Source organism: Prinia subflava, chromosome 1 (assembly GCF_021018805.1).
Source record: "Prinia subflava isolate CZ2003 ecotype Zambia chromosome 1, Cam_Psub_1.2, whole genome shotgun sequence".
NCBI classification, from domain to species: domain Eukaryota; kingdom Metazoa; phylum Chordata; class Aves; order Passeriformes; family Cisticolidae; genus Prinia; species Prinia subflava.
Window position 1 is genome coordinate 148,268,749 of NC_086247.1, and position 288,358 is coordinate 148,557,106.

The 288,358-nt window shown below is 44.7% G+C and overlaps 2 protein-coding genes across 2 annotated transcripts; both read left to right on the plus strand.

Moving 5' to 3' along the window:
* The first annotated feature begins 111,436 nt into the window (after positions 1 to 111,436).
* Positions 111,437 to 217,235, plus strand: ACVR2B (activin A receptor type 2B). Its single transcript, XM_063416450.1, has 11 exons — positions 111,437 to 112,432; positions 187,508 to 187,715; positions 191,669 to 191,778; positions 193,962 to 194,113; positions 196,259 to 196,402; positions 197,481 to 197,624; positions 198,447 to 198,595; positions 202,136 to 202,250; positions 203,891 to 204,029; positions 206,373 to 206,503; positions 208,075 to 217,235. The coding sequence occupies exons 1-11, from the start codon at positions 112,381 to 112,383 to the stop codon at positions 208,267 to 208,269; spliced, it is 1,539 nt and encodes a 512-aa protein (XP_063272520.1). The 5' UTR covers positions 111,437 to 112,380; the 3' UTR covers positions 208,270 to 217,235.
* A 1,989-nt stretch (positions 217,236 to 219,224) lies between these two features.
* EXOG (exo/endonuclease G) lies at positions 219,225 to 237,785 on the plus strand. Its single transcript, XM_063416462.1, has 6 exons — positions 219,225 to 219,459; positions 220,587 to 220,736; positions 221,920 to 222,059; positions 223,800 to 223,876; positions 226,528 to 226,642; positions 237,204 to 237,785. Exons 1-6 carry the CDS (start codon positions 219,240 to 219,242, stop codon positions 237,663 to 237,665), a joined length of 1,164 nt encoding a protein of 387 aa, XP_063272532.1. The 5' UTR covers positions 219,225 to 219,239; the 3' UTR covers positions 237,666 to 237,785.
* The last annotated feature ends 50,573 nt before the right edge of the window (positions 237,786 to 288,358 follow it).

The window sequence follows — 288,358 nt, forward strand, 5'->3', positions numbered from 1 at the left end:
GAGGAATGGAGGAGGTGTTCCTGGTTCTCCACCTCCTCCTACTCCAAAAGCTGATTTTTATCTTTTACAGCCCCATTTTCCTGTGCTTTAGGGATTGTTTTCTTCATTCCAGATGCTTTGGAAGAGACCACACGAACACCAAGGTGAATGGCTTGACCTTGCAGAGGGAGGTGTAACATGTCCTGGGGTTTTTATCCTACTTCTGCCCCTGAGCATTAGGGACACTTTTTTCAATGATCTAGCTTTCAATGATCTAGGGACACTTATTTCAATGATCTTTGGCTTATGAGATGTGATTTTCCTGTTGGTCCTGCCTGCTCTCAGCGCTCCTGGCCCTGGGGCAGAGAGAAGCTTGAAGGTGCAGGAGAAGAGGACTCTTTTCTTGGCTCTAGCCACTTGTGGAAGTGGCAGCCCAAAGCACTTCTGCCTGTGACAAGCTCATTAACCACTCTGCTTATTGGCTCTTACCTCCTCCTGAAGAACCTCCCTCTAGGGCTCACTGGGCATTAGTTGGAGTGCAGGTTTTGGGATGGAAATAAAGTGCCTCAGACAGAAACATGAAGTGTCCTCCTGGGGAATGCTTCAAACGAGACACAAACCCCAGTTGTGGTCGAGATGTGGTTCCCCTTTTGTTTGACACCAGAGGGGGACAGGAGGAACTGGATAATGGGCACAATGAACACAGCCTGGGCAGTGGAGAGGGGCTGACCTGCATAATTAAAGAAAGATGCAGTTGGCCAAGTTTTCTGCAAGAAATGAGCAAAGTCAGAACAGAGGGAAGACTCTTCCCAGGAGTATGAGCACAGTGTTCTGGAGAAAACATGATCAGAACCATTCAAAACCTTGTGCAAGCAAGCCCATTCTCTCCTTCACCATACTACCAACAGCAATGAAACCCAGAGAACTTACCCTGGGGTCTCTTTGTCTTTGCTCATGTGGTACATGTGTAACTGTGGTTTAGTGATGAAAAAGAATGCAGAGCTCTTTTCTTCTTTGAAACTCAGCCAGCAAAACTCCTTCTCAAAGGAAAATGGGACCAAGAGCCACAGTATTGGCTCCCTCAAAACTCTGGGAGGCACTGGTCACCCCCTCTGCAGCCTTTTCAGTGGAGACAACAGCAGTGAGAGGAACCAGTCAAGTCCCCTGGCACTGAGGTTTTCCCATCTTGCAAGGACATAGGAGTCCATTCTCTTCTCATCCCAGCTGCCTGTCACAAGGACTATTCACTGAGGTGGGTCTGTTGTGTTACCCCATCCCAGAGGCACCTGCAGGTTGGCTTTCCACCCCAAAGGAGCACAGCAGGCCTTTTGGGCCATGCTGCCACCTCCACAGCAGTTTCTTCAGCTAAGTACAACGGGACTGCCTGGCTTTTTGCACATGATGCAATGAGCAGAGTAGAACTTTATGACCACAGATTCAAAATCTTTTCCAGGTCCTTGGATGATCCCCTGTGAGCAATATCTGGAGGATATTCATTTACACTGCTACCAGGGAAGCCCCTACAAGCCCCTGTTCAAGGACTATGCCTTGCACCAGTGCTGATGGCTGGGTAGGTTCTGCTCTCTGGCTCCAGTAAGGACCTGAACACAGCCTCAATTCTGCACCATGGCCAAGCTGGAACCACTGGACTGAAAAGCTGTAATACTGGAATGGGCTGAATGCAGGAGAGACAGGACTCACCACAGAGATCTTTTAAGAGAGAACATAATGTGCACAAACCTGGCCCAGGACACTTTGACTCCCAGTGGTCTGAGCAGGTTTGACAGTACACGTAATCCGACCCAGACACTTTACTGGAAAAGTGTGTCAGAGCAGCAAACTCCAGCTTGGCTTGCTTTGTGAGGATGTGGATGCCTTTAAACCATGTGCTTTACAGGTCTCTCATCTCTGCATAACTCTGCTTGTGGTATATGGGAGGAGTGGGTCCATTTGTGAGCCTTCATTAATTGCAGATGGCAGCACTGTTAAGGGAGTGGTAGGTTTTGGTTTCTGGGGAGAAGCTTTGCCTTGCTTTCACCTTCACACCACATCAATTTATCCCAATGTTCTCCTGATACCCCCCTCCACTCCGCCTCGTTAAAATTGTTGCACAATAATTGTAAATTTTACAGCACTCAAATTAGATTATTTCCCTTGACACAGAAACAAACAGACTGCTAGGAAATGACCATTCCAGATTACTGGAAGGGTCACACGACTCTGCCGAGCCCAGGCCAATTGCTGCTCTGGGCTGCACATGTGCAGTCCCAGGGATGTCATTTGGGGCTGTGCACACGAGGAGGGGGCGTGCACTGCGCCCCAACACGCACAGAGAGCCACGGACCCCATCCTGAGTGCTGCTGTCATCGACTCCAGACCGCTGTGCTCATAAACCAAACACAGCAAATTTAATTAAAGGATGATCCCACAATGCTAATCAGATACATGTGCAGATTCCAACCGCAGGACCAGGCTCAGAGCTCTCGAGGGCTGAGACACATCCACTGCTGTGGACTTGTTTAGTAATTTGGGGGCTGATGAACCACAGGATTGGGCTGTGGGTCATTTTGCTGATGAACCAAAGCACATGCCAAAAAATGCACCCAGAGGTTTCTCTTCCTTCTCCGTGATGTCCCCGTGGCTGGCAGCAGCAACAAGCAGAGCTCCCTCCACCATGCAGGCAGGCAGGTTGCCCAGAGCAGTGCCAGGAACAGGCTGCTTTGATCCAGCACCAGGCTATGCCTGCTGTGAATTTAGCTCAGACCAGCTCTGGATTCACCAGGCCACAGAGCAGCGAGGCTCTGTTCAGCTTCCAGCAGCTGCCAACACTTCAAAGGGAATATCAACCTGGCATTAAACGTGACAGATGATGTACAGGGACATCACTGTCATGGCCATGTTGTACCCTGAAGCCTGTAGGCACTTGGGTCTTTGGCTCAGAAATTCTGAAAATAAGAGCAAGTGAAAAAAATTTACCATTATTGGTTGTTGATCATCATCCTCATAGGAACTGTGGCAGCATGAAGGCATCATTTGCTTGTGTGTGGAGGATAATTTGCATGGGTTAGAAGGTGTAGGAGAGGCTTTCATGGCTTTTACCTGTGCTGGGTTTAGGCTAAAACCTCTGCGCCGAGAGCCTCAGCTGAAGCCCACGCTTTGTCTTCTCTTATTCCTGTGATCTGCTCTTTGCTGGAGGAGGAAAGGAGTTCAGCCTGCTTTATTCAGCACCTTTCCTCCTTTGACAGGAGAATGAAAGGCCCTGCCCTGAGTCTCTGTTGTGCAAACAGGAGTGGGAAACCCCAATTCCCACGAGCTGCTCACCGCAATGCTGCCGTCGGCTGCTGCCAGGAGGAATCCGAGCTAATGATAGCAGTTATTCCAACAATGTTAATGATTTGTAGAAAGATGAATTAAGCAAAGAGAGAGAGCTGCACAAGTCTATTATTACCCTGTGCCTAACTCTATTAAAAAGAGCTGAGCTGTTCATCCATTTATGAGCCATTGACAGGGAGGCATATATCTCCATGAAAAAGGTCAGATTGCTCCAAAATGGTCATGGGCACATTTCTTTTCAAGGAGGAGCTCTCTGTGACAGAAAGTCTGTGTTTGGCAGAGGGTTTCCAGATGCAAGACTGTCTGAAAGACTTCTTTGCTGCCTGCTGCATGCACAAGGATTTACCTTCAGCTTTTGAGGTGCTGATTAAGGAGACAAGAAACCAAATTCTGCCTTGACTGCTTGCTTGCACCTCGCACATGGCAAAGGCTACAGCCCTCTGGCAGAGGAAAACTCTTCATTTCTGGGACTGGGGCAGGGGCAGGTCAGCCTTGAGGAAAGTTTAGGGTTTTGGAGGAGTGTCATTCCTCTGCCCCGCTCCAGTCTAACCCATGGGGCTTTCCCTGACTATCTGTCTTGGAGTATTTTAGGAAGCTGTCATTGTGGTATTGAAGTGCCACTTGTTTAGTGCAGTTGGGATGAGACAGAGCTGAAGTTCTCTATTGATCTACAGAAGAAAAATAGCCTCAGCAGCAGGGGGGATAGCATTGCTGGCAGCAGCACAGTCTGCCTGGGAGGAAGTGGGGATGCTGAGAACCTGGCTCCTCACCCCTGTGGATGCAGGCACACCAGAGAGGACCTGGGCAAAGGGCAGGATAGATTTGAAAGAGGAATTACTGAGCTCTGAGTCTGTTTTTGTGTAGCTCTTGGTAGCACCAAGAGTAGATTAGCTGTCACCACCTCAGTATGAATGCACCAGGGTCTGTAAGTCCTGCCCTGCCATTCCCCCTAAGCCATCAAGACTCTCTGGTGTGGCAAAGTCTACTATGTCACTATGGAAGTGAAGTGACAAAGGGCTCTTACTTACCTAGTGAACTACACAAGACTCAGCTGGAAATGATGACTTAGAAATAAAGCTTCATATCTCCTTCTGTCTAACAACCTGAAGTCTAGTGCTGTTCTCTTCCTCAGAGCAGTTTAAGGATGAAGGCAAAACCTGGCCAAGCTGCAGGTTCAGCTGGTTCATCTGTGGGAAGCAGTGAAACTCTGCAAAGTGTGATTTGCCTTGCAGGATCTACTCCTGTCTCTCCCTGCCAGCTGCAAAGAGGTTCAGGAGTGGATATGTGTATGCCTGAAGTTTTTGTCATGTCTTGGTTTCAGCGTGTTGTGTCACTTCTGTTATGCCGAGGTGTGGTATCATCCCCGATGCCATGACATTATTTGCTGACATCTAAGGAAATAAGATGGAAGCAGGGTTTCAGCTGTCAGTGCTGCTTAATATTTGCACTATGGTCATGTCTAGACAGCTGAAGTGAGACAAGGCTCTGCAATGATGGCAGCACAGTGAAAACAAGGTAAGAAGTAGACCATTGCCTGATGTGCTTTAAGCTGAACATGAAAGGATGGCATCAGAGGAGGGAATATATCATGTCTGTGTTTTCCATGGCAGCCTGGGACACAGAGAAAATATGTCACTTATCAAGAGCACAAAAACCCTCAGCAGGGGAGTGGGATGGACCCTGCTCTGCCTGATCCCACTTCCACACTTCATTAGATCTGTCCATCCTTGCCTGCCATTAAAAACAGAGGCAGTGCCAAAAAGGAACTCCAACACCACACTCTACCCTCCAAACCTTTAAGCACAGCCTGTGCTGTGTGCTGTCTAGACAAGGACACAGTCCTGAATATTTCCTGATATTTCCTCTTATTGATAATGATGTGCAACACAAGATAAGCCCCTGCTGAAGATCAAGTGCTTTTTGTGACATGCAATCCAATTTGCCCACCCCCTGCTGCCAGCTGGAGCCACACCATTGCAGCTACTTCATGCAAGACAGGAAAGATGCTTGTGAAGCTCCTTTCAAGGGACATTGCTTCCAAACCAAACCCAGCATGTAGGTTATGGAAGGTCGTTCCCTGAGACCAGTGATGGGTGAACAGGTTTGTGCAAAATAAAGGATAGTCCCAAGTGTCTGGGGATGTTCTGACCTTTTTCTCCAGGCATGGAAAAACTCTATTCAAAATTTGCACGCAAAGTCTGTTGATAGCAATTTTTTTGTAGGGTTTTTCTGGATGGGGGTGAAGGACATATCTCTCCATTGTGTTGGTTCCATTGTGTTCACTTAACAGGCTTGAAAAAGTCCTGTTAAAACCCAGCACAGCTGTGGGGAAGAGCCTAGGTTATATCCTTTAAGTCCAGATCTTATCGTGGCTTTTCAGCCCTCATCAATTACCACAATTCAGACGAATGTCTTTTTTGCTAATTCAAACCAAATGACCCTAGAAGACATTCAACTGACATCCTAAATAACACATGTCGTCTGTCCATTACTCAGGCAGATGGCTGTAGGTCCCCAGAATCGATGTCCCTCTGCCCCAATGCTGCTAAAGGACTCAATTCTACCTCCACACATTTCCGAGTCTCCTTACTAGAATCACTCTGATAGATCTCTGGAGACAACAGTGAGGGTGATGTTAATGAAGATAGAAGGTTTTAAGCAGAGCTGCTTGGTGCTTTTGGTGTCAAGCCCTATTTCCCCCAGTTTTGTGAGAAGAAGTTCATAAAGCAGTTAAAAACAAAGCAATGGATTAAGCAAAGCAACACATTCCCAGTTCAAGTGAAGACTTTGCTGTGGCCTGAGAAGACCTTTGTATAAAAAAAATTGAAACTGAAAACTTCTTGGACAAGTGGAAGTCCTTAAAGAAGAAAACGAGGACTACAAGCAATATAGTGGATAGCAGGGCTGCTATTTTCTTTCAGAACAGATTATAGATAAGAACCAACAGGCACCAAGCAAAATTGATTTCTGTAGCAATTAAACCTACTCACCTTTGAGGAGTTTGTTACAACCTCAGAAAAGAGGAGATAAATGCTTGGGAAAGCTGCAGAAGATGTAACAGAGCGTTGTGCTCCACAGCCGAGCAATTTGGTTGTCTCCTTTGGGTTTCATAGGATGAGGAGATGATGTAGCTGAATACGTGGCAGAGCTGGAGGGGCTAATTGAATGTTGTTTGATTAGCAACCTCCTGAGGGATCTGCTGTGAGACAGATGGAATTTCATCATTACGAGTGCCATAAACCATCGCTGATTGCTGGTGGAGAAGAACTTCACCTGGCCCAGAACAGCGCTGTCGGCAGCAGCAGTGGGGAACTGAAAGGATGAAAAGATGGGCATTTATAAATACCCGAATCAACTGAGCTGACCAACCATAAAATGGAAAAGCTCAGTGAAAGAGCAGCTTGGTTTGTAGCAAAATTTGCATGTGAGCTAGCCCAGAGTCATTTATGCCTCAAGATGGGATGTGCAGAGAAAAAAAGCAATGGCAGCTTTCAAAAACGGCCTCTGAAATCCACTTTTTCATCCAGAGGTAAAGGAAGGGAGCATGGGGAGGGTTTTATTTTGAGGAGGAGGAAGATGCAAGAGATATCTACTTTATAAAAGGCATTGATGGACTTTATGGTCTAAATGTAGAGCTGAACTGCCTGTCAGTTCCCACAGAAGCACATCCAACACCCATCAATGAATTTATATCCCAAAGGGCCAAAAGAGATCAACCCACTGCTGAGTGCCACACTGATTTGTGGGCTTGCTTTGGAGGATTCCTTCTGGTGACAGACTCCTGGTTTGTTTCTCTAAAACACAAATGCAGAGATAAAATATGCATTCGTCCTAAATACCTAGACCAAACCCCAAACCTGTCAGACAGATATTGTTTGAAAGAACTAAAAGGAAAATGTCAGATAGACCATGTAGATACACTTGCTCTGTGAAAACACAGGCAGGTGCACATAAAGGGTTAGGACATCTAGAAAGCAGAATAACAGGGATTTATGGAGAGGATGGGCTTATGCCAAAATAGCTGCTGGTAGGGTTAGCTCCCCGTGTCCTTGGAGGGAGGATTGAGGAGGGTGGTGATGGAGGGCATCATTCACAACTGCTCTTATCTGCCCGGATTGAATCAGGAAAAAAAGTTTTCTCTGCAGTAACTGAGCAGAAAGCCACATGGAATCAAGTCTCTGGAGGAAAAGAGAATCCCATCCCTTGGACATGGGCTGTCAGGGCAGGGCAAGGGGCTGGAGAGCTTAGTGGGGAGGGTGCACAAGAGCAATCTCTGCAGGCAAGGATAGATCAATAGGGATGATCTGATTTAGCAGAACAAAACAGGCAATGAGAAGCCTCAGAGAGCATCTAAGAGGAAATGAAACCTCACTGAAAGGGAGCCTGTGTTTACAGCAAGAGTAGTGGTGGCCTCAAGTGCAAGAGAAGTTATTTCAGCAACTGGGGGCAGCATGACTTCATAACCAAAAAATCTAGAGGTGTTGTAAGATCCAAAGTGTACTACCTGGAGTACCTGGTGGGCAAAGAGAGAATTTACCTTATGGCTGTCCACTTGTGGCCTTTAAATAGGCCAGCCATCTCAGAGGCAACTAACTTACAAAACATAGTTCAAAAAAACCATTTTGATAGTTGTTCTCAAATACTTAAATTCCTTTAGAGTCATCACATGAAAAACTGAGGTGACTTGGTACCAGGGGAAAAAGCCAGAGAGGATCATGAGAAATCTAAAAAGCCATGAGGTCGTGGTAAGTGCTTTCCATTTGGAATGTCTTAAAGATCATCAGTGCCACACCCTGTGACATTTTGGTACATAACGTGAAGGCTACTGGAGGGTGGACAGATGGCTTCATCTTCAGGTCAGTGACTAGGGCAGAAAAGACTAAACTAGCTGATAAAAGAAAGCTAAGTTGTTGTGCTGTGAATAAAACATCTTCATCACTGTCTAGATGGGAAGTACTTTATTTTTCTGGCAGATCATAGCCTACTGAAAGGGTTCTTCCATGGAAAAAGGCAGGCTGGCTGGTGCACCCAAGAAAGGAAATAGTCTGTAAGGTAGGACAGTGTAGACATCCTCCCTCCACAAACCACTGATATTGGAGTCACACTAAAGAGAGAGGGAATCTTCTTCCCCAGTACAGGAATGGGTAGCTTGGACACAACACATGTTCTGTGCACAGTGCACACGGTTTTACAGCCACTCAGAGACCAAGAATCACAGAATCATAGAACCATTAGGTTGGAAGAGACCTCCAGGACCACCAAGTCCAACCCAACCCTAACCCCAATCAAACCATGTCACCAAGTGCCACATCCAGTCTTTTCTTAAACACATCCAGAGATGGTGAATCCACCACCTCCCCAGGCAGACCATTCCAATACTTTATTACCCTTTCTGTAAAAACTTTCTCCTAATATCTAGCCTATATTTCCTTTGGCGCCGCTTCAGACCATATCCTTTCAATTATATTAAATGCATTGAGTATTTTTTGCCTAAAATATTTTCAAAGGTGATGAGGATCTGGGAAGTCCATCAGGGTGGTTTCTTGCAAGGAACCCTCTCCTTCTGTCCCTCCCCAGCATCACTGGTGTGCTCAAGGGATGTAGGATTGATCTCTTGTGATTTAAAAATTTGTACTGTGGGACAAATACACCTGCAGAACAAGGACATTCATGGTGACCTCGATGGCCTCCACTGTCACGTCTCTGCCATGGGAAGGAGAGGACACAGGTGCCATGGGGAGCAGGTATGAAAAAAGTGACACGAAAGAGCCTCTGATTTTTAATGCAGTGCATATGAACTCTAGTTAATCATCTTGGTTGTTAATGAAATGAGGGGATAGATGTCACAGAAGTGTTGATATCTTAACCAGGGCACTGTGGAATGCAACACCCTCATTGTCTCTTTTCTGCAGCTCGGTGATAAATAAGGCAGCAGGTTCCCACCTGCAGGGCTGTGAGCAGTGTTTGATTTTTCCTCAACCAAACAGCCTCTTTGCCCAAGGAAACTTTTTTCCCCCCACCTTGGCTGAAGCCCTGAGGAGCTTGATCGTTTTTGGGTAAACATGTTCCCCAGCTATATGAAGTTATTTCCTTTTACTTTCTTTGTTTCAAGGAGAGCATATGAGAAAAGCTGGGCTGGTCTGAAGACTTTTATCTGCTCCCTGGAGGCACATCAGTCGGTGCAGCAGCCCTGGGGGAGCATTTGTAATTGCGTGGGTGCCAGATACGTTCCTTAACCCCATCAGCCCAGGTTTGGAGCCTACAAGTGCTCTCAGAGAAGGATACAAGGACCCGTGAAGGGAACAGCTGAGCTGATCTGCTGATGGAGATGGGGAGCGAAGTGTAGTCTCTTCTTCCTTCCATGCCCATGTCCACACCAGCAGAGCAGAGGGGTCAGGAGGGCCACGCAGTGGAAGAACCCAAAAGCAAACCCACACTGAGCTAGTTTGTGTCTGCAGTAAGGAAACAAATAAACCCCTCGCAGGCTGCTGCTCAGCCGTGAGCGTGCAGCGAGGTGTGCGCTGTGCGTGGGACCGCAGCTTCCTTGCCAGCACCTCTCAAAACTGAGCACAAAAGAGCACGGGTTGGCTTAGCAGCTGCTTTTTGGAGCCGTCTCTGGCTGTCATTTTTGGGAAGGGATGGGGGCAGGGAAATTGGGTTGGGTGGCAGATGGTGTTAAACAGGAAAGGAGGCAGTGTTTGTTTGCAAACATGGCGAGGTGTCGTTCCATTATTGCCCGGCGCTCTTGACAAAATCAGTGTGGGAGCTTCCTGCCAGCTCCCGCAGCCCCGCAACGCTGCCGGCAGATGAATCGACGCCAACCCGGGAGCAGCTCCCTGCCCCACCAATCCCCCGTGCGACAGCGACGAGCCGGGGCACAGCGCGCCGGGGACTCGCTGCCAGGCGCCGCCGAGTTGGGCGCTGCCCCGCATTTCAAGGCTAGCGCGGGGCACTGGCAGCCTACCTCCAGCCAGCCTGCTTCTCTAGCTGTTTGCTTCTCCCCCTCAGCGTCCTCGGAGCGCTTTCTGCAGGGGGAGCGAGGCGCAGACGCTGTGCCAGGCGGCGGGCGCGTCTGGCCGTGCCCACGCGGCGGGACCGGGCGTGCGGGGCTCCGCTTGCGGGGCTGCCTTCGCTGCATCCCCGTGGGGGGAACGGGGCTGTGGGAGGATGTCACAGCCCTTCAGCGGTGGCACGAGAAGGGCCAGGCTTGTGTCTGTGCCTTCCAGGAGGGAGCCCGGCTGTGGGGCTGATACAGAGCCCTCCTGCGCGGGGAGCATCCCACACCCGCAGCACCGCTCTGGGCTGTGAAGCCTCTGCAGCCTTTGCACATCGGGTGTAGCCACCGGCAGCTCCCACGGAGCCGGAGTTTGGCGTGTTCAGGAGTGTCGGCTTCGCTGTGGTCACAATTTTGCTGGTGGTAGGGTTGGCAGTGGAGTCAGGGATTTTGGCCGTCCCTCTAAGGCCCGGGTGGCACTCAGCCTGGCGGGGTTTTGCGTGGCCGTCCCTGGTGCCAGATGTGGGCAGCACAAGGGACACAGCAGTGCCCTGCTGAGCCTGCTGTGGTGGGCATCTCCTTGCCCACAGCCCCCTGGCAGGGGGAGTGCTGGGAGCCAATACCCTGCTCATCCTGGGGCTGCCACCAAGGCTGCCTCCATGGGCACCGAAGGGGTTAAGCACTGAGGAAGAGATGGTTGCTTTTATGACCATTCCTCTAAGCCACCACAGGCCCTCTTTTTTCTTTCATTTTTCTGAAAACATGGTATTTTAGGACACTGCTGCTTGTGCATTCCCTTTCCTCTCCTGCTGGGAGAGCCAGGATTGATGACTCAGAAATTGCTAAAAACATCACGCTCAGCACTGCCACAATCAGGAGTCTGGCTTAAAAATCATAAGATTTCTACCAAACAGAAATCAATTCTTCTCCCTTGTCCTCTAGTGTTTTTTTGATGTGGAGGTCATGCTTCAGTCCTCAGCTCTGAGGAATGCATGATTTTATTTGGTTTGTTTTTTAATGGAAAATAGGAGTTCCCATCTTGTCTCTGGGAGGGCTTGAGCACAGTACCAAGTTATGTGCCTGTCCCATGAAAAATGGGAGTGCTGCCCACATCCGAGTGTAGGAAACACCAGGAAGGACAAATGCAAACACCCAATTCTGCACCATTAGCTTCTATATGAATATTGATGGCCAAGGCACCACTGCAGTGAGTCAAGATCCGGGGAGGCAGATTGTCTCCAGATCCTGTGACCACTTGCCAACAGGAAAAATGAGTGAACTTTCACTGGCTGTTTTTCAGGGCTGGATATTGTACTTTAACGAACAATCAGAAGGCAACTGGCTGGAAAATAACTGGACCTTTAACAGCCTTGGTGCTTAATTTACCATGTACTTTTTCTTACATTCTCCCTCTCATTGCTGATATTATATCAGCATGACCGCCTCCCTGACATGGTTTTTATTCAGATACTGCTGTTTCATCTCGCCTCTGCTCCTCACTCTGCTTCCCTGGGCCGTTTCACCAGGTCTGCCTCACCTGTCAGAACAACCCATCACTGTCTGCTCAACCACAGCCTGTTAGGAAACGCTGCACCCTGGAAACCTCCATCTCCATGCTTCAAGCACCACCTTGTAGTAAATATAGTATGTTAATTCGTGTTTTGGTGCATGCAAGCTGTAAATATGTTCTGTAAAATGTAACCCTGGTTAAAAGTCAGGCACGGAACTGACTAATCTCAAGACAGGCAACACCCAGAAACTGCCATTCAGAGGAGGACAATGCAATGCCAGGAATTGGAGACTTTGCCATTGGCATCAGAATAGAGGACACATGAAGATAAGAAATCAGTCCTCCTCCCAAAACAGCCATCACACTTATCATAGGAGGGGAACGCCTGTTAATTCAGAATTTCATCTTCCATTCACCCACCACTGGAGGAAAGAAATTGACAGTTCTCCCTCCCAGAGGAAGTTCCATTCAGCAGACCAAAGACAGCATTACATACATTAAAATAACCACCCCAAGAAAACAAAGAACTATGGGGAAATCCTATGCCAGGGGTGAAATAAACTGTATAAAACCTGGACCCCAGAAGGGGCCAGTTTGTGAACTTTGGGGGGATTGCAGTGCAATAGAGGCTGCTTTCCTTTCACCCTCTGACGATCCCGGGCATCATCATCGTAACTCCGTTTGTTGGTTTTACCGAAATTCTGTAATTTTATTCTTTTAATAAACCAAATTATATTTAATTGGCAAAGTGGATTGGCATTTATAACAACCTTCTCCATCAGATTCGGGGCTGCTTTCAGGGGTGCTGAGCCCAGCCTCTTGGCGAAGGGGGACGTGTGTGGCGGCTCTTTGGAAAGAGTCATTTAAACCCGGGATTTATGTGCTCTCCACGCTTTAATTGCATCAAGGAATCTCTCGCTCTGGCAGTGTGTAATCTCTCGACATTTCACACGCTCTGCCCGCGGTGTCAGAAGATGAATGGCCCTGTTCAGATGGGGAGTGCCTCACATCCACATTCGCTGACTTACAGTGCTGATAGGCTGGAGCAAGAGACGAAGGATGGAAGCAGGGGTGGGGAACTTGTGCCTACCAAACCTAGTGGATTCAAAAATTAAATGTGCTCGGTGTTTATCTGTAAGTGATGGCATTTTCACTCACTTGGCTTTTTCCTTGCGTTTTACAGCAGATCCCCTCCCTGTTTGCTGGTCTCTAAATCTGCAAAGAGTATCTTTGCCCTCAGGGTTTGCAGGGTGGTGCTCCAGAGCCAGCCTTGGTAGAACAGGCTATTGAGGAAACCTGAAAGCTCTCCTTAGAATATGTATGTGAGTATTGTTAATGTTTGGCACTGAATCTATCACCTGAAATAGACTGATTTTCTTAATGGTGCATGCACATTTGGCCGGCTCCTTTTCTCTGCTTTCCTTGAAATACTTTTGTTATTAAATACTGTGGAGCAGAAGTCCTAAATTTAATTTTTTGGCATTGTAACAAATAGGAAGAGACCACACCACACCACCAGACAGAGTGGGAGGAGAGAGGTGACTTTATCTTCATCAGAGGAATAAGCATTAAACAATTGGCCCAAGGTCATACAGAAAATCTGTATCATCAGATCAGGGAACTAAAACCAGGTCTTTCTTCAGCGTTTTGATTATAGGACAAGTTTTATCATCCCAATCTGCTATATTTTCACACTGAAATATATTACTTACCTCTAGAATGGGCAAAACTTGCTTACAAAGGACATTTGCAATGTGTTCCCATCCAGGCAGAAGATCCACTGTGGATAAGTTCAAATGCTCTTCTATAATTTGTGTATTTGAACTGAAGTGTTTAGAATAGATGAAGGAGTTAATCTGTATTGAGATGTAGTACAGCACATGCAAGAACAGTCATATCAGACAAGTTTATGTAAATAAATAGATAAATAGAAGCACGAGTCAGAAGTTGGCTGATCTAAAATCTCAATGCTTATAAATCAGCAAATGTGAAGGTTCATCCAAGGAAGGAGTAGAAGGAAATGTGTCTCACTGAAACTGAAATGTTCTGTTTATTACAACCACCCAGATGATAGCTAGTAAATCTTATTTGCTTGCCTAATAAACATTAAGTTGCTTGTGCAGAAGAGGAGCAGCTCTGGCAGAATTTGAGGCTTAGCTCAGAGCAATCCCCACTCTGGCTGGAACTGGTTAAAGAATTCTCCTGCACAACTACTCCTTGGTGATTGAATCTCTCCATAATTTTCAGTCTGGAGGCTTTCTGTCAGGCTCATATGGAAATTCTTGGAATTTTGGAAACATTTCTGAGAGAGGATAATCAGTTTTGGACCACATCTATTCTTGAAGTGCAAGGTCAGGGAAGAGCACAGGGATGGGAGGTCTTTGCATTTCAGTCTTTGCAGTCTTATGAAACACAGCTTGAAAAAGTGATGTAAAAAATGCATATTTGAGCAGTCATATACTTGAAAGTCAGGAAGAGAGAGGCCTCTCTGCCATAACCCAGGTGTGGTCCAAGGGAGGATGTGTACATTCAGCTTTCAAAGATGCAAAGGACTCTGCCCTCTAAGCCACCAGCTAAAGTTATCTTACTAATATTAATTTTCTGGATTGAAGTTTCTGGCCATATCCCTCTGTATATTCATGAACTGCATTGGAAATGTTGATCAAATATAGCTTAAATGATATCTTTCTCTTCATCTGAGAACATATGAAGAATGATATGAAAATCTGGATTTTTTTTGACAGAGAAATCACAGCTGTAAATGTTTTCCTCTGTTTGAATAAGACACGGTTATTTGTTATTTGCTGTCTTTAAAAGGGGGGATGGGGCTTTGAAATGGATACAACAGTAAATTTGCTTGTTTATCATTGCAGAGAGTAACATGATGAGCTGCTGTCTACTTTAATTTCCACTAATTTGGCAAGTTACTGGAGTAACTCTAGGCCCAGATTTTTGGAAGATCTTGGAGGCTTTTGAGCGTATCTGAAAATCTGGCTCTTATTTTAGGTGTCTAAATGGGAATCAAACACTTGTAAAACAATCTAGGCCAGTTGTGGGTGCTGAGCACTTAGAAATATGGCCTTCAGTCGTTGAGAAAATCTGGCTGCTAACATATTTTAGCACTGAGAAAAACATGGCTGGAACATCAGGCCAAAGGAAACAATTTGTCTTGTAATGACAGGGTTGAGGGGTAGATGATATCCTTTTAAATACATACAGTACCTAGGTCTGGATGATCTCTGCTTCCAACTAGATGAGGATATAAAGACACTGGTAATGAGATTCATTACAGCAGCTTTCTAATCTCTTTCGCTACAAAATACATTACATTTGGAATTTAACTGTGTGTGCAGCACACCAGGTGGCCGAGCTGCTTTTACTGGGAGAAAATAAAGAAGCTGAAATGCACTGCTATGTAGTGCTCTCAATGCCTAATAATGTCATAGAGGAAGAAGTATGTCCCTGCTCTCTGTTGCTGATGACTGCCGAGTGAAGCACATGTTATACAAAGTCACATATGCTGGAGGATAACGCTGCTGTGGGAGCCCTTAGCTCACTGGTATGTGACACTGCAATGTGATTAGGAAAGAAATTACATACTGGCAAAGAGCTTTCCCCCATTTTGAGAGTGAGAGAGAAGAATCACCCCCTTGGAAATGTTATATCTGAGTGAATTTACTTTTCCACGGGCTGATATTCTTCTAAGGAAGAAGGATGTTCCAGCCACTGCTCAGCAGAAAGGATATTTTTTTTACTTTATTGGCCCGAGGTGGTCATGGGGCTGTGGAACAAATTTCACCTTGGGTGAAGCGGACAGCATTTCTCCAGTTACAGGGGAAATTTAGTCCGAGGCTTGTGTTGTGCTGAATTTGAATATGGAGACTTAAAAATAGGGCTTCTAGTTCACATCCCAGTCTCTGAGGTGTTCTTGCTAACGGTGGAGGTGTGTTGACATGGCAACTCCCTAAATCTAGCCCTGAATGCTGTAAGCTTAGCTCCTGGCCTACCAGGACTCAGAACTCTTCTGATTGAAAGACTAAGTCAAGGCTTTCTGTCTGCTGAGGGTGATGCTTTATCATGTAGGTGAAGTTGACCTATGGGATTTTTTCCCCTAATCACATAAAACCCCTCAGAGATTTTGCATTTTAATTTAATAAGAGCAGACCTGGGCTGCTCACCTGTAGTGTGTGGTCATGATAAAACTGTGGCAAACTCCATTTCCCCCTTTTACTTCCCGAGCCTCTCATGATGCAGAATTCCTTTACCTTTCTCTTTCCCCCTATCCTTTTTGATTTTGATTGGAAGCTGTGTACAGGCTGTGAGGCACAGTGCAAGAATTAAATGCTATTCCCAGCTGTTTGCTGTGGCTCAGATTCACTCTTTGCCACAGGCTGGGATCCAGTTGCAGGACAGATGCTTTACAGTTTTGTTTATTGGATTTTCTACACAAAGGGTTGTGCTCCACATTGACTGGGAGCAGGTGGCTCGTAGAAAGGAAAAAAAAAAAAAAAACCCACGCCATCTTTTTGTAATTTTTTTGACTGTCTGCGGATTCTTGTGACATACTGATTGCAGCTGGATGTGCAAGAAGGCAGGGCTGGAAGTATCCATGAGACTGCCATCATTCACACAAAAACACTGATGCTCTAGGACTTGGGTTTTTTCCAGAGCTCCGTGTTGCTCATGAAGTGGCCCATGGGCAACCTTGGCCAGCTCATTTCCCTTTCTCTTCTCCCATAAGTCCTTATTCCTTGGGAAAGCTGTGGACTGTGTGACTGTGGGAGTCTAGCATGTGAGATCCCAAAAATGCTGGAGAACCACCTGAGGGTGACCAAAATGCACCCAAACACTCATCATTTTACCTGTGTACACACCTCTGTCCAGCTGTGTAGCAGGTCTGCTTCTGCCTCTTGTCACATACAGGACACCTGCCTGTCACTGCAGGGGAAACTGCTTTGGTGACAGTTATGTTGGATATTTCCTCATGGATTGAGAAATGAAGCTAGAGAAATATGTATGAAAATTGGCTCACTTGAAGAAATGGAAGGAAACTGAATGGACCATTGAAGTCCTTTTGAGGTTGACCCCAAATGGACTTGAGCAGAGCCTGTGCTCCCTTCCTGATCTTCTTTTCTTTTCATTATATGAGCAGACATGAACCCCTGTGTGGGCAAAATTTAGGTGTCTACCCATCCTTGCTGGATCACAGCAGTCATACAAAGGTATGGGCAAGAAATTCCCTCTATGGGTCTGAGGGATGGTCTGTGTGAAATCCCACATCCCTGGGGACTCCAAAGGAAAAGGAACAGCAGTAAAAAATAGACTGGTTTGGGTGGCAACCCACGGAATGTCTTCACTATAGAATTTTAAGGTGAAAATCAGGGGGGATATGGGGGAGCTCTCAAAAAATAACCATTTAGAAGGCTTGGGAGCCATTGCTGTCAGCACATGAGAGTGGCCTTGGATTTGGATTGCTCTGAGCAATTTGGTCTATTGGGAGGTGTCCCTGACCATGGCAGGGAGTTGAAACTGAGTGATCTTTAAGGTTTCTTTCAACCCAAATCACTCTACAGTTCTGTGACTCTCAGTTTATGCAGTTAAAGGATGGGATGAGGTGCGTGGTCCCAGCAGCATGAAGAGCAGAGGAAGAGCCAGGATCCTCTTATTCATAGCTGTGATGATCAGTGTGTGAGCAATCCTGATGTCAGCACAGGTTTGTATAAACCAGCTGAGATAATTAAGTGTGAGTAGGTGCAGGTTTGGGAAAGATCAGCATCTATTAGTGGTAAAGTCACAAACAGGAAAAGAAGCTGACTTTCTGAGACTGCTCTCAGCCAGCAGGTTGCCTGGCTCTGGGCATGACTGAAGAACTTCTGTGGAAATTTAGGAACTAAGGATAAAAATTACTTCACTTTAATATACAGGGAGGCTAACAGGAACCTGCTGGAACCCTTTAAATTGGCAAATAGCCCCATGGAGCCTGGGACATGTTAAATGATTGTCCTGGTAACTCAAAGCACAGCTAGGCTGGAAGTGTTCACCTCTATCTTGTGAATTCCTTAAATAGCAAACACTGTACAAAGCTCGATAAACAACCAGATCAAATCTCAATGGAGAGGCACTAGGAAAGCAGCTCCACAGAAGCATCTCTGGAGCAGCACTGTGTAGAGAGGAGAAAATCACACAGAGATGCAAGCTGGAGCTGATGTCTGCTCTGGAATGATTTACTGGCAACAAGGGGTAAAGTGTTTTGGGCAGGGCAGGGGCTTTTCACACAGCATTTTGAAGCAGGAATTAGAAAACTTTTCCAAGGGCTGAATCAGTCTTTCAGACTTGTTTGATGGACCAGAAATGAACGACAGCCCCTATTAATACCAGGAAACATTGTGTTCATGAGCTGTATGAAATGGAATTGTGGCTTGTGGAAAGGCCACAAGTACTCCATTCCTATGCCTGAAGTACGTGGGATTCTGTGCAACAAATCTCTTTCCTAACCTTCCTCACTATCTGTTAATTCTCTCTGCTGGGGAAATTTCAGTGTCTCTAGATCCTCATAAACTCAAAGTATACCCTCCCTGAAGCACCATTGTATCTCCCTGCTGATGGAAGTAGCTTCCTAAACTCGTGGCATGAATTTACAATATGATGCCTTCAGGAAACCCCACAGGTGGGATGACTGGGTCAGTCAGCTTGGTCCCAGCTGAGTGGCAGGGATTAGAAGCTGTGGTAGGATGAGACCAAGCAGAGGCAGCCTGGAGGTACCCATGGGGAGCAGCTGAGCATCCCTCTCTCCTGGTGAATCCCAGTCCAGGCCTGGTGGATGAGGTTTGTGGAGCAGGGAGAAGGAGGGCTGTGATGTTACATTGTTGGGTATATGGGTGGGTGGGCTTTTTGGGGGGATGTGAGGGATGCAGACCATGGTGGGATCTATGGGATCCCACATAGGAGGGCCCTGTGCCATGCACAGGGCTGTGGGAGAGAGAGCAAATAGGGGAGGAGGAATTGTGTGGATGGGAAGAGTTCACTCACAGACATTGCACTGAGGGTGCTGAGGTATCATCAACTGTCCATCCTCGGGGATATCTTCTGTTAATGGGCCATTGGGGCTCACCAGTGACTGACACATTCCATCATCCCATTGGGAGATGCTCCACCCAGGGGGGAGGAGCCAACTGTTCCCTACCCAGATAAAAATGGGGACACAGGGACCCCAGGGATCCTCTTTTCAACTGGATTCCCAGAGGAAGACCAGACTCATGTCATCACCACTGAACCCTGTCTACAGGATCATCTCTACTCCAACATCTGTCAGAACCACATCTGTCATTTCAGGACGACTTATTTGGACTGCTTCCAGCACCCTGCCCCACAGGGTGTCAGGTTATATTCCTAACTCCATCACGGTTTTCTAGGACTTTTATTTGTTTGCTTGCTTGGGTTTTTTTTTTACTGCATTTACATTTTTAATATTCCTGGTAAGGAACTGTTATTCCTATTCCTATATTTTTAGGAGCCCGAAAGCTCCTAATTGCAAAATGATAATAATTTAGAGGGAAGGTTTTTACATTCTCCATTCTAAGGGAAACTCCAGTTTTCCCTGGCAGATAGCTGTCTTTCCAAACTAAGACAGTGCTGATGTATCCTGGATAAATATCGCTGCGACGTTACTGTCCTTGAAAAGAAAAAAAAAATGGCATTTCTTATTTGGCCAAAATGGAGATCTCTGAGCCTTGTGGACACAACACCCTTGTCATGTTTACATGGGAACTGCTGGCTTTCCTCCAGCCTACCTACACATTTTCCTAAACCCTTATGCCAGGCCCCTTATCATGCCACACTCTGCTGTTTGCAGCTTGCTGATGGGTTGTCAAGACAGTGCACGGGAATGTCACCGCGCAGTTTGTCACTTGTCATCCCAGTGGAAGAAGGCGGTGGTGACATGCAGGTCTTCTTCCTGCCCGCCTCTTCCCTGCTCTGCTGCTCATGGCAGCACCACCAGAGCTCCTTCCAGCTCCTCATCACCCATTGCAGAAGGTGGATGACGCTGGGAGCATCTCCCAGGTGTCTCTCCTGGGCTGGAGGATGGAGTCCAGCTTTTTCCTACCATGGCACTGTAGTTCCCAGTGGCAGTGGGAATCCCAGGGTGGTGGCACTGGAGGGTATCTGGTCCCTGCTGTGGGTGCTAGAGGACAGACAGCCCACCCAAACCCACTGTGGATATGGAAGCTGATTTCTTCAGTGAAAAAGAGGAGGAAAAAAAAATCTTTGTTCACAGTCTCGTTCTCTGCCATCATGTCCAACTGCAAAAACCAGCTAAAAGAGGGAAATACAACTGCTGCCCTCATGGTAGGTCAGTATTTGGGCTTTGTAAGGTTGTTTGTCTCAGGATGAGAAAGCAGCAAGGTGGGCCAGGTACCAAACTGATATAATTTTATCTATTCACCAAAGAATGTCAGCAAAATCCTGCTTCTCTGAATGCAGTGGAGGCAATGAACAGGCAACCCCATCTACTTAAAAATCTCTAAAGTGTGAGCAGCTTGTCTTTTTGTCTCTTAAGATCCTGTTTTTGCAAGACTTCATTTCACCAGCATAAATCCTTGGCTCAGCATGGCCAAATCCAGGGAATTCCTCCTTTAAGAGCCTTCAGGCACAGCTTGAGGTGGGATGAGCCCATGGACAGCTTTACAGAATGTTTGTGGATCACCGTGACCTCACCAAAGCCTGGCAGGCTTCTTGGCTTTGATGGGGTCAAACTTGATGTTACATCCAAATCCTGTGAGCACGGAGGACATCGATGATGAGCTCTGGAAGGTGGAGCAGCAGTGAGCTGTAGGTATTTGTATGAGGAGGAGCAGCACTCACCAGATCAGTCAGATTTCTGGTGGGTCTGGTTGTAAACGAGCTATTGCTGAATTGCCATCAAGTCTCAAAGGACAATAGCATGAGTGAAACACCAGTTTATGGTTGTGGGAGCTTTGAATGGAGCGATCCCAGCCTCCAGGAAATGAGGCAGAGGAGGCTGGATGGGGGCTGGATGACCCAGGTTTCAGTTATCCTCCTTGAACATAGAGTACACACCAAAATATTACACTTAAAAGGTGAAAGAGAACATTTACCATGATTTAAACCACTCTCTTGCCTGCCCTCTAAGTATTTTTAAAACTGAAGGATAATGTCAGACCTTTGTCTTGCATGAAGAATGAGTTCACTTCCTATTGAAGTATGACTAGCAGAGCCAGCCTGGGAAGCACTGAGCTATTGGCACAGCAGTGGGTGATTTCTACACTCTGCTGCACGCAGTTTGTCCTCCAAAAACATTGGCTGAGTCTTTAGCTGCTTCTCAAATCTTGGTTCAAGGAAAATCACTAGGATCTCTCCTGCATTCGACTGGGGGAAGATTCAGGCTGAGGAACTGTTCTGCCTAGGTCTAGCTCTGCAGAGGGTGTTTGTCCCATGGAAGTGAAAGAAGCGTGGTCACTTGTAGGGAAACCTTCTGGTGCTGCACCTTTCTTTGGAGCTGATATTCCTACAGAGGGGAGAAAATTCCTATGAGAAACAGGGTGGAGGATTTACACCAGTATTGTTTGAGATGTGGTTTAGCTGCCTGGTTTATGCACCTAAAAGACAGTTTTATTTGCAAGCTCTGGGAGAGTTTGAGTTTAAGCAGTTCAGAGCATCCTTTCTAGCCAAGTGAAGAGGGAAAGAATTCAGCTCCTCCATGAAGTGCCTACAGAGTCCTTGCATTGTTTGAACCTGTTTCACCACCAAACAGAAAGCTCTGTTTCAAATGCTTAATTTACAGAAGCCTAAGGAATTTGAGATTAGACCCAAATCGTCTACATCAGGTCTTCTATCTTTTTGTCCTAATGGTACATATCTGAGGACAAAGCAGTGTGCTGCTGCAAGAAAAATGTCAGCAGGATTTCCTAATCTCCTTGTTTCCTAGCTCCAGGGCGAGACAATGATCTGCATGGGTGACGAGTCAAGGTTTCTGATGGCACCTCCTGTGTTGGCATGGATTCTGTCAAGTGCAACTTTAGATCAGCTTGATAGAAGGGTGAAAAAGACCTGTTGGACATTGCTTAAACAGAATTTACCCTAATCAGCACCTGGAAGATTGTTCAATTTTTTTTTTAACCTAATTCTGACCATTTGGAAACATTGACTCATTTCATTGCTGCAGGTAGAGCATGTCTCTTGACACAGTGCAGCTCAGCTGGTCCTTCTCAGAGCTCTCAGCATCTCTTGTGGGCACTGGTTGCTGGACCAATGCACTGATGTGAAATTTTGGTCTCCATAGGATTGTGTAAATGTGTCTTTCCTAAATTCCCCCTGAAAATTGGACAGATCCCTGGAATCAATTTGCCCGGACATAGGAAGACAATGGGATGACAACAGGAAGGATTTATGGGGTGTGTGTTGCATGTCTCTGGAGTCAGCATCCTCCCAACAGAGGGACAAGATTTGGCCTTGGCTGCAGGAACCTCGAGCTTGACACTGCACCCCAGAGCCACACAGAGTAAATGTTTATTGCCTTCCTCCCGAGGGCCTTGTTCCTTGTGTTTTGAGTCCCACGCCGTGCAGGGCAGGGCTGTAGAGGAGCCAGAGGCCAGATGTGTGTGAGGCTCCAGCCCAGAGAAAAGACCCCGCAGTTTGACTCCGTCAGGACTGCAGGACACGGAGAACAAGGGGAAATTGAGCCAGCCCCAGGATGCCATCCGGTTTTTAGGGCAGACAAATGCATGTAATCCGGGCTGGGGCTGTAAAGCAGCATTGCTAGGCTGGAGGAGAGGAATGCACGGCCAGGGAGTTGCGATAATGAAAGGAGGGGAAAAAAAAAACAGGGAGAAAAGGGAGAGGAGCGGCGTTCGCTCTCCCTGTCTGTGAACTCGATGCGGAGAGGCGCTCGTAGTTCCCGACGAGCAGTTCATTTGTCTTAACTTAATGCCTTTTTACTCCATCGCTAGCAGAGTGATCCCAATTAAGGCAGCACAGCAGGGCCTCCTGTACAAACCTCCCAACACCGCCAGTTGCGTTATTTGCTACAACCAGCCGGAGTTATGATCACCAGCGAAAAATAAGCTTCCTATCTGGCAGCTGGCCAGATTCATCCCAGCAAAGCAGCGGAGTAGCAGGGCTGGGATAGGGAACGCATTGAAATGTAAAACAGTTAACATTTCTACAATACATGTCAGCATCCACCAAGCAGTGTGGGCAATTAAGTAATGTTACATTGTACACTTCACCTTGGAAGAAAAGCTCATTTTGATGGAATAAAATACCCAAATGCCACAGTCTCTGCTGCTGAATTCAAACCTAAAAGCAGTGTTTTCCCTTCCATGCACAACGCCTAGCACAGAAATAAGAAGGGAGAATAAAGCAGCGTGATTTTAGACTTAGAAGATAAGTAAAAGTGTGGGCCCTCTGCCAAGTTTCTCACCATTTAGCAGTGCTGAGATGGGATAAAGTGCAGATTTCTGACTGTTTCCCACAGCCACTTTTCTCATTTTGCAGAGCTGCTTTTTATTAGAAAATTGTTGAAAATCTTTAATTGCGTCCTTTTTCCCCCCCCTCTGATTTAAGAGATCTTCGTGTCTCCTCCTCCCCCGGATTTCTGTGGAAGCAGCTCCTTCAGGGGTCCTGACATCGCCCTGCATGGGAGCAGCTCACTTGTAGGAATGACAGAGCCCTTCAGTGGAGTGACCCGGGGAATTGGTTGTGGCTGCACATGTCAGTCCTGCTGCACTGCTGTTTTTTTAGGGTAGGGTGTCCCAGAATTTAGTGTGATAGCACTGCTGGAACCCTATGGACAGCCTTGAAACTGGGCAGAGACTTTGATGAAAAATCAAATAATGTATGTGCATCCAGGCAATTAGTCTGAATAGCTGAACTCAAGAGATGAATGGAAATTGCCTGTTGCTTGAGTTCACCACAAGGGAAAACCTGTCTTTACACACACACACACACACACACACAAAAAAAAAAAAAAAAAAAAAAAAAAAAAAAAAAAAAAAAAAAAAAAAAAAAGAGAGAGAGAGAGAGAGGCAAAAAAAAAAAAAAAAAAAGGATATAAGCAAAAAATGTAGTCTCTGAATTCCTGTGGGTTCTATTAAAATTCTTCCTCTGTTGCTATGTTATTGGAGAGCCTTTAGCTTTGAGTACTGATTGTCCAGTAGGGCTGCCTTGTCTTTTAAAAAACCTGGAAGCTGACTGGAACCAGATGAAAAATTTTAGCTGAAACATCTATTAGGAAACTAATTCTGGGAGATATTCAACAGACTTTCAGGCTCGTTTCTGATACCCCCAGATGCCAAAATGGTAAAGAGATATTGCACATGCTGCAGAGAAATAGAAGGAGAGGAATGGGGAAGGAGGGAGCAAAAATTAAGTTGCAAAAGTGTTAGCAACACTGGGAGGTGGAACATTTTAACCAGGTCTTCTTTTCTTTTTGGTCCAGGAGTCTCATGAATGCTAGTGTTAGTCACTAAACATAATATAATCATGACATTCAATGAATAAAGGTCCTAATTGCAGCTATGTGAAGTTTCTGAGAGGTATTGTGAACACAAAAACTGTTATTATTGAAATGTAAATGGTTTTTTCTGTTTTTTTTCCCCTGAACCTCTCTGTTTGGGGGCATTGTATCCTGGTGCTGCATCTTCCTTTGGTGTGGTATTTTGGAAATTGGGCTCAGATTCCAAAGGCAGGCTCTGCTCTTAACACTTTGAGGGTGTAGGAGGCTGGCTTTGATAATTTGCATCGGTTCTGCTGAACCTATTTTGGGCTGCAGTTTGATGGTTTACACAAGAAAATAATCTGAAGAAAGTAACATTTAAAACCTGATTGTTCATGAGCTATGAGAGCCAGGAGGAATTGTGTGTAATGGGAGAATTGGGAATCCCAATTGTGCAGAGATGCCCTTCTGGTCAGCAACTTTATGCTTCCAAGAAGTCACCAGTTAATCATTGTCTTGGTTGAGAAATGTAACCAAAAATGTGTATTCTATTTTCATCTGTTGAAGCCAGTTGGGAGATATTGTTCTTTATCTCTTGTAACTCTAGGGGAGGAAGAGGGCAGATGCCTTCTGTTAATGGGACACCTGATAACAGCAGATAAGGCAGGGCCTCCTTATCTCTTCCTGCACCCATCCTCCTCCCAGGGACATCCCCTGTGAATGGGCCATTGAAGGCTCTCACAGGACTGATAACATCACCTCATCCCATTGGGAGATGCTCCACCCAGCGGGAGGAGCCAAAGCCTTTCCACGGGATAAAACAGCAATCCCAAACCCCAAGGGAGCTGTTCCCACTGGATTCCCAGAGGATGACTGGACCCTTTCTTGAGGATCATCTCTACTCCAACAGAGCCACATCTGTCACTCTGGGAGGACTCACTGCGGGCTGCTTTCAACACCCTGACCAACAGGGTGTCAGGTTTGCATTCTGACTCTGTCAGTGGTCCTTTGTACTATTGCATTTATCTTATTTTATTTTTACCTTACTTGTTGTTTGTTCTCTCTCTATTAAATTGTATTTCTGACTTGGAATCTCACTGGTTTGGCTTTCAAACCAGCACAATCATACTATAAAGGCAATGTTTTTTTCAGACATCCCAGAAGAACAAAACTGTGTTTCTCAGGCAGCCAGGACTAAATTACTCCCAGCAATGCTGTGTCTAAAGTGGGACACTCAAATTGCAACAGAGAGTCCTCTTAGGAAGTGTCCATGTGACATTAGGGACATCTGAGCCGTGGAGACTCCACTGAACTAAAATGTCAAACAAAAAATGTCCTTCTGCCACCGTTCCACCATGGAGCTGGACACTTTCCTGTTGTGGGCATGTGTGCAAATTGTTTTCTGGGCTTTGCTTTACCATTTACTCAGGTAAGAACAAAGAACCTCCTGTTCTTTGTTTGATGTAGAGCTGTGATACAGACAAGAAGTCCAGAAGGTCTAAGACCCTGACCCTGCAAGGACTTTGCCCCCTGAGCACATGGACTTAATTGGTACTACCTGAGCCTATTGTTAAGCATATATGCAAGCCTTTCCCAGGCTGGAGCCTGGATTAGTAACCAGGACAATAAACTGCTAGTGGTGGCTTAGAATGCCAACTAGCAGGTTTAAAATGTTTAGGCTTTCAGGACCTGAATCTGAAGAGAACAGATTCTCTATTTCCATGTTCTGAACTGATGTGCATGACATGGGGTTGTGTTTAATGTTCCTGCTGTGCTTTGTTAATCTCTGTTCCATGTATTAACTTGGAAATGAAGATACTGCCTGTGGTAGCAGCCTGGTTCACCCTCATGGAATGGCTCTGGTTGCATGGCAGCTCCAGCCATAGGCTAGGATGATCCAAGTTTTCCTATGTTTGCTCTTGTGTTTCCTGATGTTCTTACCTATCTCTTTGGCCTTCTAATGACTGCAGTGGTTGTGTTAGCTTGCAGCAGAATTCAAAGACCATTCTGTCTTTCCAAAAAACCTTTGAATATTAATCACCCCGTTAATTGAATGCTGCAGTTGTTAATGTGTCGTGTTACACCCAAATCATGAACATTACGGCTCTTGTATCTTCCTTCCAAACTCCTCTTTATCCAGTTAATACCCTTTTAATGACTTTTTAATCATCTGAGACTATTAATGGTGCAATTCCAAACACCTCCTCCTACTGTTGTTTCCCACATGGATTCCAAAACGGGACCCCTGAGCTTGAATGGTGTGTGGCTGTGGAAAATCCTTCCCACATCCCTGGGAGCTGTTCCATGCAGGAGAACGGGAGGTGGATCAGGCTTGATGAACTTGTTACTCCTATTTTTGGGCCACTCGTGACAACAAAGATATTGAGGCACTGGAGTGAGTCCAGGGAAGGGCAATGGAGCTGGTGAAGGGTCTGGAGCACAAGTGTGAGGAGAAGCAGCTGAGGGAGCTGGAGTTGTTTAGCCTGGAGGAGGCTCAGGGGGGACCTTATCTCTCTGCAACTACCTGGAAGGAGGCTGTAGCCAGGTGGGCATCAGTCTCTTCTCCCAAGGAACAAGCAATAAAATGAGAGAGAAGAGCCTCAAGTTGTGCGGAGGAGCTTTAAATTGGATATTAGAAAAAATTTCTTTGCTGCAAGGTTGCAAAGCATTAAAAGAGACTGCTCAGGGAAGTGGTGCAGTCACCATTCCTGGAAGTGTTCAAATAAATGCGGATTTATAAACATGGATGTGGCAGGTTAGGGGACACAGAGCTGACCCCTGCAACTGTTGTTTGTGAGGCTTTAGTCCACCCCACTAAAAAGCAATTCACATGCTGTTACTTGGAAAGATTCTTGGTCTGTTCAATAGGACAAATTCATTCTCTGCCTGATTTTGGTGAGTTTTACAGCAGCCCTGGATGTAACTCCCTGTGCTCAGCTGAGACAACTCTGGGTAAAGCCAGCAGTGGGGAGAGCTGCTCTGTCATTTGCTTAAGGATCACTGCTACAAGCACAAAGCACTATCAGCAAAATGTCCCTAAATGTGAAACCCTATCACATGTTCTGCAGAATGATTACAGAAAATATCCCTGTGCAAGCTGAGACACCGAGTACCCCACATCCAGTGCCCTGAGTTCCAGTTCCTTCTGTGGTGCCCTGGAGATATTTTAGCGCAAAATAATCCACAATGGCTTCTGTGAGCCAGGAGCTCTCCTGTGTACAAAAATCCTGCACTAATCTGTGACACAGAGAATAAATTCAACCCATGGTTTGAGTGCACTATGCAGTCTCTGGGTTTCCTGAGCCTCTGTGAAATTAGGCAAAGCAAAACAGCCCCAGCACGCAGGGTTACTCAACAACAAACTTATATGGCCCTTGATATGGAAAGGTCCCAAACCTTTTTGTCCCAGCTTCAGCAAGAGGAGAAATGAGGCTTAAAGCCTGCCTTTGCACTCTGTAAATCTAGCTCTCTTGGCAAGATGGGTAAAATTCATCTCCACTATAAACATCTTCAAATATTTACATACAATAACAATTATGGGCATTTTGATTTAAATGATTAAAACACCAGGCTTGACTAGACACTAATTGCTATTGATTGTTTAATGATACTGTGGAATGGTAATGCAGGCTTCATATTGACAGTCAAAAGCAATTGACCGAAAAGTCATTATCCATTTTTAGCCTTACAAGTAAATTGCCTGAATTTTGATTGAAAAATATTGCACTAAAAGTAGAAGACTTCCTAAAGAAAAAGGATGAAAACTCTAACCTCCGTATTATTGAAAGCATTTAAATTACTCTCCTGACCACACAGCGGGAATACAAGAAGAAATGTAACCTTCATTTCCAGAAGGAAGCTTTGACTACAGTCAGTGGTTGGAGCACTAATCTTTTGGTTCTGGGACTGGGATTTAAGTTCCTTCTCTGATTTTTATGTGCAGTATGTTTATGGCCTCATCTCACTCCTATAATTGGCATTGCGTTTCATCACAAAACCATTATACATAATTTAGCTGCGTTCTTCATAGGTCAGATCTGAGTGGAAGGTCACATTGGAGCTACCTAAACCATATGCCTTCTGAAGATAAACACTTAATCTTGATTTTCATTCTGCTGCCAATTCTTTTTCTTTTGGTTTCTTTTTTTTTTTTCCTTAGTTTTTATGGGAAAAGAGGAAGAGTGAATCCTGAAAAATGATGTATTTTCTCAATAGCAGTATACTTTTACTGTTCTAAGTGTATGTTGTTATGCATGCAGCTTACAGCATAATATGGAAACCTACTGTGTAAACAGTTGTTTAAATTCAAAACGTTGTCCACAAATTCTCTGTCTTTCTGATCATGGCCAGTATGGGAACTGGGATGATATTATTCGAGTTAATGTTCCTCAAGATGTATGTGAATTAAGGCAGAATCAAAGCAGAATCATGGATTCCAGGGTGCTGGTGATTTGGGAGAATCAGAGCTGGACTCAGCTTAAACAGAGCTAATCAGCTCCAAAATAATCACCCTGAGGTTGTCCAAGCCCAAATTCTGCATCTCATCTCTCCCACTCAAGTAAATGGTTGTCCAGGTTTCAAATCAGATCCAATTTCAGGAGCCAGCTTGATTGCCTCAGAGAAGTGACTTCTGTGGATCTCAGTTCAATGGTGGAATTCTGCTCCTCCCGAAAATATAAAATATAAAATAGTTACACGTGTAAAACAGGAATGAACCTTGAATTACGGACAGGATTTGAGGAGATGAGGGTTTCATTTGACCTAGTAATTGAAGGGTGGCCATCAGCTAAATTATCTGAATTTCCAGAAATCTTCAGAAATTCCCCACCTAGGTGTTTTTTTGGATTTCTCTACAGAGTGGTCAAAACAGGGCTGGCTGAATTGCAGTGGTGAGATTGTTGGGCAGAGCCACACCAAAATCCAGCCATGCCTACAGCGTGGAGCCTGGCACCCACAGGGGCATATCCTGAGTATTTTTTGTTTTTCCTTTGGACTGGGGTGAGCCATCTCCTATGCTTAGACTGTCCTGGTCCAATTATAGGGGGAAAACAGAACGACTTCACCAGAGAGCTCAGAAGAGAGAAGCACAATTTATGCACTTCAATTGTTTAAAAAAACCATCCCTTTTCTGTACCACTTATTGTGATACTCAGAAATCTCTTCCAAGAAACTGAAAACAGTCACTATTCTGAGAGTACACAGAAATCTCATCTTTTCACCTTGTTCGAAGCACAAAGCTATTTCATTACAACTCTGAGAGGATGGGCTGCTAAATAGGATGCCTCAATCAATATTAAATCACAACTGCTTCTCAGGCTCTAAGAACAAAAATACACACTTTGATAATGCTGCTGTGACCCCGTTATATGACAGGTATAAACCACTGCAACTAATGAGTTGTCACAAAATAATGTGAAAGGAACAGAATAAATTTATAAATAGCAATTTTGTTTTGAAACAATTCAGAATGTATTTTCTTAAATGAAATACTCAAAAAATAACTTTCAAACACTGGTCTGCAGGAAATGTGAAAATATTTGCATATGCTACAATTTAGAATGGACATTAATATTAGAAGGTATTACCTGCCCACCCAGCACAAATCATGACCTTCCAATCTAGGAATGCACTGAGGTTTGCTTCTGTGTAAGACCAGTGTTTTCAAATGTTTGTTTTCACTGGCAGACACCTAAAATCTAAACATAATCAACTAAAATTTGCCTGATTTTTATAAGACCGTTGAACTTTAAATGGCTATAGAACCTGGAAATAAATTTTATTTATTTTTAAGGCCAGAAAACCTTTAGAACACCTCATGAAAACAAAACTAAAAATCCCATTGTTACTCTACTGGTGGTATATCCAGCTAAGTATTCTCTTCCTGCAAAAAAATCTCATTTTCTCTGGGATAACACCATCCATAGAAAATCTCCCTTTTTTCTTGGTATTCTGCTAAATTTTTGCATTACTTGACTTTTAGGAAAGGGACATGGGCATTTTTCTGTTCAAAACAAATTGAACCTCCACATGCTGAATCTGCTTATCCAGCAGATAAATTGTCTTTGCTAAAAAGCCCATTAGGAGCTGGTGTTCTCTCACCATGAAGAATATGGTGAGAATATGCATTGATGATGCATAATTACCATTGAGACTGACCAGTTTTAGGCTGAGTTCTGAGAACTTTGGTCCTTTCATGCAACCTGGCAGGCACTATTGCCCTGTTTGGGGGTTAAAGGGGAAAGCCAAACTCCCCTGGTGTTCAGGAGCACTGAGAAGCTGGGAGTCAGGGACTCTGCTCCCTGATTTTGGGTTATAGAAGGGGTGAGCCTGACCTGGGATGACAGCTTCCCTGATGTGTGCAGCTCTTCCCTGACACTGCATCCTTTCCCTGTGCTGCTCCTGCATGAAGAGCACACATGAACCAGATGGGCTTCTCCTGTCCTTGAGCATCCATATGAGAGTGGAAAGCTACTGGCCAAGCTTCACTGCTTGGTGTTTATGATGCTGTTTCATTGGAACTGTAGCTGCCTCATCCTGGGGAAGAACGGAGATGATAGGGCCCAATTCTCCTAAGACACCTAAGCCCTGGGTGCCACTCCCCAGCAGTAACACACCCAGCCAGGAGCAGCACCCTGGGCTCCAAGCTGGGCTCAGCAGGAGGGTCATGGATCCCTTTTGTCCACCCCAATCAGTGCCCAGCAATGCTGGGACAATCTCTGCCTTCACTGCTCTCCTGGGGCTGCAGAATAGCCAGGACTGGCAGACTCACAGGGCTGGCCAGAGGGGAAGGAAAAATCTAACTTTAGCTTAATCATGAGAGCTCTGAGCTGGAGGAGATCACAGCTGGGCTCCAGGCCTGGCTTCCTGGCAATTCTGTGATATTTTCCTTAAATCATCAAGGGAGGAACAGTGGGAAGGTTTGTAGCAGGGGCCACAAACCCAGGTCTTTTCCCTCGACCACCAGTAACTCTTTTGCCCAGTCTTTACCTAGTCCTTGGGAAACATCCAAGACTGAGGATGAGAATTTAATTGCTGGAAAAATTAGCACCACAAACACTGACAGAGAGAGCCCTCCACCCCATACCGTTGTCTTTGCTGCAGCCCTGATCACATCTTTGTCCCTCTAGCAAAATGAGACACAGCCATCATGTATTAAATCAAGAATGTCTGGTGATGGCTGGTGACCACACCTATGCAGCCAGCAAGATTTGAGGCTTAGTGCCCTTAGACAGCTCTAGGGAAAAACAGTTTTGGTGTAAATGCAGTGTTTTGGGGACTTTTGAGGAATTTCAAGTGTTTAGGTCTCATTTGAAACAGGATTTGAGCTACCTAGTTCCTTTTGTAAGTAGTTAAAAATTGTTTATATGTTTGTGCCTTAATATATGGTCTTTTGATAGGATTCACAAGTATTGCTTTGGGACATGAAATACTTTTGAAATGTCTGATAGGAGAATGCAATGGCTTTATTTCAAGTCACAGAGACTTTTGCTGTTTATTTTAGGACACTCAGTCACCACCTCTGGTCTATCTTGTGCGCACTGGAATTAGAGATGAAGAGCTTTATATGTTCCTTTGCAAGATCTATTTTTCTCAGGTAATGGGTCCTTTACCCTTAAAAAGTTTCTGTTTGAAACCGTGAAGCTTATGGGCAGTCCTGTCTTCTTCATATACATTCCTTCAACCTTTCTGACTTTTCTGGTGTAAACAATAGACTTAATAAACTGATAGGGAAAGCATTCTGAAAAAAAAGCATATAGACACTTTCTCTACAGCTTTGTTTGTATTGCAGGTTGAATATGCTGGAATGCAATGCAGATATTAATTACAATCCCTTATGCTGTGCAATTAGAATAATATGAGAAATACTTTCCACTCTCCTGGCAGTGGCCCTGACCTAGCAAAGCACTTAGATGTAGGATTCCATTCCAATGGACAGAAATTTTATAGGATCAGTCAAAAGGTATATCAAAGGGTTTTTTTGTATGTATCTGAGAACGTGTATGCATCCACACATATATTTCAGATTAATTTGTTTTTCTTCTTAAATACCTAGAAGAAAATCCTCTATTTTCTGAATATTAAGGTCAGATTAAAAGGAAGCAAATGCTGTTCTTCACGTCACAGCATTTACTTGAGGCATATGTCTGTTTGGTAGTGCTCCTACTAACCCACATGCAGCACCATGCCAAGGTGGCCATACATGACCCCTGGAGGAGAGCTGGGATGAGTGGGAAGGAGCTGTTGGTCCATCCATGTAGACATGCCCTGAGTCATGCTGAGTGAATCACTTTTTAAAGAAAAAAAATTAATTCCTAGATGAGAACATCCAGTTCTTTGGAACCTATGATAGCGTAGTCTGAAGCTAGATCCAAAATTCATGGCTGACTCTTCCCGCCAACAATCCGAGCCAAAATTCTCGACAGGAATAAATATCCTGGAACTCCTGGAGAGTCTGAGATCCAGACCCAACTTCTGCAACTAGCATTCCTCTCCAAGGGATTGCAAGGTATTTGTTAATTGAATTGTTGTTTTCTTCAATAATGTAAGGTTTAGAATTTGCCCTTTCACCTCCAGCTCTGTTTTGTCACTCACGAGCAATCCATACTAACATGTCCAGGTCAAGCATCCAAGGTTCACAAACACAGATTTGCATAACTCTCTCTCTTTCCTTGTCTCAAAAAAAAAAAAGGGTAAATCTCATGTGCACTTTAGTAACAAGGAGAATTTTTATTTCTTTTTAAGTTTTCAGCTAAGAATTAGAAATTTAAAATTCTTAGTGCTTGTAACTGTCTGATTGGACACCACCAGCAAGGAAGGGGATAAGCACTGGTGATTAGGGGATCAGCACTGTGGCTGCCTCTGTACACCTCTCCTGATTAATTGTAAAGACATTCCTTTCCAGCCTTCAGGCCTCATTCTTCCAAAAATACATAGCTCTGCTTAATATTGCACACAGAAACCTGATATGTGAGGAAATCTGCAGAGTCAGGGCCACAGTGAACAAAGCATTGACAGAGAGAAGTGCAGGGAAGGAACAGTTTGCTCGTGGTCAAAATCAACTGGGAATTGCACCAGAAACAAAATCCTGTTCTCCTTAGAATCAGTCCACCAAAGCCTCCTGAGTGGCTCCTTCAATGAAGAAGCTGTTGCTGTCCTCTCTGAAGGACACTCTGCAGTACTGCTGCAGGTGGTTTTTCACCTGGGAATGTGCAAGCACAAGCTCTGAAGAGGTAGAGGCAGATAAAGAACATCTAGAGCTCAAGAGAGGCTGCAGCTGGTGGAATGAGGATGCAGGAAAGCTGCTTTCCTGCTTCTCCTGAAGAAAATCCTACAAGACCAGTTGGAGTCCCCTAATTCTATAACACCTGGCGAAGAGTTAAGTACTACAAAGGCTCCAGCCTAACAGCCACACTCTTTGTGAGTAGTTAGGAGCTCTCTGGCCCATTCTTCACGCTTTAGGAGGCCCCTCCAAAGCCAATATACGTCAATAGTTTAGAGGCAGGAACTATCAAATCATGCTGTGTTACTCAGGAACAGAGAGAAGAAACTGGTGTAATGGGAAAAAGAAATTATCTCACCTGCCTGGTGGTAGAGAGGCATTTCTCACAACACTTGGTCTAAGAACCAGTCTTAGCTGCTGGCCATGTTTCTCATTCATCACGACTTAATGAGAGAGGAATTGTCTCACGTTGGGTCAGAGCTGTGCAACAGCAACAGAAGTAAACATTTTTGTGCTTGTAGGGGAATTCTCTTACCTTTCTTCTTTTTTCTTTTTTTTTTTTCTTTTTTTTTCTTTTGACATATTCAGCACCACACAGCAGGGAATAGCTTGGCTTTATTTCGAGCTGTACACTCACTGTGTGCTTTGCAAAGTAATGGATTGTGTAGTAGCAGCAGTGCAATGTTCCCCTTGGACTGTCAGCTCAGCAAGGGCTCACTGGTGGATGTGGAGCCTGTGGAGGTGGAGTGATGGTCAGGGCATCAGAGAGATCCTCCTCATTCAAGATTTGCAGTGACCATTTGCCAGCAGGATAAAAATATGGATTGCAAAAATCCCACTGGATCTTAGTGGTCCTTCCCATTTGAGCACTGTTCCCGAGGTTGTGGTGTGATGAACACACCACTGGATTTCCAACAGGGTCATTCAGATACTGGATTCATTTTAGCTGGAGTGATGCCAGGGTCCACACAGACCCATAAACCCCTGCCTCTCCATCTTACACCCGTGGCACAGTGTCTGTGCAGGGTCCTGGTTTTTCTCTGCTTTGCTCAGGAGAAGTGAAATGTCATATTTTGGCAACTTCTTGTTTTTCTTGTGCCTCCTGCTCATGTCAGGTGAACATGGAAGTGTCTCCTTTTGTTTGAATGTGCGTGCCTTCCAGAATTTTCTCTCTATCTAGCCACCATATCATAAAGGACAACATCTATTCAAGACCAAGCTTACTGGTGTGAAAATCTGATATAGGAAAGGCAACCCTAGCCAAGTTACCATGAAACTATATGGAAAAAGATATCCCAGTGGCACCCCAAGAACAATAAATTCCTATCAAAATATGATTTTAGATATGTTATTTAGTGATGTAAAATCCAGCTCTCTAGAGATTTTGCTTTTTGGCTGATGAGTGCAGTCAGAGGAATGACAGCTTCAGGTTCTGGTAGAAAAAACACTTGGCAAAACAGTAAGAGAGTGCTTCTTAAAACATACAGCCCATTCTGGGAAGGGAAGGGGATTCAAAGCACTCAGAGGCTCTTTAGGAAGATGGCTTTTCTTGCCTCTGTTGTCCCTCCAGGGCATGAGGATCACAGTGTTTGCCAGCTCTGTGATCCACCTAGACCAAAATACAGAGTGGTAGTTGAATGAACAAAGTGTGAAGTAAAAGATATTCTTTCTCTCCTAAAATCTGCTCTCGTCTAGACAGAGATTGGAACAACATATCAAGAAACAATAGTACATCAGAAAATCATAGTGAATTATGGAGTTTAAAAGATGCTAAGAAAAATGACACCCATCCTCACAAACATCAAATCTTTCATCCTTAGGAAAAAGGTGATGGGATGTTTTGGAAAATAAAAAAAAAGGATATTGATATTTAATGTTAGTAAGCTGGACTTTCACCCACTCTTTTTCCCCAAGAGTGTTCTTAGAAAACCCTGGACTGCTTTTGATTAGATTGAAAAGAATCAACCTGAGGCAAACAGTCAATGTGGAAAACGTTCTCTTATACAGCCAAAAATTCCCAGAGTTATGGGAAATGGAAAGCAGAACATTTTAATGAAAAGCATTGGCTTAGATTAGTAATAGGCTGTATTAGCTTCTGTTAAAACAGTATTGCTTATCCATGGATGAGATTACAAATAACCACATTTCTAAGAACAAATTATGGCATGTTCATAGGAGCTGCTCCAAAACCTCTTGAAGTCCATGCAAGCCTTTCCACCAATTTCACTGGATTTTCACTTGGATCAAGACCAAGGGCCTGAATTTGTTAAAACAGTTTAAGACAGGAGAGTGTTACTTTGAGCTAAAATTTGCAGCTAATTATAAAAATAGTTGGCCGTTGAAGTAATGTACAGGGAAACCACTGTTTGTTAATGAGAATAGCAATGGACTTAATATGTCTACCTAGAGGTAATAAATAAATGAGTCTCAGATTTAAAGTCTGGGTAGTTACCTGAAGCCAGGGTGAAAGAAGCTGTAATATTCTTACATATGCTATATAATAGGAACTGAATTTGATAAGGATTTGGGAGATTTGTCTAGAGACAATGGAGCTTTAGTGGCTGAGAGTTTTTTTATAAACCTTCTTACACTAACGTTACTTGAATACATTACTGGATTATAGGCACCAGCTACAGATACACTTGTGAGCAAAATGTTAGATTTAAAAAAGGACTTATGTCAAGATTCCAGTCTCACATCGCTTGACACAAAGCATCAAAACTCAGACCTCTGCATGTTCTGTTCCTGTATGTCTTGTACGTACAACCCTTTTGAACTTTTAGGTGATTTTGATCCAATTCAAATAGCTCTCTTCCTTCATCCTATAAATTTCAGTCTGTTTGATCACACTAGTGGAATAGTACAGTTTTCTTCCAGCAGATAAAACAACTCCTTTAAATTCTTGTGGGTGTTAAATGTCTACTACCCCAGTGCTAGTTGTTATAAAAACTGATTCCAAGCTATGTTACACCTGGAAATGCTTTCATTGGAAATTTCTTCAAGTCTTTTTACAGTGAGCAGGTTATTTTAGAGATTTTCTTTTTCATTGCCTGTATAAATTCACAGACTGTGAATCTAATTCCTGTCTGAAGGCAGATACAGGTCTTACTCTAAGGTGCCTGGAACTGATTCTCCAGAGCATCAGCTGAGCCTTGGTACTGGGGTTACCAGGGGAAGTTCTATGTTATAACCAATGCATAATCTGACTTCTCATGTACGTTTTTGTAGAGTTTGTAAAAAATGAAGTTAAACAGTAACCAGAGCATTGAGCAGATCTGGGTAACAGTTCAGTGCAGTGTGTGGTCATGGACACTGGTGAGAACCAGATCTGCATATGTGAGTTAATTTGTGAATATTGGGGTGGAGAACAGAGGTCCTCAGTTCTGTGCAGGTGTATCTGGGGTGGTCACTCAGGTGGCTGGATGCAGCACCCACAGCATCCTCAGCTCTCTCTTGGCTTGCCAGGCACAGCTGAAGGGAGTCTTTTTGGAACATCCCACCATTCAAGTGTGGTTGGGGTTTATGAGGTCACTGGTTTTGGTCTGTGCTGTGTGAGGGCAAGCAAGGCTGCTTGGAGCTAAGGCACAGAAGGGACTCAGGACAGGCTGTTTTTCTGGGAAGCCAAGGGAAGCTCTGTGTATCCAACAGATGCTGCAGCCCTTGTCGTGAACAGGAGATTAATTGAGAACTGCTTGGCCTCAGCTGAACCTGAAAGCAACCCTCCTTCCCTCTCCTCCGTCAGTCTTGGCCCAAAAACAGCGGAATACTTGTGTCTTGGAGTTGTCCTTTCCATTTGTGAGCTCCACACACACTCCCACAGGCAGAAGCACGGAGACTACTAAATCAGGAATGTTCTCTCTTTGTAGGTGGAAGAAAGAAATGGGAAGGAAGAAGATGTACCTGGAGACAGGGTGGGGAAAAGCTACAGGGCTAATTTAGGAAAGGTGGCTTACTTAGCACAACATACAAACACTCAAAGGGACAGTGTGCAGAAACACCCACCAACCTGGGGTGGAAGAGAGAGCTCACGCAAAAGAGCATTTGCAGAGCAGGACTGTGAGTGAGGACATGGAGATGTCCTTCTTCCTCTGCACCCAGAGTAGTTCCCTCACAGTCATCTTCCACCTTCTCCCTCACTGGGGAGACTTTTTGAGGGTAATAGTTAAGGTCAGGGAGAAAAAAAATGAGGTAGCAGTTAGAATGGCTCAGGCAGGTAAAAGATATCCCTTCTCTTCAGAGCAATGAGTCAGCACTGAGAAGGGTTGAGGCTGATGGTGGAAAGGGGTGAAATTTCTGCATCTGCCCCAGGCCAGGGAGGTGGGGTGTGAATCTCTCAGGCAGTTTGGACAACTGATGAGAGGTGAAACAGAATTTAGTGTCGGGATGGCAGCAAGGCAGATGAGGTCCAGCTGCTGGGCAAGGAGACAGGCAAAATGGTGGGCACACAGAAGGATGGGAAGAATAAACTTTTCATGGCTTCCTAGATCACTCTGAAGGTGCATGAATTAAGAAGACTTTTTTATTAAAGGTGACAGACTGACCTTTGTGACTCAACCAGTCTTTCCCATCCAGACTGGCCCATCTCACTGTATATACATGATACTTGAATGGAAATAGGTAACATCCAAATGTTGACAGGATCTTGGCATAGCCACAGCAAGGGCAGCCTTGAAGCTTGTTGTGGTCCTTCTTCCAAGGGAGCATGCTGCTGCTGAAACACCTGCAGCCTCTCAGATGGTCAGCTGTTGGGAAAACATCAAGGAAGTGGTTGACTCTGAGGTTTGGAGCAATAGAAGTCAGGAGAAAGACATCTTGGGGAGATGGGTCTGATCTGAATATCGTTGAGTGAGGAGGCACCACCACGAACAGAGATCTTTGAAGATCCAGCTTTCCTCTTCTCCTCCAAGCTACATGAGCATAATTCACACGTGGAGCAGAGAGGAAGCCCTTCCAGCTCCTGGTCTTGTTCGCAGCAAAACAGAAATAATTTTGGCTTTCAATTAATATAAAACCTTCAGACTTACTGGGGAAAAAAAAATAAAAGACCTTCTTGTAGGTGAGAAATGTGGGCACAAACTCTGAGTCTTTCTGTTACTTCAGTTTTCTTTATTAAAAGTAAAAATGCTGATGGCCAAAATGCATTAGTCATGGGGGTGGGTTGTGTCATTCTGCTCCATCATCTCACTGAGGCTAAAAGGACACAACGAGGGACAGTGACACCCTACAGCATCCAGCATACTCTGGTATTATTAATATTGCTCTGTGAAAGGCCTTTATCAGCTAGATCACCACAGCAGTGGTGATAACACAAGGAAATTCCTGTGCATTATCAGTACAATAGTAATTGTATAATTGTGCCCCAGAAAGAATTGTGTCATTAAAGAGGACTCCAAGGTATAAAAAAAATCGGTGTCTGAATTCAAAAGAAATTCATTTGGCCAAAGTCCCTCTCACCAGTAACCTATTTTTGCCTATTGAGGAAAGAGGCTGATGATCTGCCTGCTCTGCTTGTTTAAGGATGGTCCCAAAATAATGCCCTTTATGAAAAATTTCAATCAGGTTTCAGACCTTATCATACTGCGGAGGCAGCTCCTCTCAGGGTCAGCAAAGATTTACATATGTATGGTTTGCTGATCCCAACTTGCTGTCAGCTGTTTTATTTTTGGATTTCTCATCTCCTTTTCACAGGACAGACCACACAGTCTTGAGCTCAGCCTGGGGAGAAGTGACTGTACGATTTCCAGCGTGGCTTTCGGTGAGTTCAGTCCCTACGTTACCACATCCACCGACTGATTTAGCAAACAAGATGGGATTTTTTCATTTTATCCTCCCACAGCTTTGCCTACCAGTTTCCTGAAGATCAGAGCTTTGGGTTCATGCCTTAGTAGAGATAGTATCTTTTGTATTGGCAATTAAGCAGCAGTAGAACTGAGCCGTGTGTGTGTCTCACTGACACCAGGGCTAATCTATCACTGAATTCCTCTCCTACCAAAAAAAAAGCAACATATTCCTTCAATAATCCACATAACAGCAGAGAAATGGGTCTGAATTTTCCTTTTGACTTATATTGCTCCTCTCCTTTTCTTCCTTTTGCACTATTCAGCAGGAAAAACAGAATCATGCCACTGAGCCTTGCGTTTGTATTCAGGGAGTCACTGTGATTTTTTAAAAATACCATTACATACCAGTTTTGCAATCAGGATTGAAAGCGGAACAGGGCCCCAAAACACCTTAGACCTTCACAAGTATCTAAATCAGGCTGCAGAACAAGGAATTTTTTCTTTTTGGACTCATTTGAACTTATATTCTTGAAAAGTGGACAATTTCAAGCCATTTACCTGGGGCATTGAACTCGTGTATTTCAGCACCTCAAGCAGTGAAGGCTCCTCTTAAAGGTCTTAACCCCATTGCTGGCACTGAGAGAAAATAGTTATAAACTGCCTTATTTTTGAGAATCTGGGTCTTGTTGAAGTGAATTAGGAGTACTCAGACCTATGAACCAGGGCCAGGTACATACCCAGCACAGAAAAGTCTTGTTGGCATGAGTGGGGTATCTGATATTAAAATGTCTTTTCTGGGTCTGGTCTTTGCTTTTATTTGCCTCATTTGCGTTTCTTAAAAGGGAGATAACAACTGTGAAAGGCACTTCAGGGTCCGAGAAAGTCAAGAGCAATTGTTTTCCCTCTTCACTTCGAGGAAGAAACCTGACAGAGAATGGAAATGTTTTCCCTCGGAAAGGCTCATCCCTGTGACACTTTGCAATGACATCAACCAAGACATGCCTTGTATTGCCCAGCCTACACAACCTCTGATTAATCCCATTAACTTCAGGATCTTTCTCACGTTCTTAATTCAAACCACGTATCTAAGCATTGTGCTCCTCTCCTCTGCTCATGAAGACAAATTGGTTTAATGCAAAATTCACCTGAGCTTCTTGAATAGGTTTGGAAAACAGCAGCCTACTGTGGAGTCCTTTGCTTTTTGTTTCCTGTATTTCTTTGAATAGGGCAAGGAATCAGGCACAGAGAATTAGTGACCATGCAGAGTAGAAGCGCAGCACGTCAGACACTTTAACAGTGTAATCAAACAAAAACCTTCACGAGCCAGGTTTGGCTGGTTTTTATTTTCTCTTCTTAAACCCCACTCTTCCTCCTGCTCCTTCTTGTGTCTCATGACAACACCTCAGGGCTTCAGTCAGATGTTCCTCCTGCTTATACAAACGCTAAAAGATTCCTGTCTTGAAGAGATTGTGATCTAATAGAAGATAATGCAGCAAAGATGCAGCAGAGGAAGAAGGAAAGGTAAAGAAGCAAAACTGAGAGCATGAGACGAGCACACAGTGGCTTAGTTGGATGATTAGATGCTTTAAAAAGGTCATAACCCACAAGTACAGATAGTGTAAGAGCTATTAGGTCTGTTGTGGCTTTTTCATTTCTTTCAATATTTGTTGTTCCCTTTAGAAGATATTGAAGCCAGATTTGGAGGAAGTAATTGACTAAGTTTTGTTATTTTTTGAAGAGCAGCACGTTGTTCTTCTTTTTTTACCTCTTCATCTTTTTAACACCCTTCCATGTGTCTAGAAATTCTGAAAAAATGAGTCAGTAGGACAGCAAATTCATCAGTGAAGCTCTCTTTGATCTCCTCAGAATAGATGTCTGCAGATATTCCCTCAAGTCCCCTGTCCACTTCTTATTGACAGATTTGACTGCAACTAAACAGTAGGAGGCCAGAAACAATCTGTCAAAACTCCTTTTTGTTTTTAATGTTTCAGTAAACACAGCTCTTTAGGGATAACATCTGCTTCCAGAAGAAGACTTCCACTTTGGCAGAAAAGCGCTGGCATTTACACACAAATTTCCTTTCTCTTCCCTTTTCCTCCCTTGCCCTGCCTTCTCTTCCCTTTATGAATTTTTTCTCTGGATATCCTCCTGAAGTTGATGTTGTTGCCCATTACCTGCCAAGGCAAGGTTGGCCAGGGGGTGGAACCAGGTGATCTTTAAGGTCCCTCCCAGCCCAAACCACTCTACTATTTTCCAATTCTACAACTCCATCCTTACACAAGAGTTACTTGCTGAGTGAAGCAATTCAGAGGAGGCTACAGCTCCAGATACTCCGACTTCAGTGGAAGGGAGTGGAAGATGAAGTTGACTGGGATACAGTCCCTCAAATAGATAAATAAGCAAATAAGGCTATGACCCTTCCCTTATTTTAAAACTGACAAAATTTGCATTTAATCTAAAAAGCATGATTATAAGGTGGGCTCTTATACCTTTTGTACATCAGAGTAATTGCCTGAATCTTGGCTGGTCACCCTCAGCTCCCTCTCTAGTCAGTGGAGGTGTAGTCCAGGGAGCCAATGATTCATTTCATCATAATTAGGTATTAAAAATGGATGAGCAAATCCTGCCTTAGGTACTTGTTTGTCTCCATTGACTGAGGGAATGATTTTCTGAGTGACCAACTCACCTGTGACATCTGCTTACAAGCACCTGGAGGTTGTCATTGCAGACTCTGCCTTCTCAGGCTGATTCTTAAAGTTTCATTCCAGTCTCTCTGCTTTTGTGCCTCTTCCTTCTTTGTTAGCTAAGGAACCTAAGTTCTGTCTTCAGATGCTGCGAGTTGGGCCTGGGAGGATTGGATTAATTATCACAAAAGTCTCAAATATTTACATTTCTACTGTTGTACACTGGCAGGTGCGCCTTTTCTTGTGGAAATACATCACTGCGTTTGTTTGATACAGACATCAAAAAATCTGTTTCATATCCAAGTGGGTTTATTTACACCAGCTATTGAGAAAATAATCATTTCCCGGAAAAATAGTTTCTATTAATATTCATTATCGTATGCCTAGAAAACCTATGCACAAAATATAATCACAGCCTGCATTAGTTCTGTAATTTGTGCACCTGACACACAATTGTTGAAGAGAAACTTTCCCCTTGCAACGTTCCACAGTATCCAGATGGGAAAGAAGAAATCCTGAAGATGTCTGTGGTTTCAATTGCAAAAGGGCCAGCCAGGTTGAGTTCTCTGTGAAAATGGAGAGTTTTCAAAGCTTAACATAGAAATTGAAGGAGGAAGAAGATCATGCTGCACTGCTGAGGTGTGTATGTACTGAAGGGCTTCCCTCAGACTGAGGAAGGGCTGGAAGATTTTGAGCTTGACTTCAGCTTGGAAACTGAATTGAAAAACAAACATCAAAATGTTTTTATCGTGGTTCAGTTGGAGATGGAGGAAAAGCGAGGTAAAGCCTAACTCGAGCAACTGATTTAGTGCTATAACACGTTGGAAACTCAGCAGCAGACACAAAAAAGAGGAACAAGACACAGGGATGAGATTCATCCCTCCTAACTTCAGGGCTGGGCTCCATCTCGCAGAGATGTGGGAGTGCAGAGAGTGATTCACTGACCAGACGTAGGAGTCTGCTTTGCAGTGAGACAAATCGCTTCCTAGGCTGCGCCCACCACGCGCCGCCGCTCCCCGAGCCGGCAGTGGGAGTGCAGACTTCCAGCTCACATGTAGACTCTAACATTACACATCCCACTCCACCTCCTGCCAGCCTGCCTTTGGGGACGGGGTTTACTTGGGCTAATTTCAGACGTCTCCAAGCGCGCATCCACATCGAGCCGGCCACCCTGGGCTCCCCGCACAGTCAATGGGGAGATGAAGATATTTTTAGGGAATGAGTCACACCAAGGCAGATCTGTCCCTCCCAACTGCTGGGCTGCAAGGCCAAAGCCCCTCTAGCTTGATGCTGTGAATTGATCCTTGCTCGTCTATATTTAAAAGAAGGAGAGGCTCTCACCACAGACTTGTAATCTGTAGAATGGGGAGCTGCAGGCTCAGCTTTGCAGAAAGCTTGGAAGACAGGTCTTCCCTTTATCCCCATCTGCAGATACTCTTCAGCTCAGTCCCTGTGCCTACAGACAGCTCCAGGCCCTCAGTCCAGGGGGTGGCATGGCTGTCACCTTGTCCATGGCCCTGGTTCAGGCATCAACATCTGCAGCCCGGTGCAATTCCAGTCCTGTGGTGCCACAGTCTGTGTGTTCAGAGCTCGATGGACCTCTGGGTTCTACCTAAGTGCTGTTGAAGCCCAGCTCTGCACTGTGGCATCCACACCGTGCCCAGGTAGCCAGAGGTGTCACCAGCACCTCAGCCAGGAGCACACGTGCTCTCTCTGGGCCACAGTGTTACTAACACTATTATTTCAGCATGGTGTTTGCCCGGGGAAGTTGGTCATGGCAAACTTAATTGTCATTTTTCCTTTATTTTCAGTGAGTTCTGAACTTGGGGAAATGCTGCTTTACCTGTTCTCAGCTTCTAAAATCTTGTGCCACAGTTGCAAGACCAGTAACAAAGGAAACAAAACCCATCACTTGCACACTGCTCCTTTCCTTTGCCCAATTCCTAAGGTCCCAAGGTGCCTTTCAAGCTGCACAGAGGAGACTTGTAGCCGTGATTCAAAGGGCTGAGTATCCAGCAGCCAGCTGGGCTGTTCAACTGCTGTTTTGGACAGGAAGGGAAGAAAATTGCTAAATGGCAGGGAAAATGGAGGAAGAAATTTAGATAAGTGGGAATAATTACCTGAGCTGGGACAGAGCCAGGACATTGAAGCAAAATATCTTCATTGTTTGTGTCCCCAGTGCCATTAAATCTTCCTGGATCAGGACTTTGGTCTTTTGCTGTGCATGAGAGGGGTCAGTTCTCCCTGAGCGATGGCACTGTTGGTGGGCTACACTCTGAGCCAACAGTCTCAAAATGTTTCCCTGTAGGACTTTGTCCCCACCACTTCCAAATTTACTTAGTTCCAAGAGATGTCAGGAATCGCTTCTTTTGAACAGGCAACTGTTGATTTTGTAGTGAGCCACAGTTTTCCCAAGAGCAAAACACAAAATATAACGAGCAGCACATCTGTCTCTGCATGGAGACCTGCAGTCCAACTCCACTGGAGACAGGAAGAGCTAATTCAGCACTCTTGCTGAGCTCCATTAATCCACATATTTAATACAAACACAACATTAGAACTAATTCAGGCTCTGATGTAGAAAGCAGATGTAAAGGGTGCGTGTGTGTCAGAAAATCCAGCTTTTCAGATTACCCATCATTTGTGGTTTGGATGTTAATGTGGTAGTCAAACCTCTTAGGATTATCTACCTGTCAAGAAGAGAAAAGTAGTAGTATTTTCTACTAGGCAAATGTTAAACCACATAAATGAAGTTAGTCCATTGCCAGCTGCCTTAGAGGATTGTCTAAGGATCCACCGTGGTTATCCTGTTTCAGAACTAAAACTTGTTTATCTAGCTAAGTGAATTTAATTATTTGGATTATGTATGGAGGGCAAGATCATCAAGGATGACTCCATTTTCTCTGCTTCAATGTCTGGGTGCTCAGCAAGGTTACACCAGAGCACAAAACTTGCAGCACACCCAGGAGCTCTGCCCTGCTGGCCTCTCCACAGGCTCAAATGCTCGTGCAGGTATCCAAAAAAAAAAAAAAAAAAAAATTCTTTTCCTGAGCCAAAGGCATGCAGAAATGTGTAGGGCAGAGACTAGCAGTTAACACCTATAAATTTCTTTCCCATCCGTGAGGATATGACCTCCTGAATTCCCTTTGTGTCTTACCTGTCAGGTCCTTACCGTGACATATTCCAGGTTGCCCTTGAAAGGGAGGGGTCTGCTGGGGGCAAGGTGCAAGCAGCAGCTGAGAAGAGATGAGAAGTATTTAAAGGTAGCCACTGTGCAGTTTCCTGAAATTTTAGAGGAAAAGGTTTCCTTTCCCCTGGACAAAATCCACGAAGCCCTCCTTGAGCAGAGGCAGCCACCAGCACAGAGCCTGGCCGGGGCCATGGAGGTGTCCCCGTGCTCCTGGGAAAGGCAGGGAAAACAAAGAGCAACACCACCATAAGGTAAAAACTCTCCGGTGGGGGAGGGATATTCAGTGCTGGTTCTTGTGATCTTTACCATCTGTAGAACAGATGGAGCTTCATTATGAGGAAGGGAACACCTTGAGAAGCATTATAATCTCACACCGGCCCGGGGAGAAGCAAAACCTGACTGCAGCTGAGATCTCTCTCAGGGAGGATTTCGGCTTGTGTTTATGGAGGTTTAGGGAGCAGGGAAAAGAGGGTAATGAGTGACTGGCTCAAAAGACCCCACTGCCATTAATTTTGTTAGCATGTGAGATGAGAGGAGCAGGAGTGGCTTTTTTTAGTTCTTGGTCTGGAATGGCAGAGAGCATATTTTTTAATCCTGGGAAGCAAGCCTCATGCTTGCACCTCAGAGCTGGAGTTAGCTGGGTGGTTTTGCTGACAGGGTTTGGTGCAAATGCTTTTATTTTTGCTTATTTAACCTTTGTGCCTTCACCCTCTGTTTGCCCTTTGGAGCGTCTCTGAATCTTGCATTCTTGCAAATCCCAAACCCTCAGCAGCAAATCTCAGCCTTACCCTCTGTGTTTTTTCTGCATTGGCATGCAAATACCAGGAAACTGTGAGATTCATCCAGCTTATGAGAGGTGGGTGCAGATCCCCAGGAGGCTGTGCAGGCATTCCTGCCTCACATGCCCTGGGAGAGGCGGCTGCAGGGAGCCCTGGGCTGGGGGGAAGGCAGACCTGAACCCCCTGGCAAGTCTGCACCTGGCTTCTGCACCTCAGAGCCATAAATCAGCATCAGCAGCCCCTGTGTTCCACCACTCTTCTGACAAAACACAGCTGAGCTTCTAGTGTGAAATGAAATCCAGGTGAGCTGGAGAGCAGTGGAAACAACACCACGAAGCTCCAAATCCCATGGGGTGAAGAAGCTTTGGGACAACAGCCTTTGGTCTTGATGGTGTCCTAAAATTCCCTTCTACAAGTTCTCATAGTCAGACATTCCTGACCTCAAAAACTGTGGCCATTAAGAAAACCTGGCATGTTCTTACCACTCTTGCCATAGGTGTTTGCCTGCTAGAGGTCTGAGAAGCTTTTTGGTGAAATATCTGGTCTGCAGGCTACAGAGCACTTGGGCAGCAAGACCTCAGCTACTCACTCCAACTTCTCCATCCAGCTTTTTCCTGTAGCTGCCTGCCCTCTCCCCTGTGTTTATGCCCTGCCTGGCACTATGGGGCTGGGGGCTCAGCTTGCCTGCAGCAAGCAGCCCCATCCCACGGTAGAGACACAGCTCTTTAGAAACTCTGCCACCCTCCGTGAATAGCTGCAAGTTTGATTCTGATCCAAGCAACCTTATCCACAAAGTACAGAGAGAACCTGTCATGGTGTGAAATACTGAACTCTGCCTCTGTTTGGAGGAAAGCCATGATTTATCAAGCTGAACACCACAAGGAGCGGATCTGTCTGCCTACCTAAATCTTCCTTGCTCGTTAACAGCTAGGCAGGGAGTTTTCTCTGAAACTTTTTTGTTTTGTTTTGTTATTTTTTAAAACTCAGATCATTTATTCAAAGTGTAATGAAGGCAGTAGATGGGGCTCATAACAGCTTCAAAATTAACATAATGATATTTGATAATAATCATAACATTTCATAATATTGATTGCTGGAAAGAACTGACAGCAAAAGAATGTACCAGCTGTCTGTAAGTGTAACATCTCCCAGCTTTTTAACTTTTTGTCTCCTGGTGGAAAGTATCTAACAGAGGCTTCGTTCATTTATCTATCTATCTAATCTATCTAGCTAGCTAGCTAGCTAGCTATCTGAGGCTTGTTCCTTCATAGAGAGTGAACAAGAGAGACAGCAGAAAGATGAACTTTAAAGCCTCTTTCGAGGAATGTAAAGACCTAAATCTGGGCCCAGATGTATTTTCTGACCTCAACACCTCTTTCTTGACCTCTTGCTTGGTCGTGCTTGAGCATTCCAAAGAGAACATCCTGATCCAGCACCCCTGGGCTCCAGAAGCCCATGCCCAAACCCATGGGTGGTGGCTGTGGCTGAAGCTGGTAAGAAGAAGGCACTGCTCCCTCACCTGAAGCTAGGAGCAGTGACACACTTTATACCAGTATTGTTAAACCCTTTTCCCCTCTTTTCTCCTTCCAGCCTTGGAGTGGCTGTGTCCAAACTGCTTCCTGCCCATGGCCAGGTACACAAACCCCTGACAGGGACAGGGACAGAGATCATGAGCCCAAAATCACCCCAGGAACAGAGCAGCCATGTGGGTCACTGCAGGCCAGCCCAGGACATGGAGCTGTGATTTTATTTATGGGTACATACGGAGCCGGCATGATTTGCCAGTCCTAATTCAATGGCACATTTCATCCTTTGCTGGGCAGAGCTGCTGTGATGCTGGTGTGGCATTTCCAAGGGCCAGATGCTTTGAACTTCTTCATTTTTACCCTAGTGGATGCCTGCAGATGCCAGGCAGGGATTTAACTTTCCAGGTGCTTAGCAAGCTCTGAAAAGCTGTGTATGTCAAGAGGAACATTCAAAATCACGAGTCACATCAGCCAGCATTGTCTGGGGAAGTGAAGTGTTTCTCGAGAATATGCAAGTTTGAAGAAGAGAAATCAGCCTACCTCTCTCAAGCCTTATTCCAGCTCTTTAATTATAAAATCTTACGGTTGCTGAGCTTCTTTTGACCACTCAAAGGAGAATGAATTGCTAAATTTGTACCGTGGGGAATTTGTATTGTGGGAAATTATTACCACTCCTACCACAACTTTAGGGTATAAACGCTTCTCCATGCTAAGTAACAGCTCAGAGGGTCTGTGCACAGGGATGTTCATGTGTCTGAGAGTTCCCTGGCTCCCTTCCCCCAGCTTTGACTCCTCTCCTACATTATGGGATAAGTTAAAATGCAACCCTGGAAATTTGTGGTGGGGAATTTGTTATGCGCATGCAATATAATGAAGTGTAGGCAACATCTGTGGCTGGCATTTTCCATCATGCCATGGAGTTTAACAGTGAAATCAGGGCTGAGATGCATTATCTGAGAGAGAAGAAGGGAAGGAGTGAGGGAGAGAGAGAGTTTGTTGACTTAAGAATCCCTCCAAATAGCATGGGATAAGAAAATAAGGAGACTGGTGGAACAGTCAGTCCTTGTTTGGTTGCCTGACTGCAGATTGAACAGATCAAATATTTACTGGTGCTCCCAGTGCAGAAGAATAGCTGGATCTCTGGGTGATTGGAAGCAAAGTGATACTGAGCCCTGTTAAAATATCATAATGCCTAATGCATAATGTAATTTTTCAGCCTCTATGCTGCTTTTCAGCTGTACCCCTGCTTGGGAAATCTGTTCATCACTGCAATAATTTTCTCCTTAGAGGAAGGTGAGCTGGGGAAGAAAAGACACATTAGGATTGGGGTAATGAGTGATTTTGTGAAGGGAAAAAGGAGCCCCTGGTGTGAGTGGAAAGAAACCCTCCGAGGGAGGAATTCATCTGTTGCTGGCAATTCAGTGGGCAGGAGGGGATGGAGAGACTCCTCTCTCCCCAGTCCTTGCTGCAATTCCAGCAGCTCCAGGGCTGCTCCTTTGCTCCTCCCTGAGCCACAGGCACCAGCCTACATGGAAACCTGCTTTTGGCAGAGGGCACTGGAGAAATTTGGCCTGGCTTTTGTTGATGAGCTCTCCAAGCCATGAAAGCAAAGGGTTCGTGGGTGAGGACACACCCCAGACAATTGCACTGCTTTAGGGACACCTGGTTTAGGGTGGCAGCAGTGCCCAGGTCCGTGTGCTGGGAGATGTGCATAAGGCAGTGAAAATCTCCTTTACAGCAACCAGGGAAGCAAAAGGAAGGAAGACACAACCTGAGATTCAGAATTGCTGGAATCCTTCCCTCCAATGACTTCAGCTGGATTTACAAACACTTGGCAAACACTTTACAAACCCCTACAAGCTTTTCTTCTTGGAACAGTGGATGTAAAGCGAGGGTGACTGCATTAAGCATGGTAGGTGAAAGGAGAATGAGGCTCAAAAGACACATGTGCTTTTTTAGCTTGGTGCTTTCCAGCCTTTTAAAGCCTGGGTAAAATCCTGAAGCTTTTACCTAATGTTGATTCATCCCTGCTCAAGGAAAACATTCTCGTGTTGCAGCGGATAAGTCGCCAGAGGAAATTCTTAAGGATTTGTCTGATAATGAAAAGATGATCGGAATGGCTGAGTAAAAAAGCATAAAATGATGAGAAAGAAACAGCAGAGTGGTTTGAAAATAACACATTCACTTCTCTGTGTATAGCTCCACTGAATCTTTTGTGTAAACTCTCAGAATTCCTGGAAAAGAAAAATATCAACCAAAGGTGGCATTTTCCAGGAAACTCTTTTAAAAGAAGCATCCTCATTCATTCAGTAGACACTGCCAATAAACTTGTGTGTGAAATTGTAAAGTCTTTTGAGAGAACAGTTGAATTAAAGTTTGCAGTTGTTGGTTTGTGAGACAAAGGATTTTCCCAAATTTATTGTGCTATAACCCCTTCCTCCTTTTTTTCCTGTTGGTGCAAAAGTCAGTAATTTTAAGTAATTGGTTTGCCCAGAACAGTTTTTCTAGGAATAAGAATTGAACTGATTCCTAAACATGAAAAATGGAAACTTTTGGAGTAGAAGTGCTTAAAATGTTCAGCAATCATGTATCAAAATTTAATGCAGTGATTCTTTCAGGTGTTGAAATGTAAAAATCAGTTTAATAAACATTTCCTGTGGTTATTTATAACCATATCTGTGGATCAAATAATTGACTTGATAGTGGTAGAACATGAAAATGAAGGATTCAGGAGTGAGAATTAGTACAAAGTGAGCAAACTGCTGAGTGCTTAAATTCCTGCAGCAAGTCATTTAGTCATGGTCTCTGCTAATGAGCTACAGCCCGCAGTTTTTCATCCAGTGTGCTTTTAATTCCCATGTGTTTCACTCCTCTGGAGGGGCTCTGGAAGAGCAAGGTGAGAAGTTCTGCTGCCATCCAGCCTGCATGCAGCTGCAGACTTCAGTCTGAATTGATCCACTCAGGAGACACTGATTTATTGGAGAGGCTTGAACACATTAGAGATGGTCTGCTGGAGAGGAAAGAATGTATTGAAACACTAAGAGTCTTCAGGGTCATCCAAATTCAAAATGGAAATCACAGCTGATATTAGTTAATAAACTACTGGGAGAAAGGCAGGAGAAAAGATGATTTTTGATCTTGCCAAATGTGTCAGCTTGTTGGTAGGATGGCTAAAGTGCCTTAGATGCTCTCCATAAATGTCTGAGAGAAAAATGCACCCACTGGAGAAAAATTTGGGGGTTGTGAGATCAGAATGCCTTGTTGGGGAGTCCTGACTCCCTCCATTACAGAAGCAGCCTGAGGAGATTCAATTTCCAACTTAGATTCCCTAATGATCAGCTCTGTGAGGAATCCTGAAATTGCCACATCCCAGAGCTGGTTCCTGAGGAGGGTGAATTTACATCCCTGATTTCCACGCAGAGACGGATGGCTCCCCAGGAGAAGGAGGAGAATGGCTAAAGCCACTCAAAGGAGAGGGAGGTTTAGAGCTCCTGAATGTGTCCTGGCCTCTGCTTCTCATGCTAAGAAGCAATTGAAATATTAAAGGTAATAAAATGTGATTTAGTTCATGCTGTGAACTTCAGTTATTTACTTCAGTTCACGCTTTGCATTTTATCTGCTGGGTCTCAGACTGTCTATGCTGATAAATCACTGTGTTCCAAGTACAGAAGGGGGAAAGAACACTTTATTTCATAACTGTTTAATTATGAAAGCAGGGGAGGAGGGAAAAATGGATGAATCAATATTACTTTTTCCAGAGTTATCAATATCTCTAGTGTCATCATTATTTCACCCTTTCTTAACCAGAGATCCTCACCCCCATTTTAAGGGCAGGAACAGCCACTTGTCCAAGAAGCCAGGGATAAAAATTAAGATTCAAACTGAGGTTAACTTCTTTCACTCTACAGAACTGCTGAGTAACACAGTGCTAGAATTAAAAAAACATTTCCTCCACCCAGGGAGCCTCTGGACCCAAATCTTTCATGCAGACACGTGGAGGTTGTCAACAGCAGCACAGTGATGCTCAGAGAGGAACTGTAGCTGCAGCTTTAGGGGCCTACCCTTAAAATAACAAATTGTGACACTAATTGACAGAGTCTCTCATAATTAAATGGAAGGTTGAAATTATTTTCGTTTTTTCCCTTGCATTTCTATACTTTTGCCACTCCCAACAATGGACAAAATGTCAGTCATAACATCAGCCCAGAAGAGCTTTGTCACTTTATCTCAGTTTTAAATGTTATTTGAATGTTAGCTCTTTACATTAGCTTTTCTTTATTTGATAAAAAAGGTAAAATGATCATAATAGGCATAAAACTGTCATGAGAAGGTCATAAAATGCATATTGCTCACTGAAATGAACAGGGCATCTCCCATCCTATCTATCTGGTAAATAAATGCAGAAGGAAGTTTCTCTATCTTGCTGTTGTTTTCACATTTTTAAGTGTACCTCGAGCTGGTATAAAGTGCCAGATTGACAACTCTGCTTGTTGCCAGAACAGTGACAGAACAGACTCCAGGCAGGGTGAGACACCATCATGCAAATGTGTTCCAAGCCTGTTTTGGACCAGACTGGGATGAAAGAAAATGTTGAGGGTGAAAGATTCTGTGTGCGGCCCAAAAAATCTTTTGTCTCTATAGTCTAGCATAAATAGTAGTTACATGTGTCAGAATACAGAAGAAAAAAAAAAAGAAGAAAGGAAATAAAAGAGCATTAAAACATTTACTAAGCACAGACTTGGCTAAGATTTACAAATACAGTGATTTCAGTAGGGTTGATGCCATTATTTGTGTGTGTGCACATTAAAACACCTTAGAGAGGTGATTTTCAGAAATCATAGAGCACTCCTCTGTGAAAACTGCTTCTGAAACAGCACACCTCTCCCCAAAAACCTAAATAGTTCTGAATATCCAGCTGACATATAAAGAGGACATGAAAATGCCAATAACTTGTGGCAAATAGGAAGTTTCACTCTGTAAACTGCCTTTGGATTCCGCCCAACCAAACATTCATTAAAATGGAACGAAATCCCCAGACCCACAGGTTGCTAGGAAGTCCTTTAGAAACTTGAATAATTACCTGGGACCTGTATGAATCCCAGCCCAGGAGTCAAATAGGTACTTTTCTTCCTGATGATCCTGATTTTGTCAGAGTGGAGTGATTTAAAACTGTCCAGACCTTCATCACTTCTCACTGATCCTTCCTGTAACTCTGGCACAAAATTCAGGTCAATCCCATCCTGCTGAAACTGAAGGTTGCACAGCAAAATACATGTATGCATCTATAAAATATATGTATCTCCACACTACAGCTATCAGTGGAAACAGAACGGAATTTTCCTTAACCTCCGTGCTCGTTTGGGGAAGAAAAAGCACAAAAATTACTTTTTTTATCCAGAGAGGTAGCATGGCTCATAGAAAAATTGTTTAGAGGTTTGATGAGGATGTCCTCTTGAAATAGAAGGTAAGATTAACCAATACTTCCATGTTTAAACCTGCAGGTGACACATCTGATGGACAAAGCAGCAGCATGGGTGTTTTTCACTGTGCAGTTCACAGGCCAGGAGATGTCATGTCAGCTTTTGGGGGAGTTTAGCAATAAACTCCAGCCTGTGGCTGAAAAAACTGTAACCCTTCCATTTATTGCCTCCACAGGAGCTGCTGCCAGGACAGAAACACCTTGGCAGGGGTTGGTGTAGCCCAGGGGCTGGTGCTGGTCTGTACTCACCAACACAGCCACGGGGAGGGGAACCCAACTGTGTTGTCTCATCAGCTCTGACAATTAATTGCATTTAATAGCAGGACCAAACAATAGCAATTGATGAATTAATGAGTTAGCAAGAGATTATTAAGAGAACATGACGTGGCTTTCAGAGCCTTATGACTGACACTGGGATGTGAAAGGGAAGGAAAAGCAGGAATGAACAAATGTTTCCATCCACCCATATTGCCTTCCTGTCCTCAGGAATGGGAAAGGCTCATGGGCAAAAAGCTCCTGGAAGAGCTAAGGCTCATTATAGGAAATAAACCTTGCACTGAAGAACTCACAGCAGGTGAAGGAGCAGGGATGGATGGGATGGGAGAAGTGCAGAATCATTTTTGCCAGAGCACCCTGAATCCCCAGTTGGATGCATGAACTTGGAGTTCTTTGTGCAGGAGACACACGGCAGAGCCTTGGACCCAACCCACAGCTCTGCATTTAGGACAACTCAAAGACCAGTGTTTAACTTTACACTTGGGCTAAAGTTCCTTCCAAAATGGTCAGGAGCTATCCAAGAACTCAAACACAGCAAATGCATTTCTTGCCTTTTCAAGGGCCACACCTCTTTTAGAAACTAATTTCAAGCCATTTTCAGCCCACTGAGCATTTTGCTTAAGTTCTTTCTTGGCCACTATTGACTGGCTGCTTTTATATCTGGAATGTTCTCCAGCTTACACCAGACAGCAACGCTGCCCTGAATTGGGACCATGTGACCTTTATCATAAAATCTGTTCATTTTTGTCCTTTTCCTCTACATGTTACTCTTATTTCCCTGATTGCTGAGCTTACACTGCTGGGAAGCACTCTGGCCTGGGACACTGAACACATTCATATTGTGTTACACATCTCCTTCCCTCTTTGTGGTGGAAGGAGCCAGGGAAATTTGTGGCCAAGCCCGAAGTGAAAAGCAACCCATTGCCACTTCAGTTTGGACGAGGAGCTGTAGGCATAATTCCACCCTTTGAAAAGCTATGAGCTTCTGAGGCCCCACAAAGCTTGCCCATCTTACAAACCTCATGCTTTTTGGGGATAGGGAGGTTTGGGTGCCTTTCCTGGCACGTGTCTGGGTGATTCCCGTTCAGATGTCGCGTTCGTACCTGATGGACGCTTGGCCAGGTTCAGCAAGCCAAGGAAGTGCTTGGCTGAGCAGAAGAGTTATTTGGGGCTTGAGTCATGGTGGAAATGAGCCTCCCTGAATGCCGAGGCCCCAGCCAGGGTTGTGAAATCGCTTTGTGTCTGGAGATCTCTCCTCTTCTGTTAATAGCAGCTTTGCTCGGTCAACTTTTGGAATCCCTTTTTTTGGTCCTAATACTGCTACAACAACATCTTGGGGAAATTTGTCTCAATCCACAACATGCTTATGTTTCTGTTCATCATAGTCTAAATTTAGGCAAAGAGAAAACTACAGTCCACTTACTCTCCCTGCTGAAAAAAGAGGCTGAGAGGGAGCTTTTACTATTTGGACAGGCTAATGGAGATACATCTCCTAATTACCCCTTTGTCTCACAGATTTGAAGCTGCTTCTTGCTCTCTGTTTGGGCTGGTAACTGATAATAAAGGTAGCAATTATTTTACATTGCAGGATGCTCAGTACAGAGGCTATGCAGGAGTGTCATTACTAAACAGTATTCGATATTTATTCATGTATGTAAATTCCACTGGTTGAAATCTTGACACATTCACAGCATCCCATATTTCATTCAGTTTATCCTCTGTAATTGTTCCCAACTGCTCAACAGCTCTGAACGATGAGTCCCATTGAGAGCAGGAGGTACAATGAGTGTAGTGGCTGTTGCTTCATAAATAATCTCAGAACCCTGAGGACTGCAAATGACCTTCTTGCATTTGAGAATGGAAAAAGGAGTGCACTGCTTAAAAGCTGTTTGGTGGTTTTGACTTTTACAGTCTGAGTCACAGACGTGCTTCCTTACTTTGTTTCCTTGAGGGTAAGGTGGATGGCACGAAGGGGTATAAGGAACATGGGATGTAAGAGGTGTGTAAAGGTCATTGCTGTGAACAAAGTTGATATTTTTACTCTGGTTTGCTTTTTTTCTTTTAGTATTTATTATACAGAACCAGTTTGTGCAGTTGACAGGAGCTTCTCGTAACTTAGTAGCATTTTAGGAATAAAAAAAAAAAATTAAAGTGGATGTATGTCACAGTAGGGGGAGACTGGAGAACAGTAGATTGGCACACTATAGCTTTTATTTAAAATTTTTCCCCTCTCCAGAAGATGATTCTTCATCTCTGTCTGGAAAGCATTTTGGCATGATTGGCTACATTCAGAAGGATTAGTTCAGTGGAACTTCTGAACCTGTCATGGTAGGCATGTGCAACACCCAGATTTTTTCCTAAAACTGTGCTCACATCGATAGCCCTGGCATCATTGGAAGTGCTTGGGAGCTATTCCTGAACAGCCTGGCATTTATACTGCAGAGCTAGTAGTGCTTTGCAGTGGTCCAGCCAAAGGCAAGCCCAAGAAGATGGAGTTCTGACGTGTTATTTGGGCACTGCTTTGTTTACTTACTTCCTGGATATATCAATGCTGAAATTTCACTCTCTCCTCCCTGCTATGCCCCAGGGTGCTGCCTGCCTCTGAAAGCATCAACTAATTCAGCTGAGGGAAAGAGACCCCTCTGAGAGATCTGAGCTTTAATAAAACAGGGATTATGCCTTTCACCTTCACACAGGGCAATTTGGAAGACACTGCTAAACACGTTAAAAGACAAAATCAGGAGGTGAATATTTTCACAAGGCAAATCAACACCAGCACAAGGAAAGGAGGAGAACAAAACACCCAAGATTTTTTTAACATATCTGCATGTTGTTTGTTGCTTTAAGCAACACTTGAGCATTGAAATGAAGCCCAGAGAGGAGGAGGAAGAATACAAACAGTATTACTATGTGTAAATGTGGATGTTTTTGAAGAAAGACTTGCCACAAATAATCACAGACTGGAAACTTACACTGGGGAACCAAAAAGTGAATGGCTTTGGAATGGAGTCCCAAGCCCAGACAAGTGAAAGACAATCAGCAGTCTTGATCTTGCAGAAGGAAAACAGTGAGGAGACTTAAACTCCCATTTAAAAACAAACAAAACTCATCTTGGCACAAAACTGATCTTGGCCTTATTATTGCTGCCTAAAGTTTCAGAATTGCACAGTAGTGATTATCATCATGGAAGGGGAGAGAAACTGCTCCAGGCTCTGGCTGGAAGTACAGCATCTTGTCTTCCACACACCACTCCTCTGCAGCTCCAGATCACTGCCTATGTGGCAAGAGGCTGTCACTAAAACCTTGGCACAGCCACTGCGTGCTACAGACAAGACACACTTGCTGAGCTGATGTTCATGGTCCTTTGACATTTGTCCTTTTTTATAGTTTTCTTTGAACTAGGTGATGTTAGACTGAAAGCATATGTTGGCTGCTTGTACAAAGAAAATCGTGACCAACCAGCCCATATAAATTACAGCTGGTCTTGTTACTTCTTATTAATAAGAACAAATATGAGAGGATGTGGTTTATGTTCACCCTGACAAGGATCTTACATCGTGTCTGTCTCCAGAGCAGACTTTGGAGCTTCAGAGTTTTGTATTTCTGCTCTTCCATGATGTAACCTGGCCCATCTGCTAAGTTCATGCTGCATCACAGGCTTAGCAGGAGTTACTCTGGAGAGAGCAGAGTATGAATGATGAAAAGGAGCCTTGACCAGCTAAGCTCCAAAGGCATTTGACAAAAAAAGTCTGTGTCACTGTCACAGTAATTAATACTGAAGAGCATTTTGGTGCCACGAATATTGTACTTAAGGAATTATATCAGCATGTTCAAAATGCATCATGAGAGGGCACATTTCATTTGACTCGGTTTCAAAAAGGAACAAGTAATACTACAATTACATAAAACCATGCCAGCAGGGAAAATCATCCTTCCTTCTCTTAGATTGCTGTAACCAGACTCTTTCAATTATTGAGATCCCAGGAATGTGTGCATTTATTAAATTTAAGGTTATCAAGACTCCAGCAATGCTGCCCAGTGCTGCCAGCTACTTATCAGGTGGTCTCAACAGAAAAATGAAACCTTTCCAAAAATTGCATACTGAACTAAATGTGTGCAGTTCAGTGTGCAGCTCTGCTCCTCCAAGCCAGAGAAAGATCCATTAGAACTACAAAAAATGTTGCTTAAAAGGTGAGGAGGTTGCTTGCAAATATAAAAAGGCTTTATTAGAAGAGGGCTATACCTGTGCTAGTAAAGGAAATAGTCTGGGGCCCTGAGGACAGGTAGCCCAGCCCAGTTTGTTTTGTGCACAGCTAAACCCTCCTTCTGCAACAAAACAGGTGGGTCTGCTCCCTGCTGCCTCCTGGCAATCCCTGTTTGGATCTGTCTGGGGGGAGTGTGGCATCCTCATTGCTGGAGAGTTTAGAGGTTAAAAAAACCCAAAAAAAAAAAACCAGGTTAAAAAACATCAGGAATAGTTAAGCTCTACCTGAACCTGCCCTGGGACTGGGACTCGGTATCTTCCTTCCCGCTCCAGCGCTCTCAGTTCTGTTGGTTTATAAATATAACACTTTATGCCCTCAGACGTGCTACACTTTTCCCAGGCACTTTTCAAGTCTTACCTTTAGCTCTCTTCTGAAGTGGCTGCAGGAGGTGGTGAAGTAATCCTTGTTCGTAACAATCTTTGTATTGTCTGTCTGCACACAATGTCCCTTGGGATCCAGCCCCAGGATTGGATGTGTACTAGACGTGACTATTTTAGCTATCACCTTTCTATTGAAGCTGTAGGATGCTGCTCTGCTCTTCCTTTCATTTGATGGCATCATCTGTCCTATTCTTCTTCTTCTTCCAGCTTTTTTTTTTGTTTGTTTTGTGTTTGCAGAAAGTTCCTCGATTCTGAGCTAAATGGAGAGGTCACTAATGGAAACCCTGAGTCTGAAACACTGGGAAGTGAGAGAAAAACTCTGCCCAGCTTTGAGAGACAACTTCTGGGTGTGTTATGAAATTGGCCTTCATTTCTGTGCCTGTGGCAAGGGACACTACCCTGGAAGCTCAGGGACATGGACTGCTCCTCGTAGATCAGCTCCTGGCTCCATCTCCAGTGACCTGGACCCCAAGCAGTGCTTTGCACCAGGCTGTGCTCGAGTTTTACATCCACCCCACGCAGTTATTGATCTGCAGAGGGCAAAGAGCAGCAGGGAGATGGGAGGAGAGGGCCAGTGACACCAGGGGACAAAGCTGCCATCTGGGGACTGAGCGCCCAGGAGAATAAATGTTCCAGCTGAGCTTTCTGCTCTTCCCCGCTAAGTGTTCGATGCCAAGTCTGATTAATTCATCCTCCTCTTGCTTTGTCATTGAAACCTTCATTGTGGTCTAAATTCACGAAAAACATGTTTCTTTTACCAACAAATTGATTTGATTTTCTTTGATAAATTATGAGTTATCATAAAAGAAGCAGCACTTTGTGTGCCTGGTGACAACTTCCTTTGAGGTAGAGCATATTAATCTACGTCCTGCATTTGCTTTGAAGTCAGAACAAAATCCTGAATCGTGATGTGTGTGCATGACAAAGAGACAGACAGCAAGCTCAGTTCTGATCTGCTACATCTGTGTAAATCCAGATCAATGCCAAGGCTGCAACAAGGATAAGGATCAGGTCCAGTTTGTTATCTCCATGTATATCTCATGCTTGGTGGGAGGCAGGAGGCAGGAAAGGGAGAAGTGAAAATTCCCTGTTTTGCCCAAATGTCACCTGGCTGGTGAATGATGTCTTCACCGAAGGATGAGCTTGCACATTAAAGGTAATACTGTGTATCTATATAGAACAGCTTAAAGTGAACCAGTAATAAAAAAAGCCAAAGGAAGCAGATATGGTGGTAAATATCAGGGTGGCACAGACAAAATAAGTCAAAATGTTTCTTACTGACACAGTGTCAGGAAGATGTAGAGCTTGTTTCTCCACTTGTACCAGTTTTACAGCCACATAACTCACTGGATGGCACCAGAATAATCCTTGATTTGTGCTAGTTCAAGAGGGTCAAGCCATTACCCAAATCTTAGACCAGCACTCTCATTTGCTTTTGCCATAATACCACCTCTTCCTTCCCAAATCTGCCACTGGGAAGCCTGTGAGTCTCCTGCTCTGACAACTCCAGCACTGAGGGACTGGATATCTGCAGGAAGAGCCTCCTGCCCTGTGTCAGCATCCCATCTGCAAAAACCTTGTTCAAAGGCAATCTTCATAGTGCTGAATGCAAGGCTACAGCCCATGGGAAAGTGAAGAAGGGGTTATGGTGCAAGGGACATATTTTACCTTTTGTTCATCATTCATCACTTCCTCTGGTCTCCTCTCTTTTGGACTAAACATAGATCTCATTATCATCCTTAAATTTAGGTATATGAATATTAATGTGGCTCAAGATTTATACTTCCCAGACGTGTCTAAACACACCTTGGTAAAGAAAACCACTGGGTAGGAAAAAGTTAATACAGAGAGAACAATGGATCAGGGAAAGAAATCACAGGCATCTGTGCTCAGATAACATGGGAAAACCACAGAATAAAATAAAGAGGTGGTGAAATCATTGGAAAGGACTGGTTTTATTATCATCATTGTTGGAGTCTGCACCACAGCCTGTAACGCCCAAACCCACAGAAGCAGCTGGTGCACTGCCAGTGAGAGAGAGCTCCCTGCTCTCAGTGAGGTGGGGATGTGCCCTGCACAGGGTGGGGACAGTGGACCCCCACCCAGCACAGGGCCAGGCTGCCCAGGATCTGTTCCAGCTGAGGTTCAGTATCTCTGCCACAGTCTCTGTCAGCCTGTTTCAATGCTTGACCACCCTCACTGTAAAAGTGTTTTATTTAATTTAAATGGAGTGGTAAGTATTTCAGTGTGTGCCCATTGCCTCTTGTCCTGTCCTTGGACAGCACTGAGAAGAATCTGGTTTCATCTTCTTTACACCTCACATGAGGTATTTATCTGCTACCTTCTTGTTCTGTAAATGTTTGGAAAAGGCTTCCATGAAGGCTCCATCATCATCCCAAGGATCAAGGCAGGGCTGACTGGACTGTGTTGAAGACCTTGGTGACATTTGCTTTCTTCCAGTGCTCAGGAACCACTCCCAGTTGCCATGATCTTCCAAAATATAATATAGAGTGACATTTGGCCAGGTCCTTCAGTGCTGCTGGCTGCACACCACAAGGTTTCAAGGACTTTAGTATTTTCAGATATTTCAAGTGTTCCCTAACCTGATCCTACTCTATTGAGGGCAACTCTCATTGCTCCATACATTGATACAGGGTTCTGGGATTCCTAAAGGCTAGACTTATCACTGAAGACCAGAAAAACACAACACCCAGCCACAAAAACCAAGGCAGCCTCTCATCTTTTTTACCCTGTAAATAATTGCAAAAAATGGAGCTTAAACTGACATGAGACAATGTAGAATGCAGAGGCCAAGCAGTGCAGTGTCTGAAGAGGATATTAATGTCCTCTCAGTCCTTCCTACTGTTCATGTGATTGCCAAATAAATGATTCTTTTTTACTGAAATAGCAGCCTCTTTGACCTATCAACTATGTTACAACTACTAATGCCACAGTTTACTCTTGTGCATTTTCCTTACAAGCCTATAAATACTGCAGAGTCCTGCTTGTAAATACTCTCTTAATTACACAAAAGGCTCTTGGGGTCTTCAAATGGCTTCCCTTTAAACACACCTGGCTAAAGAATCTGATGTTCCTCTCAGTGGGTGATTGTAAGTGAGACAACCAGAAAGGAAAATATGCAATCTGGATGTGTTTGGATCTATTTCAACATTTATTTCGCAATTATTTTAGTGTGTGTTGTATGTAAGAAATCATTTGCATCTGTACAATCCTTGACTTTTCTTAAAAAAAACCCACAACTACTTTTTTTTTCTATGAAGGCAGGGTGAGAGGGGAAAGAATTGTTTCTGAATCTTATCAAGAAATAACACAAAGTACATTTTATGAAAGAAGAGGCACACTGTGTCTTTTTTTTTCCACTGGCCTACAGCCTAAGGGAAACATTCACTGGCAAATCTAAAACTTGTTCAAAACCCTTTGGAGAACCAGACTATTATTAAATTATTTATTTTATCTTTGAAGTGTTTCCATTTTTATACTGTTAAGGATTTCTCTGTAAAAGCCGGGGTGCCTGAGAATATTTGGCCTGTAGTGATCTTTGAAACATAAGCCTCCTTTTTTTTCCTCTCTGTCTTTTCTTCTCCCCCACTCTCCCCGTCCCAGTTTCTTCCCAAAATGAATGAGGTTCTGTCTATTGCAGAGAGTCTGTGCTCATTGGGGAAATTTAAGGAGATCTTGGTAGAACTAGACCCTGGTTTGCACAGCTTGCTCAAATCTTTTTTAGGAGAAACAAACCTGGCAGAATCAGAAAGGGTGGGAGACATATTCAAATGCTCTCGAGCACTTATTAAAATGTTATGTAATTAAGTGTTAAGATCATGCCTGTAGCAGTGTCTTTTGAAATAACTGTACTATCTGGGCCTCCTGAAACCAGCACAGGAAAGTAATTCATTTAAAAGGTTATTGGCCACTGAGGCATATGCCTTGGGGACCTAATTTAATGGGAGAGCTCCCATTGACATGCGTGGGCTTGGAGAGGGCCCGGTGTTGTTTCCCAACAGGCTTGGAGGACAGAGGAATTCCAGAGCCATATGAGGAGGGCAGAGCTTGGGTCGGGGTGAGGAGGGAGTGTGAACCCCGAGGGGGGAGGCAGCAGGGCTGGGGGGCTGAGCCTCCATGGGTGGTGGGTACAGGGAGCAGGAAGGATGCTCTGCTGGATGCTGGATGCAGCACTGCTGCCAGCAGGAGCTGCACTACTTGAAGGCACAGGGACCATCATTGTCTCTGCAGGATTCCTTACTGGAGAGCAGAAAGAGGGAACACAATACACAGGCTGGCATGTGAGCCTGGTGGAAATGTGCCTTTTAAAACAGCATGACAGGGCTTTCTTCTCAGTGTTGGTTTTCCTGTTATTCCAAGGAGGGTAGCTCTGTTCTTGCTGCTACAGGCTCAGGGAGCAGAAATGGTCTGAGTGTTGGGGGAATGGATGAAGAGGAGCAACCTGGGCTCTGCAAACACCTGTGTGTCAGCAGCTCTGTCCCCCAGTGTGGGACATCCCACCCTGAGAGGGTGAGTTGTGTGGAGCTGTGTGTGTGCAGGAATTAAATAGGAAAAAGGATGTGTCCTCCCGTCAATGGGATGGGGACTGGATGTGTAAGGGAGCCTTTCTATGCAGCAGGGCTAAAGCTGAGCTCAGCAGGGGAGAGTGAGAAGGGTCGGGCAGGTCCCAGTGCCTGATGAGGCTGTTGGTGCTCCTTCCCACCAGCTAGTCCTAACCCATAACACTCAGTGACCATCGTGGGGAATTCCTAGCTCCCAAGACTGCTGGTAGTGAGAGCCTTTCCCTTTTAGCCAGATCTGTGATTAGAGGACACAGCTAAAACCCATTGAATGCACGTACACAACGCTCCATTTGTATTGCTGAACTTTGTCCCACGAGGGAGGGCTTCTGGGCTGGTCTGTTTTGTCTTGTGCAACCTCCTTTGCTGTTTTACCTGCATATGAGGATGGGGTAAATGAGTCTCTTCTTTCTGGGGAGTCTCCTCTTTAGTGCAGTCTGGGTGGCAGTGGATCATCTCACACTTTTATCACCCAGCATATTGCCTGTCATTAGGAATCTGCTCATCTTCCCTTCATTTCTAAGGTTGGTTAAGTGCACTCAGCTGCAAATGCCTTCAGGTGCTGCCCCTGCTCCCACACCTCTCCTTTTACAAAGTGTTTGAAACTCAAAAAGCTGGGAGGGCATCTTGTGAAGGAGAACTCTGCTGCTGCAAATTTAAAATCACTCTTCCATGATCCCTGGTGTCAGGTCTCTGCAAGACCAGATGAGACACGACTACAGACCTGAGTCTGGGCAACCACATACCTTCCATGAACTTGCAGAAATGGGGTGAGATGATTGTGAGAAGACTAACAACAGAATAATTCCTCATATGGAGTGAACCTCTGAATAGTTCTGAACAACTAAAAGTCCCTACCAAACCAATTCTGTATGCCACATGGTCTTTTAGATCCAGAGCTTTGACACCAGCAGTGGTGTGTCATCAATCCATGGCTTAAGCTTGCTTTAGGATCCATGTTATGATGGGAAAGCATAATAGGTCTGACACCAAGATGTCCACCTTTTTTGTGAAATAACTCAAGTGAGGGCAAATAATGATTATAGGACCCAAAAGAAATATCAGAGTATTAATAATTGAGAGCTTGGTGTTGTTTTGTGCAGCTAGAACAACAGGCTGATTTTTGGTTCCGGGAAAATCAGTGTAAGCCAGTGAACCAACCACATTTCTGCTCTCAAAAGGGCCAAATTTGGAAGGGTCCCACTAAAATCAAAGGAATTGTGAGTGCCTGGGAGTGTCCCTGAGGTAACTGCTTCTGCTAGACTGAAGGACAGGGTACAAGGAGAGAAGGAAGGATGTTTTCCTTGTGTATAGCAGAAAAATCAGATCCAACAAATATTATTTTTATGTCCCCTGAAAAACACTGTGGGATTTTCTTTTCATTTTTTTAACATTTTCATCTACTTACATTTTCATCTGCTGCTTGCAAAGCCCTGCAGTCCGGCTCCCTCTCAGCAGATGGAAACTGGAGGGGAAGAGGGAAAAAAAAAAGGCTGCATGTGCTGACATATCCATATGGCATTTAAGTGAGAAATCACTTGGAACACAGGGCCTCCTGCGGGGTCACAGCCTCCATACGTTCTTTGAAGGGTGCAAAGGGTCCTCAGACTTGCTGCTGCTGTAGCAGCCAGGAACAGGGTTGGTGCAGCACAGGCTGAAAATTCCTGACAGACGTGGAGGGGAAGACAAGAGGTATGAACATCCCCCAAGGTGTTTCATTGTCTATCTGCCCCTAAAATCCCAGGCACCACTGGGAAGCCAGGCTCCAGAGTGATTTGCAGCCTCTTGCTGTAAAATGATGATTGCATCAGGGCAAATACACACCAGCTTTGTCCTGGATAATGAACTCCATCTGAGAGAAACCCTCTTCAGCACGGGGGACCTGCAGAGGATGCTGCAGCCATGTAGGGAGGGCTCCAGTGCTGCAGGAGGCTCGTGTGGGCTTTCTGCCTCTCCAGGAGGACATGTGAGGACTGCATGTGCTATGGCAGAGCAGGAGAGGATAAAGGAGAGATTTGTGCATTGTTCTGAGAGGCTCAGTGTCTGCTGGAGTCATCTGAGGAGACACTCCAACGAGCAGAGTCTTTTCCCTCATCCCTTCTGCTACCTGAGCCTGTTCTGAAGTCATTTGGTGCAGCCATCCTTGGGTTCTCATTGACTTCAGCAGGTTTGGCATCAGCCCTGTGTATTCCTATGTCTGTCTGTGATTCTCCTCTCTGTTTACATATCTGTCTGATGTGTTTATTTTCCCTAGTACCCACCACTGCAGCACACAAGGCAGGAATCATCCTCCACAATGCCAGTTTCTTTTGGCTTCCTTCCTCTGTGTGTTTGGCTCTGCACTTTTCCTCTAAAGTTGTGGCTGGGATTCTCAGTTATCCTGCAGTGTTGCTCTGACTCTGCTGAGTTCAAGGGTTTCCCACCAGCTTCACTGGGAACAGACAGACCTGGGCTGAGTTTTCCTGGGTATCCTGCCTTATCTTGCAACAGAAACAGCCTGCAGTTGCTGTGTCTCCTCCAACAAACAAAGTGTAGTTGACTGTGATTTTCCCAGAAAATCAGAAGAGCTTTGGACACACTCTCCCCCCTGTCCAGGCTTAAGTGTGTGTTGCATCTCTAATACGGAGTTAAAATAGACAAGATAGAGATAGTTTTTAAGAAAAGAATATCATATGCAAAAAGGAAAGTAGCTGTATTCAAAACACATTCAGAATCGTATATATATATATAGATGTGGAATCTGAATCTTGTATCATTTATATATATATTATATATATGTATGTGTGTGTATATATATATATATATATATATACACATATATAAAATTGTATAAATTCAGAATCAAGGCAGTGTGTGCTTGCAGCCCAGAAATCCAACTGTATCCTCAAAAGAAGGGTGGCCAGGAGGTCAAGGGAGGTGATTCTCCTCCTCTGCTCCACTCTTGAGAGACCACACCTGCAGTGCTGTGCTCGGCACAAGAGACATGGACCTGTTGGAACTAATACAGAAGAGCCCAAAAAGACTATCAGAGGGCTGGATATTCACCTCTCCTATAGAGTTAGACTGAGAAAATTGGGATTGTTAATCCTGGAGAAGAGAAGGCTCTGGGGAGACCTTGGAGCCCCTTCCAGTGCCTGAAGGGGCTCCAAGAGAGCTGGAGAGGGACTTTGGACAAGGGCATGTGGTAATGGGACAAGGGGGAATGGCTTTAAACTAAAAGAGGGTAGGTTTAGTTTAGACATTAGGAAGAATTTCCCCTGTGTGAGGGTGGTGAAACAAGTTTTCCAGAGAAGATGTGGATATCCCAGTCCTGGAAGTGTCCAAGGCCAGGCTGGAAGGGGCTTGGAGCAATCTGGGATAGTGGAAGGTGTCCCTGCCTGTAGCAGGGGTTGGAAATGGGTGATCTTTAAGGTCCCTTCCAACCCAAACAATTCTAGGATTCTGTGATTCTATACCCATAGCCCCAAACTTCCATGTGTGTAAGTGAGTCAAGGGCACAATCCCTGAGTTCATACTCAGAGTACCAAGAGGAGTCTGCAGAGAAGTCACAGGACTGCAGCACTTGCAGTCTTCAGGATCTTCTGAGGCCAGCTCTGCTTCAGCCTCTTGCCAGTCGATTGCAGGGATCCTTCCCAAGCTCCTTTGTAGGGAAAGCCAGACAACAGATGCTCCAAAATCCACTGAAGGGATGGGAAGTCTTGGGCTGAAAACCAGCTCTGTGCAAGCCCTTCATGTACCCAGTGTCAGTGATTCAGCTCCAGACCAACAAACAGACTTATACCCCTTATCTTACCAAAAAATCTGCCCATTTATGTGCCCTTATTTTATATTAAATATTAATCTAAGTTACAAGCTCTGAGATGGGCCCCTCATTAGTAACTACCTGTGAACTTCAACTGTTTTGGATCAAGTCAGTTTTTACTTCTATTTTTTCAAAAGAAAAGAGTCTTTTAGAATTCAACACTTCTCATAATTTCCTTTCTTGTGCCTAAGCAGTCCTTGTAGGGCCTTATAAGAGGTGTGCACCTGTAAGAATGTGTTCTTGTAGCAATAAAACAAAAGATAACCACATCTAAATGCAGCTAACACTCGTTAATCTACTGTGGACTGGAAGTCCAAGAAGTCAGTCATTATGTATGGACAGTTTTATACCAGGCATGAGTATTGCTTGGCATGGGTCCTTCTTTAATTGCATTATACAAACATAACAGAAAATTGACCCAAAGGGGGAAAACAATTTTATCCTTAGAACACTCTCCTGACTAAGTACAGAGCTTTTAATTAAATTCCCTATACAAAGTGACTGCCTGTCTCTCATGTTGAGCCTAATTGATATCAAAGCCATCCTTAAAATCAATATTTTTTTCTGGAAAAAAGAGCAAATACCCTCTCCACCCCAACAGAATTCAATAAATAATTTGATAGTACTTGACTCCTAACTGTAATCTTTGTCTCATTTGAGCAGAATATAAAGTGAAAATTTGTCCCCACCGCCCCCCAGCATCCCCATTGCATCACAAATCAGTCACCACAAAATGTCACTATTCCTCCTCAGCAGGTCTGCTGTTTCCATTTATTTCTGTGCACCATGCTGAGTAAGGGAGGAACTTGAAACCTTCAAGTGGCAACACATTTACGCAGCTTTTGTTACCTATTTTATATTTTCACTTATTTATGATTACGGTTGCAATTGGATCCCATTAGAAGCCTCAGGAAGATCAAAGGCTTGTTAGAGCAGGCAGCAGACAAACCCACATTCCTCCAAGGCTGCCAGGGAGGGTTTGCAGTGTACCCCAGCTGCAAACCCCTAAGCAGGTGCATAGCTCTACCTCTAGAAAAAATGGTGTGCAAAATGAGACCTTCCTCTGAGATGGCAAACACTCAAACCTAAGACTGGGTCTCGTTCCTCACCTTTGCTTTCTCCTCTCCTTCATCTGTCCTTCTTGCTTTGTGCAGGGACCCTGTCAATCTATCTTGTCAGAACTGGCAACGGAGATGATTCCCTTTGCCAGGAGCAGCTTATAAAACCAATGGAGAAGAGCAAGAATATTAAGCTAAATAACAGGGCGGTTGGTTTTGGGGTTTTTGTAATTATTCAGCCAGATTTAGTGAAACACAGAGCTGAAAGCCTGGCATTGATTACTGCCCCACCAAAAAGATGGTCTAACCGTAAGTAAAAGCAGAGTCAACATGTGCAGTCCTTTTGCCATGTCTGTTCCTGATAAAAGCAGGAATAATCTCTGCAGAGACCATTGCCCAGCAAGGGAGCACGGACTTGAAAGCTCAGCCCTGATCTCCAGTTTCTCTCTGTAATGTCTCTCTGTTGATACTGGCCCTCGGGGACTCTTGCTACAAGCACAATTTTCTTTCAAGAGCGTATGCTAATCGTGGCATTAGGGGTGCATTTATGATCTCTGGCTGACTGTGGCAGGTAAGATTGGGAGGGAAGCGATACCGAGTCTGCAGACAGATCACACTCATAAAGAATGATTTTGTGCTTCCCCTGCACCGTGACACCCTGAAGCCTGGGGGATTAGCATAAAGAGAAACCCGCCTCAGTGTTAGTGGAATAAAATTTCATCCACGGGCCAGGCAGCTGAGCCGGCTCCGTAGAGCAGCGCGTTTGTGCACCAGAATAACAACCCGAGAGCTGGTGCTACTGCAAGGCAGCCTGCTGGTTTGGGAAAGGAGCAAGGCAGGGGAAGACTGGTGGCATGGAAAAATTATGTTATTTTATTTCATTATTCCCAGTCCTTTTTTCCAACAAAGCATCATTCATTTAGTCCTGAAATTTACTTTGTTTCCAAAGTGCTTTGTGCCCTTGCACCTCCTGCAGTCTGAGTCAGAAGCAAAATCTGAGGAGCCAGCTATCCCTCCTGAAACATCTCCTTTTGTGGGGGGTTTCTCTCGTGGGGTCTGCTTCCCACAGCCCTTTTAGGGCTCTGCTGCTGTCTTTGGCAGGTGAACACGGCCGTGTGAGGGTGTTTGTGCACACCTGGGACCGGCTGCAGCTGCCGGGGGGGCGCGGAGCCAGCGCCCGCCGTGCACAGAGCGCCCTTGTACACGTCAAACACACACCCCTCACCCTACACAAACTCATTCCAGCCACACCCAATATAAATAAAGTGTTTAGCTCAGGCTGGCCGTACCTCTGAATGCCAGAGGAAAGCGAGAAGGCCTGGAAATAAATATTGAGGAGGGGGTGTGGAGGCTTGCAGGAAGTCAGGGGGATGCGCGGCCGCTTTACAGGCTCTGTTAAATGATCAGAGCCTGACTCTGCTCCTGGCTGCTGTGGTGTAAATCTGAAATAACTCTGCCCACATTAGAGTTACACCACCTCAAAAACGCTGTGCATGAGCCTCTGTCCAGTGGGGTTGAGCATTTCTATGCTCTCAGGAAGACCCAGACCCCCACTTCCCATTAATATTTATGCAGTAGCCCTCAGGCACCTTCGGGAGAGCCACCATAAAATTTCTGTTGCTGTAGGGAGAGCCCTGAAAGAACAATTTGCAGGCTGTAATCGTCACTATTAGACATGGTAATTGAATTAGTAGTTATTTAATTATTATTATTAGTGTAATAAATACTCCTCACCCTCCTTGGTCCTTCAAAATGAAGCCTGAGGAAATCCCAGTAAGTGGGAAGAGCTCCATTTGGAGACAGTTATTAGGAAAACACAGCAGTGAAGGAAGAACCAGAGGAAATATCCACAACCACCCAGAAGGTGAATTCTGCACGCTCTAAAATATCACAGAAGATGCCACTTCCAGAGGTGTTTTTTGATCCAGGGAGGAGTTACATGGGGAGCCAAAATTGCTGATTTATATGTGGGTATATATACTGGGTTTTGCTTCATTGAATATATGGCATACAGCTCCCCAGTGCAACCAGTCAGCTTTTCCAGGGACAAGTTTCTTGGAGTTAGGAGAAACATTTATTTCCTGATGGAGGCTGTGTGGTGACAACACAGCCTGTGAGGGAAAGCAGGTGGAAAGAAGGGTCCATCTTGGCCAGTCTCTAACAGAGCACAAGAGATAAGTGTTTGCAGTGCAGCATGCCAGAGCCATGCGGGGAGATTTGTCTCTTACCCAAGCTAATGATGGAGCAATGTCACCATATGTGTGGTTAGCTTCCAGCAGCTCCTCACTTCTCCAGCACGGATGGAGGGTGACAGATTGTATATTAGACAAATTACTCTTCTCCTGAAAGCAGCCATCTCGGTGACATCCAAGTGCCTTCTTCCCTCTCTCTTCTCTGACCAATTTCTGCCCCATCATTCAGAGCTCTGGGCAATGGAAGGGTGGCTGGTGAGCAAGACTCACAGTGCTGCTCCTCAGCTCCCAGGCAGTGTTTCCTGAGGCTGTGCCTGGACCAGGGACCACAGCAGGCTGCCATCCATCCTCCCATCTCCCTGCCAAGTGCCACGGCCGTGCTGTCACCCACATGGACAAACCCTCTTCTGAAAAGAAAACGAGGCCCCATCCCAGCTGCCTGCTGAGAGCAGCCCTGCAGCTCCAGCCAGGGAGATGGGGACAGGGCTGAGGTCTCCTGGAAGGGGTTTGAGCCAGGCTCAGACCTGTGTCTGGCCTGGGATGGGTGATGGGGGGCATCTCCAGGCATTGTAGGTTGGATTGCTTGCCTCATCTTGGGGCTGCTCCCAGAAAAGTCTCCAAGGAAACAGATCCATCAGCACTGTGGGAAGGTGATGGGGAATCCACATCCTCAGGGGGAGCCTTAGGGGTTCCCTCAGACAGCAAATTCAGTAGCTGCCCTGGGGGCAAGGACTGGAGGGCAAACAAGCTCCTTAAAAACATCATGTCCCTGGGAACACTTTGGTAGAGACAAACATCTTTCCACTGTTTTCAGCTTTCAGAGGCAGATGGGAGTTCCCCTTGCAAGCTCAGAATTTTAAAGCCTTTCAGATATTAAAGACTGATCTCAGTTATCAGTTGAACTCTGAGTTCCCACTGGTCATTGTCTGTGGATCCTGCACTGTCACCCAGATGCTGATGGCAAGTGTCCTGAGAAGTCCCCTCTTGGGGTCTTTCTCCTTTGAGGACAAACCTGTGGGTCCCATCAGCCAGATGTTGTCAGAGGTCTGCTGCTCCGTGCTACCCTCTGTTCATCTGCATTTGCTTTTGGCTCACATCATCCAGCACATCTTCCAGGCACCACCCAAGCCCTCATTCTTGGATTTTCTCTTTGACTTTCACTTCTGCCCTTCACTTTGCCCCCTCCTGAAGCTCCTGCTGCTGCTCTGTCTCCAGGAGATCACTATGGATAGTGCATTGCCCTCTAATGGATAGATTTCAAACTCCTCCAGAGTTTGAACTTTTGGTAAGATTCTTAGACCAATTAACAAGGCAGGAGGCTTGCTAGCAACATTCATATCTCTTTATATTCCCTGATCCCTTGAATCAATATAAAATACCTTTCTTTTTTTCATGTTTTATTTTTTTTTAATAGCACAGACATCAGACTGAATCTTCCAGTTATTTTTATGAAGAGGCAGAGGAAATCTGTGCCAGTATGAACTCTGGTTCCTTCATGTCCATGAATGCTTTAATTGGCTTCAGAGTTAGGAATGCATTAACAAAGCTGATTCTGTGATTCCACGCATCTGGATTTCGGGGTGGGTTTTGGTTTTTTTTAGCTTGCCTAATCCTGCTTAAAGTCTTAAGATTTATTTGTATGTTTATAAGACACAGCTTTTCTCATTATATGTATGTTATAGTCACCATTAAAGTAATACAAACAAAAGGAAAAACAGAATGGGCTTGCAAACAGCTGATAATTAATTACGGAGAACTTTTGAAAGGGTGGCTTAGCATCTTAAACAATTCCTTTTCCTGCCAGATACATGGGCTTGTTTTATAAACTACAATCAATCTGCCATTGGGGGGAAAACTGCAAAATGAACTTAGTCATCTGAGCTCATTTTCAGTTTCAAAAACTGAAAGGCTTTGGAGTATAAAGTACCCTCTTCTTTTAATGTCAGTAAATAAGTTGATTTGTTTATATGGTTTTCGATACAAGTAAACTGCTTGCCATTTAAACAAGTTCAATCAGCTGTGAAAATTGACATTTTTAACCATAAAATCAGACTTCATCCTACCACGATATTAAATATTAAGGAATCATTTAAAGGACAGTATACATTTCAGAAACCTGCCTGGAGAGATGAATGCCAATTTCTACCATTCAGAAGTATGTACAAAAAAAAAAAGGCCCCTTGGCTGGTAGCCTGCTGCTCTGTAAAAACCACTTTACAGACTTATTCCAACATGGTAAATCATCACTGCTCTAAGGAGACATTCAGCCTTTGCATGGCAAAAACACATCCTCAAAGAGGATGGGTGGGAAAAGGGCATTGTGTGCTCATTCTGTCCCTGATGGTGTGTCCAGGGCTGTGGGAGGCTTGGGCAGGGCTCAGCATCCTCTGCTCCTTGGGGCCAGGGGCTTTGCAAGCCTGGGAGGGATCTGCCTGCCTGTGGAAGTGAGCACTGGCATTTCCAGCTCCCCTCACTCATCCATACCTGCTGCACTTGTGAGTGGCACTTAGAAATGGGACATTCCTACTATTATGGAGACTTCAGAGGTCTGCACCTACTCTTCTGGCCCCTAATTTTTTTTTTTACTTTTCCCTTTTTTTTTTCCCTTTTCCTTCCTTTTCCCCCCTCCCCATTTCAATCAAATTTTGGGTACAAAAACACCCCGTGCTGGTTCTGACCGGGTTTACAACTGGCACAGCTCTTCACAGCTCAGCACCCCTGATGTCCTGCCTGTGCCAAAGGGGTCTCATTGTGTAAGGGGTTTCCTTCTGAATGGGACAAAGCAAAACAGCCAAGCGCTGGGGATTACTGAGCTGCTGAAGGGAGACAATGGGGAAACAAAACTCAGGCCAGAGAGACATTTATTTTTTGGAGGGGCATGGCTGCCCTTACACAATCCCTTTTAAAGCTCTGTGAAGTTTCTCTAACACAATCCAGTCCTGCAGCCAGGCAGAAATCCAGAGCGTTCAAAAACCTTTTCATTCCATCTTTAATGTAAAAAATGTGCACTCGTTTACTACTGCAAACTGCAAGGGTATTTGAGGTGTACGAAGTTCTAACAGCAGGCTTTGGGGTGTCTCTGCTGGAGCATCTCTGGATATTTCAAGCACAGAGTGATGATGGCAGTCAGCTCTTTCCATGCTGACGAGCTATTGCAGAAATCTGAATGGGTGCAGGTTTTGGTGATCTCCTGCCCTCTGACTGAGCACATCTCTGTCATTCCCTGTCCTATACTGGCTCATTTTTGCTTTCCCACCTAAATTTTGGCTCTATTTCCCTCCAAATCCCTTGAGGTTTTTCTGACTGGGGCAAGGAGCGAGTACATCGCTCTCTTTCTGGCTGTGGTAGGGATTTGCATCCACGATGGGGTGAAAAGGGGGTGTTACTTCTGAGGGTGATGGGGGTGCTGTCAGGGTCAGGGTTTGCTGACTGGATTGAGGTTATGGCTGTGTTTTTCTCTTGTAGCATTTTCTCTGGCCTCCCCCTGCCAGCTCCAGTGCTGGAAGCTGACCTTGTTCCCACCCAGGAGCACTGAACTCTGCCTCACTTGTCACAGGGGCTGATGTGAGCCCCCCAGATGAGCCCGAGGGATTCATTTCCTCTTAGCTTCCTACTTGCCAGGCTGTGACTCTCTCCCTGCCCTGGGCATAATGGGAAAAATGCTGGAGAGAGAGCACTAACCCATCCCAAGAGGCTGCTTGCTATAGGGCTAGCTCTTGGCACTCCTTTGTTCCCCTACAAAGCCTTGTGGGGTAGGGGGAAGCCAATCCCATCATAAGTAAACAAATGTGCTGAGCTAAATTTTTTAAATGGAGTCATAAATAAAGAACTATCATTGGAGAAATCCCTAAAGACACTGTTTTTGCTAAGGTTTTTTTTTAATGTTGGCAGCTTCAGCAACTTTTGCAGAGATGTCAGAGTAAATAGCCTGCGATCCTACAGCATCTTATAAAAGTCTTTAACAGCAAGAAGATTTTTATGCTTTCATATTTTATGTGCTCCTAATAGACATTCTGTTCATGTCTCCTTATTTTATGTAGTGTAGAAAAAAATAATAATGCCTGTCTGCAGCATATCTCAAAATGTACATCTTTAGCAATCTCTGACTTAAGAAAGAAAGAACTAAATGCATTTTGGAGGGAAGATAATCAGGGGTTTCTGGAATTTGGAACATCCCATAGCTTCTGCACCAGCCATAAAAGGAGAGGGAGGGGAAAAGAGGTTTATTCTGTTTAACTTACCAAACAGAAATTTACTTGAGACTTAATCACACTGTGTAGGTGAATTTCCTGATACACTATTAGAAGGCTCTTTCATCTTGCAGATTAAAGGCTACCTGGGGAAGCTGTTCCTCAGTGAGGTAAAGGGTGCATCAACTCTCCTGGCTCAGTACAAGGTAAGTACAAGGAGGCCCATTTCACTTTCAAAGTGGAGTAAATTTTCCTCATGAGTGGAATTACTACAAGCAGCATTAATACCGTGTGCTATGTATTTACAACTTACATTTGGGATAGGGTTGTTTTCTCCCCAACAGAAGAGATCAAACCCATGATGAAATACAGTAGCTGAAAGCTGAATGTCTCAAAATTCAACATAAAAATGAGCATACACACATAACCATTGGCATTTTTAGCTCCTGGAACAACTTACCTAAATTCCCCATCATCTGACAGCTTTAAATCAAGTCTGGATGTGTTCCTAGAAAATACACTAAATTAGCTGAAAGTCAAGAGTCTGATTCGTGATTCCCATAGGGAGAGTCTGCAGTCTGTACTATGAGGGAGGTGAGACCAAATGGGCAGAATGGTCTTAGAGATGCCAAAGCCAAAGAACAATATGTTCCACACTGCTCTCAACCAACTGCATCTCCCTGCAGAGGGAGTGACTTCAGAAATCTCATTTATTTCCTTGCGGTATCGATCCCTTTTCCCAGAGTTGAGTTCCTTCACCAAAGCTGGCAAGAACCTTTTGGGCTCAGGGTAAATACAGGTAAATGGTGATCCCATTTTCTGCACAGGTCCAGGTTGAGGGGTAGGTGCTCCCAAAAGGTGCCCACTTCCTCACACCACAGTTCCACACAATTGCAGGAGCTGTGCTGGCTGCGTACAGGGACAACTCAAGCCTTGCCTGTAGAGGAGTTACCTGCAGTCCTCTCTGAAAAGGGTCTTTTTCTTTTCCTTTCCATGTTTGCAAACATCAGCAGGAGCTCAGTGTTTCCTTTAATGCTGTGAATAGTCAGACTGCTGCTTCCATGGCTGTGCTTGGCCTGTACAACATTTTCAACATTTCCTTCGTGGATGTCTCTTGCCTTCATTTCAGGCCATTATCAAATCCTTGCAAACTCTCAACTGAGATACTTAGAACACTTTTCAATGAGCTAGGAATCGTTCCAGCTCCAACTGCATCTGGTTTTGCTGCAAATGCATGTGCTTTGTACTGTCCCTACACAGATAACCTTGGAGATGTTAAGGCAGAGCAGGAGTTTGGAAAGAGTGCCTCTACCAAATCTGGAGCAGTGACTGCAACTGAGATGGAGGCCAAATGAGCTTGGGGAGATCTCCACGCTCCTGTGGGTACTGGAGTTTTGATTAAAGCCAGGGCACCAATGTGGTGCTGCATAGTCAAGCCAGACCATTCAGAAGCAGATCTGGCATCTCCCATCACTCCACGTGTCCATTTATAGTGTTCATAAGAGAGTGTAAAGAGGGCAAAGTCTGGGCCAAAGGAATACCATCCTAGAAATAAAGATAATTTCTTAACAAGGCAATCTCTTACACTATGGAATGATTTCCAGCACCAGCTCTATTGCTTGGGGCATTTAAATCTAGATCTGGAAACAATAAAAATCAGCCATAGTATGTGGCCATCCAAATGGCAACCTCCATCTCCACTTGCATTGAAACCATGAACAGAAAAATGGTGATGGATTTGCCATCCTGAGTAATCCTGAGCCCATTCCTGGCAAATGGCTCTAGACCTGCTCTGCAGGGCTCTACCCAGACACCACCATCCCTATTCCACAACTTATGACTGCTACCAGGTACCAGATGAAACACTGCTCTCAAGAAGTTCTTCAAACCTTCTGCTGAGCCATGAGGAAGTCACTGTTCCACCATGATGTAACAAGGGATGATTTAGGTTATCTTGTTCATATCTGTGCTGGTCATGCTAGTTTGTCATCCAAGGGCACTTAAGCATTAAGAGAGCTTTTTGCACAAACAGCAGGGGAATATACAGGGGTTTTTAAGTGCTCCTAAAGCCTCTGCAGACAAATTTATATCTTTAGTGCACAGAGCTTCAGGAATTATCTTGGTGGTTGTAGTGTCTTTGAAGCACAGAACATCTTGGATACCAAAAGCAAAAGGCAAGTAGCAACTGGAAGTAGACAAAATTAGGGTGGCTTGGTTGTGTGGAGATGTGAAATGAGGCTGGGTTCAGACAAGGATCTTCTTGCTGGATCGTGAATTTCTTGTTTACACAGTTCTGCATTAGCACTTTCTGATCCAGCAAATCTGTTGCAGCTAAGCCACATGTGTGCCTGCTTGTAAAGGTTGGTAAAAAAAGAACTGGGAGTTCAGCAGTAACCAAAAGCAGGGATGTCCCTTCCCCACTGCCAGAACTGAGGAATATGCAGCTGCAGCAATGCACTGGGGACCCAAACTCACCTTCCCTGGACAAAGTAACTTTTGTCTATCCTAGTTTTAAAAATTACAGTTGGCAGATCGTGGAAACTCCAGTGGGTCTATAAAAATCACAGATCTCCTTAAAGGGCCTTTGAAGAAAGCAGAAACAAATAGACTGAATATGGGTGGACTTCCTGATTTGTCTCCCTTCTGGTTATCAGGACCCACACCCTGTCTCGTTCCCTCATGCTCTTTATACATCAAATGGCTAAACAGCTATTGTGAGTAAATCTGTCATTAAGACCTTATTTACCTTTTAGACCAACTTTCCTGTTGGGTGCAATTTGTGGGATCCTAACTTGGCAGACCTAAGGCAACTCGGGTAAATTGTGCTGATATGAACCAAAGCTTGTGTATTTTGAAAGGTTGCAATCAAATAATCCCATCTGCACTTGGGAGCCTGCAGCAGGCTGACTTACTGTTGTCCTTTTGCAGTAATTATGGAACTGCCTTGGTATGGAACTGCATTTTGGCTGAGCTAAAGCTTAGTCCCCATAGCATTCAGCTCCCTTGCAAGGTTTGTAAAACCAGTGGAAAACTCTGTATTTTGCTTTTTAATGATTTCTGGGAAGACTGACAGTGACAGCATCTCCTACTGTTTTCAAAACATCTCCAGTCTTCTATACTTCAATACCCCTGTAAGCTTCCAAGCTGATAGGAAGGTATTTTTATCTAGCTCTTCCCTGATTTTTGGACATTTCAATTTTTTTGTTAAGTACAGAAAGACCAAGAGAAGGTTGCTGTCATCTTCCAATTCAAGCTTTGCCCAAACTCCTGATAATGAAATGTGGTGTTGCCTGGTTTCTTCCTGCACAGCATTTAAGTGAGATACAAAGAAATATTCATCAACATGAAAAATTAAAATTAAATTTCCCTGCTGCTTGTTTGTACTGTGTTTTGAAAGTATAAGCAAAGATTTTTTTCTAAACTGGATTTCCAAGGATCTGGGTTTGAGATCTGAATACAGGTTAATATGGGTTTTCTGACCACTGATCTCCTCCTCCTATAACTGGTGAGGTTTGCATAGTAGTTCTGAAAAATCAGATCCACTGCTAAAATATGCTGCCAGACAGAATTTGATATCTATTGTTAAAGTTCATTAGACTGAAGCCAAAAAAAAAAATCCCCGTCTGGTTTGGTGCAAAGCTCTTTTTCCCCTGAGTGCCTTTGGCTATGAATTCTGCATATTCTAATTTTAAAGTATCATTCATTTTCTATTTGGTGATAAATGCTTTCCTGTGTAAGAGTCTTTTGATTGCTCTGCTAATTAAAGTGGATAGTTTCCTTTTATGTTAGGTGGCTGGGCTTCTGGGTAACTGCAGTTTGCAGGGAACAGCCAAGGTTACATGGCAGGGTTTATTACCTTTGCTCTCATCACCAATGGGTACATGTTCTGCAGCTCCAAATTCTCAGTGAGAAAATGAATTAAGGAAATTAAGAATTTGCCATTTTGGAAACTTTTTGGTCTTCCTTTCCTAGAAATGGCTTTTTTTTACTTCTTTGCTTTCCCAGCTTCATTACACCTTGAGAAAGTTTTGGTGACTTAAATGGCACAGAGACAGAAGTGGGAATGGAACTTCCATGTTGTCCCTTTTTTTGTTTGTTTGTTTGCTTGTTTTTGTTTGGTTTTTGGGGGGGGGGGTTGGGGTTTTTTGGGTTTTTTTGTTTTTGTTTTTTGTTTTTTGTTCCCTCTGAGCCTATTTTGGTCAGCACAGATGCTTGTGGTAGTGGCACATGAAAGTGCTTGGGAACTCACTCTTTTTGTGAATGCTGTTTTAGTTGCCAAATGACTCTATGCCTTCTGCACAAATTCCTCTCTCTTGATCTGAACTGCTCTGGCAAGTGCAAGGGACTTGATATGAAATATAAGAGAAAACATCTGGAACAGGACAGAAAGTGAATGTCTATGCCCAGTCAGGGCAATCTATTCAGAAGAAAACCTCTGTGGGAGGAGATCCAGCTACCACCCAGGCAGCTGGATTCTTCCAGGCTGGATTTCTTCTGTGGTCTCAAATAGCTCAGGTGAGTACCTGTCAAAGGGCACTGTGATAATCAAAGACAGCAAAACTCTGTCTAGAGAATGGGACTTACTGAATGCACAACAAAAGAGCAAGGGGAAGATGGGGAAGTTTTGGGGTCTTTCTGGAAGGATGTCACCCAGATTTTTCAGGAGTGTGTTCCTGCAGGTCTGCAGCTATGATGGAATGTCTGTGTCGAGTGTGCACAGGGTTTAGGAGTGCCATTGGGATCTTTGGCTGCTTTCACACTGTCAAGGTGGCCAGGAGTTCTGCTGATGGTATGGGAGTATTTTTGGTTCCTGTTGAGAGAGAAGGTTCCTGTTGGATTTAAAGTATATGTAAGCTGATCTTCAGGAATCATGTGGTGCAGGAAGGGGTACAGACCTCCACAAACAGTGGCTAAAGGGATATTAGACTCAACAGCATCAAAACTGATGGACCAAAGTTTGGGTTTAATCTTGATGACAGCTATGAAGGAAGTTCTGCCAACTGTCTCCAAGATAAATTTGGAGATATACAGAGGCCTAGACTGCCTGCTCTTCTCTGCATGCTAATTATTCCTTTCAGACCCTGGTTTACCCTGTCCTGAGCAGTGGCAGAAATTGTAAACTGTTGGAGTCCAGGATATTCCTCTGGCCACCCTGGAGGATTTGAAGACTGTACAGGAGGGTCTGGGATCTGTACAGGGGGGTCAGTTAGACCCACACAGATCCCAGGAGAACACTGACTCTGATTCCTGTCCATGGGAGTGAACACTCACATGCAGGAAGAATCACAAATCCTAAGAATTTAGAATAAGTAGTGGATGGTTTATTATAGAATATAAATATAGAAATTAGGATTCTTAGTATATGGGGCTGAAGAGACAAGATGGAGGAATTGGGGAGTGGCCCCTGTCTTCCTTGTTCTTGCTCTCGTCCCCCATCTTGTGCTGAGTTGGGTTTTAGAGATTGGCTTAGAGTAGAACTGACATGTTAGCATAGGTAGTAGGTATTGGTAAAATTTTGTAAATAAAAAATACGTCTCGGACAGTGGTTGGGTCAGGGGTACTGTACATAAGGTGTGGGGCTCTCTGATCCGCCCAGTCTGCCACGTGTCCTGCTCTGCTGGGGACGCCTTGCAAAGCTGGACAAGAACTGAGAGATAATTAAGAATAAACAGCCTTGATAACACGAACTGCTGGACTCAACTTGTCGTCTCTGGCTTCGGTGTGAAACACCCAGAGCGAAGAGAAGACTGAAAACCTTATTACCTCTGGGAACAGCAACCCCGAGGAAACTCCCAGGGAACAGCAACCCTGGGGGAACCCTTATTACCTTGGGGAACAGCAACCCCAAGGAGAATCTCAGGGAAACAACAACCCTGAGAGTAAACCTTGCAGGTCACTTATGAAGGGAAAGCCACCATGGATGCAATATCTCTGGGTAGGGGAGCTTGTTTCAGACAGACCCCTCAAGCAGCAGGAGCCATAAACTGAAAACCCTGTAAAAGCATCCTTTTCAGACTGCATGGGAATAGAGGAAACTGAAGCTCTTTAGGCTTGAAGGCTTTGATCCTCGCAGAACCTCAGATAACCTGAGCTGTGAACAATCAAATCCCTCTCCCAAACTGAACAGGTTTTTGGGATTAGGAGTTTGAAAGGCAGTGTGTGTTGATACCTCCATAACCATGTCTTCTGGTTCTCATGTAAGGGAAGAAAACAAATCTAAAAATGATTTTGCCCTGTTATTGGGGATGTAGCTCTCTGACTGCCCAGGCTAAGGTGCTGGGGTGCAAGGTGAGATCAGCCCTGCCCTAAATGCAACCTTCTCCTTTGCACCTCCAGCAGAAAACTGCATGGCTCATTGCATTAGATATAAAGCTGCACTACTTTGATTTCTCTACAGCAACCAGGATTTTCCTTTTATAACTCAGACAGTACATACTGTCTATATGATCTCCCTAGAACCATCTCTCCTGTTCTCCCTGAGGCAGAGCCACTGTGTGAATCACCAGCAGGATTAAAGAAGCTGCTGTAGTCTTCATGCTCTTCACTTCTGCAGATGTGCCCCTTCCTTAGGAACAGAAACAAAGAGCTCAGACCTCAGGAACCTGCACCACACAGCCTCCAGTCTTGTTTACACAGTGTTTCCCATTTCTAGGAGCTGAAAGAAAGGCATCACCTCCACCTGCAGGGATGCCAGCACATTTTAACAGGAGGGATCATGCCCCTTATTCCATGTTTTGTATCTGCAATTGCAGTGACAGATGAACATTACTACAGCTTCAAAGCCAGGCCATTCCCAAGTGGGTGCCTTTGAAATTCCCCTCCTTACACACTGGGGGATGGAGCTCAGGATTTTGCCTTTGGACCATTCCTACTCACCAGCTGTCATCACTGAACACTGAGTCTGAGTTTTTCTACCTTGTTCTGAAGCCTCCTTTAAAACATGGAGGGACCCAGGGGGAAAAAACCCACACTGCAACAGACACGAGTCCAACACCCTTTTGCTCTGTCTGTAATGGCTGTAATGAGCTGCCATTCATTACCAGGCAGTCTTACATGGAAAACAAATGTTGTTCATTTTCCAGGTATCCTCTTGTGGGCAGGATGCTGTCTGCCCTGTGGAGGTTAATTTGCTATTTTAGAAGTGCCACTTCAGGGTAATACACTGCTAATAGGTAGCCAGCAGGTCCTGAAAACAAATATTCAACCAAATAATTCTAGAAAGCAGAATTTCTTCTCTGGATATTATGGAGTCCCCATGAATTCTCCTAATAATGCATTTTAAGCCTGGCTGCATTGGTTCACTGCAGTCGTAATTCCAGAGCCCCTGTAGAGCTGATGTGGATCAGGGGAGTTGTTTAACAGATGGTTTCATTCAGGAGCTGGATAAGAAGAGCTGCTTGTTAGGCACAGGGCAAGCCTCTGTGTGAGGATTTTTTGGGTGTTCAGGTAGCCCTTCAGCTCAGCACATCTCTGTCTGAGGCAGCAAGGTTAGGCATGGGAGAAGAGACTCAGGCCAAAGCTCTGCCACCAGCACGTAGATGAGATGCTCTTGCAGACCCTGGGGAGGGTGCTGCTCTCCACGTCCTCAGTCAGGGTTAGAAGTCCCTTTCTGTGACTCCCTGATCTTATTCTGGGATGACTACTGTAAAGCCTAGGAGAAACATTTTATTATTCCCTATTTCTTTTTTTTAACAGGGCCAAAATCTGCAGCCTGGTGTGTTTGTTCTGAATGACTGACTCCCAGGGTCATTGGGTAAAGCCATTGCAATCATCTGCAGTTCTGCTCAACCAGAAAAGTTGGACTTGCACAAACCAGGTTCAAGGTTTCTTGGTCTTGTAATGACCAAGTGAGGGATCCCCATGGGAATTGCACCCTCCATCAATGAGATTTTTCACAGAGATTTCATGAAGATTTTTGGTCTATTCCTGCCTTGGGAAGTCATAAAAGGCTTAGGTTGGAAGAGACCTCAAAGATCATCAAGTCCCAGCCTCAGTGGAATGGGCAGGACACCCTCCACTCTCCCAGGTTACTCAGAGCCCTGTCCAGCCTGGTCTTAAACACTTCTAGGAATGGGACACACACAACTGCTCTGGGAAACCTCTGCCAGGTCCTCACCCCCCTCCACAACAGGAAAGAGTTGAACTTTCCTTCATGCAGGTGTGCCCTTATCTCCTCCAGTTCTGGTAACCACTGGCAATGAAACCCTTGTGCCACTGTGGGGATTTCGCCTCCTCTGTGAGAAGATAAACTCGTGGTCAGACCCACAGCTGTGTGTTTGTGATCAAGGGGAAAGAGCTCTCATCAACTCTGATGAACATTGGTTTGTGTTTCCTACCCTGCAGCCCCAAGTTCTGGAAGAAGTGGTGTTTGATGTTCATATCACACCAGTAATTGCTCATTATGGTATGCAGAACAAAGTGGGCTGGATGGTTTTCCCTTGATGTGGACACTTTTTCTATAGGATTTTTGGTGACACCCTTGTTAAAGGTCAGACAGACCCCTTAAATGCCTGGCTAATGCTATGAGCAGCACCATGAGGAGCAGGTGAGTTTGCTGTACCAGGAGTGCAACTGTAAAGAATTTCAAATCAATATAGGTCTAATCTAAGTTGAACTGAGCTTTAGGGATTAATTAAATCTTAATTAGAGATCAAACCACACAGCTACAGTTATTTCTAAATTCAGAGGATGAGCATTCATGCGAGTGCTGGAAACTAAATATCACCTTTTTGCATTACTGTTATTAAACATTACACATTCATAACCTTTTCAGTTGTAAATTTTTAATGTGTGTCGTTATACTTTTAATTAAGACAAACTCTTAGGGACACATTCTACTACTGTTATTTACCTTGGGCCCTTTTCCATCAGTTCTCTTAACTTTAGTGGGCTGGTTTGTGTGATAAAGGCACTATTAATTTATATTTATTTTTGGAAGGGTGCATAGTATGTCAGACCGTATATTCAACAAGGGAACATTTGAATCCAAAATAACTTGAAATGTAGGACTGACAGGCAAAAAGACACAAACTAATAGAGAAGAAAGAACGATGCAGGAAAAGGATGGAAAAACAAGGTGGTAAAATTTATGGCTAACATCACTGCTGTGTCCACAACAGGCGATAAAGAATTTCTGAAGGTCATAACTGAAATAGAGGACAACATGAAGGGACCTGACAATTCAGTATTAGCAGCAGCCTCATTTTGTGGGCTTAGCTGTGGATCAAGGCCTTACTTTGTTAGGCACCACATAAACCCACATCAGGGCAGGAGACCTTGCCCTGCTATCCTTCAGTTAAACCATTGCTGCTGAATGGAAAATAATCCATATACAAGGGGCAGCAAGGAATATGAGAATGCTTATCAGCTGCAGATGCAGCACTATCATAAGTCTGCTGCAGTGATAGATGGCAGGAGGTCTCAGGGTAATTTAAAGGGACTTCAAAAGGTTTACAAAAAACTTCTACTAATCTCAAAGATTTTAATTAGGGAAAAAAAAATCCTGAGTTATGTTAACTTATATTGGCTCAATACCAGTCCTCTGTGGGGGCTAGTGAATGTTTATCTCTCAGCCACTAATTACAGGTGCCTCCTCCACCCTGGAGGACGTGAACTGCTGGCAGCAAAGGGAGGGAGTTTGCAGCTCCCTATCTGGAATATTGCACTGGAAATATGAGCTCAAAGGGGGAATGCCCTTGCAGAAAGCTTTAGAAACAATGAATTATCTCAGTAACAGCACTGACCAACAGAAAATATCTCTGAATTGTTATTGCACCCTTCTCACTCAAGTTTTCAGCTCGGGTGCAGCTTCTGTCAAAGAGGCAAACAAAAGGTTAGGATGTGTAAGAAATGGGATGGAGTAAATTTCAGTGTGGTATAAAACCAAGGCTTCTCTCTCATCTGGAATGCTATAAGTCACTGCCAAGGGAATTAAAGGATGTTCAGATAAGGATGACAAGAATAATTTGAGACTTGGTGGGGGGGGAAAGTCTTATATGGAGAGAGATTGAAAAGATAAGTGGTGTTTACAGTGGAAGGGAGCTAAATAGGAGGGCTGTGATAAAAGCCCGTGCTGTCAGGGCTGTGGCAGGGGAAAGAGGAGGAGTGGTGAGGAACACAGGAGGTGTGAAAGTGTCTCAGTCTGCAGGCACAGGGGCTGCTGAGCCCACTGGGAAAGGCAGCAGGCAGGGTGATGGGAGAGCTGGGAGGATCAGGAGGAGCCAGAAATCCCACTGGGCTGGAGGACCTGAGGGCTCCAAAGGGAAGGAAACTCATGTTCGGGTTTTTTTCATGTCTCCCAACACAAAATAGTGCAAAATAAAAGAGTAGAAGGCAGGAAATGCAGGATTAGCTGTCTTCATGGAAAATGTGGTGGGTTTGTGGAGCTCAGCTCCACCAGATGTTGTAGTGGTCCAGGACTTGAGGAGATTTAAGGAGGGACTGACCATTCCTGTGAGGAGTTAAAACCCATTTCTGCCACAGTGAACATGAACAGACTGTTCAGAGTGTTTGACCACCAGTGAGTGCCACCACCCCTTACTCCAAACACGAGTTAAGCATCTCCTCTCCATCTCACTCAGAAAACCATTTCAGCAGGAGGCTAAATTAAGTTTATCCAAAAGCATTTAATTTAGCTTCAATAAGACAGTTATCCTATATTAGATAAATACCCACTGGATTTTAAGAGCATATTTATTGGAAGATTAACTGCAAGGCAGGGTTGTTTATCCAGTGGAACAACTGGATTAATGAGGTGAAAACTGAAGCACCTGTCCTATTCTTCTACAACTGATGTCAAATCTTTGATATTTCTATATTTTAATTTATCCTAAGACACTTTCCCTTGAGCTTCTCCTGCTCTCAGCTTCAGAACTCAGTTAAAAATGGGTCAGTAGGGTCAATGATTTTAAAGAAGTCTTTGGGATGCAGTCTGGTGACTTTGTTCTCCTTCTTGCCGTGCTCCCAGGACTCATCTCTTCCAACTGTTCTGCATTACAGGATGCCTGCAGAACTCAAATCTTTATTCTTCAGCTTCTTCCAAAACCTCAGTCTTCATTTTGCTGTAGTTTGGTATCCATTTGTCCAATAATGTTTCTCAAAGCAAATTCTTTCAGTTAGCTCGAAGCAGCGTGTTCAGTTCCCTGGAAATATCTGTCCAGTGCCATCAGAAATGGCCAAACTTCTCCCACTTGCTGCTGCAGAGGAGCACAAGCAGACTTTATATGGTACTGACTTGTCCCAAGTGTCCTGGATATCCCTACATCAGTGTACCACATACCTATTTTAACAACTGAATCGTGCATTTTTGTGCTTAATTAAATGCCTCCTCCTTCATTTGGGGATATGAGAAATAGAATTTGGGATGTGAAAACATTATGGCTGTAAATTTAGACTTTCAAAGCAGAGTAACCAAGTTTCAGATCCTGTTGATTTTTCAGCATATTCTCTGAATGTTTGGAGATTGCAGCATTGTTCCTTGCCAGGCCACAAGTGGCAGAACTACACAGCATCAGCAGCATCCCAAACTAGCCATGATAGCCTTGCCTGAGCCAGCTCAAAGAGCTGCTTTAGTCACAAAAGCAGCAAAATGTTCACCTCTACAAATCAGTGACAAGGAAATCAAAATCTCCAAGATACCTCTAATCAGGGAAACATAAGGGGGTTTGTTGCTGTTTTCACAGGAAAGACAGCAGATATTCCAGACCAAAGATGTGCAGCAGACTGGTCCTTGTGGGCATTAGTAAAATGGATCTAACTTCAAATTTGGTGCTCATTTGATTGGAGTTTTTGTTACCATTTTCCATCCACCTAAACCTCTCATTTTTTATGCAATGATACATAAAAAATGATGACTTAGTTGGCAAAAACAAGAATAAGCAGTAGACTATGAGAAGGGCAAGGAATTCGCTTGGGAAGATATGAATCAGTTGAGTTGAACAGTGACTTCTTTAGGGGACAAAAGATATAGATAGATCTTGACACCAAAGGTAGAAGGGAGGGAAAGAAATGTGTTGGTGGCATCAAGCTGAGAGGCATTATCAGTCCTGAAGGGGCTCCAGATATCCTACAGGAATGTCTGGATGACCTCACAGATTAAAATAGCAAAAAGGGGGTGAAACTGTAAACCCTGACTGCACTTTGCATTAATTCCTGACATAACAAAGATTCTGTGGATTTGCTGAGATTGCAGACCCAGATGCATCAGTCAATCATGAGAAGTCTGAGCTACCAACATCACATCATGTCACATCAGGCTGACACAAGCCTGGGATGCACCAGGAGACATCTCCAGCAAAGCTGCAGCTGCACTGATGCCACTGCACACGTGGAGCCTCCTCTGGAACAGCGTGTGCAATTCTCATCCCTGGGGTTCCAAACTGATGAATTCAGGTGCAGACAGGGAGGAGCAGTGATCAGGGAAACATCAAACTGCTCTGCAAGAGCAGATCACAGATGTGGCTCCTTCTGCCTGGGAAAGACAGATGGACGTAGTGATGGCTTACAGACCTATCAGGAAGGTAAACATTAAGGGGGAATAGACCTGTTAGCCTGAAGGACAACGCTGTCAGCAGAATAAACAAGAATGAATTGTCCATAAATTCAAGGTAGTAAGGAGGAAGAAGAGTTCAAGCAACATAATTGAGTCTGTAGCAGCATCTTCTCTGCTTCTGCTGGCCTAGATATAATTTGGAGCATGATCATCTCTGAAAAGGAAAATATGGAACATCTTCTGCTGTAGGGACTGGTTTAAAAAAGCAAAAAACAAAAACAAAGAACCCAAATAAAACAAACCAGAAGCACCTTTAAACCTTGAATAGCTTTTTTCTTTTTATTTTTTTATCAAGTCCACTGCCCACAATTATGTTGCATGGATGTGAAAGGGGAGGATAGCAACCTTCAAAGCAGAATCCAGAGCCCACACTAAAAGTTAAATTCTCACTGACATGCTGTGTTGCTGTTGCTTAACTATTCTTCATACTCTGAACCCCAGAGATTCATTTCTTCAGGCATTCTACAAGAGCATAAGTGCAGTCCCTGCTCCAAAATCTTATAAACTAAGGCAGGACCTTTTGTTTTGTTAAAAATGTTTTATGGTGTCTCAGGATACTTTCCACAGGGGGGCCAAAGCACTGAAGTCAATTCAAAATATGCTTTTAGTGTTCAACTGATATATTAAACTGGATTATAGAGTTGTATCATAGGAAATTATCCTTGTGCTTTAGTTCCATTAGCCTACTTTAAGCATCGGTATTAAAAGCAGATACTTACTTAAATACCAAACTGTGCCTGGGTTATAATCTGTTTCTCTGATATCATAGATCATTTGCAAGCCACAAAGCCCCTTTGATCTCGCAGAATGCTCAACTGAACTTAAAAGGAAATTAAATGCAGAGCTCAATTTTTCATTAAATTGTCACCCACTGTTTTAGAGTTATGACTCTTCAGATCTGTTTCTTCTAACAGGTGGACAAACAGAATGTTAATACTGTGGTATCTATGGAGTTATAAAATCTGCACTGGCCAGGAGATTTTCTAATTATTGTCACTTCTTTATTAGCAAGGCTAAAGCCTCATTTTTCATAACAGTCCCAGGACACCCTAAACTGCGACTGAAAAATCAGGTCTTTAAAAATCTGGGGACAGTTCTGTAACCTCTGATGGCTTAAGGCACTGAGAGCTGAACACATTTTATAAAATTGGAGAGACAATTATCAGGGCTTTATGTGCAATTAAAGAAGTCCTTGATGGGTGTTTTGCCTTCATAAAAAAAAAAGGTAACAACTCCTTAAGACCTGCAATACAGTCTCAGACTTTGATTGTAAACCCAAAACTGCAGCATGAATTCTTGCAGGTGCTTTTGCCAAGGAACATTCACAGGTAAAGGACCAACCTCCCTGAGAATTCCCATCTCGCTGTGTCCCACCCAGCAGGAATGCAGAAATTGCTTTTCACCCTAGGACTGCATCTCCAGCTCCCCAAAACTCCAGCTGTGCAGGGACTGAGAGGCTGGGCTGGGAAGGGGGTGACAGAAGCCGTGGGTGTGGGTTGCATGACTCCCTTGCAATCTGTCCCTCAGAGAAAAGATCTATTGCAGCTCCGCCAAGACAGCCTTTGGTGTCTTTAATCCAGACTGTGGCAGCTCCCCATTTTAGGCTTGAAAGCCTGTGGGCTTTGGCCATGATTGTGGTGGTAATAGATGGGCTCATCCAGATGCCTATTAAGGCACAGTCAGATGCTGCAGATACAGCAGAGACTGGCTGGAGGGCAGAGGAGATTGGAACTCTGCCTGTTGAATGCAGCCATTAGCAACATCCATCCTTTTGGACCGGGGTTAGGGTCAAGGTGTGCTAGGAGCAAAGCAGAATTAAAAGCTGAGTTGGATCTGTGAATTACCTGTTCTCCAAAGTCCAGTTTTTACATTCCAGAAAGATGCTGGTGGAGGGGAACGACTGCAATGAATGAGGCTGCTCTCTGTAGCACTTTGTCTGGATTTCTCTGCCTTTCATTTCTTTGTTTGCAGTTGGACTTTGCTTTAAACTGAGATTTCTCCTTCCATTAAACCAATTCAATTTCTAATTGCAGCAGTCTTTAAATTTGAGAAATTTGGGGTGGATTCTGTCAGGTCCAACAAGTCCTGTTCTTGAAAATCTGGAGTTCCATGACAGGGTTTTGGATTATTCTCACTCAGAGATTGCAGAAAACTTTCTGCTTTGAGAATTCAGCTGAGCTTTTGTTTGTTCACACGGGCATCCCTCTCTCCCAGGAAATGGGTTCAGATCTAACATCTCCATCTGTGCCCAGCCTGGCTCCTGGGCTGTCAGGAGCAGCACTGCTAGCTGTGTTTGTACCAGAACAATTAAGAAGTGAAGGGCTGGAGATGTTTCCAAACAATGCAAGGAAAGAAATGGTCAGGATGTCTGGGCCTAGGTGGGGAGACAGACACCCCTTTTCATCCTGAATTTCAGTGGAACAGTGAAAGCACAGCAGTTATTTCGCAGAAGAAGACTTTGGAAATACCTCACTGATGCTTTTATTATAGGAATACAGTCACTGGTGGTACAATAAAAACTGAAGACAATCATTTCCTCTGAGCCAGGAAGAGAGAAGATGCTCTTTGTGTGCCCTCTTTACACAGGGAGTGTGGCAGAAGCAGTATTTTAGGATGCTTTGGTAAAATTAGGATGAAGGTGTATAAATTCCATGTCCAAGGCCTATTGGGAAGCACTATTAGTTATCACAAAAGATTGCAATTGAAGACTGCCAGTCCAGGCTGGTTTTAGCTGAACCCTGGAGAAAGCAGAAGCTTCAACTGTAGCCTAGTTGAAAAAAAGCTCATAAAGTTGTCTTTTCCAGATATATATATATCCACAAGATCACAGCTGCACTGGAAAAAAAATTCCTAACCAAAGGGTTGTAAGTGGATCACCTCTGAGAAATATCCTCTCCTCTTGGCACAGGACATTCTCCACATTCTCATTTTTGACAGGATGAGAGGATATAGCATCAAGCTGCCTCAGGGGAAATTCAGGTTGGATGTGAAGAGGAATTTCTTCTCAGAAGGGGTTGTTAAACACTGGAATGGGCTGCCCAGGGAGGTGCTGGAGTCTCCATCCCTGGGGAGTTCAAGGAATGACTGGACGTGGCACTCAGTGCTGTGGTGGAGCTGACACGGTGGGGATCTGTACAAGGTTGCACTCGATGGTCTCAGAGGTTTTTTCCCAAGCTGAATGATTCTGTGATTCTGTGACACCTGAGTGGGAGCAACTCTACTGACATGGACCTGATTTCTTGATCTGATTGGTTTGGAAATCTTTCCTTTATTAGTAACCCAGTGTTGAAGGAATGGCTCCAACCCCCTTTTGAGTTTCCTGGGGCTCGGCTCAGGCTCCCAGTGACATTATCCTTCAGCAGGGATGAAGATGTGGCAGGACTAAGAGTTTCTGTTGAGCTCTTTCTCCTGACCACCCACAGAGCCTTATCAGGACATGCACTTGCACTCACACAAAGAGAACATCCCTGGCTAGACGGCAGCTTTAGGAGGAGGCTGAGGAATAAAACAGATGGGTGCAAACACAGCGGAAGAGTACCAAGTAACAGCAAGCCAGTTAAAACTAGCTTGAAAATACCTTGGACCTCTTGACCCCTGCCCTGTCCCCACTGTGGTGGTTTGGCTTTTGTATTCAAACAAAGAGCAGGGAGGAGCAGCTTTAAAAATGGCTCTGCAGTCAAAGGACTTCTAAAAAATTCTTTAAGCATAGTCTCCATTAGTCTTGTAATGTTAATTAGGTCTCGTGGGAAGTAAATGTTCTTCCAGGACAGCCTTTTGCTGGGAGGCAGAGTATGGATGGGAGGGAAGGTGATCATTCTTTGGGAACAGAAGGCTCAGAAATCCCCTCTGATAATTGACAGGTCCGGCTTACTCGGAGATTCCTCAGGGTAATAATACCTGTCTATCTGGGTGAGGGGACCAGAGCTCAGGAAATCCAGTAGCGAGGTTTGTATTTCTCTGTGCGGTCATAATTTTTTAACTTCAATAAATGATGAGCCCTTACAAGCCAGCCCTTACCCTCTGGTGGCTGGAGGACTCCTTAGGGCTCTGACTAACACCAGTGATGTGTTTGATATGTTTAAAGCTGAGGTTCAGCTAGCTAACTGCCAATAATTAGCACTTAACCAGGAATACTTGGCCTCTGAAAGTGAGAGGAGCTACTCATCACACAGAGATGCTGCAGGTTTCCAAGTGTGTCTCATTCAAGTTCTCCAAAACCTGTGACAGCAAGAAAGGCTCCACCCAAGGGCATCATCATTTGCACCATGGTGCTTCGAGGGTCTTGATCCATTTAAGCATTTCCAAGGAACAGTTTACTGACAAATCAAAAACTTTACACCATCTTCCAGGCTCAGGAGAGAAAAGTTACCAGTATATTATATGACTGCACCACACAACCTCCAGAGAGAACACCTTATTAGGATTTATTAGGTTATAATCCTTTTTTGATTAAAAATTATAAATCAGCTCATGTTTGATGTTAACCCATAAATGCACAGCACATGTCAAGAAGCAAAGCAGAGTGTACACGGCCCCTGGGCATGCAAGGAGGAGCCCACCCTGCTGCTTCCATCACTTTGCACAAAATAATGGACCTGATCAAAGGAGTGTGGCCCTGGCTGTGTCAGGGACGTGGCTTTCAAGAGGTTAACTCTCAGAGATGGAGCATGCTAAGCTGTTGCGTTTGATTTATTGTCCCTCCTTTGTTCTTGTTTCTCCTTGAAACATAAAAGCTTGCAGCCCACAGACTCTTGACATTTCTTTTAAATGCTCTTGTCACTCAGAAATTGCCACAGTCATCTCCTGCAACTTTGCACTTAGTGTTCCCAGCCTGTTTGGGGTTATTTGCAGAAGTTGAAAAGGAAATACGAATAGATTACAGGGCTCAATCCAGCGAGGTGGAGAGTGTCCTAGCTCTGAACAAATAACACACTAAACCATGTACTGAACTTCCAGGGTGGGAGTAGCCCGACAGAACTGTGTGGCCAATAACTGAATTATAATCTTTTGACTGAGGGGCTGAAGAAGTCTGCAAAACAAACAGCCACTCAGCTACCGGGGGCGGGTGACTCTGTGTGGGATTTTTACAGGATTTTATTGATTCAGGAGCACAATTGTGGCTTGCACTGGAACCTGCCACTTCAGTGCTTTTTTAGAAATCTCCCCTCTCTGGGATCTGAGGTCAGGTCCCTGGGCACTTTGAATCCTCTACTGCACAGCACAGGTGATTTCTGCCCACCCTGACCATAGCTCGCAGGTCTCTCTCTCTCTGGCAGGTGCTCTTGAGAGATGAGGAGTCTTTCATTGAGAAAGACAGTTCAAAAGGCTTGGAACTTATTATCCCATACCCAAACAACTCCATGGGAAACTCATTCTCCGGGTTCTGTAGCCATCTAGGGTTAAGAATAAAAGTTGAGAGCCAAGAATAAAAGTTAGGAAAGTCCTGAACTTTTGGGAATGCACCTTTATTTGCTTCAAGGCAATGCAGGAATGCCAGGCTGCCAGGTGGAGCTTTCATACTTTTATGAGCCATTGAACTAACAGCACATTTTTTAGCTCTATTAGCTACATATATAAACAGTGATGGAGCTAATCAGCTTGTAAATGGCTCCACACTCAGTGTGAAAACAAGCATAATATCACCTTCAATATTGCTTTCTGAAAGGCAGCCAAAGAGAGGAAGACACTTATCAGGACCTTCCCCTATCTCCTGACCTGAGTGGTGCTGTTGATCCCAGATACTGTTGGGTTTGGTTTTTCACCTCTTGTGAACCTTATCCTCCAACCAGTGCTCGTGTCCAGGATAAATTCTCTGTGATCTAGTCCCTGTAAACTTTTTTTTTCTTGGATATTTTCTTCATTTATCCTTTCTGATAAAATTTATGTCTTTGTGATTTATGCTTCCAAAATCCTTTTCTTTCAGCCCTGAGCTACAGGGAGCTTGAATACCATCCAGCTCTTCCAAGGACACGTGGAACTTGTATTTCCTAGTTGAATCCTGACAGTTCAGTGAGCAAGAAAGTTTGGGGTTTTTTCATCTCACACACGTTGTAAATTGGAATAAAAATCTTAAGTTATGCAAGTTGTTTGTGGCTGAATGTAGCAGTTGTTTCAATGAAAAGGTCATGCAAGAAAAGCAAGGCAAGGTGGTGGCAGATGGGGGTTTCAAAAGTCCCCTGACAGATTAAAGGAATGGACCTAAGTTCTCAACTTCTTGGGTAAGTGATTGAAGACAAAGTATCTGTTATAAATACTCAGCCAATTCCTAATGATTAAAATAATTTTCATTAATTAAAGAATCAACAAACAAATTTTGGACAAGCCAGCAATTCGAAGTTCAGTGTCGAGACCCGGGATTGGCACTGGGTGAACTTTAACTACAACCTCTATCACACCATAGTTCCCCCTGTTCACAAATTCAGCCCTTTTTGACCCTTTGTATATAAGGCCCCCTTATATACAGTTTATTTTGCTTGTGTCCCCCATAGTTCTTTGTCTTCTTTCTTTTCCTTATGAGTTTCTTTCTCGCATCTCCAGCTCCACCTTGGATTTCCGGCACCAGATTTTGTTTTTCCTAAAGTGCGTTCTCTACAAGCCCAGACTTGCTTGTTTCATTTATTCTTACAGACATGTCTTATATCAAAAATACATACACACTATAACACGAATCATCCCATGTTATTTATCACAGCATCCATGGGAAATGTGGTCCCTTCTCCTTTCACTCCAGCCTGTCAAATCTAATGCTGCTGGAGTCCAGAGAGCACCTTGCTTCTGCCTGGGGCATCCTGGACATTTTGGGCAGACACGAGTGTGGGTGTGGGACCTGGATGGGTCTGGGGAAGGATGGGACATCCCCAGGCACGGGGGACAGCAAAACCTCAGAGTCTCCTCAGATGATTTTGTCATCTGAGAGACAAACCTTTGCAGGCACCTGAGTGGGATGGGTTTATTTTTTTCCCAGATCTCTCAGTTCATCTTAGGTGTCTATTTTCTGTGCAAGTGCTGTTTTAAATGTTGCCCTTTGGGATTTGCAAGCTGAGGCCTTAGGTATCTTCAGGAAGCAGTGCTGCACTGAAGAGGCACAGCTTTGTCTCAGAGATCCTGGGTAAGGTAGCAGTGACAAGTGACATGAAAGGTGTGTTTTGCATGATGTACATGGAAAAGCCAATTACATGTAATTAATGTTGGTTAAATGCTTTGAAGATGAAAAGCTTTTATAGAAGTGTGATTAACATCTCTTCTGTCAAAATGATTGTCTTTCTAATGTTTTAAGAAGCTTAATAGCATGCTTCAGCTTTTCAGTGTTTATCTCCGAGACGTGATGACCCCATGGAAAGCATTAACTGGAAAACTTTGTAAGAAAGGCCTTCAGTGGGAGTTGATGTTGGCCACAAACCAAGAGTAAAGACTGAGACACTGTGGGATAGAGATGATCTGCCTGCTGACAGCTCAGTATCTTACAGAAGTCCCTAATCACCAAACCAGTTGAACAATGCTAAAGTATTGTTTGATTCAAGGCTTTAATTGTGAGCTCTCACTGCAGGATGGCTCATGGAGCCCATGGAAAGATGGTGTGTGCTGGATCCAGGGGTAGAAGGTGCATGGTAAGGTGCACCAGCTCAGGCTTAGCAGGAGTCCAGCACCTGGCACAGGCCTGGCCTGGCACCTCCAAAGGGGAATTTTGCCACCAGTTGCAATGAACACAAGAAATGACTACATTTTAGCATGCACAAAAATAAGCTGTTATTGACTGAAGGCTTATAGTCAATTGTCTTGCTCTGACATATTTTGCTTTCCACTGTAAATAAAGCGGATTTGATTGTAAACCACTCACAGGAGATGAGAAACAATAAGGGCTGGACGCTGAACAATAGGCATTCTGAGAAAATAGTGATTTCATACATTGGCAGTTGTTGTTATTTTCTGAAAATGAGTGCAGATGTTTTACTGTGCTGAGATCACTCAAGACTTTTATGGCAGAAAGAGGACACGGAGTAAATAAACTGGTGACAGGTATAATGAAAGATGTTCCATTTATTTGCCTGTTCAGAGCTAGTTTATTCAAGGGAACCCCGTTTTGCCTATCACAGGCAAATCCTCGAGACCATCTTGAAGGAGTATCTTCCTGGAAAAAAAGAACTGTGCAAGATCCTTTAGCAAGCCCAGGACTTCTGGATGACGATCAAATAGATTACTTAATTCTTTGTAAGCAATTCCTAGAAAGCATCAGTTCCCAGAAAAGACATATATGAAGGCTCTGCTCTTCATTTGCTGGTGGGGAAACACAAGAGCTGTGTCTCCAGTAGTGAAGTGAATGTCATTTGAATTGTTCTCGGTGCTGTTGCCAAGAAAAGTGTCCAGATATCACTGAACATCAGCCAGATAAAGGTCAGGGAGGTTTGCAGGCCTATAGGAATGGCACAGATCATACACTTTTCCTCTGTCAGTAAGTTATCTTCCTGTATGAGCAGATCCATTTGGGTTAGGATCAGTCCCTTCCCATTTGGGTTAGGATCAGTCCGTGCAGCTTTTCCCTGTTCAGTGAAGGTTCCCACAAAGCTCTGAGTTGCTGGGACCACCTTCTCCTCCAATGTCCAGCCAACCTGGCAAAACCCTTCCCTGCACTGCCCTTCTGGCTGGGGTGGGTGAGGGGATGGGTCAATACTGGGATCAGTTGCAGCCTTGTTTGCTCTTGAGCACCAGGACAGTGCCACTCTGAGCCTGTCATCCTTCAGGACAACTCTCCTGAGGTTCAACAGATCCCTCAGAAGCACCAGTGATGGGAGGTGGGGGCACTCAGGACTCACAAGGTGCCACCTTTACCCAGTGCAAGATCTGTGCTTACCTTGTCAGTCCACCCAAGGCAAACCAGGTGAGACAACTTCAGCTTACTTGGACCTGCTAACACACAGGGAAGATAGATGAGGTCCTCAGGGCTTATCTCTGTCAGTTCACGTTTATTAATACTTTGTCTGCTTTGCCTTCACTGGGATTTTACCTCAGGTTAATTACTCTGTATTTGCTAATGCCATGTAGGAACTCGCTTTTTTTCCCCTGGTGAAGAGAAGCTGGATCCAGAGAAGAGCTCACTTTTCCTGCAGCTTGCTGGAGCACTGGTATCTTTGTCTTTCAAAAATGCAGTTGGAAAAAAAAATCAAAACCATTCCTATAAGGCTGTTTTCAGTTGAGGGTTTACACCCTCTCCCACCAGGCACCAAGCAAGGCTGCTGGAAACCAGCCTTGCACCTATCCCTGGTATTTATTTTGATCAGACTTTCAAGTCCACCACCCTTCCTAAACACAAAATGCCCAGAAAAAGTGTTTTAGAGAACTGCAAAGCAACCTTTCGCTCAAAGGGAGGCATATGATAACTTCAGCTTTTGTTCTTGTGACCTGCCCTTGCAAGACTGAAAAGAGCTTTGAGCACACACCCAGGAGAGCAGGAAATCTCTCCTAGGGATCACTTGTAAAATGGCCTGGTTTGAAAAACATGCTGCAGAAAGAATGAAGCCTGACTGCAAAGGAGAGCGGGGTTTTTTTTCACCCATGAATAGGATTTCGAACTAGCAGCCAAAGTGAATCATTATACATCCTTGCCATATGCCACTTTCAATCAATAAGGCCTTATGTTCTGCTAACAATCATCCTAAACTATACCTATTAACAAGAATGCACATTTTCCTAGTAATATTCCACGCACGTCAGGGCACACAGACTGCAAACAGTCGGGAGTGATCACAGCCGAGGGGAGATGGCTTCCGAAGCGACGTGTGGACACACACCACACTGTAGAGGCTGCCACTCTTACACGTGTGGGCTGCTTTTTTGCTTTTTACTCCCACAGTCTGATGGGGTTTTTTTTCTCTCTTTCAAGCTCATGTTTTCTCGGTGACCCAGACAGTTTATCTCCTGATGGCCCAAGAGTTCCTCAGAGGCAGCTGATGCTCTGAGGATGAGGTGCAGCAGTAGCCACGGGGGGTGAGATGTGGCTACAGCAGGACCCCCTCAGTTTGGAGGGAGATGACAGCAGTCACCATGAACTAATCACCAGTGTGATGGCTTCACACCTGAATGAATCTCTCTGTGAAGATATGAGAACCTGCTGTAAAACAGACACGGGTTTTGAGGCATGTGGTGCAGGGGCAGGAAGCACAGACTTTATTTCCTACTGACCACAGGACACCTCTGTCTCCCACATGCTGTTTCTTTTATCTACTTAACATTGCAAACTCCTCCTGAGGGGTGTCATTTCTCCAAAAATACTGAGCTTGCTGAAGCAGTTATTGACTGGAATGCCACAGCCTGAGCTGCTCAGGGCAGCCCAGTCCTACACCACGGGCACGAAGCTCTCGGCAGGTTCACCCCAATGAAGCAGAAATCTGCTCTTGGGCAGGTCACCTGTGGCTCCCTGGCGAGTCAATGGAGAGCCAGTCAATACTCCTGATGGAGTCTACAGTGATTCATCTCTTTCTAAAGGAGATGCTTAAAACAGAGCAGATGAATGGCATTATAAACCCTCTTATTTCTCCTTGCTTCCTGGGAAGCCCAGCGTGACAGCTCCCACTTACAAGTCTGCTCCGTAAATACCTGAAATGAGTTGCTCCTAATCCCTCACCACCTTCCCCTGCCCTGGTGCTCTCTGCACCTCAGGCATTTGATGGTGCAGCTCTCCCTGTACCCCGCAGTGAATGGAGATTTACAGCTGCACTGAGGGATGCCACAGCACAGAGGCATCCCCAGGCTCAGGCAGCTGAAACATTCCACCCCTGAGCAGCATCTCACAGCCCCTGGGTGCCCCTAAGGCCTCAAGCCCCCAGTTCCATCATGAGCCAGAGCCACAGCACTGTGTGAGCTGGGATTGCATCAGCCCTGGGTGTCTGGCAGTGCAGAGCTCCACTCAGACTATACAAAGTCCTGATGACTAAGGATCCTGGATTAGTAGAGCATGTACAGCATGGCAAGTCCTGATACAATGGCCTTCAGATGCTACCACATCAAAACCCCTTCTATCTTCCTCTCAAAGGGTGAATTTAAGCTTTGCTTGTTCCTGTTTTGTATCTAAAGGCTGTTTCTGCACCCCTTGTGTAGGTAACTGCACGTGGTCTCTGTGACACCCTTCCTGAGTAATCCTTGTGTGTTTTGCAAGGTTCAACGCAAAAATTTGTTGCTAATCAAAAGGCATTGCTGCTCAGATGCTTCTGTGTCACAAAATAACCCCCAGTCAATCAAAACTCCTTCAAACAACCCCTGTCTATGCTTTTTGCTTTGCGACCTTGTTTCCTGTGGGCGAAGGTGGGAAAGGAGATTGTGCTTACCTTTGAGCACCAAGCTGTGCAACTCTGTGTGTCTTGGATACCTCCAAAATATAGCTGAGGTGCTGCAGTGTCCTTTTTCTGGCTTTCTGTGCAAGTACACATCCATAACATCATCTGTTGCAAAGGTTTCACTTCATTTCTTCCTCTCTGACACAGTGTGCACTTATTGAATCGAGAAATCTTTATTCTTCAGACAACCCCTCTTGCCTTTGATGAAGATTTGCAATCCTGGAAGGGCTGTGCAAAATTTATACCACTAATTTATCATATTTGGAGATATTAATGTTGTACAAGATACTGGACTCAGTACCAGAGAACTGGCCAAAGTGCTGCAGTGTATTTTGTGTGTGAAGTAAATATACATGATCAAAGGGTTACATCTGGCTTGAAAAGGCATTAATACTACTACTATCAGCTGAAGTAATCAAACCACATGTATTTGTTTAAGTATTTAGTGTAGATGTTGGCCCTATGTGATCCCCTCTATTCTTTTTAACAACCACAGGCATTTTGACACGGGTGAGATCTTTAGGAATGAGGGCAGTCAAGGTGGGCAGAAAATAAAATTTTGCCATCACAAGAATGCTCAAGATCATGAGGGATGAAATCTCAAACCCACAACCCCAGAATCCAATCCCTACAATGACAAAACCAGACAGTCCCATCTCGTTTCACATCTGGAAAAGACAGACAAACACCTCCTAACATGTTTGGCTGCTGCTTCTGGCTGATGCAAGGTGCACCTGCTCCCAAAGCAGCCCTGCACCCCTGGGGACCCTGTGAGTGCATGGATGGGGTCCTTCCTGATGGTAAAGGAAAAAGAAAGCTTTAGCTGGGGCTGAGCAAAGAAAGGTGGTGGATATTTCACACAGAAATGTTCCTTTTACATGGATTCAAAGGGCTGTGGCTGGTTGAAAGCAGGATCCCGGTTTGCCCGTGGTGGTTCCTCCCTGTGGTGTCCCCAGGCAGGACACGCTGAGGATTTGGGACACAGGGCTCCTTTCTCATCCTCTCTGACTCTGCAGGAAGGATGACACTACTGAGGTAATCATTCCATTACTCCACACTGCACCCAGAAATGCAGCTCAGTCTCCTATATTAGTGTGTTTTTTCAGACACAGGCAGTGGGACTGACTCTGCATGGACATGTTGGGCTGCACTCAGAGCAAACTCAGCTCCCTGAGCTGCAGCTAATTACAAGTTGCTTCCAGTGGGTGAGAGAAGAGCTTCAGCCAAACTGTGATCTCCAGCCACACTTCAAATCCACATCCCCAGTAACAGCACAAGTGTGTTTCCTACCCTGTGCAGACATTTATTAGTATTTGTGTGTTGTCAGATTTTTCATCCCTCATTTCCCTTTACAGAGTTTTATTTTTCCCAGTCAGTAAGAGTGATTTTATTGTTCTTAATTAGATTTCTTTAGGTTTCCCATAGTAATTAATGCACTTTTCTTCAGCAGTATAACCTATTACAGTAGTTAAAATATTAAATCATGACTGTTGCCAGATGTAAGGGAACAAGAAACATAGGTTTTTCAATAACCACTTTGTCTTCATCTTTTGAATTAGTTTGCAGCCTGCTTTACATTTTTGGGTAAGTAATAAGATTTGTTGATTTGAATGAAGAACGATATAAAAATAAATTGCATTGTACTTTTAATTACATAGTCTTAATTTTTTGCGGTGACACTCCAGGCTCTCATATAATGTTGTTTAATGTTTACATCTCTTTATTGATTTGATAATTTAGATACAGAAACGTGGTTTAATTTGCAAATTTCTACATTCATTGTCGGGGTGCTGTGCTCGTTAAGGAATCAGGGGAATTCTGCTTTTTCCCCCATCTCCTTCAAGCTCTCATAGGGATGTATGTTCTGCATTTGCTTTTTCTTCTGCTCTTCACTATTGTTCAACCATGAACCTCCCTGTGCCTGACATTTCCAGCCAGGAGGCTCAGGGTGACATGGGTGCTGCTCCAGGGAGCCTTTTTTGGGGACTGCTTGGGGGTGGTTGAAGGTAGAGGTGGGTAGTGGACACATCAGCCTTGATGGGCTTTTCTCTTCACCTGGAAGGTCAAATACCCTCACAGAACTGAGAGGGGTTTGAGTCCACCCTCCCCACTGCAGAGGGCAGGGTGGAAGCAGATCTTGCAAAACTCCACAGGAAATATGGGATGGGCAACAACATCTCTAAGCCACCTCCTCACCCTCCTCAGCTCTCCTGGAAAGGAGCCTTGGACATCTCTCCATCCTACCCCAGGCACTGTCAGCCCCCTGGCTAAATTCCACCTCTACAAACCATTTTTGAGGTGGTGGTAGTTTAGGTTTAGTGCTCCAAGCATATTTCAGAGTTTCTACAAGTTAAGCAAAATTAAACTTTTCTTTCAAAAATCCATCACCACAAAACTGTTTTCCCCTCCTCTTCATTAATGATTTACTTTCTGTGGAATAAATGCACCAAGTGAGGACAGAATCATTATTAAAATCTCAGTTAACAACACAATATTACTTTGGTCCTTTCATTTCCTCCACTATTATAAAATTCAAGATTCATTTCACTTATTAATATTAGCAATCTATTTTTTTTTTTAATTTTGATCAGGCACAAATTAAAAGGGGAATGATATTATGGAACTGGCACTAGGACTTATTCCTTTTTATTCTTTTCTGTAAAATTTGCTTTTCCCCTTCCATCAGTTCTTTCTTTGTATCTAATATTGCCTTCTTTTACTTTGATAATTCTGGGTGACTTCATTTGACTCCCATGGAAGTCAACTGGGGAAGAGGCCAAGAGAATTTGTTGGAAGGTGATTAAAGTTAAGGGTCAATTAAGAGAAAGACTGGCACAGGGGCTTGGGAGTAAGAGGAGCTGGACTCTGGTCTGAGCCCTGCCATGAAATTGCTCTGTGACTGTGCAAGTCATTTTATTTCTCTATTCTGCAGTTTCCATGTGTTTCAGATGGAACAGGAGTGTTTGCTGCTCATTGTTCAAGCCTCCCAGCAAATAAAATGTGATGTTTCAGGGCTAACTGAGCAGGCAGGCACAGACCCTTCTCTCAGGAAAGCTGTGTCCTAGAGCTGCAGCAGGCACTGAGGACAGGGAAGAACAGAGACACACTATTTTTTTGAGGGCTTACAAATTGCTCCTGTTCCCTTTACAGAGGATCATTGTCGTGGGGCTCTAATGAGATTTCCCTTGTGCCCCTGTAACACTAAATATAACCTGTGATATTCCTCACGTGCAGCATCTCCTTGTGGAAGAAAAGCTGGATTTTCAATCCTTTAGAATAACCAGCTTCTACAGTTATGGCACTTCTCAGCTTGGTTCTGTGCCCCCACAATCCTGGGAGCTGCACATCAGCTCAATATGCATTTGATTGCTCCTGCAATCCTCTTGATTACAAACAGGGGATTGCTATTGTGGCAGGACTTCCCAAACGCTGAAGAACTGAGTTCCAATTATTTCAGTGGCAACTGGAAGGAATAGGGGAAAAAACCCCAGATGGATAAATCCCTTTAAGAGGTTCCCAGTACAATCAACAACACCTCAACCACCCCTGCAAGAGCTTTGTCTAACAACTTCCTGCAGTGCCAATTCCACAAGAGCCTGTGGGAACATCCCTCAGCTGAACTATGCAAAACACTGGAAAATTCTTCCTGATTTTTACCTGTGTTGCTCCTGCTGCAGCTGAAGCCCATTACTCACCCTGCTTGCAGAAGGTACAAGGACACATTGTGCCACTCCTCTTTGCATCAGCTTTGCACATATTGGGTAACTTGTTTTGTCTCAGCTCAGTCCCCTCTTCAGGCCACACACTTCTCTCTCTCAGCTTTACCTCAGTGGCAAGTGTTCTACACCTCCAGCCACTCTTTATGCACCTCTTTGGGCTTTTCCCAGCTAAGCCATACATTTCCCGAGGTGTGGAAATTGGCTTTGTGCCAAGACCATTGCCAAGGGAAATGGAGAGTTTGTCCCACATCTTCTGCAATGTGCCCATGAGAACAGGCATCCCAGGAGAACTGCATTTTGCATTTTGCAGAGAACTGGATTTTTGCAGCACTGGGTTTCTGCTGTACTCCCAAGCATCACAGTCCTGGATCTTTATCCCCATGGCAGAAGCCTGGCCAATGCTCTTCATCTTGCATTTGAGAAATTGATTTTAACTCCCCTGCCAGGGAGTGCAACATTTTAATTACTTCTGTGGATAAAGTCTGTTGTTCCCATTCTGATCTGGACTTAAGAGATAAGTAAAGCAAAGCCTATCAGAAATTCTGCAGAATCTTGAGCTGGAACCCAGGATAGCAGAATACCCCAACCAGTACCTCTGCCATATGTCCTTCATCCTTCTCATCCTTGCCTCAAGCTATCCTTGGTTTTTTTTTTTTTAAATCTTCTTTCTCCCTCCATTTTTATTGAACTCTTTTCTCACCTGGTATTGGTATCCACCTGCAAGCATTTGAAGGAATGCAGGTGAATAATTAAGGGTCTGTGCACCATCCCACAGCATGGATAGGCCACAAGAACAGAAAACAGATTGTTTGCATCCAGTACCACTGATCATTTCCCAGATGCCAGTACCTGTTTCTCCACACAAATCAGTGGCAAAAATAAAGGACAAGGTCAGTGGCCTTTGGGAGCAGGAGAGGCCTGGGTGAGTAAAGGGCCAGGAAAGTCAAGACATAAAATGCAGTCTTCTTCCAAAGGACCTAATCCCTATTTAGGGAGCACCAAGACACCTAGAAATAGAGAAAAACTTGAGGCTGGCTATAAAAACATTTCTGTTTCATTCGTCTGAAATCCACGGAGAGGCACTGCTGATGCCAAGAACCCATAATACCCTGGCATCACAACCTGCAGGGCTGTCTGCTCACACTTGTGAATACATTTATCACTGATGATGTGCCAAAATGTCCAAGAGCTGAATACTGGGGAGCACTGGGAAGGAAAGCAAGTTCTCATAGGCATGACTGGGTGCAGCAGGACTTCTTCTGCATCTCTACTGGCAACGTGTCACTCTCACATCCCTACACAAAACTGATGGACCAGTTACTGGAGCCTTAACAGAATAGTTTTTATACTTTGTATTTGTTATAGGACACATGGAATGTCCTATGCAGAAAGTGCACTAAGACAGCTTGGCAAGAAACAGTGGGGAGGCAGGTAAAGAGGCAAGACCAAGGTGGAAGCACATGAAATGGCTTGATGAGTCTGGTGAAAGCCAGAAATGGCTTGATGAGTCCATCAGAGAGTTCTTCAGCATCCCCATGACCTGCAATGCACCTGGGAGGGATGAATCCAGAGGAGTCCCCCAGAGCTGAGGGAGGAATGGATGACAGAGATGTTGGCATGGGGAGTCCAGGACTTCAGCAAGGAAATTTAGCCCCCTGAGATATGGGTGAGCAGCCAAGGGATGGAGGGTCATGCTGCACAACCAGAAATACAAGGAAGGGACAAAAGTACTGGATTGTTTGGATTTGGCAGGATGAAGAGATGCATCTTCCCATGTGAAAAAGCTGAAGAGGAGAGAAAAGGGGGAATTGTTTCCCATGTGCTCAGTAAGGACCGAATTACATCAGGAAAGGCTGATGTTATACAGGAGGAAAAAAGTTCTGCAGGTGAAACTCTGAATTCCCTGGGAGGCTGGAGCACTGCAGGAAGAGGTTGGATGAGCATTTACCAGGAATGCCATAGGTCAATTAACCACTGCCACAGGGAGGAGGATGGATAGGATGATATGTTGAAGATCCCTTCCAGCATTAGCACCCTGCTTGCACACTGCCAGGATGTGGGATGAGTTTTGCCCAGGAGGGTTACACCAGCATTTCCCCACAAGACAGGCACTTTACAGTGCAAAAAACAACTCTGCTCCCAATAAAGACAGAAAGGAAAGCTACCTTGTTATAATGTCCAATTCATTACTCAATACCATGTAACACAATAAAGTTGCACTTTGAATCTTAGTGCATCTGCCTGGCTCTATTTATACTGTGGTCTTGAGTGTTTATCATCTCCTGCTAATGGCAATAGAGGATTTGCCACAAAAACTTAATTATTTGCCTTCTTTGAGAGGGTATTTTTCCTGATTAAAGCTTTCCTGAGAGCAGGGCAGGAAGCACTCAGCCCCACCGGGCATTCTTATACCCTAACCACTGAAATCTGGGACAAAGGCCAATAATCTGGGACAAACTCTAAAAATACACCAAACACTCCAGGATATATTTTATTGGTCCTTCCACACATGCCTTGAGTGTGTCAGGAGGCACAAGGCCACAGGTAACAGTGAAATTAACCCTGCAGTGCAGTCCAGCTGGCTGCAGCAGGGATATGGATGATTTTCTCCAGCAAAACCATTTCAAAGGGACATGGCACCTCTGCAAGAACTTTCCTGTTGTTAAATCTTAATTGCAACCAGTTTAAAAATCCCGAGTCGAGCTTTTTAAATAAAATACTGGAATTTGAAAGATGTTCTTCTGCCAACTAAACACCTGGGGAGAGAGGAAGGGGAGGGAGCGGGAGAGATGACAGGCTTTGGCTCTAGGCTGCTGTAGCCACCATATGTGCTTTAAAGGACCTGCACTGCATTTCCAGGTAAAACATCAACACCTGAACACCTGAATGTGGATAAGTAATTCCTATCCTCTACTACAGGGGATGGTAACTTCAGGAGAAAAAGTTGAGGGGCAGTCCAAGGGCTCTCCTCACTCTGCAGATTCAAGGGCTGTTGTAAACCCAGGCTCTTTTTCAGGTGTTGCAAAACCGCAGAGGTTCTGCTGGCAGCCACCCAAAGGCACGCAGCACTTCAGGCTGCCCTGACCTGGCCCAAACCCTCTCCAAGCTCAGAGCAGCTTTCACACCTCGCCCTTCCTTCCCCCAGACAGTGTCAGCAATGTGGAAGCACCAGGGCAGCTCAGCAGCTCCCCAGCCCCACATCTGCAGTGTCACACCTTGGCTGGCCTCAGGACAGCCATGGGGACATTTCCTTTAGCCCTCCTGCTTTTCCTTCTCACACAGAGGCTTTGTAGACGGCAAGAATGCAAGCAAATGATCTGATGATGGGAGCTGCATTTATTTACCTTCAGCTTTTAATGGAAGGAGGACAGAATGCTTTATGGCCACAGAGCAGGAGATTAATAGACTGCCATTACTGGAGGCTGTCAGTCAATGGGGTTGTCACCAAGAAGTGATTCCAGTGTTACTACACCAATTTGGGAACACATTTTCCTGCCAGGCAACCAGGCAGTCTTAAACAGAAGGAATTTTGCTGCTGTGGCACTTGGTAAGCTGTTTGACTGGTCACGTACCATCAGCTGATAGAAATATCTTCCTTCCACTGAATTTAACCTGCATTGGCTTCAACTGGCTGCAACACATGCTCTTGGAAGTTAGAAATATTTGGTTTTTTATGAGCTACAGCTCATCAGTGCTGTTATTTGTATTTTACAGGGAATCTGAGGCAGAGAGCTTAAAAGCAGGAGATGTCTAAAGTTTAGGATTGTAGTTTGCTTATATATCTATATATATATATATCTAAACTGTGCTTTTCCTGACTCCTGGTCACTGGCTTTGGAGCAGCCAGGGCTTTTGTACCTGAGGTTGAGGGAAGGCCCCCTGTGAGCTGTGAAAGCAGCACAGTCTGGTGTTTCAGGGGAATTTGAATGCTGGTTTCTCAACACTAAAAGGCACAGTAGTGCCACAGTAGTGCTTGAGGGCATAAGACAAAGCTGGCAACCACAGTAGCTTTAAGTACAGTGCATCTCAATGAATGAAAATACCTGAAAGGAACCTCAAACATCAGGCAGTCCTTTGGCACTTTGACCTGTGTTAAAAAAGGATAGAAAATGCAGTCCTTTACCAGTTAAACATCTACAGTCATTGCAGAATTAGTCATGTGGTGTCCATTATCCTCCTTGTTTGAGCACAGGAGTTTCCAACTTGAGTGTGGGTGTGCTTTGGTGCCCAGCAAGCTGGCATGACTTGGGGGTACAGATTAGAGCCTGGATTCCCCTTTCTGGGGGTAGGCAACACTCCAAAATATCCAGCATCAACCATCCTCCAGAGCCTTCATGCAATTAAGTTCCCCACCCAAAAAGCCAGACAAGTTCTCCTGGATTTAAAAAGAAATAATTATACAAGGACTGCTATTTACAGCAGTAAAAATAATGAGCTATGCCTCAGAAGTCCTAACAAAATCCATGGACGAGTAAAATGACACTAAAGCCCTGACCTGAACAAAGCTTTGGCATGTGGCTCTGATGCCAGCTGACGTGCCAGTGGCTGGTATTTACACTCTAATCAAAATACAGCTGAAAACCAAGGGAAAAGTTCAAATTCTGGGGGACAGCAAAACTGCCGGATTGCAGGCATTTCAGTAACAAATCCCTTTGCTCCATGTATTCCCTGCTAATTTGTCAACATCTGATGCCTTGCTCTTTAGTCTGGAGCTAAGAAAAGCTATCAAAAAATATAGTTTAGGGCCCATTCTGTCTGCTGCATCACTTGCTATTTTTGCCAGCCTCACTGAAGCCAGACTGCAAAGGGCAAATTTGTCAACATGGGTGGGCTTTTTTAGTGTGAAGCCCAAGGGCTCGTACAGACAGTAGCAAAGACTATCTGCTGCCACGTCTGGAAGTTCAGGCTCTGATTTCAAGCTGCTTTCAAATATAGAAATTCCAGCAAAGTTAATTGTAGCTGCATTATGGAGAGGTGACAGCAGCGAGTCCTTAGAAAGCTGGGGAAAGTCTAAATCTGCCTCAGTCGTGCTCCCTTTGGAGTTAGGCAAATCCACTGGGAGCAGGGGATTTTACCCAGCCTAATACTGGCTAAAAACCCCACTGGGAAATTTGGCCAGTGAGATTTGATTTTGTTGACCACACAGCAACAGCGTTCCTTGAAAATACGGAGAAAGCTCTTCAGCAAAAACACCTTTTCTCCACATGTTGAGAACTGTGCAACATCACCCTGCTGTATCAACTGGGCTGTGCTTTTAAAAGCTTCCTAATTGTGCTCACAGCTGAGAACTTGCCTTGCTGTTATATGAAGAAACAGCTCCGTAGTGTGGGTTGGTCATTAGCGGGAAGCACTTAATTACAATAAAATGTGTAGTTGAAGCGACAATTTATTTACTCAGGGTTATGAATATAAATTGTTTTTTCTTACCCATGCATTTTGAAATGGGGAGGTAGAGGCTGGGATCCCAGGAGTTTCTTTAGGCTGGGTGATTTTCTGCAAGTAGCTTTAGGGACCAATGTGGAAAGTGAAGCCTGTGAACCAGTTTGCTGCCTCGAGGCCACAGCACACAATTCCCACCTGTTGCAAGTAATTTGAGTTTTGCTTAAGAAGCCTGGAAACGGGTCCCTTTAATTGCACCAGAGCTGAATGAGCCAACGCTGAGCTGAAAAATAAATCCCCGTTACTGAACACTCGAAGAGATAAAGAAAATGTTGGGCCCTCTCCTCCCAGTATTTTCCATGTTTTATAACACCTCTGTCAGTATAAATTTCCATTCACTGAAGAAATTACACTTCACGAGCGCTACAATAGGATTTTAAGATAAATGACACGCGAGCACTGCAGTTTTGTGCAGGCTCAAGTGATCCAAGTGTCTCAATCACGTGCACGGTATCAAAATACATGAATTTGACTTGTTACAAGAGTCACACGAGAAAGACTGAGTGTCATATGAGGTTGCAAAGCATCAACCACCTCAGCTAAAATTTATTTCAGCACGGGAGAGTTTTTAAACTGTTCAGTATAATTATTTAAAAGCAGTCTGAGCTGTGCAGCTCTAATGATAGGTGAAAACAGAAAACAGCTCTTGAAAGCACTGCTGGTAAGGGCACTTCTTGCAAGCACTGCCTGCTCTTAGCACTCGCTGCCTTTATGCACCACTATTTCCGAAATTCTTGGAAGGCTGACGAAGTCTTTAAGTGTCATCTTGCCAAAGCTGTAACATTATCTCCAGTGACAATACTCACTCCTGGGCTTTTTTGTTGCAAGCAGAGAAAACATTTCAGATTTTCGGGCGGGTAAACGCCTCCCTGCCAAACACCGCAAACGAGACGGGAGGCAATTTAATAAATGAAACTTCAGGGCGTTGTTGAACCCCGGGTAAAAATCCCCCTGGGTTCAGCTCTGGCAGGTGGATCTGCCTGCCTGTGCCACACAGCAGGAGCTGTCCCTGTGCAGAAAAGCCACGCTGTGCCTGTCCCACCGGGTGGCTTTGGGACAGCACCCGAGAGGCCGCGGGTTTCCTCAAAAGCGATGACAGGCGCGTGATGAACGCGCTCCGAGCCGCGCCCGCGCGGTGCAGGTGCTGCCAGACTGAAACGGGGCCTTTCACAGCACCACGAGCAAAAATAGGAGCAGTGCTGCTGGCCAGGGAGTGTTTTGAGACTCAGCCCAAGCCATGCTGTGTTACTCACCCTGCCTGCCCCCGAGGGCTGATGTTTTCTTGGACCCAGCTGAATGTCTCGTTTTAGCGAATCCTGGGGATGCTGGTGCAGTGAAACACTAGGTCGTGTTTTATCACCCCACATGTTTTTCCTTACTTCAGCCACATGGTAGCTGCTTAACAACTCATTCCCCAAGTGAAGCAAACAGAAATATTGGCCCATTATTTGCTTTCAAATGAAATAAGCAGCTTTATAGGAAATATTGACCCATTATTTGCCACTTCTCTTGAGGTTCCAAATGCATCCTGAGCTGCTGCAGCCCACAGCCAGGACATTCACTTCTCCTTTGACAACTGTTTTGCGTTCCCTTTCACATCTTGCCTGACCTTCTCGGTGATTTTTGCCACAAGCAAGTGACAAACATTTTGGTGGCAAACATTTTGGTGACAAAATCAGTCCTCACTATGCACAGATTAAGAAGCAACAAATCCAAACCCTACTTGTGTGTTTCTGAATAAACAGTAATCACCCCTGACCCATCCCTTTTGACAGACACATCTTATTTTCTGTTCTCAGTTTCACCAGCTCTGTGGCAATACCCACCTTGCTTTTTCTGTGCCATAGAACTAGCTCAGAACTAGATTTTTGTGGGCTTATTTTTCCACACTTTTTGCTCTAAAAATTATTTTCTTGAGCCTTTTACATAGCTTTGCTAATTGCACTGCCCTTCAGCGCATGTGTTAGCCGTAACCTTTCCCCCCAAGAGTATCGTGTTTAAAGTCACAACCACTGTATTCCTGCCAATGTATTCCTCTTAACTTACAGGAAACCTGTGAATGAGGTATGATACCATGAATGATACTATTAATCACTTTATTGCAACTGCACCCTGGAATCCCATTCACTGTCGAGACTTTGTTACGCAAGTGCTGTACATATATAAAAAACAGTCTCCAGCTTCAAAGTGCTTACAAGCCTTTGTAAAAGCCTCCTGAAGTTTTCTCTGAACTTGTTACTGGAAGAAGAAGAAGACAAAAATTACATATTTCTTCTTGGAACAAAATGCTTCTCAAACTTTTAGAAGAATGATTCATGTTTACTCTTATCTCCCTCCAGAGGAAAAAGAAAATGAGTTTAGGAATATTTTCAGCCTTAGTCCCCATTGGACAAATTTGAGGGAGCTGACCTACGATTCACTGCTCTGCACAGCATCCATCCATGCCACATTCCTTTCTCTGATGAATCAGTGGACCTCACAGACCCAAAGTCTTGAGAATGACCCAACTTCAGCATCTCCCCCTTTCTCTTCCTTCGGTGCTCCCTGTAGCCACATTATTTACTTAGAATTAAAATAAATTGTGGAGAACGTTCAATTCCTGTAATCCTGGCTATGGAGAAAACCTTATTAACCCTTAAATGGCCTAAAATGGATTCTGCTGAGGTGTCCCTTCTGCCCTGGGGATCCTGGACACTGTCACTGAGCCATTGCTCCTGCTGGATCTTGGGGTGCAGGGGGCTCTGGGACACAAGCAGGGACAACATTCCCACTGCTTGGAAGAGGATTATTTTTTTCTACAAGGACACCATTTATTCCTGGCCCTGGTGGGAGCTGTGCTGCCCTCTCCGCTGGGAAGGCAAGGGGCCAGAGAATTTCTCCAAGACAATGAGATGGCTTTGCCCTGTGCTATCCCACCCTCCACCCCATCCACAGCCCTGCCCTCCACCATTCCCTGACCCCAATCCCCCCAGCCATCCTCAGCCCTTAAAACCTCCCCTGCCAGGCACCTCTGCCACCCCCACTCATTCCCTGTCCTACCCCTTTGCTCCTAATGTCCCCAGTCATTCCCTGTCCCTAAACCTTCTGCCCTGCCCCTAAACCTGCCCCCAAACCTCACCACAGTCCCCTCCACCATTCCCTGCCTTATTTGCACTTTCTGCAACCCCTGCCCCTAAGCCCCTTAAGCCATCCCTGCCCCATCCACACACACACCTTCCACCACCCTCTTCCCCTAAACCTTGCCCTCCTCTCCAGACACTGGCCTGAAAACTGCCCCCCCGCTACCCCTAAACCTCCCTTCCTCTCCTCCCTGCCCCTAAATCTCCCCCCTTCTCCTAAACCTCCTCCCTGCAGCCCCTTGCCCCAAAATCTGCTTCTATCCACACTTCCAAGTTCTGTCCCTAAATGTCTCCCTTCCCCTAAACCTTTCCCCTGCAGCACCTTGTCCCCAAATCTGCCCTATCCACACATATCTTCTACTTTGCCCTGTCCCTAAATCTTCCACCCCCAAATTTCTCCCGCCAGCCCGCTCCACTATCCTGGGCCCTATTTGCATTTCCCCCAGCCCCTGCCCCATAGTCTCCTCCTGCCACCTCCATACCCCTAAACTTGTCCCTATCCATGCACACTCTCTGCCATCTTCTGGCCCTAAATCTCCATCCCCCATCCCTTGCCCCTAAACCTTCATCTCCAGCCCCGGCCCCTAAAACTGCTGCAATGCACTCATCCCCTCAGCCACCTTCTGCCCCCAAACCTCCAACCCCACACAACTCTCTGTTCCTAAACCTGCCCCTATCCACACACACCCTCTGCACACTTTTTCCCTAAACCTCTCCCAAACCTCTTCCAGGCAGTGCCCTGCCCCTATCCACACGCACCCCTCTGCCTCCTTCTACCCTAAATCTGCACTCCCACCTCCTGCCCCTAAACCTGTCCCTCTCCACACACACACTTCTGCCTCCTTACACCCCTAAATCTGCACTCCTACCCTCTGCCCCTAAATCTCTCCTCCGCAGCCCCCTGCCCCTAAACCTGTCCATATCCACACTCATCCCCTCTGTTCCCTTATGCCCCTAAACCTCCCCCCTGCAGCCCCCTAACCCTGCTCATGCACACACACCCTCCACAGCCCCCTAACCCTGCCCATGTGCACACACACCCTCCACAGCCCCCTAACCCTGCCCATGTGCACACACACACCCTGCAGCCCCCTAACCCTGCCCATGTGCACACACACACCCTGCAGCCCCCTAACCCTGCCCATGTGCACACACACCCTCCACAGCCCCCTAACCCTGCCCATGTGCACACACACCCCCTCTGCAGCCCCCTAACCCTGCCCATGTGCACACACACCCTCCACAGCCCCCTAACCCTGCCCATGTGCACACACACCCTCCACAGCCCCCTGCCCATCCATGTGCACACACACACCCTCCGCAGCCCCCTGCCCCTAACCCTGCCCATGTGCACACCCCCTGCCCATGCACCCCCCCGCCCCCGACCCCGCCGCTCCCCCCGCGGGGCGCGGCCGTGACGGGCAGCGCCGCTCCCCACTCAGCGCCCGCGGAGCCCCCGCGCCGCACCGCCCCCTCCAGCCCCTTTGTATCCAACATCCGGGTTTCCCCGCTGGCTCCGCGCTGGCTTCTCCCTTTTTTTTTTTTAGAAGCCATTTTGGACGCGGTTCAGGTTTTTTTTTTTTTTCTCTTTTTTAATTATTAAAAGAAAACCCCCAAACAACAACAACAACAACAATAAAACCCCCAAACCCCATCAAACCTCCCCTTCCCTCTCCACGCCGCGTTTTGTTTTATTTTATTCTCCCGCCTCCCCATCCCGCACATGGCACCTCCCGCCGCGCCTCCGCGCCCCGCGCAGCCCCGCGATGCCGCGGCCCCCGCCGCCTCCTCTTCCTCCTCCTCCTCCTCCTCCTCCCGCTCCTGCGGCCCCCGCGGCCGCCCCGCGCCCCCTCCGCCGGCCCTTGCCTGCCGCTCGCAGCCTCCCGGGATGCGGGTCCGTAAAACCCGCGCACGGCCCCGCTCCTGCCGCCGCCGCCCCGCTCGCTGCCGGCGCGGGGAGGAGGAGGAGGAGGAAGAGGAGGAGGAAGAGGAAGGGGGGGATGCGCGTGTGCGCGGGGGAGCGGCGGGAGCGCGCGTGTGCGCGGGCATTGCGCGGGAACCGCGCGGGGGGGGCGGGGGCGTGTGCGCGCTCGCCCCTCGCTGCTGGGGGAGCCGGAGGGGCTGGGTCGGGAGGAGGAGGAGGAGGAGGGGGAAGGGGAAGAGGAGGAGGAGGAGGGGGAGTCGGTGTGTGGTGCACGCCGCGCTCCCAGCACAAAAGCCCAGCGAAAGAAACTCTTGGAAAGCTGGGAGCGAACGGTGGGGCCGGGCAGGAGCAGGTCGAACCGTCCGGGTCTGTTCGTCTCCACTGGATAAATTTTGCAACTGCGAAGGAATTAAATCCAATTTTCTTGTTGTTGGGTTTTTTTTTTTCTTTTTTTCTTTTTCCCACCCCCTACCCCCAGGATTTTTTTTTCCTTTTTTATTTTCTTTTTGAGAGCGAGAGGGAAGGCAGAGCCGCGCTTCTCCCCCCCTCTTTTCAAGCGCTCGATCTTTTTATTTTTCTTTCCCTCGGGGTAGAGGTGCACGCGACGAAAAAAAAAAAAAAGTAAAGGACTATGTTTGCTTCGTGGCTGACTTTCGCCGTGCTCTGGGGAACTTTCTGTGCAGGTAAGAGCCTTTCGGCGTGTTTACCTCCCGCTCGGGCTCTCGGTCGCGTCTCCAAATGCAGAATTGAATGGGCCGTGCGGTTTATTTGCAGCCACCCTCCGAAGCAGAGCAGAGCACCCGAGCTGGGGAATCCCCCCACCGCTGCATCGGCTTCGTTTCCTTTATTATTATTATTATTATTATTATTATTTTCATTGGTTTTTTTTTTTTTCTTTTCACTCCCTCTCCCTCCCTCTCCGTTTTCTCCCTGCTCGCAGGACGAGCCTTCCCGTGCTGCTTTTTGTTCCCTCCAGGCAGCCTGTGGGAATTCATGGCAATGTAAACACGGCGCGATCTCGAGGAAACTTTGCAAAAATGGGCATTTACTTCTGGGCGGGGGCGTGGGGGAGAAGCCGAGGAGGCTGCAGGGAGGGGGGACAAGTTGGGAGCAGCGGGAGGAGCCCCGGGGTCGCTCCGGAGCGCCGCGGAGCCCCTCAGGTAGTGGCCATGTGTGCGCTCCGCTCCTGCGGGCTGCGCTTGTGTAACTCGGGGGATGTGGGGGACCCCTGCTCCGCCCCGAAGGGACCCCCCGGTTCCCCATCAGCCCCCCGGGACGCTGCGGTGCCCCAGGGGTTAGCACGGAACGAGCCTACTGGGACTTGCTGGCTCCGCGGGGAGCCGGGAGAAAGTTGGGAAAAAGGGGGTGTGTGCGGCGGGGGGTGCCTGGGGAGCATCCCTCCGGAGGAGGCTGCTGCAGCGGAGGAGGGTGTTTATTTTGTACTTTCTTCATCCCATTTATTTTTACGGACGTGGGCTGGACCCCAAACTTCATCTCTAACCTGCGGGGTGCGCGTCGTGCCGAGGGACGCGAGTGGAAGTTCGCCCAAAGCCCGGGCACGGCCGGGGGAGTTGGAGGGGGCACCCGGGCAGCGCCTAGGGGGGCGGGGAGGGGTCTCCATGGGGTGCCCCATCCCGCAGCCCTCGGGGGGACAGCAGGGGTCAGACCCTCTATGCTGCCCCCAGCACTGAAAACGCGGGCACGCTGGAAATCCCCGCGCTCCCCACTTTCCCTCCTTGTTTTAATTATTGTTTATATTGTTATTATCATTTCCCCTGCTCTTTTTTATTATCGCTGCATTTTCCTCAGAAGAAACCGGTGCGGCAGCAATTTTCCCTCCTCCCCTCTTGCCTGGTCACCACGACCCCCCCGGGGCTGAGCCCGCAGCCCCCCGCCCCGGCTCTGGGCAGTGCCTTGTCCCGTTCCCTCCATCCCCGGGCCGGGGGCCCGCGGGAGGCTGCGGGGCCGAGGGGAGGCTCTTTGTGGCCGGGGGCTCCCGGGGGCAGCGTGCGGGAGGCAGCGATGCCGCAGCCGTGCCCGCTCCGCGATGGGCAGCCGGGGAGCTCCCGGCGGCTTAGCCAGCACCCGTGGTAGGGCTGGGGGCCAGCGGGGTTTCCCCGCGGGTGCGTGGCCGTGTCCGGGTCCCCCGGGCCGGGGAAGGCGCTGCCCGGCGGGGCCGCGGGGGGAGCGGGCGCGGAGCCGGCCCCGGGGCGCTCCTGCAGCCCGGCTTCCTTTGTTCCGAGTGCCCATTAAATATGCGCTGCCACCGCCTGCCTCTGCCATTACCGGCGGTGCCAGCGCTTCATTATTTTTTAAGTCACACCGAAAGTGCGTGCGAGTGGCAGTAAAAAGGGAGCGGACAATAAAAAAATTAAAAAAAAAAAAATTATGGCTTAGTGAGCGAAGCCAGCTCGGGATTTTTTTTTTTTTTTTATCTGATGGCTGGGACACTTGTACGCAGCTTTGTTTCCGTGTGTTGGGAAGGGGGTTGTGCGGGTTTGTATTTACATAGCAGTGCTGAGGAGAGCAGGTATTTTGGAAGGGGGGGTGGGCAGTGTGTGTGCCAGCAGCATTCCTGGTGCTCGGCGTTGCTGTCATCACAACAGCTCTCCTGGCTGGAAAATTCTATTATGTGCATAAAGGAGATTTATGGTCAATGTATTTTCTTTCCATAAATCTTGGAATCCTTTTATCTCGGGTGATTCAATAAAAGAGATGGCTTCCGGATTTTTTTGGTTTTGTTTTGGGTATGGCGTTGGGTTTTTGTTTGGTTTGGTTTTGGTATTTAACCTGATCCTATGGCTCTGTGCACAGAGTGACTGAAATCTAAGTTGGAGGAAAAAAAGCAATTGCTTAAAAAAAAAATAGCACCCTGAAAGCTTCTTAAATGTATCATGTTATGAAAAAGGTAATCTGACATGGCATACCTGTGCTGAATTTTTTCTTCTCCCCTGAAAATACGATAAAGAACCCCCAGAAAATGAATATAATTCTGTTTATTTGGAAAGGTCCTCTTGAATCACTAAATCAGTGCATTAGCCGTTCTGTAAAGCCCTCCCTCTCCTTTAAAGCCTTTCTTGTGATATTTATGAGTATTTATCAACGTGATCTTCATTGTCCAGTCTTCCCTAAAGCTGTTCAGTTTGGGAAAAAAAAAAAAAAAAAAAAAAAAAGAAAAAAAGGGGGGGAAAACAAGCTGAGATACCAAAGTTGGAATGTGTTGCTGGGATTCAGAGCACTGGGCTTTGCTCAAAGTATGTCTTTTGTGTGTGTACATGTAAGGGCTCTGTGAAAGTGGTGGGCTTTTCGAAAATCGCTTGACCTCCATTGTTGATGCTTCTCATCTCTACCTTGGCTGGCTGTAACAAAGCAAGCACGGGCTGCTGTTCTTACAAAAAAAAAAAAAAAAAAAAAAAAAAAAAAAAAAAAAAAAAAAAATCTGTTATGCTTAATTTTTTGGAATACTGAGGATTCATTGAGGCAAACATGTTTATTTTTAGCCCTTTGTTTGCAAATTCTCTGCAGCCCAAATGTTCAGAAATCATGTTTTAATCGATGAGCTTCAGAAAATACAGAAGGTGTAAAAGGATTTGTCTTGCAGAATGCATTGCTAACATGTTTTCCAAGCCATTGCATTACTTTTATTTCGGTGCAAGTTTAAGTAATACCATGCAGCAATGAACTGTGCTGCAGATGGATCTGGTCTCCTCTTTCACTGTCTTGTATTTATCCTCTTGTGCTTGAGAAAGGGAATAAAACTGGCTTCATTAGCTTGCTAATTAAACACAATGAAGTGCGTGGCCCAAGGTTAATGGCAACGGCCTTTAAAAACATAAAACTCTTGAACAGGTGTTTAGGATATATATTTTTTTTAATCTGCTATCAAATCTAGATAATTATACCACCGAGATAACCACAGTCAGAGTTCTGTGGAGAAGAAAACGCCGTGTTAGAGATGCCAGTGATCAGTGCATTATTTTTAGTGGCATTATTTATAAACACCTCTCCAGGTCCTGCACTACCTGTGGTTTAGCTCCCCCCTGCTCCCCCCTCTCCATCTCGAAGCACCTCCCGCATCTCCCCTTTGGTTCCTGTTAAAAACCCTGCATCCCTGGACCAGAGTGAGGGTCTAACCTGAGCCTGGCGAGTTAACTCAAGTGTTTGCACGCTGAAATTTCTGCCATTGCTGGTGCCTTTGGGCAGCCCGTGCGGGCTGTCAGGCTCCTGCTCGCTGGATGCCTGGGGAAGAAGCGGCCAATTAAAGCGGAGGGCTCGCAGTGCCCGCGCTGGAGCTGTCACCAGCCTCCTGTCCACTCTGCTCTCCATCAGCTAAAACACGCTTGTCAGGTTTTTTTGTGCTCCGTGTGACGCAACAGTTGTGGACCTCCCCTGCTGACACTGAATAGATGGTAGAGAAGAAAGAAAGAAACAGGCCAGCCTCACTGTTTTTTCCTTCCCCCCCCTCCCTTTCCCCCCCCCCCCTTTTCTTTTCTGTTTTGTTGTTGTTTTTGTTCTCCTCTCTCCCTCCCAACCATTTCCCCCCTTCCCCATGCACACACTCCTTGCTTTGCAGATCAGCCCAGGAGGGCTCCCTGGCTTCTCCAGTTCTGGGGGGCAGGACCAGTGCACAGGTTGAGATGGAAGAGGGCATCTTTTGAAATGTTGGTAATCAGATGATGAGACTGGCCCAAGAATCCTGCTGCTGTGCTTTGCATCGTGCCTTTCCATGGGGTGGGTCCTGCTGCAGAAGTGTTGCAGGTGTAAAAGGAACCAAGGCATGCTTATCTTTATTTATCAAGGGTGAAGGAGGCAGGTGGCAGAGATTTTTTGAGGCTGGGCACCTGTCAGGGGTGTGTTTGTGTGCTCTGCCCAAAGGCAAAGTTGCCTGTTCCTAGAAAGCCGTGACACCTTTAAAATAAAATAAATAGAAGTCAAAGTTACTCTATGTTTGGGGCCTTGTAGCAGAAGTTATTTTGGCTGTCATGTTCCAGGACCTGCTTTTAGAAACATTTCTAAAATTTGGTGTTAAAAGTAGTTGACCTTGTGGTGCTGCACTAGGATAGTCCAAATTAAATGGGATTTTAGGAGCACAGGATCTTTCAAGCCCCATGAAATGTAACACCTTTCTATCAAACACACCCAGGACAGTGGTCTAAAAGATGGGAAAGTGCCTTAACTCCCCTGCCAGGGCCCAGGCAAGGAAAGACCCTGATGCTCCGATGTCTCCTTATGGAGCCCTTGCCTGGAAATCCATGTGTCCAACCCTGCCAGCTGGCACTGGAGAAGTGTGGCTGTGATTTGGGAAGAATGCAGACAGGGGAGAGAGCCTGCCGGAGTCCAGTGGTGATCTGGAACCCCGTGAAAGCCTTGGGAAGTCAGGATTGGTGGTGCCTGCTGCAGGGCTGGCGTTTCCTTGCTGGCCTGGAGGAGTGGTGTCACCAGGGCAGGTGGCCGAGGTCCCCAGGTCCCCCAGGGGCTGTGGGTGTGCAGTGAGGTGCTGTGCCTTGGCACCACCAAAGCAGCTCCCTGCAACAAAACGTTGTGGGAACTTGGGAAATGGGAACCGCAGAGTGTAATCTCTGCTTTAAAGAGGTGTTGTCTTTCTCTTTTATCCCTTCTTGGCCTTTGATTTTAGAACTAGCAGGGGAGTGTGATTTTCCTGCCTGGCCAATAGCACTGCCTGGATCTGAATTATTCAGTGTAGCACTTGGCATTCTGCACCCTGTTCCCACTTAAGCTCTTTTTCGCCTGTTCCTTCATGTGGTGATTTTCACATCAGTGAAATTGGATGTGTTTAAGAGAGGTGTTTGTGGCCGAAGTATTCACCAGTATAAGCTCTGCTCTTCCCCTTCCCTTTCCCCTCCATTAACCATTGAGGATCAACTAATGTCTAATCTCTTCTCTTCATTATTACTTCATTCTGAAATAATTTTGTATCTCATCAGTCATTTGTTCCTTTAAGGTATATTAGAAATATATACATCACTCCCCCAGTCTTCTTTGTGAGGTTTCTTGGAGCCACTGAAGTCAGAGGGGCAAAGAAGTACAGATGAAACACTCTGCCTGCATTCTGCAGACCCAGCACATTTTATGCTTAGATTTGAATGTAACTGTTGGTCTTTTGCACCAATTTCTTGTTCTTTTCTCTCTGTCATCTTCCTCCTTTACCACAGTATAGCTTCCATTCAAACTAAAAGTTAAGAGCAGCAATTGTCAGTGTACACTGTAAAATAATAATATGCTTCCCTCCAGAACACAAGTGCCTCTTATTTTGCCAGTATTTGAGTCTGATTAGGTTATTGCATGTGGCATTGGTCCATCATGCTACTTAAGAAAAAAATCTGTTGCTGCTGCCTAGGTGCCTCAGAAAAATACAGCTCCTCTTTTGGCAAAGTGCTGTTTGTGTAGAGAGAAGGTCCCTGCCCCAAAAACCCAGAGCAGAGGGGCCAAGAGAGAGAAATTTCTGTCTGCAAGTGCTCCCTGCTGCATCACGAGGTGGCTCAGCCAAGGTCACACCAAGTATTTTGTACCTGCACAGAAAGAATAATCTGCATGAGGAAACATTTCTGTAGGGGGTAAACTGGGCTTTGACCTGAGTGTGCTCTGTCCACCTTTTGTGATTTTTGAATTTCTTTTCTTTTCTTCTGGTGGCTGTGCTGGAGGTGGTTGGTGTATTTTCAGTCCTGGAAAGATCCTTTTCTCTTAGGCTGGGCTGCCTGCAAGCAGGGACCGGCCGATGCATACAGGTGTGCAAAAAGAAATGCAGCCAGGCTGTTTGTGCCTGGCTGCAGGAAGATGTGAGTGACCCGTTTCTCATCAATAATTCCACGATTTCCACCTTGGTGTGCCATTTCACCACAGATTCGGTTTCGGGCTTTGCAGGAGCTCTGCTCAGAGCATTGCAGAGCCAGAGGCAGCCTGGGCCTGGAGAACCCTTTTTGCCCCTCGTGATGGGTTTGGGGAATATCAAGGAGCTGAAATAAATCTCTGAAAATGTTTTCTAGGAGTGGAAGTTGTATCTCTGGATGTTTAATCTGGGAACATAACAACAATGTATCAGCTCTCCCGTGGTGGGAGTGACTTCTCTGAGATCCTGGAAGTCAGTGGCAGGGCAAGGGCAATGCTCCCCATCCTCTTGGGTCCATGATGGGTGCTCTGACCACTGCATTATCCTTTTTTGCCCACCTGCAATTAAATTTGCTGGGAAAAATAGAATGTTCTGGTAATTTTATTAAGCCAGAGGTATAATTTTGTTGTGTTTTTGGGTTTTTTTTCTCCTGGCTCAGGCTCATAGTAATGTATAGTGTACGAGTGCCTCCTCTTTAAATACAGAGAATAAAGCACACACATGAAAAGATGCAGTGCTTTACAATCTGAGCTCCATTAATTTTCACTGAAGTGGATACTCATGCAAATTTAGATGTGGATTTTGAACTGGACCCTTTATGTCTAATAAGTACCTTTGTGTGACAAAGGGAGAAGGAAAAGGTGCTCCTGGGAGCAGAGGGGGCGAGTTAATCCTCCTCCAGTAAAGCTGGAAATGGAATGTGTTGCTGTCAGTTTTGCAGAGAAATAAACAAAACCTGGGGGAAATGAGTGTGTGTCTGGCACTTTCCAGACCAACCCCAAATCCCAGACCTGTGCTGAATGAGTCCCAAACCACAGCAGCAAAGGTTGTCATTTTAAAAATTCCACAGTAGCTGACACTGTAAGGTCTTAGGTGCTGTGGCTGCCTCTGCCTTTCTAAAAAATTATTTATTTGTCTTATTTAAAGCTTTTTCCCATTATACAACTTGTTTTCTTAAAAACAAGAAAGAACTTTGAATTTTCTGTGTGTTGCCAGTAGTGCTAATGTAATGCTTCTTCCTAATTTATTTCTCTGAGGTGTGAGATGATAAGCCTTTGAGTGGATGAGAGGGATAAAGTTAGCTCCATTTGTGCCTGATCTATCAAATGGTCAATCTAGGTCGCTAAATGTTCTTTTCTTCGACGTTTAGCTATTTAAAAATGCCTTGTGTAATGTGTGCAACTTCTAAAATTTGGCTTTTAGGAATATTTTGCTTATACATAAATTACCTCTGCTGACTGCTTTGAATTCTGGGGAGGGAAGAATGCAACTATGGGTTTGGAGTGAAGAAATGTTCAATCAGAACTCATCTCCCTTTTGTGACTTTTCAAAAGTATTTCAGAAAATGAGAATATTGCAAGGTTTTAAAGCCCTTTTAGTGGTGTTCCTATGTTTTGCAGTCTCTGGATTGTTCTGAGGGCTGGTGGCTGCAGTTTGGCTGAGCTGTCTGCAAACTCCCCCCTCCAGTTGCTCTGTTTGCTGCTGATACTTTCTTCTTCTGTGAAAAGAGGGCATTTGAGCTTTGCACAGTTGATGTCCAGGCCTTTCTCTGAGGCTGCAAGCTGAGCTCTACAATGGGAAAGTTGTGAGGATGCTGTGGCACGGCTCCTGGAAGAGCCAGTGAGCTTTGTAGGCACTCAAAGGTGAGAAGGCATTGGCTTTGCTTCAGCCCTGTGCATTGCCACGGGGATTTGCAGGAGTCCCTGTGCTCAGCAGAGGGAAATTGCACTTGGCTTGGGATTCAGGTGCTCAGCAAAGCACAGATTTGTGGTTATCCTGGTGGTAGCCTTGTCCTCACTCTTGGGACAACAGAGCCATGGCAATGGGACCTTCAGGCTCCCAGCTCCCTTCTTTCTCCAAGTCTTTATGGGTTTTTTTGGTTTTGTTTTTGTTTTTTTCCCTTGGTATGGCAACTGGAACAGTGGGATTTGTATGGCCACTTTAGTTCCTGAGGGTAATTAATGGGTTAAGAATGCTAATTCCCCTGTATATTTGCAGGCTGAGAAATTCAGTTCTTGGGTTTTTGTGGTGAGAGTATCCAGTTACAACCTGGCGGCAGCTATTGGGCAGCTCTGGGGTGCACAAAAATTTGAACTCATAATCCTTTGCTTTCACATGCACCCACAGCTTATCAGTCACCTTTACTTTTATAGGAAATTTTCTGTTAAAGCACATTCTTACACCTGGGGTAAGGCATTTTGCCAAATACCTGTTGCAGTTGTGCTGGAAAACACACACGTGGTTGGCTCCTAAAAAGTGAGGTTTTGTGGTGGGCAATAGGCACTGGTGCTGACACACCTGGAGCAGTTCCCTGCTATGAAATTCCTTTTTATGTTAGGAGCCTGGGATGCAGATGAAGCTTAGCACAACCTGAAGCAGGATGGTGGTTTTTGATGCTTGGTGCTGCCTTATTGGGATGCTGGCTCTGGCTGATGCCAAAATTGAGTGCCCAGGTCTGGTGAGAATTCTGGAGCCTCTGGAGAATTCTGGTGTGGCATCACCATGTCTGCATGGAGCCTGGGGTGGGGATGCTGTCAGGGGGTGTATCATCCATGCTCCTGGGCTTCCTTTGAAATGTTTCAAAGACAAATGTTTAAAAGAAACCCAAACCAAAACACACACCCCCACTTCCCTCCCCCAAAAAAGCAAACCTCAGAAAAAGCTTAAAAAAAAAAAAAAAAAAAATCCCCCCCCCACAACCCAAAACTCATGGATATGAATGTTTTGATCTGATTGCTGTTGTTTTACTGCCATAGGCTCTTCCTCAGGCTCCCGGAGCATCTTTGTAAGGTGAAATCCTGAATCTGGGCCCTGTGGAAGGGCTCAGCAATAGCAAGAAATTCCTGTGTAGGTTTTAATCACCTTTTAGTGTTTGAAATAGCACGGTGGCCTCCCAGTCCCAATTTCCAGGCTTCTTTGGGTATGTGCTAAAGAGCAGCAATGCCCGATGGAGCCTTCTGATGCTCACTTGCTGTCCCTGGGCGTTTCCTCTCGTGGGTACAGCTTGGTGGCACAAAGCTCATTCAACCTGAATTTTGCTGGGTGCAAAAAAGAAGAAAAGGAAAGGAAAAACAAGCAAACAAACCACCCACTGAATGTGCTGTCCCCAGGGCTGTTGTCTGCTGATGCCCTGACACTCTGCCTGTTCACATTGGCTGAGATTGGCTGCATGTGCCTGCTCCTGGAGGGTGTTTTAACATTTATGTTGTGTCTTAGATAACTATGGAAGTCTTTTACAGCTAATTTTTATTGCTGTAGAAAGTTTCCCCTAGGTACATAGCTTCTGTTATCATCTAATGGGACAGAGTTAGTGCTGCTAAAAGCAAACACGAGAAACTTTTTTTTTTTTTTAAATTGGTAATAGAATTTGAAAAAGTGAAAACGTGTAGGAATCGACTATTTATTATGTAGCAGCTAGAAGAAGCCCTCCGAGGTAACTGTGAGCCTCAGAGGTAAACGAGATGCAAGTGTATCTGTCTGGGTAACTGTGTCTGTGGGCTCCATCTCAATAAATCCCTGATGAAAGAAGAGATCCTGAGCAGGACCTGCCCTTCTTCCGCACCCCAGGGTCACCCCCTGGACATCCCCGACGCTTTTTGTACATGGAAATGATTTCAAACAAGCCAACACGCACAGCTTTGAAGTGTGCTACAACAAAATAAAGTTGGCTAAAAATAGGTCTGAATATGAAAGACAGGCAAAAAACTGGGAGGGGGGGAGCCGAGAGTCGTTTTACAGGCATTGTTGATAGAGTTTCAGGGTGCCGAGGAGGGAGGGTGAATGTCTTTCTGTTGTAGTAACAGCTGCTCTCTGTCCATCGGGATCCAGTGTTTGCAGATCCCACTCATAATAATCAAACAAAAGGGTTGTTTCATAGCAGCCTTGCTGCAGGATTTGCGTTGGAATTTTATCTTTTTCGCTTTGTATTTTTCTTCGTCAAATTAAGAAAAATATGAAGTTAACCTCTTGCCTGGGCTGGGGCTCACCCCTCATCAGATCCATTACAACTGAGGGGAAGCTGTCTGGTGGCTGAGCCATTCAGAGCTATATTAATTAAACAAACAAACAAAAACCATTAAGTTTCTCTAACGCACTTGTTCTTTGTGAGCTTTCCAGGGGTTTTGTGTCCTGAATGTGTGATTCAGGTGTTAGTAGCTCCCTTGTATGGCCATGAAATGCAATATGCAGATTTCTTTTCTTCTTTCCTTTTACTTTTCAGTGATTTCCACTCCCCTCCCCATCTTGAAGGCTAGGGCGTCTCTTGTCTCAGAGAAGAGACACAAAGAAGTCTCAGATGCAAGTGAAGTGTAGCAGCATTTTGGAAATGGATCTGCATCTCTGTGGCACTTTATTCGCATCTCTGGCACTTTATTCTGTTGTAGTTAACTCTGCCAAACCCCTCGGTGTGGGTCAGACTTGGGGGCAGAGAGGTCCTGGGTGAGGCAAAGCCTCCTAACTCCTTCTCGTGGGTTCAGCAACAACTTTGAATTAAGTTTAGGGTTACAGCCTGTTCTTTGCAGAACTCTCCCTCCATGATCTGTCACCTCTCCCCGCCGTCACGGAGAGTGTCCAGAAGATTGCACCTGGAAATGTCTGGTTTGTCACTTCTTTCCATCGGAGTGGCACAGCTTTTTAAAAAGATGTGCTGAAGCTACCATTCCTTGAAGATCACAGGCTAGAATTTACCCAGTGCTGGTGCACCACAAGCAGCTACCTGATGTCCAGGGCTGCTATCACAGGATCCTTTCCCAGGCCTTGATGGACTCCATGTCTCCATGTAGCTGCTTTTGAACCCTGTCTGTTAATTTAATACCATTTACCCTTCTCCAAAGGAGAGTAGGCCCAGTTGGATGGTAAGGTTAAAACCTGAGCTGTGCTATGTTTATATTAATAATTTCCACTGGTGAAATATGGATCTGAGACTTTGCTCATTCATTTAAACCTCATAGTTAATAGGCAATAGTGGAAATGTACCATGGACATGATTATTGCAGTGACCTGATTTCACATGCACTTCTTATCTGACTTCTGATTTAAAGAAAAAAAAAATATATATATGATTTTGGGAGCCCTGTGAAGGAGAAGGAAACCACTTATTTCAACCCCCAAATTCCTCTGAGCTGTAGAAACATTGTCAAAGTAATTGTAGCCTTTTCAGATTTTTTTTCCGCATAGATTTCTTTCTGTGTAGTCTCGGAAAAACTGTGCTCTGTTGATGGATGTCACTGTTTTTTTACTTGTGACAAATATCTCCCAAGGTATTGTTTGAGTGATGTAGAATTGGTTCTTGTGTAAAATTCTAGCTTTTCATGAATACTTTATCATGAATATGTGCATGCCAGGTTCTTCTGGATTAAGGTGTTATACCTTTAGTGGTTTGCTGTGGGATATCATCTTAATCATTTTTGCTGTAATTTAATCACCTTAATTAAAATTGCATTGAATTGTGGAAAGTAATTTGGGTCTGGAGAGCAGTGGGGTTCGTATTTGTATTTTTTTTCTTGTTAGATGATGGTAATGGTCTTGGCAAGGTTCTGCTAAAAATTAGCACAGTGTATAAAAACTCATGTTGCCAAGTTAGTCCAGTATTTCTCCAGCTAATTGTGGCCTTGAAGGGTATAATATGAAAGGTCATCTTTGTTAGTGAACTGCTGGCTTCTCCTGTGAGACAGAAATCCATGTCCTTATCAAGGATGAAATCTTGGCTCCTTGGTTACACAATTGAGCTTTGCTATAATTTGGACATCATTAGGCTCTCTATTAAAGCAGAGGAACGCTCTAATCAATCTTGGTGCTTTGCTTTCTTAAATGTACTTCTGTATATGAATTTGTGTTAGGGCTTCCCTTTCTTTTCCTGCTCCGTGAACCCCACGAAGGAGAAGGGTCTGGAAAATGACATGGGATGAAAAGTTGCTGGTTTCCTTTTTTTTGGGGTGTTTCTTTCCCAGAAAGCTTCTGATTGTGACAAGGGTTATGAGAGCTGGGATGTTCAACCTCCTCCTCTTGTGCTGAGAAGTAGGAGGAGACATTCTGGAAAAAGCAACCACTCAGTTTGGTTTGTGTTCTTAAACAATAAAAAAAACCCTCATGAAACTCCACAAAACCAAAATTTATTAGTGGTTGGCATTGCTTTTTCTTTAAACACAAACAAAAGGGGTTTAATTGTTTTTTTGGTGGGAATAAAAGCCTTCTACCCAAGCCAGATTTCTGTTTCTGTGGCACACGGTCATGGGGCAGAATTGTGGGGGAAAGAAAGAGGTTTGTATTGTGCTGTTATCCCTGTTTTTGTGTTCTGGGATTTGTTTTCATTGGGATGTTGGCACTCCCAGGAACGTGTTTTTGTGGCTCTGACTTGTGCATTGTAAAACATAGCCAACGCTTGCCATTTCTTTGTTCCACTGCTGTTTCTTTAACCAGCAGATATTTTTCTAGTTGGATAGATGGATGGATCTTTCCCAGTTACTGGCAGTTAGATCTGACTTTGCACAGCCATGCAAGTTAGATCTGTGCTTCAGCAGAGCTTCCTTCTCAAGGTTTTGGAGTCTAGAATTTGGTGGCTTCCATCACCTCTGTTTGGATGGATGATGTGACAAGCTCTGTTTTGCAGTTAGTTTGTGTATGTGCTGTGCTCTGCTCAGATAACACATTACACCTTTAAAAACAAGTAAAAACTGGAAAAAAGACTGTGTTATGCTTGCAGATGGAGAAAGCTCTATCCAGGGATTTTGGTATCTAGCAACTTGTTTTCAGGAGTCCTGCTTTTCCCTAAATCTGCTTACAGCCTCACGCTGGTACCAGCACCAGCAGCTGCTTGCTGTGTGATGCATGCTGAGGTGCTGAGTGGCATCAGCAGTGGGCTCTGCACCACCTCATTTACAACCCCCTGGCTGGTACTGCCCCAGCTCCTGCCTGATGGATACATGTTCTCTCCAGGAGCTCTCCCCTGGACTCCCTGGTTCCTGCAAAAATTTACTCTTTGAGTAATTAGGAGAACTTAATGTTTCTGCTCTGGAGGGGTGAGCTTCCTCAGGCTGGGAGTTTTTAATGAAAACTTTAGGTTATGGATGTGTCATCATCTCATTGTTTTTCCTTACTGTGTGGCATCCTGTGGGTCTAAGGTAGTTTAACTGTCTCCAGCCTAAATTGAGTGCTGCTTTTGGTATTTATAAACTCTACAACTGTTAAACCAAGCCAAACATCCAGTTTCAGCAATGGCAGTGGGATTGAAGACAGGGAGTTGTCTCTAAGGAATACAGTCTATTATAGGTTGGATATAAATCAACCTCTGACTTGTGGGTGTTGGGAGGAAAATTTCCTTGGGGACCAGTAATCCAGAATCAGCCTCCTATAAATCTGCTTGGATCTTCTCCTAAAGCGTGTGGAGGTACTGGAGAGCTGATTATGGATGTAGACCATGGATCTGGGAGTGTGAAATACTGCTGCTCGTCCCCTTCCATCACCACGCTGGACAGACAGGTCCGAGGAGCAGATTGTTTCAGTGTGGTGGAAGTGATGAGTTCATTGTTCTGTTCCCTCCCTCCCAGTAAAACCTGCAGACCTAGCTTTAGATATTGGGACTTAAAAGCAGACAGCAACAAATATAATGAGGTTGGTTTTGTTTTCTGGGGTTTCAGGTGCAAGAATTCACATTAATCATGTTTTTGTGCTTTTCTGTGTTTCTTTTCCCATTCCTTAAGGGCTGGAAAATATTTTTCTTAGAATGAAAACTGATGTTTTACATCTTCTAAATGACCCTGAGGGGTGCAGCAGCAAAAATGCAGCTCCTCATGGAGTAGTGAGAAATCCTGGGAAGGAAGAACAGGGCAGGAACTGATGCCACCATATCTGCAGGGACAGGTTGGCTCCTGTCAGCTGGGCAGAGGCAGTGTTTGCCATTGCTTGCTTTCTTCAAACAAAGAGTGATTTTGTTGTTTTATGGTACCTCTCTTGGTGTGCTGCAGGATCAGGCACCTCCTTTAAGGTGTTGGACTTGCCCTGCCTCATTTTGGCCACTTTCTTTTCATACCCGTGTCCATCCTGCCTTGCTCAGTGCTCAGATGCAGTGTTTACAGCAGCTTTCTCCTAATGGGAAACATGGCCAGTAGCAAGTGATGCATGGGCTTGGTTTGTGAGTCTTCATTAACCTCTTTCCTTTATCACTTCTCGTGCAACATGCCTACTTCTCTCATTATTTGGGTTGTAAAGCTTTTTGTTTGTGTCCTCTCCACCTTTCTTTCTCTTTACAAGAAGTTGTCTGCTCCAGTAATTGTTTCCTCGCTTACCAGAACAAAAGCAGCTGAGCCTGGTGGATTTTTTTTTTGTTTGTGTGTGTGCAGGGATTTTGCCAGGGTATTTTTATGGATGCTGCTGCTGAGCTCATCAGTGGTGCTGGGCAGGAAAGGCAGACTCTGGTACAGATTCGATATCTTTACAGATATTTATCTCCAGTTTGCAGGGATGTGTGTCCTGAAGTCAATCTTCACACTTGAGTAGAGGAGAGGAGTGATGGGGGCTGTGGGCAGGCACCCTCCAGCATCTCCATCTCTGCAGAGGTCATCCTGCTGTGATGGTCCTGTCGATCCTTCTGTGTTTGCAATGAACTCTTCCCTTCCCTCCCCAAGTGCCTGTTGCTCCTCACAGCTGGAGGAGCCTACCTAGAGCTGCAGAAACCTGTCCCTGCTCTTTCCCCACTGAGGCTGTAATCCTCTCCATTGTCCAGAGAAGTTGTGGACATCCCTGAGAGTGTCCAAGGCCAGGCTGGGCAGGGCTTGGAGCAGCCTGGGATAGTGGAAGGTGTCCCTGCCCATGGCAGGGGATTGCAGTGAGATGACCTTTAAGGTTCCTTTCAACCCAAACCATTTGGGGATCTTCTGGCTCACTCATTGGGGTTCTGGTGACAATTTGCAATTAGTCTATTCTCTTTAAAAACCATGTCTGATAAAAGCTTTTTACACATCTGTCTCCTAAGTAGATGTTTATGGGTGGATGCTTGCAATGCTTTTTGCTTATCTCTTTTCCCACTCTTTGTCTTCCAAGAGCCCTGGAGGGGAGCTGAATCAAACCCTCTGGCTGGAGCATCCCTGGCCTCAGGCTCATCTCCTCTTCCCAGCAGGACAATGCTTGCCACATTTTTTTGCAGTGCCTGCTGTGATTAGATCCATTTTGGCTGCAATTTATAGACATGGCAGGGTCCCTCCCCCATCCCCTGGGTATCTGGGACACTGTTATCTGCTGCAGCTCTTGTTTGGTGGAGGATGAGCTGTCAGGAGTTAGATCCCAAACTGGCAGCAGGTAGCTGGACTGAATTAAACTGGGAATGCCCTACTAACCCCCTTCTCCCTCCCCTCCCATCTTTGGAAATGTCTTTTATCTGGACTGTAAATTAAATTATCATTGTTGATGTGGCTTCAAAGAGGCAGCAAGAATGAGTTGACGGGGGCTCCTGAGAGAGGTTTTCCACAAAAGCCTCCTCTTACTAAAATATTCTGGCATCTTTTTTCCTTTCTTCCTTAATTTTTTCAAAGATAGAATGGAAATAATAATTCAGTGTTTTCAACTTTCATGATACATTTATAGAGAAATAAAAGTCCTATAAATGTCTGAAGTATTATCTCCTCTTGCAGGCTTCATTGTAAAAATATTTATGGGTTTAAAGTGTTGTGGTCAGCACCATGAATGTAATGGTTTTGTTTAGATGTTTCTTCTTCAATGGCACATAAAAAAAAAGGCCCAAAACCAAAACAAAGCAAGAAAACCCTCATAGCTTGTTTCACTGGCTTTCTGGTATTTATTTACCACACATGAACCTGAAAAGGAAAAGCAGCAGTTCCTTTCTCTTGTCAGAGCTGATCTAGCACCAGAAAATAAGTGTTAAAAATAATACTATGGTTTAGTGGCATACAAAGGTTGTTTAAAAAGATAAGGTATAAAATTAATAGATTGGTGAAGGATGTTTTTCTTTGCTTTGTTGTTTGCTGGGGTTTTTGGGGTGGGGGGCAGGAAGTGTTGGGTTTTGTTTGTGTTTTTGTTTGGTTGGTTTTGTTTGGGTTATCACAGTTTTGGAGCTTTGGAGGGTCCAGTTCCCAGGGAAGAGAAGGAAGGGGAACAGAAAACATTGACATGATTTAGAGAGGAAGGAGTGGAGCAACGGGAAGATTTGCAGGAAGAGAGACAAGGCTGCCTGTCAGTGCTTCCATCACTTTTTGTTTGTCCTCTTCTGCCTCCGGATCTGGATGTTACATGACTTGATGTTGAGGGATGGAGCCCTTCTCCTGTGGGGAAAGGCTGAGAGAACTGGGATTGCTCAGCCTGGAAAAGAGAAGGTCTTGGTGTTATCTTATGGTACCTCACGGGGCTGCAGGAGAGCTGGAGAGGGCATGGAGGGATAGGACAAGGGGTAATGGCTTTAAACTGAAAGAGGGGAAAATTGGATTTGATATGATATTGGGAACAAATTCTTTACTGTGAGGGTGGTGAGGCCCTGGCACAGATTTCCCAGAGAAGCTGTGGTTCTCTATGGATCCCACCCCTGGAAATGTTCAAAGCCAGGCTGGATGTCATTCAGAGCAACCTGGTTTAGTGGAAGAGGTCCCTGCCCATGGCAGGGAGGCTGGAACTACATGATTTTAAGGTCCTTTCCAACCCAAACTATTCACTGATTCTATTATTTTATGGTGTCTGCATGTCCTACACATCTGTTTATCCCTTCCTGTTGAAGGCTGGCTTTCACCCCTTGGGGCTGGGCAGGGGACACTCGGGCACATGGGGTGCAGGAGGTGGTGGCACACACTGGGGCTGGCAGGCACAGGGGGCTGCTGCAGGTTCCCTGGGATGTGAATTAGTGATTATAAAGTAACAAGGAGGTGTTCCTGAGCAGTCTCAGCACCGATCCCCCTTTGAATTTCTCCTGGAGACGTTGATGTTTCTTGTCAGATGTGTAGCTGAGAACATGCATGGGCAATGGGTACCAGAGCGGACCTGGAAATCCCCAGGGGTTCAGGAAAAACAGAGGGAAAAAGCAGCTTGAAAGTTATATAAGTGTCTCAGGCTGATATCTTTTTATGAGCTGTAGCTACCTAAATTTTCCTTACTGTTTCTTTCTCTGTGAAGGCATGAGGCTCAACTCTCTTGTGAGCTGTGGTGGCATTTAGCCAGATCTGGATGCTGGGGCTGACGCACAGCAGATTTTGGTGCAAGAGATAGACTTTCTGGAAGTGACTGATGAACTAATTCCCCTCATTTGTCAAGAAAAGTACAAACTTTGGAAATCTTGCCCCTGCGTTGGCCAAGAAAAGACAAAACGCAGTTGTGGAGAGTTTCTGTAACAAGGATATTGCTCCAAAACCCAGCAGTGGTTTCTGGTTTCTTGCCTCTCCAGAGCACATCGCAACTTCTCCTCCTCAATTGGTTGCGGTGGCTGACATAAATATTTTCCAAGTAAAAAAAAAAATCATCTTTTCTGGAAAACACGGAGGTCACTGTGTGTATGTGCAAACCTTGCATCTGCAAAGGGAATAAGGCAACCTGTGTCCTGCAGGCTTCACCTCAGCTGATCTGTACCACATGTCCTTCAAGGTAAGCTGGGTAAGTGGCTCACAGCCGGAGCAGGGGGAGAGAAATCCCATTTGAGGCTGACCTGATGCCATCTGACATTTCACTCATTTGAAAAGAGGAGCTTTGAAATGGAAGTGGCGGGGCTGGTTCGGAGTTGCTTTAGACCCTTACAACACTTGAATCTTCAGGTTGAATTACAGCCATGTAAAATGAGGGGTTTTTCACTCTGTGGTGGAGACTTATTGCCCTTCCATGGATCTCCTAAGTTTGTTTGGGTCCTTGACATGTTTGGTGCCTCACTTGGAGCATGTTGGGACGCTGTTGTGTACTTAAACTTGTGAATCCATTCTGTCAAACAGAAACCTCTTTAAAGATCCCTCTGCTTAGGTTTCATGGATGATATGGTGCATGTTCCCTTGTAAGAGGGACCAACAGATTCTTACTCCCTTTTTAGCTCTCCATTGTGGAGTAGCTGCAAGTTTGCAGTGTGCTTCCAAGAGGAAGGAGATACCAGTGCATCCTGCCTGTGCTCCAGCAGTCCCACCCCTGGGAAGCATTCAGCCAGAGGTGACAGAAAATAAAGCACCTCTCCATACTGTAATACTTTTTTTCAATAGGATCTGGGATTTTTAAACCTGGGCAGGACCTTGCAACTGCTGCTCTGCTTGGTTTTTTTGGTGTTTGTGTAACAGCGTTGCCTTTGGGGTACTTTCTGTTGACTCTATGCCAGGGTGAGGGTTTCTTGAGCCTGCCATCCAGCTTTCCATGGCTGTGCAGTCTGGAGCCATCAGCAGGCAGCAGATCCCAGCAGTCCAGCCTTGGCGTGGGAGCCGGTGCCTGCCCTGCCCTTATTCCAGCTCCTGGTGCTTGGGCTGGCAGAGCAGGTGCAGAGATGTTGGAGGCAATGAAATGCCTGTCATTGGGAGCAGAAGCTGCTGAAAGATCGTGTTTTTCTCAGTTTTCATTGGCACGTGTGGTGTCTCCAGGAGGAAAGGCAGCAGCTTCTCAGTTCATTATGGTTCCCAAAATCCAGCAGCTGGCTGGTGAGCTGGCTGCTCCTCTGTCCCAGCTGTATCCCCCTCTGTACAGAGGTGTGCTGGGCTGGGGTGGCATTTCTCACTGTGCTCTCTGCTGGGTGCAGCCAAAGAGTGGGAAGAGCCAGGAGAAAGATCTGATGGTCCCTGTCCCACGAGGATGTAGGGAGGGGAGCTCTGCAGCCACAGCCAGCCGGGTGCTCTGCTGATGAACTTTCTGCCCACATCCCCTTCTACAGTTGCATCTCATCCAACATTCCTGATTCTCCTTGTCCCAGCACTCATCTCCCTGATTCCCTGCTGGATGCTCTTTAAACCACACTGTAATCCAGACATTGGCTCCGTGTGCTCTGCCAGGCTGTGGGATGAGAGCCACTCTCCACGGCACCGCTGTGGCCTTGGGGACATCCACACAGCCATCCCCTCAGATGGACAGCAGGACAGCCACACAGCCATCCCCTCAGATGGACAGCAGGACATCCACACAGCCATCCCCCAGGTGGACAGCAGGACATCCACACAGCCATCCCCTCAGATGGACAGCAGGACATCCACACAGCCATCCCCCAGGTGGACAGCAGGACATCCACACAGCCATCCCCTCAGATGGACAGCAGGACATCCACACAGCCATCCCCCAGATGGACAGCAGGACATTCACACAGCCATCCCCTGAGATGGACAGAAGGACATCCACACAGCCATCCCCTCAGATGGACAGCAGGACATCCACACAGCCACCCCCCAGATGGACAGCAGGATGGGACATCCACACAGCCATCCCCTCAGATGGACAGCAGGACATCCACACAGCCATCCCCCAGGTGGACAGCAGGACATCCACACAGCCATCCCCTCAGATGGACAGCAGGACATCCACACAGCCATCCCCCAGGTGGACAGCAGGACATTCACACAGCCATCCCCTGAGATGGACAGAAGGACATCCACACAGCCATCCCCTGAGATGGACAGCAGGATGGGACAAAGGGGTGTGGGCACCTGCAGCTGGTGGGATGTGGGGAGCAGCAGGAAGGTGAAGGACATCTGGGGATCCTCAGGGGAGCCATCCCAGGGAAGCAAGGAGGCTTGCCTGTGTCAGGAGGGTGCATTTGGTGGCTCTCCTGTGCCCTTGTTTCCAGGCACTAGTGTGTATTTGGGAGAGGCAGTCAGGATTTTCCTTCTAAGAAATGACTGCTTTGAGTAAAAATCCCTGTGTGGAAAAGCTGCTGCTGTCCTGGTAGAATCTCGTTTCAGAGTGGCATCTAATGTGAAATCACAGCTGAATCAAGATTTGCTTTTTTTTTTTTTTTTTTTTTTTTTTTTTTTTTTTTTTTTTTTTTTTTTTTTTTTTTGAGTTTTGTTTGCATTCCTAAAAATCATGCAGACATTTTCTCCTCTTTAAGAGCAGCAGTGCTCAAACCTCTCCAGCTGCCGTTATGAAATGAGTGAGTTATTCCAGCTAAATTGAGGAGATTGGACTGGAAACACTTCTGGAAATACTGTGCAGGTTGTGGACCAGCTGTTGGCAAAACCAGCCAGGGTTTCATACACATAGTGGGTCCCAAAAAAAGAAACAGGATTTTGCCATAGTGATTTCCCCCCCTATTTATTCTGCTACAAGTGCATTCCTGAACTTTTTAACTCAAATTTGAGCTGTGTCAGCACCAGGAGAGGGCTGTGAGTCTGCAGCATGAAAGGGCAGTGATTTCCTTCGTGGTGGCTGGTTCCTGTGCTCCATCAGGCAGTGGGTGACCTGAGACAATGGCTTGTGTGAAAGGACAGGATGGAGAGAACAGCTTTTCCTCTGACAGCAGTTTTCCTTGTTTTTTCACCCCCTTGAGGAGGTGACTCTCCCTCTGCTGTGCTCAACCGGTGGCCCAGAAGCAGAGGGAGTAGAGGAAAAGTTTGCAGTAATTGAGATAACTCAGCAGAACATCCAGAGGGGAGCAGGAGGGGTCCTCTGGGGACAGGTACACCCCTGCTGATCCTAATCCATCCTGGCACTGGTGAACATCTGTGTTTCCCCCAGTGGTCTCTCCACATGTGCCTCAGTCTAATGCTCTCAGGCCCAGTCCAGTGTCTCAGATTTTGTGCCTTCCCAAGGGTGTATCTGAACCCTTTAACTGAGAACAGTGGTGTGCACTGAGGGCTCCTCATCCTCCTTCCCTGCCTGAGCATCTGGGGCAGGGGTGGTGGGCTGGATGGGGGCTGAGCACAGGGACAGCCACAGAGGTGTCTGAGTTACTCTTCTCTTGGATGCATTGTCAAAAATTCTCCCAGCAGCATCTCCCATCTTTCACTGGTGACAATATTATCATCAAGATAAATGGAGAGAGCCGAATTCTTGTTTGTGAAGCATTATATCCTTTTTGACTTCTTAAATATTTCTCCTTCCCACTTTGGGTTGCCTCTTAATCCATCGGGTTTTCAATCAGGCACACGCAGATATGAATTTTATTCTTGTTTTCCTGCTGCACTTGCTTGTTTTCTGCTGTCAGGTACCCACTTATTCAGCTGGAGGCAGCTGCTCTGCCCAGGAGCAGCAAAATCCAGACACAGCCTTGCCATCACTGCTGGGGTGATCTTCTGAATGAACCCAGCTTTAATGCCCTGCTCCCAGGGGCATTTGGCTATTCAGATAGGGCCACAAAGATGATTGAAGGGATGGAAAACCTCCTCTCTGAGGGAATTCTGAGAGATTTGGGATTGTCCAGCCTGGAGAAGGCTCTGGCATGACCTTCAGTAGCTGAAAGTGGCCTGCAAAAAATCCGGAGAGGGTCTTTTGACTTGTAATGATAGGAGAAGGGGAGGTGCTTTCAAAACGAAAGAGAGTAGGTTTTGATTGGATATTGGGAAGAAATTCTTCCCTGTGTGGGTGATGAGGCACTGGAACAGGTTGCCCAGAGAAGGCCAAGCTGGATGGGGATTTGAGCAGCCTGATCTAGTGGAAGGGTGTTCCTGCCCATGGCAGGGGGGATTGGAAATAGGTGATCTTTAAGGTCTCTTCCAACCCAGACCTTTCTAGAATTTCTATGATATTTGAACATAAGGGGGACCTTTTCCCCAGTCTCCTAAAGGAAAAATCTCCAAATGCTTTGAAGTGTTGCATTCAAGAGACTGTAACTTCCTCCAGCCAGATGACCAAGAGGGTGACAGAGCTGGGGAAGTGCTGCTGAATTACTAAAGAAATTCTGAGTCCTTAGAACCACTTTGACATAGTCCTTGCAGATTAAGAGGTTCCTGCCTGCACAGAACACAGCGTTTAAAAGCCAGAGAAGAGGTGGATGCTAGCCCCTCCGTCACTCCACAGAAAACCTTGGAAATGCTTCAGCTCCTTGCAGTCTTGGCCAAAGACTTGCTTCCATTTTGATGCACTTTAGCAAGAGTGGGATACTGGGAGTGTTGGCAGCTCATTTCTGCTGCAGAGTGGCAGCTGTACGGTGCAGGCTGGCACAGCTGACTCTACAGCATCAAACAGAGGTTTGGAAGGGTTGCTTGTGGTCTAACAACACGTGGCTTTCAACAACAGCTTTAAACTAGGCCGTGCTCTGATTTTGGGGAAGGCCAGGTGACGGGGAGCTGTGACAGCATCCAAGTAGGCGTGTTGTGCTTGAAGCTGCATCTTCCTCCCTGTGCTGTGAAGTTTGCTGGAGATAAGACACACACAGTGTTGGTGGTGACGTGGTTGGGTGACCTCCCAGGACCTTGCTTCACTGTGGGTGACAACCCCCCTGCTTTGCCTTGCTGATGATTTCAGAGGGGCAGAGCTGTTACGCAATTGCTACCTTGTGGTAAAAATAAAATTTTGGGGAAATTTTGCTCTTTAGCTGCTTTATCTTAGCTTGTTTTGTGGTTTGAATGAAAACACCGGGTTTCATTCTGCTGTGCACGGGTCAGAGACCCTGCATACCTTGTGTGGACCCCAAAGGCACTCAGCAAACTCCCAGGAGAGCTTTACTTGGGTGTTCTTGGGACTGTGGTATGCTTATACACTGCTCCAAAGTGCCATGTGCACGGTGGCTGGGGATTTTTGCTGGGCACTCCACGTGCTTTGGAAAGCACTGCGCTGCTCTAGGCAGGAAAACAAGGATCTGAGGGGGCTCAAATTGCTGTGATCGACCTCGGAAATCCTCTGCCTGGCTGTGTGGAGTGAGAGCCTTGCTCTTGGCGTCGGTGGGGAGGGATTTCACCCTTTGGAAATGTTTCAGAAGCACGCAGTGCTGTCCCTCCCAGCGTGCCGACCGCGCTGGGCTGGATTTTCCGCCTGCCCCTCTCACCAGGGTAACCCTTACACCTGCTGAAGTTTTCCCTCATATTTTTCAAATCTGCAGCATCAGCACAAACTTCTTTCTCTCCTCTCTCTCAGGTGTAAAAACCCATTTTTGAGTGGCCGTTCTGCTTTCCAAGGAGTTATTTAGGCACAGTGGGTCATCGACGTATCGCACATACTATGGCCATGCCTTGGCATTTGTTTTGCGTTTGTAATCCAACACCCAGCTGCTTCAGCCTCAGACTCCAGGCAGCTATTTAGTGCTTCAGCTTGTGCTGAGGAATGCATTGTGGTGCTGTTTATTTCGTTATGGGCAAGGCTCAGATGGAGTACAGTGAGCTTCAGTTAAAAAAAAAACCACACAACGAGCCCAACGCAACAACCAAAGCTGAAAACTGAGGGTAGGAAATGAGCTTAATGTAGATGTTAAGTCAGGGTGGAGGGACCCAGCAGTGAAAATTTGGGTTACATTCTGCAGTCATTGCAAGCATTCTTGCTGATGAAAGCAGAGATTACTTACAGTGCAATAGGGAACTGGACTAAAAAAAAATAAAAAATCCATCTACTCCTCTGCTGCAGCTGTTCTGTTGCTTCTCCATCTCTGGCTGAGCAAAAAGCACTGGGAAACCCCACCCCAAGCAGTAAATGGAGCTTTCCTCTGGGAATACTCAGGTTTTGCTGGTCCTGATCTAGGTTAACGTTTCAGTAGCAGACTTTGGATGGTTTCACCCAGCATTTGCACCTCCCCAAACCCTCCAGTTTTCCCTGAAGTGCCATGGGGTCACTCGCCCGGTTCCTTAATTTGTATCCAGTGAAAGTGTGTGAAGCCAGGGCGGGTTGAATTCATTATGTTTAGCTGGATAATTAGGATGCTGCTGGTTACGTAAGGGGTGGTAGTAAGCAAAGCTTTTGATCAGCTGATGAGGATTTTGCACGTATTCCTGCTGAGGCTCTCTAAGTCTCCCCGGGGGTGAGCAGCACTGGTGGCTCTTAAGAGGATCTGCGGTACGGAAACCTTGGGAGAAGGGGGAGAGGGCAGAGCTCCTCCTGCTCCTCAGCAGGTGAAGATTGTCACAGTGGGGTTTTCTTGGTCCAGAGCAGCTTCTTATGGCTGGAGAATATGTTCTCTCTGGAACAGGGAGTGATTAATGGGGGGTATTCCCATCCCCGTGCTGCAGCAGCTGGCCTTGGAGGAGGACACAGAAAAATTCAGGGAGCCCCTGTCCCTGACTGTCACTCTCGTGGATGAATTTGGTGCTTAGCTGGACTCCCAGTTTAGGCTGGCAGCAGCAGGGGTGCATACTGGTGATGCAACATAAAAAAGTGCTTTTCTGGGCTGGAGGCTCAGCAAATATATGTGTAAGCTCTTGGAAGAGCCACTGCACTGCCCTGACACCTCCAAATGCTCCAGCTGACAGGGCAGGATGCTCAGTCACAAAGCTTTGCTGGTCCAAAGAGGTAGCACATGGTCAGATCACTTCATGGTTTTACTGGAAGTGAGGGATAACATTCTCCTCATGCTTTATGAAGCCTGGGCCCTCTCACTGAACTGAGATTTATTTAAAAATAATGGATGGCCTGAAAAGAAGAGAGGAGGGATTAAGATACAAATCTCATGACAGTTTGACTGTGTGAACAGTGCACAGTGGATTGGTGTTTTTTTCAGATACTGGGGCTAGAGAACAGTAATTCAAGTTTTAGGCTTGGTTTGGTTTTGGTTTGATTTTTTTTCCCTTGTATGATTTACCCATTTGCCACTTTCTAAAGATGAGATCAACTCCAACTTAAACCACTCTGTGACTGTTTTTTAGCTTCTCACTCTTTTTGTGGTCAAGAAACAAGTGACAACCCTGTGATGGTACAAGAATACATCCAGGTAGGCCTGGAGTGCTGGATGGACACAGTTATCTAAAAGAGCAGGTTTAAAATGCCTTGGGGTTTATATGAGCAAAATGTCCTTTGACATATGTAGCTGCCCCTGGCTTGGCATTTGTTTTTTGGGTTCAGAGATCTGCTTTAAGGCTCAGGTGTCACACATTTTTGAGGGATGCCATTATATCCAGTAAGCAAACTATGCTGGGCTCTGGGAAGGATTTAATGAGTAAAGGTTGGATCAGTGACCTTTTCCACGTGCATTGTTTTGGACGTGATCCTGCTGTTGAGCCTGGTGTATGAATGCCCTACATTTGTGCCTGGACTCAGGGCTTTATCAGTTGAACTTAGCCTTGTTTATCAAATCCTGAGGCAGGAGTTCAGTTTCACTGCTAAAAGGCAAAATACTTTTTCTTTTTTTTCCCTTTTAATATTTTTTTCCTTTTTTCCCCACTTCTCCCCCATCTCTTCTTTTACCCCTTCCCCTTCCTCCCCTTTTTTCTTCTGTTTATAGGTGTCATCCTTTAGAAACTATCTCTGCACTGTGTTCCTATGTTGAAAAGAGAGGAGAGAAAGAAAAGAAATCTAAGCCTATTTATAACAAGGCAAATAAGAAAACCCAGTATTTCATTGAGAAGGGACTAAGACATCCCTTAATTCCAATAAGCTCTTTGTCCTTTGCAGTAGCACTAAAGAAGGATCTTCCTGCCTCAAAGCTGATGCTTCCAGAAGGGTTTCCTTCTGTCTTTAGATTCGGAGAGGTGTTGGATCCTGCAGATGTCTTGAGCTGTGAAATTTTTATTATCCAGCTATTTCTGTAGTGGAGGACAGGTAGAAGTGGCTGTGTGGATTTTCTTTGCCTGTTTTCCCTGTCAGGGTATGTTCAGTCTCTTACAATCTGCAGTGGCTTTCATTAAGGTGGTTTCCAAGCAATAGCACTTCAGTGGTTTTGTTTTCTTTCTTTCTTTCTCTCCCTACTTTTCTGTCGGCACATCTCAGGTTTGAGAAGAGTTGAAGAAAGCTAGACACATTTTCTGTGTTTTCTCACCTAACCTGCCAATCTTTCCCTGCAACCTGAGACCAACTCCTACCTGTGCCCCATTTTTCCAGACTCCCAAACCTTTGCAGTACCAGGCTTTAAAAAAAATCCCCTAGTTGATGCTTTCTTACATGTTATGGGATAGTCTAAAAATAGTGCTCTGCCCTTTTTAACAGAACCATGTATTATTAAAGAAGGAATGAATAGGCGATGGAACCAGAATAAAATCTCCCTTCTTCTTGCTGAAGAGAAGCTTTAAAAACCTCCAAGTGAAAATATTTGACCCTTTTGAAAACTGGAGCTTCTCCCTGGGGACTGCAGTGTAAACTTTGAATTCCTGAGCTCGTGGCTAGGTGCTTGTTTACTTTCACAAATTCAGTACCCAGGTATGGGTGTTTTTTTATTTTTTTTCCTCCCCACCAAGAGGAGCAGCAGCAAGAAAAGAACTGGAACAACCCTCCCTCCCCTACCTCTCTGCCCTTGTGTCTCTGCACAGATGGAGGTGAACAAGATGCCTTGTGCCTGTTCTCCTCTGAATGACCGGTTGGGACAAATTATTGCAGAGTATTTCCAAAGCAGCAGACTCTTCTCTTTGGCTCAGTTTTCTCTGTGTGGTGCTGGTTGAATAACAGTGTGTGTGTAATAAGCAATTAATGTCTATACATTTAATTTTAGAGGACACTGTAAATAACAGGTTTTACTTCCCTCCCTCCCCCAACTGTTGCGTTGAATTTCATTCTCTTTAATTATACTAACAAATGTGGGGAAAATTATAAATATTTATAGTGGAATGAGTGGCTTTCTTCCATGAGTGAGTGAATGTCCCAAGGTTGATTATAATCTTCCATTCAGTCACAAATCAAAAGTATCTATTATACAACTTCAAGAATGAAACCCCAAACTTCTGCCAAAGGCAGAATGAAACAACTTCAGATGTCGGGAGTGTTGTTAATATGAACCATGGTGTGGCTGGCCAATACATTTTGTTATCCTCCTTTCTGAGCAGCTAAAAAGTGAATTTTATGGCTCTAATTCTGGTGTGACAGTGCATTTTAGATGCTGCCAATGACTAATTTTTGAAAAACAAATGTCAGGCATTGTGCTTTGACATTGACTTTGATTCAGCGCGTCTCTTTTAATTTGTTAAAGGATATTTAGCCAGGCATATGAAATGATGGGAACACAAATATTTTTCCCACGTTTTTTTGCATTTATGGTAAAAACCCCTTCTTTCAATATCGCATCTATTTTCCAGATTTCTCTCTGGCAATCTGGGTTTCTCCCTGCATCCTTTCCATGCATGCTGGTCACAGGAGAAGCCATCCTCCTGGCAGACCAGGGTGTTACTGGGAATGCTGTATATCCATTCATCTTAAAGAGTATTTATTAGCAGCATAACCCTTTGTGTGTCCTCATTTTTTTTAACTTAGTTTTTTGCCTTTTTTTTCTCATTTGAGAAGTGCTGTGCCATCACAGAGATGGTCTTGCTGCAGTAAGAATAGTTTCAAGTGGAGCTGTGGATGAGTGGGCGTTGATTGCTTGGTGGAAAATAAGGGCCAAAAGTTTGATATAGTTTAAAACTAGTTAGTTTGCATTAGCATGTTCCTGCTTTTGCTTTATGACTTTATGGCTGCGAAGAAAGGAAAAACATCTCAGCTTTCAGTACGAATGTTTGATTGTCACCTCAGTGTTAGTGCTGTGAGCAGCTCTTGGTGGATGAATTCCTCAGACTGTGTTCTACATCTCTGCTAAACTGCTGAGACTGCTTCTGTGGGCTCTGCTTGCTTATTTACATCAAGCTGCTGCAAAGAGGACCTGCCTGATCTTTTTACAAATGAAGGAAAAAAATTTATATATATCTATATGTGTGTGTATGTCTATATATATACTTATATAAAAATATTAAAAAAGCACTGCAGCTATAACCACTGAGTAATGATCTGTTTGATTAAAATATTCCATAAAAAGAAATATAGAGAAGACTTTCAAACCTTCTTTCAGATCTTTATTAGCTATTCTTTGTATCATCCAACTGCTGTAAGAGAGCCAGGTAGATTTTTAATGGTGTGGATTGTATTTTATAAAGAGCCCAGCATAATAGAGTCCTAACTGGAGCCTGTAATAGAGACAGTGATCATTATTGGCAATAAAAAGTGGCAAATTTGCTGGAGGTGTCTTTTGATTTTATAACTTCAGATGTCTATCTTAACACTGTGCTTAAATAAACGGGTCTCAAATTAGGAATTTTAGGTTAGCCTAATATTCCCACAGGTTTCATGATTTGTTTTGACTTTGAAGAGCTGAAATAAATTCACTTTGGTTTATCGCTCTTCTACTTTATTATTGAAGCAGACAGAAGTGGCAGTATTTTCTAAGTGGTCAGATGAAATATTGGTTGTGTAACTTTTTTAATAGGTCCCTTCAACTGCAAATAACAGGTTTGAGCTGAAGCTTGAATAGAAGATGTCAGGCATAAATTCCTACTCTTTTTGTTGTTTTTTCTTAATTTTTAGTTTTTACTGTAAGTTGTAGTGATGGAGAAATGGTATATACTCTCTGATGTCAAGGCTCCTGGCATTTGTTCCTTTGGCCTTTCTTCTCCACCCACCAACACTCCAGCCATCCCTCATTTCTCTGAGCATCCCACAGCCTTTCCTTTTCCCCTCCAACGTGTCCTTCATCCCCAGCATCACACAATCTGTTTTTACACTCCTTTTCCTCATCTTTCAAGCTCCATCCCCGGTCACTTAGGTGAATGTGGTACTTTGTCATGTCACTTGGATGACTCTGGCCTCAAACATCCATTTATCCTGCTCTGCTGTGGGTGTCCACAGCAGTCCTTTCGTGTGCTCCTTAAATGGGTCCATGAAGATGCTTCATCATTGTTATTGTTCTTTAGGAGCCCAAGGATCCTACAGAGGGCTGGTATTCACCCACACTAGGAAAAAGGCCCTTTAGATTTGCTTAGATAATTCAGAGAATCAGGGAGATAAAATTCCACAGTATGATAAGGGATCTTTCAAACCCGATAAATAATCACCTTATCTGTGTGTGTCTTGTGGATTTCTGTTCTTATCTCTATTGCTCTCCCTTTCCATTGTTTCTTCTCAAATTATATTGCAAATGACAAGGTGGCAGAGCAGAGAGGAGGGAAGGGCAGGAACCCTTCATGGAATCATAGAATCATTAAGGCTGGAAAACACCTCCAAGATCATCGAGTCCAACATTAACTCAGTTTTGCCAGGCCCACCATGTCTCTGAGCACCACATCAACACATTTTTTGATGGTCTTTACCACTTTGAAAGCTTTGCCATGTTTCAGACCTTTGGATACTACTTTAATTCTTTAACATAACCATCCCCTGGCACCTTCCTGGGGCTACTTTGTGCTCCCTGCACGGGCAGGCAATTTCACGTCTTTTAGAAGGACCACAAACAACATTATGGTACTCACCAAGGACTTCCTTCCTTCCTAAAGCTGGAGTAAGTTACTCATGGGGCACAATTGCTGGTAAGGCCCCTGGCAGCCCAGCTCCATGAGTCAAATAAAATATTAATTGTGAATTGCTTCCCTTGTATTTTAACCTCACTTTGTGTCACGCTGGGTCTCAGTGGCTGTGCTGTTGGAAAGAGGACGAGTGCTCACTACGGTGGGAAGGCTCGGAATGCTCTTCTGGGGCATTCCTCATGTTTAATAAAGGTGATATTAATAATAAAGGCTGGTAGCACACACTGCCCCATCCCTCAGCAGTGCTGATTTGTCCTTCCCAGTCCAGGAGGTGCCCAAGTGTGTGCCCAGGGTGAGAGCCGTCGAAGCTAACCAGGAGCCAAGTGCGAGGAGGAGGGGGCAGCAAGCAAGGTCCTAATTTTTCTAAAGGAAAGCATGGCTGAACACCTGCTGTTCCCCAACAGAATAATATGAATTTGCATCAAAAAGGGGTCCCAGTCAGTTGTGCTGGCTGCTTTTGAGGAGAGCAGTTGTGTCTGGAGGCATTCTATTGGGGGAGATGTCTTCCAGTGAAAGCATTTTCCGCACAAGGGCCGTGGGGCCCACCCCGCGGCTGGCATTTACAGAGGGGTGGAAATGCTATTTAAATTTCAAATGGCCTCAAGTTTTCACAGTTGCCATGTCAATAGATCAAGTTCCTTGAAATACATTTTAAGCGGAGTTTACACAGAGCCGCGGGAGCCCGCATTGACTCCAAGGGCTGCCTTTATTGTGCCTCCAGCAGCGGTAAGTCAATATGGCACTCTGAAAGCAGCCCTGCTCTGCCACTGAGTGAAAGTTAGCAAATTCCCCCGTCTCCTTCCAACTCTCTTTTTTTTTTTTTTTTGGGTAGCAGCATGTTTAACTAGCTGAAATGGTCTTTTTTTCCCCCCTTCTTTCTTCTTTCTGACTCGCGGTAATTAGATCAGGCTACTGAACTCATCATATCTTCCAAATGTCCAGGCATGGCTGAGAAAGTGGAGTGATAGAAGGGAAGGTAACAGGAAAACAAGTGGCACTGGGACAGTGCTGATAAGGGCAGGCAGTTGCTTAGTGCAGAACAATAGAAAATAAAACTTGAAAACAAGACGGGCCTGAAGAGTGGTCGTATTTCATTGTGGGAGGCATGAAGGATACAAAGCTGTTGTTCCAGGGATAACATCCTCTGGGAGTCACCTGATCTGACCCTCCCTCCTACTGTTGCCCATGCCTAATTTTAATTCTCACTCATTTATCTTCCTTCCCTATCCAAAATAGCTCCAAGCAGGTTTGGGGCTTGCAGCAGATTATGGGCAAAAACTGCTGGAGATGGGGTTATCTCCAAAGAGAGGTGGAATGGGTTTGGCCGCTCCTGGGAAAGGCTTGAGATGTTGTCATTAACTTCCCCAGCTGACCCATCAGGGTATGAGTGTACCTGACACAACTCTCATGGGCTAAAACCTCTGGATTTTTTCCTGGAGGAACAGTGTGTGGAGCAATGCTCTGTAATTCTGCAGTGCTGGTGTTCATGGCTGATGCTGGAATCCAATTTTCTCGCTGCTCTTCTGCCGTGTGTCTGCATGTGGAGCATGCAGTGAGTCTGCAGCACTGGAAACTTTCTTCTTTGATTTCTACAAGGGATGTTTGACACACTTCTGGAGATGCTGTGGGCGCTTCCCTCTCCATCATCCACTCGTGTGAAAACCCATCGCTTCTCCTTGGTGTGACCACCACACAGGCTGTCCCTTCTGAAATGCTCTTTAATTATTTCTCCCTGTGCCTTCCCAATGGGTGGGTGAATCTGAGCATCCCCATCCGTGATGGGCAGATCTCAGCAGGTTCTGATTTTAAGTTTGGCCTGCTTTGATATTTACTATCTGCAGTCTTCTTCCTGGTGCTGGTGCAGCCTGTGAGGAAGCTGCAGCAGTCTGGAAGCTGGAGCGTGGACTTTGAATTTTAAATGCTCTGGTATGAGCTGTTTTGTTTCTGTTTAGTTTGTGCCTACCACTTCTATCCCCTAGTCCTCCCCTGCCAGGATAATTCACTCCTGAGGTGACCACACATTTCCTGGGGAATACCATTAAATTGAGCTAGCAGACAGATGACCTGGCATGGAGCCATGTGGTGTTGGGTGCTGATGATTTATCCTTTGATTCTGCCACCCAGGGAATGTTCCTCTCCCTTTTCCAGGGCTCCGATAAAGCTCTGTGACTGTGGTGCCCAAAAAAAGGATGGTTAGATTTACATGCTACCAGAAATAGAGGGTAGCATGGCAGAAACATATGTCTTGCTTCCTAAATGGGAAAAAAAGAAAATATTTAGGAAGTAAAAGCAGTTCTGTGACTAATTATTTTTAATTGTTGTCTTTTTTTAACAAAAAGATCAAGATTGTTAGAGTGCCTCTTTCCTTCCAGAACATCTACAAGTGATCAGGCTACCAAGCAGACTAATTAGATGTCAAATAGACTTCAGTTCTTAAATTGGTTTAGTTACACAATGCAAAACATCACATTGGGAAGCAGATGGCATGTCATTTTTAATATGTCTTGTAACTTGCCTGAAACCACTTCAAAGTTTCCCTAAAGAAAATATTGTTACTACTGACCAAAAGAGATGCCACTGAGTAGCTCTCAGCATAACAACAAGATGTTGGGTCAGTGTCTTGCAAATATTGTCAGTGCCTTCAGTGGCTTAAAAATAGAGGTAACAATTTAAAGGGGGTTATATTCAGTGGATAAAGAGTTGGAGCTGTCTTAGAAAGTCAGGACCCTTTAATTGGGACCCAATTGGACACCAGAAAAAATGGAGGCTATGATATAATTAGTTTTGAAAAATTCTTTCTCTGTGCCCAGACTATAGAGTTCAATTGGCAAGTCTGTAGAGCTGTGCCTTCCTTAGGAATGCCTGTGTTGCCCTGGAATCTAAATGATCCATTGAATAGGAATATTGGGAACAAGAAACCCTGCAGCAGTGGGGGGAACCCTTCCCCTCATTTGCAGAAATATGAAAATGGCTCAATATCTTGTAACTCGAGTCATTACAGCATTAATAAAACCAGCATTAAGTGCTGCCAGGCTGTTCCATTACAACCTTAATTACAGAAAGAGTAGGAAATGAGTGTTTGGGTGAAAAACAGCTTTAGGATGGTGGTGGAGATTAAGCAATACAAAACTGGAGGGAGAGCTGTGCTCCAGTGATCAAAGCTAGGAGATAACCTCGGCTGTATTTCAAATCCATCCCCAAAGCTATGCTTCAGTGGTGTTGGAAGAGGGTTTTTGTCACATGGGTAGAAAGGTCCATGAGATAGCAACAAAAGCAATGAAAACAAAAACAATAGCGATGAAAATGGAGTCCGGAGTATGTGAAGGGATGGGATTATTTTTTATAGGATCTAATATAGATGAAAGGTCAGTTTAAGTGTCCTCAGATGATTTAATGCTTGAAGAAACACTTCCTTCCATTATAGGTTTCACTAAATATTGGTAGAAGAGTATTGGTTTGGGTTGGGGTGAAAAACAGGAAATAAATCAGTGTAGGCAAAACAAGGCAGAGAGTTTAATTTCTCTCTAATATTCTTCTTTCATACACAGCTATTAGTTTCTTCTTAGTTACTTAAAATTCCATTTTCTAAAGGAAAGTGATAAATGCAAAGAATTTGTTTGAAATTAGTATCTTAACTAGTTGTGCAAACTTTGGAAATATCTTCTTCTCGCACAAAATAATAAAAAACCTAATAAAAAATAAAGGAATTTCCTCCCTCCTTTCCATCCCAGGCTCTGAAGTGGCAGGAGGAGCAGGGTAAGCTTTGCCACGGGGCATCCTCATATCAAGGATGCTTAATTGCCTCCAAGTCTACTAATCTAATATATGAACAAATACCAAACCCATTAATTGTGTTGATTTAAAACCCATTTCCCCTTTTTCTTTCTGCTTCCCCCTCCCCAAATTTCCTTACACATTCATCCTGTTGGTGACAGATTGTGAAATTGGGTGCTGTATTGACCTCTCTTGGGTTTGGGAGGCTGTGACTCGCAGGGTGAGGGCTGCTTTGGGACGAGTTTGGATGCCTTGGAGGTGGGGGATATTTTTGCTGGGATAAGGTGTGGTCTACAACCCCTGTAGGGTTTAGGAGCTTTGGTCATCCCCACGTGGAAAAAGGAAAAACAGGCTGGATAACACCTTCCCTGGGAAGGGAAGAGGGGAGGTGGCCCTTTTGAGTTATTTTCACACCCTTTAGTCCCCCTAACAGTTAAAAACAGTAACACAGTTTTTAATTAACCTCATTAATAGGCGTATGCAGGGCGTCAGTCAATCTCTGGGTGATGGCTCCTGGGGATTTCTTGCTCAGGGACTCTCTGATAAGTGTGTTTGGCACCAGAACATGCTGAAGATCTTTGTCTGTGACACTAATTGCTTGTGTCATCCCTCTCCCTGCTGCCAGCTACGCAAGATTCTGGAGGTTTTCCTGAGCAGCAGAGAGTTTCTTTGGAAAGAAAACAACCTTGCCTGTACTTTTGATTGTTTTACATGGCAGTGGTTGGCTTTTGGTGCTGCTTGGGGGCGTTGGGGAAGTGGCAGAGGTTTGGAGAGGAAGCCCTTGTGTGCTTAGTGGGAAGCTGGGGAGTTTGGAAGGTGCTCCTCTCTTTTGGGTTCCTTAGAAAAAGGAATCTGTCTCTAAAATAAATAAAAATGGCAAACCCAAGATGTAAATCAAAAGAAGTAATGAGCAGGACTGCTTGCCCTGGGTTCTTTGTGGCTTCCCCAAAACGGGGGTGTGACAACACGGAGCTGCACCAAGGTCATGAAGTTTTGCAGAGTAGCAACCAGGTGGAAGAGAAGGCAAAAGTCAAGAAAAAAGACTGGAATTGGTTCAAGGTTTGGTGGAAAATGGCCATCCATGGTGGTTTTGTTGCACGCTGCTTTCTGTTGAGTGCAAATCACAACATTTTATCCACCTCTTGGAATGACTTTGCTTTTTAGTGCCTGGTTTCATCCAATGTGGCTTTGTGGGCCCATCCACATTTTTACTAAGGATTTACAGATCTTGGGGAGCACCTTTTAGTAATACTGGCAATAGATCAAAAGTCTTGCTTTTATTTGCTGCTTCCCTAGACTCTTCATAGACAGTCTGTGCACCAATACCTTCAAAATCCTCATCCCTTGAATTTCAGTTTTGAGATTTTGGATCAAATAGATTTTGATGATTAAGTTCTGTTTTTTTAAGGGCAGAGCAAAACTGGGAACTTAATTTTTTTACAAAGCAGGTACAGAAACTTTCAGCACAATCATGTTTTTTTATCTCATTGTGGGAGTAAAGATGCCAGAGAATTTAAGAGAAATTGGGGGGTTGAGGGGGAGCAGGTGGGTTCTGGGGGTTTTTGCTGATGGATGTGAGTGTTTTCTCACCTTCCTGGTGGCACTGGATTATTGGCTTTGTGTAACTCAGGAATAGGAAAAGATGTTGGAGAGGAAGCAAGGGGCATCTCTATTGCTCATCTCAAATGTTGAACCCTACCTTGCTTGTTATTCTAATTACAGATGTTTCACTTTGCTGTTTGTTTGCATGAGTGTTCAACTCTCATGGTAACCTCTTGACCATACACTCAAATGAACAAGAATCACCCCCAAAATCTTTCATTCTCTAAGATATTTTCAATAACTAATTTTTGTTTATTTCATAGCCAAAAAAATCCACCTTTTTAACAGCCTCTGTTGGTGGCCTGCAGAAGAATGCAAAGATCCCCTAACCATTTCTCCCATTTTATTTTCCATAAAATGTGAGAGTTTTGAACAAAAAACCTGACAAGTTGTTTCCTATCATGCATTGTAATTATCTGTTATAACGGGGAATAAAGGATTAATTAGTTTTCAAGCTGCAGATATGATTTAATTAGTTTTCAAGCTGTATCTGAAACACCTGTCTTGGCAAAATCAAAGTGTTTTCATTTGGGGGGAAGGAAAAACCAGGGGAGTGGGAGGGAAGGAGAGGGTTTCTGTTGTTTGCTGACCTGTGGGGTTGTTCCCCCATTTCCCACCCTTATTGAGGTGTGATGTGTTTTTTTAATGCCCAACTTATAATTTATTTAATTGTTCTCATGTGCACACACTTGCTCAGGACACATCATTGCTGTCACTCTTCCCCAAAACCAAAGAAATTTTGAGTGTTCTCTGTACAATGCATGTTCTGTCTCCAGGGATGTCACAACAGAGAGGAAGGGACCAAAACCCCAGGAGAAGCTGCTCTGCCTGGGAGTGAAAGTGCAGCCCCTCTACTGCCTTTCCCTTCCAAAACAATAATAATAGTTATAATAGTAAAAGTAGTAATAATAGTAATAACAATAATAATGATAATAATGTCAACCACAACAATAATAAAGGATATATTGTAATATATAGTATATATTGCATCTATATTATATATTTTATACAGTGTTTGTAATTATTATTTTTATTAATATTATAATTGTCATTATCATCAAAATCTGCAAGAAACTAAGCTGGCTCTTCCTCTCTTCTGTCACAAAACCGTATTTCAGAGTCCGTCTCTCCTCTCATAAACTATATTTCAAAATCACTCCCTCCGAAGAGGTGTGCAAGGAATGAGAGTTTTCTCTTTTGGAGGTGAGAAAAACGGACCATTTCTGGAAAAAAAAAAAAAAAATTAAAAAAAAGGGAAAAAAAAAGAAAAAAAGAGAAAAAAAAAGAGGAAAATAAAAAAGAAAAACAGAAGAAGCGTGGTTTTTTGGGGGTTTTTTTTTGTTTTTTTGTTTTGTTTTGGTTTTGGTTTTGTTTTTAAATTCGGTATCTGTTTTTTCCCTTTCTCCCCCATCCCTGTTCCTTGGAATCCCTGCCCGGGAGCAGCTCTCCCTCCGCAGCAGGCGCAGGGTGCAGCGTGCTTCCCTCCTGTAGTAGTAGTAAAGGTCACACTTCCCAGCCGTGGCTTTTTTGGCTGGGTTATTTTTAACCCGGATCAGCCCATCCCTTACACTTCAGAGTGTCACAGCCAGACGACTCCGCTCGAGTTTATTTTCTTGTTGTTCCTACCGATTTTTTTTTTTCTTTTTAATCTTTGTGTTATTTTTTCTCCCTCATTTTTTTTTCCTTTTTTTTTTTTTTTCTTTTGGAACCGCTGGAGCTCTGCGGTTGGGTTGCGCCTGGGCGCTCGCCAGCAGCTATAAATAGCCTTGTGTACAAGCAAGAAGTGCCTGAATGAGGTTGAGCGGCAGGAAAGGAAAAGCCCCTTTTGGCTTCCAGCTGGCTGCTGGCCAAGCAGCGCATTGCTTCAGCAGATGAGTGTTTTAAGGTAGCGTGGGAAGGAGAGAGCAGTGAGTAAGATGGTCTTTCTCTGGGTAGAGGTGTGTGTGGATGTCTTTTGTTGGGCTCTGCTTTTCTGAATGGCTGGCGATGCTGGGGGAAGCAGGTGGGGATGCTCTGGAGGATCCCCTGTGAAGTGGGGCCAGGGTGGGAGTCAGGGAGGTTTGGGGTGTGGTTTTATGCCTGCTTCTGACATCACTCGAGTTTGTTCTGCCTTTTTTTTCTGCTCTGCGAGCGCTGTGTTTGAACCGGGGTGTTGCACACGTGGGTGGGTGTCCCAGCTCCAGGGCTGCTCAGGACAGCCTGGTGGGTTTTGGATTTCCAAACCTGGGAATTGGGAATGACCCCTCCGCAGCAGAGGGGATGGGACCATCATCGCTCCCTTCTCCATCATCATCATCCATCCATCCATCCATCCATCCATCCATCCATCCATCCATCCATCCATCCATCCATCCATCCATCTCCATCATCATCAGCTGAGCTGCTGGCTGGGTACCCCAAAGAGCAGCCAAAACCCCAAACCTGCTCCTGGGGCTCCTCCTACCCAGGGGATGGTGATGATTTCTTGAATTACTGTTGCACCCTGGTGCAACTGAGGCTATGAAAGCTAGAAGAAAACACTCAAAATCAATGCTTCAGAAATACATTTTTTACCCTCAGTGCATAGATAACTAGTTTTTAATCAAAGACTATTTTTAAGAAGACTTTTATCTCTTTTTCTCTTTATATATATTAAAGAAGCAAGTAAAAAGTGCCTTTAAGTGCCATATAGAAGCATGGATTAAATGGCAGTTACTATTGAATTAAATGAGTTTTTATCAGAACATTCAGAGAACGCTTTTTCAATAAAGACTGAATTGGAATGGGGAAAACCTGGGTTTCCTCTGTCCAGTTCTTTCAGCTCCACTGAAAGGCTTTCTAGGGAGAATCACTACTCAGCCTGGAGAGCCTGCCAGGTTTGTGGGAAGGAAAGAGGATGAGGAGAGTTTAGAGTCTTTGGCTTTCAGATTCAAAAAAAAAATAAAACCACCACAAAATTTCCTTTTTTGAATTTGCTAAATTTTACTCTGAAGCTTGAGTATTTCAGTGAGTTATGGAATACTAAAACCAGGTAAGAAAAGTAGAAATTTTTCACTTTCCCTTCTCCTTATGATAGTTTGTTTGCAAACTCAGTGAGAACCATTTATACTGAAACAATACAATGTCTAAGAAGTTACAGTTAATGATTAACTGAACCGGGTAAAATTCCCTTTAAACTTTTAACCTGATGAATTAACACTGCAAAAAACTGAGGAGGACATTAGGGATCAAGTGATCTGATGATTATGGCAGCACTGGATTTTAATAGTGATGATAATGAGGCAACGATTGCTTGTGTGGCAGGACAATAGAATCAGATGTTTATGGTCCCCTGTGCTGTGTCCTGATATGATTTAGGAGTTATTGTCACCAGAATAAACTCAGATGTTCCCCAGTGCACCTCAGAAAAAGCATACACTGTGGGTTTGCTCTCTTAAATATTTGGGGGACTTATTTCCCCCATCCCATCTTTTTTTTTTTTTTTTAAAGCTTCCTGCTAATTGTGTTGACCATCCTGCAATGCGAGTAATGCAGTGTTAATTTAAAAAAAAATAATCAATCTTCCTTTTTCTTGTTTCATAGCTGTTCAAATGCTATAACTGCATTGTACTGCTGGGTTATTTTTTCTTTTCCTTCTGTAATTGAATATTCTCAAAAGGCAGGAATGGCACTCTATTTATTTGAACTGTTTAGAGGAAAATTAATAGGACTATTTTTATGATTGTTCTTTTGTGTCATGGTCTTATTTTTCACTATCTGATTTATGTGGCTAGAGTAAAAGGACAAAACGAAAATCAGCCTCATTTCAATTGCTGATATTTCTTTTATAGAGGTTTAGGTTGGGATTTTGTATTTTCTGCTTTTGGAGCAGGACACAGAGAGCTCCAAGTAGGAGAACATGAAATACGAAGTTTCTTTTGTGCTGTTGTGATGTCAGGGCTGCTTTGATCTCCCACGGTGAAATGTAAGATGCTGCAAAATGCAGGATGGCTTGAGAGGCCCAGGGATGCTTTTTCCCCCCTTTAAATTCTTCAGGTGGCTGGATGGGAGTGAGACCCTCAGGAGGGAATGGAATGGGGTGGGAGCTGCTGGCTGGAAATGCCATTAGGGGAATTTGAGCAGAGAGGATCACCAGAGCTCTTTCTTAAACTCAAGTGAAGGTTGTGACCTCCAAGTCCTGGTGGGGCAGTGTCCTCCCCGAGGCTCCAGGGTCGCTCCCGGATGGAACCCAGACGTGCAGGGCTGGCTTTCCACTTTGGAAAAGGAACAATTTGTTCTGCACGGTGGTGTTTGCTCACCCCGGTCAGAGATCAAACGCCAGGCTGAGCTGGGAGTGTGCAAGGGACAGCCTGGAGAGTCTGCAGAGAGGTGGACATGGGGACACCGCCTTCCCGACCAGGTTTGAGCCTCCTCCTGGGCTGTGCTTTCCTCCCTGATGCTGGCTGAGGGGCTGGGGAGGTATTTCAGAGGTGCTGCTGCATTTATTTGTGCAAACACAGGGTTTGAGAGGGGAGAGTAGCTGGAAATCAGTGAGTGCCTGGCCAACTGTGTCTGTGCAGGGAGATCTGTAGTGCCAGGACAACGGGGTGGCTGCGACCCCAGGAATGGGACAGGGGCCTGGGTGTCCCTGGCAGTGCCAAGGGGTGGGTGACTCCTCAAACCCAGCCCTTACTTGCACCTGGCTCATCTCCTCACCCCCTCTCTCTTAGCAGAGGGGTAAAGCATGAAGTCCCGCTCTTCGTTTTGCCCGTGGTGAGCTGCTTTGCTTTGATATAATCCATTTAAAATGCTGAAAGTTCCTTTTTTTTTCCCCACCCCTTTGCCTTAGAGATGATTTGAAGCAGATAGATTAAGTCAGCTTGTGGTTCTGTCCCTTTCCTCCTCTTTCCTGGTGTGAAGGTCTGTGAGGACATGGGAGGGTGCAAAGGGACCGGCCGCCCCTCCAGGGGCTCCACTGGTGGTTCCTCACCTTTTCTGGCAGCAGGAACTTGATATCAAGAGGGACACTGCTGTCTCTGTGATAAAATGCATATTTACATCATATTTACATATTTACGTGGAGAGATTTTTTGGTTTTTTGGTGGTATTTTTGGTGGTTTTTTTTGGGTTTTTTTTTGTTTGTTTCTTTGTTTTTTGTTTTGTTTTGTTTAGTTTTAGTTTTTGTTTTTGTTTTTGTTTTTTTTTACTAATAGCCTTATTACAGTCACAACTCTGGAATAGTTAAATCATCCAGCTTTAGGGAGCCTGAGCCAAGCGAGGCTTTTTGCTGCCTGGTCCCTGGGAGCTCCCTCTGCCTGGCTTGTTTGTGGAACCGTAGCTGATAGGGAAGTGTTGTCCCCTAATAAACGAGAGATAGCGACTAAGGAGATGTTAAGAGCAGAAGGTGCCACATGAGAAACAAACACCCGAGCACTTTGGGGGCTGCTGGCAATGATTGCTTTTCTGTGTGGACTTTGGTTCCTTCCTGGGTTGCACAGTTCATCAGGGTGTCAGGAACTTACTGTTGTTTCTGAGGCCAAAGCCTTCTTTTTGCTAATTATGGCACAATGCCTCTGCATTTTATATTTTACATTGATTTTTTTTTTTTACTGTACTGAGGTATTTTAAGTTAAAACCTGGCGTCATGAAAGTTTTTATTTTTTCTGCAAGCACCTAATGCTCGTAGTTAGGAGCTGAAAACCTTCTGCTTAAAATGGGACAATGCACCCAAGTTTCACCACTCCAGAAGGGATTCACATCTCCTGGTGCAGCTTGGAAGGTGCTGCATCAGTGGTGAGATATTGAAACCACACAGGTCCTTTGAATGACAGGCAGAGCAAAGTATGAGAATTCGTGTTTTAACTCCTGCCAAGCCAGAAAAAAAGGCACATGAAAAAATAAACTTGTTCCTCTTAGAATACCCTATGTCCCAATTGGTTTTATAGCCATATTTGAGGGCCACTTTTGCTTCATCCTGTTGATGAGAGGAAGGATGAAGCAGTCATCAGACATGCTGGAAATGTGGAAATGCCTGGGAATCCCTGCTCTCTTGCTCCTTTTCCCTTGGGTCCTCCATAAGTCACTTTGTCTTCCAGTGCCCCAACCCCATGCCTGTAAGCACAGAAAATGCTTTCCATCTGCACTGGGAGGCTGGAAGCGATGTATCAGTGTTTGCAGGGTACTCAAATAATAGAAATAATAATTAAAAACTAATGCATTATTAATGGTTTATTAATAATAAATAACAAACATGAATGAATAATTACAAGAAAAATAAACACGCAAATAAACTTAATAGTTTAAGCAGCAGTTATGTACTCAACCCAGCATGTGCCTTATGAAATTGTCTCCTGGTTGTATGCAGGATAAATTACCACTGTGATAATCCTACATGAGTATAAGGTGTCTTAGGAGGTGAGGCTGCATGAGTTCAGGTTGGATTGAAGGGCTTCATGTGAGTTCAGCATGCAGAGAACAAGATGCTTCATCCCCAGTGAAAAGATCTTTACTGCTACTGTTATGTAGCATTAAAGCAACTTCTTATGTTTTCTGATGTGTCTGTGCATGGAAATTATGGAGAGGGGTTTGTGGGGTTGTTTCATCAGCAAAAGCATCACTGGGTACTTCCTCTGTTTGAACTTTGGAGTGTGAGATTGCTTCTCAAAAACACAACTCTGTACAAAGGAGCACATTGGTGCGTACAGTGTAATTAGAAGTGTAATTACCCTTCTAATTAACGAAAGTCTTGATTTTGACATCCAAAACAGTGTGCTGGTGGTAAGGAGGAATGCATGTTGCCATGACAGGGTTGCACAGTGTCCCTGGTGACTCACTGAGAGCTGCTGGTCCCAGGAACTCTGGCAGAGCTGCCATAGGGATCCCAGTGAAATATATAAGGCAAAGATATGTGCTTTTAGGAGAATGATGTAGGCACAGTGCCACGGAGGTAGAGGTTAAATCATTGTGGCCTAATGCAGATTGGCACTAAACCTTGCCAAATTAAATGTTCAACCTTTCCTCTGTCAGAGGTTGCATTAACCACCGGTGTAATTAGGAAAAAAACAGTAATTTTACTCCGAGAGAGAGTTCGGAGAGGTCTTGTGCCTTGAGTTGCAAGAGTGAATAGTGCAAATGTCTGTCAAATTCAAGTGTTCATACTAACAGGTTTTTACCAAAAATGAGCCAGCAGGGAGAATTAATTCTAATGCCAAGCAGAGGCTCCTGCTGCCAAATGCCATGGCCTAAAGAAATGGAGAAGAATGGAGGGTTGAAAGGAAAGGTAAAAATACTCTTTTCTTTAGTGAGGTGTTAATGATAATTAGCTGCCTGATGGTTGCTTTAGCTGCATCTGATGGGCTTAGGGTCAGACCCCACCCATTTCTGGTTTTCCCTATCAGAGAACATCCTTGAGATAATCCGTTTTGTGCTGGGTCTTGCCTTCTGCCTGCCTCTTCCTAGCAGTTTGGAGCTCTGCTAGTTGTAAACTTGGTTCTAAATTAACTAGTCTTTAATTTTGTTGCATGTTTTTCTGTTTTCCCCACTGAAGGATGAGATGCCCTTCTCTAACTCTGCATTTAAAAGCAAGTGTAATGCAGGTGTCCTCTGAGCCAGAGGTAGCAATGAATTGGAGGAGATGAAAAATCAAACAGCTGCTTACTCTTTCCTATTTCTTGCCTGTTTTAACATGGAAGACACTGGAAAGCTTGATTGTTCGTGGTAAAAATGATTTTAAGCAGTTCAGCCATTTAAACTAGATTAATTTTTGTCTTGATTTTTGGCACCAATGAAGTTTTCTGGTGCCCAGTGTGGCCTCCTGCTCTGCAGAGCCGTGAGCTCTGCAGGGGCAGTCGTGCTGATAAGGTGACCCAGACCTTCACCAGCTTTTATGTTCCTTGTGATGATGCTATTTTTTATATTCTGGAAGCTCCTTTCTGCTGTAGCTATTTGGTGTCATCTCAGCCAACTGTGCAAAGCGGATCACTCTGGCTGCCACGACTCTGCAGTGCTGGAAAGAAATGGTTTGGTGTTTGTGTTGGGATGAGGTGCTGAGCTCCTGGTGCTTTCTCTGCCTGGTGAGAAAGCAGAGCTGTCCCACTGCACCTCTCCCTGCTGGAAATGACACAAATATGTGTGTGTGAGGATATGGAGGAGAATGTCCACTTTCTCAGGATAGAGGACCTGTTTCAGTGGGACAAAACCCTTTTCCTGGGCTGGAGGGTCAGAGCACACTCATCAGAGGCGACAATCAGCCAATCTGCAGGAAATCTTTACATGGAGACTCCCAGGAGCCAACAGAGTCACACATAATCAAGGCTCCCATCATCAGCCCAGGCTCAGCGGCTGTGCCGGCCCTTTCATCTCTCCAAGATGACCCCAGTGCTGTCACAGCTGTTGGGATATCATGAAAAATTCCCGATTTAATGCCATGCCCTGACGGCTGCAGCATCAACCCCAGCCCTGCCAGGAGCAGCCCCTGTGGGTGCTGTTTGGCCTGACAGATGGAAGGTGCTGGTTCAGTGGATGCTGCATCGTGGTTCTCTCTCCATAAGGCAGGAGGTGTCAGCAGTTTTGTTTACAAGCCTCCGTGCTCCCCTCTTTAAGTCGTTCCTGACAAAAGGAACTTTAAATGCTTGCATTGATTCCTGGCTCCGCAGTGCAAAATATCCACATGTGGCAAAGACGTGGAGATTTTTCAAAGCAGCCTAAAGGATTTAAAGTGCTTTTAACAGCTCCCAGGCCTTGGACCACTGCTTTTAAGCATCCGTGAGTCACAAATAGATTCAGAAGATAAAATGCTGGATGCTGCTAGTTCTCTCAGCACATCCTTTGCTTATTTATTTTTTTGAAGAAAGCATGCTGAATAAATTTACCCTTTGTAATGTTTAGAGATTTATATTCACGCATTTGGTCTTTCTGAGAAACTTGTGTTATGTAAAGAATGAGATGGCTTAGAAGTAAGATTTCTAGAGACTTTGTCCAGAAGTCTCTTCACTGTCACTGAATAAACTAGCCAAAAATATAGTCCTTAACAATTTCATATGTGACACATGTAAGAAACTAGTTTTCAAGTAAAAGCTTAAAAATAGCAAGGTGGGTTGTGGTTTTGATTTGTGGTTTGGGTTGGCTTGTTGGGGTTTTTTTGTAGAAACCCAAGTTTTTAAGAAAAGTTGTTAACCCTTTCCACTTTCCTATGGACTTAAAAATGTTCCATCCTTGAATGCTTCCTTTGAATTTTTTTTTGAAAAGGCTAATTTTGTGTTTCATTCAGACCATTGTATATTAAGAAGACCCAGTATTTTGAAGGAAAAATGTGGAAGGAGGAAAAAAACAAACAAACAAAACACCACAGAGAATTTTAGTGCAAAACTATTTTACATGTCAGATATATTGGAGTTAATTGGCTTTTTTATCATGTTCATCTGCAGTGGATCTACCAAAATAGCCTGGATGACTGCTCTGCTCCATCTGGTTATTATCTTGCTTGCTGTAATATCCCTGTGCCACGCTGCTGTGGCCAGCCACGGCTGGGAAAAATCTCACTGGAGATTCCCCCAGATCTGCTCTGTGATACATTACAAACTTATCAGGGGCTCACTTGACAAATTGAAAATTAGCCAAATGCTTTTTCCTAGCCAAAAGTAGCCTGAGATGATGTCTATGCATCATACCAAAGAGCTCTTTTGAGTTCCTTAAAGTGCCTGACTCCAAATACTCCTCAGATTATTAATAGTGCCCTAATAAACCTGGAGAGCGATCCTATAAATTTCAACATGTTCGGAGGTCAAACGGTGAAGTCAATATTAATTAATAGTCAAAAGCAATGTTTTATTTCATGTAATCAGGCTCCTGACAGTCTGAGCAGTCTTGGAGGTTAGTTATGCTCAAAGAGTGGGAGCGATGCCAGAGCATCCCATCCTCTGTCGCTGTAAAATACCAAATCATCTGGAGCTGTTGCATGTAATAGCTGGAGATTTAATGAATCTCCTGAAATGATCTGTGCTCCTTCACGAGGGGTGGTAGGAGTGATGTGCTGGTGGACCCCAAGGTGGTTTCTCTTTGCCCTTTCCACTGAAGAAAAACAAGAAGTGTTGGCTTTATTATGAGGGCAGGAGAGGGGTGCAAAAGCCCAGGGGCTGGGGTGACCTCAGGTGGTTGGAAGCTTCAGTGGCTTCGTGGTGGCAGCTCCAAAGCAGAAGTTGGCAAGGGGAAAGGAAGGACAAGTGAAGGAGCTCTACACTTGTAGCACAGACGGGAAAGGAGAGAGGCTCCAAAGAAAGGGGAGGTGTAGATGCAGTTTGTGGGTGGACCTGGCAGTGCTGGGTTCATGGCTGGACTGACTTTAGAGGTCCTTCCCAGTCTTAATAATTCTGTGATTCTAAGAGGATGTCCCTGATGCCAGCTCTATCATAAATTAAATAACTTCAAATTTATTTAACATGCACTACAGGGAATATTTAAAGATGTAAAATTCTGTTTTGAGGGAACGGTCTGACTACTGTGCTCAAAAGCCATTCCATTAATTCTATTAATTTGTAGGAGTGATTTATAGATTACTCTGCCTTTCAATAGCTGACCTGCTGCTCCTGTAAATTCCTCATAATCTCTTCTCCTTTGCCTGGCTGGTAGTTGACATCTCTCCTGATTTTGGCTGTGGTGTAGAGCCGCCCTTGGTGGACAAGGGTGCGTGATATCAAATACTCATTGCAGGATGTTTGATAACAGAAAAAGCCCACCTTGCCCACAAGTTCTGCCTTCACTCATTTTGATGCCACCTGGAATCTACAACATGCTACAAACACCACCCTCCACCCCAAAAAGGACTGAGGGGGTAAGGAAGGAAAAAGGAAAGCAAAAGGATATTTGCCAGGCAGATGCACAGATTCCCCTTAGCTGAGGATATTTGGCAGTGCAAAGATGGATGCTTCATCCAGGTGTTTGTATTTTTTCCCCAATCTGTTATTGGAGTGAATTAAGATACCTTTTGGCTACCATCCCTCCTCCAAGCGACAGGCTTCTCTCATAAGTTATTTATGTGGGATGTGTCACCTGATTAATTACATTCCCATATAACCTGACGAGGCTGATGCAAAGTGTTCCCTGGTGTGAGGATTCACTCGTGATGGAGCTGTGCTGGATCCACAGTGCTCATCTCCAGACCTGCACCATACTTTCTTCTGGGGGAAGAAAAATATAAAAAAATTTGCAGAGATTTTGTGGCCAGCTAACCTCTAATGCTTCATTTTTGTGGAAGGAAAAAAATTAAAGAGATTTGTGGCCAGTGAAAGGTTTACTATTGAATTTTTAAAATATCACGTATACACACACGCACACATAAATAGAATACACGAATATAAAATAAACATATATTCACTGGCAGAGCTAGTTATGGTATATTATTGTTTTAATTCAATTTAAATACATTTTGCCTTCCATCCCTTGCAGCTGGAGTTGCAGTCTCCAGGTTGCAGTGTCTACAGTGGAGTCCCTCCCCATGGGGCAGCTGGGGGCAGGGTAGAGTTGAGCATGTTGATTCTTCTAAAGCAAAACTTCCCTCTCTTTTCATTTATTCTAGTGTTGAAGCTGCTTAATTCACCCCAAGAACATGAAATTTTGGCTGAAGCCATCCTGTGTCCCAGTTTTGGTCCCTGTTTAGTGGAGCACATCTCGTTATTCTTGTTTAGACCCAGTATATATTAATTTCTGTAAGGCCTTTGCTGAAAGAGATGGACTAAAGCATGTGGTCTGAATGCTCTGGATTGGTTGTTTTTAATGACATTAACCAGATGTTAGGCAGCCTTTGGGGGGGACGTGTGTAAATGAAATGTACCAGTGACATGTTCTTCATCAAACACATTTTTATATCCTGATGAAGAGAAATGTTCCAGGTTTTAGCTATTTTTCAAAAAAAAATTGTCAAAGTCTTTTACCATATCTTGAGTTTTCTTCTATGAGCTCTTCTTCCACTGTCAGCTTCTCCTCTGCCACAGGAGTGCTTTCTCATTCTGGCCACACGTGGTTTTTAGCCTAAACAGAGTTTTGGGTTGTAGTGTCAAGCCCATCTCAAGGCTTTTTGCTCAGCAAAGCACATGTGCACTGAGCCCTGAATGATGGCCCAGCATCGCAGTGAGTTTTCTTTTAATGCCAGCTAACCAAAATAATTTAGCTTGATCCTTTCTTTCTACATTGATATAAAAGCAGGGCCAATAACCAGAGATCAAGTCATTTACTGGGAGATGGGCTTCTGGGGTGTATTTTTTTCTTTTCATCCAAGGGGTCAAAGATTAGTCTTGGTTTCACTGGGGATGAAGGTGTGTTCCTGTGGTGTGGGTTTAGATTTAGCTGCAATCTGATATATCTTGTGAGAAAACTCGGTGCCTCCTCTCCCCTGTGGCATTTCTTGCTCTGATTTTGTTGTTTTTTCAGTTGGTTTATTTAAGTGTGTGGCTTCCTAGAATCATAGAATGGTTTGGGTTGGAAGGGATCTAAAAGATAATCTACTTCCAACACCCCTTCTGTGGACAGAGACACTTCCCACTAGACCAGGTTGTTTCCACAAAGCCTAGAAGCCTGAGCATATTTCAGTTTCAGTTTAAACATGTGCTTATGTGCTGCCCTAGCTAGGGGAGGATTAAGTACTGAGCTGCCACTGTCCCTGAGAATTTATCTAAAAAATTTGCCACAAACCTCCAGCTTTTTTCAGCTACACTGGTGACATGAGTAAATAAACAGGTCAGTGCTTTTGTAAAGGACCAAACACATTGCAAAACTATATCAAATAACTCTTGTTGATCAGACAGGGGTATTTTGGGTGAGACCATTCACCCATCTGGTATTTTTTTCACTGATATCACCGTGCCTGTACTTGAGCTTTTATTGCTGTGGCTACATCAGCCAGGGATGGTTTAGCCACAATGCTGAGGGAAGTGTCGAGTGATTAAATATCTGCTTTTCCAGCAAATTCCTCTCTTGTGGGATAGGTTTGAATAGATGGAGCCTGATTAATGCCCACAACTGAGTTTGGGCATTCATGCCTGAACTCCAAGTGTCATTTTCATGACAGGGAGAGGCAAAAAAGCAGTGTCAGGAGCTGGTTTAGCTGGTGAAGTGTTGGTGTTGAGTGAGAGGAAGGGCATGGTGGGTGGGAGTCTGGGGTGCTTACCTTGGCTGTGCATTGTTCTCCAGCTTGGCAAAGATGTTGTAGGCTTCAGCCATAAAAAAATAATACTTAAGTACCTTGATATCTGATCAGGTCTGAGCCTTAGAGTTGTTTTTTTAAAGGATGTTGGAGCCCTTTGTGTGATTGTGGGGTTTAGGTGATACCTGCCCAGGCACACCCAAGTTTGACAGCGGGTGCTGGAGTTTGGTCTTCCATCTTCATCCTTGTTTTTTTACTGAGTGCTGAGATGCTTTGGATGGGATGCTGAGATACCCCTTCTCCAAATGGGCTCCTCCTGTGTTTCTAGGGGAGGTTGAGTGCACGTGCAGGGAGAGGATTTAATGCCAGTGCATCCTCCATCAATATTTGAATTGAGTGGGCACAGGGCTCACTGAACTCCCCTAATCTCTGGTTTGTGTGGCTGAATGATGGAGACAGTCTTGGCCTGCCTTGGAGAGAGGAAGGGAATGTATAAAGGGAAGCAGGAGCTGGAGTTGCTAGGGAAACACGAGCAGGGATGCTGGCATGGCTCTCACCTGATCCCAGCCACAGCAGCTCTGCTGCTGGTTCCCTTTCTTACAAGCATTGTGTGGCCCCCTGGGTGAATTCAGATCACAAAAAGCTGCTGGAATTGTCCCAAGGCTTGAGGGGCAGCAGTGGTGCCCAGCTGGAGTCCCCCAGTGAGTTGGGGAACACGCAGTCAGCCCCATAAGTGCTCTGGGGATGTGGTACCCATCGGCATCACAGCTGGTCCCTGAGGGTTGTTCTGGGGAATAAGGCAAATGGGGATTTGCTCCTTCTGGGATCACTTTTGGGGAATTGCCAATTCTCCCTCACTGAGAAGGAATGCAGCAGGGCCAGTGATTTCTCCACTTATGCCCAGGCTGTGGGAGGTGGGGATGATGCTGGACCCATCCGGGGTGTCTCAGTTTTCATAATTTTTACCATTGTTGTTCCTATTTGTCCCTCTGGATTTTGAGTCCCGGAGTAATTTGCTATTTGAATAATTAGTGCCAGGCCACGTACCCTGGGCTTAGCACACCCCATACCAGGAAAGATGACTTTCATTGAATTTATGATTGTGCAGGTATTTTATTCCTTGCAAATGTTTTATTTATTGCAATGGTTATTGATAGCTGCACTTACCAATTCTGTTGAGGCAAAACAACCTTCTACAACTGCTTTTTCTTTTATTTGTGCGTCTGGAATAAAAATCAATCCTTGTAAAAATTTGAATATCTGGATTTTTCTTGGCTTCCCCACCTGGTAAAATTTAATAATAGCTTGTAAATGTTTTCATCAGCCGCTCCTCTGTTCTTTAATTGAGCGCAGATGAATGTTGAATGAGCAGTTTTTGTGTGACTGGGTGGTTGTTTTCATGTTTGGGCAGCAATCCGTTCCGTTTAAGCAGTGAGTGCTTTTGGGAGATGGATGCAGGACTGTTTGCTGTGTGATTATTTTCTCAAGTTTGGAATGAAAAAGTTGAGGAGGAAAGCAGCTGAAACTTTCCCTGTGCTCGTGGGTTCCTTGGGAAGCAGCTGGTACCATGGAGGAATTAGAAGCAGCTGGCTTTGCTTTATAACAAATCAAGGGAGTGATTATCTTGTGATAATCTTGCCCCCTTCATCTCTTGTGGCATGAGTAAACACAACTTCAGCTTGTCAACTTTGAGTTTGGCCTTCCACCTTTGCTACCAGAGATGAAAATTCAGGCGTGCTGGAAATGCTGTCCCTCCATCAGCTCTGCCTGGCGTCATCCCTGCCACCCTGGGATGGTGCAAGAAGGGGATGAGCTGGGCTGGCTGTGCCAAGAGCAGTGATGGAGCCCAGTGCCAGCTCAGGGATGAGCTGTTCCTGCCTCAGATGAGCAGGAACCACGTTTCACAGCCAAAAAGCCACGTGGGGAGAAGGTGGGTGCTGCAGGGCTGCAGCTGTGCTCCATGAACTGTTCTTTCTGTGACATCTGGCCAGAGACTTCTGCTTTGAGCTTTAAACAGGAGAAAGGGACCAAATAAAAGATTTAAAGGCCCCTGCTAAGAGGTGAGGGTGGGGTTTGCACTGTGATGCCGTGAGTCAATGTTGAGCAGGGTGGCACTAGGTGAGATGAGCTGAGATTAGCAGAACTCCTGTCCTTAAGAGCCTTGGCTACATCTGAACTCACGATGGGCTTGAGAGGCAGCTGGCACGCACACGATGGGCTTCAGGGCCGAGCCTCAAATCCCTCTGGGCCAGCTCACCTGGGTGCTGCCAGCAGGTTGGCATTGCCCCTTCTGTGGATCCCACAACCTCAGGCTGGGCTTTGCCTTTCCACGCTGCTCTTAGGCCCGTTTAAAAGGAAGGAGAAGGCATGTCTAAACAGAATACTCCTCATTCATCTCTGTTTTATTCCTTTCCCTTCCCCTGCAGTGTTTTCCTGCTGGGAAGGTGAATCCAGGAGCTGGAGGGATCTGGCTCCCTGCTCGACAGCGGCGCCGGCGCGGCCGGTTTGCTCGCCTGGAGGCGGGGGACGCTCGCTGTCAGCTCCTGTTCAAAATACTTTTGGTTTCTAAATTGAGACGGGGATTCTGCACAAACACTTGGCATAGGTGAGCTGGAAAAAGGTTTTAAGGGTAAGCAGGTTATTTATACTCTGTCGTGCGTGTCCAGCCTGTGTTTGTGCTGCTAAGTCGTTGATGTTTATTTTATGGAGAAAGACCTGTGCCATAAATACTGCTCTAACCAGCAGTCAGCAGCAAGAGCAGGGTGCCATAGGATGCAGTAGCCAGCTTGGATGGAGGAATATGGTTGGAAAGGGGGTTTAAATAGGATTTACTCCCTTCCCAAGGACTGTATTTAAGGCATGGTATCCAGTTTGGACAGAGGAGTCTGGCTGGAAAGGGAGGTTTAAATGGGGTTTAGTCCCTTCCCGAAGACCACATTCTGTACCTTACAGTGACTGAGAGGTAACAGTGGGCTGGGTGGTGCAAAGCCTCTGTTCTCCATCCCTGAGAAACTAAATTTTCAACACTGGAAATATTTTCAGGCACCTTGGGTTGTGAGCAATCTCAGGTCCATGTGTGTGATAATTTTTTAGCAGGCATTGGACCTGCTCATATGGCAGTAATCCCACTTGTGAAGTCCATGGAAAGTACTGTAATATATGTTTTCCTCCTTGGGCACTCAGATGAGTAAAAGGGCTTTGGAGATGCCTCTTGGTTTGGGGTGAAAAAAAGGGTTTGAAATTTGTGGGATATTAAAAAAAATCCCTGTCGTCCCAGCTGCCATGTTGGTAGTGCACTTATCACATTTGTCTCACAGGGTCTTTAGTGGGAAAGAGTTAAATGTCTTGTCACATGTGTGCATTGCCAGTCTTGAGGAGATTTCTTGTCTTGAAGAAATAAACATAGCACGTGCTCAGCTAAAAATATTGCAGGAGGAATCCTTCCTTGGCTACAACCCCAATATGGGAGAGCAGCTGTGAGCCGTGGGGATTTTGTTTGTTTTTAAACTTCATCTGTCTTCAAAGTGATGCTGTCTTGGGGTGTTAGAAGAGCCAAAGTCCCTGCTGACCTTTGTTTGCATCCACTGATGGCCACAGAGCAGGTCTTGGCAGCTGTTTGCAGCATGAGTTAGAGGAGGCTGCTGGCTTTGTTTGCAGTTACCTGCAAAAGCAGAAAACCTGGAGGTTACTGAGGTAACTTCAGTAGCTGCAGGTGGAGCACCTTTGAGGCTGCTGCTCAGTGTGACAGGCTGCTGCTGCACAGAGGTGGAGGGTGAGGAGAAGGGTCTCAGCCTAACGTTTTACAGGAATCAGTCTGTGACACCAAAAGTTCCTCTTCGAGCAAGGTGCCTGGTTTGCTGTATTAATGGGCAAAATGAATATTGACCCTGAGAACTGACTGTCTTCCTGTGCCTGTGTGTGCCTTTGATCAGCTCACTGCTCTTGGGAAGTCAAATCTCTCCTGTCCATGTCTCAATGGGGTGGGATTTCTTATATTTGGCTTAACCTTCTGCTTTAGGGCCCTTTATCCCTGCAGGTAATTTCAGTTTAGTGTTTGTGTTGTTAAACTGGTACTGTGGGGTCCTTGCTTCCTTGGGGTGGGGTGGGCCTTCCTGGCCATCTGGGGTGGCTCTGCAGGTGGATGCTGCTGCTGCTCATTCACAGGAAGGTGCTGGGAAGCTGCACTCCAGGACTGGCATGCCCTGTGATAGCTGTTCCCACTCCCAGACAGATCATTTTAAATGATGCATCACTTTGCATTGTAAAAGCAACCCCACAGCAACCCTCCCGCTTTCTTTCTTTTTTCTTTATCTCTTTTTTTTCTTTTTTTTCCTTTTTTTTTTTTTTTTGCATTGCTGTCCAGTCATTTGCCCACCACCCCAAATCCCAATTGAGACCTGGTGCTGAGGGCCAGATGAAGCAGCAAATGCATTCAGCCCGATGATTTCCACATGAGCAGGGCTCTGTGCTGGTGAAAGAAGTGAACTCATTGCAGAAACCTCCCAAGAACAAAGCTCTGGAGAAAGGATCAACCTTATTAGCACATTTAAGGAGAAAGGGAGTTTGTCACTGTATCAGTTTATGCTTCAGCACATTAGCGTTGTAAATCTCCTTCTGGAAAGATTGATTAAAAAAACTGTATTTGCTTTCCCCCTTTTAAAAACCCAGAAAAAAAAATCAAATCTCCAGCACACTACTTTGCTGTAAATCTTTTAACACAAGTTTTATGGGTTTTGATGGTATGAAGCCTCCTGCAATTAAAATGATTTTTTTTTCCCAAGCAATCTTTTGGTTTCCCAAGTATTCTTCTGGCCTTTTCACTTGAAAAGGAAAGGCAAACTTTCATGAATTGAGCAGGGGCACTCTTTGAATGAAGTGAGGGTCAGTGCTTCTCCAGGCTTTTCTTCCCATTGTTTGAAGAATACACTGAGGACAGTGGGAGCAGATGTGCTGCTTCTCTTTGGGCTTATTTTGGCCCTAGTATGGATATATAGGAGCTGCCATTGCATTAATTCCTCCCATGGTTGCTGTGGCTTAGTTTGTGTTCCTTTGTAAATAATAATGAGCGTTTTCTGATAAAGAGTTGGTGCTTTACTTTGACACCATCCTGTTAAAAAAACCCACTAAAAAAGGTGAAAAACATCAGTGGAAGGAAAAATCAGTGGAGAATCTCTTTGTTGTGTGATTTATGTTGTGGGATAGGTACCCTGTGTATCTGCCACAGCTGGGATGGGCAAACTTGGCCAGCTGTGTCAGAGACTGAGGGTGAGAATGCATCATCCAGCCACTGATTGCTGAATGTGATGTGTTGTTTCTAATAGTACCTGCCACAGGGATTTAATTCCACAGGGAAAAGAAAAGAAAAAAAAAGTGGAAGTTGAAGGAGATTGCATTTTAAAAACCTGCATGTAATCTGTCTGTGTTTCACACTATACAGGAAGATTAGACATGCTTTGAACACTAGACTGCTAATTTTGTTTGGCCAGTGACTCTCAATTTAACTATGCTATAAATGAAATGGAGAATGGACACTTATGGGCATGAATGATTTAATGTTAACAAAAGAAAAGGCTCTGTTGTTTGTTAGGGTAAAAGGGTGAGCAGCCTGGCTTTGGAACAGAGATGCTGCAGTAGTTAAAAGCATCCAGAAACCTGGCAGATCTTCTGCTTTTGGGGGAAAATCCTTCAAACAGAGGCTTGATTCTGCCTACATAAACTGATACGAAAATCTCTGCCTTTAGTTCCAGAAGTGTCACCCTCAGCTGGGCTCTGACCCTGTAATGGAAATAGTTAACTCACTCTATATTATAGCTGGAATCCTGCTTTTAAGGGAGGTGTTTTCTCGTGGGCACACATCATTGCAATCACTGCCTCAAGGACAGTATCTCTTTCATGAGGACCATATCTCTTTCACCTCCTGAATCTCTCATCCTCTTGAAACAGAGCAATTGTTCAGTGGGGAATGTAGAGTACGCACTCATCCCACCAGCAACAATGGAGGTGGTTTGTTTTGGTTGAGGAAAAATACATATAATACACATAATTGCTCACCTATTCATCTCGCTTTCTGTCCCATTATCACACAGGAGTGTGGGGTGTGGCTTACCCAGGGGAGGGGGCAGAGGTGGGCTCAGGTCTGTGCCACACGAGGCAGCTGTGGGAAATCCCTCTTGCATGAGCAGTGCCTCCAAAGAGGCAGATCCTGGCCTGCCTGTCCCTGTGTGACAGGCAAGGAATGATCTTTACCCCATGAAATGCCCATGTGGAAAATCAGTGACACGTGTCCCTCTTCGCCAGAGGGGGATAGACTGGAAAGAAACCCTGCTCAGCTCTGCTGGAGCTGCCTTTGCTGCAGCCCCTCCTAACTCAGCCTCGTCACGAGGAAATTACTGCTTTGCACCTGATGCATTATCAAAAAATATCCACTTGCAATGAGGCTGGATTAACCATGACATTTTACAAGGCCAGCTGGGAGGAATGCTTTGTGATGAAGTGAAGCTCGTTTCTAATGAGCCCTGAGCTTTACCTTCCCAAATATCTCATTTTTGGAGGGTGAGTTGTGTATTTCTCCCTTTCTTTCCTGCAAGCACATTTGAAAAACAGGACTAAACTGCAACCAGTCAAACCTCCATTGCTCTGGTCTAACAGGGCTGGAGAGATGCTGTCCTCAGCAGGATTTATGATGTATCTGTGTGCTTGGAACCTGCTGTGGGCTACTCAGCCATAGGCTGACCATTCAGGGAAGAGTTGGGATGAGAAAAGGAATTACCCAGCAGAAGCTTAGTGTGATGGGCTTGAGATTTTGTAGGTGTTAAGGTTGTTGAAAAGGACTGTGATGCACTAATTTAACCTCCTCCATAGCACGGACAGAGGAACTTGATCTTCTGATACCCACAACCTGTCTTCTTTTGTGCTGGATGCTTAAAATCCATTCCAAGATAAGAGGCTACTTAAGCCTTTAAGGTTGCTTAGCAGTCAGTAGAGCTGGAAACAGCAGGTCAGATGAGGAGCAAAATGATACTGGGTAAATCAATTCCAAATCCTGACGGGATGCCCATGATGTGGCAGAGGTTGTTGCTACCAACAGAAAGCTCTGCTGAAGGAGTGGGACCATGAAACCTAATGCATACTGGAGTTTGAGTTGAAAACCATCTGCTTGAGCTCTTCTGCTAGTCCAGCATGAGAAGATAGTGTGGGGAGAAGTTGTGTCCTTCCTCTCTAAGTGGAAGATGGAAGTAAGAGTCAGGAGAGAGAAATCTTTCATCCTGTGATCATGAGGACATCTCCCATCCTAGGATGGTGAGATGAGGTAATATTGAAGCATTGAAGAAAATACCTGGAATGCACATTTGGCTGATGGAGATGATTCCTCTGAGAAACAAAAACAAAACAACCAAACAACCAAACAAAAAAAAGGTCATTCCTTAATCTCTTACTGAGGATGCCCTGAGTTTGGGATTCCTGTTGTGCCCCAGAAAACATCTTGCAGATTCGTTGAACTTCACTGTGTGCTAAAAAACATGAGAAAGAGCTGCTGGCTTTTTAACACTGCTGCAATGAGCTCTGTTCTTGCCACCCCTTAGGCGGATGGTTTGCAAGGAGGGATTTCCCAAAAGCACATGATATTGACTCAGCCCTGTTTCTAGAATCCAAGGGAAATATCTGCTGAGGCACTTGCAAACCCCTCCTGGATTTGCTCAGGTCAGTGGGGACTTCCACTTGTGCTTTGATCTTTCTGTCTGCAGCTTTTTGCAACACAGATTTGTGGAGAGCAGATAGTCAGCATTCCTGAAAACTCTTAATTTCTGTTCTGCAGCAGCTCTCAGCACGTTTTGCCTTCATGGTGATCACTGTCAGAAGTGAAGGCCCAGATCCAGCACAGCTTCAGCACAGGGAGACACGGAGGGCATCCCTGGAGCTGCAGGAGAGATTTCTAGTGCAGATAAAATCAAGGCAGTGGCTTTCTGGTTTGCAAACTCTCCTCAATGATAAGCAAGACAGAAGGGGACAGGGCGGGACAAATCTTGGTGCTAAAACAAAAAATGCAGTGGAGGTGGTGTCCCTGCCCTGAGTGCTGTGCTCTTCAGGTTCTTGAGTGACTTTGAGTCTCTAGGAAGGTGGGTTGCCAGTGAAACCAGTGTGAAATCACCTCCACGTGAGGCTTTCCTCCAGTGCCACAAACCTGCCTGGTGCTGCTGCCAGCAGCTCCTTGGATGCTGCACTGGGCAGAGCTCTTTGGACCGCTGTTGTAATGCTCTGGCTCAGCACACCCCGTGTTTGCCTACCTGGTTTAAAGTGTTACTAGATCCTAAACTATCTGCAGGAACTCAACAGCTTCCCTGCTTTTCAGCACTGCAGCTTTTAGAAAGTGGCTGCCTCAGGTGTGGTCAGATGAGCTGTTGAAATTAAAACAAGATATGGATTTAATGTGAAATAGCTGCTCCCAAATGGCTGCATCCGTCTAGATATTCCTAATCTGGAGTGGAGATTAATTTCCAATCTGTTTTATTTCACTGCAATATGTCCACGAGGCTAAATTGAAACAAACCAGTGTTATTCCAGGATAAACACGCTCGCCTGTGGGTATTGAGAAGGAGCAGGAGCCCGAGCAGCTCTGCTGGAACAGCTCCATGTGTGCACAGACCCATTGCAGGCAGCTCTCGGCTGCTGCAGCTGTAAGAGGGAGCCCATGATGTGGAAAATCCCTGGCAGATGATATGTCAGTCATACCTGAGCATCAGCCAGGAGGGAGGGATAACAAACAGCACTTTGGCTTCCCAGCTGAAAGGTGTGCAGCTTGTAAAAAACTTGAGTAAATCTGGAAATAAGATGCTGAGACTTACGGGGGAATTGCAGTGAGGGGAGCAAGTGGTTTCAATGTTGGAGAATGAGAAGCAAAAACAGTTGAAAAAATAGAAATGGGAGCTGGTGCTCCTGATCTTGATCAGTGTTTCAAAAGCAGTGAGATTAATCAGAATTCCTTGCAAAGCAGCATTTTCTGGGGTGCTGGCACCAGGCCTGCTCTGAGTTAGCCAGCTCTGCCACAGGCTCTGCAGGACTCGTTTGCACCGAGGGTCGTGTGAGGAGATGAGGAATTTTTCAAAGTGGTTCTGGGAACTCATTAGGCTAAAAAACCCACATAAATCTATGGTGGGTGTAAGTTATCACTGTACTTTCCTCTTCTAATGTGCCTAAGCCAGGCTGCCTCACCCCTCCAGCATCCCCTCCTTGCTTGGTGCTTATCTGCATATGTGGACATGCCAAAGCAGAAATGCTCCTCCCTGACCCTTTGGCCAGATTCTGGGGTAGGGAGAGCAGTTCCCAGCTCACAGGGGCTAAGCTGCATTCAGGGTGCCTTCACAGCAGCAGAGGTTTCCACACCAGGCTGCCTCCTCATCCTCTCCCTGCCTTTGCAGCTGGCACTGTGCCCGTGATCCCAGGCAGGGTGGTTGTCCCCAATGTCCTCGCACTCAGAGCTGTTGTTGCTGGGCAGGATGGAGGGATTTTAGACTCCTGGGTCCTCTGTTTGGAAGCAGTGCAGGATGCCACATTTTCTCCTTGATGGAGTTAAATAATGGTGTTTTTCTTCATTTTTCCTTTCCTTTCCTTTCCTTTCCTTTCCTTTCCTTTCCTTTCCTTTCCTTTCCTTTCCTTTCCTTTCCTTTCCTTTCCTTTCCTTTCCTTTCCTTTCCTTTCCTTTCCTTTCCTTTCCTTTCCTTTCCTTTCCTTTCCTTTCCTTTCCTTTCCTTTCCTTTCCTTTCCTTTCCTTTCCTTTCCTTTCCTTTCCTTTCCTTTCCTTTCCTTTCCTTTCCTTTCCTCCCTTTCCCTGAGGGGTTGTGATGCTTTTTTTTCCTTTGGGTGTTTACACATCCAGACAACCCTGCCTGCTAGTGCTGGTCCCTATTTCAGCACAGAGGTTGCCTTCACCTCTATTCTGTGCTAGAATGAGCTCATCTTCACCCTGGTGTTGCCTTCAGGGCTGTGAGTTAACCGAGTTAAGAGCTCTGGTGTTTTTCTCTTGGTCATTTAGAGGTGCTCAAGGCCCTGGTACTAAGCAGCTGATCCAAGTTTCAGCTGCCCAGGGTCAAGGACATGTGTGGAAATTGGGTGAAATGTCCCTCTGCTTTTGGGGGTTTTGTATAAATTGGGTTTTTCAAAGTGGAAGAAGCTCTCAAGACTGATTTTCCTGTTTTGTTGCTTGAGAAATCAAAAATCCATTGTTTCAGAATTGTGAAGAGAAGAGGTACAGGGCTGCAGCTGAAAGTGCAAAGCAGTGAAATGCTGTGGGATCCTGGACTGTTGACATTCATCACACCCCTGTGGCATCCTCTTGCCATAGGGGAATGCTCAATTTCACCTCAGTTAAACCCAGTGAGTTTGGTTTGGGATGATGGCAGTGACACTCCAGGCAGATTCCTTGTGTTTGATATTGTGATTAAACCTCTGGTAGAACTGGAATGCTGTACATCCAGCCCCAACATCATCTGTGCTAAAGTGATTGATGATTGATGTGATTTCCCCCCTAAATTCAGGGAAATCTCAGCAGAAGGGTGGAGCAGAGCAGGAAGAAGCAGCAAACGTCTCTCCCTCATGGGGAAAGATCCTCGTCCTTCTCTGTCAGAAGATTAACAATAATGAAATAATTCTTTTATATTCACAGCTGGTCAGAATCCCCTTGCCTGTCTCAGGACTTTCCTCGTGTGTTTGCTGGGAGTTTTTACAGGATGAGAGGGCTCTCTTTTTTCCAGTTCACATCCCTGGAAGTACTCAAGGCCAGGCAGGACTGGGCTCTGAGCAACCTTGCCTAGTGAAAGATGTCTCTGCCCGTGGCAGGGGATTGGAATGAGAACATTTTTAAGGTCCCTTCCAGCCCAAACCATTCCATGATTCAAGAAAATTGCATCCTTGCTGGGAGTGATGCTGTAATAATGTGTGGATGGGGAAGTGATCCAGGCACTTTGGCTTTCTCTCAATTAAACCTTACAGCAGGTTTGCTTGCTGGAATGAGGAGGATTTAAAGTGAAAATGGGGACATTCAAATGAAGGTAGCACACAGAGTCTGATGGTGATGGAAAATGGCTGTGAAACATTAGGGATGGCAGACTGAAATCTCAGAGAGTCAGAAGGCAAATGAAAAGATAAAAAGTTCCTTAGAGATGTTTGCTCCAAAAAGAAAATATTAAAATAAAAATATTGTGGAAGCAGACTGGTACTGATGCACACCTGAAAGATTTGGCAATTCAAAGAAAGAAAATGCTAAAAAAAGGAAATTAAAATTCCATGTATTGTTTGAAAGGCAAGAGATTGCTGCCTTAGAAGTGCCATTGGCATGTGTGGCATGTTCTGAAATTGCTTGGGAGAGTATATTGGATTGGGGTGGGGAAGGGAGGGAGAGACTAATTATATATAATCTTAAAATGAATTAGGTGATATAAATGTAATGAAAGCAAATCCTGTTCCTGGAGAGACTTTTCAGTTTGCATTTTGATATCCTAGGGCAATGGCATGTTGCTCTCTGACAGACAACCATTTGATTTGGAAATATGTGAATAATTGAGAAGTGAAACCTCTTTGAATTTGTTCCTTTCCCCTCTAGCATTTGAAGGACTAATTATAGGAAGAGATGCAGAATGCCCTGTGCAGGCATGGATGCAGCCAAGTTTCTACTTTGCTGGTTGCATGAGTCACTGTGCTGCATCCTGTGCTCTTTGATGTGTGTCCTTGCTTCGAAAAATTATATATTTATTTTACAGATGGAGAGGTAAGTGTGTTATGCTCCACGTCAGTGAGCCCTTGCTGGAGACACCTGTGCCAAGAGGATGCTCAGCAGTGGGTGGTGGAGGCTGGGAAGGGGCTGGGGTGGTTGGGTAGGAGTGAACACCACTGTGAGGAGTGAGCGCCTGAAAGCTTCAGCATCTTGGCAAGGCTCGTGCTGCTGGCTCGGCTGAGAGGCAGCGCCCTATTTTGAGATGATTTTAAAATGGGTCTGAGGATCCTGCTGTCTGCAGTTCTCTGCTCACCAGCAGCTGGGTGCTGACCCTGTTCCAGGCAGGAGGGACCACTGCCAGTCCCCTGATGTGTCCAACCCGAGCTCTCTGAGGAGAAGAGAGGGTTAATCATCCTTATGGCTGGTCTGAGGCACTTGGGCTCATTTATCATCTCTGCCTGTGCTCAGCCCCAGGGTGCTAGGAATTAGGACCAGCGTTGGGGCAGGAGACACCAAAAGCATGAATAAAAATACTCCTCAATCTGGGAAAAAAAGCAGGATTTTGCTCTCTGGAAGAGCTTACAGATCCTAAATAATAATATTGTACAAAAGTATGAATGTCTTTAAAATACATGAAGTCCCCTCCCACTTAAAATGATGTTCATGATGGGAGCAAAACTGCTGCTGGGTTGGGCTGTGTGGGGGAAGAGAGGGAAGCACTTCAGCAAGGTGATGGATAAAAAGCTCCCAGCCTGTGTGTGAGATCTGTAGTGCCCAAGCTGTGCTCAGCAGGCCTGTTATAGTGTCTTCCCTTAGGCTTCTGTTGTTTAGGTAACATGGAAAGTTTGGGATCTTCTGACATGGATGAGTCAAATATTCCTGGTGGCTTGTTCCTGACTCGATGTATAACCTTGAGCTTGGAGCTGTGCCTCCTCCTCCAGCCCTCCCCACCTGAGATAACTGGGAGGGTGACATTTGCTGCTGTTTGTAAAGCAGTGCTGGCATGGAGACCTGCAAAGTGAAACGGGGTGGGATGCAGGATGCTCCGCTCACTGTTCTGGCCGAGAGCCGACGAGTGAAGTTGCTCAAAATGCAGCACATCCTTTGTCTCACCATCTTTAGGCAATATGGTGTTTGGGAAGAATCTTAACACAGGGAGGACCAGATGTATGTAAAGCCCTTGGGGCCATATTGAAATGCAAATGGAAATGAAATAGTGCATTACTTCCAAGAGTGGTCTAGAGATGAAAACGCCGTGTAGGGAGCCTGTGCATCGAAAGCGGATGGCTGGGTGTGAGCCCTGACAATGCTTTATCCTGTTGGGAAACCTGCATGCAATGCAGTGCTGTATTTGGGGTTTTGAGGTCATTGTTACACAGATTATTTAAGCCTGGATGCATTTTTAGCTGGACTTTGTCTAAAGAATAAACATAGCTGGGGCTGTTTTCCAGTCATCAGCTAAACGGCCAGATCAAGGGTTTGAGTCAGCGGTTCTTGCAAAACATTACTGACTGTCTTCAAAAATATTTCCTAACACTTCTTGCTTTTGAAAATGTAATCATGCATAAAGTGATGTGCGTTAGTTTTGCTTTGCAAATGACTCTGGTGCCTGGATTCTGTGTGTGTGCTGGCTCTGCTTCTCACTTGCTTGTATGGTGCTCTGCTTCCTACATTCATCCATGTACGCCTGAAACACAACCAAAGATGGGACACGTCCTCTGCCAGGAATTAAAGAGCCACATTACCTCCTTCTGCAAACCCAGGATTTACATTTTTGCTATATATTAGGGATGTGTGGCTTGTATGAGCAAAACTAACCTGCATATCCCACTAAAACAGCTGCTGCAAACAAAGCTCTTGCTGCAAGGCTTGTAGGTGTACAATGGATTTTGATTCAATCTGTAGAACTACTTTTCAGTAGAAACACCAATATTCTTCATATTTCATGGTGACACAGCTAATCCCCATTAGTTGTTCCATCTAGAAATTGTACTTTGTAGAGCAAGGAAGACAAAATGTTAATTTCTCACTATGCTGAAATGAAAGGGGGGCGTTGTGAGATGCCAGCTTGGACCAAGCACTATGGTGACTTCTCCTTTCCACTTAGATTTTTCAAAACTATATATTGCCTGGTGAATACTTAATCTGAGATGCTTTAAACAGCTTTTGTTCTCTCAAGGATGAGACACCTTTTCAAGATAGTTTAGGCTGGCTATTCTGCATGAAAATATTTACTCCCTTTGAAACTCGTGGCCCTTCCAGAATACAGCCAGGCAGGCACGTGGCTTCCTCTGCTTCAGTGTAAAGGTCACTTATGATGTGTTGTTAATGAATAATTACTACCGCATGCTTCCCTCTTTAAATGGCAGAGGCATCCTTGCTACATAAAACATTAAAAACTTGTTAAGATGGAAAATACCAGCAAAGAGATAAAACGCCTGTACAAAATCTCTGTCTGTTGGGAAATGGTTGCAAGGGATTCAGGGAAGGACTCTGGCAGGAACAGGGCTTTTTGCTCTTGTCTCAGCAGCTGTTGGCTCCAAATGGCACTTCTGGGTTCAGGGCAGTTGTTCAGAGGGATTGGGTTCCTCAAATCCCAACGTGAGGAGAAGTGCAGGCTGTCTGGATGGGTGGGGATGGAAATCAAGAGCAAAGCTGCAGTCAATGATGTACTGCATTTGGGTGGTCAGGAGTTGCTTGGGTCTTGCAACATTTGAATTATTTTTAATGGATGTTTTTAGTATAGGGACTGGACAATGGCCAGACTAGGCCAGAACAAAAGCCCACCCAGCCTGGTGGTCTGACCCCACCTTTTGTTGAAAGATAACAGGGAGGAACAGCAGAACAAGCAAGTGCATGTGGTTCTTAAAACATTATGAGGAATCTTCTGAGAAGGGGTTCCCCACATTACCTGCCCTTTGGGTGAGGAACTGCCTCATCCAGGTGTTCTTTGATCCCACCAGCTGTGATTGGTTCATCCTTCATCAGTAGATATTTACCACTTGTTTCATCCTTCATCACTTGTTTCACTCTTCAGCAGTTGCCTCACTCTTGCAAAGCAGGGGCCATTGTAGAGATGGAGGAGGTTGAGCAGCAGTTTTATTCTCTGGTTTTCATTCAGCAAGAAGAGGAGTGCATCTCTTAGTGCTCACCAGAGCTCCCAGGATATAGCTAGAACAGTAGGTCATGTTTTCCTGGGCTTATTGTATTAAAGAAAGTGAATCCTCTACTAAAGTATTATGTTGAAAAGCTTGCACTGTGTCATGATGCCCTTGGAAAATACATACAAGCACCTTGGGCTGACACTTTCCTATGGTTTTTTCTTTGTTCCCAGAGGAAGATATGAAGGTGGAGGGATTTCTTTCTTTGCTGCTGCATTGCCTGGGACAGGTGTGTTCACCTGCTTGTTGGTGTGAGTGCAGATGGTCCTGTGCCCTCCAAAAAGTTATCAAAAGCTTTGTTTGCTCTTCTCAGATGGCTGAAACACCTTACCAAAGTTCAGGGAAATTGGCTGGAGAGCACTGGGATCCATGTGTTCCAGCCTAGTGGGAAGATTAATGGTTTTATTGCTCAACTGGCTCCTGTCACCGTGAAGCTTTTCACATTGCCTTGGAACTTTTTATTTTCTTTAGTGAAAAGTGGAATTTACTGGTGTCACATCTTCCATTTCTTTTCCTGCTGATTAACAGGAGTGTGCAGTAATGTCACATAAAGTACCTTTTCATTAGAGAGGTGGGAGTAGTTTGCATGCTGTGTCCCCAGGTAAATCTGAGCAAGGGGAGGCAGTGGAAAGATGTGTTCAGGGTTGTAGTTGGCTCATCTCTATAGCTGCCAGTGCTCTGTGTGTGTGTTCCTGCAGGCACCTCTCCCATGTTTCAGCTCAAACATGTGGATCAAAACAAGTGATTATTGCATCTTGCTGATGAAGCTCTTGAGGCAAAAGGAAAGGGTTTGACTGCATCTCAGAATGATCATGTTACAGATTATGGAGGAGTATTTGAAAGATTTGGGTTGGAAGGGACCTTTAAAGATCCTTTTCCAACTCCCCTGTCATGGACAGGGACACCTTCCATTGACCCTGTTGTTCCACACCCCATCCCAACTGGCCTTGAACACCTTCAGGGATGAGGCATCCACATTTTCTCTGGGCAACCTGTTGCAGTGCCTACCACCCACACAGGAAAGAATTTCTTCCTAATTTAAACTTAACATCTTTCATTTTAAAACCATTTCTCCTTGTCCTATCACAACAGGCCTCAGTACGAAGTCTTCTTCCCACCTTTCTTGTAAACCTCCTTTGTACACTGAAAGGCTGCAGTAAGATCTCCCTGGAGTCTTCTCTTGTCTTGAATCCTATTGTGTTTCCAGTGAGAAATCCCTCTAAAGACTTGTGATATCTCTCTGAAGGTGCCCAGACAGGGGCACCCCCATCTCCTTATTCACATACATCAACATCTAAATACATGGGAACAGCATCAGACATGGTGCTAGTGGAGATCCCTACCTATCCAAGGTCAGGAAATTTTTTTGGAGTATTGTGTTGAATCTTGGAATAATACTCTCTGCTCTTTTATGTAATATTGGAGCCTGGTCACCATGAGAACTAAGTGGCACCCAAATAGAAAGTTGAACTGGAAAGGAATGTACCCAGTTTCTGGGCTGGAGTCGTTGAGCTCAGGTTATCCAGAAAGCTTGGATGTGGATGTTGTGTAAGTTTTTCTTCCCATGTGTACACTGTGGTCCAAAGTGTTTTAGTCTTCCTATGGTGTGAGAAAACCAGGAAGGAAAAGACCTGTCCCAGAGCATGCAGTTTTTTTATTGCTTCCCACCTGTGAAACAGGCAGGATTTCAACTTCCTGGGACAATCTGCTCAAAACCATTTTTATTTCAAAGCGAGGTCTGGATTCTGGTTAATGCATGTAATCAAAATGAAAGCTAATAGGTGGCTTTATTTTCCCCCATGCCCCTTTACATAAAATCTCTTCAGCATCTCTTTTATAACTTGTCTTTAGAGAATCACTGCAGTTATCCAGACGTTTCTTCCGTGCCTTTCATTATTGTACACAGAAACAGTCACTGGAAATTGCATGATGGTATTGGGTTGTGCTACATTCCTTCCTCAGGTCGTTTGACAGCAGCTTTTTTCAGTAGACCCAAAGGAGAAAGGTACATTTCTGTAAACATGAGACAAGCCCTAGATGTGCTGCAGCCACTTGGGAGAAAATTCCTTTGTAAAGGAGCCTCTTAAAATTGCTCATGTGGGATTTGCCATTAAGAGCATAAAGACTGGAGAAATGGACTTCTGATTTGGTTGGCAACTTGCTTGTCATCCTCAAAGAATTTTAGGAATGTCTTTACTTCCTTTTGGAGGGCTTAAGGCTAGTTTGTGATTGCAAGGACCAGAGACTTGCTTTTTTTCCTGCCCCTCTTCTTATTCAGGCTAGGTTCTGCTGGCTTGTTAACTCTTGAAGAACCAGTGTACACTGGAGAAAGAGCTTTTTAAAAATCAGTGGTTTCTTCTGCAAACCTTGAATGGTCTGAAGGTCTAGAGTGTAATGCAAAAGATGTCCCTTGCACCAAGGAGTTATCAAGTATTTTCACATGTAGTGCTGTGGGCTGGATGGAGGAATCTCTGTTGGGGATGTGGTAATGGATGCTTGTCCTTCATCAGTGTAGGACTGGCTATAAATTGTGCTTGTGCTTTTTTGTGCACTGCACTTCCATCATGTTCTTACCCTTGCATCAGGGTGTCAGACCATTGGTCATTGCTCACGTGCAGGTCAGACTGGCAGCTGAAATGTGCATGTTTGATTCTCTGGAACATGAAGAATCACAGGGGTTTTGTCATAATGGATTTTGTACAGCATATGAATGGTCTTTGCCCAAAAGAGATTCCTGATCAACACAGTGATGATCGACTTGAGCTTTGCTGCAGCCCAGGGCTCTGTGCAAAGGGTTGGGCAAGCATCCCCTGCATGGTGCTGCACCATTTCTTGTCACTGAAGCCCTTGGTTCCTCTGAAGAAGTTTGGTTTTCTCAGGTCAGTAAAGAAGAGACCCCAGTTGGCACCTGCCAACAACCCTCCATCATCATGCTGGATCTGAGGTTTGAACTTAGATATCTTTAAGATTTTCTCTCTGTCACTGCCTCCCCTTCAACTGGCTGGCAAGGAGAAGCTGTGATGTAGCAGAAAGGTAATCTTAGAAACCTGATTTCTAGGTAGAGATAATTTTCTTCTACTGAGAGCATTTTCAAATTAATTCTTCCCTGAGTTTCCCACTTGCTCATGTAATCTGCTGATTAAGTGACTCATCTCTATGGTGTATTTGAATTCTGGTCAGTGATGGAGTTTAAAACAGTGATTTTTGAACCAGTTCCATGGTTTAGAGTTCCTGTGTTTTTTTTATTGCCTTTCTTCCTCCATCCTGCTGAGAAAACTGCTCAACTCCAAGCTTTGATTATTCAAGTAGAAGAGGGTGACAGGAACACAAACAAGCATCATTTAGTTCTTGGGGACACGTTTTCCTGATGCTTGACCTTTTGGACTTCCCACATCTTCTTGTCCATTTACATGCATTACAGTTTTTCCAATTACCAGTGAATTAAATTTGGAATTGTGGTATTTGGAAATGTCAAGCAGAATCAATAGAAAAGCACTTGGGGCCCAATCTTAGTAGACTCAGCACATTTTAAAGCATATTTGAAATGTCCCTGCTGATAAATCTCAGAGGACCCTGTGTAGACTAGGAATTGAGGTGCTGCTGTTCTGGTACTGAAGCTCTCTGTGGCTTGCCAGGTGTGCTGTGCTGTGTTGGACACACATCACTCTCTCCTTGGAGAAGACCTTAAAAATCAGGAGCTCTGAAAAGCATTTCTGCCAGTGGCAGTGTCACAGGATGATGAGGACAGTGGGATGGAGCAGATGCACGTGAAAAAGCTGGGAAAGGCATCACCACATGATTATTGCTGTTCCTTAAACCTCTGCACTCCGCAAGGAGATGCTCCCTTACCCTCATTCCTCTGCCTGCAAGGAAATTAATTTTCCAGGCTTGCTTTGAAAGCCTTTCAAAACTTCTCTGTGTGTGGGGAAAATATTTACGAACGTACGTGATTTCACTTCCTCCTCCCATGCTCTTTGGAGACCCCATGCTGGCTCCCGAGGAGAATGGCAGAGAACAAATGATTGTGTTCTAAATGTCACTTCAGAACTTGCTGCATATTTCACTCAGTGATTTGTGGAATCTGGTCAAGGCTTGCCCTCCATTTGATTTTCAGGAGTGCAGTTGGAAATACTTTAATCTTGCAATTAAGCTCTAATATTTTCTGTTACAGAGGCTGCAGAGTTTGGCTGCTGAGACACCTTCTTGGTAGCTTGCATGCAGAGTGCTCAGCCCACAAGGGGCCATTTTTCATGCCAAAGAGTAGTCACTGCTGTTACAAGCCAAATAAATAGCCTGCTTAATGCTTTTATAAATGCACACCTCAAATTCAAGCAAAAAAAAAAAAAATCCTAATAACTATATGCTTGTTTGGAAACTTGTGGTCTGGGGGAGAAAACAAACATCTCCTTTATGGAATTCCTCTGTGGAGCAAAGAATTTTTGAGGTGTGGCGGTGCAAAGGAAGCCTGGAGGTGTCTTCTGGTGAACTGGGGGGATGGAGGAGCATCATTTCAGAGATGCTGCCCGAGGTGGCATCCTGGGGGCTGCTCACACACGGTCAGGCAGCAGCTCAGCAGCTCTGGGAGTCTGGAGGGGAGGTCTGCAATTCCTCCTGCTCTCCTCTGCACAGGCAGGCTGGCGGCAGCGCTGCCCTTTTTGGAGCTGTGACTTCGTGCTTGTCAGGGCTGGCTTGATTTTGATTTCATTCTCTTGGGTGTAGCTGAGGAGGAGTACGTATCTGAGCAAAAGAAAATAAAAAAGGAGAAAGAAATTAGGAATTAGGCTTTTTTGTGTGTTATTACTAATCTGGTTTGAGCTCTGCTGTCCAAATTGCCTCGTTTGTGACCCAAAGTGCATTTAAACATGAACTGCAGAAGCACCACGGCATTAAATGCTTTTGATTGATCTCCCTGATGGTTTTATTAAAGAACTAAAACCTTTTTGGGGGAGACAGATACAGTTAGTGATGTGAAGGGAGAAATGTAATTACATTTTTGGCTTTGTCCTTAACTGAAATGATACAAAATAGGATTTTTCTAATGGATAACTAAAATGATCTCTTCTTTAAATAAAATACAGAAGTGACCCTCTGAGTTCAAGTCAAAAATGCTCTGCTTCCAAAAATTGATTAACTGCTGGCAACGTTTGTGTCCTGCTGCACAGCAGGCCAGCCAGCGACCTGGCCAAACCTCCTTGGATCACTCTGCCTGGCCAGAGGAATGATTTACTAAACCTTTCCTGAGAGATCCTCCCCTCTGTGCCGAGGGATCGATCTCCTCAGCTCTGTGTGCATGTATGTGTGTGTGGACACTCAGGATTTCACTCTGCTGAGCATCGCTGTCCTCTCACTCGGTTCTGTCTTCCCTCTGCAGGATCTGCCTGGTTTTGTGGCCTTGTGAGGAGCTGGGATGCTCCAGGTCCTTCTCCAGGTCCTGCTCCAGGTCCTTCTCCCACCCATCCTGTTTGACTTAAAATACCAGGGAAGTTATTCAGAAGAATTAAACCATTACCCCATCCTTTCCCCAAGCTGGTAGTAAGAACGCCTAAAACACACTCCTTACATTTTACAAAACAGGTTTTGCCGTCTGTTTTGGGGGAAAATTCTAATAAAGATCTAATTCTTTGGAATAATTTTCCTGTTATCATTTACTGACTTAAACTCAAGTTAAAAAAGAGATATATGGGGGGTAGGGGGGGTTGCTACACAGATGTCCGTGGAAGCTGTGAAGTGTGAGTCATGGTGTGAATATAGAAGCCCTGAGTTGTCATCCCTGGTGAGCAGGGAGGATGTATTTCTTAATATTAAAGTTCCTTTTTTAATTTTAAAAGAAAATGACTTAAAGCCTCCTGTCCTTTTGAGAGTGGTTGTCAATGGCATCATTGCAGGTTACCATGGCAATATATGCTGAGATAATAGATTAACAGCCATTGATTGACTCGAAAACTTGGAGCTCTTTTACTGTGGGATAAGCCAAATCTATTGACAGAAAACAAAACTCCAAGTAATATCTTCCCTTGGCTTTACACCTTTGCTTCCTCAGTGCTGTCTATGCCCAGATTTACCTGATCTGGCTTAAGAACCAAAATATTTTGCAATAATAGATGCTTCTAATTAGCCAGCCAGGCATCCAGCTGGTTGGATGGGGCATCTCTGCCTGGACAAACCCTGGCCATTGAGGTCCCCAAAGGTGGAGTGAGGTTTTGGCTTGAGAAGGAGGCTCTGCAGAGTCACAGGGGCTTGTTTCTGCTCTGTTGTTTAAAGAGTTTTGTGAAAGAACAGGGGATAAAAGCAACAAGTCTCCAAATCCTCATGTGCAGTTACGTGCTTAACCGCAGATGTCATCACGAGTTTGATGCTTTGCCTAAAAATGTATTTAGCCCCTATTATTTCAGTACAGCAGGAATGAAATCACCCCGCTTGGGGAATAAGTGCTGGAGCAACACTTAAAAATCTCACATTGGTTTTGTAGAGATGCAGCCGGGTGGTCTCTCCAGAGCAATATTTTCCAAACATTCCTAGTTGCAAGCCTTCATCTGGCTTGATTTTGAATTTCTAGCAACAACTATTTGAAATGCTTTAATTTTCAGTCCTGCACGTGATTTCTGGGCAGGTGTCTGGGAGAGGGAGAGCTGGGAGGCAGCAGCCCTCTTTCCCTGCCTTTCCCTCCCCGCCAGTGCCTCCGAGAGTGCTCCACAGATTGTGCTCCCCCCTTGAAGGGTGTGCCAAAATGCAGCTGCGGGTTTGGAGGCAGCTGGGAGGGGGTGAAGTGGCTCATCCCAGCAGATGCTGCGCTGCAAGGTGAGCACCCAGCAGCCCCTCATCTCCCAGCTCTGCTCACCCCTGCCACGGTTTGAGGGAGAGCTCTTGAAAGCGAACCCAAACCTCAAACAAAGGGCCCGACTTCCATAATCGCACGTGCAAGAATGCATCCGCAGTTGCTTAATTGCTACATGCAATTACCCTCCAAATTAGAGGGCAATTACCCCAATTCAGTGCACAATCTCCGCCGTTTTATATTATAAAATTACATGTACAAATAGCTATATAGGGACATAACGAAGTGTTTGCAAATAACTTCAGTTGCATACACTGTTTCATATATAAAGCCCGGTGGTTTTGACAGTCAGGCAAACAGACTGTCTGGTAAATCACTCAGTGTTTATGCAGACTATTTTGACACATCCCATCTTTTCGTATATACTTTCATTTTAGGTTTTCAAAAGGGGACAGGCAGAGATAAAGAGCTGAGATTTATAGCAGCCTTCAGCCTTGGGGAAGATATTCCCTATGTATCTAATTATGAGTTAGGAGCCGGCAACTGCTAACACCTAGACCTGGAGTTGCTACACTGGATCTTGGCTATAATTTAGAAGCTGTTGGATAATGATACAGCTTCAGTGATCTGTCAGCGACTCCAAATTAGGAGAGCAGGGTTTACTCTCAGATCAGCAGCAAGGTCCCATGTCTCAGCAGGCTGAAGTCCTTCAGTTCACGAGGATCTTTTTTTAATGAGCTCCCTCTGTGCCTTGCAACTCCCAAGTAGAGGCGAGAGGTCTTCCCATGTCGCTTGGTGCTTCGACTGCTCTTCCCATCATTATGTGCCTCAGATGGGTGCTGGGGGTCTTGCTTGGCAAAAACCTGGTGATACTTCAGTCATTTGGAGCAGAAAATTGACCCAGGGGAATCAGCATAATGAAAGTTCCTCAGGACTGAGGTCAAAAAGTTGATTGCCTCCCCAAAAATGGGTGGTGGTGGGTAGAGCCTCCCTCTGCCTGTGTGATGTATGGGAGTTATTTGGGCTTGGTATTTTGTGTAAAGGTATTTCTGTGTGCCTTTGTTCGAGGACAAGCCACACTGCGTCATCCCCGAAGCGCTGGGTGGATGCAGTGGGATGCCAGAAACCCATCTGCTCCTGCAAAGCCTGATTCTTCCTTAGACTCTGATTTCAAACAGGACTTCAGGCTTTATTGCTTAAATGACTATTTGTGGATTGTGCTATTAAAAAGTTGATTGTTTTTGCCTGGCTGCTGACACGAGGCTCTTTTCCATGGAGGGAGCTGGGGCTGAGAGTGGGATGCAGTGCTAGGGATGCTGTGCTCCTGCCCTATGTCCGTGCTCCTGCCCCAGATCCATGCTCCTGCCCCATGTCCATGCTCCTGCCCCAGATCCATGCTCCTGCCCCATGTCCATGCTCCTGCCCCACATCCATACTTCTGCTTTGCAACTTTTTCTCCCAAATTTTGCACTGGTGCAATAGGCTTAGGCAGGAGTGATCTTCAAACACTTGCTTAGCAAAGGTTTTATTTCTCATTGCACCCAAGTCCCATTGATTTTCTGCCAAAAGCTAGGCAGTTCTCTGAGGTGTTTATTTTCCATCTCACATGAGCAGGATGTCACCAGGCAGTGCCACCAAATGACGGAGCTCAGGAGCTTTCCTATGTACCCAGGCTGCTGTGAGGGAGATGACAAGATTGAGGAGGGGAGGGCAGGACTGTGGGGACACAACCCCTTTTAATCTGTCTCAGGCTGTGGTTTGTGACTGCACTGAAAGACTGTTGTTTCAGGAAGGCCCTTTGGGCCAAAATTACTGGTGTCATTCCTGTCAGTGCTCAGATTTGGTACAACACTTCTCTTGAGCCAGGTTGTACTGCTGGTGGCACAGGGCAGTCCAGTCCCATCCTTGTGTGATGCATCAGCTGTGTCCAGTGGAGGGAGACAAGAGCTTCCTGCACATATCTTGGGGCAACACCCTCTGATTCTTCTTGCAACTTGAAATAAGAAGCAGGACATGGTTATCCATGCCTTTGTCACTTGGCAGAGTCACAGAATAGTTGGGCTGGCAGGGACCTTTAGAGGCATCTAGTCCAACTCCCTGCTGTGAACAGAGACATCTTCAGCTACATCAAGTTCCTCAGAGCTCTGTCCTACCTGATTGTGAGTGTTTCCAGAGATGAGGCATCTACCACTGGGCAACCTATTCCAGTATTTTATCACCTTCATTGAGAAAAATACTTCTTCCTTATATCATGTCTAAATCTTTTTTTAGTTAAAAAACCATTACCCAATGTCCAGCTCAGTGTTTCTTATGACCTACAGTGGCCTTGATGTGTTGGTATCCATTGCCCAAGGAGGGAAAACAAGGCAAGAAAAGCTACACAGCTCCCTGGGGATGGATGAGCAAAGCTCAGATTTCCTTGTCTTAGTCACCACCTTTCTCCCTCAAAGGGACAAGCCCCAGTTTTGACTCCCCCTCCCTCTGTTCAGTGAGGGTTTTAGCACAGCGAGTGCAGAGCAGGCAGTTAGCTGCAAACTTTGGTCTCTGCGTGATCCATTACAGAGCAAGGTGTGAGTGTTTCTTGATGAGCTAAAGCAGCAGGTAAATTAATACCCAGACCTGGAGCCGTGCCCCTTCCTGCTGAGACCATCTTGGGTACAAACAGAAGGGTTTCTTGCAGTCGTGAGCACCCAGCGGGGCGAGGATCCTACCAAATGGCTTTTGAAGAGATCTGAAAGCAGGTAACAAACACGCAGGTTTTTAAAGTGTCTTCTTAATGCAAGCATCCTTAGGAGCTGTTATAAAGAAAGCATACATCTATTTAGTCATCTAAAACTTTATGCATGCTTTTATTCTAATTATCTAAACTTTGACAGCGGGGGAAAACTGGGAAAGGCCTTTTTCCTGGCGCGGTTGCTGTTTGCAGAGTTGGGTTTGCGTGTTTGCAAGCAGCTCTTAGTGTTCAGCAGAAACTTGTTCCAGAAAAGACAACTGTCTTGGGGGAAGGGAGCCTGGGCTCAACACAGGATTTAGCAGCCTTGGTTTGCTGGTCCCAGAGCCGATACAGCTCCTGCTTCACATCTTTTCAACATTCTCTTTCCAAAGCACAGTGGAAATACCAAATCTCACTGCAGCTCTGTGCATTGCGTTGGCTGTCATTTATGGTGGAGAAAACAGAGGCTACACAATATTGCTTGTGGTTGGAGGTGATGGTGGCTGAGCTGGGATTAGATTTTAGGGCTGCTTTCGAGTGAAATGGTTCATTAAACCTTCCAGCTTTCTGGGAGACGGAGTTGGGGAGGGAGAGGAAATTTCCGTCTTGATCAAAAGCGATATTCGGTTTGGGATGATAAAAATGATATTACAAAGTGTATTTCCAGCAGTGGAGTAGAAGATGATAAGTGAGGATTAGGTGTCAGGTACCAGCTGGAAGCCATGTGAATCATTACAATGAGGGTGGTGAAGCTCCAGCCCGGGTTGTCCACAGAGGTGGTGGCTCCAGAAATATTCAGAGCCAGGTTAGATGGGGCTTTGAGCAACCTGCTCTAGTTGAGGATGTCCTTGCTTATTGCAGGGATATTGGACTAGATGACCTTTAAAAATCCTTTCCAACCCAGACCATTCTATGATTCTATGCAGTTAGGATATTTATTCTTTAAATAAGTAAAAAGATGTCGTCCTCCACCCCCGCACACAAGAGAAAGCAATTTTGCTTTCCTGCTGATTTAACCAGTATTTAGCAAAAATGCTTAATCTGCCCTAAAAAAGCACAGTGTCAGTATCAAGAGAACAAATATCAAGGCTTTAACAAGGAGTGTCAATATTGACATTGTTCTGTGTTGAGGGATATTGGTAGGTTGTTTTCATTATTGTAAGCAACTTGTCACAGGAAAACTCTGATGGAGCTTTGCAAGCGCTGATAAAACCTGCAGGTGCTATTGAAATTGAGCTCTTGTTCGTGTGTGCTTTGAATATAATTTCCAGTTTCAGAAGTCAGCTTTATGACATTCTCATACCCCTACTCCCTTGCAGTCTCTCCCATCAGGCAGATCAAGCAGTCTTCCTGAAAAGTGTTATTGAAGGATTGAACACCTCAGCAGCTTGCAGAGATCTTCCTAGTGTGATCAGTTTGCTCCATGCCATGAGAATTACCCATTGCTGAGTCCACTTTTTGGGATTGGGAGCAGGTTGGACCCATCACCCCTAGTTTATTCAGAACTGTGGTTTTCTAGCTAGAAAATTAGTTCTAGGCTTCACACAGGTCTGGCTATTGCGGGAGCACAGCACTTTCATTTCACCATCCTGTGGGACCTATTTGTGTTTTCTACCAAGTTGTCAACACATTTTATTGAGATACCTACATTTTCCATGATTGCAATCCATCAAAATAATGGCCAGGCCTGACCTTACCTTAGGTTGGGTAATCCCAAAGAGAGATGGCTGCAGGGCATTTCAGGATTTACAGAATCATCATGGTACAGTGCTCATAGTACCTTTTGTGTATGTCTGCTTACAAGATGTGTGTTTATTTCATTCTTCATTCTGTTTTAAACTAATCCTCAAAATGCCACAAAGCAGAGTATTTCCAAATGAAGAGAGGATTTCTAAGGTTTAGGACAGAACAGGTCACCTGCAAATAACAAAGTTCCCTTATTTGACTCTGGTTGTAATGGATGTGTCTGCAATTGTGTTTCAGTTCTGCCACGTGGTGGTTATGGGGGAATTGTTTCCCTGGGGGCAGTAGGAGCTCCACAGTCCTTTGGTACAAGGCTCTAAAGGAGGGAAGACCCACAGGCTATGAAGACTCCTTTGTTTGTGGTGGCCAGGCGTCCATTTGGGGTGGCCAGCGTTGTTTGAGGAACAGAATTTTCTGTTGCTGAAGGTCTTGCTTGGGTGGAGAGGCACTGTGAGCCCTGCCAAAAGCAGCGAAAACCATGGCATTTGTCATATGGAGTCTTACCCAAATAAGCCTGAACCAGGATCTAAGTGAGGAATGGCCACTGCTCTGGCCCTCCTCTGCAGGATGAATATTATCTGTTCTCAGTTACATGCATGAAGAAACTGTGTATTTTTAGGGGATGTTTCCCAAAGTAGTGGTGGAGAGGGAGAGTTACTCTACTGCATGACATCCCAGAAAGCACCAAGTAGCACCCTGGGAGGTTGTCTTTGCTAAACAGGGTTTCTGTGATTAGACATTACTGGGTGTGCGTGGCCTTGTGCATCCCCTTCTTAGGGTCCTAAGGTTGAAGCATTGTCCAGGGGAGATCTGGGAAGGTCTCAGCTGGGCTCTTGACTTCACCGTGAGCTTCTGTGTGAGCTCAGGCAAACCAAACCTCTCCATCCCCCACCTCACCCCAGAGGAGAAGAATTATCTCCACACTGAGCTGAAGCTCACACTGCTGAGCTGCTCAGCTCCCAGAGAATCAAAAATCATACATCACCTGAAACAGAACCATACAATTCCCACCATCTAGTTCTGATTTTACCTGAATGTTCTTGGGGCTTGATTTTTGTTTTCAGGACCAGGCCATGGGGAGGCTGAGACAAGGGAGTGCATCTACTACAATGCCAACTGGGAGCTGGAGAAGACCAACCAGAGCGGCGTGGAGCGCTGCGAGGGGGAGAAGGACAAGCGGCTCCACTGCTACGCCTCCTGGAGAAACAACTCGGGCTCCATTGAGCTGGTGAAGAAGGGCTGCTGGCTGGATGACTTCAACTGCTATGACAGGTAATAGCCCAGCTGGTTTATCTAAAGACAGGTTTAATCGATCCTCTAAGTGTAAAGCTCGTGATTTTTTTGCATAGAGGAAAAGAAGGCAAGTCCAATTTAACTGGAAAAAGCATCCCCTGTAATTACTTCTGTTGTTAATGCAGCTCTCAGAATTGTCACTTACCTGCTTTGACTTTCTAAACAGAAGCTGCAAAAATAATTTTTAGGGGTTTTGTGTTGTGTTTTGTTTTGTATGTTTTTTCCCTAGCAAAGCTTTGATAATTCTGGCATTCATTGAAAAACCTGTCCTGTACCATCAAATGAAGAACAATATGTTCTTTCAGGAGCATTTGGTGATAGAAGTGAAAACTTGGAATCATTTGGTGCTGTCTAGAAAAGCAGAGATATCTGGGGGTGGTTAGGGGTTGAGATATTCTGGTGTTTGTGGTGTTGCAAAAAGTTCCACTGTTCTTTGGCTAAGTGAAGAGAAGGGCCAGGAGAAAGAGCAGGGCAGCAAAAGCAATGTAAGTTTGTGTGTCACTGCCTGTAGCAAGCTAAAAAGGAGTGAGGTTTTGTAGTGCAAAGGCTCCAGCCTCATTAAATAGCTGGGAAAATTAACTAGTCTTTTCTCACTTCCCTCGATGCAGCTCAACAAAGGGGAAAAGAATTACAGCTAAAGAAAACAGCCCTATGAAGTTTAGCAGTTGAAAAGGACAATGTTCAGTAGCTTTAAGCTCAGGGGTTTTGTTAAAAAAAAAAAACAAAACCAAACCAATGACTAACCAAGCAAGCCAAGCCCAGCCCTTTCAATAAGAATTAGCAACATAAAATTCAAGAATTTCCCTTGATAGAACACCGATGTAGGTGGATTTCACCTTTGTCTGCAATTCTCAGTTGTGCATCTTTGTAGCTTCTAGTTCTGAAAGCTTTAGGAAGATCAGGTGCTAAGCTGCGGGGTTAAGCTGGAACTAGATTTGTCCCACGGCTGCAGTGTTTTCTCCCCTTGGTGCTGTACACTGCTTTTGTGCCTGTTGTCTTGGCTTATCTCAGCTGTAAGTTGTTCCTCATCTTTGTTCTATTATTAGCTCCAGAGTTACTTTCCTACCACACCTATTCCCTTGCCAATTGAGTAGCCAGGCTCTATATATAGTTAAATTTTTATTCTTTCCCAATAAATCAATCCTCCTTGGCCCATTAGTCATCTTAATGCCGATTCTTCTGAGAACAGAAGGTCACTGTAGTTTCCTACTTCCAAGCAGAAGTGTTTACTGTAAACAGATTTCTCCTTTCAGTGCCTGCTCTCATATCCAGTGACACTTGTATTGTCACTGAGTGTCTCTGCAGGGATGTAGTGGTTCTTAAACTTTGTCATAATGTGTTGCTCTGTTACAATGGTAAAAAGTTTCTAGGGCTCCTCACCAGCCTTTTGCAGCCCTAGAATTCAGCATCCAGTATCTCATTGCCTGACTTTTCAAAGCCACAAGTTCCAGGGCAAAGCTAAAAGACCTTCTGAGAATTAAAAAACAGTACAAGTATCAAAAGCAACATTTAAAATAAAGGCTAGCTTTAATTATATAAAGGAATAAAGCCTCTTTAAATGCAATCCTTTTCATTTTCTCTCTTCCCTTGAGCACCCTTGGCAGACCTCCATGCAGGCAGTGTTGCATTTCAAGGTGGCAGAAATGGCTAAGATGATTTTTCCATCAGCGATGCTGTGCTGATGCCCTTCGTGTCTCTGGCACCTTTGGATGCCGAGTTTCTGGGAGCAGCCTTGGCAGATGCACCTGGATTCTGTTTCCTGGATGCAGGGCATGGTCCTGTTCTGCTTTTGTAGCACAGGCAGCACATCCTGGGATGTGCTGAGCACTCCCTCCTTTGTCGCTAGAACGTGGAAAAATTTGGGAGTGCAAGGGTTGGGACGTTGAGGGTGACAGCTCCTTACTCTGTTCTTTATCTCGAGGAAACAAGAATGTGGCACATGTACATTTAAGGTTATAGGAAAAAGGTAGTGTTTAAAAATCGACTTGTGTGCTCTTGTTTATTTACACGGCCCTGCCGGAGAGGTCATGTTCACATCCCCCTGCAGAGCACGTGAACCGCTCGGAAACGTGCCCCCACTGCCACAGAAAAATGTGTCAGTCTCTGCCACAGGTTCAGTTGTAATATTTGCTAAGTGTAACATGTCATACATACCTGGATGGCTTCGCTCAGAGACAGGGATAATGAATTGCAGATGTGGAGCAGGCTGTTTTCACTCATTAGCTTGATTTTTTTAACCAGCAGATTTAGCAAAGGATGTGTTTTCTATTGAGGGCTCCAACACTGATGCTGTTAAATCTAAAGGGCTTGTTATCTGATTTCAGGAAAAAGCATCTGGAAACGTTGTTTAACTTGTTGAAACATCTTTGTTCATTTGAATAAGTCAAATGGCTGCTTTTTTTTGCTTTGAAGTTGAAAAAAATGTGAGCCTGAAAAACAAACCAAGTGCTTCCCAGCTGAGACCTTGGAGGAGACAGTTTGGCTATAGCCAGTTTTTTTCCCCCAAAGGGACTAAAGCATTGAAAACTACTCAGTGCTAGGATTGAAGAGAGCCCTTTCCATTCTTCTCGTGGCAGTATGTCAGTGACAACACAGAAAGGGAGGCTTGGCATGGGTTCAGAAATGAGTAATAATGTCAAACGCATATGATTGTTTTGCTACTTCCTCCAAGTGGTTGAGGGAAGGAAGTTATGCATATAATTTAACTGGGCTTCAGGAAATAGTTTGATACAGTTCTCTGTGGAGAGCAGCTCTGCAAGCCTAATAACTAAAAGCAGGGCATAGCACAGCTAAAGGTGGCAGGGAAGGGAAGCAGCATTTAAGAAACAGAAAGAAATGACAGCTAGAGTACTGCAAAAATCACTGCACATCTCTTTTGGCATTGATCTGTGGGGAGAGGGAGGATGTGTGGAAGTGGAGTTGGTTTGATCCATGGAAGTCCCCTAAGGCCTTGCACAATGTGGAAGGAAATCTCAGTGCTGGGAAGGCTGTAGCAGTACCTGGATAAGAGGCAAAGGCAGAAAATGAGAGCTGCAACCTGATTTTCTTAAAGGTTTTTGTGCAGAAACAAGCTTTTTATGGAGGAGAGGGCACTTGAAAATTAAACTTAAAAACCCTAGAAACAAAATGAGAATCATAGGACCCTCAAATGGTCAGGGTTGGAAGGGACTTCTAATACCATCTAGTTCCAGCCCCCTGCCATTCCACAGGACCAAGGAGAATCCAAGTCCCATCCAACCCAACCTTGTAACGCTTCCAGGGACAAGGCATCCACAGCTTCTCTGGACAACCTGTTCCAGTGCCTCACCACCCTCACAGTAAAGAATTTGTACCTAATATCCAGCCTAAACCTGGCCTCTTTCAGTTCAAACCCTTTACCTTGAGCTATCACTGCATGCCCTCCATCCTGCAGCTGCCTCCTGCTACAGCAGGGCTGTTGCTGCTGCTGTCTGGTGCCCTTCGAATGTGCAGAGCTGGTGATGCTCAAGGCTGTGGGAGCAGCCTTAGCTCAGCCCTCGTCATGTTTGCTTTATGGCACAATCTTTAATTGCGTGATCAAATACATCTCTGCCCTGGCAGCCTTCATATGGGCTGTGGGAAAGTCACTGTTCAGGGACTGAGGCGTCTCTCTGTCGTTTTTCTCCTCCTCATTCTGCTAGCAGCAGCGGCTGTTATTTATTACTCACATCTAATGCCCTCAGTACATATGGAAGCATTTGTTTCCTTTGCAGTCTTTTCAAGGGTCTTTGCTATCCACTGGGGTATTTGAGTGCCAGGTTGTTTTCTGTAAGTGGAGACTGCTGATCTGTGCAGCGCAGCTGCAGGAAAAGGAGTGTGGAGGAGACAATTCGGGGCAGGTTGGCTCCCAAAGACAAGAGGCAGGAGTTGGCTGACAATGTTTTTCTCTCCCCTTCATTCTGTGTCTGGCACAGGCAGGAGTGTGTAGCCACAGAAGAAAACCCTCAGGTGTTTTTCTGCTGCTGCGAGGGCAACTATTGCAATGAGAAATTTACCCACTTGCCTGAAGTCACCGGCCCAGAAGGTGAGTGACCGGGAGGACAGGGAGCTGGGGTCTTTTCCTCTAGACACAGTTTCCAAGGGTTTTAATAGAAACATAGAATGTCCTGAGTTGGGAGCGACTCACAAGGATCATCAAGTCCAACTCCTGGCCCCACATAGGCAACCCCCAAGATTCACACCATGTCCCTGGGAGTGTTGTCCAAATGCTCCTTGATCTCTGAGCTTGGTGCTGTCTCCACCTCCGTGGGGAGCCTGTTCCAGTGCCCAACTACTCTCTGGGTGAAGAACCTTTTCCTAATATTTGTGCTAATCCTCCTCTGATTCAGCTTCAGCATTGAGTTGTTGGATGTCTTGGTTACAAAGTCAGAAATCCTTTTGCTACAGTACTTTAAGAGTAGTTTTTTAAAGGTGGTTTCACTCTGTAGCTAAAGCTGTACCAACACTTTGGATACCATCAGAGAGGGTTACGTTTTCTTTATGGTGGACAGTTCACTGTGGATTGTTACAAAACAAAATCCCACACAAGGGGAAGAGGGGAGAGTGATTTATACAGCATGGATTGAGCCTCAACATCTTAAAAGATGCCTTCCTCATTAAATTCATAGGTATGGGTCTCCAGATACCTTGAGCATCTGGGATTTTTGCATTTGATATTTTGTTGGTCTGAGGATTGAAAGGGAAAGGGTGTGTGTCAGCTTTCAGACTCTGTGGATATGCATCAAGGAAGAAAAGTAATAGCAGAACCTTCTTCAGAGGCTAACAGAAAAACAATGATTCTTTTAGATGTATATTTTTTAAAGTATCATTCAATAAAAACTATTGAAACAGGTGAATCTTTTCCTTAGGTTGGTTTGAACTACTTGCGTTTACTGAAATGTCCCAATAGACCTTTATCAGATTTTCCTGGGCTGTCCTGATAGGTTTTTAATTGTTTACATGGGTTATATTATCTCCTGTTATTAAGATACCCGTAGCAACCTAGTAGCAAATATTCTTTCTCTCACAGTTTTTTGTTTAATTTGGCAAGTCTTGCTATTTTTTCCTTCCCTGTCTCCAACATAGCAACATGGCTCCATTTAGTATTCCCATTGTTTGTGTCTCAACTGCACTGATGTAATTTGGAACAAGAACTACTGTGGGAATAGTGCATTTGATTGTGGCTCCGGCAGCATTTTACTAAAAACTGACAACTTGTCAATCACTGTGAAAGGTAAAGCAACGCTGCAAGGGATTTCGTGCTCTCTTAATTCATTTGGAAGGGTTAAGAGGAGGAAATGTTCTGCTTTTATGTATCCCAACAAGAAATAACTATCCTAAATAAAGGTCAGATGGAGGCTCAGCTTGCAAAGTGTGGTTTGGGCCATTGTAACTCCATTACTAACGTTACTTCTATGGAGAAGAGAAAACCATGGAGCCTTATAAATACTGTTGGGTGTGATGGGACGTGAGAGCCAGCACTGTCAGCTTTGGAGTGGAGGGACAGATGGGGTTTGGCTGCCTCTGGATGTGCATCTGACAGTGCTGCTGCATTCTTGAAGGTCCTTTTCCCTCGCTGTCCTGGGTTAGGGCAAATTTAGGAGGAAATCTCCGAATAGGGTCCCTCTGGAAAGCAAACCCAAAAGGTCCCTCCCCCCAGCCGGTCCAGGAAAAGAACTTCCTCGGAGAAAAGTGGAAAAGACTATTTATTTAACAAACAAAATGCCCACAAGTGTAAAGAATGAATAATATAAAATGATAAAACCTCTTGCTGCTCTGAAGGGGGATGGCAAACTTAAGAAAATCCTTGCCGTGGGTAGCTCAGCTCACTCAGTTCTTTATCAGTCCCAGTCCCTCTGGAGGTCCAGGCCCAGTGGGCTGCAGGTGCCAGCCCTTGGTGCTCCTCTGGGGTTTTCAGTCCAGAGCAGATTTAAAGAGTCTCAAGAAAAAGGAAAAAAAAAACAGTCCAGGGAACTTCTGTGCCCTAGCTAGCTAAAACTAACTAAAAAGCAAGAAATACCTGTGTCCCAGCCGAACACTGTCCGGAGAGGAATGTGCAGGAGCGAGAGCTGTTTTCAAAACAAACTTGGCGCTTCTCCTTTCCCTGCTTTGCTCTCAGAGCCAGTCATAAAGACACAGGACTCAACAGACAGCACACACAGAACATGACTGGGGATAGCATCACAAGGTGCCCCTAGGACCCCTGCTCACCCCGCTCTTTTCTCACAGTCATATACGAGCCGCCGCCGCCAGCGCCCTCGCTGCTCAACATCCTGGTGTACTCGCTGCTGCCCATCGCCGTGCTGTCCGTGGCCATCCTGCTGGCCTTCTGGATGTACCGGCACCGCAAGCCTCCCTACGGCCACGTGGACATCATCGAGGTGAGGGGGAGCTCCCCTTTGTCTGGGCCGTGCAAAAGGCATGGGGGCTGCTCAGTGAGTGCTCACGTCCGCTTTTGGTTCACTCTTTTCAGGTGGCCTAACTCTTCTTCTCTGCTTTTTGGTGTTGGTGGCACAGTTGGCCTCTGTGGAAGTGTCAGACTGATGGGGTTTAGGTGGGGTAACCACCATGTCTGAGGTATCTCAGGGAGAGAATTAGACAGCCCTGCTTGGTGGCTGCCCTTCCTCCCAAATTCTCAAACCCATTGACTGATTTCAGCCAACTTTGTAGAGCATCTGAGATCTGAGAGATGTTAAAGTTCCTGCCAGCTTTGTGGGAGGAGGGAAGATGCTTTCCCTGATGAAACTCAGGTTTTATGAGCCCTCAGAGAATGGGTGCAGGAGGTTTTGGGGTGATCTGCTTGCAGCCTTCCAGTACCTGAAGGGAGCCCACAAGAAAGATGGAGATGGACTTCATACAAGAGTATGTGGTGACAGGGACAAGTACAATTAGGTTAAAAGTGAAAGGGAACAGGTTTAGATTAGATAGTAGGAAAATTTCCTTGTCAGGATGGTAGGCCCTGGCACAGGCTGCCCATGGAAGTTGCCCCATCCCTGGAGGTGCTCAAGCCCAGGCTGGATGGGGCTCTGAGCAACCTGGTCCAGTGGAAGGTGTCCCTGCCCATGGTAGGGGGGTTGGAACTGGATTCTCAGGGTTGTAGTTTTCCTGAGATTCTCCTTGGGGTTGGTGTTCCCCAAGGTAATAAGGGTCTCCCAAGGTTGCTGTTCCCTAGGAGTTTCCCCTGGGTTGCTGTTCCCCGAGGTAATAAGGTTTTCAGTCTTCTCTTTGCCCTAAGTGTTACACACCAGAGGTAGAGACGACAAACTGAGTCCACCGGTGCACATTTCCAAGGTTGTTTATTCTTCATTATCTCAGTCCTTTTTCAACTCTGCCAGGCACTTCCCTGGCAGGGTACCTTATCTTAGTTCTTTCTCAGCTCTGCAAGGTGTCTCCGCAGAGCAGGACACGCGGCAGACTGGGCGGATCAGAGAGCCCCGCACCTTATGTACAGTACCCCTGACCCAACCACTGTCCGAGACGTATTTTTTATTTACAAAATTTTACCAATACCTATTACCTATACTAACATGTCAGTTCTACTCTAAACCAATCTCTAAAACCCAACTCAGCACAAGATGGGGGATGAGAACAAGAACAAGGAGCACAGGGGCCACTCCCCAATTCCTCCATCTTGTCTCTTCAGCCCCATATGCTAAGAATCCTAATTTCTATATTTATATTCTATAATAAACCATCCACTACTTATTTCAAATTCTTAGGATTTGTGATTCTTCCTGCATGTGAGTGTTCACTCCCATGGACAGGAATCAGAGTCAGTGTCCTCCTGGGACCTGTGTGGGTCTAACTGACCCCCCTGTACAGATCCCAGACCCCCCTGTCCGGTCTCCAAACCCTCCAGGGTGGCCAGAGGGATGTTCTAGACTCCGACACTGGATGATCTTTAAGGTTCCCCTGCAACCCAAACCATTCAATGATACTGTGAACCTTTCCCATCTGGAAAAGCAGGGAGGACAGAGCTCCAACCCCACACATCCTACAGGGTCACATTGTTCTCCTGGACAAATGCAGAGTTTAAACAAGGTGATCTGTAGGATGCTGACAGACGTGTTCACTGCCTGTGGCTGGGGTGACATGGAACATGCTAATGTAGTGAAGAGCAGTGGGATGTTTTAGATGTAGTTGGCTGTCTGGTCACAAAGATCAAAATGTTACCACTTTTGGCAGGAGGTAGCCTTGAGGACATTGGTGCTTTACAGCCCAAAATGACTTTTTCTTTAAAAACACAGGAGAATTCAGGTTTTGCCCAGAGCATGGCAGGCAGTAGTGTCACCAAGTGACACTTGGAGGTGTAGATTGTTATGTGTGTTCTATATCAATATCTTACAGAGGAAGCAAAACAGGGAATTTCAGGCTGTTCTTGCTGCAAACAGTACACCTAAATAATTTGTATTAGATACATGTCACTTCTTCATGCTTCTTTCCCACGTGCAGTCTCTCAATTCCCCCCCTCCCTTTATTTTACAGTCCAGCCCCAGATGGTGACAGTGTTTTTTTCTCCTGTGCAGGACCCTGGCCCACCACCCCCTTCTCCCCTGGTTGGCCTAAAGCCCCTGCAGCTCTTGGAGATCAAGGCAAGGGGACGCTTTGGCTGCGTGTGGAAGGCTCAGCTGATGAACGACTACGTAGCAGTGAAAATCTTCCCTATTCAGGTGAGAGGGACACTGCATTAGGTTCTTACTTGCCAGAGGCTTCCTCATCAGTGCTGAGAAGCTCTAAGTGCCTATGGAGATTATGGTTTTCGAGACCATTACAAGGATGCATTTGGGCTGGGGGAAAAAGTTCAAGGACCCTTCCTTCCTACACTTCTCCCTGCATTATCTCATTACCAAATGCTTCCTGTAGTAGTACTTGTTGCAAGAAGGGCAAAAACAAGCATATTCTGAATTCTACAGGGTATGTTAACTTCCCTGCAAATGTCTGTGTTGTTTAAATCCAGCAAGGCAGGGTGTAGCTGCCATGCCCAAAGTGCACACAAAGGGCCAGAGCCCTGGCTTTGTGTGTCCTGCTTGGGTGGGTTGTAAATCTGGATCCAAACCTAGTGAGCAGTTTACAGCCTCCAAAGGCAGAGCCCTGGTGCAAAGCAAATTGTACTGCAGCGTTTCTGTCAGCTCCTGTCTTCTGCCCTAGGAAACCTTTGAACACTCCTGACTTGATTCTCTAGGAATTGCAGATGAAAAGAGTAAAGCAATCAAAAGTCAAGTGAAAGAAAAATGACTAAAACATCCTTGTGCTCCTCGCTGTCTGCTTCATTACTTTTTCACCTCGTATTTGTTGTCATAGCGTTGCTAAAGGAGATCTGTACATCTTCTGTCCAAGCCAGCTGTGACCTACTAGGAAATATTCAATAGAGCCTAGATTAGATTTTGCAATTGCAACAATTACACTACAAGGCTGATCCTGGGTGCTGTATGCACAGGCTTTCTTCTTCCAAGTATCCTTAGGAAATCTTGAAAAATCTTATTTCTCAGTAAGGTTAAGTTTGGCTTCCTCTCTGCTCCCCACACATGTCCTTTAGGAACAGCTGAGGATAATTTTGGAGAGGGGAGACTGAGGACAGCAACTTGTCTTTCTTCGTTAGGGAAAACAGCCTCATTTTGAAGGGATGCATCACATCCTGACACTGGAGCATGATTTTTAGAGTAGTGTGAGCAGCTCTGACTGAACTGAAGGAGCTGTTTGCTTTAAAGGGAAGCGTGATCTTTGATGGTGCGTTTCTCCCTGCTTCAGGATAAGCAATCTTGGCAGAGTGAGAGGGAGATTTTCAACACTCCTGGCATGAAGCATGAAAACCTTTTGCAATTTATCGCAGCAGAGAAAAGGGGGACAAACCTGGAGACAGAGCTCTGGCTGATCACAGCTTTCCACGACAAGGTAATGTATCATTGCACATACATTTTGGGAAGGCAAAGAGGGAGCTGGTTGTGATACAGCAGGATTATAATCCCTGTAATCTTCCAGTCTGCTCCTGATGGGGCACAACTCTGTGGTAGCAAAGTGCTCCTGCTCCCTGCCTTCAAAGACCCTTCTTTTAGTTTTCAAGGCTTTCCTACACAAAGGATTAATAAAAGTGGGATTTAGGAAGGGAGAGAGGCACAAAAGGCCACATCTCACATCTGTGGTGGCCACCATCTCTTGATGTGCCTCATGAGATACTGATTTCACAGACCCAACTTGCCCCTAGCAGATGGGCTCCATGTTTGCTTTTGAGGCTTGGGGCACATCTTTCACTTCATGGATTGCTTTAGTTATAAAGCATGACTAACACTTAAAATAAACGTGCAAATCTAGGGGTTGAGCCAGCAGTGTTATCCCCCTGGTAAATCCAAGGTCTACTTGAGTCAATCATTGCCACAACCAGCTGATACAATGCTTCATCTTGCATGGAAGGCTTTCCTCTTGCTGAGGTTAGATGAATTGCTCTGGTTAAAGATGATTTTTTCCTTTTCTTACCTCCCTCCCCTTCCCTGGCAGATAAGCAGATACGAGGAGATCTGTGCTGTCAAGGGCTGAAAACTCATGAACACTTCTGATTTTTCTTTCTTTTCACTTTCACTGGTGATTTTCCCCCCATCCCACGTTAAATCAAGGCTCAGATTTTTCAAGCAGTCTCTAAACCATTCTCAACTCAACAGCTGGCACATCTGTCACGTAGAGCTGTCTAAGATTAAGAACTGACAATGTTCTGTTCTGCAGGGTTCTCTGACTGATTACCTGAAGGGCAACATTATCAGCTGGAATGAGCTCTGCCATGTTGCAGAAACAATGGCCCGTGGCTTGTCCTACCTTCATGAAGATGTCCCCTGGTGCAAAGGTGAAGGACACAAACCTGCCATAGCACACAGGTAAAGCCTCTTTCGTTGACACTGTCATTGAAATGATGCTGTTGAATGGAGGAGGAAGTTGTGCTTTTAGGAAATAAAGGCCTTTTAACCCAGCAAATCCTGTGCTATGACAACAATTTTTTTCAACCCCACATAAAATGGTGAGGGGCAAATAAGTGTCTTGCCTGTGGAATAGCACAGTTGGTAGTGGCTGATGGTGAATGTCTGAAGAGTAGGGGCTTCCCTCTTCTACCAACTCTTCCTTGTGGTGGGAAGGAAATTCTGGTTGCTGCAGAGCCACTCTTTGAAAGGACTTGGCTTGATAAAACCATCAGATTATGATCCCTGTATTTCTATGGCTGCAGCAGGAGCTGGACCTTATTTTCCCCTGATTTAGACTGATGACTCCACTGCGTGTCTTCCCACAGAGCCTTTGATCGTTAGGTAAAAAATGGAGAAACTGTGGGAATGCAGAAAATGGCTGCTAGTTACTTTTCCCTGTACTTTTTGAAGGCCCAAATCGTGCCAGGGTGCTTATGAGACACCACAGCAGGTGCCACCCTGCCCCTGAGACCTCCTGGCATTCACTTCTACCTACCTGGGTGGCAGTGAAGAGGGGACAGCAAGAAAGCAGTTGGGTTAAACCATCCTCATGTTTTAGCCCTTCTCCAAAGTCCCACACTGCTTGCCCTAGACTGAAGCATCTCTTCTGAGTGGTTAGCTCGTGGCAGGGCAGGATGGGGGAGATTTCCAGAAGGATTTACAGGCTGTAATCCATGGCCATACTCCCCCGCCACCCACTGCATTTCATCTAGGAGAGATTTAAACCCCATATCCAGCTGCAGCAATTTGTACCAGATCTAGCAGGCCTGGCTTTATGTATGGCAAGATAATCCCTGTTTTTGCACGGGTATCCCTGCCCCCAGAACACCCCACCTCCCCAAACCTGAAAGTTTAGAAGAGCTGGGGCTTTTGAAAGAACCTGCAGCTGCCTTTGTGCTGCTCCTGGAGCTGACCCCTGTGTCCCTGACATTTGTCCCTGTAGAATAAAGGCAGTGGTTTATAGATGAAAATTCCTAAGGGTGGGGAGCAGAGGAAGGCTATAGAAAGGCTTTAAAGCAACAGATCGTGCTCATTAGTGTCCCTGTCCATTTAGCAAGTGATAAAAGCTGGAGAATGCAGCATTTGTGCGAATTTAGCACATACCTAGTGGAGGAGGGATTTCAGGACACAAGGGATTTCCCTCGGATTACCCCACTCCTTTTAATTTTATTTTTGAAAGAAAACACTAAACGCATTTTAAATCTGGGGAGGGGGGCGTGGGGGATGTTTTTGAACAGCTTCCCACAGTGCACAAGGATGGAGATGCTGGGGTTGCCAGGTGGAACTCCCCAGTCACTGCCGGGCAGGGGTTCAGCAAACTCGCCTGGCCCCCGGCACTAAAAGGAAGGATTAAGGTTATGGAATCACTTGTTGGTGCAAAAGTGCCCCCACGTGGAAGCTGCAAATAAAATCTCCTGTGTCTCAATCGAATTAACTCACCCATTACTCATAGTCTGCTTGTTCTGTATTCCCTAGTTTGAAGTGCTATATGGAAAAAAAAAATTTTTTTCTTCTTTTCATGCCACTTTTCTTTGTCAGTGACCATTTTAGAATGGTCTAATGCATATGATGTTATGTGAATTCTATTTGGTGTAGCTTGGATTAAGTCCTCCTCCCCGGCCTAGATACATTTGCATTGCAGCTCAGACGTGCCTGTTCAGGGTGGTTTGTGGAAGGAAGGAAAGCATGGAAAACTGGGGGAATGTATGGAAGTAGGGGGAAAAATGGAATTGCAAAGGGAAATCCCTGCATCATATATCAAGATGTAGGAGTTAACTGTTGCATGCCCAAAGGGCACTGCAGGTGAGCAACAGCAGCACATGCCCTTACAGCAATGCTGGTTCACATCTTGTTTCACATTGGAGGCACATCGTTCAGGCAGATTGTCTGATAATTTCTGTGTGGCCCTCATCGAGCCACTGCTTTGCAAAAATCTCGTGCACAATCTGTGCCATCCGGAGGGCATAATCCCCTAAAGCTGAACGAGCAAAGGCGTTTATCCATGTCATTAGATGATGGCTGTTTCCTAAGCCTGTGGGGGAACTGCTACATGCATGGAAGCAGGCAGTCTCTAGGATGACAGACAGTGGGAAATGCAGTTTTTCTGTGTAATGGAGGGGGACCAATGTTTAGGAGACTCTGCAAAGCTGCACTGAGTCCCTAGAGGTGATGGAGGCTGGTTTCTGATGGGGTTCACTTCCCCCATCTTAATCCTCAAGCCAGAAATGCCCATCGTGCTGTGTTTAGCTTAGAAAGGATAAATCCTCTCTTCTGATATTTTAAGCTCAGAATCAGAGGCTGGGTGGCACAGGATGATTTTTGCTTGCAGTGCTTTGAGCTGTTGCTCTGGCATCTGAGGCTGCAAGGAGCAGCCCCTTCTCTATGGTCCAGCAGTTTCTCTCTTCACAAAGAATTTTGACAGGTCTCTCTAGTGCAGAACAATCGTATCTGCCCTCATTAATTATTTTGTGCAGGCCTGCAATGTCCTGCAATCAGCAGGGTCACCGAGTGAATTGATGATAGGGAAGTTATAATGCTGAGCATACAGGACAATTGCCATCTGCTGTCTAAGGTCTGTAATTTAATTAGATTGCCAAACATTCCTTTTCAGATGAAAATGCAGGAAGCTCAGGGAACAGGGCTCGACTGGTTAAGGCATCTCAGTGTGATCTTCCTCCAACCCCCACCCTTCCCCAGCCCCTGCAGATTTACCTGAGCTGCCCTGAAATGATCCCGCTGCAGCACAGGACTGATACAAATATCCCCTTCAAGCACAGACCCACCATCTCTACTGCAAATTCTTGCACACTGCCTGCTCTGACCCTGACAGCGTGTCTTGAGTGTGGCCTCACCCCCTTCCCTGCTTGCTTTCCAACCCTCTGAATTCTCCAGGGAAGATCAATCCAACAATTACAACAGAAGGCTAATAGATGACTATGGCAAAAGTCTGTTGAAGCATGTAGTCAAGGGTGGAGAGAGTCTCACCAGCATCTGCTGATTTCTAGAAAGATCGAATTTTGTAGATAGGAGCAAACATCCTTACTAGGATAAAGAGTAATGTCCTCCCTTAACCTGCCTTGTTTTTGTTCTTGGGAATGAGAAGGGCCCAGAAGAAGAGGGTCCAGAGCTGGTGCTTGGAGCAAGAAGTGGTGCCTTATATACAGCTTGGTCTAATTAAAAGAGCCCCTTCAGATCAGATTTTATTTTGAGATTAATTCACTGTAGATTTTGGCTGAGTCTGTGCTGGTCAGCTCAGGGCTGCTTGGTGGTGTTTTAGGGACAAGGGCAGTGAGAAGCAGCCAAGTTTGCAGCACTGACCATGCTGGGAATCTGGGGAAGAAAGGAGGAAAGGGGCTGATTTACTGGGAGCTGCTAAGCCTACAGACAATGTGTGTGCTGCAGTGTGATTTAGACACATGCCATGATAAACCCTTCCCTGACTTCTTGATTTGTCCATAGGGACTTCAAGAGTAAAAACGTCTTGCTGAAGAATGACTTGACAGCTGTGCTAGCTGATTTTGGACTGGCTGTACGGTTTGAACCTGGAAAACCTCCAGGGGACACTCACGGACAGGTAATCATTACCTTTAACTTTCTAAAAAGTTAGCTTCTCTGGAGTGGGGGCTAGTTTGTGTAGATGCATTTAATTCTCTTTGAGATATGTATTTTTTCCATAAAAATTTGTGTTTGGATATAAATTCTGGGAGCTGCCTTAATCTGGGTGAGTGGGGAGGGTGCTCAAACCCTTCTGATTGTTGTGCAGATAAGGTTCCCCCAGCCCTAGGGTCTGGTGGCTTCCTCCTTCAGACACAGGGCTCATTGTCTCTTTATTGTTTTGGTAACAAATATCCCCAGAACCACAGAATACCATGATGAGAGGGACTTCAAGGATCATCTGGTCCAACCATTCTTGATCAAAGCATGGCAAGACAGTCCAGCTGTATCTTAGAAGTGTTTAGTTTTGGAGTCTGCTGCACATACCACTTCTCTAGGCCATAACACAAATATTAAAGCTCCTAAATATTAATACTGTTACCACAATACAAATATTAATAATCCTAAAATTATTGATTTCATTTTAAGAATTCAGGCAGGCTGGCTGCTTGGGTGACCTTTGGCACAGCTGGCTGTGCACTGTGTAAACAATATACTACAGTTTTATGGGTTCCAAATTTTCTGCCTTAGTGGTGCAGCAAGCAGCCCCTCATTCTGCTCTCATGCCAGGACAGCAAGTCCATCATCCCCCTCCTTGCAGCTCCAGAACCTTCTGAATTCCCACCTTCAATGTAGTCTCCCTTTTTTACCTTTCTCTCAGAAGGAATGAACACTGTTCTGGGTTAGCCTTACTCAGCTTTCCTCACTTTTGTCACCTTTTTTTTGACTTTTCCAGTATTTTGCACATGTTTCCATATCCTGGCTTCACTCTGTCCCCACTGCCTCAGCTAACAGCAAGAAGAGATGAGAATTTCCCTAAAGGAAATTATTAAATGTGTTTCAATTCCTAAGAGAGGTGCTTTTTCCCTTGCTGTCCTGTCTAGTCACCTACATTATGAGCTATATTAAACATATCAATGGAGGCACCATAATGAGAACCGAATTCCCTCAAAACAAGAGGTCTTCTCCAAACCATGGAAAGCCAGGGTTCATGTTTTACTGCTTCTGTGGATGCAAGAGATGCTTGTTTTATCCAGGACTGTCAAACCAACTCCTTTTCCTACCATTCCAGGATATACAATTTTTTCTCTTCTCTTTTTTTGATCGTGTTTTTGTTTATCAGAGTGTGGGGGGTTGTTTGTTTGGATTTGGAGGTTTTTGTTGGGGTTTTTTTGTGTGAGTGAAAGAGGATTGAGCTTTAGGATAACCAAGTCAGACTTGACCTCAGGGTGTTCTGTGTGTCTCCAGAGACAGCATTTTCTCATGCAGGGTGTGCTGCCAAAGCAGCAGGCAGCGGGATGCAGACCTGCAGTGTGAACTGAATGAGTATCACACATGCAGCCTTGCACTTTGGCTTCCTCATGTAGCTTATCTGGACTCGAGTGATCTTAATGAGAAGCAGTGTCAGAAGGAACCGCTCCCCTTTGCTTGTTTTTCCAGCGAGGTGCACCTTTGCAACAGTGGCCTCCAGGCTAATGAAACCAGCTGTCACTCACCTCCAACCTGCAGAGGCTGAGGGCCCAAATGCAGTGGAACCTGAGCTGTGTTTTTTCTCTGTAGGTGGGAACAAGGAGGTACATGGCTCCCGAGGTGTTGGAGGGAGCAATCAACTTCCAACGAGACGCCTTCCTGAGGATAGACATGTATGCAATGGGACTGGTGTTGTGGGAGCTAGTCTCCAGATGTAGAGCAGTTGATGGTAAGAATAAAGATCCTCTCTTCCTTGGGGAGGGCTCTGTTTCAGTGTGGTTTTGTTGTCCACAGAATGGATCTGTCTCTGTTTAAAAAACAAATAATGATTAATGGCGTATTTTTATTAAAAGCAGCTAGCCTGATTTTTCCTTTGTTTTTTAACATAAGGTGTTGCTCTCTGTAGATAATAACCTTTGTAAGTGCTCAAGTCTCAAAGTTCTTTTTACTGAGTTAGTTGCCTTGCAAATTTCTGAGAATTCAGAGGGAGAAGGTGATTCCTACAGGATGGGTGTCCTTTGCTCCTGAGCCTGCTCTGTGCTGCTCTCAGCAGCACTCTACATTCCTGCCTGTGACCAGGGCATGCCTTGGACTCCTGAGAAGAGCCAGCTTGGCTGTCACTCGCTTATGCAGGGCAGTGGGGTAGCCTGAATGGAAAGCACCCTAGTGAAATAGCAGGAGCACAGGGCTGGAAGGACCCTCATGGGTCAGCAAGCCCATTTCCCTGCTTTCCACTATGAGTCATTAGTTGTTGATCTTTGACTTTTGCTAATCAAGCCCTCTCTCAGCAGTGGGCTAGGTTTATTGTTCCATTTACAACTTTGGAGGATCTCACTTTCTCCTGAAGGATCTAAAAGTATGAACTCCATGGTGTCTCCTTTCTCCTTTTTTTGTTATCCTAAAATAACACTGCAAATTGGGGCATCTTTTCTGTCCAGTCAGCACATCTGTCCTTTGGTGACCCTTGCCCTGTGCAGGACAGGAGAGCAGTAATGTCACTGTAGTAGTTCCAAGGCTGCTTCCTCCAGCTTCCTTATTCTTGTATAGATATGGGTCCTCTGAACTGAATATCAAGTTCATAAAAGAACAGCACCTAGACTTGAAATGGTTTTGTTAGCATTACAGTAGGACTGAGGAGCATGATTATAATTAAAATGCCTCCCATAAGTGTGTGGTAAGAGAAGGTCTCATCTTCAGAAAGGTACAGTCTAATGAAGTAAAGTGCTGGAGGAGCAGGGAGCACAGTAGGGTAAAACTGTGATCCACAGATCACTCATGGAAGAATTGCCCTTCTGTGTTGAGGTGCCCCAAATATCCACTTTCATTTTTCCTGTCATGTCTGTGATCTCCTGCCAGTTCAGGCAGCTGAGATACCCCAGGTGCCACACACAGCACCACTGAGTCAGAGGGAAGGTTTTCTTTGGGATGAGGGGGAGTTACACTGAGCCTCATCTGCACTTCCAGCTCAGAAGTGATGTTGTGTAAACAGCACATTTAGCTTGCAGATCACCAGTGCAGCTCTTCACAGGCTAGGTTCCTTTAGGAGGAAGAAGAAAGTTGTAAGTGACCCTGTGCCATACATTGGAGCAAGTATTTCAGTCTGGTTTAGTGACTGCCACCGAGTAAACAATAATAACAATAAGCTGCTTTAGTGATTTCATTCTTTAGAGCACCTAAACATAGTGTTGTTGGTGTCACAATTCATGACCAGATGAAGTGGTCAGCTCTTTAATTTTAGTCTGAAAGACTCTCTTGAAGTATCTCTGCTCTATAGAAGGTCATTTTTTGCTACTGAGAAACTGGTTTGTAAGTGATGCTGTGGAGCACCCTTGAGAAGCCCATCAGTTAAGCTGGGCTGCTCTTTCTGAAAGAGCATCTGAGCATTACCAAAAGCCAAATGATGTTTCAATAAGCAGAAGTTATTGCTATCATCCAGCGTCTGCACTGATACTCTTAACAGTTGTCTCATTCCCGTGGCCCTGGGCAGTTCACAGCCATAACTGGTATAACTAAAGCGTTCAGAAATCATTTTGCTCTTAGACGCTGGTACTTGGGATAAGTGTGTCCAGCTGCAGTGTGTCAGGGCTGACTCAAACCTATGAACAAACCAGATCACAAAGCAAGAAATTATAAGTGTTGTATATGCTTGACCTTGCTAGTCAGTGCTAAAATGAAATTGTGTTCATGCTGAAATCTTTCTCTAGGTTATTGTGTGTTGAATTGTTGTGTTAAAATGTGAGGAGGATGGGTTAATTTGCTCATTATACTAAAATAAATCATGGATTACCTGGCAAACTTCCTCAAGGAAACGGTGGGATCCGGAGGCCTGGCTGAGGGTTTGGATTTGTAACTCAAAGAGGTGGAAAATGCATGGCCAGACAAGCAGCAGGGACAGCAAAGACCATTGTGCAGGAGGAGTGTAAATCACACTTGTCTGCAGTGACATGTGAGCGTCAGGCTTTGTTGCAGTGGGGTGAGGTTGCTCCGGAGCTGCAGCTCACTCAGGCATGGGGACACCGTGGCTCTGCAGAGGCCACTTCTACCCTAACCTGATTCTCTGTGTGCACTGTAGGTCCAGTGGATGAATACATGCTGCCTTTTGAAGAAGAAATAGGTCAGCACCCATCCCTTGAGGACCTGCAAGAAGTGGTGGTTCACAAGAAGATGCGCCCCGTGTTCAAGGATCACTGGCTAAAACATCCCGTATGTCCCTCCTGGTTAACAGTGGAAAATGTTTTCCTGTGTGATGGGAATGAGGGATGTGGTTATGCATACCCAGTGTTAGACAGAGTCAGCTCTGGGGAATGAGGGGTTTATCAACACCTTTGTGCTCCATTTTCTTTTTACCTCTTGTTTTTAGAGACTAAACAAGCTGAATAATCAGCTCATGCTGAATGTGGAGTGTGTGGTGCTTTAGTAGGGCTCCTTCAATATGGTGAAAGAAAGGAAAATAAAGTCCTTTCATTAAGAGAAAGAAAATGATCCATACCATTGGAGACACGCTCCACACAAGCTAGATACCATGCAAGACTTGGAGCAGTTTATGGAGGAAAAATTAATTAGATGTGAAAGCAAGCAGACAATGAAGAAAAATGCAGCGTGGGTTTCCCAGAGGTAGTGCATTTCAGGCTCACGTTTTTAATAAAAGAGCTGATTTTTCTTAGATCAGGAAGATGAGAGATGATGACATCTCACTGGGCTTCAGTAAGAAGTCAAATGCCTCTATTTTGCCCAAACTGCTACAGATTTGGCTAGACTCAGGTGTATTAACTCATTTCCCAGAAGTTAGGGAGAGCTGTGGATTGTAAAAAAAGATGAATGTTCCACTTCAAATAAGAGTTCAAATAAGAGCTGTGTTCTTCAAGCACTGTTGAATTCAGGTTTTTCTGGGGATATCGAGAGAAGTGATTGCAAACAAAGCAAATGGTTTCAGAGTAACTGATACAGTGCTGCCAGCTCTCGACAGTTTCATCATGGGAATCTTAATACTTGTTGTGTTTTAAAGCTTCAACTGCTGAATCTTGGGATTTTTTTTGATATTAAAAAAAACACTTTTGGGGCTCAATGCGACCAAGCCTTAGAAAGCAGACTCTTAAAAAACCCGTGGAAACACATATTTAAAGTAATTTTTGAAGTTTATCTCATGGTAATTGGCGTACTGTGGAAAAAATACTTGTAGGGGTTTTTTAGAGCATTGGCTGTGTTGAATGGACCTCTCCACCCTCTGACAAGGTGGTGCCTTAAAGATACAGAAAAGAAACAACAGATTTTAGTATAGAGACAATATTAGTATAGGAGGTAATAGAAACTGGTCTTTAATTGGAGGGTTCCAGGGGCAGATATGGAAAAATGCCCACCCCACATAGGGCAAATAGAGTTTTATAAGTTTAGCAGATTAGCATAATTGACAAGAATCCCCAATTAGAAACAAAGCTGATGAGGTAGTTCTTGGTTCAAACTTTTTGGTTCAACCTTTTCTGGAGCCCCATTGGTACCAACTGTACTTTGTTTATGAGAAGGTGTGTTGGGAGGGTAGCTTGTCCTTGGTTCCTAGGAAAACACAAGATAGGATAGGAGCTTTTGGAGTGTGTTTTGTCTTTCTGCCTAGCAGGGTAGGAGAAGTACTGGAGCTAGCAAGAAACTATATAACTGTACAGCAGTAGCCGACAGAGCTACGAACGTATATGAAAGAAACACAGAAGCAAAAATCATTTTGGTGTCGCCCAGAGCAGGTGACGTTGCTGAAGGTGTTCTCTCCCCGTTGCTGTCCGCAGGGCCTGGCGCAGCTCTGCGTGACCATCGAAGAGTGCTGGGACCACGACGCGGAGGCGCGGCTCTCGGCGGGCTGCGTCGAGGAGCGCATCGCGCAGATCCGCAAATCCGTCAACGGCACTACCTCGGACTGCCTCGTCTCCATCGTGACGTCCGTCACCAACGTGGACTTGCCACCCAAAGAGTCTAGTATCTGAGTCCTGGGTCCTGGTTCACTTTTGTCTTTCCAGACTCAGCGGATTGAAAAAACAAACAAAGAAACAAAAAAAACAACAAGGAAAAAGAGTTGAAAAAAAAAAGTACAAAAAAAAAATCACAAAAATTCAACAAACCCATGAATGCAGCTGCTATTTTATCTTGACTTTTTATTGTTATTGTTATTATTATTATTATTATTTTTTTTGGATTGGATCAATTTTACCAGCACATTGCTCTACTGTATTAAAAGAAATGGACATTTCAGCAAGCATTCAGGTGCCGACTAATGAATGCAGAAAAGGTGCAGGTACCTCAGAACCTCAACAAACTCACTTCAGTTGTTTTTATTTTATTCAGTTTTCTGGGTTTCTCTTTATCAGTCTGTCTTCTGAGCAGAGCATCTGTGACATAAAGCTTATGTGACATAAAGGAAAACCACCTACCACCTTCGAAAACGCAATGCTGCAAACTGTGGAGGAAACTTAAGACTGTTATGTAAAGAATACACCTTCCTCTAAAGCATTTTTCCCCATTTTGGTTTTGGGTTCAGTTTCTTTTTTATTTTTTTTTAATTTTTTTGGAAGTGAGCTTCAGAAAAAAACAGCAGATGTGTCTTTTACGGATCTAACGGGTGTCATTGTAACATGGGAAAAAAAAAGTAACTGGGCAGAGAATGTTAATTCTTGATGGTATAATTGAAGGGGGGAGCGTAGAATAGGGGTGGGCAGAGTGACGTTGGACTTGGCAGCATTTGGGGAAACATCATTTGCTATGGAGCTACTTCTCAGGTAACCATTAGAGGAGGGAAGGACATTTCTGGGCAGAGTATTTACGGCTGCAGCGTATGGAGAAAGCAGAGTTAAAGAGGCCGTGGGTGGAAGACAAGCACTTGTTTCTTCCTCCAGAGTCTGGGTTTGGGCAGTAAAAGAACAAAGCAGGACTGTAACTTTTATTTTTCAATTCCAGGTAGTAGTAGGAAGGATACTTTTAAAGCAATGTCATCAGGACAGGTGGGAAAGTGATTTCAGAAGCACTTTAGTAAAATACTGGAAGATGAGAAAATTTTTGCATCTCGTTTTAAGTGTGAGTCAGATGAGAAAATTTGGCCTTGGGTTGATCATCTCTCAGCTAATGGTGCAGATGGTGGAAAGAGGAAAAGGGTGAAAAATGGGTATATATTTATTTTTTCTTTCCTAATTTGGGACTGGGGGAGTGAATGGTGGCATCTGGCTCCTGTAGCATCTGAAAAGCCTGAGAGCTGCGTGGCTGCAGGGAGCTGAGGCAGCTCAGCAGTGATGCCCACAGCACCTCTCCCACTGGTTTCTTTGGCGCTGCTTTCTCCTTACTCTGTGATGAAACTCTTTTGTCTTAAAGTGGTGCATATTCAAAAATACCGTTACTCTTATTATGCCATAAACTCGCTCTAGTCAGTGAATGTTCCTAATGCTGCTGATTCAACATTGAAATATTTTTTTAATTTGCAAAACATGCAATGTTTAAAAAAATAAAAAACTTAAAAAAAAAAACAAAAACAACCAAACACAAAACATACACACACACGTTACGTGGCTTCCGAGGTTTAAACTGAAAAAAAAAAATTAAAAACTTCATGACCACAGACCACCTCAAACCAGAAATACCTCAAAATTTTCTACTTGTATGAGTTTTATTATATATTTTGTTAGTTGTGTTGTCTTGTAGTAAGTATATTTTAATGTAAGTTGGCTTTTATGACAAGGGAGTTTTAAAAAAAGAAAAAAATGAAAAAAAGTTCCAAAATCTTTTAGGAAGTGCTACCATTTTTTTGTTGTTTTGTTTAATAAAGCACCATTGTAAATAACTGTATACAGTTGTAGAATAACTGCCTATATAAGGTACCTGGGCATTATTCACTCTTATTTGTGAAGGCTGTTTCCATTCTGTGGTTTTGTTTTTTTTTTTTTTTTTTTGTCTGTTTTAGTGAAAGGACAGTACTTCTTTTTCTTTTTCTTTTTCTTTTTCTTTTTCTTTTTCTTTTTCTTTTTCTTTTTCTTTTTCTTTTTCTTTTTCTTTTTCTTTTTCTTTTTCTTTTTCTTTTTCTTTTTCTTTTTCTTTTTCTTTTTCTTTTTCTTTTTCTTTTTCTTTTTCTTTTTCTTTTTCTTTTTCTTTTTCTTTTTCTTTTTCTTTGAATATAACATGAATTCTGTATCTTGCTAGACTGACAAAGTTATGTCCATTGGATGGCCAGATCTTCTAAATTTTTCTTTCTGTTAAGCCAAAATGTAGTCCTAAACTAATCACCCTGTAATGGAAATGTAAAAAGTCTGTATTATATACAAATGAATTGGACTTCTCTTCACTGCCAAATTATTAGTGTGCACTCTTGCACAGATGTAATTTATTAAGCAAACAAAACTAATTGGAGAAAATATTAAAAAAAAAATTAAATATATTTCTTGAAAAGTATAGCTTTAAAACCTAGAGGTCACAAATGAGGACATGGTCCTTTATCTTGAAGAGACATTAAGAGAATTGCCTTAATTTGTCTATCTGAATAAAGTCTTAACCTATTCTTTCAAGTTACTGAATGTATATTGCATATTAGTGTGTACACACATGTAACTGTGTTTCCGTGTGTAGGTTTGAGAGTTTCTGTTTCTTGATGTGCTTCTGTTGAGAAAACCTTGACAAAACCAGACAGAACGATACCATTGTGACCCAGCCGATGTCTCTGGCGGCCTTTGGGCCTGATGCTGCAACGTACCTATGCTTAGCATTGAGGGTGTAGGTAGCTCTTCTGGTGTCATGACATTAGGCACTCACTTAATGTTAAGTGTGGTTGTAAATGTTGGCAGGATCAGTATTTTTCATGTTTTAATACATTTCTGCACTGAGATTTATATGAAAATGTGACTATGTTTTAGAAGTGAAGTGATGTAAGGGTTGGGGTGGAGCGTAGAGCAGTTAAGATTGAGTGAATATTTGTTTTGGGGTGGGCTCGCTCCCTTTTCCCTGGGAATGGGAGCCAGTTCCTATTGCTGCAGAAAGAAAAAAGCTGTACTGTCTTTTAACTGTTAATATCTGTTTGCTCTTCTGGATTTTTTCCTTCAGCATTATGTATTATAGCTAAAACAGGCTCATTACAGCAGTTGCTTTTTTATCCTGATTTCTTTAAGAAGCTTTAAAGTATTTATTGAAAGTGCCATATTATTTTAATAGCCTATTAAACAGTGTCTGAAATCTTCTCTTTTGAGAAAGCATAAACACAAATTCTCACATGTAGCTTATCTTACTGCGGGGAACTGCACGACCGTACAAACCTTGACCGAATGTTGATTGTAAAGTGTTACATCTTCCTGGAGTAATGGTTCCTTATAGATCATCTTGTCAGCAGGATTCAGAAACTGATTTGAAAAAGAATTTCCAAATTGGGTGTGTGCTGGGTAACAAGTTTTATCTGTATGTAGGTACGTGTGTCTTGCTATTGCAGCATGGAAGGAAATCTTGAACTCTTAATTTGTACCAATTTGGATAAAGCTGTTTTTTAAATTGGTATTTATTTATTTTATTAACAAAGACAAGCTCTGATTAACTTGTTGGTCTTTCAACAGTTGAGCTGTCAAGTAAGTAGTTTCCTCACCTCCATCTGAACTCTCATTGACAGTATGATTTTGGTTCTGTTAGGTACTGCAGAGGGTTTTTCCAAGTCAGGAATTGGGCACATCCACAGGTGTAGCTGTCATGAGCAACTGCAGCTCTTTTCCTTTTTAATACTCCTTTGAATATGACAGTGACAATGCCTCTTATGCTACTTCCCAAGCACTAAATTTCACTTCCTATTCAGACTCAGAGAAAGCAGCTCTTTAAAAAGTTGGCTGCAGAATTTTATTGGTCGCCTTTCTCTCTCATGTAAAGAAGTTCTCAGATGTCTATTAACACTGAATATCCTGAGTAAAAATTCTGCTTGACTTTAGGAGCCAGGATTCCCCATCTCTCTGGTGGAACTCCCTTTTATTCATTGCACTGGTTTCCTAGGTGCAGAAAATCTGAGTTCACATTTTTAAACTGGAAATACCACAGGAACTAAAATTGGGGTGTTTTTTTGAGATGGTAGAGCTGTGAGTCACTGATGAAATTGCATTAGTACAGCAAGGCTGGAAATTTTGTATGGCTTATATTGAAATGTACATGCATATTATAAGAGATGGCTATAAACAAGCCTAACCATCAGTTAAGTAGTACCAGGCCTGTTCATTGTGATTAAGGATTTTAGCTGGTCCTGATCATTAAGAAATCTCTATTTAAGACAGAAGTGACCCACTTTTTATTCTGCCTCGTTCTTCAGCTGAAATTCTCTTACAGAATATCTTTATGCATTAGACAGTTACACCTATGGAAGTGCCGAGGTCTTTGTTTTGAAGAGAAGGTCTGTGAGTGCCCCCCAGTAACTCCCCTGCATTTTCCTTGGGTCTCCTGACTCCCTGCTGCTCTCACTTAATGGTTTCAGTGGAAGCAGATATTTCCAGGCTGGCTGGGTCAGGTCTGTCCATTAGGAATCCTGACGCCCCTTAACATCGGAACAGGGGAACACACGTTTTATTCCTCTTGTACGAATTTCTAGGCAGACTGTCAGAGCTTGCCCTGTTTTGCAGGGAAAAAGTCTGGTTTCACTTAGCATGGTAGGAACTTGTACTGCAGAGGAAGGTACTGGGTAAAAAGGTGTGACAGTGCTGTTGTTGCAGTCCTCTTCAAGCCACACTCCTCTTGGGAAGTTGCTAAGCAGGAAGTGTCCCACAAACTTTTGTCGCTTTTACATACAGGATATTGTTTGGTAACATTGTAAATAAAATAGACTATATAATAGAGGTAAATAAGGACATTTTGACTTTTTTACTTTTGGAAAAATATATATATATTTTAGTTACATGTACAAACAAAAATTCTACATTGTGTGAGAATTCTTTTATACCACAAATTATTTTTGTAATGTCTAATATGTTTCTGCAGGGAAAAGGGAGAAAGGTCTGTGTATGCACAGCAAATAAATAAAGAAATATATATATAATGTTTAAATTAAGTGTGCACTACATCAAAGTCTAGACGGTAGAACAAGTGTAGCCTGAAAACAGTTTGAGGAGCAAGTTTGGATGTACTTGGACATGCTTTGAGGACGGCACTGAGTATATGTTTAGGTTATCTTGCATGTCACGTCCCTTCTGCTAAAGATGCTTATTGCGTTTCTATGGCCATCTTCAGTTAAGCTGGGAGGAGTTTTTTCACGTGTTCATGCGAGTATCCATGTGTGGGCAGTGTGTCTTTTGGCATCTGCTGTGGTGCTGCAGTGAGTTGTGAAGTCAGGGTGTTAAAAGTTTACCGAGGCCAAATAGCCAGGCTGATCTCGCTCGCTGCCGTATCTGTTCATAGCAGCTGTGTCTGCTGCACTGACAATATGATCTGTAAGGAGCTGTGGCCAGTGGAGTCCTGATAAAACCAGTTCCTAGATATTTCCTTCTCTCTGAGGTGACACAACTAATCAGGCTTCACCAGAACACACAGATATGTGCTCTGTGTTCCCAAAATCAGATTTAATAGTCTGTGTTGGAGGCACTAAAGAAAAGGAGCACTGTCATGTCCAAAGTCCTGCTAAGAGAAAGAGCTTCCCAAAACTGTGTAACAATCCAAGGTATTCTAAAAGTATTAAAGAAAAAAAAAATGAGGGGGAGGTTAACCTAATTTTCCACTGGACTTAAAATTCACTCCAATCTTTTTAGTCCTCTTAACCACAATAGCACAGTGTCAGTGTGTGAGAGGTACTGAAAAAAGCTTTAAACCAAACAACACATGGCACTGCCTTGGAGCTGGTTTCACAGTGTGCCTTTTGCAATTAGTGCTCACTAATTCAAGCAGGCTCCTGCAATTACCGAGTCCCTCAGCTGTGTTCTGGTGAAGTCCTGGCCCTGTGGAAACCAGGGAGGGCATTTCCATCCAATCCTGTGTGACCATGAGTGTGTGTGTGTGTTCCTGGAACACTTTCTGAGCACACCTGGTCCCTTACTTACACAGGAATTCCTATTTCCTGACTCATTTTAGGGTGATGCTCAGTTCCCTGACTGAAGTAGAAGCCTATGGAATAAGCAGCAGTGCTTTTTTTGTCAGGACACTTCCACAGAAAGAGATCATACTTGTGTTATGTCCATCCAGCTGTTCTGAAATGTAATGCTATTCTGTTGTGCCTTTATTTTTCCATGTAAAAGCAACTGCTGTAAGCTTTCTTTTTCTTTTACTGGTTTTATTATTGCTATTATTTCTGACTGAAAAAACCCCCCACTTTTCATTGCCCAGCTGTCATTTCTGGATGCAGTCTGTGATCCAGGTATTTCAAGAACCAATTACCTCAAACCTCATGTTAAACAGTGTTGCTATCTGGATTCTCCTTGATACTACAATATTGTACCACACACAAACAGGAATCTTGCTCTATATGGGTGTTTATATATATGTATCATATACATATATACATGTATCTATATGATATATGATATATATATGTAAATGGAAAGTGATCCCCAAGGACTGAAGGAAAAAAGCAAAACTTATTTTCCAACATTGAAACCAAAAGGGCTTTTCTGAAGCTCTATAATGGCATTATGCTGGATATCTAGAAAGAAAAAGTGTTTTCTGAAAAGTGCTTCCTTAATTAGCCTTTTATTTCAGTATTTTAATGGGGCAGATGATGGGAATGAAACACCACTCCTGCATTTTTGGCCCATTTTGAAGCAGAAGCCTCTTAATCTTCCCAGTTGTTAAAAAAAAAAAAACAAACAAAAACACAGTTTATAACATTCCAATAATATTGGTATTGCAAAACTCAAACATGTTCTAGGAAAATTTCATAGCTTCTGTTTTTGTGACAAGGAAGGCCATAATTCATTCAATTTTCCAGTGTTTTGAGTTACTGAAGTTTAACCAGTAACCATCCTAGTCAATTAAAATCCTAATTCAGTAGTCACTGGCATCTCTGCATTGCCACCTCTGTTAAAACACCAAAATAAACTCCAGAAAACAATCGAAACAAAAAATCCAGCCATGACAGAGGAGGAGGAGATTGGAACATCTCATAGCTTTGGAAAGTGGACTTGGCAACTTTGCAAATAACAAAAATATGTTGGCAAGATCAAGAACCTGTCTGGCCCTTTAGTTTTCCAAACACCTACTCCCAAGAACCAACTCATAAAATCAGACCTTCAACTACAGCAACTTCTTAATGGTACTTTGCTGAAGAGAATTATGTTCAGGCCATATTTTGGAGGAAAAATTAAAAGTTGGACCATTTTTTAAATTACTTTTTTTTTTATGTGTTCCCCTCCCAAATGTCTGTTTTTTTTAAAAAATGTATGCATGTAGTTGATACATTAGTATTTTACTTGGACAACATAGTAGCTTTCCTGTCCAAACACTAATTAATTTACTATTATTAGTAATTCATTTAATTACTGTTAATGAATGGATAGTAATTAATTTAGTGTTACTAAAACAAGAGAACAAGGTATTTCCCTTTCCCCATTTTTTTCTTGACTGTCTAATGTTTCTACGGCTATTGATGGTTGAGGATTATTATCTTTGGTAAATCAAAGTACTAAAATCTCCCAGGAGGAGGTATTTTGCAATGCTGCTGGCCTTCCAATGGAATAACTATGATGCAAAAATCAATCTCATAGTGGGTGAGGATTAAAGGAGATGGTTACTGCAAACTAAGTAACATTTTTGGCCTCAATTCTATGCCATAAGCCCGCACAATGCCATTGTAAATCTGTTTAAACTATCTGCTTATGAATTCTGCATGATTCTCATGATAGAGTTGAAAGCCTGATCTTTCACCTGTTAATATTTTCACATTCGTCCTTAAGTTTGACAAATTTTGTACTGTAAAGTTGACTTAAGTACAGTTTGATGTCAATTCTTGTGGAAAGAGCTTTCTGCATGTAACATTAGATGCATACAGTTAAACAACACAGCATAGTACAAAAACTCACAAGAAAATGTTTTGGCACCAGCAGGAAGAAATCTCACCCTAACCATTTGTCATTTTAAAACCATCCTATTGTAAGTTTTACCAGCTACTTCTAAATTTGTGCTTTATTTAAAGAAATAAAATAAAAATCCTAAGACTTGTCTAGCGTAGTGAAATATGTGTATATCAGTTTTAGGATAAATAGCTAAGTCTTATTACGCTGTGTTACTTAACTTGTATATATAGAGTATACATAAGAGTTTGCAGTAACCTGTTTCTCCAGGATTTCCAGTTGGAATGGATTTAAACTCAAACTATGAGATTAAATGATTTAGAAGATTGCAGAATAAACTGAGTGTAAATTACAGGAAGCTCTATCAGATGGTGAAATAATTTTTAAAGAGTCTTTTGGTCCTTGGCTCAAATTCACTAAGTACTGTTTGTATACCAAGATATGTGAAATGTAAATGTTGTAGGTTATATTTCACTCTTGTAGCTATAAAAATGTAGAACAGAGATAGCTTGTACTACTGAGTTAACAAAAGTTATACTAAAGTATCCTGTTAAAGAAAAAAGTATAGAGAGTTAAGCTCGTTGCTGTAACCCCTTTTGGATTGAAGTGTGCTGATTTTTTATATATGTACATTTTATATATATATATTCTGCAGAAGTATACATATATAAAATGTATGTATTAAATGGCCTAATGCAGACATCCATTGTATTCCAGTTATGAAATGAAGACATTTTGGAAAGAACATTGTATCATAGTTCATGAATTTGCAGTGGATCTTTGTTCCTTTTTACTGTGGTATTTTAGAAATGAGTCTCAAGTTTGAAATTAGATCTGCCAAGTTGGAGTTTTGCTGCTTCAGCTTTGCACTGGGTGTCCGAATAAACCAGTATGAATGTAGTATTTGCCCTGTGTGAAGCAGCTACACCCCAACAGATAGGAAGAAAAAAACCTAGAAAGAACTATTTCAAGTTTATCTTTTTGTATATGAAAATAAACAGTAAATTACAAATAACTGTTTCCCTCATTGGTGTGACATTAAAACTCATGGTTATTTTATTGTCTTTGGCATCTAGCTGGAGGATTTCCTTCTTTGTAGATGAATGATTTTGGTGTTTCAATGGCATTTCTGCTATCCAAATTCCCTAAAAAGTCCTTGCAGAGGCATAGTTGAGGTCTGCCTCTACGACCCATCACTTGCAAACAGTTCCAAAGAGAACTGGGAGTTATCTCAAATTCACAGAATCATAGAATGGTTTGCATTGGAAGAGACTTTAAAGATCATCTAGTTCCAACTCCCCTGCTAAGGGACACCTTCCACTAGACCAGGTTGCTCCAAGCCCCATCCAACCTGGCCTTGAACACCTCTAGAAATAGGGCATCCACAATATCTCTGGGCAACCTCTGTCTTTTTATTACTATGATTATTATTATTAATTATTATTATTTAATTGCCCTTTTGAGTGTGTTGCCTCTTCTAGCACTGTGGTAACGCTGCTTATCACTCCTAGCAAAGAACTGTTCACACAGGGCAGTATGTGCAAGTGAAGCTGTATCAAGACAGTCCAGCAATGTAGCTGCAACTGCCAGAAGCCAAAGGCAGGGGAACTTGACCAGGAAAAAGATTAAAAAAGCCCCAAACCTGAGTTCCCTGTACTCATAGCACCACACTGAGGTCTGTAATTCCTCACATGAGGTAAGAAGATGCCCTCAGCCACACACTGAAGCATGGCCAGACCTCTCCAGGAAAGCTGCCTGCAATACAGTCATGGTGTGGCCATGTGTTCTGGTGTTCTCCATTGCTGAACTGATCCTTTTTTTTCACAAAATTGCCCCTGGCTTGGTGCTGGGTTGAAAATAATGAGTGTGGATGGATATGAGGCAAATATGAACATTAGCAGGCATTTTAGAGAGAAAAATAGTAATAATCAGGCTGGTGGTTTTCCTGATAAGAAGCCCAGTGTAACATCACCTTATATCGACTAAAGACAACCCCATACCACAATCTTCTTGTTCAGCCTGGAGAAATACAGTTCTGGGGAGAACGTCTGGTGACCTTCCAGTCCCTAAAGGGGATTTGTAAGAAAGACGAGGACAAACTTTTTAACAGGGTCTGTTGCAATGGGACAAAGGAGAATGGTTTAAATCCAAAAGAGGATAGATTTAAATTAGAGATCAAGAAATATTTTACAATGAGGTTGGTGAGGCACTGGCACAGGTTGCCCAGAGAGGTGGTGGATGCCCCATCCCTGGAAACATTCAAGGACATCTTGGACAGGGCTCTGAGCAACCCTGGTTGAAGATGTCCCTGGTTATTGCCAAGGGGTTGGACTATCACAGAATCACTGAATTGTTTGGGATGGAAGGATCCTCTGGAGATGACTCAGTCCAACCCTCCTGCCAAGGCAGCATCACCTGGAGCAGGTGACACAGGAATGTGTCCAGGTGAGTTTGGGATGTCTCCAGAGACGGAGAACTGTGATGTCCCTTTTCCACTGCTCTGGCACTTTCAGTGTAAAGAAGTTCTTCCTCATGTTGCGGTGAAACTTCTTTGGGTTTTAGTGTGTGGTCATTGCTCCTCAACCAGTTGCTGGGCATCACTGAAAAGAGACCCCCTTGGCACCCACCTTTGAGATATTTATATGTATTAATGAGATTTTCTCCCAGTCTTCTCTAGACTGAACAGACCCAGCTCTCACAGTCTCTCCTTATAAGGGAGGTGAGCTTTTCTTCTCCAGCTAAAGACTTAAAAGGTCCTTTCTGACCCAAACCATTCTATGATCCTACGACTCAGCGATCCTTTGTCTTGGAGTCCGGGATGGTCGCCTCCAGCCAAGCTGGATGAGGGCAGATTAGTCCTTGTAGTCCCCGCGAGGGTATTCACTTTATTTTTCCACTGCTATGGGGGTAATCCCGCCTCACGCCGTGTCCCCTCACGCCGCCCCCTTCATTGAGGCGATGCCGCCATGGCGCCCTCAGGGTTGCGCCGTGAGGGGGCGCTGCGGAGCCCGCCCCGCCTCTTCCCTTCCCTTCCCGCCGCCGCCATGGCGGCCTTGCCCCGCCACCGCCGCTTCCTCGGCGGCTTCGTCTGCGGGGCCGCGGCCGGGGCCGCCGCGTCCTGCTGGGCTGCGTGGCGGCTCCTCCGCAGCCAGAGCCAGCCGGAGCCGGGCCCCGGGCGGGCTGAGGGTAAGAGCTGAGGGTAGCGGGGATGCCGCGGGCGAGGCGGGAGCAGCCGGCTCAGCGCGGCCCTGCAAGCCCCGCCGCAAAGCCTCTTCTGTCCCTAAACTATCTCCTTCCCCTCAGAAGAGCCTTTTCCCTCCTTCCCCCATTCCCGGAATGCCCAAATACTGCGGGGAGATCGTGGGGTTCCCGTAGTACTGCACCGGGCTGAGTGGGGTGGAGGTTATTTGGGGATGCTGGGCTGTGTTAACAGCGCTTCCCTTTGCACCTGCTCACGGCAGTGTTGGTGGTAGGAGAGGAATGTAGATTTAGTTTTAAACACACATTTCGGGTCAGACCTAACTAAGTTTCGGCTGTTGCTGCCCTGGATGAGCTGAGGCTCGCTTATAAAATCTGGGGTCTGGTGGGGTTCAGGTGTGGGGAGAGATGTTTGGGGCACCTGAGGGAGTGAATGGTTTTCTCCACAGTGTCAAGGCTTTAAAAGTACCGGATTGCTGGAAAGCAGAGGAAGAATGGCTCTAAAAGCATGAGTTGCTGTTCGACAGATGGCTCAAGAATGAACAAGACAGTAAGATGGATGTAAATATTCCTCTGTGAGAAAAAAAAAAATGCTTGCAAAAACCCGAGAGAATTCAGTGAAGCTTTCATTTGTTCTTTCAGCAGAGTATGAGCCTTCCCAGTGAGGGCAGGACTTGCTTGTGCCCAACGTGTAAATCTCAGTTTGTGAGGAATTTGATTTCCAGCTCCAGAGAAATGCATGTGTTGATCTCCTGGGTCTGTAACTCCTTGTTATCTGATTTGTTGTTAAACATCTGATAACTTTTCTTCTGCAGAAAGAAAATACCTGATAGCTGTTCTTCTGGAGAAAGAAAATACCTGCTAGCTTTTCTTCTGCCTTCTGTAGGCGTTAGAGTAGATGAGTTAGTCCTAGAGCTGAGATCCTCATGTTGAAACATGATGAGAACCACAACTATTTTGGCAGATGAGTTTCACTGGATAGCTCTCTTAATAGTTTTTAGGTCTTAATTGTGGCTGTAACCTCAAGTAGGTTTACACCCACTGGGATTTTTTTTCCTGTCCCATCTATGATCACATTTCATCTTTGGATGTTTTTCTGTTTATTTTTTCCTTAGAACCAATAGAAGAGGCTCTGCTGGAAAGATATGGATTTCCTGAGGCTGGAACAGAGACCAGGTGTTACACAAATCATGCACTGTCTTACGACCAGGCAAAACGGGTGCCCAGATGGGTGATTGAACACATCTCAAAGCAAAAGATGCTGGGTACGTAGGTGTTCATTTCCTTATGTTTGTGATGCTCTGAGTGGGCTTTGCTGCTCACAGAAGGAGGAGGACCCTGGAGCAGTCAGGGAGAAAAGTCCTATAGTGGTCTCTGGGAGGGAAACTCAACTTTCCTTTGTGTAACACGAATGGAGGGAAGATGAAACAGTGAAATTAACCTTTCCTTACTTGATTTGGTCTGCAAAGTTGTTCAAATGCATAAAAATGGCTCCTGCTTCCTTAGTAGTAGAGTTAATTCTGAGGTCCAGTTTATGTCAGTGGAGTCAATGCCAGTGATAACCAGAGCTTTTAATGTACAGATCTTAGAGATTTGCTCAGAGTGGGAGGAGAATGTCCATTTGTGAGATAAAAGCTGAGCAAAGGGCATCATCAATTGTTCAGAGCTAGACAGAGCATTACCTCCTCGCTGCAGCCATTATTTACTCTGATACAGTTCTCATACTCTCTCCCCTGTTCTTTATGCAAGACAGAGGCTCAGTGATTTTTTGCTGTCAGTGGTGAATGAAAGATGAGTGGTATACAGTCATTGTAAATTAAGTTCATAGCATTGATTCAGTTCTATAAGGCAGATTAGTAGTAATGGAGGTAACCATGTAATTGTAAAATGTTTTATGAAAACAATAGCCCTCCAAATATATCTTAATCACTGTCTTCAAATGACCTTTCAAAATTAAAAGCAAGATCTTGAAAACATTATGACCAACCCCTAAGTAGCATCATTGATCCCACTTCTTTCTGAGAAGAAAACAGTCACTTCAGGCTTGCTTTCAAGTGGGCCTTAACAGCTGAATTGTTAAAATGTTTTCCAAGTAATCAGATACAACTAACCTGCAAGCTGAAATTAAGCATCTTGAGGCAGTCAGTTCTGATTTATATCTGTAGCTACTGGAATTGAGATTTGAGGCAGACCTGTCTTGTTTGGGGGAGACTGAAAAGTCATGATGCAAAACCCCATACATTTTGTTGGTAAGTAAGAAGTTAAATATTTAAAACACACGGCAGAAAGAAATTAGCATTACCTGTAAATGAGATGTACAGAATTCAGATTAATGTACTGAATCCTTAAGCATGGGTCATCTGGCAAGGTGTGACAGAATCAGATCTTTTTCTCTTGTGGTTATGAAGGTTTTGTGATAATCTGACCATTTAGTGTGTTGTTCTTCAGGTGATGCAGATCGTAGGCACTGTAAATTCAGGCCAGACCCAAACATCCCTCTGATGTTCAGTGCTGTCAATGAGGACTACCTTGGCAGTGGATGGTCACGAGGACACATGGCACCAGCAGGAGATAACAAATTTTCAACAGTAGGACTTTTTTCTCCCATCTTTTTAATTTGTATTTATAGTTGGAAAGGGTCAGAAGACCCTTAGAAGTAATGTGCAATGTTCCTTGTGCAGTTTGTTATGAGCTGGAACATGATGTCATTATTGATGCACAGAGCTGGATTTGGAGTTACAAGGTCTGTTCCTGACTGAGCAGCGTGGGATGCTCTCACAGTCTGCTTCAGGCATCTAAATCAGGTGCATGCTCTGGTGACATAGCTCTCTTCATTAAATCACTCCTACATCAGCTTGTTTGGCAGAGATGATGTCTTGAACAGTGTTGCGTTAAGCCAGTCTCCTCAGCCTCTTGCATGTCACACTGTCTACCTGTAAAATGATGATAACCTTCACCAAGAAAACCCTGCAAGTCTTCAAAGCTCAGTTAAAGGGAGACAGGGACAATGATGTCATCGTGGCCAGCAGCTGCTGAGATATTTAAGGCTAGATTGGGCAAAGCAAAGATGCTGTTAAGTACTGTTCTGTATTGGCAAGGGAATTGCCTGGATGATTTAAAAGGCTTTTTCCTTTCTTGCAATGTGTATGAGGTAAATTAGACCCTTTTGCCATAGTTCTTTCAGTCTATAAAATGTCTTCACCTGCCATTTATTCAAGCTGTAAGAGAAGCATGCCTTAATGCCTTGGCTGACTTACAAAGCAGCCTTGAATTTATTGGATCCTCTTGTGAAATGTGCCTAATGCAGCAATTTGTTAATTAAGAAGCAGTTTGAATTTGTATTTCTCCAGGCAGATAGTATTCATTGGGGTCAAGTGACAGCACACTGGCATGTGGTAAATGAAAAATCAGTAGTTTTATTTCTATTGGAAGTGTCTTTGTTGTTATTTATTTGTGATTTCTCGGGAGTTTTTGCTGGTGAGCTCCCTGTGCACAGAGATCCTGGACCTGGCTTGAAATGCAGTGAAATGGCACAGTCTTTCAAATATAGGATTATAAAAACTGAATTTCACAGTCTTAATTAGTGGAGGTAGTGTTTGCTCATTATCTTAAAGACTTCTGTCAGTCCCATCACTTTGCAATAGTAGTATGTGAAAAATATTGACAAACACAGGACCTGTGAAAATTCCAGATTAAATCTTGGAATTTTTTCTCTCTGTATTTCCCTGCATATGTCTAATGTTTTAGCACCAGCTCCTTCACCTCTGGAGGTACGTGAGCTTCTGTTCAGAGATGTTTATGACACTTCTACAAGATGAAATTAAGCAGATATATGGATATTTGACCATTATGGTCTCATAAATCATTTCATTGCCTGTATGTTATGTATGTGTAAAATATTGATGAGTATATCTAATAAAACTTTTGCTTGTAAAGGAAAGAAAAAGTTAGCCATTAAGCAGTCAAATAAATGAAAAGCATGCTTGAAAGTGCCCTTCCCATTCAAAATGAAAAATGACAAGTTGCTTTCAAAGACATTACCAAACTGATGGTGGGTGATAGTAATTCCTGTGCCTCTAGAGTTGGACGTTGTTGTGCTGTTTCTGCCAGAAGAAAAAAATAGATAATTTTGCAAGGTTTTACCTCAATTGTGCACCTCTTAATCCAAAATAATTTTCCAGGTGTTCTGACTTAGGTTTTTCTGGTTTTCTGTGTTAGTAGATGTTAAAATTAAGCTAGAAATGGAATTCTGATCCACAAACTGCTACAATGTGTCTTCAGCTCATGAATGTTTCAGTGAAATCATATTGTTTTCTTTCTCTGTGCAGAGAGCTATGGCTGAAACGTTTTATCTGTCTAACATTGTGCCTCAGAATTACGAAAATAATGCTGGGTTTTGGAACAGGTGAGAAATTACTTGTAAGTAAACTAAGTGAAAAATACCAGGCAGCAGCATAAATCAAAGATGCTTTGTTTTTAAAGGTTCTTCCCATCCAGGTATTTTTGAGCAGTTGATCTGTAGATGTCATAGGAGCTCTCTCTGAAATGAAAGGCAGCTCAGTCCTCTCAATGAAAAAACAGTATAACAACTACTTTAGTTCTTTATTCAGTCAAGCTGTCGAGGACATTTATTTAAAATAGACAAAGTTATTTCTTCTGGCTAATGTGGAGTAAAAGTACCAGGCTTAAGTGTCCTTAAGTGAGTTCTAGCAGAAGCAGGAGAGAGTTTAGATCTTCCTCAAAGAAACATTTGCAGTGTGAGAGTGTTCCCGTGTCTGTGTGTGGATGTTGGCTCCCTTTGAATCGGAGAACTGAGCACTCCCCGCTGAGCCGTCGCTGCTGCAGGTCCGAGGTGTTCCTGCAGGTCCTGGCTCCCAAGGAGCACTCAGGCAGCATCTCTGTCACTTGTCAGTGCTGACTGGATTGGCTTTGAGGTGGAGTGGTTGATAAATTTAAACTTGCTTCATGTAAGATTTTTATTCTTCCCTTCCTTTGAGAAGAGAACATAGTAAAAGTAGCATTCATCCAGTGCTTCTTGCGTAGCACTTACAGAATGTGAAGGCTCAGAAACAGCAGGGGAAAATCAGAGATTTCTCAAGGTTCCCTCAAGGGAAGGTCAGCAAAATTATGTACAGTGCTGTAATAAAAGTCCATCAAAACTGCATCATCACTCATCTACACACTGCTTTCCTGTTTTACAAGAGTGTGTATAAAATCAGATGGGCCATTCAGTAAGGTTATATTGTTTTATAGACAAATAAAATGCCATAACATTTTAAGACGGTTTTTTTCTTAATAACTCAAGTGTTTGAGCATAAATTTCCCTTATACCAAAGCTAGGCATTTGTACCAATTTAAGGTAGGGAAACCCTCTTTGTTTCCCTTAAGCAGGATCTCTGCCTAATCAGGAAATCGTGGGGAGTGTTTGAAAATTTCCTCTGGCACTATCAACCCTGCAATTTAAGCAATTATTGCCACTTTTTCCCAACCCCAGCATCCTGTTCCCAGAGTTTCAATGCGTGAAAAAGGCAGCGATGCCACTTTTTTTTGTCAGTCATTTCTTTAATAATAAATATTTTTAAGGATGGAAGATGGGTTAGGAGTGGTCAGCTGGGACAGACAAGGGGAGAGCAGGACTGTAATTATCCAGCAAGCTGTTGATAGTAACTGCTGGACTGGTTCTGTGGTGCCCTCTAACTCCACCTTAGTATTCCTCATTCTCTTCCAACTGATATTTAACTGTTTTCTGTGATTTCTTGGTCACTGCAATCTCTTCCTTCCTGCCACCAACAGCAGTTTTCTCCCTAGCTGCATTTATTCCCATTCTTTCCAGGTCCTGTATTGCCCTGCCATGGGACAGCCCAAGGAGCTGGGCTGCTTGGAAGCAAAGCTGGTGGCAGTAGGAGAAGAATCCCCTTGTAGTCAATGCTTTGGTGTATCACATGAAGAAAGGGCTCATTCTTGCTCATTCTCATTTGTGTGGCTCATTCGTGCTGATACAGCTCACTAGCCCAGAACCAAAAAAAATACTGGTTTTGTTCATCTGTTGGTGCCAGATGAAGAATGCTCAAGTGGCCCAAGGGGGAGGTGTGAGGAACAAGAATAAGAGAAGAGGGTGAAATGTGCCCCTTTCAGAGGCAGCCAGATCTGCTGGGATGATCTGGTTCATACTGCTCTGTCCATTTGTGAGAAATGCAACTCTTACCTTTGTAGAGGACAGTGCTTGCACACTGTATGTGATTTCTGTAACATTTGGGGTGTTAGATCAAAGATGTGCTGTAATTATAGAATTACAGAATTATTTGAATTGAAAGGGAGCTTAAATATCACCTAGTTCCAACTCTCCTGCCATGGGCGGGGACACCTTTCCCTAGATCAGATTGCTCAAAGCCTCATCCAACCTGGCCTTGTTAATCTTTTGTTTTCTGTAAAACAGGTGTGATCCAGAAGCCTTCTTATTTGAGAAATACTATATGCTGTAAACTGAATCAGTTTAAAAAGCAAAAATCTGATAGTATTTCTGGAGTTGCTACTTCATTTTTGAACAGTTTTATAGATATGGAAAAGAAAAAGTAGAGTTAGTGGAAATGGCACACAGAAACTTTCCCTAGTACTTGAGCTACAGAAAGAACTGTGTTGCAGAACTTTGATTCCTTGGGGAGAAACACACAAATCCAATAATATGATAAAACCTTTCAAAGTAAAAATGCCTCAACTTGCTGTTTAGAACAATTCTATTTTTCTAATCCCAAGTGACCACCAACAGTATATTTCTAGTGTCAAGTGTGGGAGTAAGTAGAGAACTCAGCTACTCAGACATGTGCTAAGGCTGCAGAAACCAGTTTCAGATGTATGCAGTAACATATGTCTATCTGTAAACAAATGAACCTTGATTACAGAGGACAAATGGGAAGCAGGACTTGGGCCTACATTTTATATTCTTTGCTTGTAAATCACTCAGATGAATCTGGAAAAATGCTCCCTGTCAGTAGTGCACAGTGTGTCTCTAAGATTAAATCTTCCCAGCTAACTTTTCCCTGTGACAATATGTTCCAGAATGGAAATGTACTGTCGAGAATTGACTGAGAGATTTGAAGATGTTTGGGTTGTTTCTGGACCTCTTACCTTGCCTCAAACTAATGGTGATGGAAAGAAGAGTGTTACTTATCAGGTATGTATAAATGTTGCTGGGATAATAGTGCAGTAGTAATTATTTATTAAATATTGATGTCATAACTTGATAAAACAAAAGTTGGGCATCTTAGTACAGGCAAAATGTATAAAACATGCAATACTTGTTGAGACAAGATTAGCAGAAACGTTACATCTAGCCTATACATGAAAGGGCATAATTTTAAAATACTTTGTTTGTTTATAGAGATTTATCTCATATCCACAGTCAGCAGTAGAACTGTTTATCCAGTCAGAGTCAGTGGGGTTTGCTAATGCACAGGCATCTGTTCAATCAATTTCTTCATGTGCTTTAGGAACAGTGGAAAGCAAAGGTAGCATGGGTCTCTCAAAGCTCTGCAGGGTGTTGGAGTGCCAGTGCTCTCGTAATTTCACCAGCAGTTGTTTGGTGCTACACCATAGGCATGGATGAGGCCTTGCAGCTGAGATTCTGAGCATGCCAGAGTCACTTGGAAGAATTCACTCTAGAGCAGTGTCAATACTGATACAGTACTGATACTCCCCTTTTAGCCCCCTGTTTTTATTACTTGCTTAAAATCCTCTGAAGATTTATCATGCACAGTTTGTAGTCCCATCACTGACAGACAGATGGGACAGGGTATGAAGCTGAGAGGTGAATTGTTGCTCTGCACCCAGACTTACTCTTAGTAGGCTTGTGTTTAGACATCTGTAAGGTTTGAGCATAGTAAGTTACTCAAGGGAGTGTTGCCTTCTGCCCCCACTGCAATGAGATATTATTGCAATTTGCAGTTGTAGATGAAAGCTGGCATAATGCAAATAATAAATGCTGCGTTTTGCACCTCTTGAAAAACACTTTTCCTTGAAAATAAGTAATTGGATCAACTGCAGCTTCAGCTCATGAGCAATTCAGCTTCCAGTCAGTTCTCTGAGGAGCAATGAATGAGCTTGCCAAAACAACCCTGTTTCAGAGGGATGTGAGACACAAGAGGCAGAGATGTTCAACTTTCAACAGTGGCCTGTTCAGCAGTAAGAGTTAGGCACTATTCTCCTTTGTAAATACATAGCTGATTTCCATTTGATTGAACTTGGAACTCAGTCATGATGGAATGTGATTGTTCCTGTTTGCTTTTACCTTTTTACTTCTTGAGAAGCTTCCCTTATGTCCCCAGCCACACATGTCAAACCTTGATTGTCACAGAATCACAGCTTTGGATTTGTGTTTCTTATTTTGGGGGGGAGTTATGAAAGTGCAGTAGTAATAAGTTACCTTCTTCGTTTTTAGTGGCAGTTCCAAACTTCAGCTCTCACCACATCTTTGTGAGGGAGATGCAGACTGTGCACTCTATATCATTTTTCAAATGGATAAATAAACAAGCCATGGTTAAGGGATATGGCCAATGCCAGATGATAAATTAGTGACAAAGCCAGCTTTAGATTGGCAATCATCCTGTCCAGCCACAAGTGTTCACTTCACAATTGCCCCTTCTACTTTCCAGGCCTTTCTTGTGCCTTTCTTTTGTCTGCCAGCACTGATGACTGTCAGATTCTTCCACAAAATGCTTAATTACCCAGTGCAATAGAAAACCATCCAGACTGGGTTTACTGGGCTTGTTTTGTACTGCTGTAGAAAGATTGAGGCAGCACACAGAGTGCTTCTGGTGACAGCATGAGCTATGTCCAAAAGCACATAGCTGGAAGCAGGAGGGAGATGTTCCCTCTCAACAACCTTTAACTGAGCATTTGGATTCCTGTCACTCAGAATGGTACAGAGTTCTCCAGGCTTGCACAAAGCTTCCTTGTAGCTGTCAGGATATTGCATTTATTTTTCATCCTTAAAAAATATATTCATCTTACATAGCAAAGAATTAAAAATCCTGAGCTGACTTCAACATTTTATAAGTGAAAATCATTTCCAGGAAGAAGTTAAATCATCTATCAACTGCATCTATCACTGGCTTCACTTTAATCTTGCTCGTCTTTTTCTCGTTCTTCTCTAGAGAAAGTGTTTGCTTAGAAGAGGAAGATTGCATTTTCTGAAAAATGATTGTCATTCTCAGTCTTGGTTTTGAAATGTAAATTTTAGTATTCCACAGGTAAAAATCAGAGCAGACACTGCATCTTACAGGCTTTATTCAAAATAACTTGATACCTGGATGCAGTGGTAAAATAATAGTGGCACAAAATGCCCATGCTGCTATGATTCTCATCTCGTTCAGTTCTTGTCTTTGTCTTCATCTTTGGGTTTGATGACAACACAGATCTTTTAGGAATGTTTTACCAGTTTTGGTCTTAAAATGACCTGAAGTTCAGAGTGGGATTGAAAATGATGAAGTGATGGTGTTCCTGTTTGTGTGTCACCACTTGTTCACATTCATAACTCCTTTTACTCAGTGTCCTATAGTGAGATTAATTATGTAAATTGATTTTTTTAAGTACAGATAATGCTGTCTCCAGGTGGGAAAAGGAAAATAACTATTTTTTGGAGTTTTTGTTTGTTTGTTTAAAATATTAAATTGTTTGATTTGAGTCCCCTAAATAAAAACAGGCAGGGAATGTTGGGGTTCTTTTATTTTGAAATTTCTTCGTGGCTTAAGTTTTTGTGCTTTGCATTGCAGTTGTACTTTGAGGAGAGAGAGACTTGAGAGTAGAGGGGTTTGTTGGGGTTTGTTTGTTTGTGGTTTTTTTTCAACACATACACTTAGGGGAGGGAACACAATGTGTCAAAGCACTGGAGAGAGGTTCTTTTCAAACAGACACCTTGGATATAATTGCAATCACTGCCATTGATTTTGGTAGTCTGGGATTCTGCCCCTAAAGGAAGAACACTAAGGGTTGTGAAGGGAAGGTATCTCTTAGCTGTCTTTCAGAGTGAACTTTGCTAAATTCACATAAAGGACTTCAGATTGAAAGGGGTTTTAGTCCTCATTGTTTGGGCCTGAGAAGCTGATGTGAGAAGATGTCCTTTCCTTTGTCTGTGCCGTTCAAGGAGAAGTGCTGCAGCACACACCAGAGTGCCAAACTCACAACCTGTAATCTGCCAATGCCACTGTTAAGGCTCAGCTCCTCTCCAGTGTTTTTGTTCTCTCAGGCTAGAGATGTGAAAAGGAAAAAAAAAGAAACACAGAAGTGCTGCAGTGAATGTGTGTGCGTTGATTTGTTTCAGATCTTCTCTTCAATCTTAGTTTCCTTGTTTTTGGCTAAAGGAGTGGTGAAATATGTATCCATGGTTTTACATGCTGGTGTTTTTCTCATCAGACATCCAAAAAGGTTATTTTTAGATCACTATAGAGGAGAAACAGAGCATCAGTCGTGGCTTTGTTCCCAGTTCCTGCTTGGACTCTGGTACCATTTGCTCTTTAATTCCAGAAAGAGAATTAACCTTGAGCTCCTTAGATGCCAGCATTGTTCTATCTACTGGCTGAACTTGTGGTATCCTCAGCTATGTTCTGTCATTTCATCTGTCTCCAGTGGAGATTTTTATTGCAAAGAGTAGATTGATGACTGTGTTTGGTGTCTGGAAAACATATTTTGAGAATATATGTAGAATAGAATGCCAACAGGAAAAATCTGTTCTGTGTCATTGGAGAGGCAGATGCAGGTTTTTCATCTTTGTCCAGATCAAATCAAAATGACATTGTCTTGTTTTATACATTACTGCTCTCCAGTGACTGTCACTTTAGTGATTTTCCTCTGTCAGCAGATTTGGAGTTTGAAATACAAATTTTGCAATAATTAACTACATCATGCTCAGTGCTCCGCCCTCCCTATTCCCAAGGCCATCCTAGTGAATGCTAATTTAAGAAGAATGAGCTGTGGCTGGCAAATGAAAATGCAGTTTGGATAACATTTTGTTTGTTATTTGAAAAAGACATTTTAATGTACTTTTTACTGATACATGAGGTTCATACTGGAATCATGTTTGCTGTTTAACTTTCTAAACTGAATCACCAGGTTGGGCCAGAGAGGCACAATAACCATTCCAGAAGGTACAGTTTTCATCTGTGTCTGTGGCAAATAACTGGGAAACAAATTGCACCTCTCAGATATAAGATGGTATGTTGTGGTTTTATCCAGTTAACTTTCAGAGCTAGTAGAGGTTGTCTCCTACAAAGATACTATAGGGGAAGGAATACTTGTTAAAGGGGGAAATAAATCTGAGAATTATCCCTTGTTTGTTGGCTGCTCTGAGTTGTCCCAAGGCTACAGAAGTTACTGGATGTAGGTCCATTATAGATGTCCCATAAACTTTATGCAAAGGGCTCAATCTTAGATCAGCTGGTGTAAACCACCAGAGCTCAACCTTAAATTCAGATGTCAGGTACACATGAATGGAACAGACACTGGCTTAAGGTGGGAGAAGAGACACTGAAGGTGCAAGAGAGATTAATTGAGATGGCTTTTATTTAGCACTGTACCCATCCTGAAGGTAGTGCTGCTAGAGGAAAAGGGGTGTTAAGGACCATGGTGGATTCATTTTTAAGTTAATCTAAGTGGATTCTGTGGAAGCAGTAGTCTGTCATCATGTAAATATAACTTATTACATACCTGATATATATACATACCCTCTTTATTAAAGAAAAGTAAAGAGGGGTTAGGACATCTGTCTTTTCATGTCCTAACTGTATATTCAGGAACAACTTTTTTTTACCATCTTTTTAAGATTGCCAAATGATTTGGCAATAGCAATCAGACCAGCCATAACAAATTAAATTTTCCTGAAGTACATATATTTGCATTTTGGAGTGCTTGTCTGTGCAGATTGTTACTGTGATTTTGATCTGTAGTGTTTTCTGGTTTGTGTGTTGCTAGGTCTGCCTTCACACCCCTCAGTTCTTCTCAGTGCCATCTGACAGAGCTCTCTCAAATATTGGGGGAAAACACTCTCAGCAGAATCAGTGCTGCCTAACAAACCCAGAAGGAGCTTGAGTGGAGGCAGTTCATGCTGTCACAATGATGGAGTAAATAAAGTTACACTGATAGTAAATGGAATGTTTTGTACTGCCAGAAAGTCTGTTTCTCTACAGAATTCAGTATCAAATTATAATAAAGCTCTGGGTTGTCAAACATGGACATGGTCAGAATCACGCTTGGGGGACAGGAATGTTTCCTTGAATTCTGTCCACCAAGAAATGTGATGGAAGTGTTAATTTTGCTACTGCCAGGTGGAGGGGGAAGGACTCTGGCACAGGGAACTGGGTGTGCTTCTTTTCAGACAGTTCTGTGTGCAGTTCTGGCTCAGTTCTAAACTCAGGTTAGAAATCCACAGAGAGTGAAGAAACAGCTCCTGGAGTGTCAAGGGGATTTCTGGACCTGACATTTTAAAGCATTTGATGGTAGCATCATCAAATGGAAGGGCTCTGCAGTGTGTGCTGGTGGTTAAGGCATAATTGAGTATGATTTCTGTTTGCCAGGTTCTGAGAGAATCAGGGATAATTGACAATTCAGAGCTGGCTCTCACTGATGAAGGGCTCATTAGTTCCTTCTGCTGATTCTGTGCACAGTGGATTTTCAGTTTCTAGTCACTAGGTGGCAAAATACCACTTTTGGATTCACGAGCCCTTTATTTTAAAAATTATCCATACTCTTGCAGAGGAAGACAATCTTTTTGCAATCTAGGAAGCTGTAACAAGTCCAGTGTGAAACTAAAATTTGATAACATTGGTTTGTGTTTAAAATTTCCAGTAAAAGTAACACTCTATTTTCTTCTCATATAATCTCAACTGTTTTACCATTATACTTCTTATATTCCTTTTCACTTGTTCATGGAGTTTTCTCAAAAACTCCAAACTGACATTTTTAGGAGCTGCCTTGTATTTTTCTGATTACCACCATAAATATGGTATTAGTTAATGCCAGATGATTAACCTTACCCTAGATGTCATTAGCAAATGTCTTTATTATTTATTTTTATACTTAAGGACTCCGAAGGTATTATCAAATTTGCTTTCTCTGTTTTTAAAATTTGCAGTCAAGAACAGGATTTGGCCAAAATTGAGAAGAGAGCCAAGCTTAAGACAAATCCTCATCCAGTGACTTGGCTGTGAGATTGAAATTATCAAAGCTCTCTGAATTCTCTCTGGTTTAATAAATATTCTGCCCTTCTCTGTCCCTGTGAGCTCTTTAGATTTCTTTTACAACTGCTCACCAACCCACTTGTTTTAGTGATGTGTAAACATCTCTGAATGTCAGGAATTGCACACATTTTAATGGCCTGCCCTCGTGACAGCTGTCCACTTTTAATTGGGCTTTGGGAAGAATAACAAATCCACACGCACTTGTGGAATATCAGTAATGACAGAAAAATAATAAACACTGCTCTGAAAATGACATTATGATAATGTTACATTATTTGGAGATACCAGTTCAGTCAAAGAAACAAAACAAAAATGAAAGCACTAAGTAGCTGCAAAAATTTAGGGCAATGCACATTTTTACATTGAATTGATACAGACAGCAAAGTATTTGAAATTTCACGTTGGTTTCTCAAATAATGATGGGAAAGAAATATATTTAATGCTATAAAAAGAAGGCTTTTAGCTTGAGTGTCTTTTTTTTTTTGATGTTATGAGCCTGTTGAAAATTTGGAAGATTAAGCAGAATTTTATAGCAGTAGCAAAATGGGAATTTTCAAAGGATTGCACAAAAATTTGCTTTGTGGGCTGTTACCAACACAGTGTGAAAGCATGTGAGACAGCAGTGATTTCAACAGGCCATTGCTTTATTTTCTTGCTTGTATTGGAGCACAGAATTCCTTTCAGAATCACAGATACTCTTAAAAAACTGCTGCTCTTCTCCAGCTGGGACAAAAAGCTGTTTCAGGCCTTGATTTCTGAAAGATCATCTGCTGCCTGTGGATAGACAGGCACAAATCAAAGTCAACATCTGTGCATGGATAATCTTGAACCATTTTCCATCCTGTTCCAGTAGGAGCACATGCTCTCTGCCTCTGCCAGGCAAAGAACTGAGATAAATGGGATGGTGCAGTTCTGGACAGTGAGTGAGGCTGCTGAAGTTTGGGAGGAAAATCCTCTAGGTGGCAATAACAAATGGGATTGTGGAGTTTGTTTTTCCTGCCTCTTTCTCCTATCCCAAATTTCACTTTTGCAGGATCACGCTTCTCTCTCTGGCAGTTGAGCTGGTGGGGGAGCAACTCTGGGGAAACATTTCTCTGCAGCTTCTCTGTTTACTCCCATAAAACAGCAAAGTGGGGGATATTACAGGGAGCAGTGATGGAAATATTTTGCCGTGCTCCAGAACTGCATTTCCTTTTTTAACCACAGTCATTGGGTCACACTGCAGAAATTACTGGTGATGTGTCCTGGGCATGGTGCACATAAGTGTTAAACTGCACAAAAAGCCATTTATTCTTAGTCATGCATATTTACTCTGTCAGAGAAATCAGGCACTGCCCTTTGATGGTGTTCTTTTCCTACAGAATTATCTGGAGACAGAACTTTTATGCCCTGTTTTGAGTAAGGAAGGGACACCTGTGGACTCTGGAAGTTTGGCAGGCTGAAGATGGTTTTAACTGCTTTAACAGTATTAGCTCTCATTGCAATAGTAGTTTTCTGCTGCTCAGAGAAGTTGGTATGAAGCCTGTGCACTGCTTAAATTCTGTTTAAATTCTCAAAAGAGAGTTTACATGGAACTGAAATGGTACGTAAGTTACATATCTGACCATTACATGTATGGAGTTGAATTTAGATCTACACTTCTCAAAAGGCCAGCCTTCCCTTCGTTTTGAACTCTAGCCCTCTCTGTTTCTTCTCCTCTCTTCCTGGGTGTTCATATTATGCATAAATGTGCATTATTTCACATAGAATATATATATTTGCATAATATTACATAAGCATCAGGTCTGTTTTCCCTTAACACCCACTTGAGGCATTCAGCATTTCCATCTCATACCTGTTTTGTGTGCAGCTCTATTCATTCCCCAGCCTCTCTCTCCACCCCCTCAGCCTCAATCCCCAGTTCCCTCAGCTCTCTCCACACACGTTCACCTGTTTGTTTTACATATTCCTGTACCCCCTGACTGAGATCCTTGTGCAGCTCCATCTGTGTGCTCGCCCTTCCTCGGGTCTTTTGTGCACCAGAGCGAGGATGCCGGGATGTGGATGTGTGTGGGAGGTGTGGAGAGGCAGGGAGCTGAGCTAAGGAGGGCCTGGTATATATCCATGGATTTGTAGTGGGAAAAGTGTGCAAAGAGGCCTGGGGAAGGCCATACTGCAGGGATGCTGCAGGTCAGGAGATCATTGGCCCAGGGAGATGCTGAAGACTGGGGTTTAGCCTCACTGCTGCCTTCCCTCAGGAGGCTACAGCCCCCTCCTCCTCTTCCTCACATTCCTCAGGAATTTGCAGGAGGTGGGATTGCAGTGCAGGGCTCTGCAAGCTCCCTGCTCCAGGGGACAAAAGCAGCCCCAGCCTCCTGCCTTTGGTTTTCCTTGGGTAAATATGGAAATACAAACTCCTTACTCTCCCCTTCAGGGGTTTTCTTGGCTCCCTGCCTCTCACCCCCAGTATTTTGCAGGTACCCCCCAGCTTTAGTGCCACTGATCCCAAATAGGTTAAAACTCCCAGCACCATTAATTTTGTAATTCAGTGTTAACACACCAGATACAACAGTGTGTTGTTGCATTGGTTTTAGTACATTTTAGCATTACCTGTGCATCAGTCAGTTTTGATTATTTATAGTGTTGGTTCTAGGGAGCTGTAGCTCTGGTTTTACATACACAGAATGCTAAATACAAAGTGCTTTGACACTCAGGAGTTTTTCTTTCATTTTCCTATCAACATATCTGTCATCGTTGAAACCGAGAGGAGATTTGGCATGAGGCATTTATTCCTTAACCAGTTTCAGTGACTGTTTGATGTCTAGGCAGAGTGTTTTTTGGGAGGAGGTTGATGGCATAACCATGATAATTTTTGTAAGAAAAAAACCCCCAAATAATCCAACCCCCCCTCAAAAAACCAAAACCCAACCCAACAACAACAAAAAAACCCCAAAAAAACCCACAAGAACAAGCCCACCAAAAACCACACAACCCCTGCCTCCCCCCAAACCCAAACAAACAAAAATGTTTAAACTACAGCAAAACTATTAAATAGCCTAATTTAGAGCAAGGGAGGGAAGTATTTTAGAACACAGTAAAGAAATCTAAGAGCATGTGTTTTCCAGAAAAAGGAGTAATGTTTCTAGTACATTATTGCACAAAATATGAAAAAAAATTATCAGAGTTCTCCTAAAGGTACTTTGGTTTTGGTCTAACCAGTAAGACCTTAGGACCAGTCATTTAAAAAACTGGCAACAGAGGTAGAGGACAAAAATCACTGAAATAATTTGTAGCTCAAATTTAATTAACTGTTGGAATAGACCAACATGAACCTTGATTCAGTAGCCACAGGCAAAATTTAATTTTAAAAATGTATTTTATTTGCAGAAGGGCTGAGTACACAGAAAAAGGTGTCCTTAGGAAGTATTTATTATGTGATTGAGTTATACTCAGTGTATAAGTGGACAAGGCATGTCTGAACTATTGACACTGGATTAGTTTGTAAATAATGTGATAAATACCTGCTTTCCCTGAAATGGTGTTTTAATTGTATCTAACAAAAGCTGTCAAAAAAATCAAAACAATCAGTCTTTGCTTTTGCAGGTGTTGCAAATCCTGGAAACAGCACCAAATTACTGGATTTTATATATAGAATAAAATGCCTCTGTAGTTTTTGTAAGACTGTTTCTGCTGTTGCAATTAGAATAAAAGCATGCATTTGAGAAGGGTACTTACAGAAGGGTTATGCAAAACTCAGATTTTTCATGTATGAGCTTGTTACACTCTCTTAAGATGACAGATTCAGTTCAGTGATAGCGAAGAAACAAAAAAGCCTAATTCAGTGCATGCATGAGCAGAACTTTTGAGTCCTGGAGAGATTGCATTTGCCATCAATAGGGGTATTCCCTTGGAATTATCCCTGGCACAGGGTGGGGTTCCTCCTGTGTACGTGTGAGTGTGAGACTTTAACAGTCTTGATCCTCCACTCTTGGGGCTCCCCTTAAATCCCTGGATCCTGGGCTGAGGGACACAAGAGCAAACCAAATATGTACAAGCACTGAAGTTGGGTTGTAGGGAATTTATGGAAGAAATTGGTGCTTTTTCTTTGGATAGGCTTCTCTTCCGAGAAGATACTGAGTCACTGAATGTACTTTATATCTGGATCCCCTCAAAAATGCTTACTTACATAAAGTAGCTTTTAAATGCTACCTGGGTCTGGGTAACAGAGAGAGAAAATAATAAGTGACAGATGGTAACTGAGAGTTGATTTGAAATGTGTATTAAAACCTCCATGAATGGGAACTGTCAGATCAGGAACTTCTATTGTGTGTTAAAATATAAGTTATTGTAGTTACAAAAGCAAGAGGGGCTCCAGAGAGAGGGAACATTAAGGTGTGGTGCTTAGGGACATGGTTTAGTGGTGGACTTTGCAGTGGATTAATGATTGCACTTGATAATTCTAAAGGTCTTTTCCAACCAAAACAACTCTATGATTTTGTGTCTGTGACAGTCCTTTCCTTTTGGCAGGTGATTGGAAAGGATGACGTGGCTGTGCCATCCCACCTGTACAAGGTGATCCTCGCCAGGCGGAGCCGCGCGTCCTCAGAGCCCCTGGTCCTGGGGGCTTTCGTGGTGCCCAACGATCCCATAGGCTTCAGCCACCAGCTCACTGACTTCCAAGTCAGCGTTGAGGACCTGGAAAGAATGTCAGGTTTAGTTTTCTTCCCCCAGGTGGACAAGACCAAAGATGTTAAAGATCTCTGTGAGGTGGATACCTGCAAACTGATGGGCTTCAAGGAGTTCACGCTGTACATCACTGCCCGCAAGGTGCAGAGCGCCCGGACACTGCGCCGGCTGGAGAAAGCCATGGCAGAGTTACAGGAGGCAGGAATTGAGCCTGATGAGTATCTCCTAAAGCTTTACAAGAAGAAGGAGGAGGAGCTGCTGCAGGAAAAACCAGTAGCAGCTAGAGAGGGGAGAGCTGGCTGAGTATTCAGGAAGTTGTTTGGGTTTTTGGAAGGGGGAACTGAAGGCAAACACGAAGACAAGGGCTCCTGGAATCATCTTTTTTTGAATTGTGAAAACAATAAAGAAACATTTGGAAGCTGACGGGTTTGGAATAGTGCTCATTCTTGTGTAAGACAATGCAAGCACGTGGTTTGCTGCTCTGCTTAGGTATAGGAAGTGTAAATGATCCTTTCTGAGTAGATCACTGGACCTCCAGGAAAGGCTTTGTGCTATTTTCCACCTGGGATGTCAGACTTAGGGTTTGTGTGGAATCCCTTCTAGGAATATCACAAAAATAGACAGTAGACACCTTGGGAGTACAACTGGAGCGTGTTTAAATGGAATTCTGCCTGCAAATGTCTCTCACTGCAGTGCTGTAGAAGCAATTGTACTTTCTGGAATATTTTGAAAATTAAATTAATTAAGAAATATTTCATTTAACACTTTTATTAGAGACATCTAAAACATAATCTGGTCTTTCCTTTGTTGGATTAACCCAAACCTCTCCTGATCTTATGTGCTTTGGATGCTTCAGTGTGTCTGGAGCTCACAATTATTGTCATTTGTGGCAAACTTACTCCATCGTGTATAATTCTGCAATTTTTTGGTAAGAAAACCCCAATATAACTAAAGTTTAATCAAGTGCCTACTAGTGTTTTCACAAATTAATGGAAGCTTAATGTTTAATTTTTCACCACTAAGTTTGGATAAACATGTTTTCTTGCATTTTGTTTGATTTCAGAGGTGATCACCACGTTGTTTTTGATTGTCGTCGTCGGTCACTGTCTTTTTTCTCATCATCAGCCTTTGGACTATAAACTGTGGAACAAAACTTGTTTATTGACTGAAAATGCATTTCCAGTTCTTTTTCAGTGGCAGCTGATGTTTATCAGATTTGCATCTACTTGGAAAATTAAATGAAAATGTTTTTCTTTAGTTTCATACTTTATTTGTGCAACTTACTGTGACTTGTATCCTCTGACATCTTACATCTGGAAAAGAAGAGTAAAATCTGGAAATGTTTAGAATTTTTTTTTGATGGTGAGAATTGACAGACATTTGGAGTTGGTGGCATAAAAACACCTTCAGTAGTTTTCACATGAAAGAAGGGTCACGTAGTACCTGGCTGAATGGGGCTGTTTTCACAAAGGATGAATCAGGAGCATTATTTGGATGCTGTGAATCATCAGCTGGGGCTTCTAAGAACTCTCTTAAGTTTCCTTCTTCTCTGCCCAGTTGCAGTATTCCAAAGCACCTCATAAAGTGGGCTGTGATTCCCATGACACTTCCATGTTTGCCAAGAACATGGACTCAAAATCCAGACATTTAAATCTAGAGAAGTGTCACTACTTAAGGACTTCATAAAAGCCTACTGCACACATGAATTAGAGAGAAATTGGGTGAAATCCTGACAAAGTGTTTGCTCATTTTGATTTTAGCCCAGAATTGTGTTGTAACTCCTATCACATGTAGCAAAAGCAGTCAACTGCAAAACAAGAAGCCACATTTCCCTTTGCAGAATGTGGGAGATGTCAGGGTGGGGTGTTGCCTGCAATAACAAAATGCTTAATTCTTCATGTGCCTCTTGGTGGTCCAGTGAGTGTTTCACTGGAATCTAGGCAGCCTTTGGGCACTGCTGTGGTGTCACCCTTTGAAACAAGTACCTGATCATTGCCCTTTGCATTCTCTTTTTCCCCATTCTTTGAATTATTTATGTTTTTAATTCAGCCTTCCACCTTCCTCTTCGTCGTTTCAGCTGAGAGGTTACAGATCTCCCGTGTGGTGTTCACATGCCCATGGATGGCTGAAGCAGATCTCAGTGCTACAGATTTGTGTCCATCCAGAGCAAAAACCTGCCTTGGGACAGTGCCAGGTGTGTGTGAGGAACTCATGTGTGTGTGAGGAGCTCAGGTGTGTGTGAGGAGCTCAGGTGTGCGTGAGGAGTTCAGGTGTGCGTGAGGAGCTCATGTGTGTGTGAGGAGCTCAGGTGTGTGTGAGGAGCTCAGGTGTGCGTGAGGAGCTCAGGTGTGTGTGAGGAGCTCAGGTGTGTGTGAGGAGCTCCAGGTGTGCGTGAGGAGTTCAGGTGTGTGTGAGGAGCTCAGGTGTGTGTGAGGAGCTCAGGTGTGCGTGAGGAGCTCAGGTGTGTGTGAGGAGCTCCAGGTGTGCGTGAGGAGCTCAGGTGTGCGTGAGGAGCTCCAGGTGTGTGTGAGGAGCTCAGGTGTGTGTGAGGAGCTGAGGTGTGTGTGAAGAGCTCAGGTGTGTGTGAGGAGCTCAGGTGTGTGAGGAGCTCAGGTGTGTGTGAGGAGCTCCCGGTGTGTGAAGAGCTCAGGTGTGTGTGAGGAACTCAGGTGTGTGAGGAGCCCCAGGTGTGCATGAGGAGCTCAGGTGTGCATGAGGCGCTCGTGTGTGTGAGGAGCTCAGGTGTGTGTGAGGAGCTCTGTGTGTGTGTGAGGAGCTGAGGTGTGTATGAAGAGCTCAGGTGTGCATGAGGAGCTCAGGTGTGTGTGAGGAGCTCAGGTGTGTGTGAGGATCTCCAGGTGTGCATGAGGAGCTCAGGTGTGTGTGAGGAGCTCAGGTGTGTGTGAGGAGCTCCAGGTGTGTGTGAGGATCTCCAGGTGTGTGTGAGGATCTCCAGGTGTGTGTGAGGAGCTCCAGGTGTGCGTGAGGAGTTCAGGTGTGTGTGAGGAGCTCAGGTGTGTGTGAGAAGCTCAGGTGTGTGTGAGGAGTTCAGGTGTGTGTGAGGAGCTCCAGGTGTGTGTGAGGAGCTCAGGTGTGTGTGAGGAGTTCAGGTGTGTGTGAGGAGCTCAGGTGTGTGTGAGGAGCTCAGGTGTGTGTGTGAGGAGCTCAGGTGTGCATGAGGAGCTCAGGTGTGCATGAGGAGCTCAGGTGTGTGTGAGGAGCTCAGGTGTGCGTGAGGAGCTCAGGTGTGTGTGAGGAGCTCAGGTGTGAGGATCTCCAGGTGTGTGTGAGGAGCTCAGGTGTGTGTGAGGATCTCCAGGTGTGTGTGAGGATCTCCAGGTGTGTGTGAGGATCTCCAGGTGTGTGTGAGGAGCTCAGGTGTGTGTGAGGAGCTCAGGTGTGTGTGAGAAGCTCAGGTGTGTATGAGGAGCTCACGTGTGCATGAGGAGCTCCAGGTACCATCCCTTGCTGCTGACAGCGTGCCCCTGTGACAGCAGCAGGAGCACTGAGTGCATTCCTGTGGAGTCCTGCTGCAGAGACAGCTGCTCCCCCAGAGCCCCTCTTCAGGCCTTACATGCCCCCTTGGATTCCTGCGAGCCCCAATTACCATAATTTCCATGCCTTGTGGCTTACAGCGTGGCCTGGCCTCCCTGGATCATTTTCAGCCCCGTTTGAGCACGGTTGGTGTTCCTCAGCTCCCCTCGGAGGGCGGCAGCAGGTGGTGAACCGTGAAACCACTTCCAGAGCTGCTCCGTGCCAAAGGGAACATTCACCTGCTGCCCTCCTGCTGGTTTCCTGATCTCAATTAACTGTGGAGTCTGGCACGGAGCAAAAAAATGTGCTTTCTTTACAGTAGGAAATCCAAGATGAGTAATAGCAAAGGGGTGAGGCTTTACACACTTGTTTGAGCCACCTCTGGGAGTAATTGATTCAACACCCCTAAGAACTGTGCTGGTGTCCGTGTCCATCTGTCATTCCTGTGGCACAATTAATCATGTGCATCTGCAGTGACAGTGGGAACCTCTGTGCTGCAGCTGAGCAGCAGGAGTCCTGGAAATGGAGAAATTTGTTCTTTGTTCTTCCACTGTTCTTCTGTGTTTGTTTTAGAAGATAAATAACCAAATCACAGGGGAAAGTTGACAGCTAGGCTGTCCACAGACCGATGCGGTGATTTTCTGGTATTCTCCTGGCTGGCTGCTCCTGGTTGTTTCTGCTGGGCTGGAATCAAGGGTGGAAGCGGTGGGAGACGAGGCAGACGGGGAGGGAATGCCAGGAGGAGCTTTTGCTGTGCTCCTGGACTTTGGGCTGTGCTCGGTGCGCTTTAGTGTTTGGCCTTTTGAGGGCAGACTCCTTCCACAGTGTCAGCCCCGGCAGCCAGAAATGATGGGGGACACGGCTCGAGTGTCTCTGGCCCATAATAACTGTATTTCTCTTCGTGATACTGAAATACCCGTTTAAAATGAGCTGTTTCAAGCATTCTATTGAAGCATTATATCAAGTGCAGTATGAAGCTAATGATTTTTGCTAGATAAGGGTTTTGACAGTAATGTCTGGAAGTGCATTCACACTGACCACCCAAGTTGTGCATCTGCTACAAAGACAATATTTTTTCCAGCTTCTTCTTCATTAATTTCATTCTAGCTGAGGATTTAACTGAGGTTTTAACTCTACACTGATATCTTGCAGTGCTGCTGATTTAGATATATAAACACAATTGGGTGGAAAGAGGGGAGTGGAATTAAAAGTTCTCTTTCTATTTTTTTTTGTGTGGTTATTTCAGAGCAATTTTCAATTTGTCTTGTAGTTTTAAAGATGGATCTTTGCTAGTTGTGTTGCACTGCATGGAACTATGGATAAACAGCTTCTTCCCTGAAAAAGTGATGTGTATTAGATATAGCAGGCAACAATTGGAAGGGCAGAAGATACACAAAGATAACCAGAAATCTGAGGATTTTTTTCTTTAGCAACTCTATGATTCCATACTTCTTCCAGTACACCACCTGGTTTAGTGATGTGTCCAATCAGATGTGCTTTCACAGCTTTGTTTGATTTGGTTCGTGGACTTGAAGCGCCTGAGCTTTCTGGTGGGAGCTCCCAGTTTGTTCAATTCCTCCCAAACTGGGCAGCTGGAGCCGTGCTGGGGCTGCTTGCTGGAAACACAGCCGTGTCAGCCCCAGAGAATCTGAAAATCATCTGTGCTGGTGGGTGGGATGGGCTGGTTGAAGTACAGCAAGCTTGCTTTGGCTGGTTTTGGTGGGAGGTCTCCTCCCTGAAGATGCTTCCCCAGGTAGGGCCAGCCAGGTGGGTAAAGCAGAGCTGGGACAGCAGAGAAAGAGGGAAGGGGCTTTTTGGAGGCAGTTTGCAGAGCAGTGGCACCTCCGGTACTGGGCCTCTTTACCTGTTTAACCTTTGCCAGAGAACCTGGGTCTCTTTACCTGTTTAAACTTTGCCACTCTGGTGAAGGAAACCCCAAAGCCTCCTGTGCCCATCCTGGTGCCCATGGGTTTATTTCCCAGGAACTGCAGACAAAGCCCAGAGTGCTGTTGCTGATAACTTGGCTCAGTGGGGAGGTGAGGAGCAATTTTGCTGTTATTTTTGAATTCTCTTCTGCAGTCACAAGGGAAAAGCTTTTCTCACCACGCAGCAAAGGAAATGTAGGAAATGTTTCAACGTTTCTCTTTTTTTTTTGTTATTTTTTGATACAGGTCCATCTAATCAGCTCCACCCACACAGTGGTGGTGTAGCCAGATCTCACACACTTCCTAATAACCATCTGCCCATGCAATTAATGGCTTTTCTGCTTTTGCTGTAGCGTGGAGGAAAAGACTGAACCTGAGCTTTGAGTATTTGCTTAAAATATCTGAAGTGTGTGTGTATGTTCTGGGATGGAACTTGGTGCTCAACACCCCCCACTTTCCCATGTTGTAAATTACTGTGGAGCAACTGTGCTTTCCCATCAAGCCATCCAAACAGGGCAGGTTCCCCACCTGCTGTGTGAAAAATGAACAGCTGTGGCCACGTAGTGTTCCCAAAATACTCCCTCCCAAGAGCTGAGCACAAGGCTGACAATGTTGGTTTGAGGAGTACGATGGCTGCCATCCCAGTGTCTCCATCAGCAGAGGGTGGGGAGAGAGGCAGGAAACAGGTCTGGAAGGAAATGCTTCCAACTCTGCTTAAGAAACAGAGCTGAGATATTTAGCAGAACACAGAAGTAAATTTGGGTTGTGTCAAGAATAAATATTTCTCGACAACAAATAAAAAACCCATGCAAGTTTTCCCTGTAAGCTCTCAGCAGCTGATGGGGCAGGGCTCAGGAGGGAATGGGAGCACATGCTGAGCTGCTGGTGTTCACAGCCCTAAGTCCTGTCCCATCTTTCCTTGGATGCATCCCCACGGAGAAAGATAATCCCTTCTCCCTGGCAGTCTCCTTTTACTTAAGAAAATAGTATTCCTGTCCACATGGCTGTTTTGAGACTCTTTGTTGCTGCAGTGCCTCCAAAAGCAGGGTGTCCATGCCCACCTCCTGGGGAGCCACACTGGGACACAAAGGATTAGGCATCCTGGCTGTAAAACCAGGCTTAAGCTTGGATTTTGGCCACAGAGTGTTGTAAGGTGCAAGGTAAGCAAAAACTGGAAGATTTGAAAGTGGGTGAGAGAGCTGACCTAACCAAAGGAATTGCTGGAGGATGCCAAACTGTGCCCCTCAGCAGGTCCCTTAGACTGAACCTGAGCTGCTCCAGTGGGAACTGAAGGACTACAGAGCATCACCCTGACATCAGGCATCAGCTCACCTCAGGCTGTGATGTGCTGGAGCTCCAGATAAAGGTTTATCTGCATCTTGAAGACACCTTTGTTGCTACTCCTCCTGCTACTCTATTGCTAACTGTATTTTTGTATTATTAATACATCAGACTTTCCAGCTGAGAGAAATCTAATCAGAGAATCCAGTAGTGCTCACTGAGAGTTTAGCACCTCTCTGGTGAGAGGTGTGCTGGTGACAGGGCTGCATTTCCCATTGACCCTGCTGCCTGTGGGGGTCTTTGGAGCTCTGCAAATACTGCCAGGGTTAAAGAGCAAATGCAGAGATTGCTTGGTGTGTGTTTTCCCAGGAGACAACACCTTACTCCTTTCCTTGTCCTGTGTCACAGGCATCCCGGAATGCCAAGCAAGTTTAAAAGGAAAAAGCTGCACAGGGAGAAGCTGTGCAGGAGCAGTAAAAATCTGCATGGAAATTTCCCCCACATCTCTTGTCTCTGCTCCAGTCTTCAGGTGTTTTAAAGTGTGGGGAGATTCCCGTGGGCAGGAATGTAAAATGTGTGGAGTTGGGATCAGAGTGTGGCTGTGTGGGAGAGCAGTTTTGGCTCCAGGGTTGTGTTTTCGTTATGTGAGATCTGCGCTGTGGCGCGTGGGAGATGCCAGGAGAGAAGCTGCTGTTGCTGCCATTGGGGTAAGTCCCACTGGGAGCAGAGCAGCATTTTCACCTCTTCTGGGCTTGCCTGTCCTGAGCCCTTGCCAGGTGTTCTGTTCTCTCCAAAGTCAGATGAAAAGCAGACACACACACTGGAAGCGCTGGATATTCAACCACCCCTGTGCCTGATTTGCACTGGGGATTTGAACTCCACATTCCCAGTTTCAGGAGGAACATGTCCGTAGTGGGGGTGTAGGAAAAAGTGGGATGGGAACCCTTCTGCTAAATTGCATCTCCAGTCCCTAAACTGCTCCGAATGTTTGGCTGCCACTGGGCCAACAAGGGAGGGTGCAAGATTCCCAGTGGGTGCTGCAAGGTGTGAGTCTGTGCCCCACGGAGGCTGTAAGTGCTGGGAAGAGGTGGGTGAGGCTGTGCAGGAGCATGTTTGGGTCTCACTCACAGTAGCACCCCCAGTGCTGCACACATTAACAGGAGAACCCTGGAACATCTGGGATTTTCCATGGCCTCAGGAGCCCTGAGTTAGAGACTCGCCTGTTACATGTGCTGAGATTTCAGGGACTTGAAGATTAAGCAAGGTAATATTCTTTTTAAAGCAACATGTGATAAGCACAGAGGATGTGAAGTCCAGGCATTTGCACCCTTTTTTCATGCTGAACTCTCCCTGGAGCACGACCTTCCTCACCCCCTCATCCCCACTCTTTCAAAGCACAATTTCACTTTGCTCTTGCTCCTTTGTCCTCCTCCTCTGTCAGAAGCTGCCATCACCAAAACCAGCGTGTTGCTCTTACTAATAGCAAGGTAATCAATTTGAGTCACTGTATACATTAGTAATGGCCATGTAATTCTAGTGCAAATTAGGTTTGGGCAGGCTGTGAAGCCCGAGACGTCTCGTCTTCCTGAGCAGAGCTTGGATTTACTGTCCTCTGGGGAAGGCCACAGTGAAACACCCCTGTGCCCCCCTCACAAATCCTCCCTTGATTGGATACAGTATGGTCGTCTGATTAAAATTGTGCAGTGGTTCAGAAAATGATTTTCAGCCAGTGCTTCACAGTAAATTACTTTTTTTTTTCTTTCCGCCAAGACAACAAATTTATACATCAAGTACAGCTGTACTGTAACACTGAAATGAGAAGCTCAAGAAAAGCAAGATGCCAGTGAGGCAAAGATGGAGAGGGGCTGGGAAACACCTGGCAGTGGTGACACCCTGCCAAGGGACACCCCTGCTGCAGCTCCCACGAGCCCAAAGCCTGGCACCCACTGCCAGGATAATGCTGCCACCCACACCCAGATCCCTTTTCCCACTGAGTCAGGTTTGCCTGTGCCATGGTCAGTGTCCTGTGGGCAAATATCTAATGCCTTAGGATTTTAGCTTTTATATTTTTCACGTATTTGTAATACTGCAATACTTCAGTGTATGAACTCCATATAAAGTGTTAGCTACTGCTTTCCCTTTTTGGTTAGACAAAACAATTCCTTTCCAGGCCTGGGTATCAAGGACACCTCACTGTCTCAGGCCCTGAGAAATGTGAGTTGGAGGGGAGAAAATTTGGGGTAAATGACTTCATTACCTGAAGCTGTAACTGGAAGATTAACCTTCAATATGCAAATGGACCAAACTTAAAAAAATATGAAAACCTGTGACCCGTTGTCCATTCTGTGTGTAGCCCCTGGAGGGGGTGTCTGCCTGAAATGTACCTGAAGGCCCTTCAATAAATATATCCAATTTTTATTCTCTTAGTTTTGTCTGGTCTCTGTTTCTAGGTAGCCTAAGAAGGCATCATATTCCCAGTACTCACCTTTGTGTCCCTGCGTGGGGTGTCCCCTATCCTGGGGTGCCTTGTCCTGTCACCAAACTGTCACCAAATGGGAGGAGGGTGGGAGGAGCACAGTGTGTGTCCCTCCTGACATTCTCCCCTCCACCCCGGTGGCCTCTGGGGCAAGGAAAGCCCCAGGGCAAGGTGCCCACCAGTGCCAGCCATGAAACATTTCCCAGCTCTGGGTGCTTAAACCACCCACTCACACCGAGCTGTCACTGAAGGAAATGCTCAATTTTCCCTCAGTCCATGAAATGGTGTCTCCTATTTTCCATGTGAGCACCCCAGTGATGCCTGGGGATCCATCTGTCCCTGATGCCTGGTCCTGCACAGCTTGCTCACTGAAAACACTGCTGGTGCTTCTTCTGCATGGGGAGAGCCTCCCACATGGGGACCCTCCCTCTCCTTTATGTGCTGTGCCAAGGCCTTGGCAAAGAAGGATGACACAAGATGAATCCAAGATCAATCTCACCTTTCTTGCGTTGCCCAAAGGAGGGTCAGGAGATGCACCATCCTGAGAGACTTTCTAAAAATCTTATCTGCAGGAAAGTGTCCTTGGTGATGGCAACACTGTCCCAATTTTGGCATGCTCAAGCCTTGAGGAGTCCGAGTTAAGCATGCAGCAGTCAGCCCTTCCTGGTGGCCTCTTGTGGACCTTGTGCTCTCTCTTGGGTTGCCATGCAAGATGTAACCAAAAGTGTGTATTCTGTTACCATCTGTTGAAACCCATTGGAGAGGTGTTTTTCTCTTCCATGACCCATTCCTTGGGACTCTGGAGGGAGGAAGGGGTCGGGTGTCTTCTGTTAATGGCCCAGCTGTTAAAACCAGATTAGGCAGTGTTCCTTATCTCTTCCAGGACCCATCCTCCCTCCAGGGGATATCTGCTGTTCATGGGCCATCGAGGATCACTGCATGGCTGATACAATTCCATCATCCAGTCCATCATCCTCACCCAGGGGAGGATCCCAGCATTCCCTCCTGGATAAAAGCTGAGATTCAGAACAGCAGCACAGCCTGTGTGCACTGCATTCCCAGAGGAAGACCAGCCCCATCTCTCCACCACTGGACCTTCAGAGAAACCTACACCCTTCTACAGGATCATCTCTGCTCCAACAGAACCACATCTGTCACTGCAGGAGGACTTGACTGGACTGCTGCCAACACCCTGACCAACAGGGTGTCAGGCTGTGTTCTGATTCTGTCAGTGTTTTATGTCTTTGTTTATTTTTTATACCACTACATTTGTAGTTTAATATTCCTAGTACAGAACTGTTATTCCTATTCCCATATCTTTGCCTGAAAGCCCCTTAATTTCAAAATTATAATAATTTGAAGGGAGGGGGTTGGTTTGCATTCTCCATTCCAAGGGAAGCTCTGGCTTTCCCTGGCAGACACCTGCCTTCCCAAACTAAGACATGCTCACTAATCAGTGCTTAGCCTGTGCTGGGTCTCCAGGCATTGGGTACCTGAGCCTTGCTCTCAGCACTTCCCACCCTATGGCAGAGGCTGGGCCAGTGAAAGGAGGCAGGATAACGAAGAAAATCAGGAAAAATAATCCATGCAGCAACCATGCAGCAAATGTATGCCTGAGAGGGAGTGGTTGGAGGTGAGGAAAGGGGAGATGAGATTTTTTTTTTTAGTTAGAGACAGATAATTTATTGTCTGTGTGCTCTTGTGTCAATGTGTCTATGTGTAATTTGAAGTGCCTTTCACCTAGTGGTATTCCATTGCATCTATGTGGGTTGACACTGAGGTGAAGGTCTGAATCTACCATAATTTTTTGGCTTTCCTGTGGGAACTGTGACAGCCTGGGGGAATGGACAACAACGGGCAGTAAAGCAGCATTATGTGTGGTGTATTTAAGATATATGTTTGTATTCGAATAAATGTGAAACAGATTTCCTCCCTTTTGAGATAAAAAAGAGTTAAATGGTAACTGCAAGTCTGTCAATGGCAATGAACCACCTGCCTCTTTAACACCCTGGAAGCAGGAGATAATTTGCATATGGCACGAACAAGTGGAGGAACTTTCTCACAACCAGAACCAATTTCCCACCTTTGCTGCAACACAGGCTCTCCCTGCTTTGGATTTGCTTCCTGAGCAGTGGGTAGTGTGAGGGAGGGAAGGCCTGTTTGTTCAATTAAGAAAATATGTCCCACAGCACACTGGCACTGAGCTGGAAAGGAGCAGCTCCATTGCCCACTCCCTCTCCTGATCCCCACAGGACCATTCCTCATGAGGAATAATTTGTACCTTCACCACCCAGTCTGAAATGTCACATTTCCTGCTGCAATTAGAAGGATCTTTTACCCACAGGATATATGTGTGTGCATCTGAGGGGGTGTTTTCGTGCCCTTCAGGTAAATGTTTTATTAAGCAGTGTCCAACACACAGCACAAGTAGAAAAGAAACATTGCTGAAGACTGTTATTGCAGCTTTCACAACCTTTCAGAGATCCCTGGGAACTGGAAAGAAGGAGTGGGCTTACAAAAGGAAGTGTAGTATTGTTTTTAAGCCAAGGGACAGGAGAGATGTGGTTTCAGCATGCTCAGATCCCAAAAGGATCTGCTTCCACCCTGGCAGGACTTGCCAACATGAGTCTGCTGTGACACAGCAGAAGCAGCTGCCCAGTCCACCCTGAGGCCACCTCCGGGCAGTTGGCAGCAAAAGTCCACCACATTTTGGTGGAGACAGGAGAAAAACTGCCAGAGGACACCTGGTGCTGGTGAAATCCCCCAAGGTGACACGACAGTCCTGTGCCCTGCTCCAAGGGTGCCCAACATCCCCGGAGGGGGTTGTGCCCGGCAGTGGGGCTGCCTGAGCTGGGCAGAGGGCTGGAGAATCACTTTTGGGAACTCCAAGGCAGCAGGGAGCGTGCTGGTACAGTACAAAGAGGCAGCACAGTTTCTATCACAAGCTTTGGCTGCCATCTGCCACTCCTCTGTGGGATATTTGGCACAGGTGGGGTGATGACATGGTCTGGGGGCTTTTCTTCCTGAGAAATTGGGATAAAAGCAGCCAGTTTGGGAGGAAGGAGGAGACACAGTAATTAATACAAGCCTTTCTGTATTCACACTATTTAATTTACTAGTACAGGCATACCTGACCATGCCTTGAAGGTCATGAAAGGACAGGTCTGCGTGAGGAGTTCACCCTAAACACGGGGTCCCTCTGATTCTGACACTATGTGCAAACACAGGATGAGATTTTCAGGCCCAGTAGCTGTTGAGTAGATCCACTCTTTTTACTGGAGCACCGAACAGATCCAATGTGGTCTTGACTATGACATATAATTCAACAGGAATTATGTGTTTACTTCCTGCACCTGTGTATGCATAAGATGTGGTTCCTACCCAAATGGCTTAAAGGTTTTCAGGTGTGATCCTACAAACTCTATTCACACAAGTATTCTAATTACTTCCAAGGGGTCTCTTCATAAAAAGGAAATTTTTCTCGTTAGAGGTGGAGGTGTGTTGCCAATTCACCTTTGGGGTGACTTTGCACACGTACTGGAATATGGCCCAAGATATTTGTGGCTTGCAGTTAGTCCTTCATTCATTTTCCCATCTATCTTACTGTTTTTATGTACTTTTTCCATTTTTTTTCCTTATTTCACTTGTTCTTCCCTCGTTCCTTGGCCTTGCCCACTTCAGACAGGGCTGATCAGCAGAGAAAAATGACCAGATTTTGAATATACAAAAGGAAAAGCATGAAGCCAAACCTCAGTATGGGGAAGTTTTAATTACTCAGCCATGATTGCATTACTCCAGCCCAGAGGAAATATGACTAATGCCATGTCTGTGCTTCTGGCATATGACTGCTGTCACATCCAGTGAGGACTTATTAAAAATATTACAGAGGTGTGACTGAAGAAAGTGGTGAGCAGAATGTGGAAATGAGCAGACACAGTCCTATTCTGTGTTCTAGGGAATTCTAATCTGGGATGATGGGAAATGTCTGTGTGGGAAGAGCAGGAATAAACTGCTGTATTTTGTTGTCAGAGAAAATCAAAGTTAGGCTTCAGGAAAAGCCATCCTAGCTATGAACTGTGACACTCTGGCAAAAGTGATACTTGGGTGCTGCTGAGTCTTCTCTGAGGGTGCTGATCCCTGCTTTAAGTATGGCTTATTCCCTTTGGAGGAGACAGTCAGTGACTAAAAAATTCAGGAATGGTCCCGAGAGGAGAGGCCAGAAAGCAGCTCTGTGCTCCTGTGTGTGGCCTGCACTACGGGTGATGGTCTCATTTTCCATCTCTCTGTCAGTGGTCTTATGCAGGAAGGCTGAGTCTTGGCACACTCACAGCCTGTGGGAGGAGGGATTTGAGGAGCTATTCTCTGACCCTGTTCTTGCTGCTCAGAAACTCTAGCTCCCATCTGACAGCCCCCTCAGGGTACAGGGTGCCAGTACATCCTGCACAGGCTGGGTGGTGGCTCCTCACTGCTGGTGCTGTGGAGAGTCAGAGCTCTTGTTTGATTTCACAGGAGAGTTCAAAGTGACTGAAGATATTTGACAGGAGACCTAAGCTTCAGGAAAGGCAGGAGTTCAGGTACCTGTCTCTGCCTGGTGCCTCCTACCAGCTCATCACTCTGCTGGTTCAGCTACAGCTTCCTGGCTTCAACCTTCAGAGATGTCCGTGCTGAAGGCACGAGGGGTTTAGGCAGTCTGGATCATCCCAATATAGCAAGGCACGATTTAGGCAGTCTGGATCATCCCAGTGGAGCAAGGCACACAGTATTTTTGCTGTCCCTGCTGATTGATATGTGCACATATCAATCCCCTCAGCAGATCACCCAAACAGTGCTCGCAGCCTCCGGTGTCAAACCCTCCTGAGTGCACCAAGGACTGCTCTGCCAGTCAGAGGGAACCTGCCATGAAACGTGCAATTATCTCCTTGGAGAGGGCTCATTGCAGAGCCAGGGTTGCTGCTGATGGAAGAACTGTGTGGTGACCCTGGTGGGCCAATGCCAGCCCCTGGCAGTGTCCGTGTGTCCCATCCTCCCCATGTGTGCCCTCGAATTACGGGCTTCATCTTTAAAACAAGGACAGAGTTGACAAGCTCAGCCAGTTTTCCTGCATTAAACAATTAGAACAGCAAACAGAGGCTTTACATCACTCCTCCTCCCAATGCCTTCCTCCCAAATGAGTCTTTAACAGCTATGTTGTTTCCAGCACCATTAGCAGCTTCCCATAACAACTGCATTACCTTTAAGGAGAGCATTACAGGGCTGAGCAGCATTTCTTTCACGGGTGCAATTAGGCAGGTGATGGGGCGTGATGCCTGCTCAGGTAATTGGGCCTGGTCAGGTAATTGATGGAGGGCTGCTGCCCTGTATCAGCAGAATAATCAATGGCAATGATAAAAGTTTTCTAAAAGAAATGGAAATGAGGGAACGGCCAGCTTCTGAATCAGGTGCTTGTGTGGTTTCACAGGCACTGCTGTGCTGTCTCCAGTGACAGGATTTCCCTGCCAGCTGCCCTGCAGACTCAGTTTGTGAGGGGCATGGATGTGCCTCCCATCACCTGCACCTTGAGGGCTCCCCAGGCAGGGCTGGAAGCTTGCAGCATACCCATGTTATATATGCCAAGCCACTTCCAAATAATAAAATAAAATTTTATTCATTAAAGAATTACAGGACAAAAAATTTGGGCAAGCCAGCAATTGGAAGCACAGTGTCAATGCCTGGAAAAGGCACTGGGTGAACCTCAGCTACGGTCTCTATTGCACCATAACTCCCCTCGTTCAGAAATTGGCCCTTTTCGGGGTCCCCTTTTATACAGTTTATTTTGCCGGTGGCAGAGGATTTCCTCCCAGTTCTTTGTCTTGGGTTGGTTTCTTTATATTCATCTCTGCCGTCTGGTCTGCTGAATGGGGGTTTCCAAGGAAAGATGTATGTTAAGTTCGTTCCTCTGGTGTATGAATGGGAGGTGAAGTTCTGAATGAAAGGCATTCTCCTGATGCGTATCTCTCACTATGACTGGGCACTTCACTGTTCCACCACACTGGAGGACTGATTCCAGTCTTGATTTACCCTTTATTCTGGTGTTAACTGTGTGCTTCCCGATTTCCCAGAGGTATTGTCCTTCCCAGAATCGCAGCCTCTGGGTGTTGCCCATCCTGAAATTAGTTGGTTCCATGCCCGACCTGCTCATGCATTTTACTAAACATATTTACATTTTACGTACACCAAAACACAAATTATTAGACAGTATTTGTGTAACATGAGCATGATGTGTTATGGTATGAAGTTTGAGCTGTCACAAACTGGGCCTAGGTTTTGGGCCTGCTGGGCCTCAGTCTTAGGCCTGTGTGAAAGTTAAGAAAGATAAGCCTGTGGTGCAGTTAGAATTTAGGTTAAGGTGTGTGCATGCATTAGATAGGACAGTTAGAGTAGTATCACGGTAGCTGCCTTAAACTAAGATTATTTGCATTCTTTCTCATGCTGAATGCCAATTAGAAAACACCTGTAAACTATCTGAAACTGTACAAAACCAGCCATTTAGGGAATAAAGAGGAGAACGTATGATCTGACCATATTGGTTGTACCATGCGTTCCTCTGTTCCAGCTTCCATATAGTTAATGGAGACCCTGGTTCGTATTTATTACACCTGTAAGGCAGGTTTTCATCCTGAAGATGAATGAGCAGATGGACAGGGCTGTCTCAAGGTCAAACGTGGAGTCAGTGAAACCCAGAAGCCCTCACTCCCTTTTGCAGGCTTAGCCACTTGATTAAGTCACTGCACTGATTTTTTCCCCTTCTTTTCCTGTTGTAATGCTATTATCGCCTGCTTAATAAACTGTGCATATTAATTACAACATTCTAGAGAAGTAAAATTAATTGGGAATTTCAATCTCTTGAAACTTTAACTGAAAAACCAAAAGAAAAACATTAAAGAGAGACATTTCAGCATAAACCAAGCTCTAAAAGCTGTAGCTCAACTGCTCTCTTATTTGTAGGTGCCCCAAGGGTCTAAGTTGCTTTTGGTCTACATTTTTCCCTCGTTTTGAGTTTATATTAAACAAGGTATATTCCTCTGCCCTGTAAAGAAACCCAACCAACCAACAAAAAAAATACCCAACCAAACAAAACCTCAAAACAAGCTATGTATCAAAATATTTTATTTTAGAGGGTTTTATGCACAGCAACACAATTGATCTGGAACTGTTCTCATCAACATATGGATGACTGACATGTGAAGAAACCCATCATGTCACACTTTTGCTGTATCATCTGTCCTGATTAGTGACACTTCACACCAAAAGAGCCCAGTGGTGGTCTGTAAAGATCTTGAAAAAGATTGAAGGATCAGGGAAAAAAAAAGGCAAAATTTATTTAAACTAGAACCAGCTAATGCATTACACCCCTCTGTAAGGACTAAGGGCATTGGCTGAATCATTAACATCACAATGTCCACAGTGGGACTCTGATTTTAGGTATGAAACTTTTCTGCCAACCACAATGTGTAAGCATGTAGGAGAAAGGGAGAACAAGAACACAAACCTCAGCTCTGAAAAGTATTTGCTTGCTTGGCAGAAACCGTGTTTCTGTGACATTGCATGTGTTTAGCTGAATTTTATTTTATTGGAGCTGATCTTGGAGGTCTTTTCTAACCTTAATGATTCTGTGATTCTGTGAAAGAGGTGTGAGTCAGGCATATGTAGCAGGAGGAAAAAAAGACCTATATCAAACCATAGCTGGAATTTGTGGCTGAGTCATGGGAACAATTTACAGATCAGCAAGGCAAATTTCAGAGGTGTAAGAGGCATTCATCCAGCTCCTGTGCTCCTCTCTGAAAGTATCTTGCTCACAACCATTATAAATGGAATTACTCCTGGTCAGGAAAAAAATGGGATGACCTCTTCCCATCTTATCTATCTTGTCTAAATCGTGAGACATTTGATCTTAACCCGTTTGTCATTGTCTTGTGCTTCTTGCACCAACCACAGCTTCACACCACGAGAGGCTGTGGTTTCTGGGAGATTTTGGCAATGCTTCTGCAGGAACATTCCCACAACAGAGCAAAGGACAAAGATTTGCTGAGCTTTTCCAGCTTGGGCCTGCACATGGCGGGCTCAGTGCTGGGGTATGGGGGCAGCCTGGGGCTACTTTTCTTTCTCTTGCTTTTTGTGTCTGTTTCCCAGAGTTTTTCATGCTTATCTACATGTTTGTGAACACAATCATTTGTCAAGCAAAGGCACTCTTGCTGCTTGCTGTGTGGTTTTTACCGCAGTTTTTAGGGACTTTCTTTGGTGCCTCTTTCGGATGACGCATGGGAAAATTACAGGTCCAAATCCTTCCCAGTGAAATGTGAGGTGAAAGAGTCAGAACCCTGCATCTTTCCAGCTCATAAATACCCCCTGACAAGCCACTTTCTCGGCTGACACCCCCTTCAGACATCAGTCGATTGTCCTTCTCCTGACTTGAGGAGCAGCCTGAGAAGGGAGGAGAGATTTCTGAAGTGAAAAGTGGCCTGTGATGAGATAGGGGAGCCAAAGAGACACAACTGCTCCTGGACTCCCAGCCTGTGGATAAGAAACTCCGGCTGACACTTATGAGTGAGAGGGGAAAAAATGCCTTAAACCCATGTGACACTTACATAACTTCAGGCCTGGGATGTTTTTGTCACAAAGGAAGGACGAGTGTTGCCACGGGCAGCTTTCATGATAAGAGCAAGCCAGTAACCTCTGAAAACAGAGAGTTTCCAAAAAACAAGCCTCAGGAGAAGACAGAATGTTCCACATCAGGCTCGTGCCCCTCATGACTGCAGCAGAGTACAGAGGCTGCTGGTGGCTCCCAAAACTGGTTGAAGTCAAACAACTGAGACAAATGAGGTTTTGAGTGAAGCAAGGGGGATTTTTGATGTGGAGGATGCTGAAGAGTGGGAACACACAGGAAGAAGGGGAGAGAAGTGTTGGGAATGGGGTCACTTTGGAGCACAGGAGATCTGACTTTGCTTGGTGAGGTGGGCTCAAGGCAGTCATTTTTCTGGGAGCTTCCTAAACCCAGCAGTTCCTCCTTATTCCTTGAAGGTCTTTAATTTTCCTTCAAGAAAGAGAGTGGGAGAGCACAGGAGGACTTGAGCAGGTCCTGTCCAACCTGAGTTTCCCTCTGAACCACTTGAGATAGTGTAAAGAAGTAGGTGCTTAAGAGAAAGCATCTAACACTGCACATTTGTAGATACAGAATATGTGACACAGGCAGGAAAGGGAGAAATGGAGGATGCTCACCATGGGTTAAATGCAGACTGGGGCCTGTACAGGTCTTTGCCCAGGGCATCCTCAGAAGCTGCTGTTTGGTGGCCCAGTAGCTGGTGGTGGTCAGAGGGACACACTGCACTCAGGAATTGACTGCCAGGCTGAGCCCAACCTTGTCCAACCACATTTTGGCAATTTTGCACAAGTATTGGCAATAGAGAGAGAGTTCAGACTGACTGACCACCTGCTGTGGGTGTTTGCTCCTTTGCTGGTTTTGTGAGAGCAGGAGATGCCTCCAGAGGGGTGGGTTGGCAAATCTTACCCAGGTGTCAGTGGGTTCCTGCTCTGGTGCTTGTCTCCCTCCAGAGCTTTGCCTTCCCATCCCTCAAAGCACAAAAATCACCCTCACACTGGATTTCGGCATCCTTCAAACCATGTGCTGCAGCCCCTTCTGCTTCCCCAGCAACGATGGCTCCACAGTCCTTCTGCAAGTGCCCTGTACAGGGACTGGTCTTCAGACTCCCCTGCCTGACTGTTTGGGTGTTAAATCACGATTTCTGTGCACTAGAGAGGTGTCTGAGGGCAACACATGTAGCTGGCAGGAGCTGGCAGAGAGGTTGAAAAGGGATGGACCTTTGTGTTTTCAGAGAATTTGGTGTGTCCCCCACAAATTCTTCTCCACGCTCTCTTCTACTGATATTTAACATCAGTGTGCCCCAGCTTGTCCCAGGTAAAAAAGACACCCCAGGGCAAAGAGGCTCAGCAGGGCAAGTCTCATACTAGGGGTAGGTCTCCCCTCACAGACACATTTCAGCCTCAGTGCTCTTGTTCTGCCTTGCAGTGGCTTCCCTGCTCTATCCCTGTCCATGCTGTCCTCCTTGCTAATGGATCCAAGGCAGCAGGAAAGCAGGAATCAGGGGTGTCTGTGCAGTGACAGCTCTTCCTCTGTGAGCTGCACCTTGTCAAGCCAAAGCTGCCTGACCCTGGCATGTGTGCTTGAATCACTCTCCTGTTCCTCCTCTAAATCCCCACCTGAGGTCAAGCTTTGAAACAAAGGTCAAATCCATTTGAAGGCTGTCCAGAGAGGGACTGAACCACTCCATCATGAATCACTGAAAATTAAACTGATGCAAATGTTTATTTGACAACCTGTAAGTCTGGGGAGAGTTCCAGCCCGACCACAGGCTTTGTGCCAATGCAGCTGGGCTTCCCCTGGCTTGGAGAAGGTTTTTGCAGCAGGTAAACAAGGGGTGGGAGAGTCCTCAGAACACCAGGGTTATCTTTTCTTCCCAAGGCCTGACTCATGGCAGGAGGGGAATCTGCAGAGAGCCTGTGTCATCACTGTGTCACCGCCTGGCAGCACTCCTGATTAGTGACCCTGATTCTGGGCTGTTGGATTTTTTGTTATCAGCATCAGAGGTGCTGGGCACAGCGATGCTGCCTGACTTGAAGAGCAGCTGAACATTCCCAGCTCTCCTAATAAATCATTAACTACTCCAGAACCATCATTGAAGTGTACAAGGAAATAAGCAATTACCTCCTGCCCTAGAGGAGCAGATCCCGTCCAGAACTAGAAAGTGTCTGGGGATAAAAATGTAACCAGAATAATTAAATGCTCTTCTGTATTTGTTAAATTCAGGATTATATTCATAGTTTTACTCCCCCCCCCCCCCCCCCCCCCCCCACTTCCCAAAAGTAGGGGGTAATTAACTTTGAGGCAACATTACTGGCATTGACTGACCTTGCATGAGCACAGTTGTGAGATTTTGCACTGGCTTTGCGTGGGTCTGAATGACCAGAGCAGAAGTGAGGAAAAGGAGAAATAGATTCTCTATTCCACAGAATCACAGAATAATTTAGGCTGGAAAATACTTCTAAGATCATGATCATCAAGTCCAGCCTTTGACAGTTCACCACGGTGTCAACTGGACCAAAGCCCAAAGTGCTGTGTCCAGTCATTCCTTGGACACCTGGAGGGATGGCAACTCCATCACCTCCCTGGGCAGTGTCAGTACCATTCCCCTGCCTGGCCACCCCTTCTTGTGAAGAAATTCTTTGTGGTGTCCAACCTGAACCTCCCCTGGCTCACTTGGGGTTGTGTCCTCTCATCCTGTCACTGTTTCCCAGGAGCAGAGCCTGACCCCCACCCGGCTTCTCCTTCCTGTCAGGAGCTGTAGAGAAGTGAGAAGGTCTCCCCTGAGCCTCCTTTTCTCCAGGCTGAGCCCCCTGAGCTCCCTCAGCTGCTCCCCATAGAACTCACTCCCTAGACCTTTCTCCAGTTCTGTTGCCCTTCTCTGGACATGGTCCAGCCCCTCAATGTCTTTCTTGAAGTGAATATTTGCCACATAGAGACAACAGGCTTAAGGTTGTGCAGTCCAGCTCAGACAAATGGAAAAAGGCCAGAATCGAGGTTATCTCTGTGGTGCTGCAGCAGAACATCCAAAGGATGCTGAGTCCTGTACAAACTTTAAAGAGAAATCCAGCTAAAGATAGGTTTCTTAGCAAAATGCAGCCATGTCAGAGCGCTACATCTCTGTGACATTTGAAATGCCCTTTATTTTTAGGTTATGATTTAATGCAGACATAGGATGAATTGTTTTGTCAAAAGTAGAGTCCAGTCAGAAAGCCTGAACTCCTCCTTTATCTAGGAATGACCACTAAGCCTTGGGACTTTTCTTTGCCCTTTGTCCAAAGAACAATTCTGGCCTGATACATTCTGAGTTGCATTTTTCATTGCTTTTTAATTTTTCATTGCCTGCCAGCTCAGGAGGCAGTCAGAACATACTTTCAAATAAGATTTATTGTATTACTTGTATACTTAACTAGACAATTGCAATGTTTATCTTAATCATGTATATTACCTCATTTATTTCAACACGGGTTCCCTTTGAATACCATTTCAAAGCACCATGACAGGCCTCCAGTTAGTAAAGAAGAGCTTGGAAGAACTTTAATGGGTGATATTTGTAATTAATTATTAAATGAAACACAGACCTCTCTTCTCTCAAGATGCTAAACCCCTACTTTCTTTATATTTGTAAAGTTTGTCTTTCTAATACACATAAATAAATAAATAAGTATAAAGGCTTCATAAAAGCTCTTTGGGTTTCTCATCCCCGTGTTTTCCACATTTTCTGACCACTTTGGACTGTATCTAACTGTGTGGTTATTTCATTTGGGAACTGATAAATTGCTGCAAGCCAAACAGAAGCAGTTCTAAACTTTGGCCCAAGAGGTCAATGATATTTTAGAGGGGAGACTTTCCTGCCACTTTTCCTTGAGCAAGCTGATTTTATTTACTTTGGAACTGGCTGTACTCACAGCATTTCCTGGCTGGAGTGGAAGTCCTGGGATTCCCATAGGGGAGACTGAACTTAACATGCTTTCAAGACAAAATTTTTTCAAGACAAATAATTTGGACAAAGCTTGGAAGGAGTACTAAATAGAACTGAAATCTTTGATAATCAGCCAAGGGTAGGGGAAGTGTAAAATACCAAGGGATGAGTTGTGCTCTTTTATTCAGCATCATTTCTCTGTAAATAACACAAGTAACATTCCTGCAGGGCAGGCATGCTGGAGATGACTAAAATTTAAAGTGTTTAGTTTGCTTAGGCAGGAAAACAGGAAAGAACAAAGTTTCTCAGTGTAAACAGAAATTTCATGTCTGTCAGACTGATTTTGTCCCAGAGAAAAAAAAACTCGATCAGACAAACAGAACCTATGGGATAAAACATGAAAGCCAGAGAAGTAAAAATTTCCAGGCTCAGCCAGTTTATTGATTTCCTTTCAGCAAAGGAGATCATTTGCCACATTACCAGCTACTACAGATTTACCTTACATTGCAAAATAACTTGATGATTGACTTGGGGCTCTGAGCACCAGCAGCAAGGCAGAGCTGAGTGTGACTTTCATTACAAGGTCTCACCCCAGATAAAGCCCAGCTGCTGTGGCAGAGGTGAAAGATGCACAAGCCCAGCTCTCCTGAAACCTAAATTCTCATCAACTAAGGAACAATAACAACAACAACAACAACAACAAACCAAAACAAAACCAAACCGAACAAAACAAAACAAAACTAAACTAAAGAGAAGTTCCAAAAGGAAAAACTGAAATGCACACAGTATCAGCCATGAGGTCTTGGTTCTTCAGGGTGCTCCTCAGTGAGGTGGAGGGGTGGGATGGGGTGGATATTGGTGGTGGCATAGGCAGCATCAGCCCTTGGAAGAGGATCAAGGAAATGTATGAGTGCTAAGAGCGGTCTACATCACCCCAAATTTACCTGGCTGTGAGACTACACCCCCTGGGTGATTTATTCATACAGATGAAGGCTTGGCTGGCTTGTGCAGGCTGAGGATGAGGATGAAGGAAAGGGCAGTGGCAGAGGGCAGCACTGCCACCCTCAAAAGACTCTCGTGGTCCTTGGAGGGGTTGTGGGGCATCACTGCCCCCCAGGGATGCAGCACAGTCAGAGTCATGCAAAGCACCCAGCATCGAACTCTGCCCTCACTTGTTTGTTATTGTCATTGTCATTTCCCTCCTTTTGAATAGGAGGGGGGTATTTATTTTATCTCATTAGATCTCCCTGAGCCTTTGGAGGGGAAGGGAAATGTGTGTGGGAGGAGAGAAGGAGAGGTCCTGGCATGGCTATTACTAGAGACAGGGCTAATGGCAGAGACATTTGATAAATAATTCTGTTCAATTTAAGCCTCAGGAGCTTCTAATCAAATTGCATCACCTGTGGTTGTCCTGCTTTTTTCCAGGCCAGAGAGAGGGAAGGAAAAGAAAGCCGACAGAAAACCCTGACCTTTGCTACAGGCAGCTGTGAATGGAGAATTTCCAAGCCTGGGTGAGACAGGGGAAGTTGAAGGGAAGCCTTTTCTCTCTAATAGCCCTTTCCCTGGAGGGTGCAGGGGCTGGGTGCTGAGCCAAGGCTCTGTCTGAAGGAGTCTGGGCAGTTGGTGGGGTTATCATGGGTACCCAGCCAGCCAGGCACTGAGGGGATGTGGAGAGAGCTTTGCCAGTGTCCTCACTGACAGTGACATTGTCCCCCAAAAAACTCACCACAAAATTAAACCTCAGCTTTTGCATTTCCCTCAATCAGCTCATGGGTGACACAAGCCTGGAGGTGAAAGGGAAAAAAAAAAAAAGCCTGGATGCTGTTGAGATTGCTGTGCTGTAACATGGGTAGGGCAATAATATCCCATCCTAGAGCTATGAGGGCTACAGAATATCTGATTTTAATAGTTACTGCTCTTTTAAAGGGAAGGGAGGAGTTTTCAACTGGAAAAATAAGGAAAATAAGTTTTAAAGGTTTTCTTCATCATATTGGCTAAAACTGGCATCAATGTCCCAGAAACTGCCACTGCCTTACTGCAATATTTTGAAAATACCTGTGACTTCAGGTTGGGAAAACAAAGCTTGGAAAGCAATGGTTGGAGAAGGCTGTAATGACCTGGTAGATGACTGATATTCATCCTCAGTGAATTGGCAGTAAATCCGAAAGTGATAACTGCATTTTGATCTTGGCAGGAATTTTTTAGTTTCCAGCTCCACAAGCACAGGGTTAGATTTCTGCTGTGCAGGCTGTACTGGGCACACACCTTTTTTAGCTCTGAGTCATCCATGCAAGCTCTGCTCAGGTGAGAAGGGGTGAGGGAGATGTGGAGTGTTCCCAGAAGCAGATGCTGCTGCACAGCAGCCCTTGTCTCTCCTGTTCACGCTGCACAGAATTCTTCTCTCTCTGTTACCACTGGGAAGTGGCTCAATGTAGCTGGGAGCAAAGAGGGATGCAGACATTGTGAGTTAACCAGAAAAAAACATCCTTATTTGGGGTAAAGAAAAAAAAATAAGAGGGAAGTCTGGAGAGGGATTTAACTCCAAAATGCTCACACATCTTAAAAATGTCCCTGTTTCAGCCAGAGCTTCAAAGTTTGGTCACAGTGAAGGGAATGATGTGGGGAAGGCGCAGGGGATGTGTAGGAAAAGGGGACAGAATTGCAGAGGTGAATCAGAGAGGGCAGGAAACCCAGCACAGGGTTTTGGTTGGAAGAACAATATGATGTGTCCTTTTGGGCCACAGGAAGGAAAACCAGAAGCAATTAAAATCCATAGCATGTGCTCAGAATCAGCCCTGAGGCCTGAAGCAGTGCACAGGGGATTACTGAGAAGGGGCAGATGAGGGAACATTGGTTATGGGCATGAAAGGGCAAAAAAATGCAGGAGCAGAGCCCTGCAGCTGCAGATGCCACTGTGAAGCACCTGCAGAAGCTGAGCTGGGAACACCCATCCCATCCATGGAGAGGAGATGGAGCAGGAGCACTTCTGGTGGGTCATCCAGGTTGTGCTGGGAGCCCACCACCATGAAACTCCTGCTGAGGCCACTCCTCCTGTTAGGGAGGGCTGAAACTGGGAGACAAAAGGTGCCTGAAGCCGAGTGTGAGGCACAGCTCTGGTTGTGGATGGGTGAAGCTTGGGCCGAGCCAGCCAAGGGCTCACATCGAGTCCCGGCCCTTCAGACCCATTCTGAGGGATATTTTTTTCTCTCTTTAGACCAAAGACCAGGCCAGCCCTTAAAGACAGCTCCATCCCAAGCTGGCTGTCTCCTGCAATCAGATCAGGGCAGGCAAAAGCCCATTCAAGGCACAGTGCATGGGTTTTTGGAGGAGCCATGTGAGAGCCAGCCCTTGCCTCTGGGAACCCATCACGGGGTGAGGAACAGGGTGACTTTTATTTTAGCAAGGACAGGAGCAAGGAGACACTGCAGTCATCATCTGATTTGCCTTTCTGCATGGTGAGGGGAGGTCATGAGGATGTGCCCAGCGATTCCTGCAGCATTCCCAGGCTTTTTGGGTGAGGTGACAGGCACCAGCTGCAACATTTATAATTCCCTGCCTTCTCCCCACGTGTGAGCCTACCCACAGCCCAATGAAATGAGAGCTGAATGCAGATTTCAGAAGAATATTGTAATAGTGGTGATTGCACTAGAGCTGCACTGCTCACATGGATGTGTTGGGGGGTGGATCCCATCATTTGGGAGGAGGGAGCACATGCTCAGGCAACACTGACCCTGGTGTTTCCATGCCATGTTTTTTTTAAAGGAAACATTCAATTAAAATCCCATTTAGTTTGGCTAAGAAGAGGTTTGTATTATTCAACTGATAAACAGAAAAAAAGGCTTCAGAAGCTTCACACATGTTACAGGATTGACTGCTGAAGTTTGTGCTAGGACATAAATCCTCCAGGAAACCTGGCTCCCTTGGGTTAAATTCTGCAACATTCATCCCAACTTTTTATTTCCTTGACATCTCATGGACCTTGCAGCCTTGAGCTGGGCATTAGGGAGCTGGACACAGAATCTGGAGAGGTTTGGTGCCTTAGTGTAGCACCAGGAAGGCTGAAGGGCAGAAAGCTCCCTAGGCTGTCTTACAGGAGCATGAAGAAAAGCACCACATCTTCAATTCTGCCCTTTGCCAAAAATTACAGGTCCTCCAGTGAGAGTTCCTGCACACGCAGGGTTTGTAAACTATAATTAGGGAACTGCTGAATAGCAATTTTAAATAAGCACATTTTCAATGTAGCTCTTGGAAGCTGGAATTAGTGATAATTCCCATGTAGATTTAAGCATTTATAAAAATGTCATGCCCTCTGCCTAAGGAAACCCTGGATCTGAGCTTTTTCAAGTGTTTGGGCCTATATTATGAGAGGATCTTCAGGCTGGACTATCACAAGCCCTGATAATTTATTTTGGTGTCTGTATACAATCTCTTTGAAAATGCAATCCTAGTCATACCTGCATAAATTCCCCCCAAATAATCTGCTGATAAATATCCCCTGAAGTCAAAAATGCCAACTATTCATAGCCTTCAATTCAAAATTGAATTTCCTTTCTTTTCTTGTACATCAGACTACCTGAATTACTGAAACAATAATGGAGCTGGATGATTATTGCAACATTTACATCCATATTTTAGTTGCAATTAAACTTTCCAAAGCAAAGCCACCAGTTTATTTAATGAAACCAAACACTTTGTTTCAAAAAAAAAAAAAAAAAAAGAAAAGACTCTGCAAATACAATCATTATAATTCAATTCCACAAGAACTAAGAAAAAGATCAATCCAGAATTCATTAAATACCTTATGTGTCAAGATGACCTTTAAGGTTTGCTGGTAATCTACATTTTCAAATTTTTAGGCCTTTTTTTTTTTTTTTTGCAGACTCTCAGAGTGAACAAAGCAGCACTGATTTACAGTGCTAACACATCATTAGCAAATGATGGATTTTCTGACCATTTTACATCTACTTATTTTATTGTGCATCAGGATAACAGTTCTGGGCTTCAGATTACAAGAGAAATACGGTGCCCTGGAAATGCAGGTATTGTGAGCTCTTTTTCCACAAGAGTGGAGGAGAAGGGGCTGTTTTAAAGAACACATCTTTGATGCATCTGCCATCCAACCCCCTCGAAGGAGCACACACCACATCTTTCTCCTCCTTACACCCAGAGACAAAGAAATTTTCTGACCAGAGAACTAATTTGCCCCAAATGTGGAATCATCCTCAGGGGTTTCCTAAATCTGGCATAATTTTCAGGGTTGCTCCTGGCTGGAGTTTGGTCCCATGCTCTCTTTCCCCCAAAAGCTAAACTATTTTGAAAATTATTTATTTTTTACTGAAAAGGATACTGCACCAATCTGTTACATCCTGGTGTCTCCTAGGATAGGAAATTATTGTAATATTGGGTATTTCGGTAACTGAATTCTAGATTAAATACAGAAGCCCAAGTTAGGGAGGCAAACCAAGGACAGGATTGGCAGAAGCAAGACTGTTGCATGGGAAGTCACCCATCCAGAGAGAGAAAATGGCCTTGCTCCTTCCTTGGTTTGGGTGAAAGCTCTGAAACTGCTGATAATAGTGACCAAAATGCTGGCTTGTGACCTGTTGTCCCCTGTGATGTGTGACACCCAGCCCAAAGCAGAAGTTGCTGCTGGATCTCGTGCCTGCTGGAAGAAGTGGAAGTTTAGTTCTTCAGGGAAGAGCCTCTCTACCCCAAGACATGTCATTTTTAGGGATAAGAAAATCACATTTTGCCCATGCAGATGAGAAGACATGAGACAGGGCATTAAGCATGACCCAAGGCTTCTTTGAAAACCATCCCCCTCTGGATTCCCATGTGCCTCATCAGTCCAATGCTTGGCCACAAGAGAAAGGGAGACAATAATCAATAATCATTTGCTTATGTGGGATGGGAAATGGGATGACATGGGGAAGCTTTGCCCATGGTTTCACATAAAGGGTGGGGCAGAGCAGGACACACATCCAACCTACTGCTCCTATCCATTGTCACTGTATTTTTCCTGCAGCAGAGAGGTTTTCTGTCAGAGAGAGAGGTCCTGACTGACAGCACCAAGGGACGAGACTTTGCTTTCCCCTGCAGAACAGGTACGTCCCTCTTGTGAAAGGACCACCTGCCAAGCCCTTGGCTATTAATAAATCACTTCCCGTGATCCCCACAGCTTTCTGATGTGGATACCTGACCTTCTGTAGCTGTGTCCAGATCCCCACTCACGTTACAGGGACACCCAGCAGCCGTGGTGCTGGGGTGGGCTGGAGCTCACTCCTGGCTGTCCCTCCCTGGAGCCCGTGTGCTGCTATCCCCACTCTCATCCCTGCCCTTCCTCTCCTGGCTGCCCTGGCAGCTCTCCACTGTCCCTGCTCACATCTGAGCACCAGGCTGCACCTGTTGGTTGAGCTGCTGGTTGGGAGGAACCCCAGCAGAAAGTGACCCCATGTGTCCAGCTGGGCTGTCCCTCCCCGCTAATGGAAAAGCGCCAGAGCCACCAGCCAGCTCCTCCAGGCTATTTGTGTCCCCGTGTTCCTGCCTTACTGACTGCCTCTTTGGAAAAGAATTCTCCTGCTTAGCTGATTGTAACACTTCTTTCTTTCTTTTTATTTTTTTGCCCCTCTTCTGACAGCCTGGCACTCAATTTCTCGTTTATTGGGTCACTGCTGTGCAGCAGGAGGTGATTTTAGGACAGTAGGCAGCACATTCTCATTCCTCCACACCATGTGTTAGGGAACTTGATCTTGTCCCAGCACAGTGTCTTTCTTCAATGAAAAGCAAGTGGGGTTTATTCATCTCTGACTTTCCAGGGCCACTCTCTCCACCTCTATACTCTGTTTTACACAAAGACTTGTATTTTCCCAAGAAATTTCATGAGTTTTTGGCTTCATATGTGCCTATGTGTGGGCCTCAGGAATGGGGCTTCACAATGTGAAGGATGTGAAAGAAACATTGGCTGGGGACCTTCACTCCAGCAGCAGAATCACAGAATAAGCTGAGTTGGAAGGGACCCACAAGGATCATTGAGTCCAGCTCCTGGCCCTGACAGGACACCCCAAGATTCACACTCTGTGCCTTGAGAGCATTTTTCAAACACTTCTTGAGCTCTGTCAGGTTTTGTGCTGTGACCACTGCCCTGGGGAGCTGTTCCAGTGCCCAACCACCCTCTGGGTGAAGAACCTTTTCCTAATATGCAACCGAAATTCCCTGACACAACTTCAGGCTGTTCCCTTGGGTCCCTTCACTGGTCATAGAGAGCAGAGGTCTGTGCCTGCCCCTCTGTTTTTCCCTTGTGAGGAAGCTGCAGACCATGGTGAGATCTCCCCTCAGTCTCCCCTTCTCCAGGCTGAACAAACCAGCCTGAAAAAGACCCTAAAAACCCCGTATCAGCACAGCAAGCTGAGTTCTCCCTGGTGAGAATATCCACCAACCAGGAGAACCATAAACCTGGGACCATGTGGCAGCCCAGAATTCACTCTGAGGGGAAGTAGGGACAATGCATTTTCCTTTCTGCTGCTAGAAACTCTGAAAGTCACATATCAAACACACCATGGATCAGCCTGTGGCAGCACATATCTGGATACCTCACAACAGGCCATAAGGAGCTTTCAGAGGTCCCTCAAACAAGCCTCCTCCTATCTCCCATCAGCCAGCACCTTCTCAGGGTGGCTCAGCTCTGATAAGAGATGTCCTCATTTCCTTCGGGTTCTCAGAGTGACAAATGTATTCCTCCCAGTGCTGCTGAGGAGGGATGACACCACGGGCTTGGGCAACAAGGAGAGTGAAGAGGGAGGGCAAAACAGCCTGACAGCTCCTTCTCAAGTAGACACCATCAACAACTGTCTGCCAGGAAATTTAAAATAAATCAGGGAATAGTTCTTTTCTACAACTTTCCTTCACTTTTCCACTGGCTAGCAGGCAGGCTTTTGCATCCAGCAAAATAACAGGCATTTCCATGAGCTGTTTATTTGACAGGGTATTAAAGGAAGGTGAATGATTAGGTCTTGGGGGGTGTTAATGGGGCCATTTCATGCTGTGGTGATTGGTGGACTGATAGAATGGATTATGTGCCTATAATGATCATTTTTTGCTGCTGGGTGGTCACAATTTCCAATTGAAAATCTGCTTGTCAGGGCACCAAGACATTTTTTCCGTGGGTGTTCCTTATTGTTATTTAAAGGTAAAGAAATAATTTCAAAAGCACAAATTAAGCTTGGCTGCCAACAGGAAGGAGATAAAGCTGGGGGAAAAAAAGAAAAAAAAAGAAAAAAAAAAGAAAAAAAAAGAAAAAAAAAGAAAAAAAAAAAAGAAAAAAGCCATTGGGAATCTGACAGCCCTCCCCACATGCAAGCACTCTCCTGCGGGATGGGGGGATGCGTGGGCTGCCACCAGCCCCCACGCTCTGCTTTGACGTGGAGAGCTGGGAATCAATCACTTTGATGTCTTATCTTATCCCTGAAGATAGACAGCAGAGGCCTGCTGGGTGGCTGCCCCGGTGCCTCTCCAGCAGCCCCGTTTGAAGTGCTGGAGCAGCACTCGAGAGCGGAAAAGCTGACACCAGCGCTGCCTTGGGACGTGGCCACCAGGGACGTGGGCAGGGCCATGTCCTCGTGCTGGGTGGCATCTCTCCTTGTCACCCACGGGTGTCACAGCAGGGGCTGGCAGTGGGTGGCTTTGTGCAAACATCTCCCACCCACAGGCTCCTCTGCCCCGGTCACGTTCGCGGCTCTGCCGGCGTTTGTTCCGCAGAGAGGCTCTTGCTGAGTGTGGAGACAGCAGGGAAAGGCAGGGGGGTGTTCAAACGTGTCCCTCTGATTCTTGGGGCTGAGCTATCTCGCTGGCATTTGAGCATCCAAACTCAGCTGCTGACTCCATCCCTGGTGAATCTCTGCGGACAGCATGAACTGGGTTCCTATCAACGCCCTTAGTGAGAATCTGCTTCTACCCTCCAATCTCTCCCTACACAGGTTGTTTCTTGTTCTTTCTGGTTTGTCCTTCCTACCATCCAGCAGACACAACATCTCCTATGCTCCCACAGACCTAGAAGGCAAAAGTTTGCTCCAAATTTACATTATCCAAATTTGCAGCAGCGTTTTCCCTGGCCTTTGGCAAGCAGAGTCCTACTCTGCATTTCACCATCCCTTTGTGTTGGCTGGCACACCCCTCTGCTTTTAACTTTCCTCTGCTTTGCCTTCTTTTTGCAGCAGTCAGAGCAGTCAGATTGTGTTTTCAAAACCTCCCCTGTCTGTTTCTTTCTACCTCTAATTCCCAGCTCTAACCTGCCCCACACCTTCTCCTTGTCACTCATATAATTTTTGAACGAGCAACTTTGTGCTTTCCTATAGACACCTAGAAATATCTGTAAAGTGACCTCATTGCCCTCCTTTGAACTTGTCTCACTGCAAGAGAGCCCTGGGTAGTAATTAAGGTGCTGATGGACGAGTATCATGGCCAGGATGCTGACAGATACCACTTCATCATTTCCCAGTAATCCATTGCACCTGTTACTAAATGCTTTCTTTCCTTCAGCCTGGAAACTCTTGTGAGTTTTTTATTTGACATTTTTAGACCCTGGAACAAAGATATCCTGGACTTTCTCAAGCACTACAGGAACCTAAGTGCCAAATAAAAGAACAGTCATTTAGAGCTGACCACTTCTTTGTAGTTCAGAGCTGAGGGTAAAAATCGGTTGAGTTGCTTTCAAAGTTTCCTCCTTTATGCATCATTTGGATGGAATCCAAGGGCTCTTTTCTTTGTCAGCTTGGCTGTGGTTTGTTTGCAGTGCCACTGTGAAAATTCCTTCCTTCTGGTGGGTTTAAAAAAAATTATTTGTTTGTTGGGGTTTGTTTGTTTGCCTTTGTTAGGTTATTTGTTTGTTGCTTTCATTTGATTTTTGGGTTTGTTTGGGGTTTTTTGGCAAAGAATCAAAGCCTTGAGGTTTTAACAAAAATCTTTTCCCTGCCTGTCCCCCACATCACTGCTGTGGTGCATCACAGTCCCTGTGCTGCCATGCAGATCCTGGAAACACCAAATTGAGCCATGACCAAGCCTGATTCACAAAGTGTAAAGTGCTGCCATCCCTCAACAGAAACCTCATCAGTAACATTTTTCCTTTGTTTTAAGTAATCAGTCCAAAGGGAAACACAAAGCAATGGAAAGCAGACACTCCTTGGTTTAAAGAGAATAAAGTTTGTGGTCAAAACCCTGACAGACAATTGTTGAATGAATTCCACAGAAGGGACCCCATCAGCCTGACACCCAGATAAGATTCCAGCTGCTTTTTGCAGAGCTGATCCATTGGTGTGTCTTGGTGCTGACACAAACTCTTTGCCCAGGAGGAGCCATTCCTAGGTCTTGTCCTATTTCAGAGAAAAACAAAGTTGGAAAGACCTCTGAGATCATCAAGTCCGACCATTAAACCAGCCCAGCCAGGTCCACCACTAAACCATGTCCCCAGGCACCACACCTGCACATTTTCTGAACATTTCCAGGGATAATGACTCCACCATTTCCCTGGCAGTCTATTCCAATACCTGACTTCCCTTTCAGTGAAGAAAGATTTCAACAACCTCTTTCCTCATCCACAAACCCCAGCATTTCTTGCACACCCTGGTGGATCACACTGCCCATTTATCCAGCTCAGGCCTCCTTTACAAGCTTCATCTCTGGTGATCAGCAGTAAAACTGTCCAAGTGACATGATGAATTAAATGTCTGCCTCCAGTACCCCTGTTTTCAGTATAAAGTCCAAATTATAAATCTGAAGGCAATATCAGGGCAGTGTCTCTGCAAAGCTTCCTCTATTGGCCAGGCTAGACCTCATTTTCTCTTTATCAGTGTGAGTCATTTTAAAATGTCACATTTACCTGGCCTTAAATGAGAACATTCATAACATTTTATTCTGTATTTTTTTCAGTTTTTAATACTATGGATTCTGAAAGTGAAATTGTTTAATTAAAGGAGTCCTGTTCTGCTTCAATTTATGCAGCCAAATATTAGAATATAATGCTGTGAGACAAAGCCACCCAGATCCCAATTTTCATCTGGCGAGAGTGTTTGCTAGCAAATCATGGCTGAAAGTGATTGTTTTAAGTTGTTTTTACACTGTGGAGAAAAAGTGACTTGGTGGCCTGCAGGATTCCTTCAGAGGCCTGGGCAAAACTGATTGTATTTTTTACTAAATTACTGTTTAGCAATCCAAAAATGTTCTTTGCTATTTGCTGGCATGTGAAAAACCACACTAAATGGCACTTGGGGGTTAATTTTCATGACCCTGACTCTACCTCTCAACAAGATAGATTACATTTTCAATTCTATTCCTTGGTGTATAAGAGAGAATCATTTTGTAGAAAATGAGAATTGATCCAAATCTTCACCCTAAAGTCAAAATGCAGTTTTATTGACCAGAAAGGGGAAAAAAAAAGAAAAAAAAAAAGAAAAAAAAAGAAAAAAAAAGAAAAAAAAAGAAAAGGAAAGAAAAGAAAAAAAAGGAAAAGGATGCATTCTTTAGAGGAGATTTCCCTGTGATATCCTGCATGACAAAACAGCAAAAATGGGAGCAGAGCTGCCACCTCAGCAGAGAAACCAAAGTCTGGGGAAGGACAGGGCATGCCTGGGAGATCCAGCTCCTCTTATGGGCTCATTTGTGAGCAGTTTTAAGTGCAACCTCCACACGTTTTCCTCTCTTCACAGGGTTTGGTTTGCTGTCTCCCTGCCCTCTGTGCCTCTTCCACCCTGGCACTATCAGGGGCCATACATGGTGCAGATAAAGGGCCAAGGGGGTTTCCCAAAATGTGGCAGGAGCCAGGCACCTCCCTTCTGCTGGAAGTCCCTGGGAGGTTCTGTCTGAGCTGCCCTTCATGGGGTGAAGGGAAGTGATGACTTTTGGGTGACGAGCACCCCACAAGAGGTCCAGGGGCATCAACACAGCTCATGCACCCTCCTGAGGCCAGCTGGGAACAGCCTGCAAGCCAAGCAGGCTTGGGGACTTCATCCTGCTGTCCTGGCAAGGCAGAAGAACAGATTTGACTTCTGGACATGCCCTGGGCCAGCTGTCACATTGGGAAACATCATTTCATTGCTCTGCTCCCACATCCCCTTGCTCAACTTTGGCTTTGCTGTGCTTATCTACACTCCTGGTCCTCCAGGAATGCTCTGGGAATCAGCCCTGGCCAGGTGTCTCTGGTTGGGTATTAGGTCTGATGACATTTTATTTCCCCTTTCCCTTGAGATTCAACTTAGTTAAAACCAACAAAAATGTTCCTAGCCTTTCCCCTAGGAGAAAAATGCTGGAAAATATGAGCCTAAAGGGCAAAACAAGCCCAAATTTCTCCCTTATAAAGTATAAGAAAGTCTCCAGGTTTTTCTTATTGTAGGTCTGAAGACTTTTACAGCCCACTCACCACATGGCTCTGAGTATTTGGGCTGGCACTCCCAGTGCCAAGCTGGGCACGCCTGCGTTTTGCTCTCAACATTTTGTGTGCTGGCGTGCAGCCAGGCTGGAGGAATCTCTGTAATCACAGAAGATGAAAATTAAAAACCCATCAGATCCTCAGAACACAACAACAAAGCCTTTCTGCAGGAGGCAGAGGGCAGTGTTTGCACACACATAGTCATTAGGAGCACGAGCGGGTCAAGTTCATCCCCGGTGCCCTCCTCATTCTCTCTGGGGTGAGAGTGGTAGGGTTCTCTTTAGGATGGAGGGGTTCTCTTTGGGGGGGTGGGATTCTCTCTGGGGTGAGGGTGGTGGGGTTCTCCTTAGGGTGGTGGGGTTCTCTTTGGGGTGGTGGGGTTCTCTCTGGGGTGAGGGTGATGGAGTTCTCTTTAGACTGGTGGGATTCTCTCTGGGGTGAGTGTGGAGGGGTTCTCTTTGGGGCAAGGGTAGTGGAGTTGTCTTTAGGGAGGTGGAGTTGTCTTTAGGGTGGTGGGGTTCTCTTTGGAGTGGTGGGATTCTCTCTGGGGTGAGGGTGGAGGGGTTCTCTTTAGGGTGGTGTGCTTCTCTTTAGGGTGGTGTGCTTCTCTTTGGGGTGAGGGTGGTGTAGTTCTCTTTAGGTGGTTGGGTTCTCTTTGGGATGAGGGTGGAGGGGATCTCTTTAGGCTGGTGGGGTTCTCTTTAGGCTGGTGGGGTTCTCTTTGGAGTGGTGGGGTTCTCTTTGGGGTGAGAGTGGTGGGTTGTCTTTAGGGTGGAGGGATTCTCTTTAGGGTAGTGTGTTGTCTCTGGGGTAAAGGTGGTGGGATTCTCTTTGGGGTGGTGGGATTCTCTCTGGGATGAGGGTGGAGGGGTTCTCTTTAGGGTGGTGTGGTTCTCTTTGGGGTGAGGGTGGTGTGGTTCTCTCTAGGGTGGTGGGATTCTCTCTGGGATGAGGGTGGAGGGGTTCTCTTTAGGGTGGTGTGGTTCTCTTTGGGGTGAGGGTGGTGTGGTTCTCTCTAGGGTGGTGGGATTCTCTCTGGGATGAGGGTGAAGGGGTTCTCTTTGGAGTGGTGGGATTCTCTCTGGGATGAGGGTGGAGGTGTTCTCTTTGGAGTGGTGGGATTCTCTTTGGGGTGATGGTGGCAGTCCACTGCAGACTCAGTGAGGTAAAGGTCAGCTTGGCTGTGTCTGGGGAATGGTGTGGGGTTGGTTGTAGAGCTCACCTCATCTGCAAAACCGCCACGAATCCCCAGGAGCCCCTTGAGGCTGATGGCCACAGCTCCTCCGTGGGACACCCCGGGGAGCCCTCGTGGGTTTTTTCCCCATCTGAGGGAATTGCCCTGCACTGAGCAGTCAGAAGCTGAGTCACAAATGTTACACAGCTAAACAGGAGGCAGCTGCTCACAGGTTCAGCCCTTTGGTCCTGTCCCCGGGGCACTCCCAGTGATCAGGGGAAGGGAAAGCGCCCACTGCGTTGTCCCGCTGGTTGCGTTTAGTGAAGCTCTCCTAATGCTAGCCGTGTGCAGGCAGCTGATCCTGGAGGGGCAGGAGGGGGGCAATGCGCCTGTGTACATGCCCAGGAGGATAATTTGATCTCCTCCCTGCCTCCCCCCCGACCGCCACCTCAAAACAAACCTACAGCGTGGCAATGCGCCTCGCGGATTAGCAAGGGGAGAGCGCAGCCCGGCCTCGCTTCTGGGAAATGACAGAGGCTAATGGCACGGCAGGGCACGGGAGCAGCCTTTGGCAGGAGCCTGCGAGTCTGAAATCAATACCCTGTGCTTCCTGTGCCCCCCTGCTCCTGCTGGCCCCTCCAGAGCTTTCCCAGGGTCACGGCTCAGATCCGCCTCCTCCGGATGCTCCCTGTGACAGAACCATCTCTGAGGCTAAACGTGTTGGCAGATGGGAGGAAAAACTTTTCCCAAGCTAAAAACTTGGTTTGTGTTTACAAACAGGGCTGCTGTAGGAAACCAATAAACTTGACACTTTCCTGCTGGTAGCCTCAGGGGAAAAATGTCACAGCTCTGAAGCGCTGTTCCTGCAAAAGGAATTCCACAGTGGTTCGTATCAATTGGAACAGGGAGTACACAAATCTTTCCCAGGCATCTCTTTGGTGTTACCTGCAAGAGGCAGCTTCCCCTCTCCACACCAGCTGCATTTCACATTATGGTAAAGACAGCAAAGGGAGACTCTCCTGCCACTCGATACTAAGCATCCTGTGATTAAATCCATCCTTGCTTTGGCTTCATCGTGCCACTGGAGCTGAGTCAAGGCTTTATTTATCCCACATAGTTTACGAGGTCCTCATGAGCTTTCAGCAGAGGAGAAATGCCCTCCCTGCCCGTGGTGTACTCAAAGAGCTGATTGAGCATCCCAGCTCTGAGCTGAGCAGGATCCGGGAGGAGAACACTGCAGCAGGGGGTGTGTAAAGGGATGTGTGACACAGACACAGGCTGAGAAATGCAGAATTGTCTCTGAGACAGCCTTTCCTACCCATCAGAGTCACGGCACTGCTCTCATCAAAGGGTGGAAATTACTGTTCCCCAATTTGAGTCAAGAAACTACTGAGTGCTGAGGGATCCACAGGCTGCTTCCAGGAGGGATGGGAACTGTCTGTAATCTTGCACACGTTTGGTGCCTCAGTGCTTCAGGAACCAAATAAGATCATGCCTCCTCTTCCAGGTTCTCTCCTCCAGTCATAAAATCTTTATGGTTTTTCCTGATTTGCTCTAAATATTTTTAATAACAAATAAATAAATAAATAAATAAGCCATAATTGCACATTATATACACCAATACACAAGTATAATTAATCATAATTATAATTAATATTCAACTATGTATAATATACAATAAAAATGAATGCAATAATAATTCTTTCCCCCCCCTAAATTTTTCAAAACACACACCACTCTTCCAGCACCAGTGCACAGGTTTCTGGATCCAGTCCTAAAGCCAGGCTCTTCTTGCATGGTGTAATTCTGATCAGCCTCACGTGTTCCTCTGATCAGTCTTGTAACTCAGCTCTTTTAATTGTAAAAAGCTTATTTGCCATCTCCATCTCTCCTGAATGAAGGATGACCATCCCACCTCCATGGAACACAGCTGGGACCAAGTCCCGAACCTTTTAACCACCTGAGTGTCTCCACAGTGGGAGAATGATGCCCTCTCACGTTCACCCCACATGGGATGTGTTTTGTTAAAGATTTAAAGAATTATAGAAAAGCAATTATTTTTTATAGAGCATTTCTATTGGGACATTTTGCAGCACAGGCTGATTTTGGTCCTATCCAGAGCTCATTGGCCATTCCATGTCCCTGCACAAGCCCACTGCTGCCCTAGTGCTGGATGGTGGCTTCCTGGAGCTCCAGCCTTTTTGTTCAAGAGGAACCTTGCCCTCGTAGAGAAAATCTCCCTTTGAAAAGTCAGTGTTCATAAAGGGGACAGAGGAGTCCTGCTATTCTATTTGAATAAAGGGAGAGAGTCCACTGGGGCACACACCTGTGGGGTTTTCTCTCTCAGGTGTCAGAGGGTGCAGGCTCCTTTTATCCCAAAGTCCCAGCCCCATGTTGCCTTCTTCCTTTCCCCGTTGCTGAGGTACCAGGAGGGTACAACCTGCCACATATTCCCCCCTTTAAACATGTCCTTTTCCCCCAAAGTTCAGAAACTGAGGCTTGTACGGACCCTTTGTGTGTTTCAGGAGTTAAATTCTCTGGGTTCTGTGACAAACCTGAGGCCTGAAGTCTGTAAAGATATTCAGCCCCATTTCAAAGATGTCAACACCCATCCCCTCACCCCTGGAACTGTTTGTAAATACACTGGCACATATCTTTCCCATCACCCTCACACCCACCCCAGCCTGTGCCATCCTAATTACCTTCCTAGTTTTGGAGGTTTCCACTGTGAAATCCTGTCCAAAACCTTGCCCTCTTCACACCTCTTCGAATTTTTTTGTACGGAAAACTTCAAAGGCAGATCTGAGCCCAGTGGCCTCCTGTACAGAAATTAACTTTTTCAGTGAATCCATCTCAAGATTTCTAGTTTGCTTTCCTTCAGTGTGGTGGAAGCAAAAGCAGTCCTGAGTTTTAAGCATTTCACAATTTAAACTCATTCCCTCTAGAAAATGAACAAAACCCTTTTGCCTATGGAATTATTTTAGCAAAACTTCTATCTTTCAAAACTCCCCGGAGTACTCAGCATGAATTCAGAGTGATGATGGTTAGGAGAGACTTGTTGGGCTTGGCTGCAGGGTGGGGAAGGGGTCAGTGGTACTTCCATGGGGCAAATTGTTTTCCCTTCCATGGGGAAAACACTGGGGCAGTGGGAATGTGGAGGCCAGTGGGAAGTGAGGACGGTGGATGACTGTACAGGGAAAAACCCACTTCCTAGTGAAGTGCTTACTTTAATTAGGTCAACATTTGTGGTCAGTCAAGCTTCCACTTCAGATGTCCTTCAAAAATTCAGCAAAGCTTCAGACAGGGGAATTCTAATATTTGTAGCACAACCTCTGTGGTGCTGGGGCTGCTGTGGTGGCTTACAGCAGCTCACACTGTTGGACACTTCTGGTCACATTTGTAGGGAGGGCTCCAGGAATGCTCAGATCACCTCAGGAAAATACTTTTGAAAACACAGCATTTTTGAGGGTAAAATGTTTCTTGCTTCTATGTGTTGGTGAAAAAAACAAAGGCAAATATCTCCACTGGAGTGACTTCCCCCAGTCTGATATTCAGAGCGGGAGATAAGCCCAGGGGAGTGATGGGCCCCATGGCTGAGGATGTGTGGGAGCTCACAAGAGCTGCCTGCCCAGCAATGCCTCAGCAGCTCTTTGGGCACCAGCCTGGCAAGAGAGATACTTCACCAATGCGTGGGTTTCAGAAAAGCTGGATCCCCTTTAGTCCAAGGAGGAGGATGTCCTCAGAGCTCCCAGATCCACTTTTCTAAAATTTATTTTTATTTTTCTTCTGCCCCCAAGAGAGGCTCCTGCTCTGCTGTCAGCGCTGTGACACCAGCTCGGCGTGGCTCTCCTTCATGGGACACTGGGCAGGGAGGGCTCTGCAGCACTGGGATGTGACAGCCTGGTGGCAGAGCCTCGGGGCAGGACCAGGCTAAACTTCCTACGTGGCAGGAGACACCTCTGCCTACGTGCTCGGGGACTCCAGGCAGCGTGCTGCCCTCAGGCACCAAGCAGCAGGAGCAGCAAGTGTGGTTATGGCATGTCGCTGCTGTAGAGATTGAAGCTTACACTGCATTTATCTTCTCTCAGCAGAAGCCTCTTTTAATGCACTTTCAGAGCTTGTATACAAATGTTTGTTTCTCAGGAAAAAAACCTCAAAACACTGGTAAGAATCTGTTTGTTCCCAAAAGTCCCAAAGGGGAACTCCTGTTTGTTTAGGAGGTGTCCCGCTGTCGAAGAGCATTCCTCAGCTAGCAGGAGTGCTGCATGAGTTATCACAGAAAAGCTCCACGGGAAGTCAGATCTGGGAAGAAAACAATCCCCTACTCATTTTTGCCCAAGTTTTCAACATCTGGCTCAGTGCTCAGTGCCACATCCCCTTTGAACCGCTCTGTCTCCAAAGATGGTGTTGGAGTACCCTGGAATGCCCAAGCCCTGAACCTCCAGGGGTGCTCCATGCCAACATATGCATTGCATAGATTGGGATATTCTCAGCCAAGACAATGGATTTAATCCTTGGTGACAGAGTGTAAATAAAACAGATTTTAACATCTGCTCTTCTGGTTTTAAAACACAATGGCACTTCGTAAATAATACAGCATTGTAAATCCCAGAAGGCTCTAACAAGTACTTTATTAGGTGTCACGTCAGTGCCCCATTTTGCAGCAACTGCCCAGAACTAGATGAGCAATAATTCAGTTACACTGTAAGTAGCTACTAATGAGGCACATTATTATAAAGAGCCAATGCCGTGCAGCTAGACCGCAGTAAATCTGGAGTAATTCCAGTGAAATCAGTGCTAAAGCATGGATATGCCCTATGAAATGAAAAACAAAGGCTTGCTCAAAAAAAAAAAGAAAAAAAAAGGAGGCAAGTTTTGAAGAACTGTGACATTTTAAGGAGGGGTTTGTGGAAAGCTCCTAATTCTTATTTTTTACCCTTCCCTCTTCTCTTTTCCACTCCATTCTCATCTGTCACTCATGTATTGAGTATCCTGACAAGTCTGCCCGATGATTTATGCTCCTGTTTTGTGGGTTTGCATAGTGCCTCCTGAGTACTTAGCAGGTCTTAGAGAGTTCAGTTCACTAAGCTCTCAGCTTGTCTGGCAGTCCCCAACGGCTTAATAATGTAAAATCATAAACCAGACTACAACTGATTCCACTTTTCCTGTCTATTCTTTTATCAGGAACTGCTATGTGGGATCTGGAAGACAGCAGCATAATTAGATGTGTGTTCACTGGGATTTCCCTCCAGCAAGTAGAATTCTGACCTCTAGCTCCATGTGAGCAGGGATTTTGGGGAGATGGATTTTCTGGGGATAATAATGCTTTCTTCACTGTAGGATGGAGAAGTTCATAAAGCAGCTTTCCGGGCATAGAAAGATTTCTATCCTCTTTCCTGAGATTGCTCACTCAAATATGGTCTTAGAGCAGAGCTGAAATTGCTATATGCTCTCATAGTATATCAAATGGGATGCAACATAGCTGCATGATGTAACCTAAAAATTACCTCACTCTCCTTAAAACCAGTCTTATTCATCCAGTTTCCAGCTGACGGATTTATTTTTAGCCCTGAATGGCATTACCTCCTGAAAACAGACGAAGAGGCTCATTTCTGATCTCTGCCTAATTATCAGGGGGTGTGTTTGCAGAGCCCAGCCCTGGAGAGTGTGTGAGGACAGGTCACTCCGTGGGCATGTGCGTGGGTCCGTGTGCGTGTGCTGGCTGACAGCACACCCATCACACCCGTCCTGCCAGGGGGTCACAATCCAATTTGCTGCTTCCTTTCCATCCCAACAACGTCATTACCTCCCGCTAATGTGGTTAGGAGGGAGCAGGAGATGCTCTGGGATGCTGGCTGCTGCTGGTGAAGCAGCACCAGAGCACGTGTGCAAACCCTGGGCTGTGGGGGCAGCTGCAACTTGCAGAGCACAGGGATGCTCTACCCTGACCATAAAATTGGAATAACACTGTCTTGGTTTGGAAAGACAGGTATCTGACAGGGAAAACTGGAGTATCCCTTGGAGTGGAGAATGTAAAAATGCCCTCCCTCCAAATTATTACAATTTTGCAATTAGGAGCTTTCAGGCAAAAATATGGGAATAGGAATAACAGTTCTTTACTAGGAATATTTTAAACAAACAAACAAAACACACAAATGCAGTAGTACAAAAAACCAAACACGCAAACAAACAAAAGTCCTAGAAAACCCTGACAGAGTCAGATACAGGACCTGACACCTGTTGTCAGGGTGTTGGAAGTTCACATAAGTCTTACTGGAGTAACAGATGTTCTGTGAATTAGAGATGATCCTGTAGAAGAAAAAAAAAGGTTCAGTGCTGGCAAGATGGGTCCAGTCTTCCTCCAAGAATTCAGTGAAAAACCTGCTGATCTGGGGTCTCTGTGTCCCCATTTTATCTGGGTAGGGAATGGTTGGCTCCTCCCACTGGGTGGAGCATCTCCCAATGGGATGAGGTGATGTTATCAGTCCTGTGAGAGCCTTCAATGGCCCATTCACAGGTTATGTCCCTCGGAGGAGGATGGGTGGAGGAAGAGATAAGGAGGCCCTGCCTTATCTGGTGTTATCAGGTGTCCCATTAATAGAAGGGATCTGCCCTCTTCCCCCCCATGAGTTACAAGAGATAAGAACAGTATCTCCCAACCGACTTCAACAGATGAAAATAGAATACACATTTTTGGTTACATTTTTCAACCCAAGATAAATACCCAAGCTGGGACACTCAAGCATGTCCTGTGCTGAGGCTGCTCTGAGCAGCATTAGGCAGCAGCTTGGCATCCGTGTAAAATTACTTTTCTGTTGTGATTTCTGCAGTTTAAGATGAATCAACTCTGATTCAGCAAAAAATAAACCTTCTGTGAAGCTTGAGCTGGGCTTCCCTAGGACTGTCCATGAGCTCCTGATGGGCAGAAGCTTCCATGGACCCTCCAGAGACAGGAGTGGCAGGCACCCATTTGGTCTTGCAATGCTTCTGCTCTCCCATGCTGGGACACCAAACTCACAGCAAAGCTGGACAAAACCAAAGCTTTTTCTTTATTAAGCAGTAAGCTATTAAGTGGACTGGAAGTCAGCTAGTACCCTAATCATAAAGCTATGGAATCACACTTCTCCTTTCCTCCCAGCCCTGCTAAGTTATAATTTAATTATTTCAAAGACCAACGTTGCATCAACATCAGGGAATGAAGCACACATTAGTCCTTCATCATCCACTATGATTCCATGGCCATGGAGCCCAGGAAATTGGTTCTTACATAATGGTTTGTGTTAGAAGGCACCTTAAAGATGATTTAGTTCTGACCCCTTTCACCATGGGAGGTCCTGCTCCTGTTGTTGGAGGCAGAACCATGATTTAGTCTTCCATAAAAAAATCAGCTTCTTGAGCTGAGGACCTTCAGGAGAAGCATGGGGAGCAGCTGCTTGTTGGAAAGGGCAAAGTGTCATCTCGCAAGCATCTTTGAGGCACATCTGCAGCCCAAACTGCACCTGGTAACTCCAAACTTTGCCGTATGATCTGCTTGAGGAACGAGCAAGGTGCTGGGATGTTTGGTTCTCCCAAGATGGGTGCATTGGGAAGTGTTATTGTCAGACCCTGAAGTACCTGGAAATGCTAATTTAAAAAGACATTGGCAGCTCTGAGCTTGAGAGCCTCCTGAGCCCTCCTCTGCAGAGCAAGGGGTTCAAACCTTGCAGCCCCAAGCAGCTGTTGAGGCCATTGGGACTTCAGTGCAGAGGAAGGGATGTGCACTTTCATCTGCAAAAGAGACGTGATGAGGTGAAAAATGTTAGGAGTGTGAAGTGCTTGGCTCTTTTGACAGTAGGAGCAACCAAATAATGCAGACAAGCAGAAATACAAAAAAGAGTTTGTGCTGTGTTTCAGCCTCAAAGAATAAGAAACCAGATATCTGCTGTCCCACTTCCTGAGTCTGGATATAAAATCACACTCCTTTCCCTTTGGAACAAAGGTGAACTCAATTTCCACTTGTTCTTTGTAAGAGTTTGCTGCACCTGTGTTTGAAAAGCCCCACCATGTTTTCTCATGTATCTTTGTTACATAGCTGATTTTTACTCTATGAATAAAACAGCATTTTTTTTTTTTTTTTTACTCTGATAGCTCATGCGAGGTCTATTTTTTACCCATTTCCTCTGGCTTGGCACAGTGAATCACTGTTCACACAATGCTGAATGAAGCCACTAATTAAATATGTGATTTTTATTAGACTATAGACAGGCTATACTTACAAGACGGTGCAGTAAATGACTTGTTTGTACTATTCTTTAACTTGTCTTCTGCCCCTACCCAACTGCTTTGAGTGCAAACATGTCTACACTCACAAGGAATGATGGCAAATTCTCTCTGGATTCATTCTTTTGTACACAGATCCACGTTCTTAAGTAAGGAAGCCTGGAAAAGTAATTGCAGGGCTGCTTGTGACTCATTTGGTTACCCTGACGTAGCTCTGAGGCTCGAGAGGGCTCCCCGTGCTCACGCTGAGCTGTTTGCTGACTTTGCAAGCAGTTCATTGAAGTGAATGGTGGATCCCTGCTCTGGTACTCACACAGGTCAGGCAGAAAAAAATTAGGGTGGAAACACGCCCAGGGGCACAGCTTTATGCAGGTCTGAATCACAGAATCACAGAATGGTTTGGGTTGGAAGGGACCTTTCAGATCATCTCATTCCAGCTCCCCTGCCATGGGCAGGGACACCCTCCACTATCCCAGATTGCTCCAAGCCCTGTGGAACCTGGAGCTGAACACTTCCAGGAATGAGCAGCCACAGCTTCTCCCTGGATAACCTGTTCCAATGTCTCACCACCCTCATTGTAAAGAATTTTTTCTTAATTTTTCATCTAAACATCTCCTTTTTTAGTTTAAAGCCATTCCCCCTTGTCCCATTACCACATGTACTTGTCCCAAGTCCCTCTCCAGCTCTCTTGGAGCCCATTCAGGCATTGGAAAGGGCTCTAAGGTCTCCCTGGAGCCTTCTCTTCTCCAGGATGAACAACCCCAGCTCTCTCAAACCTTTCCTCATAGGAGAGTGCTCCAGTCCTCTGACCACCTTCACGCCCCTCCTCTGGACCATACAGGTGACATTCTCAGCATCCCTTCTTTCCCTTAGGCAGGAGCAAGTTGGCAGATTTCTAGCAAAGCTCTGGTTAATAATAAATCACATTCCTCTGCTGGCCCTGCTCACATCTGTGAAACAGCCCAGCCACTTCTCCCTTGTGCTCTGCACTGCCAATTCTTTAACCACTGCATACATGGAGCTGAGCAGTAGCTTGGGGCACCCAGCATTTTACCCACTTTAGTAAAAAATCATTTATTGTGACACCTCAAGGGGTCTGTGCAGCAGATGAAAAATGGGTGGAAGTAGACAAAGAAATACATCACTTTGCAGTTAATCTTTTTGTGATGGAACAGATTAAAAGCAACTATGCAAGAAAATGGTATCCCAAATCCCAGAAAAAAAAAAAGAAAAAAAAGAACCTCACAAAGATAAGAAATATGATGTTTGGGGGAAAAAAGGAAGCTTCCCTTCTATTTCTCATACAAACAGTCTTTTGTAGTGAGGATGTGTGCTATTTTCTTATGGCTTTTAAATTGGTTTCTTGATTTGTTTCTTTATCTGTTCCCCGAGACTTTCCTGATTAGTTGAGATTTCTGCACTCACTAGTTGATTAAATAATGAATACATTTGTTTGATTTGCAGTTGCTTACTTAATTAAAATTTCTTTTCAGTCCCCCAATTTCCATTATGATTTCAATTTTGCATTTAATCACTCTGTTGTTCTTTGCTGCCACCTCTCTTAATAGAGGTCTACTCTCCTGTCAGCCTTATTGCAAAGCCTGGCTCAGCTGCTCATGGGCAGAGAGAAAACTCCATTTGTGCAGTTGATTTAGACAGGAATTTGAAGCCTGGAGGAAGAGGGGGGAGGTTGAATTTGCAGGAGTATCCAAAGAGTATAGGTGTGGTTTAGTCTAGGAAATCACTGAAAACTATTCCTATCATTGTCTGGTCAAGGAGCATCACATTTGCCTGTGGAAAAAGATCAGATTTTATATTTAATATCCTGTAGGCCACTGCTCAAGGAGGGTTTCTTCATCTCAGAATGCAAACAGAGTGATCACCACTGTCGGCCAGTGGTTTATAGCAGTGGAAGAATGTGTCCTTCACCAGAAAATGTGTGGTGAGGCATGAGCTCAATGTTTTAGTGCCAAACCATCTGAGGATACTGCATTTTCTTGCCTTCTTTAGTCTCCTTTCTTTTTATTCTCATTTTCTCCCTCACCTGGATCTGCTCTTTCTTCTGTATTTGCTTTCTTGCAGCAGACACGAAATTTCTGTCCTGAACTTGTTTGTCAGTCTGAACCTTTTTCTGTTCACTGTTGGGATCACACATGAAATGGTTAATGCTTTGCCATCACCAAAGTCTAATGCCAATATCACAATCTGATCATTAAGAGAGTGAGGGAAATCCCACTTTTGATGGTGGTGGGGGCTGCAGACATGGGCACATTCCTCTGCATCAGTTCACAGTCAAAGGGGACCCTGAGTCAGGAATGTAATATTGGTATTTGGAAAGAAAAGGCATCTGTCATCCCAGTCACAGCAAGCTCAGCAGTTTTTTTTTTTTTTAACAGCCAGGCAAGGCAGAAACACTGCATGACAAACCCCTCCCCAGGCACACGATAATGCTCTTATGATGGGGTTCTTGGAGAATAAAATATTTATTATATATTTCACCATCTGCACAAGTATTTCAGTAAGAGTCATCAAAATGTGTAGCTGGAAAAACTGATCAGAGGTGAAGAGGGTGCAGCACAGAGGGGTTCAAGGAATCAGGCACTGAGGACAACTGATACTTTGGGAAGATGGGAGGAGGGAATGACCAGGGTTAATGGCTTAAATCCTTATCCACCCAGGAAATCCCTTTAACTCCACTGAAGTGAATATATGTCAGCTTAGAAATCACAAGAACATCTGGTTTATGTATTTGCAGAAGTAGGATTGGTTAAGGACTCAAATTTTTCTGTGCTTCCACATCTGCAGCTATTAATTCAGCAAGAAATACAAACATATCCTTTAAAGCTGCCCACAAACAACTGACTCTTCTGGAGTCAGGAATTATTTTTGCTAACACCAAAAGCAGTAGGAACAGATCCTGTAATCTTGACAACTGTGTGTGATAAATCTATGAAAAATGTACCTTTTCGTAGAAAGTAGAAGTCAGCTATTCATAAAAAAAACCAAAACAAAACAAAACAAAAACAAACCGAAAACCAGAGCTGAAAGAAACCTTGAAAATTTATCTTTCCTGAGCATAGGACTTCTGGGAGCCAGAATCAGAGTAAAAGCCTTCCTTCCCCTAAAAGCAGTCTTGTTTTTAGAGTAACAGACACAGAATAAACGAGTGAAAGGAAGTATCTCATCCATCACCTGTTTGAGGAGGGACTAAAGTGTACTGAGGGAAGTAACCTCATGAAGATATTTTCAGAAGGTATGTAATGGACCTTAAAAATAAAGAGGTGACATCAAGTGCATTAATGCAATTCAAACACTCACCCTGGACATTTCAATATCTCTCTTGCTCAAGGAACAGACATGCAAACCTTTCCTGCTCTGGTCTGTGATTTGGATCCATCCTGGTTACTAGCACTAATGATTATGAAAATGGGTCACATGTGATTAAACACCTTACACTTCTGAAAACACTAATTTATGAATTATTTACCTGCTTTTCTTATAGGCAATGGCATTTGGGAGTCAGAAGGGTGCATGAGTTTGGAAGCACAATCCACCTTGTCCTCTAAAGCTGGTCAGATGGATCATGTCCATCCACAAAGTGAATGTTTCTCTTCACTGACTGCAGCAAGAGCTCAGCCTGATGACATGCAGGAGCCTGGATGGCAAATGCCTGGAGCTGAAGGGTATTAATCTTGCATGTCATGTGCCTCTGCACTGATGGACCAGACAAGATACTCCCAGGTCTTATCACTGGGAGGAAGATATAAACGTGTGCAGCAGGGAAAACAGGAGAAAAGGCTGGTCACACAAACTGAACAAGAGGTTATCTCCTGTCTCTGTTGGCCATTCCAAGTAGTTTTCCCTTTAATATAATTTCTCTCAAGGTGAGGTGCAAAAAGACTCCATTTGGAGTCTCTGACGAGACCCACGTGTCTCACAGAGGACAATTCGCCCCCTCTTAATTTAGATATCTCAGGTAAGTGGGATGAATCAGACTCTAGGGAAATTTATCCCTCTCCACCAACTATTTATTAGGTTTAATTAATAATGTAACTCACTCTTGGCATTAAAATCTTCAAGTTAAGTTGCATGTAGGCACTTGGTTAAAACTGCCTTCATAAATTTGAGAGCTAAAATGTAAAGGAAGAAAATCAGTCCGACGCAGGACTTTATAGTTTTTCTTAATTCTCTCATGATTCAACAAATTTCCCATTGTAACTTTTTGCAGCTCATACTGGTTTAACTTGTGGATTAAAAAGATAAATCCCATTTTGCCAATGAAAGGCTTGCCCTACTATAAAACATGCCTGTGGAGCTGTTGAACATCTCTTGATGCCAACATCCCTGGGGAAGGCTTTTGACTTGGTATTAATCACAGTCTGAAGCACCATCAGCCTTAACATTTCAAATTCAATTAGCTCTTCCTCACACAGTTCATAATTCAGATGGTTTTGTTGTAAATCAACCACAACATAATAACCTGGGTCACTTTTAAGCACTCAGTGGACAAGTGTGTGTTCAGTTCTTCAATAAGTATTGATAGCAGGTTCAAGTCACAGAACAAAGATTCAATTATACCCAGGACTAGCAACGTCTCGAGTATTTCTGATCAAGGAATTCATTACAGAGCAAGCACTGGAGAAGTTCATAATTGAATCATTTAAATGAAAAGGGGGTGCTGACATCCTCTAGGCTGATGAGTGAAAATAAAACTGGGATTTTGGCATGGCAGCACCCCTGTATCATATGGAAGGACAACAGTCCAAACCTCACTGAAGGCACAACTCATTCACACAACTGTCTGAGTCAACCTGGAATTAGGGGAAATACTGGGGAATGTGGTGATGTTTAACAAATGCCTGACTGATGTAATTTGGACTCTTGGTTGCAAAGACTGTCTTGAAACCATCTTAGTAAAACTTGGCCTGTTCCTTGCGCTTCACTGTCTTGGATTATATAACAAAAAAAAAAAAAAAAAAGTGTACTCTATTTCATCTGTTGAAACCAGTTGGGGAGATTTTTTTTTATCTTTATCTCTTGTAACTCCAGGGGGGAGAGGTGTGTATGCTTTCTGATAATAGACCATCTGTTAAAACCAGGTGGGGCAGTGTTTCTTATCTCTTTCACCACTGTTCACCCTCAGGGGATATCTTCTGTTAATGGGCCATTGAGGCTCACCAGTGACTGACACATTACAGCATCCATTGGGAGATGCTGCACCCAGTGGGGAGGAGCCAACCATTCCTACCCAGATAAAAACTGAGATGTAGGAACACCAGGCAGCCTGTTTTCTGCTAGATTCTCAGAAGAAGACCAGACCCATCTCACCATCACTGGAACCTTTTTTCTACAAGATCATCTCTGCTCCAAAAGAACAACATCTGTTACTCCAGGAGGATTTATTTGGACTGCTTCCAACACCCTGACCAACAGGGTGTCAGGTCGTATCTCTGACTGTGTTAAGGTTTTCTAGGACTTTTGTTTGTTTGTTTTTTTGTACTACCGCATTTGTATTTTTAATATTCCTAGTAAAGGACTGTTATTCCTATTCCCATATTTTGGCTCGAAAACCTCTCATTTCAAAATTACAATAATTTAGAGGGAGGGAGTTTACACTCTCCATTCCAAGGAGAGCTCCAACTTTCCCTGACACCTGTCTTTCCAAACCAAGACATCCACCATGAAGGAGACCAGTTCTGGGAGGAAGCTGATGGCTTCTGGTGGTGTTTTGTGAGGGACTGGACTGAGAAAATGAATTATTTTCATAGAGAGGCTGTTATGGAGTTCCACAGGCTGAGACGTGGAGCAATATGGAGGGAAGACCCAAATGCTGTGAAGGAGAGAAAAAACAGCTCGTGGCAAGAACAGACATCTAGGAAGTGCTTGAAAATTACGTGTGACTGAGCATTAAAATCCTTTAAATGAACATTTGGGCTTATGTTTACCCAGGAATGTTAACAATGAAGGAAACAGAGACAAGCACTCTAATGAGCTCTCATTCCCTGAGGCACGTGTTGCCTTTTTTTTCAGGTAACAGCACCCTTTCCAGTGCTAATGATTTTCTTCTGTGTCACAAGGCAGATTTTCTTTTGCCATTTGCCCTCCACCTATTCACGACAGATGGTGCAATGTGCAGTTTTGGGAGCTAGTCTAGGGTGCATGAACTGATATGCATTAGGCTCACAAATTCAATTGTGTCTTACCTGTCTGACCGAGGAATCCATGTACTAGAATAAGTAAAGAGCCAGAGAAAGGCAGCAGCTTATGTTTGTTTATTGTGTTTTTCCTGGGAAAAGAAAAAAAAAACGTAGTTTTGCCTTTCTGCCAGAACTTTAAATCACATTTCAACAGACTATGTCAGGGGCTTAAGGTCATCCTCTTATGAAAGCACAGGGTCTGGGAAGTTTCAAGCTGAAATAAAGGTTTATGGTCTAGATAAATTCAAGGCATGTAGCAAGATGCTTTGCTCTTATGGATTTAGGCCCAAAGCCTGCAAACTCTGAAGTACTTAACTCACATGAGTAGATCAGCTGAAGCTTTTGTATCCATTTCCGGGAGACAGGATAAGCATGTGCATAAATAGCAATAAATCAGGTAAAAATCAATGTTTTCCACCCTCTTTGGAGGGCTGTGCCTGCTCATTCAGTCATGATAATGATAATTCTAGTTGGTGCTCATCCTCCCCAGTTTTACCTCTGTTGTAGGAAGCATGGCTGAGGCTCAGGGCAATTTGTGTTGACCCACACACAACCCAAAACTGACCTAGAGACTGATTAAAGCAGCATTGTGAAGCTCAGTATAACATGATCATTAAAAGGCACAAATATGATAAAATAAGAGTATTAATCACCAGAAGAGGATTTGCCATGTGTGAGAGGGTTTTTTTTCCCCCAGATCATACAGGGCTGTATTGTTCACGCTGTTTATGCCCTGGACATTCCTGTGCTCCTGGGGGATTGTTCCCTTCCTCTTGCTGGGCTGGAAGAAGACTGTGTAGGGACAGTGCTGAGATGAGGAGGATCCCTAAAGAGCAGACTGGAACAACTTGAGCCATCTCCCATGTTTGGTACAGGGCTAAGCCTGACAATTTTGCCAAATCAAGGAGCCAGGTGAATACAGTCTGACCTCTTAGGTCAGCAAAACATTGCACAATTATTTGCACTGGGTTAAGACAAATTGCATTATTGCTGTTTACACCCACAATAATACTGCCACCAATTTATGGGGGGTCAGACCTAGAGCATCTGTTGATCAGCTCACAAATTCTCTTTTAGTACAGATTTTGCCTGTACACAAAAATTTTAAAAACATCTCTGACACAGCAGCCTGGATGGAGGAAGGCTCATAAATTGATGCACGTATTGTAAATACTCAA

Coding starts and splice junctions, on each gene's coding strand:
- ACVR2B (XM_063416450.1), top strand. CDS start 112,381: ATGTTTGCTTCGTGGCTGACTTTCGCCGTGCTCTGGGGAACTTTCTGT. Junction 112,433..187,507: donor CTGGGGAACTTTCTGTGCAG/GTAAGAGCCTTT, acceptor TTTTGTTTTCAG/GACCAGGCCATGGGGAGGCT. Junction 197,625..198,446: donor TCACAGCTTTCCACGACAAG/GTAATGTATCAT, acceptor TCTGTTCTGCAG/GGTTCTCTGACTGATTACCT.
- EXOG (XM_063416462.1), top strand. CDS start 219,240: ATGGCGCCCTCAGGGTTGCGCCGTGAGGGGGCGCTGCGGAGCCCGCCC. Junction 220,737..221,919: donor CTCAAAGCAAAAGATGCTGG/GTACGTAGGTGT, acceptor GTTGTTCTTCAG/GTGATGCAGATCGTAGGCAC. Junction 223,877..226,527: donor AATGCTGGGTTTTGGAACAG/GTGAGAAATTAC, acceptor AATATGTTCCAG/AATGGAAATGTACTGTCGAG.